The 280,170-nt window shown below is 53.9% G+C and overlaps 10 protein-coding genes and 3 long non-coding RNA genes across 32 annotated transcripts; 8 read left to right on the top strand and 5 right to left on the bottom strand.

The window, feature by feature from the left end:
• Positions 1 to 9,745: 9,745 nt before the first annotated feature.
• On the bottom strand, positions 9,746 to 29,460 carry CRLF2 (cytokine receptor like factor 2). 2 transcript variants are annotated; one of them, XM_064483510.1, is made up of 9 exons: positions 29,325 to 29,460; positions 22,277 to 22,379; positions 20,592 to 20,752; positions 19,043 to 19,176; positions 17,308 to 17,470; positions 16,276 to 16,381; positions 13,433 to 13,517; positions 10,837 to 10,965; positions 9,746 to 9,802 (listed from the first exon to the last, which is right to left on the bottom strand). In XM_064483510.1, exons 1-9 carry the CDS (start codon positions 29,407 to 29,409, stop codon positions 9,755 to 9,757), a joined length of 1,014 nt encoding a protein of 337 aa, XP_064339580.1. In that variant the 5' UTR covers positions 29,410 to 29,460; the 3' UTR covers positions 9,746 to 9,754. The 2 variants fall into 2 exon arrangements, with proteins under 2 accessions (XP_064339580.1, XP_064339579.1); XM_064483509.1 differs by lacking the exon at positions 9,746 to 9,802 and having other exon boundaries at positions 9,985 to 10,965.
• A 20,414-nt stretch (positions 29,461 to 49,874) lies between these two features.
• Positions 49,875 to 55,196, top strand: LOC135320401 (uncharacterized). 2 transcript variants are annotated; one of them, XR_010379566.1, is made up of 4 exons: positions 49,875 to 50,255; positions 51,028 to 51,139; positions 51,415 to 51,738; positions 52,120 to 55,196. It is a non-coding gene; the product is annotated as an uncharacterized LOC135320401 (long non-coding RNA). The 2 variants fall into 2 exon arrangements; XR_010379565.1 differs by having other exon boundaries at positions 49,880 to 50,255; positions 51,415 to 55,196.
• Positions 55,197 to 55,345: 149 nt separating this feature from the next.
• On the bottom strand, positions 55,346 to 57,204 carry LOC135320402 (uncharacterized). Its single transcript, XR_010379567.1, has 3 exons — positions 56,972 to 57,204; positions 55,623 to 55,776; positions 55,346 to 55,494 (listed from the first exon to the last, which is right to left on the bottom strand). It is a non-coding gene; the product is annotated as an uncharacterized LOC135320402 (long non-coding RNA).
• Positions 57,205 to 60,197: 2,993 nt separating this feature from the next.
• Positions 60,198 to 75,286, top strand: LOC135320395 (granulocyte-macrophage colony-stimulating factor receptor subunit alpha-like). 11 transcript variants are annotated; one of them, XM_064483491.1, is made up of 12 exons: positions 60,198 to 60,354; positions 63,737 to 63,838; positions 64,322 to 64,464; positions 65,219 to 65,336; positions 68,277 to 68,406; positions 68,499 to 68,671; positions 71,081 to 71,214; positions 71,842 to 71,871; positions 72,439 to 72,574; positions 73,697 to 73,793; positions 74,643 to 74,724; positions 75,096 to 75,286. In XM_064483491.1, exons 1-12 carry the CDS (start codon positions 60,228 to 60,230, stop codon positions 75,189 to 75,191), a joined length of 1,368 nt encoding a protein of 455 aa, XP_064339561.1. In that variant the 5' UTR covers positions 60,198 to 60,227; the 3' UTR covers positions 75,192 to 75,286. The 11 variants fall into 11 exon arrangements, with proteins under 11 accessions (XP_064339561.1, XP_064339560.1, XP_064339557.1 ...); XM_064483490.1 differs by having other exon boundaries at positions 74,970 to 75,102; XM_064483487.1 differs by lacking the exon at positions 75,096 to 75,286 and adding an exon at positions 74,863 to 75,082.
• Positions 75,287 to 80,752: 5,466 nt separating this feature from the next.
• Positions 80,753 to 105,571, top strand: LOC105103099 (granulocyte-macrophage colony-stimulating factor receptor subunit alpha). The gene is made up of 12 exons (XM_031446034.2): positions 80,753 to 81,101; positions 85,584 to 85,674; positions 87,350 to 87,492; positions 95,478 to 95,604; positions 95,723 to 95,852; positions 96,295 to 96,479; positions 98,090 to 98,223; positions 98,624 to 98,647; positions 100,403 to 100,538; positions 101,860 to 101,962; positions 102,806 to 102,887; positions 104,798 to 105,571. The coding sequence occupies exons 2-12, from the start codon at positions 85,605 to 85,607 to the stop codon at positions 104,966 to 104,968; spliced, it is 1,305 nt and encodes a 434-aa protein (XP_031301894.2). The 5' UTR covers positions 80,753 to 81,101; positions 85,584 to 85,604; the 3' UTR covers positions 104,969 to 105,571.
• Positions 105,572 to 113,237: 7,666 nt separating this feature from the next.
• IL3RA (interleukin 3 receptor subunit alpha) lies at positions 113,238 to 134,785 on the top strand. 4 transcript variants are annotated; one of them, XM_064483479.1, is made up of 13 exons: positions 113,238 to 113,276; positions 113,486 to 113,609; positions 115,460 to 115,558; positions 121,350 to 121,468; positions 123,469 to 123,583; positions 124,021 to 124,153; positions 124,240 to 124,418; positions 126,118 to 126,236; positions 128,529 to 128,552; positions 129,793 to 129,910; positions 131,078 to 131,174; positions 132,231 to 132,377; positions 132,555 to 134,785. In XM_064483479.1, the coding sequence occupies exons 3-13, from the start codon at positions 115,477 to 115,479 to the stop codon at positions 132,928 to 132,930; spliced, it is 1,509 nt and encodes a 502-aa protein (XP_064339549.1). In that variant the 5' UTR covers positions 113,238 to 113,276; positions 113,486 to 113,609; positions 115,460 to 115,476; the 3' UTR covers positions 132,931 to 134,785. The 4 variants fall into 4 exon arrangements, with proteins under 4 accessions (XP_064339549.1, XP_064339551.1, XP_064339550.1 ...); XM_064483481.1 differs by having other exon boundaries at positions 132,231 to 132,312; positions 132,555 to 132,730; XM_064483480.1 differs by lacking the exon at positions 115,460 to 115,558.
• SLC25A6 (solute carrier family 25 member 6) lies at positions 134,321 to 137,470 on the bottom strand. The gene is made up of 4 exons (XM_031446661.2): positions 137,226 to 137,470; positions 136,070 to 136,556; positions 135,281 to 135,421; positions 134,321 to 134,868 (listed from the first exon to the last, which is right to left on the bottom strand). The coding sequence occupies exons 1-4, from the start codon at positions 137,334 to 137,336 to the stop codon at positions 134,711 to 134,713; spliced, it is 897 nt and encodes a 298-aa protein (XP_031302521.2). The 5' UTR covers positions 137,337 to 137,470; the 3' UTR covers positions 134,321 to 134,710.
• Positions 137,471 to 137,673: 203 nt separating this feature from the next.
• LOC135320392 (uncharacterized) lies at positions 137,674 to 140,608 on the top strand. 2 transcript variants are annotated; one of them, XR_010379557.1, is made up of 3 exons: positions 137,674 to 138,005; positions 138,868 to 140,109; positions 140,336 to 140,608. It is a non-coding gene; the product is annotated as an uncharacterized LOC135320392 (long non-coding RNA). The 2 variants fall into 2 exon arrangements; XR_010379556.1 differs by lacking the exon at positions 137,674 to 138,005 and having other exon boundaries at positions 138,013 to 140,109.
• An 861-nt stretch (positions 140,609 to 141,469) lies between these two features.
• On the bottom strand, positions 141,470 to 162,640 carry ASMTL (acetylserotonin O-methyltransferase like). Of its 2 annotated transcripts, none has more exons than XM_064483477.1 (13): positions 162,456 to 162,640; positions 160,495 to 160,626; positions 159,190 to 159,237; positions 157,143 to 157,286; positions 156,361 to 156,422; positions 154,891 to 154,999; positions 153,029 to 153,425; positions 151,295 to 151,457; positions 149,361 to 149,545; positions 147,905 to 148,022; positions 146,966 to 147,109; positions 145,019 to 145,141; positions 141,470 to 142,560 (listed from the first exon to the last, which is right to left on the bottom strand). In XM_064483477.1, exons 1-13 carry the CDS (start codon positions 162,506 to 162,508, stop codon positions 142,334 to 142,336), a joined length of 1,905 nt encoding a protein of 634 aa, XP_064339547.1. In that variant the 5' UTR covers positions 162,509 to 162,640; the 3' UTR covers positions 141,470 to 142,333. The 2 variants fall into 2 exon arrangements, with proteins under 2 accessions (XP_064339547.1, XP_064339548.1); XM_064483478.1 differs by having other exon boundaries at positions 157,143 to 157,207.
• A 3,801-nt stretch (positions 162,641 to 166,441) lies between these two features.
• Positions 166,442 to 212,429, bottom strand: LOC105103088 (P2Y receptor family member 8). 3 transcript variants are annotated; one of them, XM_064483474.1, is made up of 2 exons: positions 211,901 to 212,429; positions 166,442 to 170,315 (listed from the first exon to the last, which is right to left on the bottom strand). In XM_064483474.1, exon 2 carries the CDS (start codon positions 170,278 to 170,280, stop codon positions 169,198 to 169,200), a length of 1,083 nt encoding a protein of 360 aa, XP_064339544.1. In that variant the 5' UTR covers positions 170,281 to 170,315; positions 211,901 to 212,429; the 3' UTR covers positions 166,442 to 169,197. The 3 variants fall into 3 exon arrangements, with proteins under 3 accessions (XP_064339544.1, XP_064339545.1, XP_064339546.1); XM_064483475.1 differs by lacking the exon at positions 211,901 to 212,429 and adding an exon at positions 191,311 to 191,510; XM_064483476.1 differs by lacking the exon at positions 211,901 to 212,429 and adding an exon at positions 181,397 to 182,200.
• Positions 207,058 to 222,161, top strand: LOC135320423 (guanine nucleotide exchange factor subunit RIC1-like; the record flags this gene model as incomplete). The annotated part of the gene is made up of 2 exons (XM_064483543.1): positions 207,058 to 207,433; positions 221,984 to 222,161. Coding segments are annotated over 2 exons (534 nt in total), but the record flags the coding sequence as incomplete, so codon positions are not given.
• Positions 222,162 to 229,863: 7,702 nt separating this feature from the next.
• On the top strand, positions 229,864 to 238,864 carry AKAP17A (A-kinase anchoring protein 17A). Its single transcript, XM_064483486.1, has 5 exons — positions 229,864 to 230,008; positions 231,650 to 232,427; positions 233,100 to 233,248; positions 235,986 to 236,226; positions 237,036 to 238,864. Exons 2-5 carry the CDS (start codon positions 231,666 to 231,668, stop codon positions 237,981 to 237,983), a joined length of 2,100 nt encoding a protein of 699 aa, XP_064339556.1. The 5' UTR covers positions 229,864 to 230,008; positions 231,650 to 231,665; the 3' UTR covers positions 237,984 to 238,864.
• A 6,429-nt stretch (positions 238,865 to 245,293) lies between these two features.
• ASMT (acetylserotonin O-methyltransferase) lies at positions 245,294 to 264,723 on the top strand. The gene is made up of 8 exons (XM_064483547.1): positions 245,294 to 245,625; positions 251,361 to 251,535; positions 253,019 to 253,148; positions 255,389 to 255,457; positions 256,530 to 256,648; positions 258,436 to 258,576; positions 260,972 to 261,094; positions 264,483 to 264,723. Exons 1-8 carry the CDS (start codon positions 245,557 to 245,559, stop codon positions 264,692 to 264,694), a joined length of 1,038 nt encoding a protein of 345 aa, XP_064339617.1. The 5' UTR covers positions 245,294 to 245,556; the 3' UTR covers positions 264,695 to 264,723.
• The last annotated feature ends 15,447 nt before the right edge of the window (positions 264,724 to 280,170 follow it).

The raw sequence follows: 280,170 nt of genomic DNA, 5'->3' as shown, positions 1-280,170 counted from the left end.
CAAAATAACCAGAGGCCCCTTGCTGGGTCTGGCAAATGTCTGGATTTTTTTTTTCTTTTCTTTTCTTTTCTTTTTTTTTTTTTTTTTTTTCTTGTTGGCTATTAAAAACCTAATTGTTTGGCCTGTGTCACCGAAGCCCGCCGCACAGACAGCATCACACAGCCCTCGCCCCGTGAGTGATGGCATCGGCCGGATCCCGCCTCCAAAAAGAACATTCCATTAAAACGAGGACCGACTCGTGTTGGGGGATCTCAGGGGGTGTGTGTGTGTTTTTGCAGATTCTGAGCACACAGACATGCCACACAAGGACAGCCCAAGCCGATGACGCAGCCTTTCGGAAACCGCTTTCTGTGGACTCTGGGCTTAAGCTAGTGAATGGATTTAATGAGGAGCTGCTTTCTCGCTGTTGGAGGAACATTTACGCACATGGAGAGAGGGGACCCAGCATGGCCGTGGGGTGTTATCAGCGGGTGAGTGTCCTGGGATGGCTGTAGCGAAAAACCCCAAACTGAGGGGCTTAAACCACAGGCATCCACCCTCCCCCCGTCCTGGAGGCCAGATGTCTGAAGTCAAGGTGCCCCAGGGCCGCACTCCCTCCGGAGGCCCCAGGGGAGGGTCCCTCCTGCCTCTTCCAGCTTCTGGGGGCTCCAGGCGTCCATCCCTGGGCTGGTGGCCGCCTCCCTCCCGTCTCTGCCTCCGTCTCCACGTGGCGTCTCCTCTGTGTCTGCGTCTCTCCTCTTCTGTCTCTTCCAAGAACACTGTCCTTGGATGCTGGGCCACCTCCTCCAGGAGGACCTCCTCTCAGGCCCTTCACTTCATCCCGTCTGCAGAGACCGAGTTTCCAAATGCGGCCCTGTGCTTAGATACTGGGTGGACATGCCCTGTGGGATGGTCTCTCCAAGCACACTACACACTCACCTTGGGGAAAAGCAAGGTTCTTCACATGTTTCTTCGTGGGAGTGCAGGGATCCGTGGCCCGGAGGCTGGCCGTGACCACCAGCATCACCTGGCACCGCCGTCTGGGGCGCTGAGAGGGCAGGTGTCTGCCCGACTTCCTGGCTGGGACCCCAGGGACCGCACAGGGCAGCGCTTCTCCGAGCCTCTACGGGGTGCGGCAGGAAGGAATGTCTGCAGACAGCGGGGGGCAGACAGAGCCCAGAGCAGCCTCCTCAGGCAGCCCAGGAGGCAAGGGGAAGTGGTTGCTGTTCCTTCGACCCCTAGGAGGGCGCAGACCGCAGCCGAGGGACAGGAGTCAGAGGGCAGGGACGCCCAGTGCCCAGGGCAGGGGCGCGGCGTCTGCGGGAACACCAGGTGTGCCCGGCGGCAGGACCGGGGCATGGCCACAGCCGCAGGTGTCCCTGCAGAAGGCGGCCACAGACAGACCCGGACGCGCCCACAGATCCCAGTGTGGACAGGTGCAGAGGAGCCAGGCTCCTCCCTGCTGGACCCAGAGACCCCAAACCCCCGCCGGAGGGCTTTGCCACCTGCTCTGAGCAAAGGGACGGGAAAGAAACGCTCGTGAGATCTTCCCAAATCACCCCCGCACCCCCGAAACCGCGCCCGCTCAGAACTGAAGGGGAGGCGCTGCTGCACCTCTGCCGTCACGCAAAGACCAGCAAGATGAACTTGTGCCCCCGAGAAGCGAACGCCTGAGACTGTGTGCACCCAGAGCGTGGGCTGGGTTATTCGCATCCGCTGTCAGCCGAGGGTGGAGGTGTCGGTTCTCTGAGCCTCCCCCAAAGAAACCGCTGCTCACGAGGCTTCTGGCGCCAAGGGCTGTGGTGTCCACCCCGGCATTTCTCTGGTTGCACGGGGACACCCGGAGCTGCCCCAGCATCAGTGCTCACACTACCGCAGAGCCCGCAGGACATGACTGGCTCAGTTCCCCAGCCTGTCCCCTCTCCTCTCCCCGGAGGCTGGGACGGGGCTGGCTGGGGAGGGGCTGAAAAGTCCCAAGCTTCTAACCACAGGGCTGGCTCCCCTGGCAACCAGCCCCCATCCTGAAGACATCTCCGGGGCCCCCGTAAGTTTGAAAGGGACTTACTATGAATCACAACAGACGCTCCTGCCTTCAACTCCATCCATCAAGACATGCCAAGGGTTTAGGAGCTATGTCCCAGCAACAAGGGACCAAGAATGAACATACATATATAATTTCTCATTCACACACTTCCCACGCCTGCCTCTGGCAGTCAACCATCTGTTCTCTGTAGCTGGTGTTTGGTGGGTGTTTTTTTTTTTTTTTTTGCTTGTTTGTTTGTTTGTTTTAGATTCTGCAGTTAAGTGAGCTCATACATTTATTTGTCTTTCTCTGTCTGACTTATTTCGCTGAGCATGATGCCCTCCGAGGTCCATCCGTGTTGCTGCAAATGGCACGATTTCCTTCTCTTTATGGCTGAGTGATAGAACGGAATGTTTTGCATGGACCACGTTCTCTGTATCCGTCGGTGTGTTGGCAGACACTCAGGTTGCCTCCGTGTCTTGGCTACTGTGAATAGTCCTGGACGGAACGTGGGGTGCGTGTGTTTTCTGAGGTCCTGGTTATTCATTCTTTGCATAAATGCCAGAAGAGGGAGATTACTGGATCAGCCGGTGTATTTCTTATTACGTCACAACAGCACACCAGCTTCCACGCCAAGGAGGAGCCAGGCTTGGTCTCAGACTTCCAGCCCCTGGAACTGGGAGAGGATAAACCTTTGCTGTGGAAGCCCGTCTCCCTGCCCCCCGGCCTGGGGTGCTTCCTGCCGCGGCCCCGAGCAGACTCATGCACCAGCTCTTCATCTCACTGATGATTCTGGGGCCCGCCTGTTTCTTGAATCACCCGCCTCTTCTCCAATAAAATCCACACGCAGGCAACTCCCAGGGGAAGGCTTACCCCGTTGATGGGACGAGATTCTGGAAATCTCCATTTACTCCCACCTTTAAAAGCCTCATCTGAAGCAGACAGAAAAGCTGTACTCACCTGGGACACTCAGGCAGGGGAGTCCAGCTGACACCTCCTTTGCTCTGTGACCTCAGGGGTAGGTCACCTGTGGCCTCAGGTTCCCGGGACTCGGAGGGCTGTGTCCCCGGTCAGTGCCAGCCACTTGCTCTGGAGAAGGAGACTTAAGCAGGCAGGTGGCCCAGACTAGCCCTCCTCTGGTTTCCAGGATTCACGAGGCATCTTGCTTTACAGCCGTGGGTTTGCAGAGTGTGTGTGGTGCACACATCGCATCCCCACCACCCACCCGGCCGGGAACTTGTGGGAACACAGGTGCTCAGGCCAGAGCAGCACCTGCCGCGTCGGAACTCGTGGGCGGGTGGACACAAGCCTTCAGGGGGGCTCCAGAGCATGAGATCCCCAATTGGCACCGTAGCAAGTAATGAGAAGAGAAACACCACGTGGCTCCCAACGCCAGAACGCTGTCTGGAGAAAAGGGACGTGGATCAGGTCACTAAGTATTCACTGATGGACACGGCATCCAGGGAGCTGCCTCCCACGGAGCCCTGGCAGGTCTTTTACGTGGTTTCTATGGGCTTTTTGAGGCTTTGCCAGTCCACGTTATGGTAGGAGGAGCTACGTTAATAATGCTTAAGTAAATGATGGCAAAATTTGCTGTGGCTTGCGATGATTCTGTCTGAGTTCCTGAGGTCTTACAAAGTCTAAGTTATGGCAGAAGGTTTCCACACTGTATCGTTCACAGATCCCAGAAAATACGTAGTAATATATGTGATCCCGCTCAGAGAGCTGGAGGGAACTTTAATTCAAAATGATACATGTGCCCCAATGTTCACAGCAGCACTATTTACAACAGTCAAGACATGGAAACAGCCTAAACGCCCATCGACGGATGACTGGATAAAGAAGATGTGGTATATTTATACAGCGGAATACTACTCAGCCATAAAAAAGAATGAAATCATACCATTTGCAGCAACATGGATGGACCTGGAGATCATCATTCTAAGTGAAGTCAGACAGAAAGAGAAATAAAAATACCATGTGGTATCACTTATATGTGGAATCTTAAAAAAAAAAAAAAAGACAAATAGAAACAGACTCACAGACACAGAAAATAAACTCATGGTTACCAAAGGGGAAGGAGGTGGGGAGGGATAAATTGGGAGTTCAGGATTTACAGATACTAACTAATATATATAAAACATATAACCAACAAGGACCTACTGAATAGCATAGGGAACTATATTCAATGCCTTGTAATAACCTATAATGAAAAAGAACCTGAAAAGGAATATATGTATGTATATGTATGACTGAAACATAATGCTGTGCACCAGAAATGGATGCAACATTGCTAACTGACTAGACTTCAAATTTAAAAAGATTTTATATATATATATATATATATATATATATATATATATATATAAAACATATTACATAATAGACAGAACGAGTAACAATGCCCAGAAGTATATGTGTTCTGTTGAATGGTTCCATGCAATGGACTGGTTCTTCAAAACATCAGTCAGTTGGATTTATTATTAACTCCACACCCTCCCCAGGACGTAGAGAAATACTTTATTTTATAAGCCTGAAGTCTGTTCATCTGAAACTAGATTTTCCCCTTGGGAATTCTATAGACAAACGATACCCAGGCGGTGACTTCCGCCCACAGGACTTGGAGACAGCTGGTAGCCAGGCTGAATGTGGGTCTGACTCCACTCAGTTTAAAATATTTTGCCAACCCATGCTCCCATCTACCCCATGAGACAGTCCTGTGCCTGTGGACCTCCCTTCTGTTTCATTTATACAGACACCCGGCAAGGGGCTGCAGGTTTTCAGAATAGACAGGGGACGGGGCACAGAGACGTCCCTACACTGCCTGAAGTCACACAGCACAGCACAGCACAGAACACACCGAGCTGCTGAGTCAGTTTCTCCAAAGGTCGGGCCACGCTCAGAGCTGCTGTCCTGTCCTGTGCAGAGACGAGACATCTCCCCTGCGGCCTTCCCCCCAGGAACTTGTGAAAGTTCCACCTGCCTTTCCAGTGGCTCAGGACAGCCGGGCACCTATCAGTGTTCAGCCTGGGTTTTCAGGGGGGTTTGCAGCTAAGCCGGCGACAGTCATTTCCAACGTTGATCATGAGCGATAACCGTGCTGAGGGGAGACGGGGCAGGCGAGGGTAACGTGCACCCAGATAAAGGGGAGATACCATCTGTGACTCACCGCCTTTCTGTGCAACATCCGCCGAGAACTTTCTGCCCTTCATGAGATACGTGCGTGACTTATCACCCGGGACACCCCCCTCCACCCCCCGAGGGGTCAAAGCACGAATAGAATTTCCTGGGAGCTGAGCCGGGGGATGTGTGTGTGTTGGGGAAGGGAGCTGTTCCTGACTTGTGTCCTTGGCATTGATGACCCACCCTCAACGCTGGGTGCGGTGGTTTGTAAACCCTGCGTCAGAAGGAAGGCGGTCTCAAGAGGGGAGATCGGTATTGAAGGAGGGGAGGGAGACCCCCCCAGGAGCCTCTGGCCTGGCTCTGGCACTCAGTGACAACAGGGAGACTGATCTGCTGGTGGGCTGCCCCTGCCCAAGACCCCCGGCCGCAGAGCTCACCCTGGGAAGGACCAGGGCATCTTTAAGAAGCAGAAATCCTGCAGCTTAATGTGGGTCCCAGCCCTGGAACCTGACCTTCTGGATGAAACCAGGCTCAGCGCCCCCGTCCCCACCTCACGACAGCTGCTGGCCAGAAGGGGCCCAGGTCCTCTCAAATCGGAACCCACTGAGAGGCAGGACACAGGGTCCCCTGCAGAGCACGGCCGAGACTGACAGGTCTTCCTGGGGGAAATGCCCGATTCCCACGGGGTCGTGACGCTGAAAGAATGAATGTTCAGCCCCCAAAAGCAGGTCCTCAGTGTGGTCTGGAACAGCAAGACACACCGCCTTTCCCCAAACGGGGTCACCTGTGTCCTTCAAAGTGAGTGCCGGAGTGTCAGCTGGCCGTAAGAAACACCCACAAACTGGGGTCCTGAAAACCAGACGTCGACTCCTTCATAGACCCAAAGGCTCCTGGGGGAGTTGCTTCCTGAGGCCCTCCGGCTTCTGAAGCCTCCTTTGTTTGTTAGAAGCCACTAATTGTGGGTAATTTGTTACTGCAGCCCCAGGACACTCAGATGGGACATTGACAAAGACGGGGTTAGCACTGAACAGTTTGTCTCCTGGACCCACCTCTGTCAGGCTACCCTGAGCTCTTTTGCAGCTCGACCTGAATTTTGGGCTTCTGTGTTCCTCTCTGCAGTGTGCAGTTTTAGCCAGAAATAGCCTCAGTGGGTTTAACCAGAATCCCCACCTTCCATGTCTGATCACTGCATATCTGATCAGGTTCCTCGTTCCAAAACACGTGATGTCCTGGTCGGTTTGGCCAGACCCCTCCCCACTCCTGCTGTTTCTTAATTTTCCATCCACCCACCCCGACCTGCTTCTTATAAAACCCACACTGTATTCAGAATTAAGCTTGGTTCTGCACTGACGTCCCTTTTGGCTACTGCCATGGTCCTGGAGTAAATCTAGTTTTGCTGATTTAACTACTGTCCCGCTCTGTTTTTTTGTTTGTTTGTTTGTTTTGTTTTATTTTGTTTTTCATCGTGCAAGGTATATCTAAATGTACGAGCTGTTGATTTCATTTACCTAACCAAATAACAAAATAATATACAAGTAAAAGACAAAGAGAAAATACATTAATGAAAGGGAAAGGTAGAGAAAATGAAAATGAATATATGTGTGTGTATGCATGACTGGGACACTGTGCTGTGCACCAGAAATTGACACATTGTAACTGACTGCACTTATAATTAAAAAAACAGAGAGGGATAGAAAAGTAAATTTAAGAATGAAAAAAAGCATTGCTAATAAAGCTTGTATTTAACCAGGAAGAACAAAAAGACTTTTATAATTTAAAAAAATCTAAACATGCAGACCATTTAGTTGCATTTAAAGACGATAAGCATAAATCTCTGTTTAAAACATAACGTTTCTCTTTCCATTTACTTTCAAAGCTTCTTACGAAAATGTTAGGACAATATAGATGTATCAAATTAAGCTATGAATGCCAAACGAAGCTATAAAGTGACTTGTGATGTCTTTTTTTAGCATTAACTGGAGTTTTACATTTATTTCTATTTTTCTTCTGAAATAAAATTGGCATACCATGAAATGCACACACGTTCAGTGAGTTGTGGCATGTGCACACACAGGGTGAGAGAAGTTCACCCCAGAAGTTCTCTCATCACCTTTGTGAATGAAAAATGCTGCAGCCATATCAGTGCACAAGGGATGCTGCGGCCATCAAGGCATCAGCTGCCACCACCTTTGCCCACAGTGAGTGGGCGGGACTCAGGGTGCAGAAAAGCAGGCAGCCCGGCCTCTGCAGCCGCCCCCGGTGGGGCCCCCTGAGGGAGCTCAGATGTGGACGAACAGGACCCTGGCCCTGAGAGCTAAGTGCACAACAAAGGAGTGATTTCAGTGAGCCCAGACCTTTGCACCTTCCCGTGCACGGAAAAGCGCCAAATCCCTTACCGTGAGATGTCTGGCTTTCTTGCATTAACAGTCATCTTCTGATGTTCCCACTACCTGGCCTTTGTTGCAAAAACTCCTATACATCCTGGCTTCTCCCTTCCCACTTTGGAACAGCCTCTTAGAGTGATTTGAGAGGCTGTGTCCTGGGCTCGATTCCTCAGGAAGGCCGCCGAATAAAACATAACTCTCGACTTTTAAGTTGTGCCGTTTAGTTCCGTCCACACCTTTCTAGACAACCTCCTGTCTCATCTCCCCAGCCGCTCAGCGCACGGCACTGAGACCACAGAATTTGCCGTCCAGCCGGCCATCCCCAGGGCAGTGCACGCCCATGCATGGGGCAGAACTGGACCAAAGTTCCTTTGTCACTTGGTGAGGTGGGGGGGAAGGTCAGGGGGATATGATGAAGGGGTGCCCCGGGGAAGTAGCACCGAGACCTACTGGCTTCCCCATCTCCCGTGTGTCACCATAGTCCTTGGCTTAAACCTTTGTCCTGCCGACCAAAGCCCAGCTTCGCCTCCTGCCTTGTCAACCACAAGCTTTCCCGCACAGCAGACCTCACCCTGCGGGTCCACCCACACCAGCACCACACCCCGCTCCAGGGCCGGGCTCAGGCAGCGAGCCTCAGTCTCGTAAACAAACGCCTTCATGTATCCGCAAGAGAACTGTGCACAGAAGCGGTGGGACACAGGGAGACGTTCACAGAAAGGCTCAAGAAATGCTGGCATCTGGGGGAGGGTGTAGCTCAGGGGTAGAGCACGTGCTTCGCCTGCACGAGGTCCTGATTCAGTCCCCAGCACCTCCATTAAGTGAAGAAGTAAATAAACCTAACTACTTTCCCCTCAAAAGGAAAAAAAAAAAATTTTAAAGAAGTGATGAAGTCTTGAAGGCCATCCCACGTGGGGGCCGGGGGCGGGGGTGGTCCAGGCTCCCTGTCCCTCATCTCACAGGTGGCTGTTCCAGAACCAAACAGGTGTCACAGGCCAGCAACTCAGGCTGCTCACAAGGGTTCTCACCACGATGGCAAAAATGCATTTATACTGAGGGCTCAGTCACTTTCTGTCTGAATTATTCGTTGCCGTGGGATGCAGTGCGTCCAGGCCAAAGCCACTTTCCTGAAATACGATGCTCTAAAAGCCTCTCACAGCCCAGAAATAAGGTCCTGGGTCCAGCCGTGCAGCCCACCCAGCAATCTGCCTCAAGGAGTTGTGATTTCTGCGGTCCCTGCTCCCCCACTGCCAACTCTGCCCCAGGATCGTTCCCTCCTGGACCTGGAAGTGATGGTGGAGGAAGATAAAGTCCCATCTTGCAGCTTCCTGGGTAAAGGGGGGCCTGGGTCCAGCTGGAAACCTGACCCCCAAGTTGCAAAACCTACATCCTACAGATACAAGACAATTAGCAAGGGCATCTTGAGAAGGTGGGAAGTGGGCGCTGCTGAGCTCTGGAAAAGGGTGAGAGCATTTGTGTGTTTACAACCTCTTCACAGGTCGCCTGCGGTGTGCGATGTGTTCTGGCTTGGTGTTCACTCACTAATGAAAGTGTCTTGTTTCTCTTCTACCTTGGTGCAGGGCTTTTCTGGGGGGTGGGAAGAGATTTTTGTAAATTATAGACCCCCAGCACCACACAAACACACACCCCACCACCACACACATCATCCCCACCACACACACATCCCCACCACACACATCATCCCCACCACACACACATCCCACCACACACACATCCCACCACACACACATCCCACCACACACACATCCCACCACACACACATCATCCCCACCACACACACATCCCACCACCACACACACACCCCACCACCACACACACATCCCACCACCACACACACATCCCACCACCACACACATCATCCCCACCACACACATCATCCCCACCACACACACATCCCACCACACACACATCATCCCCACCACACACATCATCCCCACCACACACACATCCCCACCACACACATCATCCCCACCACACACACATCCCACCACCACACACATCATCCCCACCACACACACATCCCACCACACACACACATCCCCACCACACACATCATCCCCACCACACACACATCATCCCCACCACACACACATCCCACCACCACACACACATCCCACCACCACACACACATCCCAGCACACACGCATCCCCACCACCACCACACACACCACACACACATCCTCACTACACACGCACCTACACAGACTCCAAGTGTATCTGATCAAACTTATTTACTGCGTCCTGCAGAGAGCGACGAGATAAACTCAGTGTTAGCCTGAAAAAAAAAAAAAAAACAAGACCTTACTAATCTAGAAATCTAGAAACATCCTGTACAAGCAGCCTGGAGGGATGAAATGAACATTCTGCACTATCTACGTGATCACCAACAACCTGCCTACGCCTCCCAACAGTCTCATGCCAACATGTTCTTTTTCTTTTTATTTCAATACAAAAAATAATAATAATGCACACTCAGTGGGAGGTGGGGGTGGGGTGGGTTGGGATGCTTCAGGGGTCCAAGCAGTTTGTACATTCAAATATCTCCTAGACGCAGAATGATGGCCTGAGTGTGGACTTGGGAATTACCATGGAGTCTGCTCAACAAAATGCCTCAGTGGTTGCAAAAAAGAGTCTTTTCCCTTTCGAAGCGAGAGCTGGCGGTCTGGTTGGAGTTAGGATTCCTTCCCTCTGGGAGTGTGGGGGTGGTGCACCTCACCTGCTGGGAATGTGTGTCTCGTAACAAAAGATCCAGGAACCACTCATGAGTGGAAATGGCCAAAGGGCAGGAGGGTGGGCGTGTATGAAGGAAGGTGGTCGCAGCCCACCTGGCTGTCCTCTCTTACAATTTGCATGAACCCAACAACCAGGACTAGTTGTGAGCTGACAGCAAGTCCCAGTCCGGCTGATTTCTGCCTACAGAGAAGCCGTCTTCAAGCCCTTGAATACCAACATGAGGGTATGAAATCTGACACATGGTGCATTGCTTGGGCGGTTGGGCTGTTGGGTGTCCCCAGACACTAGCACCCTTGGTTTTGGGGAGTCCCCTTCACAGTGGTTTTGGGGAGTCCCCTTCACAGTGGTTTTGAGTCCCCGAGATGTTCTCCCAGGTCTTATCACATCAAAATATATTCTGATGGTGAGTTTTGAGTTTGCACCCCCTCAGAACATCATGTATGCGTTGTCACTCATCACAAAAGTAAAACCCCCAAGAGACACCACCTCGCCGCCCTGGGGGTGCTGACAGGGGAGCTGGCCCATGTCCCCAGCAGCCTCTTCCTCCCCCATCGGCGAGAATACGGGGTTGATCACCGTTGTCTTGGGCATCGCGGCCTCTGTCTTGGCGGGCTGGACCACCACAGCTTCTTCTAGGATGCACTCCTGCTCCCCATCTTCCACCTTGTTCAAGTGGGCCACGTTCTGTGTGTCCCTGATCCACTCCTGCAGGGATGAAACACCGGGAATCACACCCAGCAGCAAGCCCTTCCCCTCGGTGATCCCCACCGGTGTCCCCTGGCCAACATCCTAGCCGTCCTCCACGGGACGCCGCTCAGCCTGCAACAGAAAAGCTCTCATGTTTGGCATCTTGTCACGATGTCCGTCATTTCAGACCTGCCTTTTGTCATCAGCCGCAGAGCACTGGCGTGCGGTCACTCCTCACGTGCCAGGGGTGTGCTCCACCCCCCAGCAGGTGTGTTCTCTGAGATGGGGGTGACTTGTTAGAAGGGGAGTTGTCACTTAGCAGTTCCAAGGGGACCACGGAGATTGCATTTTAAACAAAAGTGCCCTGGGGATTCCTGATGGTGGCCAGGACCACATCTGCAGTGGGGCGGGAGGGGTGCTAACGGGGCTCTCTTCCAAAAGTCCTCCCTCCCCAATGGCACTCCCCTTCCCTTGCTCAGCATCCCCCATGTCTTTCTTGTAGCCCCAAGTATTGAAAAGCTTCAGCTTCTCCTGCCCTAAACTCTACTGCTACTCCATCCCCTCTCTCTTGGAGGGGACAGGGGTGCCTCTCCGGAATGTGGCGCCTGGGTACAAGGCTTATTTTGAGCTGAAAGCAACTGAGAATCAATAGATGCGGGGAAAGTTCTCTGCCTTCCCTTGATCTGCCTAAAAGCAGGGGATAAATGTCCCTTTTGGAAAGGAAATATATACTTGTAAAGGGTCACCGTCTCCCTGCCAGTTCCAGAGACAACTCTTATCACCTGAGAGAACTTAAATCATAAAATGTTACTAAACAACCCTAATTTGTCATGCCTTTCCTGGTCACCTGTTCACATCTTACCTGCCACCCCCAAGCCCTAAACACCTTTTCCTTCACCTAGTCTGTTCTCCATGCTCTGTCACAATTTGTTCAAAGGGCCCATCAGCCCCCAGGGCTAATTACTCCTTTGGAGTCTCCCTTCTTTCCTGGAAGCCCTTCCCCATGCACATACAAAAGAAACCTTTTCTCTTTTTAATCTTGGTGTCCATTTAATTTGCAGGTCTCAGAGACAGGACATAAGAGGGTAGAGGAACTTTTTTTTTTCCATTGTTTTTCCCCCTCCCCTACATCCAAGTCATTTTAAAATTCACTTTGTTCCTGTAGGACGTTGAATGGCATAACCCCCTTTCCAAAATGTCCAAGTGCTAACCCTTACCAGAACCTGTGAATGTACCTTTATTCAGAAATAAGATCTTTGGGGGCGTAATTAGTTAAGAATCTGGAGAGCAGGTTTTCCTGGAGGAGGTGGCCCTACATCCACTGACAGTGACCTTAGAAGAGACAGAAGAGGAGAGACACAGACACAGAGGAGACGCCACGTGGAGACGGAGGCAGAGACAGGAGGGAGGCGGCCACCAGCCCAGAGATGGACGCCTGGAGCCCCCAGAAGCTGGAAGAGGCAGAAGGGACCCTCCCCTGGAGCCTCCAGAGGGAGCCCGGCCCTGGAACACCTTGACCTCAGATGTCTGGTCTCCAGGACTAGGGAGGACAAATCTGTGATGTTTTGAGCCACCCAGTTTGTGACCACCCCAGGGAGCTGGCATAACTTTGATCTCACTGTCCTGCAACATGCACGCCTGGGGTCTGCACCATCTGTTGACCTCCTGGGATGGGGGCTGGCCCCTCTCCCTAATTCCTCCCCAGCCCTCCTTAAGCATTCATCACATGAATGAAACAGCGACCACAAACGTTTGAAAGCGGAAGTGTAGGGTCTGTTTTCAGCCCTGCAGAGGGAACAGATTAAGAACACAACTTCCGGATAAGATCAGAAGTCGATTAGGCTGGAAAATCCCATGAAGGGGGTGGGGGGGGGGGGCGGCGCACTGATCTCAGGGGCTGATTTAAAGAGAAGCCACCAGGTGAGACCGTTGGATGTAGTCTCTCTGACCAGAAGAGAAGACGACCGTGCTTTCAGGTCAGAAAAGGCTCAGGGATCAGACAGAGACAAATGACACATGGTATCCCTCATAAGTGGAATCTGAAAAAGTAACACAAATGAATTTGTTTGCAAAACAGAAACAGACTCACAGACGTGGGAAATAAACGAGTGGTTACCAAAGGGGAAAGATACGGGGGAGGTAAAAATTATGAGTTTGGGACTAATAGATACAAATTACTATACATAAAATGAACAGCAAGGACCTACTTTACAGCCCTGGGAAGTATATTCGATACCTTGTCGTAACCTATAATGGAAAAGAAACGAGAAAGAATATATATGTAACGGAATCACTTTGCTGCAGGCCTGAAACTAACGCAGTACTATAAATCAACCACACTTCGATTTAAAAAAAGAAAAGAAAAGATTCACAGGCATCTAAAGAGGCAACAGGGGTAAAGTGAGTTTTTTAAATGGTGCATCGGAGAGAAATCGGGGCAGGACAAAGCAAGCCTGTTTATGGTGCCCAAGGAGACGACACTTACCTGGAAGTTGCCCTGATGAGACTCAAAGAGCCCGGAGAAGGTGAATTTGGGGTCCGGCACGCTGGGCATGACCACCTTCTTAATTCTGAAACGGACACGGGCAGTCGGGTCAGGCAGGCTGGTGCCCCTGTGCAGGGCTGTTGGCGGACCCCCCACAAGGGTCCACGGGGACAGACCTCCACAAGGGGCCCAGGATGGCGGCAGCTTTTGACCTGAGACTCAGCACCCTGGTGGGACTGTGTCCCCAGTTTCAAAACATGTGAGCCCCCTTCCCACCTCCCCACCTCCCAGTCACCCTTGAAGGAGTCGGAAGCAAACTAAGAAACCGCCTTCCCTGGTGCTAAGTCCTTTTGCTGAGTCATTCTTTACTGAGAAGAGCTTGAACCCAAAGGCTGTGCTCCAGGAAGGTGGTTAGCAGGCTGATAATCTCAGAGGAATGGACAGACCCTCCCAGGGCGCAGCCCAGATTTACGGAGGTGAAGAATGTAGCAGCGCCCTGTAAAACACCCGGATTATTACCACCTTTTCTGTTCCATCCAGCTTTTCTATAAAAAACCCCAAGACTCCAACCCGAAGGTGGATCCACAGTTACGTAAGTCTGCTGTGATTCCCCTTTTGCTGGGCAAAGAGAGAAAGCCGTTCTTTTTGGATTCTCCCAAAGCTGTGTCTCCGAGTCTCAATTTGTCTTTCGAGGTACAGAGGCGGGTTTTGTGGCAACGCTCTGCTCCCAGCATCCACATGAAGCCCCCGTCAGGAGGCTGGGGTTAGGGGGCACACGGCCTGTTTCTGCACAGAACTGATTCCTGCTACATAGAAATCACTATTTCTGTTGATGTTATAGACTAAATTGTGTCATTTCCACCCCCTCAACCCGCCATCAAAATTCATAGGTTGAACCCTAGCCCCTCAAACTGAGTGTATCTCGAGGTTGGGCCTTTCAGGAGGTAATTAAGCTGAAATGAGGTCCTAGGGGGGAGTGTGGAGGCAATCAGGACACACCACCCCAAAATACGCCACTAGGGGATAATGATTATTTGGAAGTGAAGATACTTGAGAAACAGCAGACACAGAACAAGCTCTAGCCTTTCCCCCATCTGCCTAAAACCAGAGCCTCAATTTCCCTCTTTAAGAAAAGAGTAAAATAAAATCCCCTTTGTAAAGGTGCCCTCCATCCTGCACCAGGAAAGGGAGAATGAGGCATGTCACTGATGAGTCCACATTGACCACATTTATCTGCCCGGGGTTTCCTCCACACATTTCTTAGTCACTTTCCCACAATTTACCTGCCTGAAGTTCCCAAATCCTTCTTCCTTTGTCTAGGGACTTCTGCACAATTTGTTAAAATGGTACAGAAGCCCCTGGGATTAACTGTCTTGTTAGGTGTTCCCTTCCTTTGTGTGAATCCCCCGTACACATAAAAATGTTACGTCAGTAAAGAAACATATGCTTTTTCTTCTGTTCGTCTGTCTTTGGTCAGTTTAATTCACAGGCCCCCAGGGAAAGAACCTAAGAGTTTCTCATCTAATAGATTCTAACTCAATGTGATTGGTGTCCTTATAAGAAGAGGAGATGAGGACCCAGACACACACAGAGGGACACCCACGTGAGGACACAAGGAGGAGACGGCCATCTACACACCAAGGAGAGAAGGCTCAGGAGACACCGGCCCTGCTCACACCTTGACCTCAGATTTCCAGCCTCCAGGACTGGGAGAAAGTAAGTGTCTATTGTTTGAGATCCTCAGATTTTGGTTCTTTGTTATCTCAGCCTCAAGGAAATAATTCAGTTGATTTCACCATTCATCATGAACATGCACTTCTTTGAAGCCAGGACAAGTGTTCATTTTTGCTTTTTTTTCCCCAAGAAGCATACCCCTCAGTTTTCCTCGGGGGTGATTTCAACTTTGTATCAAAAACACCAAACACGTCACCTGTCAACACCGATACCTGACTGCCTCATCGGCTCCCTAGCAGAGAACCACACTGGTGGCATCTGTTTGAGCTGATCAAAGAGAGAAGATTTTAGACTGAAGAAATAGTGAACGGTTTGCAAAAATGTGGGAAGTAACCCCATGCTGTGTCCAACTGCGATGGAACATCCTTGAAGTTGTCTATGTCAGCCTAGCTCAGACCCAGCCTGAGCGCCCCAGACTGGTGGTCCATCTTTCCAGCTGTTGCCATGGAAACCTCGTCGTAAGAGACCAAGACGGCACCCACAACCCTGGGCATCCGTCCCTTCAAACGTCGCCAAGAGCCAAACGCCTGGGTGTGAGGGAGTTTAGATAAACAGCAAACAGGAAACAGCGGCTGTTAAATTATCACGCAGAAGGCTGGTGAAGTGAACTATTTAATACCGTATTTTTGAACAGCTGTCCATGGTCTCTAAGGATATTGTTTTGCTATATGTGTAACTGGATTTACAAACCACACAAGATTTTCTTGTCCAAGTTTTCTCACATTAGCCACCAAATTGTCTAATTTAATACATCTCAGTAAAAATGTAAAGGTGTTTTAAGCACCTGTCATTCTAACATGACAGGAGGGCCCAGCTCAATAGGGTGTGTCTTTGAGGCAAGGGAATGTGGTTCTAGGAAAAAAAAATTCATACATTCTACTGAATCCATGAAAATATTTCTCAATAAATTCTGAAGGTATCTCTGCACCTTTGGCATTATTTTCCTCTCAATTTTCTTGTCATATACCATTGGCAAAGGGTGCATGGCAGGGAAACTGATATTTGGTTAAACAGCCACATCAGACAATTTTTTTTCACATTTCATGGGCATATTGGAATCAAAGTCCTCTACCCACGTGTCTGAGGATTCCCGGTGGGGTCGTTCTTACCTCTGTAGTTTCCATATAGACAGGAGGAGAAGGGACACCGTCAGGAGTGTGACCAAGCCAGCAATTAAAACGAAACTGGGGAAAAGCTTGTTTTCCTGGCATGAATCTAAAGGAAAACAGAATGAGTGCTATAAGTGTTCAACCGGTAACCACATCACCGTCTAACCCCCCACCCCTGCAGTTTTCTTTTTTCCCTTTATAAATGTTAGGGTTGACACATCTTGATTTTGGTGTGAAATATCCTGGAAAGACACATGGTGTCTTCAGGCAGGCAAACATCAGGCAGGAGGGAGTGTAGAGTAAACTCACTGCCCCAGGGTATGTGGACTGTCAGAGACGTTGGAGGGTATCGGGGCTTGCTTTTGGCTGGCTGGCTGTCTATCTATCTATCTATCTATCTATCTATCATCTATCTATCTTTTCATTCTATCCATCCATACATACATACATACATACATCCAACCATACATACATACATACATACATACATACATACATACATACATACAAATATCTATCTATCTATCTATCACCTATTATCCATCCATCCATCCATCTATGTATCTATCTATCTGTCACCCTATGACTTATCATCCATCCATTCGTCTTCTCTATCACCACCTATCATCCATCCATGTCTATCCATCCATCTCTGTCACTTACCTATCATCTATCTGTATCTTTCATCTATCACCATCAATCTTCATCTGTCCATCTATCTATCAGCTATTTATCAATAACTATCATCTATCTATCTATCATCTGTTTATCTATAGATCTGTCTGTGCATGTATACCTATGTCCATGTAACAACATTCATAACTAACACTCATTATTCTTGCTGTAATAGAAATAAAAGAGGAAATTAGTCCAATGATGAAAGAAACCAGAGGAATCAGCTGAATCACTTCCCCACTGACCTGTGGGGAAGGACTGGGGGTCACCCACGTTTCCCGGTGCCCCATTCCACCCTCCCTCCAAGGTGGGGCTCTGAACCTTTATTGTGCAGCCGTGCTGCAGAACGAGCATTACCTCTTAGCTGACCCCTCTGCTGGTGAACCACTGCTGACCAGTCACTTGGGTACGTGTCAGAGCCGTAGCTGGACTCCAGTGTCTTTATTCTGGCCCGGATGAAATAACACTTTTCAGCATCCAAATTGTCAATGGTAACATTGCAGGTCATTGCCTCCTTGGACTGGAGGAAGAAACAGACATGATGATCCACAACTTGACCCAAGACATTTTTTTATCTTCACACCAGGGACTCACACAGGATTCCTCCCTGCAGGATTTCACACTTTTGTCTCACTTCCTCTGTCTGCCTGGATCTTTATCTTTGAAACAACAACAAAAATTGAGGCAGCAACACCTCTACATGTCCCTCCAAAAAACAAACAAACAAAAAAATCCTTTATAACAAATACAATTACAGATGCTTTCAAAGAGTTAGTAAGTTCTTCCTTTAAAAAAAAACGTTAATTTTTAATTGAAGTAGAGTTGCTGTGCAGTATTATATTGTTACAGGTGTATAAGAGTGATTCACAGATTTTAAAGATTATAGTCATTCATAGGTATTATAGAATATTAATCATTTTTTTAATGAATATAAAAGTAATGCATGCTTACTTTTGAGATTTTGGAAAATACACACACACACACACACACACACACACAAAAGCCAAATAAGACACTTAAAACCCTTCTTTATTTTAATTCCAAAATATTATCATTATTAACAAATTGATATCATTCCTTTCATCTGCGGTGCATTCATGGAATACAGTATTTAATGCACACATTGCTTCTTATGACTAATTATTTTCTGAAACACATTTTGATGGCCCTTAAGCATTTTGTTATGAACATCACATCATTTCTTTGACTAGCCTCTTGCTGTGTGGCATGTAAGTGGTCCCCAAGGCTCTGCATTTATTTTAGGTAAGGCTTCCATAGACGCCTTTGTGCCTACAACCTCTTCCACGTTTCAAATTAGTTCCTTAGGATCGATTTCTACAAAGAGAATCAATCGGTCAGAACCAGGTCTGGGAATAAGGTCTTAACATTCGCCGACGCTCAGCAAAATTAAACAATTATCGTATTTTAGGTTTTGCTGTTTAGGCCAACTCCAGAATGCCTCTGTTTTAATTTCTCTGGTTTTTTTTGTTGACCAGATTCTATTCTTCTGGGTCCAGCCATGTGCATGGTTTTCTCTTTTCTGATCCGTCCCCTCCCCTCCTGCTTTTGTTACATACGAGTGCCTCACGATGGTATCTTACCCGCATTTTTTTACCCTTATTTCAGTATCTCACTGCCACAGTTTCCAAATCTTAGGGTGCATCACACCGGGAACGCCTCACCCCGGCTTGTCCCTGATCATCCTCCTTTCGGGCACTTGTTTTACCAGAATTCTTCTGTCTCTTTTCTTCCTCCTCCTTGGATCCATTATGAAGTCTCCACTCCAAACAATACGCAAATCACTCACCCATATGCGTTCCCGTGGCCAGAACAGGTACATTTTGCCCTGAACCATCCTACTCCCTAAGGTGCACTGCCCTCAGCTGTCTTGGAGATGGTCTCCTGGGAAATTCAATCGGGTGCGATGGGTTTGGAGGTGCAGGAGAGCAAATGTGACAGAGAGAAATCGGAACTGAAATGTCCTCTTCTGGCTTTGTCATTAGCTCATGGCCAGCTCTCCTCGTGTCACTGCCCCGAGCCCCACTTACTCATGTTTGGCCTGAGACGGTGCCAAGGAGACGCCCACCCTCACCTGCCACTCGGTGTCAAAGGTGCTCTTATACTGGATTTCATAGAGGAGATCTTTGTACAGCAGGTCAGGACACACCACCGTCACTGCTTCCTGGTGCCACTGGAAGCTCAGGTCTCTTGGGGACCTGGGTTTCACTAAGAAGGAGAAACAGCAGAATGACCACCGCTTCTGCAAAGATCAGTGTTGCACATCTCTAAACGTACAGTGGTAAGTTGGCTTGGATTCGCTTTCCTCTGCCTGTTTCAATCCTTCCTCTAGTACCCATGAGATCCGGGGTCTCATTGTCCTTATTGCATTTACAGTGGAAGTTTTAACCAGGACTCCAAGGACCTGGAGGTGTCTCATGGAAGGAGCTCCCTGAGAAACTTCCGTGTATCTGATATGGGATGGATCACGTCCCCAGCAGAAAAAGTTACGTTGAAGTCCTGGCCCCTAGGACCTCAGAGTGTGACCATACTTGGAAACAGAATCATGACAGATGTAACTGTTCAAGGTACGATGAGGTTGTACTGGAGCAGCACGAACCCAAATCCCATATGACTGGTGTCCTCATTGTCCACCTGGTGATGGGGACAGAGGTGGAGGTGATGCACCTACAAGCCAAGGACAGCCCGCAGCCTCCAGAAGCCGGGATGGAGGATGGAACAGTCTCCCACAGAGTCTTCAGAAGGAGCCAGCCCTACCGACATCTTGATTTCAGACGTCCAGCCTTCTAAACGATAGGGGAATTTGAGTTCCGGTTGTTTTATGCAACCCATTTTGTGGCCCTTTGTTACAGCAGCCCCAGCAAACTAAAACCAAGAGGGACCACAGAAGACATTGCAAGAGACTGCTTCCCGCTCAGCCAGTCCTTTAGAAAATGGACAGGTGTGGGTTGCGCAGTGCCCTCCAACAAACTGTCTTCCAGTCCTAATCTCTCACCACTGCGAATGGGATTTTATTTGGAAATAGGGTCTTTACAGATGCAATCAAGATAAAATGAGACTGTCCTGGAGGAGGCTGGCTCTACATCCAATAACAAGTCTTTAGAAGGGTCAGAAGAAGAAAGACAGACACAGAGGAGAAGCCACGTGGAGACAGAGGCAGAGATTAGAACCCAAGGAGGACCAAGGATTACCATCACCTCCCAGGAACCGAGAGAGATGCTTGGAGCAGAATTTCCCTCAGAACCTCCAGAAGGCACCAACCCTGCACATTCCTTGATTTTGGACTTCTGGTTTTCAGAACTGGGAGACAATAAGGTACTCAGTTCCTGGTGAATGTTTATGGCAGCCCTAGGAAATTTCTTCAATGTCTATGATTTTATCAGTAGAGGGTTCATGGCTTTCATATTGGATTCTGAAATGGACGTCTGACATCCTATCACTCAAAAAAAAAAGAAAAGAAAAGGAAAGATAAAGAAAGAAAAGAACTACTACATTATAGAAATCTAGACTGAAAAATGAATATTTGGAGCAAGACTTTTACTACGTTTGCTCCGTGTCTCCCAACCCAAGATGGACACATCTCCCAATCCAAGGTGACCCTCGAAAGGCACTTAAGCACGTACGGTAAGTGCTGGTCCATAGACTGTTGGTGAGAAGGGAGTATGTTCCATTCCGGATGGAAAAATGTAGAACTTCATCGTTTCCTAGAAGGAGGCACCCGCTGGTATAACCTTGTTGAAAAATATAGTTGGAACATTGTCTGTACATCTCATTGCTCCTTAATCTGTGATTTAAAAAAAACAGAACCATTCAGCCGTGTAGCATCCCTAAAAATAACACCTTAAGGGCCATCCCTTTGTTCCACGTCTCAGCCTCAGACTCTGTTTGGGTACCCTTGTTGGTCATTTCAATGATCCCCCTCTGCTTACAACTACAGCAAGACCTGTCAAAACAGGAAAGTATCCCCTCCCTCAAATATTTAAACCCCTTGAATGACTCCCATAGGGGGTTGAATTGTGCCCCCCCCCCAAATGCATCCCCAGAATCTGGGAATGGGACCATATTTGGAAATAAGATTTGTACATATGTAATTAAGAGAAGGATCTTGAGCAAACATCATCCTGGATTAGAGTGGGTCCTTAATTCAATGAAGACATCCTTCTAAGAGACAGGAAAGGATACACAGAGACATAGAGGAAACATGGTCATGTGAAGATGAAGGCTAAGATGGGAAGGGTGTGACCACCAGCCCAGGGACACCTGGAGCTCCCAGAACCTGGAAGAAGCAGGAAGGACCCTCCCCTGGAGCCTCAGGTGAGCTCAGCCCTGCCCACACCTTGATCTCAGACATCTGGTCTTCGGGACTAGGAGAAGATGAATTTTTGTTGTTCTAACCTGCCCAGTTTGTGGTACTTTGTTTTGGCTGCCCCCAGGAGACTAACTGACCAGCAGAGTAACCAATTCCTTTATTTGAGGAAGTGCTTGTAATAGGAAGATGCCAAGATTGGGCATCTCTCTGAGGCTTCTGTGAAATATTAAGAAGAAACACAGTACCCAGCCTGAGACCACAGTATGCTCCATCCTTCACACGTCAGACCCAAGCAGTGATGAAATCAAGAATTATCTCCTTCATAACTGAAGGAACTGATGCTCAGAAAGCTCAAGGGACTTGTCTGTGGGGCCACCTGTATCATCCAGCAGTTTTTTTTTTCCTGTGAGTCTTAATTTCCAAATAAATTTGTCTTAAAATTTCCCTTTTCTGTACACTTTCCCATTTATCTCATGCATTATCAAATGGCCAAGACTCAACCCCACATCAAACACCTCCTCTTTGCAGAATTGGGACTAAATTCACTTGAAAAACCCTTCCTCCCACAGGTATACTCCTATCAGCGAATGTGTCAGGCAAGGCAAATCTGTCTCCCATAAAAGGGAGACACATTTTGGAAGGCGGCCCCTGGTCACCAGGTGGGAAAAGTCTCAGCCAGGGCTGGGTAACAGGTGGCATCTCTCCAGTAAAAGGTAGGGGCTGAGACATTGCAGATGGCACTGAGGGAACAAAGCCATGTGTGAATGTTCTGAAGAATCTAGGTGGTTTCGAGTGTGAGTCACTCATCACTCGGTTAGAAGGATTGGCAGCTGTGGTTGTGGTTGTGGTAGGGCTAAGGGCTAAACAGGACACACACATCCACACCTGCACATTCAGATTCTTCACACTTTCACCTTTTGGCCCTCCCAATTGTTGACGTCTTCCAAGGGGAGCTATTTTAGCAAAAGGGGTGGTTTTTCCCTTCCTGGGGGCACGTACTTGTAGAAGAAGGTCAGATTCGTCCCAGGGTGCTCACTCGCATTCCATGTAACCTGCACGGTCTCAAAATTAAAGTTGATGATATGAAGCTGTAGTGGTTCTCCTGGGCGGAAAGAGACAAAGAGCAGAGATTTTTGAGGCAATGCTGGAAAGAAATTGAAATTTGTGAAAATGATGTCAGCACCCACGTTGTGAGATTGATAGAGTTCTTCAAAGGGACGGAGACAACCAAGATTGTAATGGTCAGTCAGAAAACTCAATCACTTGGAGAGACAGCAGTCAGCTGCAAGATTACAGCTGACTTTCTTTCTTTCTCTTCTTTTTTTTTTTTTCTTTCTTTATTTTTCTTTCTTTTTTTTTTTAATAGCTGACTTTCTTCTCACATTCGCAAGAGGTGAGAAGCCACAAGCAGCCATTCATGTGAGGAGTAGACAGTGAGTGCCAACTGTGTGTTGTCCAGTGGTGCCATGTTCTGTGGACAGATGGAGAGGCGTTGGACACTGTCCCCCACCCACCAAGCTCACGGTCCTACTCAGAACACCACACAAGACAATGAGAAGAAGCTCAGGAGAAGGAGGTCCTTCAGCATTTGCTTCTAAAGTACCTTAGGCTTCACCCCTGTCAGAATGGCCATCACCCAAAAGACCACAAGCAACAAGTTCTCACGAGGCCGTGGAGAAAAGGGAGCCCTCATGCACCACTGGTGGGAATGGAAGGTGGTGCAGCCACTGGGGAAGACAGTATGGAGGTTCCTCCAAAAACTGAAAATAGAACTACCATACAATCCAGCAATCCCACTCCTAGGCATGTATCTGGAGGGAACTCTAACTGGAATAGACACATGCAGCCCAATGTTCATAGCAGCACTATTTACAACAGCCAAGATGTGGAATCAACCTAAACGTCCATCCACAGATGACTGGATAAAGAAAATGTGGTATATTTATACAAAGGAATACTACTCAGCCATGAAAAAGAATGAATTAATGCCATTTGCTGCAACGTGGATGGACCTGGAGATGATCATGCTAAGTGAAGTAAGTCAGACAGTGAAAGACAAATACCATATGGTATCACTTATATGTGGAATCTAAAAAATACAACAAACTAGTGAATATAACAAAAATGAAGCAGACTCACAGATGCAGAGAACAAGCCAGTGGTAACCAGTGGGGACAGGGAAGGGAGAGGGGCAAGATTGGGGGAGGGGATTAAGAGGAACAAACTATTAGGTATAAAATAAATAAGCTACAAGGACATATTGTGCAGCACAGGAAAATAGAGCCAATATTGAATAATAGCTATACACAGAGTATAATCTCTAAAAAAAAATTGTGAGTCACTATGCTGTATACGTGAAACTAAATATATTATAAATCAACTCTATCTCAGTTTAAAATAATAAAATATTTAAAAAAGAAAACGTGTACATTTTTCCTTCCCACCCATTTGAAATATACATAGATCCTTTTAAAAGTTAATTCGCTTTTGCAAGAGTTGGGACCTAGAAATCACTTTCTCAAGGGAACCAACTCTTTGAACTGAGTATATCAAGGGACACTGTGCCCCATCTCCACTTCCTGCGAGCAGGTAAGTGTCTGGCTCCATGCTATAAAAGTGCTTCCTGTCGTGAAGACAGGAGACATTAATGTTTCCATTGGATAAAGCCAATTAGCTGGCCCAGGTGGTCACTCCTGTTGGAAGGCGAGTTTAAGAAGAATTATGCATGATAAATGGTGTTGGGGGGTCCTCCCATCCGAGGGCTACTTAGCGTTAACCTTGAGAAGGTGCGTGTAGGGGATGGTGTCCACCTAGCTCTATAAAAGGACATCTGTCTTGGCCATCCCTTCATGAATGGCGTGTGAATTATAACGCATTCTGGTTCCATGCTTATCCAGTAACAAAATCGGTTTTCTCTCATCTCTACATTGGAGGGAAGAATTCTACGTTGGCGAGAGATTTTGGTTTTGTTTAAATTTCCACCACCAACATGAGAGACACCCCCACCTGTCCAGGAATCACTCGCCCCACCCCGCCTCCACCGGCCGTCGGTGATGAACATTCCTCGTGGGGCCATTTCCACTGGAAGAAGCCGTCTGGCTCTCATGAGCTCACCATCCCCAGCTCTGCATGTCAGCTCCTGAACGGAAACAACTCGGGGCCACCAGAAAACCTGTTGGCACTTAGAAAGCACGCATTCATTTTACTGACTATTATGAGCTTATTTGGAAATTTGGGGAGGCAAAGGCATAAATTGGAAAGTGTACTGGGACAGCCTTGGTGACAAAAGGTGTCCTGCCGAGAGAGAGACAGAGAGAGAGATGGACAGAGGGAGGGAGGGGGGTCTCTGAGTACTGACTTCCACACTCCATCAATACTGCACTCGTATTAAAAACCCCACCTTCATGGAGACCGCCACACCCACCCCAGGAGCACGGTGGGGAACACCTGTGCCGTCAAGAACAGAACCAACTCATAGAGACAAATTCTGCGGGATTCCACTCACACGAAGTTCCTGGCATCGTCAGATTCCACGACAGGCAGTACGATGGTGGGTCCGGGGCCTGGGGAGGGGCTGGGGAGTCAGCGTTTCATGGGGACACAGTCTCAGTTTGGGAAGATGGGCAAGTTCTGGAGATGATGGTGGGGACAGTGGCACAACAATGTGAATGGACTTAATGCCACTGAAATGGACCCTTAGAAATGGTTAAGATGGCAAGTTTTATGGGCTGTGTGTTTTATCATAATTTAAAAAAAAAAGAAGCAATGTTATTTTGCTTTATAAAAAAATTTGTATTTAAACACATAATTTTGTGAGACGTCTCAAAGTAAAGCTGTTGTTCATGATCTGGACTTGAGATGGGTGTGTGTTAAGAAATGATTGAAATGGATTTCACTGTCTTGTTTTGATTTCTGATCATGCAGGCATTCTGATCTGGGGACATCCGAGCAAAATTCTAAAAATTATCTCTTGGATAAAGAGAATGGGGTCCATGCACCCTGGGGAATATTACTCACCCAGGAAAAGGAGTGAAGCTCTGACACAGGCTACAATGTGGATGGACCTTGAACACAGGATGCTCCATGACAGAAGCCGATACAGAAGGGCACACAGGGTGTGATTCCATTTACAGGAAACGCCCAGAACAGGCAAATACACAGACAGAAAGTGGGTTCATAGTGCCAAGGGACTGGGAGATGGGGAGGGGAAGTGACAGCTCATGGGGATGGGGGTCTCTGTTTGAGGGGATGAGGACATCCTAAAATTGACTGTGGTGCTGGTTGCACAGATCTGTGAATAGACTAAAAACCACTGAACTGTGAAATTATAAATTATGGTAAAATGTGCTACAAAGAGGACTATAGTCAATATTTTATAGTAACTATAAATGGAGCATCACCATTAAAAATGATGAATCACTGTATTGTACACCTGTAACATATAATATTATACATCAACTAAACTTCAATGAAAAAAACACATTGAATTGTGAGCTTTAAATGGGTGAGTGGTACGCAAATTATATCCCAGTAGAGCTGTTACCCAAACACCCATCCCGCCTTCCTCCTTTCTTGTGTAGCTTCGCCTCCGTGGCTTCTCCTCACTTCTGACGGGGACCTTCTCTAACCCTGATGAGCAGGGACCCCCCCATGGGGGAGGGTCTTGCAAACGAGGTCACTGTCGTCAACGCCGCTGTCTCTCCCGGATCCAGATGGATGTGAAACCGCGTGGTGCATTCGACAAGCTGCCTTGGTTCTGTCACACACACACACAAACACACACACAAACACACACACACACACACACACACACGTGCCCTTTTCTTTTCTTTCTTTTTTTTTTTTTTTTTTCACTTTTCCTCAGAAAACCACCAAAGCTGCGGGCAATCCGGAGATGAACAGCTGTGCAGACCGTGGGCCTCCAGTGAGCAGTTGCGTCCTTTAAATACCGAGCATTCCCTTCGCAGTTTAGAACCCGCTTCCCGGTTTTTTAGAAACTTTACAGAAAAGGTGGTGGATGAACCATGAGAATGTGTTCTCAGGAACGCGGGCATCCTGAGGGACTCTGTGCCCGAGCACTCGTGGAAATTTCCAGAGTGGTGGGGGAGGGGGGCGAGTAAGGGCAAAGCAGCTCAGGGGGGAAATCGGGGGTGCCCACATTCGATCATTTCACGTGCACGCCTGGGGTCGCTTCCCCTCCGCCCGAGATAAGGCAGGCTAAGTGGTTTCGGCAGTGACACCGACGTAGGGCCTGCGGTGCCAATCACATTGGAAAGCCTTCGCATCGGGTTCTTTATCTGCCCCGAAGGAGAGGCAGGGGCTGGGGAACCGCTGACGTAAGATCCCCACATACAGGGGGGGTCCCCAGTGAAATGGGGTGCGGGGACATCGGGGTGGGCGGGGACGCAGGAAGAGGGACCCTGCCCAGCGACTGCTGCCCTGAGCTCTCGGGATGTGACCCCCGCCCCTTGCCCGGCTTCTGGGGGCTCTCGGCCCCGAGCTCACGGCCACTGACCCCACGGGCTGCAAATCCAGGTTCCCAGAGCTCAGAATAGTCCCCTCTGGTTAAACTCCTTCCTTCCTTCCTTCCTTGTTTTCTGTGCCTCTCCTCCTCTGTCTCTTCTAAGGACACTGTCCTTGGCTACAGGGCCACCTCCTCCAGGAAGACCTCCTCTCAGGTCCTTCACTTCATCACGTCTGCAGAGACCTTGTTTCCAAATACGGTCCCATTCTGAGGTTCCCAGAGTCAGGCCTTAAAGATGTCCTCTTGGGAGACACCATTCAGCCTTAAACAGGAGGGCGCCCGACACACAAGAGTATCTGGATAAGGCTCCTGGGCATGTACCCTCCTGGGGCAGGGCTACCTACATCTTGCTGGTGTCAGTGGGGGGCTGGGTGTGCTCGGGCCTCCTCCGTGTGCAGGGGGTACACTTGCCCCCTGGGGCCTCCGCAAGGTGCATCACACGTCAGCAACACGACAGGCGAGGTGAAGTCCAGGGTCGCCAGGCCTGAATCCCTGTGCACTTGGGGTAAACATCTGGGCTCCGGGTTATTACAGGGCGTCAGGAACTGCATGGTGTGTCCCTCGCCACCCCCTTTCTACAGCTTCAAGCTCTCATCTCCCATCCATCTGTCTTCATCCTCGATTGTCCCGGTTTCCCCGATTCTGCCCTGACCCCACTTCTGGTCTGCCTGCCGCCCTGGTCTCCGTGCCTCCCATGCCATAAGCAGGATTTCCAGCCCCCACGGCCGCTGGTCAGCGAAGGGTCTGTGGGCTGACTGAAGACTGACGGCTCCTTGGTCTGTGTGGCAGGCAGGGGTACAGGCTCCCTCCCCCCCGCATCACCCCTGAACCTTTAATGAGCCCCTGTCTGCTCACTCGCTCGCTCAAACACACATACACACTCCCGCTCTTTCCAGCCCCTCCTTATTTCTGCACCAGTTCACATGGATTCATGGGGGCATTTTGGGCAAACACGCACCGGCATCACGCCCCGCCGGAAACACATGGTGACCTCGGACGGACAGATGATCTGGAAGCCCAGTGGAGCCAGGAAGTCTCCATGTGTTGGTTAGAAATGGCTCGACTGGGTGGAACTGGTCCCTGCCCATCTCGGGGACCTCGGGTGGGGAGGGGGACGCTTTCCTAAGCCTGTGCCTGGCGGGACCACAGTTCCCACTAACACCTCACAGGCTTCCACACCTGTAGTGACCGCGGGTGACAGGAGAGCTCGCAAACCACAAAGGCCCTTCGCGAAGAAAGCAGGCTGTGCATTTTCTGAGACGTTCCTAGGAAGGTTCTGAGTGAGGATGAGAACCTGCTTGGGTGGGACCCTCCTTCCATCCACGCACAGCCCCTCACACCCACTTCAGCCCACGATGTGCTTCGAGTGGCTCAGAATCCAGAACTGGTCTATGCTGCACTTTCCTCATTAAAACTCTGCATTGAGCGGGGTGAGACATCAGGAGGGAGAAACAGATCTCAGGGCACCTCCTTGAGTCCGCGGCCACGGGGACCCCCAGCACAGATGAATCCCTCCTCCCTCTGCTGCTGGATTTGACCACATGGAATCAGACCAAAGGGCATTGCACACAGCTTGGGAATTACGACGGGGACACCCCAGGGGACACCCCGCATGCAGGGTCCCTCACCTTCCTCGCTGTGTCTGCTGGAAATCCCAGTTTGCAACGCCAAGTCTGCAGCACAGAGGGTCTCTGGGGACCCTTTCAAGCCAGGTAGGCAAGAGGTGGGCTCAGACTGGGAATGTCAAGTATGGGGTGATGCGTGGGGGCAGCTCAGAAGCTAAACAGCACGGACATGCCATCACCAGCTCCCATCTGGGCTGCCCTGGAGCTGGAAAGTCAAATCAGAGCTGCCTGATTTGTGCAAGGCCGCCCCACCATCCCCGCGGGGATGGGGTCCCTCCCGGCTGCCTCATCCCACTGGTGCCTTTTGACAAAGCTTGTAACATGATCATGCAGCCTGCCAACAATTTTCTGGAAAAGCCCCAGGAACCAGGCTCTGAGGACAGAGAAAGGAGATGCTAATTATCATTCTCAGAAGGCAGAGCCAGCCGGACAGACAGTCCCACAGCCCATGGAAGGGAAGCCCTCGTCTTTCTCAGAGGCACCCTGGTGACATGATCTCATCTCGAGAAACTAAATTTTCATTTAAACAAAAGCCTTCCACATTTTTTGGAGGCAGACACAGCGATGAAGCCGCCAAGATTCTCAATTCGACAGACAAGGGCTCTTTTAAAGTTTTTTCCCATTCGTGCCTCATCATGAATTCAATGAAGAACGCGCCCTTTGCATCAGGCAAACTCAGGTTTGCAGAGACCCAGAGCAAGCAGAACAGTTGCAAAAGGCACCCAAAAGAAAGAAAGAAAGAAAGAAAGAAAGAAAGAAAGAAAGAAAGAAAGAAAGAAAGAAAGAAAGAAAGAAAGAAAGAAAGAAAGAAAGGGAAAAGAAAAAAGAGAAAAAAGCAAGGTATTAAAAAGATGGACATTTCACACAGACAGTGGCCACCTGTGCCAGCGTGACTTACCCGTCGGCTCCGGTTCCCCTGAAGCCACCCAGTGTCCCAGCAGGAAGACGGCTGAGCCAGCCCAGGCCAGAAAGACACGCCTCATGCTGGGAGGAAGGAGGAGGCAGAGAGCAGAAGGTCGGCACCTCGGGGGGGACTTCGGTTCATGACTAATGTGCGAAGGTCACCCCGCTTTTAAAAGGCGGAATAGAAACTAGGGAAATGACTACAGGAAACAGTCATGCTTTATTTTAAAAGATGACTCTTGTCAAAAAAAAAAAAAAAACATGATCACTTTCGCAGCCCCGCCAGTTACTTTTCGCAGCCTCGCCAGGCAAGCCTCACCTGAAACTTGATCAGATATGCATGTTTCTAAGTCCGGGATCCTTGCCCTTTGATGGGTCCTGAGAAACTTGTGTGGAGAGTGAGGTCTGGGGGGGTTCCTGCAGCCGTCATCTTGCTGAGGTCACCTGGACATGCAAGGTGGGGCGGTCACCCAGAGGCGAGGAGATCTGGTCCCCCTCCTGCTAGCCTCAAGCCAAGCAGAGCGGAGCATGGTATCCCTAAGGGACACAGTTTGGGAATCTGCAGAATCCCAGTGGAGACTCGTTATGTCCCAGACATTACCAGGGAGATTTGTAGGCGAGCTTTGTCCCAAAGCACGAATCCTGGGTTGAGTATTAGTGGCCAACGGAAGTCCCCCATGTCTGCCTCCTAATGTGCTCCCGGGAGTGGGCGACTCTCCTGAAAAATAACACCCACTGCGATAATTATACGCATCAAATCATGTCAAACCTACAGAGCACTTCCACACATGCCCACTAACGGAATCTGAGAGCAAACGGGAGACGGCCAGAGCAAACCCGAACTGTTCCACTTTAGAGTTTCAAAACCACATTTCCCAGAAGCTGAGAGCGAGCTGATTGACTTCAAATCGATTATTTCAGTGCAAGCTGAGATGTGGGTCCTCCCGTCCCCAGAACAGAGATGCTTCCACCGTGAGCATCCTTCTGGAGGTCAGATGTCCAACACTGCTCTCTCTGGGGTAGGATCCAGGTGTGCGCTGGGCTGGCTCCTCCTGCAGGCTCCAGGGGACAATCTATCTTCTTGCCTTTCCAGCTTCTAGATGTGTCCACATTCCGTAGCTCATGGTCCCACATCACACCAACCTCTGCTTCTCTGACTTGGAAACTTCCGCCTCCCTCCTACAAATAAGGGCCCTGTGGCCACCTGGATAATTCACAGTAATCTCCCCACCTCCAGGTCCGTAATCACATCTGCAGAAGCCCTTTTGTCCTGGAAGGTAACACACTTGTAGTTTCCAGGGATTAGGACGTGGACATCTTTGGGGACATTATTCTGTCTACCACGGGGCGGTTGGGACGTGCACACCCTAGTGTGATAGATTGAGAGATACGTACCTATACATGTGTACACTGACGTCAGACAGGTGGTAGATAGGTAAGCAGATAGGTAGCTGTAGACGTATACAGATAGATGACGGTGACATAGAAACAGACACACAGACGCAGACAGAGAGCTTTCTCATCCTAGGTCAGGGCTTCCCAGCCTCACACTCGTGACACTGGGGCTGGAACGACTCTCGGATGGGGGGCGCCCTGTGCATGGTAGGGTGTGGAGCTGTGTCCCTGGTCTCCACCCACCACACGCCAGGTGCATCCTCCCCCAGTAGCCATGACAACCAAAGGTCTCCAGGCATCACTGAGCACCCCGTCGGAGGGGGGGCCAGTGATTCCCTCAGCTCTCCGCCAGCCCACCCTTCTCCCCGCTGCCCAGAGAAGCTGCATCTTCCAGCTCTCTTCCAGGGCAGAGCTTGCCCCGAAGGAGCTGCTCGTTTCAGAAATTGTACATAAGAAGGGAGACACCCAGGAGGACAACTCGGGGAGACATGGCTGGGGAGGCCAGCTGCAGGTGAGAGAAGACAGCTCAGCCTCCTGTGATCCTTCTGCGGCTTGAGCGGTGATCTCGTGAGAGCAGTGTTTCACCGGAGCAGAAATTCGTGGTTCCCGAAAATGGGTGATCACAGCTCCTCGGGTCAACGAAAGGAAGCAGGGTGTTTGCCCTTGGGGAAGACCAAAGCAGCGTGGAGAAAAATTTTGAATCCCTAACGTTCTCTAGGTGTTCATCATAAACAGCTCCAAAAAAAAAAAAGGCTTCATGGCTCTCAGATGCCAAAAAATGCTCCGAGGGGAGTGACCCAGTGGGAGAAGCGTGGTGGGTGGGGTTGGACCATCTCGGTGACCCGCCACGTAAGCTCTGAGGTTCTCCATGGGCATCAGCTTGGGGGAAGCCAGCCCTCCCCTCCGTCCGGACTCTGCAATGGAGACAGATTCCACGTGGACCCTGAAGGTCGTGGCCACGTCTCATGGAGATGACACACAACCGTCCATGCTCCCTCCTGCCCTCTGTCCTCTCCCCACAAAACCACAAAGCGCTATTGTGCTGTGTGTGTGCGCTACCCTGTCAGACGTGCACGGTGAGTCAGCAAGCAGGAAAGTCAAAAGGATGGAGGTGGTTACGTGGGCGCCAGCGCAGCCAGAGACGTCAGTGGCCCCGCGCGCTCCTCCGGGTCTCCTCTGTCTGCGCACCTGCATGCGGGTGTGATCCTGGTTATCTACACGTGGGCAGCAGGTCGCCCCGAAACGTAGAGGCATCCATGAACAGTAGCCTGCTTTGTCTTCTGATTCTGAGGGTTGATGGGATTCAGATGCATTTGTTGCTGGCTAGGACCTTTGGCCACGGGACATTTGCTCAACTGGAAATGTTCTAGAAGACTGTCTCACACACCTGGCCACTGGGCTAAATATTAGCTGACAGCTTGACTGGGACCTTCAGGGAGTGGATGATCAGATTGGATGGAATGTCCCAGAGGGGCCCGTCATTTCTGCCACCAGCAAGTCACTGGCCAGCCCAGAGACTCAAGACTCAAGCCCCTTGGGAGGAGTTATAAAGAATTGATCTCCCCCACAAGAGCGATCTCTGCTCGATAAGGTGGAGCGTGCTTTCCAGAAGAGACACTTCCTTCTTGCGTGAAGTCAAGGTGAGATAGGCTCACGGCAATGGCAGTGCCTTTAGAGGAGTTTACGTTCCTCCAGACTTTAAACATCTAGCTTCTTTCGTGCTCAATTGTGTCAGAACGTACAGGGTGACACCATCTCTTATCTGTACTCTGAACCTCTGGGCTGTTTTCTAAATCCGTCCAGCGCCGCTGGATGTAATCGGGACAAGGCACCGTGGCCGCCAGGTGCCGTGAGCCGTGCGGTTTGCTGTCAGTCATGTCAGGAAAGCCAGCCAGAGTCCACTCTCCTGGTGGGCACTGACACATAACAGAAGGATGCCCCCCCCCCCGGCAGAGGGCCAGCCCTTGAAGCGATGATCAGAGGACAGGGGAATTTTTAGGGCGCCCAACCTCATTTTGTTTGTTCTGGCAGAGATTTGAAGACGGGTACCCATGCTGATCAGAACCTTCTACATGGAGGGAGAATTGGCTTCAGAGGGTGCACGGGTGGACCCCGGGGCCGTAGGTGTCTTGACCTGGGAGAAGGGAGCCTTGTCCACATGTGGCTACGCTAACAGTGGTGCCTGTCCGCTGGGTCCTGTGAGGACCGGCCAGCAGAGACCAGCGGCGGAGAGCGTGGCTCTGTGGACAATGCTGACGTCACAAGCCAAAGAAAACACAACTTCTTAACTGCGTGACCAGAGGGTTACATCGGTCTGCATTGGCTGAGTGCCATTCACTTAATCAACAACGGAGTCTTAAAAGGAAGTCGTGGAAGAGCTAGAACACTTTTGTCCCATGTCCCTGCTTCCTGTCTCCCCCGATTCCATGCCACCCACCCCTAGGCCTAGATCACCCAGCCTTGCTTTGCACAGAAGTGCCAGGAAGGAGCAGAATGGGTGATCAATGACATGCGCCACATTGGGACAACCAGACCTGTTCTCCTGGACTTCTCCTAGGCCCATGGAATGCAGTTTGGCTAAGGAGAAAGATCTTCATCCCTGACAACGTCTCATAAATGGAAGGACACGTTCAACACTGGCTATGGGGAGGCCCAAATTAATAAATAAATAAAAGGTGTGATGATGATTCACTTAGTAGGGCTGTGGTAGTAGGAGTCTTCACCTCCAGGGAGCATGGTGTCCACCCTGAGTCCGACACACAGAAAATATAGTCCCGAAAGTGGACAGAAGGAACAAATGGATGAATGAATGAATGAATATATAGATGGACAGATATACAGATGGATGATGGATGGGTGGATAGGTGGATGAGTGAATGGACGGGTGGGTGGATAGGTGGATGGATAGATGGGTGGATGGACGGATGATTGATGGATGGATGGATGGATGAGTGAACAGATGGGTGGATGGATGATGGATGGATGGATGCATGAGTGGATGGATGGGTGAATGGATGAATAAATGAAAAGATGGAATCCTGGAAGAATCATTCAGTCTCAGTTTTGGAAGATCCCTGAAAGGTGTTATTATGGGTTAAATTTCCCCCCTAAGTAGGTACTGAATTCCTAACTCCCAACCCCCAATTACTACAACCTTATTTGGAAACAGAGTCTTTGCAGATAAATGAGTTAAGATGAGATCCTCTGAACAGGCCCTAATCTAATATGACCCATGTCCTCCAAGAACGGAAACTTGGACGTGTCGACAAACACATTAGAGGGAAGACCATGGAGAGACACAGGGAGAAGACGGCCTCTACCAGCTGAGGAACCCCTGAGGCTCTCAGAACCAGGAGAGAGGACACGGAAAAGTTTTATCTTCACGGCCCTCAAGAGGAACCAACCCTGCCAACACTTTGATTTTGGACTTCTGGCCTCCAGAGCTGTCAGACAATGAATTTCCGTGGCTTTAAGTTGCCCTGTCTGTGGTACTTTGTTACAGCCGCCCCAGGAAATTCAGACAGAGGCCATCCTACGTCTTGGATGGGCAAGAAACTTGCTACAGACAGAACAGCCCACCTCATGTCCTAATGGCTGCAATGGACAGAAGGACCCTCCGTTCCCCGCCCCTGGCCTGTCCTCTGATCACACAGAAAACCCATCTCCGTGTGAGCCCCATTCAGATAACTGAGGGTGGTGAAGGCAATCTTGATTTTCAGGTTAAATGAACCTCATTCTTTCATGAGCTCCCAGACCCTTGGGCACCTGTTCTCCTCTTGTGGAGGAGCCTTCAGAGTCAAGATGGTGGGCCACCCTCCATAGACTCCATTCACATGGCTGAACAGAGGTAAAGGCAGGGAATAAATCTATTAGTGGGAGGGGGCCTCAAGGGGCACCCACTACTGGTGTACATAGTTTTATAGGATCCTGGATTAAGAAAGAAGATTGACTCTTATGAGGAAGGAAAGATCCAAGTGGAGGAAGATGAAACTGTAGGGGAAGGAAGAAAAAAAATTTGTTGGCCTCTGTCCTCTTAGGTTCTGTCCCTGGGGTCCTGCAAATTAAACTCACAGCAGCTAGAGTAATAGGAAAGAAGAAAGCAGAGTTTACACATGCAGTACGTGTACATGTGGGAGAAACTCAGCAATGAGTAGTGCCTCCAAGGGATGGTTAGAATTTGGGGTTAATGTACCTAACTTAGTGGGTGATGGAGAAGGGGAGAAATGGCCCTTATGGGAAAACAAATGTCTTTTGCAAAGGTTAGTGGGTTTTTAGGAGAACAAACAGGAGTTAAGAAAATGTGTGATAATGTTTGTCTACACAGATGTAACTGATCCTTCCACCTGCTTCACAGACATAAAATCCCCTGCAGAAGGGATTTGTTGGGGGAAGTTTTATTGCCTTCTCCCTTCAGGGGGAGATCCATGCTGAAGAGGAATTTATAAAACCTTATTTCTCAGAAATTGCTGCTTTGGATCAGATAAGGGAAGCTCCAAGAAGACGTCTTTTTTTTTTTTTTTTTTCCTGCTTCTGTTGAATCTCAAATGTCTTAAAATAATCTTGACGCCAATGTAGCGCATATCGAGGCGGCATATTCAGACCCCCTTCACCGTCCTGGGCTGAGGCACCTTCAGGAAATGTGGGAGCCCCTTGGCATGAGCTGGCCAAGAGAAAGAGGGACTCTGGATGTGGAGGGGTGACTGATGAGGTCCAGGACCTTTTGTCTGGGATTCAGTCAAGATCTGGGGTTCTAAGCTTTGCACAGGATATGGGGAAATTCTCCAGGGATGGCGAGCAGCCACTGCTGCTGGCTAAGACGGAGGGGCTGATCTTCAGGACTGTGCCACCTGGGGTCTCAGTTCCTTCGTAGCCCCTCAATCCCTCTGTCTTGGGCTCAGAGACCACACTACATCTCTGAGGTGTGGGCACAGATGGGGATCCTGAGCACGAGGGTGTCATCAGGGCCGTGCCTGCCCTTGGGACCCTTTGAAGGCTCTTCCTGGGCCACCAACCCCTCTTGTGTTGACAGAGTTGTGCCGAAGAGGGGACAAGGCCTGCACCTGAGGTCCTAGGCATCGCCGACCCCACGCACCAAACCTGTAGGACCTGCCATGTGTCCCCAGAGGACTGAGTCCTTGATGGTGTGGTATTGGTTGAACTAGACAGTCTGAGAGGACCTGGACCCAGCCTGGGTCCTTGGAAAGGGATTTTTACCTTCTCAGGTATGGAGACCTCTAAAAATGATAACTTTGTCCAGGAAAAGGAGTGAAGCTCTGACACAGGCTACCGCATGGATGGACCCTGAACACAGGATGCTCCGTGAGAGAAGCAGACACAGAAGGACACACAGGGTGTGATTCCAGTTACAGGAAATGCCCAGAACAGGCCGATCCACAGACACAGAAGGTGGGTAACTGGGGCCAGGGGGAGGGAGGAGTGACTGCCCATGGGGACAGGGTGTCCTTCAGAAAATGTTTTGAACATTGTGACAGTTGAACACTGTGACAGTTGAACATTGTGAATGTGCTAAATGCCATTGGATTGCACATGTTTAAAAGGTGATTTTTCACTTAGTCATAAAAAAGAATGAAATAATGCCATTTGCAGCCACATGGGTGGACCTGGGGATGGTCATGCTAAGTGAAGTCAGACAGAAGCAAATACCATATAATATCATTTATTTGTGGAATCTAAAAAAAGTCACAAATGAACTTATTTACGAAACAGAAAGCAACACACAGACATAGAAAACAAACTTGTGATTGATTACCAAAGGGGAAAATGGGGGAGGGATAAATTAGGAGTTTGGGATGAGCAGGGACACACTACTGCGCATAAAAGACATAAACAACAGGGTCCTACTGTGCAGCACTTTGCTGTACACCTGACACACTGTAAATCAACTATTCTTCAACTTAAAAAGATTATAAGCCTAAACGAAAACAATAAATAAAACAGTTTGCAATCCAAAAAAAAAAAAAGAAGGGACTTTTTGCTTGAGAATTCCACTTTAATAATTTTTTTAAAAAACATAACAAGCCTACAAAAAAAAAGTGCCCTCATCTTAAAGGAACCGCTGGGTGAATTTTCTCAGGAGGACACGCCCTGGTAGGCAGAACCCAGGGGAAGGACTCGAGTACCGCCAGCTCCCCGGGGGCCCGGCCCCCGCCCCCGCCCCTATTTCCATCCCACTTCGCAATCCACCACCCCCTCCCTTTCGCCAAGTGCATGACTCTTTCCAAAAGCTCAGTCCCAGATGAGACTGTGAAACTCTCAACAAACACCATTAAAAACGAGCATCATTAAATATTTCGGAGAACGTTCCTTTCCCGTCCCGTCCCCGGCTCCCAACTCTTTCCAGTCACAATCCATTCCTGGTCCTGTCAGTCAAAGGAGGAACTCTCACTGGTCATCTGGAGACACAGGAGAGACAAGGGCGGGAGATTCATGGTCAGAAGAGGAAGCGGGGTGGAGGAGACCTGCACAAGTGGCTTTTTCTCCTTTAAATTTAGACTTTATTTTTGGAGCACTTTTAGGTTGACAGCAAGCTTGAGTGGAAAGTACAGACAGTTCCGATCTGCGCCCTGTCCCCCCCTTGAGAGTTCCCCTAATTATTAACAGCTTGGTCCAGGCTGCTGCATCTGTGACAGCCCATGACGTGGTGTTCATGCATGGCCGGTAATGCAAGGATGGTTATCAGCATGTGACGAACAAGATGTTATTCATGTGTGGACACGTTGTTATTAACTGTTGAGATGTTATTAATATACAGATACATTATATTTTTTGCCAAAGGGGGAGGTAATTAGATTTACTTACTTATTTTTAGAGGAGGTACTGGGGATTGAACCCAGGACCTTGTGTACACTAAGCATGTGCTCTGACACTTGAGCTATAGCCTCCCCACCTTGGATACATTATTATTAACTAAACAGCTTCATCGGAATTTGCAGCAGGGCTCACTCTTGGTGTTGTGGATTCCATGGGTTTGGACGAATGTATAATGGCACGAATCCACCACGATGCTATAGTGCCGAGTCGTTTCACTGCCCTAAAACCACTCTGTGCTCCATCCGTTCACCCCGCCCTCTCCCCTAACCCCTGACAAGCACTGATAATTTTACAGTCTCCAGAGTTTTTCCTTTTCCAGAATGTCACAGAGTTGGAATCACACAGGAGGCAGCCTTTTCAGACTGGCTTCTTTCACTTAATAAGATGCCTTTAAGTTTCCTCCAGGTCTTTTCATGGCTTGATAACACATTCCTTTTCAGGGCTGAATAGTATTCCACTGCCTGGATGGAAACAAGTGGGATTTTTTTGTTGTTGTTTTTTGCTTTTGTTTTATTTAGAGACTTTTTTTTTTTAATTTTTGATGTACAATATTATTTAAGTTTCTGGGGTACAATACAATGATTCACAATTTTTAAAGGTTATTCTCCATTTATAGTTATTATAAAATATTGGCTGTATTCCCCATGCTGTACAATCTGCCCTGGTAGTTTATTTACTTTATACATAGTAGTTTGTGTCTCTTAACCCCCCGCCTGTATTCTGCCCCCTTCCCTTTCCCTCTCCCCACTGGTCCCGCTAGCTTGTTCTCTGTATCTGTGAGTCTGATTCTTTTTTGTTATGTTTACTACTTTGTCATATTTTTTAGATTCCACATATAAAATGACAACATACAGTATTTGTCTTTCTCTGTCTGACTTATTTCACTTATCAGAATGCCCTCCAAGTCCATCCATGTCATTGCAAATGTCTAGTTTTTTAAAAGACCAACTATTAAATGTCCCTGGACCCATCTGAGCCTCTCTCACACCCCTATCCCATGGGACCATCGAGTCCCGAGCAGAAAGGGGCTTGGCCGACAAGGATGGCGGCTACACTGCGCACTCAGCTTGAGTCTGCATTGCAACGAGTAAGCACAAAACACCAAGACACCCCCCCTGCCCCCAGTATAGACATGGCTTTCTCTGCCCGCCCCTGGGGGCCCCCAGGGGTCCAGCCTGAGGCCTCCCCAAGCTGGAAGACCCTGGGGGGTTGCACCAGCGCCCCTTAGGCTGAGATTCTGGGCTCAAAAGCTCTTCTCTGGAACCCACGTGGGGTTTCTATCACTCACTTTCCAGTGAGTGTGGACAGGCTCCCCAGATCTGCGTCCTGTGCTGCGGGATGTAGCTATGTTTCTAGGGAGACAGATTCACCCAGAAAATGGGACAGGAAGCAAATTGATGAAGACCCTCTTGAGAGTTAAAAAAAAAATTACTTCACAGGACTAGAGTCAGACAATAATAATAATAATAATGTTCTATCCATCAGCTGGTTTAAGGATGTGTGAAGAAAGCAGCGAACTTTACCCCCAGAGAGCAGCAAATATTCTGTTTCTTTTTTTTTTTTTTTAATCCTTTAATTATGCTCCAAGCGGGAAACAGTCCACTTTTTCAGAAAGAGTTCTAATTTGGGGGCAGGGTGTAGCTCAGTGGCAGAGTGTGTGCGTAGCGTGTATGAGGTCTTGGGCTCCATCCCTAACACTTCCGTTAAAAATAATGATACTAAATAAATGGAACAAGGATCGCCCAGCAATGCAGCTTGACCAACCAGGACCTCGAAGCTGAAATCAGCTCTGCCCCCCTGACAGTGGCACCCAGTCTGGAGAGTCAACCGTGGAAGAAAAACTATAAGGCAGGTCCCATGAGCTGAGCGCACACCCTCTCCAGGAAGCAAGCTGCGCCAATATTTGTTCCTGTTCAATAGCCACTTTTCATCTTACCTTGTTCTGCATTAGGGTCAATAAATATGAACATCACTCAAAAAAAATTAAATAAATAAACCTAATTACCTTCCCCCTGAAAATATATTTTTTTAATTTTTTAAAAAGAAATAGTTCTTTAAAAAAAAGAAAAGAAATAGTTCTAATTTTTGTTCAGCTTCTCAACTAAAAATTGTAGAGGTTGTCAACTAGATGAGAAAATTCATCTTCAGTTTACAAATGAATGGTACGCATCTATTTCTAATTTTACATGACAGAAACCAAAACCATAGTTGACACAAGAGGGTAGCACTTTAAAATGTGGGTTTTCCTCCCCTCCTCCAAAAAATGTGTTTGTTTCTATTTTCCCTTCAATAAGCACTCTCCGATTTACAGGCGGTTTTGTTTGTGAGCTAACTAGCCACACACAGCTACTGAGAACTTGAAGGTGTGACTAGAGCACCTGAGAAACTCAATTCACCATTTTATTTACATTTAAATACAGAAGTAGTGTAATATTTTTTTTTTCTTTTTTGAACACAGCCTCATTGTTTTGGTACATTTCATTTCCATCGTCCATTACTTATGTTATTGCTGTGGTACAAGTCAGGTATACGTTCTGTTCCTGACATCATACTGATAATTTTTTTTAACATTGTTTTATGTACAAATGCTGACATTCTGCATAGACGGATTTAAATAAAATGGATTAGTAAAACAAAAAAGAAGGAGGAGGAGATGGAGAAGAAGGAAATTGACCCAGAAGTATCCATCGATGAGCCTTCTGGGCTCCGAGCCAGTGTGAGAACAAGGCTGCCTGTGTCCTGTGTCGGGGGCTAGCTCTGGGGTCAAGGAGTTGAGAAGAATGTCAGTCAGGAAATGTGGGTCCCTTGGGGGACCCAGTCTGCCCTCCTGGGAGACTCCCCAAACCCCAGGGGATCCTTCTTTGAGTTTCCTTTACTTTCCCTCAACCAATTTCACACACCTAGGAAATAACCAGGCAGTCATTTACACTTGAGTAAGAATTTAACCCACTCCAAAGTGAGCACTTTCAGAAACAGCTCTTCCGATGGCATATAAAACTGTGTTCACCTTGAGGATGCTTCCGTATCAGTGAGCAGGTAGAGTCAGACCAGGGTTTCTCAGCCTGGCATTTAGGGCTGGGTCATGGGGGCTGTCTTGTGCACTGTAAGGTGCTGAGTAGCACCTCTGATCATTACCCACTGGATTCTATCAGCACGGCCCACCCAGTGTGACAACCAGAAGTGTCTCCAGACTTCACCAAGTGTCCTGGGGTCAAAGGTCAGGGGGTTGCAGCATTGCCTTTGGTTACTAACCACTGGCATAAAAAGATGAATAGATAAGTAAAAGGAAAATAGATAGATAGATAGATAGATAGATAGATAGATAGATAGATAGATAGGATGGATGGATGGATAGATAGATAGATACATAGATAAGATAGGTAGATAGGTAGGTATGTAGGTAGATAGATAGATATGTAGATGTGTGGTTGGGTGGATTGAAAGTTAGGTAGGTAGGTAGATAGATAGATAGACAGATAGATAATATATACATAGATGAGAGATACTCATAATAAATAGATAAGAGATATTCATAATAAATAGGTGACAAACATTCATCATACACAGATAGACAGACAGACAGAATCTTCCATGCTAGGTCAGGGTCTCTGAACCTCAGCCCTACTGACACTGGGGCTGGATGACTCTCTGTTGGGGGGCATCCTGTGCACTGTGGGGTGTGGAGCTGCATCTCTGCTCTCCCCATGCCATGTGTCAGGAGAGCATCCACACTTGTGATAACCAAAAAGATCCCCCAACAGTGACAAGTGTCCTCTGATCTGAGGGGTAAGGCTCTGGACTACATGGACACAGGGCAGGACAGACATGGGGGGATCAAGGGCCGGTGGCTACAGAAGCATCTTGATGGTAGTTGTGGTTGGCATCCACATTGAATTGACTTTAAGTAGATGGATCACCATTTATGACGTGGGTGGGCCTCGTCCAATCAGGTGAAGGGCTCAATTGCCCAATAAAATGAGGTTTCCACATTTTATGAAAGCAATTCTGTCTCAAGAGGACAAAATAGAAATCCTGCCTGAGTTTACAGCCTGTCAGCCTGCCTTGCACATTTTAGACTCATCAGCCCCCACAATTGCCAGAACCAACTCACTACAATAAATTTCTTCATAAATAAAATACACATGTGAATCTATATGCACCATCTATACATAGACAGTTGATTGTCTAGTCATGAACTCTGTGATAATCTGAGAATTCTCCTCCTTGCTAAAACAGATTCTAGGAGCTCCAGGTGTCCCTGGGCTGGTGGCTGCCTCCCTCCCGTCTCTGCTTCCGTCTCCACGTGGCATCTCCTCTGTGTCTGCGTCTCTCCTCTTCTGTCTCTTCTAAGGACACTGTCCTTGGATGCAGGGCCACCTCCTCCAGGAGGACCTCATTTTACCTTAATGAATAACAGCTACAAAGGTCCTATTTCCAAAAGAGATGACCTTCACAGGTCCCGAGTGGATATGAATTTGGAGGGGCACTATTCAGCCCAGGACAGGTGGTACCCAAACAGTAAGTGCCCACCACATTGGGGCACCACCGGGAGCTGGTTGGGTCTGAGGATGGGACCCCAGAAGATTCTCGCACCTGCCCACAGGATGCAGTGCAGAGCCACCTGGTGTCAGCAGGTCCACACCCGTCCCAGCACACGGAGGGGAGGGGCATTGACCTCTGTTGAGGTTTAAAATATCCCATTGAGTCAAAAGCATATTTTCTAACTTAATTTCAAACTCCTAATTTATTCCTCCCCAGCCTCTCCTTTTTGGTAACCATAGTTTGGGATTAACAGAAACAAACTACTATATATAAAATAGATAAACAATACAGACCCGCTGTACAGCACAGGGAACTCTACTCCATTTATTGTAAAACCTATAATGGAAAAGAATCATAAAATACATATATGTATGTATGTATATAACTGAATCACTTTGCTGTATACCTCAAACTAACATTATAAATCAACTACACTTCCATAAAAAAAAAATTTTTTTAAGTATGTTTTCTTTCCTCTTAGGATTGAGCAATTCCATTCCTAAGTATGGACGCAAAATAATTGAAATTAGGGGCTTGAACGAATGGAGATCTGCTTCCCGTGTTGGTCACAGCATGATTCACAACAGCCGAGAGCCAGAGACAACCCAGGTGTCCGTCTACGGATGGACATCTGAGCAACGTGTGGTCCATCCATGCAGGGGGTTATTACTGAGTCCTAAGAAGGAAGGGAATTCTGACACACATGGGTAAACCCTGAGGACATGATGCTCAGGGACAGAAGCCAAACACAAAAGAACAAATCCTGTGTGATCCCCCTCATACAAGGTCCCTAGAAGAGTCAGATCCATAGAGACAGACAGTAGATGGTGGGGCCAGGGGCTGCAAGACGAGGGTGGGGAGTGAGTGTTTAACAGGGACAGAGGTTCAGTTTGGGAAGATGACAAAGCTCTGGAGACGGATGGTGGGGATGTTTGCACAACAATGTGAATGCCCTTAGTGCCCGTGATTCATTGCACTTAGAAATGACAGAGGGCGAGGGTAGAGCTCAGTGGTGGAGGGCAGTTAGCATGCACAAGGTCCTGGGTTCAATCCCCAGTACCTCCACTAAAAAGAAAAATAAGTAAATAAATGTAATTACCCACCCCTCAAAAGAAGAAAATTAAAAAAAAAAAAGATGGAGGTGGTCGATTTTATGTTGTGCATTTTATCACCATTAAAAATAAATTTTATTAAAAGACATGTTCTCCCTCTGAAATATAAAAAGAGTTTTATTTTAGGGGAGGACCCCAAATTGGAAGGAAGGACCAGACGTAGGAACAGCCACCCGCCCCTAAACTCTCAGACGTCCCTAAAGCATCAGAGAAGTGCCTCCTCATGGCCATGGGTCACACACTGAGCAAAGCTGGTCCTTATTTGGCATCGAGCCTCGTCTGGTATGACGTTTAGCCATGATGTGTTTCCACTCCCACTTTCTGTGGGCCCTACTTCCCCTTTGTGGACGATGCCTGTGGAATGAGCCTTTGGAGATCGGCTGCAGGGACATAGGCGGGGTGGCAGGGGGATGCCTTTGTGGGCGTTTGTGGGATGTGTCACCTGCTCTGTAGTCACAGCCACATCGTCTCCCCGGCGTCACCGCCGGCCTTCCCACCAGCGTGTCTTCTTGAAACAGTCCCACCACCCACAGTCCTGACTCACCGACACATGTCAGGAGGGCCAGGGGTCAGCAGTACGCACACATGGTATGTTTCGGGGCCCAGGGCGCCGGAAGCCCGGAGCTGGAGCAGGCACACCGTGCCAAGCAGCCTGTCCATCAAAGTCCCCGGCTGGTGGCATATTTAGGAATCTGTTGCCTTTTTCGAAATGCGTCCCTTGCTCTGCTCCAAATTCACACTTGCTTTCATACGCAATGCTCACTACTTTCCTTAAAGGTACCCCCCTGCCCTGACTGTCGACACGGCACTGGGACCTGCCCCCACAGGTGAACGGCTGACCCTCTAAAAGGCATGAAAAATGTACATTGCTTTTCCCACCAAAATCGCACCTTTTCTTTACTCTTGCTTTAATCACGACGTGAGTGTTTCCTTCTCCCCGCGACAGTGGCCGGGACGCCCATAATGCTCCTCTAAAGCACTCGGGCACGTTCCGAGCAGCTCCGGAGGTGTTTTGGCCGTCTGCCTTCATCCCCACTTAAGTGGTAACGAAAAAGAAAGAAGGGGAAAAAAAACCCTGTAAGGCCTTTTTCCAAAAGACCCCGAGGCACAGGTCGGAACACACTTCGAGCTTCATTTATAGAAGTGATTTGCAGTTACAGCCCATGGTGCGGGAACTCTAGAATGAGCCCCAGTCTCCTGGCACCGAAATTCTTGACCCTGAAAATTGATATTTTGCCCCAAGAAACGGCCCTCCCGGGAACCGCCGCTGAAGCTGACTCACTGAAACAGGCCTTTGTAACCTTCAGAACCACAGGCAGCCCTTAATCTACTGGCTCACAGAGGGCTTTCCGGAGCCCCGGGCGGCGCTGCTGGTCTGGAGGGGGAGCGAGCGGGCGGGCGGCAGGCCGCCCAGCGCTCGGTCCCGGGCGCCTGCGGGGTCCGGGCGGCCGCCAGCCTCTCGGAGCGGGCGGCCCAGGTGCATGTGAGCAGGGGGGCGCCGTTAAACGCCCGGGGCAGTAGCCAGACCTAAGCACCTACAAAGGTTGCAGAAAGTACCTCGGGATCAAGGGATTCCTTGATTCCTTAAGCCGGAGACCTGCGGGATTCCCCTAACCTCCGGAGCTGTGCGATCCCGCCCTGAGACTGGGGCAGGAAACTTGACGTTTGCATGTCCAGACCATGCCCTAGCCAGGATGCAGCCAGGCGGCGGGCAGTTGCAGAGCAACTACGCTGATCGCTGCTGCTCCCGTACTTCTGCCCCCGCACCCGAAGCCCCTGGAGTCCCAACACCCACACCCCGGGGGCTTCAGGTCCCTGGGCTGCCCGCTCACTGGTCTGTTTCATGTCCATGGAAAGACTCCGGGTGGAAAAAGAAATTAAGTTTGCGGCCGCTGTTGAGGTGTGTTCATCCTGAGAACCCTGTGTGTGTATGTCTGGCAAAGGGAGACACAAGTTTTCCTGGTTATGCCTCCACTGGTTATTTTTTCAGTGGGCAAACCAAACAGTCCCTGACTTTCTCCATCAATATTTTGTCTGCATCAACAAAATGCGTACAGGATGCAGTGGAGGACACCCTGAATTCAGAGGAACGTCCGTGTCCCCGGGAAAGGACCATCAAATGCTATAAAGCAGCACGCGAACCACCGGGGACCACGAAACAGCGAAGAAAGTATGCTGCAAGCACTGTGTCTAGGACACAGAATCCACCCTCTGCTTTGGTTTACGAGAAATAGAATTGGGGCAGGAAATAGAAGACAGACAATTCAAAGCTAATTTGGGATCAGGGTGAGTGAAGCCGAGGTTCTCAAACTGGGACGTGCGTTTGAATCACGCGGAGGGGAGGGTCCGGGGAAGATGCAGACGGAGTGGGGGCAGTGGGACGAGACTCTGCACTTCCAACCTGCCCCCAGGTGATGCGGTGCTGCTGGCGCCAGGACTCCTCCATCCCCCACCCCATGGAAAGGGAGGTCATCACAGTTTATGGGATGGAGGGATAAAAACGAACGAAGGCACAGATCGAATGCCGGTCTCTAAATTGAGTTTAGACTTCACCACCTTGTGGAAAATACGCTTTTATTTTCCATCCACAGCGGCCGTCTGTAGCCACCCCCCACTGCCCCATACCACAGCCGCGAGGCTCTCGGACAAAGTGGAAACATAACTTTTGACCGAGGAGCGGCTTTTTCGAGCAGAGACCCATGTGCCTGAGACGTAGCGGGGAGTAGAGGGCCACTGTGACTGCTGGGGAGGTGAAACCGGGTGGCTGACCACAGGGCTTCGCTGACCCCCAGCCCCCTTCTGCATAAGGATCTCCTTCCTGTCCCGGGAGTTGTCAGGGAGCCTCGGGGACTGTGCACCAGGGACGGACATTCGGGGTGAGTGGGGGTCTCTGGGGTGAGGGATGGACATTTGGGGTGAGTGGGGGTCTCTGGGATAAGTGACAGAAATTTGGGGTGATCCTGGTGGTCTTAGTGATGGAAATTTAGGGTGAATGGGAGCCTCTGGGGTGAGTGACACATTTTGGGATGAGTGGGAGATCTCTGGGATGAGGGATGGAAATCTGGGGTGAACGGGGTCTCTGGGGTGACTGTGGGCACCGCTGAGCTCCCGAGACAGGTGGTCAGGCAGGCTTCCTGACCCCGGGAGAGGAAGTGCCCAGCGGATAGAAGGCACGGTTTCTCTTTCCCCACAGCGGGCTCCTTAAAAATCCAAGGAGAGACCCCAGTATCTCTTCCTTCATTCCTGCCAGTTTCTGCTAATTGCTTTTAGTGTCAGGGCCGAGCTCTGGGGGTGGGGAAGGAGCCTGTGGCAGAAAACACTGACCACCAGCGCCAGATGCAGACAGCGGCGGCAGAGCCCGCTACAAAAGCCGCTTCTCGACCACCCATCTCAGCAGACAGCTCCCCACAAGGACCCCTCAAGGTGAGCGTCCCAATTCAGGGGACCCGCCACCCGCTAACAAGTCCAGTAATCCTGAAGCAGCCTGTGACAGGCCTGGGTGCGAAAGTACAAAGCACCGAAAACAAGGTTTCCTCTCTAGAAAATTCTAGCTGCACAAAGTTCATCCTTGCTTTTTGTCCTGTGACAAGATTCAAACCCAAGAAACAAAAGGGGAGAAACAGCTAACCCCACCACATCAAAGCTGAGCGATAAGGCTGAGTGATAATGCGCTCTGGGTGTGGGGCCGGGTGGGAGGGTGCAGCGGGGGGGACAGATGGCAGGGCAGCCAGAGCCAGGGCCCGCTGGGACCCCTGCGCGCGGCCTCCGGGGACTTCCCGCCTCCCGGCGGGGGGTGCTTTCTGGAAAGTGCACGGAGCCCCCGGCATCTCGGGTGCATCTGGCTTGTCTCCATGGGTTAAAACTTTTCCAGGAACAGGGCGCAGCCGTGGGGCCACGGAGGGAGTTTCCACAGCCTCTCTGACAATGGCGATAAGCCCGGGAGATAAGGATGCTGATCTCTGATTTAAATGAGAAAACAAAACAAAACCAAACAAAAACTGTTACCGAGTGGGTTCTGTAACCACCAGGAAAAAGAAAAAAGTTTGCACGTATTCCTGCCACTGGCTCAGACAAACTCTGGTGTGGCCGGCGTGGACCGTGTGGATGGCGTGGACCGTGGAGATGGTGGGCAAGTGCCCGGTGTGGAAGGAAACGCAAAGGCCGAAGGAGGCCTGCTTGGTGGGGCCAAGTGGCCTCTCCTGGGCTCCAGGTTTAGCCTGAGCTTCCCTCTGTACAGCCAGGTTGTCACACACGCCGGCCTCTTCCGGGGCAGGAAGTGGGGGTCTGGCTGAGGTTGGAAACCCGAGGACAGAACAATCAACAGTTTCTCTCCTGTGTGTGCCTCACACGGCATCCCCAGGAAGAAGAGTTTGCACAAGATCCCCATGGGCAGCGTAGCTCTCGCACAATGAGGGGGAGGCACCCGAGATATCCAGGTCCCAAACTGCTTGGTGCCGTGGCACCCACGCTGGGCACAACCCCTGCTTTGCCAAGGCTGTGTTTCCCAGTCCTGTGATGCTGCCACTGGGCTCCAGTCGGAGGCGCCTTTCACTGCCAGCAGCTCCTCCGAGCCCAGCGCTCCCAGACCAGATTTGCAGAGGGAGCTACCGACCCCTAGTGACCAAAACTTCCAAATCAAGGCAAGACCCCAAGGCAGGATGCCGGCCCTACTTCCTTGCCTGCAGCTTAAAGAAATTCCAGCACAGACGGACTCTCCCAAGTTCCATCCAGCAGGACCTGCTGGCCAGGGGCTTTCCTGCAGCTCAGGACTTGCTGAGTCAGAGGGTGGAGGGAGCACCAGGATGTCCCCTCTGGCCAAGGTCACCTGTTGTGGGTAGAATCGTGTCCCCCAAATGATAGGTCCAATTCCTAACCCTGGCACCTGGGAACGGGACCTTATTTGGAAATGGGGACTTTGCAGGTGGGATGGAGTGAAGGGCCTGAGAGGAGGTCCTCCTGGAGGAGGTGGCCCTGCATCCAAGGACAGTGACTTCAGAAGAGACAGAAGAGGAGACACACAGACACAGAGGAGAAGCCACGTGGAGACGGAGGCCGAGACGGGAGGGAGGAGGCCACCAGCCCAGGGATGGACGCCTGGAGCCCCCAGCAGCTGGAAGAGGCAGGAGGGACCCTCCCCAGAGCCTCCGGAGGGAGCGCGGCCCTGGGAGAGCTTGACCTCAGACATCTGGCCTCCAGGACGGGGGAGGGTGGATGCCTGTGGTTTTAAGTCCCTGGTTTGTGGTCATTTGTTATGGCCGCCCCAGGACTCACCTACAATCATGCCACAACGTGGCAGAGAAAGAAATGATCAGGAATTCCCCTGGAAACAGCTGAAATCCCCAAACTGAGTCGGTGGCTTTGCTTTCCAGGGCCTCTCGCCCACAAGCACAAGGCATAGCCAGGAGGGGGCAGTGGAGTCCCCGGGACGAGAACGCTTTGGCTGTTGGGGTTTTGCCCTGAGACACAGCTATTTGGGTAAATAAGAAAATGCGCCAAAGACCAGTGGACTGGACACCCCGTGATCCACAGGCAGTTCAAAGACACAAAAATTATGTAAAGAGAAAGACCCCAGAGAGGCATGTATTCCCCCCTCAACCTGAACCCCCAAAGCATTTGGAGAGGTCTGGGGTGGGGTCACCAGTTTCTCCCTACCAACTCGGAGGGATCCGGCACTCATCTGGCCAGACCTCCAACATCTACTGTTTCTCGGGGCCAAGAGCACCCTAAATATGAACAGTGCAAGTCGGCGGGGGGGGGGACTTTGCTGAGAGGCTCTGGGATCAGGTGGGCAGAGCTCCCGCCAAGAGGGGCCCACGGTGCCCGGTGGTGCTGCCCAGAGGGTCTGCCCCCAAGGTCATCCTTAAGCCCTGAGCCCTCACTCCAAGGAGACCACCGTCGGTCCCCGGTGGGAGGGTACGGTTGGAAATTAATTCCCAGTAAGAGTCCAGTGGTCAGTGTCCCCTTGAGGACATGCGGGTTGAACAATTCAGGGGTGAGATACAAGTATTTCAAAAGATGCAAACAAAAAACTCTATTTTCATTGCCCCCCAAGTTAGAGAAACCTCTAGCAGCAAAGAGAAAGTTGGGCAAGAAAGACCGGGGTGGGGGGCCGCCTGGGGGCTGAGCCGTGCAGCCTCGAATGGAGGGGTGCAGAGGGGACCCCGGGCTTTGCTGTGGGTCTGAGATGCAAGGGAGAGCAGTGTCTCCCAGGGATTCTGAAGACGTGTCTCTGCCTGAATTTCTCTCTTCTGATAAGGACGTTGGTCAGATTGGGCGAAGGACCCACCACTCTAACGTCTTCATCAGAATAGGTAACACTTGCAAAATCTCTGTTTCCAAATGTGTTCGTAGTCACAGGTACCAGGGGGGTAGATTTCAGTGTATCTTTGTCATGGGGGTGACAGTTAAACCCACAACAGGGGACCTCGGCCAGAGCACCTCTGACACCGTCCGGCCACCAAAGCGTCCTCGGTCCCTCCTTCACCCTCTGCCTCAGCAAGTCCTGAGCCTCAGCAAAGCCCTGGCCCGAAGGTCCCACGGGCGGAGCTCTTCCAGCTGCAGGCGGGAGAGGGAGGCCGGCCTCCCGTCTCGGGGGCCTGCCTCGATCTGGAAGTTTCGGTCACTAGAGGTCAGTAGCTCCCTCTGCAAACGCGGCCGCGGGGCGCTGGGCGGCAAAGAGAAACTGAAACTTGAAGCGGGCGGCTTGGTGGGAAGACGGGAGGCCCCGGGGTGCAGAGGGCCGGCTGAGCACCTCCCAACCCCGCCCCGAGGGTCCCCAGGCACAGGAGGACATTCAGCAGAGGGGCGCCGGAGGCCGGGAGGAGTCAGCGCAGGGGCTGCAGGAAAGCACGCTGACAGCTCGGCGTGCACCCGGAGCACCTGTCCTCTCCCCCCCAGGACGGCCTCCTGGACCCGGGTGACAGTCAGCCCAAAGCTGCCATGTGCTTCTCTGTCTCCCAGGACACGGGAAGGTGGAGACAGACGTAGCGGACAGTCCCGCCCTGAACGCAAGGAGATCACATTGTCCACTCGGTGTCTCAGACGCAGTGAGTCCCCACGGGTTCTGTTTCAGGATTTCTCACCATGTTTCCCCAGCGTTCTTCATCTTGGGCTGGGCCGGGGAGGCTGTCCTCTGCAACCCACCTTTCTTCTCCCCAAACGATGCTCTATGTTCATTTGCCTGTCTTCCCAGAGTTGGGTTTTCTCTGAAATAGGGCAGAATGGAGGGGAAGAGCCTCTCCCTTTTGCAGAATGGGTCTTACTTATGTCTCCTGACCTTAAACTTTATACATACATATTTTTTCAGATTCTTTCCCAAAATAGGTTATTACAAGACATTGAATAGAGTTCCCTGTGCTGTACAATAGGTCCTTGAGTTTATTTATTTTATATATAGTCGTGTGTATCTGCTCACCCCAAATTCTAATTTGTCCCTCCCCCCACCTTTCCCCTTTGGTAACCATCAGTTTTTTGTCTATGTCTGTGAATATATTTCTGTTTTGTAAATAAGGTCATTTGTACCATTTTTTTTTTAGATTCCACATTAAGTGATATCATATGATATTTATCTTTCTCTCTCTGACTTACTTCACTTAGAATGACAATCTCCAGGTCCATCCATGTTGCTGCCAATGGCATTATTTCATCCTTTTTAACGGCTGAGTAGTATTCCATCGTGTAAATACACCACATCTTCTTTATCCAGTCATCTGTCAATGGACAGACTTAGGTTGCTTCCATGTCTTGGCTACTGTAAATAGTGCTGCTGTGAACATTGAGTACATCTTGACCTTAAATGTTTGCAATTCTTTTCATTAGGAAGTAAATCAGAACATCCCAAAAGCAGAGACTACCCGCTCATCACTAACCCGGCTTCAGGAACGTGCAGACTTTACCTGTCTCCCCACTGAACCTCGGTTCTACCTGGAAGGTGAGACTTTACAGGAGAAGAAATAAAATGGTAGGGTAAGTCCCAAGGAGAGGTCTTTGCTGAAGGAACAGGCATGGTGTCCACAATCTACTTGGCTTCCTAAATAATGGACACAAAAGTGACACTGATGAAGATGTTCTGGACACTTCCACCCCACCTTGACCCGCCAGGACTGAGGAGGATTGTGCCAGAAGTGGGTGCCCCTCAGGAACCCTGGTGTCTCGGATCCCTGGGGCCTCACCTGCGTCTCCTGCACCTGTGTCCCTGTCACCCAGGACTCTTCTGCGCCCTCGTGGGCTGACAGCCCAGAGACGCCTCCTCCTCTGCCTGGAAAATGCACCCAAGACGGACAATACATCAGGTTCCACGGAGCAGACAGACTCCCCTCCTTCTGCCCTCAGTCCGTGGAGCCCAGGTGACTTCGGTGTTACACCTGCTTCCAAGCCCAGCAGCCAAGAAGTCCCAGGTCATCTCCAGCACCTTGAAGATCTGCCTTGGAGTGTCCTGGGGCGGCTGTGACGAAGTGCCCCAAACTGGGGGCTTAGAACCACAGGCATCCATCCTTCCCCAGAGCTGGAGACCAGACTTCTGAGGTCAAGGTGTCCCAGGGCCGCACTCCCTCCAAAGGCTCCAGGGGAGGGTCCTCCCTGCCTCTTCCAGCTTCTGGGGGCTCCAGGCGTCCATCCCTGGGCTGGTGGCCGCCTCCCTCCCATCTCTGCCTCCGTCTCCACGTGGCGTCTTCTCTGTATCTGTGTCTCTCCTCTTCTGTCTCTTCTGAGGTCACTGTCCTTGGAAGTAGGGCCACCTCCTCCAGGAGGACCTCCTCTCAGACCCTGCACTCTATCCCATCTGCAGAGACCCTGTTTCCATATATGGCCCCATTCTGAGGTTCCAGTGGACATAAATCAGAGGACACTTGTCAGCCTCCTCCAGGGAATTCCTGTGCCTTTTTTTCATTTATATTTCTTTCTGTTTTACAGAAGTATAGTGAATTCCAATGTGTCCTGTGTCTTTAACCAGGACACCCCAGGGACCTCCTTGGGCTGGCTCACTGAGTGATCCCAAAGCAGCCCAGAAGCCGGGTCACTGCATCCGCGAAGAGAGAGTGCCCATTAGCATCATGCAGCCAGGTCCTGTTTCAGTGTGGTGGCCACATTCTCCAAATTCGTTGTCAGCAGACAGACCACGGAAGAACGTCTTCCTGGAATTTCTGCTTCAAGATGGTCCACAGCTGAGTGAAGTAAGACAGACAGAGACACATATAGGGTATCACTTGTACGTGGAATCTAAAACAAATTTTTTTTCAAATGATGCAAGTTCTATTTACAAACCAAAAATGAACTCAGAGACATAATGAACTAACTATGGTTATTAAAGGGGAAAGGAGGCGGGACGGATAAGTCAGGAGTCTGGGATGGGCAGATACACATGACTGTATATAAAATAGATAAACAGGAAGGTCCTACTGTAAGCACAGGGAACTATATCTTGTAACAACCTAAATGGAAAAAATATGAAAAGACAATATTTATATATGTCTATGCGAAAAAAAAAAATATGTTCCTTCTTCTGCCTGAGGGTCCAGGTATGTCAAATTCCAGAGATTCCGCACCCATGGGACCACACGGGTGTGGCCTCACCCGTGCGTCGGACAGTCAGGTGTTTTGCTATTAAAGACTCCCTCCCTCAGGCTGCAGCCTGGAAGTGGAGGTCGCGGAATCCGTCTGCACCCCTTGTGGTTTTCAGTCTGCCCCCCTCACCTCATTCCAAGATCGCACCTTGACAGGGATGCTGGGCCCGGCAGAGCCGGACACAGGCTTGTCGTCGAAGCCATGCTCACGTCCCAGATGCACCATGAGGCCAAACAAACGGAAACGCTGGAGTTTGCAGCCGAGAAAGGTTTATGGCAGGACCCCGCCAGGGGAAGGGGTGGCCCCAAACTCCCCATGGTTTGAGGGGAGACATTTCTAATAGGCAAAATGTGGGGTGGGGGCTGCAGGGGTGTGACTTGTCTTCTGATGGGCCGGTGGGGAGGCACCAGGACGGGGCTCCAGGAATCCTGGGCTCAGCCTGAAGGCGCCATCCTCCACCTGGGCGGGGGCCTCAGTTCCTTCAGGAGAACTCGGACGCATTGTTCTGGATGTGCCTCCCCAAGGCTGCACTCTTGTTTCTTGAAGGTTGTTCCCTCGTTCTCTGCATCCCCGCCCTTCCCTGATTAGCTACTGTTTTGACTCTGTCCTTTGGAGCTCAGGGAAGGCCCAGGAGGCTGAAGGAAGTCTGTCCCACTAACAAGAAACGGGAAGTGGGGGGAAGGGACAGTCCTGCTTGGTTTTACCCTGAAGGGCAGAGTCAGGGGAGTTGACTCAGGTGACAGGTCTGAACGCCTGGGAGGAGGTGGGGTGGAGGGACGGGCCAGGACCCAGGGCAGCCTGAGATCACGGGGTCCCCAGGGAGGAAGAGGGTCTTGTAGACACCCACACACAACGGCTTCTTCAAGAACCACAGCGGGGCTGAGACAGGAGGGAAGGGGCGGGGCAGAGCCTTGAAAGGAGTGACACAGGAATCAGCACCAAGCTGGCACAGAAGTCAACTCCCAGCGGACCCGGAGGCGCAGGGTGGCGGGCGCTTCGCCCTCGTGTAGACCTTGAGCGAGGCTACGCTCCTTGTAACGCATCAGCAGGGCCAGTGGCGCTCCCACGGGCGCCGTGCCTGTCCCAGGCTGACCCTGAGAGGTCGGAGAGTGGGCGGTGGTCCAGTCCCTGGGGATCCCCGCCCCTTCCCCAAAGCAGCTGGAACAATCCGCCTACTTGTCAGCATGTGAGATAACAGGGCCCATAAAAACCAACAGCCCACAGCTCGTGGCCTTTCTCTTGCCTTGTGAGACGGCCGCACTCTGTCTGCGGAGCGTGTTTCTGCTTTTCCTTTAAAGTGAGCGCCCAGCCCAGCACCTCGCGGCCTCTCCGGCCACCTGAGACGGCCGCACTCAGTCTAGGGCGCGTGCATCTCTCTGAATAAATCCGCTTTTACTCAAGTGTGGCTCGCTCTTGAATTCTTTCCTGCACGGAGCGAAGGACCCACACTTGGCGGGGCGCATCCCAGGGACCTACCTGGCACCTGGGACACGGCCATCCTCTCCTGCCCCAGATGTTTCCTGCATCAGTGGGGCCTTCAACTAGGAGTCTCGCTCTGCTGTGTAAATTTTCTGAGGATGAAAGTCTGTCCCACTTCTGACTTCCAAGAAAGCCAGCTCCTGGAGACGTTGCAGGGGGAAGGGACCCTCCTACACTGTGCATGCGAAGGCAGACTGCTGCAGCCGCTACGGAGAACAGCCTGGTGATTCCTCAAAAAACTAAAAATAGGACCAGGAGGAGACGGCGTGGAGTCCCGGCGGGTCAGGCAAAAAAGCTAAAGAGAACCGAAAAAGTTCCCAAGCCTCCTGCCAAGCCGAGCAAAGTAGCGGAGGACACGGAGGAGGAAGAAAGAGAGACCACGTCCCAGGCCCGATCTGCAAGGGCCAGTGGGAAAATAAGGAACAAATTCTCATCTTTTCTTCCAGAGAAGTGAATTTCAGAACAAGACATTTAAAGCAAGATTTGAGAATGTTGATATCTCCTTCTTTTTTTTTTTCCCCTTTTTCAGTTTTATTGGGTAGAATTGTTACTGTTCAACTGCACACACACATTACACTGCATGTAAATACATGTGCACGATGTACTGCACATGTTTTTTTACTTTACATATGTGTGCTGTGCATTGTCTCTGAGAACAATTTAGAGCTTCAGCTTTTTAAACTTACATAGTTGTCAAAGGAATCAAGCCAGCCCCAAAATAAGAATCAAAAGAATGCAGTCATCCAGTCATAAATCGGCTGACATATATTCAAGAAATCAGTCATCAGAGTTATAAATAATGACTAATTCAGTTGTGTCCTTATTTATTTTATTTATTTACTTATTTTAGATTCCACATATAAGAGATCTCATATGATCTTTTTCTTTCTCTTTCTGACTTATTTCACTTACAATGATCATCTCCAGGTCCATCCATGTTGCTGCAAATGACATTATTTTATTCTTTTTCATGGCTGAGTAATATTCCATTGTATAAATACACCACATCTTCTTTATCTAGTCATCTGTTGATGGATGTTTGGAATCTTTCCATGTCTTGGCTGTTGTAAATAGTGCTTCTGTGAACCCTGGGGTGTAGGTGTCTTTTTTAATTTTATTTTTCTCTGGGTATATGCTGAGGAGTGGGGTTGCTGCATCCCATGGTAAGTCTATGTTTAGTTTTTTTAAGGAACCTCCATACTGTCCTCCATAGTGGCTTGTTGAGGCCTCCTCCCAAAGCAGACACTAAAATGGATCGGAAAGATAAGTTATTTGTTGATTAACGAGGTTTGTGAAATGAAAAAACTGAAATAAATGTATTGATGTTGAAGCTAAGAAAAAACAAGGTCTCTGTATGTGGCTTTCAAACTCACCTCATGGACCATCTGCTAAACTCCTTGTTCAAAATATTCACACCCTAGAGGAGCTACTGATGACTGGAAACTGAAAAAAAAGGTTTTCAGTCCTACTGTACAGCACAGGGAACTATATTCCAATGTCTTGTAATAACCTCTAAAGGAAAAGAATCTGAAATAAAATAAATATATATATAGCTGAATCATTGTTCTGTACACCTGAAATTAGCACAATGTTGTTAATCCACTCTACTGCAATTTAAAATGATAAAAGAAATAAAAATAGAAGAAAAATTTTAAAAACAAAATGCTAGGAAAGAAATAAGGAAGGAAGGAAGACAGAAGAGAAAGACAGGAAGGAAGGAAGGAAGGAAGGAAGGAAGGAAGGAAGGAAGGAAGGAAGAAGAAAGAAAGAAAGAAAGAAAGAAAGAAAGAAAGAAAGAAAGAAAGAAAGAAAGAAAGAAAGAAAGAAAGAAAGAAAGAAAGAAAGAAAGAAAGAAAGGAAGAAAGAAAGAAAGAAAGAAAGAAAGAAAGAAAGAAAGAAAGAAAGAAAGAAAGAAAGAAAGAAAAGAAAGAAAGAAAAGAAAGAAGAAGAAAGAGAAGGAAGGAAGGAAGGAAGGAAGGAAGGAAGGAAGGAAGGAAGGAAGGAAGGAAGGAAGGAAGGAAGGAAGGAAGGAAGGAAGGAAGGAAGGAAAGTAAAGAAAGAAAAGAAAGAAAGAAAGAAAAGAAAGAAGAACCAAACCCAGCCCAGCCCAGGCTTCGCGTTGCCGGAAGGTGCCCCCTCCAGACGCTGAGCTGAGACAGGATGGGGCCCCGACCGTCCCCCCGGGAAGTGCAGAGGCTGGCTCAGTCAGGAAGTTGAGAAATTCTGGCTGACGCCGTTTGGAAATATGTCTCAAAGCATATGCTTCCATTTCTGGGGAAAGAGATGTTGCAACTTGCCGGCCTACACCCTCCCCGGAAAGCTCGCTGAGGTCCTGCCTCTGAGAGGCGGCCGGCCCCCACCTCTGTCTCTCTCTGGAAGAGCAGCTGTCTCTGCCCCCCTCTTTCTTCTGGGACCTGAAGGAGAGTCCGGAGGGCGCGGAGGGAGGGAGGGTGTGAGTCTGGGGCAAAGGAGTATGTCCACCAAGCACCTAGAGCCGGCTTCTCAGATCAGCGCTGGGGGCCCTGGGGCGGGACGGCTCTCTGATGGGGGGCGTCCTGTGCACCGCGGGGTGTGGAGCTGCACCCCTGGCCTCCGCCCTCCAGATTCTGGAAGCACTCCCCACCCTAATGTCCCCGGGCATCACCAAGTGTCCCCTGTGGGGAAGAGAGCAAAATCTCCCCCAGCTGGAAACGCCTGTTGGACGGCATGTCAGCAAACCCACCTCTGGGAGGCTGGGGCGGGGGGCAGGTCTGGTGCGAAGTAGGGCCGAAGCTGAATTGAATCCGCGAGAAGGCGGGTCTGGTGTGGATGAGGAAAGTGGTGCCTGGACGCTGACCGCTCGGCTGGTACCACCGGGCTCTCCAGCTCCGCATGTCACCGGCGGGGCCTTAGACGTGGCTCTTTGCGAGCTCAGGGGAAGGCGGGCTGGGGGATCTCGGCCCGGCTGTGGGCGGGATTGTCTACACAGCCTGGAGCCGCCCCCACTTCCCTATTTAGCGCCTGGCGTCAGAGCCACGGCTCCAGCATCTGAGTTCAGTAAAATCTGCCCCGACGCAGACACCCAGCGCCTCCTCACCATTTCTTACTAGGCTGTGACTCTCAGACTGGCTGCCCCAGATCTGCTTTAGAAAAAGCCACCTTTTGAAAACGATTCAATCCTCACCGAAGTGCATTCCTGTTTTTCTGTCTCATGGCAACGGGACAGCTCGTCAATGGTCCCGCTGACCTTCTTGAATATGCTTTTATTTTGTTTCCACCCTAGTCAGGACAGCCTTTAAAATGAATGGGCATCTTGTTTTTTTGTTTTTGTTTTTTTTCTGATGGTGACACACCCAGAAAGACAGAACCCGTTTCTCATCAGGGAAAAAAAAAAAATTAAGAAGAGAACATTAAATTTTTTTCATCTACATTTAGAAATTTTCGAATAAGAGAAATGATGAGGAAAATAATGCAGGAGTCGTGGGATTTCACAAACGTTATTCAGTTGCCCTGTTTCTTTTTGTCGTTCATTAATTCATTCTTCATTTTCCTGCATTCATTCATTCAGCCAATAGATACTGCATACAACATGTGCCCTCATTCCAGCCGCTCAGGCTACGACCGAACTTCCCCACCCCTGGGCCTGGGCCACCGGAACATCGGCGTTGCAGCTAAGTTTTCAGAAACAAATTATATACAAGAGGAGAGTTTTCATTGCTGTGGAGGGAAGTGAGGAGGCAGGCAGCCTCAGGAAGGGTTCGAAATAATCCACGGTCTCGAATGACCAAGAAGGTATTGAATATAGTTCCCTGTGCTCTACAGAAGAAATTTGATTTTTATCTATACAGTGGTTAATATTTGCAAAACTCAAACTCCCAAATGTACCCCTTCCCACCCACTTTCCCTGGTAACCATAAGATTGTTTACTATGTCTGCGAGTCTGTTTCTGTTTTGTAGATGAGTTCTCTAGTGTCCTCTTTTTTCTCTCCTTTTTTTTAGATTCCACATATAAGTGATCTCATATGGTATTTTTCTTTCTCTTTCTAGCTTACTTCACTTAGAATGAAGATCTCTAGGTCCATCCATGTTGCTGCTAATGGCATGATTTTATTATTTTTCATGGCTGAGTAGTATTCCATTGTATAAATATACCACAGCTTCTTTATCCTGTCATCTGTCGATGGACATTTAGGTTGTTTCCATGTCTTGGCTGTTGTAAACAGTGCTACTGTGAACATTGGGGTGCAGGTGTCTTTTTTAATTAGAGTTTTCTCCAGATATATGCCCAGGAGTGGGATTCCTGGGTCATATGATAAGTCTGTTTTTAGTCTTTTGAGGAATCTCCATACTGTTTTCCACAGTGGCTGCACCAAACTGCATTCCCACCAGCAGTGAAGGAGGGTTCCCTTTTCTCCACACCCTCTCCAGCATTTATTGCTTGTGGACCTTTGAATGATGGCCATTCTGACTGCCTTTTTTTTTCCCAGAAATTGACAAGTTTTTCCTAAAATTCGTACAGAAATGCAAGGGATTCAGAATACCCCAAAACAATCTTGAGAGGATCGAGGATGGAGGAGTCCTGCTTCCTTGGAGTGAGGGATGGGCGGTGATTCCCCTTCTCATCCACCAACCCAAACCTTGGTGACCTGTCACCCACCCCGGGGCACATCCAACCCACCCACCCACCTGCCAGCAGCAGCAGTGGAGCGGAGGGTTGGAGCTGCAGGGAATCACGTAACCTTTCGCTCCTCATGTGCCACGTCCTTCCGTACTCAGTATCACAGTGTGACCCATGACAAAGGTTACACCTGACCTTTCATCAAGGTTAAGACATATGGTGTCAGGAAAAAAAAAAAAAAAAAAAACTCAAACCCCAAAGAGAGAAAGTAAAAATGAGAATACATTGTGCCTTCTGTTAAAGTGACAGAGTGTCCAGTTACCAGCAGCCTTGTACTGGCCCCCCAGCCCGTTCCTCCACGCCCTCCCCAGGCAGCCGCAGAAGGGCCCTTGCAAGCCACCCGAGGCCAGGCAGGGTCTCCTTTACTCCCGTGCCCATTGCCCACAGCCTGGTGGATCTCGGAGCGGATCTGAAAAAGTCAGGGCGAAAGCAGAAAGGGTGAATTAGCAGATACACACTACCGTATATAAAATAGATAAACAGCAAGGACCTGCCGTGTAGCACAGGGAACTATATTCAGTTCCTTGTAACAACCTTAATGAAAAAGAATTTGAAAAACAATATATATATAAATGAATCACTACACTGTGTAGCAGAAATGAATGCAACATTGTAAGTCTACTGTACTTCAATTTGGGAAGGGTCCCAAGAAACAGCACGCCACTTGTGCAGACCATGAGTTTTTGTGCATCCTCTTGGCCGGACCCAGCACCTGCAGGGTCTAAACAGGTAGTGTGCCGGGGTCCCAGAGACCACAGAACCTTGTTACATTCATGGTTCTGTGTTGATTTATTTATCATCTACTTATTTATTTATTTGGTCCAACTCTTGGGAGGAGGTCCTTTTCAACAGGGATGCTCAGAGTGGTCAGGGAGACCAAAGGACCTACCTCGGTGCCTGCTGAGAGCAGACCTGGGAGCCCCCTGGTTGAAGTTTAGGGAAGATAACCTCCTTCTCTGTACCGATGGTGAAGGGGGCAGCGCCACCATGAAGGCGTGTTCTGTCCGGCTGCCTTGCACTTTGGAAAGTTCCAAGGTCAGCTTCAGTCCTTTGAGGATGTCCCCCTCTGCTTCTGCACGGACACCAATGGTTTGAGTGTCCACATGTGTCTCCTGGGCTTGGCTTTTCTCAGCACCTCCTAGGGGGGTGTGTGTGTGTGTGTGTGTGTGTGTGTGTGACTCGGGACCTATCTAACGGGACTCTCTGAGACCACAGGCAGATGACGTATAAGGTTCCCAATTCCCTGTGATGACAAAGACTGGGGAGGAAATTAAGGAGAAAAAAAAAAAAAAGGAAGAGACTGGGTTGAAATGTCCTTGTCATGCAATTGCCACGCGACCTTTGGGACGACAGGGAGAGCTGTCAGGCAGCACGGCCAGATGCGGGCGCGGCGGGGATCAGCGCAGAGGAGCGCAGGTTGGCAGAGGCCTCGTGTCTGGTGCGGTGGGGTAAGCCGGTCCCCTGGACCCTGGGGTCCTCGCAAGTTCCAAGTCACTAGGGGACCGATTCCTGCTTCTGCTGCTGCTGGCAGCTGGCGCCTCAGGTCGGTGAGAACCTGGGTGGGGGGTGGGGATAAAAGCTGCTGGATAAAGGGCACCGAGGTCAGGAGGGTGACGGGGGACCAGTGACCGGACCGCGCGTAGGCGCTGCGTGTTCGGGCCCGAGTCTGCCGGTGGGCAGCGGGAGCTTGCGGAGCTCCCCGGGGCAAAGCCACGCCTGTGCGGGTTGGAACCTGGTTTGGATTTCCTCCAGAAGCTCTGGTGGGTCTGTTCGGAAGCGACGTGCGGTGTCGCTGGGGACCATGGCATTTTCATTACGCTGCCCCAGAGCTCGAAATGCAAGCTTCTCCCAGGGTGCCCGCGCCCCCGCCTCCCCCGCCAGGTGCGTCCTGGGTGCACTGAAGTTGGCAGGTGTCTGAGAGATGGTCTCAGAGCCTTCATCCCCGCCGACATGGATGGGAAGCTGCCATCTGTAAAAGGGGAAAGAAAACCCAGTCTGATGAAAACCAAAAGAAGAAGGGAAAGTGGTTACAAAACGCAAAAAAGACGGCGTGGTTGCGTTTTAGGGAAATGCTCAGAGTGGACAAGTTCATCAAGACAAGGCACATGGGGGTTCCGAGGGGCTGGGGGAGGGAGTGACTGATTACAATTATACTCCATGTGAATTTTGCCTCAATTTTTTTTTTTTTAAATGGAGGCAGAAAAATAAAATAAAACCAGATCTCCACATTGGAGCGGGTACCAGGAGCTGCCTCGTGGGGTGGGAGTGAGAGTCACACCAGGGACCGGCTGCACAGGACGGGCACCCTGATAAATCCCAGGGGATGGTTACTTCGAGCTGCGCCTGAATTCCCCTGGGGGATTTTCTCAGACTCCTCGTAGCCGTCGGCTACAATGAACCCATTATTTAAATCGGCAACTTCCTTGTGGATTTCTGTGTCCCTTTGTGGTACGTGAGAACTCAGTTTTTTTTTTTTTCTTCAAGTCAAGTTTGCAGAAGTTTCTTATTTTACCCCATCACAATGAGCAAGAAAAAGCCAAGCTGAGCTCAGAGGAAGCTGGATGGGGAACCATCCTGCGGAGTGTCTGTGGACCTGAGAGCGAGCGTACCCGCGGGCGCCAGCTGCACATCCGCCCCCCGGGGGAGGTGCAGCGGGAGACTCTCAGGAGAAAGGTGGACCCAAGACGCTGAAGGGCGGAGGGACAGGTGGTGGAAAATGCAGGTGGTACAACCGGAGAGCGCGAAGACGCCTCAGAATGTGGCCCTCCCCGCCCCGCCCGCTGCCCGTCCCCCTCCTGACTAAGGGCCGCTCAGCTCAGACCACAAGGGCATTGCACAAAGTGCAGATGTGAAAATTAAGGCAGTGGCCCCGAGCGGACAGAGGAGCAGAGCGGACCAGCCCAAGGAAGGACCTCCCCCAGGGCCTCCGGGGGTGCAGGGTGGGGGCCCCCCGCCCCACCCAGCGCAGAGCGTCGGGGACAAGACACGGAGGAAGGCTGGGTGTGGCCATGTCCAGCTTGCAGGTGGAGGAAGTCGCTGCTTCTCCATCCCCTGCGGACATGCGATGCGAACCAGGTGGGGAGGTTGGACTCGGGTCTGGTCTCTGGCTTTTATTTCCTCCCTGGTAGCAAGTGAGGTTCCCTGGGGGGCCCGGGGGGCACTCAGGGAGGTTGGGAAAGGACGCCGGTTCACGGAAACAGCAGGGAATTAAATGAAGGAGGTGCAGGCGACTTCTTGGAAGAGACGGTGTGGGGTGTGAGGAAAGGGTGGCCTGGGGCTCATGGATGCTCAGCAGACTGGGACCGCAGTGACCTGGTCTCTGACAGGGGGTGGCCCAGGTGCTGACGGGCTGGGGGGTTGGAGGTACCAGGACAGCTGGGGTGAAGGGGACGGTCTTTGCCAGGGGAGATGGCTCATGGGAGTTGGGGAGGTCACCTTGAAGATGCCACGTCACCCAGGGCGACCCAGGGAAAGGGCGGAATTCCACAGAGAACGCAGGCCAGCGGTCAGCTGATGGTGGGTCCTGTAGGTGGGCAGGAGGCCTTGGCAGAGGGCGAGGGAGCCCTCTGGGTGGGGCTGGAGCCCAAACGCACTGAAGTGGGACTGCGTGATAGGGAGACACCGTGTCCTCGGGTGGGAGCAGAGCTTCAGCTGAGCCCAGCAGAAGAAGAGTCTCTGAAGACAGGATGGAGATATGAGGATGAAGGGATGGAGGGGCAGTAGTGGTGGGCGTGATGGGCAAGACCTCCAAAACCGAGAAACAGGACAGGATGGGACAGGAAAGAAATGAATGGATGGGTGGGTGGGTTGATGAGTGGATGGGTGGGTGGGTGAGTAGATGGCTGGCTGGCTGGATGGATGGAGGATGGATGGATGGGTAGTTGGATGGATGGATGGATGAAAAGAATCACCACAACCAAAAATGTTTTTGGGGCAATGTTGGGCAGACCCTCAGATGTCACCCTGAACCCAAGGCGACGATCAGGTGTTTCCTGTGTAGTGCGGCTTTATCCCAGTAGAGCATGGTGCTTTTGCAGCACTGTTTTTTTTTTAATGTTAATTGACTTTATTTGTTTAGGGCAGTTTTCAGTTTACAAAAACACTGGGTGGAAAGTACAGGGGATTCCCTGGATCCACTGCCCGTTTGGTACGTCCTGGACAATGGATGGGCCAAGTCTGACACATTATTCTTGACAAAAGCTCATAGCTTGCATTAGGGGTCACTCTTGATGTTGGACATTCTATGAGTTTGGACAAATGAATAATGATGTGTATCCCCCATCACTGTGTCATACAGAGTTTGGGCTTCCCCAAATACATTACCGAGAGAGATCCCTCCATCCCATGGGCTCTGGAGAAAGGATGTGGAAGTCAGGTCTCCCCAAATACACTGCATGGAGGGACCCCCGTCATGGATTCTTGAGATAGGGTATTTGAGACAGGTCTCCCCAAAGGGACCGCACAGAGAGACCCCCGCCCACAGGCATGGTACGTGGTGTCTCATTGCCTTTGACCTGGGAGCTGTTCCCCTCAGGTTACAGACCAGCATGAAGCCAGACAGTGTGAGTGACTCACCCAAAGTGATGCAGAGGGTGACAGGGAACGCTGGATCCGGTCCCCAAGACTCAGGACAGGCTCTCGGTTCTGGGGCCACCTGTGAGGCTGATTTAAGCCTTTAAACCCTCTGTAGGCAACAGTGACCCAGGCTGGCCAGCTCACCGTGCTGACCATCACCCTGGAGGGGGTCCTGTGTCTTTTTCCCTAGACCATCTTCCCAGGGGAGCATCGCAGGTCTCCGTGTCAAGACCCCACGATTTTCTTTCCCTCCAGTGCTTCCACGTCCTGTGGGCAGCCCCACGTGTCTCCTGGTGATCACCATTCTGCTGTCCCTGCTGCTGGACCCCGCATTCCTCCTGACCCAGGGGCACCAGGGTAAGTCCACAAAGGTGCTTGACCTCCTTCTGCAGCCCCCGTCCCCACAACCCTGGCTTCTGGGGATGCATCCTAATGCCTGGATCTGATCTCATTTTATCTCCGTACGTGACGGTCCACCCGCATCACACGTCCTGTCGTGCTCCCCCTTCCTCGTGATGGGAATGCTCTTCCAGCCACTCTGCAGACACAGGGGACGGTGGCCGACCCTTACTATGGCAAGATCTGAATAAATGGCCTTCGCTCCTTCTCCCTTGGTCGGTCTTCATGTATTTCCATGGAGATGGAGAAAGGGCAAGGACATCCAGACAAGAAGGAGGGATGGAAAAGGGAGGAGACAGTGAGGATGTCTCGGGGCTGCCTGGGTGACAGGGGGAGGGGACATCAAGTCCCAACCCCCCTGTGCTCTGACAAGCCTTGGGCTGTGTCCATTGAGGGGCAACGGAACAGTCATTTTCTGAATCCAGTGGCTACATCTTTCAGATCTTCCAAGCGTGGAACCGAACTCCAGTCTAAATGTGAAATTTGACCCCAAGAAAATGCAATTAACTTGGGACTGCAAGGAAAACACTACCAGCGGGCACTGTGTGATGACTCACAAGGAGAAAGGACAGATTAAGAAACAGGTACGATGGGGTGGATGCACTCAGCCGCTGTCCTTTGTCCAACGCTCATCAAGCAGGACAACAGCAGGTATGAATGAAAAACACACGAGCAACATTGGGACGTGTCTGGGAGTCACGGTACCAGGAGCACGAGGGAGGTGCGGGCTCGTGGCCAGTGGGCTGATTCCCTGGGAGACCCCATTCCCTCTTTGGGCATCCCTTTTCCAACTGGCCTGGGGGCTCCTGGCTGCTAGGAACGCCAGCCTTCTGCTTGGTTGGTCCACAGGGCAGACTTAACCCTGATCAGCTCTCCCTGTTGAATGAATACAAAGTAAGCAGATTGAATTGGATACAATACAAACATGACACCCCTGAGAGAATGGTGAGCACGAGATAGGATAAGAAAACTCAATCCCATAAAAGAGACCGTGAGGCTCCGTAAAGTTTAAAGTGACGAGGGCTCTCGCTACTCACGTTGTGGTCCATCCGCATCCCTTGGGAGCTTGTGAGAAGTGCAGAGTCCCAGGCCCCACCTGGGACTCACAGAACCAGCATCTGCATTTTCACAAGATCCCCGGTGACTGACGGCACATTAAAAGGTGCGCGCTATTCTGAACCTCTGAATGCTGCTAGTTGACCTCTTCCAAAAGAAGGTCCCTGGGGGAGATTTCACAGAAGGAGGTGGATGGCACCATGGGGTGGATGCAGGAGTAAACATCATGATGAAAGGAAAGAAGGCTGTTTCCTAACCCGCTGGCTGGTTGCATCTTTTCAGATGAAACGATGTCAGTGCACCTTTCAAGACAATTCTCTCCATGGGGGAGTCACGCTCACGGTTGAAGTATATGTCAACCAAAGACCAATTTCAGAAACACTGGTCTACACTAATCCAGGTAGGGAAACCGTGCCCATAATCTTTGTGCACCCCACTAACATCAGAATAGACCTCCCCTCTTTCTTCAGCTTTATGGAGACATAACTGGCACATAGGAATTGTGTATAGTTAAGGTGTCCATTTGATGTTTTAATACACGTAGACCTTGTGAAAAGATCACCACAGTCACGCTATTAACATATCCGTCCTGTCACGTAGTTCGTTCGTATGTCGTGAGAACACTTGAGATCTACTTCCACTGAATTTTGAGTGAACAATACAGAATCGTTAACTACAGTCACTATGCTATGAATTAGATCCCTAGAAATTATTCATCTTATAACTGGAAGTTTGTACCATTTGATCAATATCTCCCCATTTCTCCCACTGTCCCTTGCCCCTGGTAAGCCCCATTCTGCTCTCTGTTTCTATGAGTTTTCTTTAGATTCTGTACGTAGTGCTATTTAACGGTACTATGTCTTTTATTTAGCATAATACCTTCCAGGTCCATCCATGTTGTTGCAAATGGTGGATCATCCTTCCTTTTACAGGTGCATAATATTCCTCTGTGTCTGTGTCTGTGTGTGTGTCTGTCTGTGTGTGTGTCTGTCTGTTTGTGCGTGTGTTTGTGACATCTTCTTTATCCGTTCACCCATGCATGGACACTTGATTTGTTTCCATATCTTGGCTACTGTGAATAACGCTGCAATGAACGTGAGGATACAGCTATCTCTTCGAGATCCAGGTTTTAATTCCTTTGGATGTACACTCAGAAAAGGCATTGCTGGATCCTCTGGTAACTCTATGTTTTATTTATTTTTTTTTTTTGAGGAACCTCCATACTGTTTTCCACAGTGGCTGCACCCATTGACCATCCCACCAACAGTGCACAGTGGTTCCCTTTTTCTCCACGTCCTCACCAACACTTATTATTTCTTGTCTTTTTGATGATGGCCATTCTGACAGGTGTGAGGTCCTATCTCGTGGTGGCTTTGATTTGCGTTTCCCTGATGATGAGTGATGCTGAGCATCTTTTTTGTGTACCTGTTCACCATCTGTATGTCCTTTTTGGGAAAAAAAAATGCCTCTTCGAGTCTTTTGCCTGTTTTTTTAATCATATTATTTGTTTTTTTAAAAATGTGTTTTCTGCCATTGAGTTGTTTGAATTCCTTATATATTTTGGATCTTAATTCCTTATCAGATAATACGGTTTGCAAATATTTTCTCCCACTCCATAGGTTGAGTTTTCACTCTTGATTGTTTCATTTGCTGTGTTTTTAGTTTGCTCCAAGCCTAGTTTCCTATTTTTGTTTTTGATGTTAAATCCAAAAAAAAAAAAAAAAATCATTGCCAGGAGCAATGTCAAGAAGCATTTTCCTTATGTTTTCCTCTAGGAGTTTTACAGTTTCAGGTCTTCTGTTTAAGTCTTCAATCCATTTTGACTCGATTTCTGTATATGGTGTGAGATACGGCTCCAATTTCATGCTTCCGCGTGTGGATATATAGTTTTCTTATTATCCTTTAGTGAAGAGACTCATCCTGTCTCTCTTGTGTGCTCTTGGCAGGCTTTTCAAAGATCAGTAGACTGTGAGTGTGTGAATTTACTTCTGGGCTGTCTAATAGGTTTCATTCATCGATATGTCTATTTTTACGCCAGCATAGTACAGTTTTAGTTCCTGTAGCTTTGTCATATATCCTGGGATCAGGACACGGGATGTTCCTAGCTTTGTTCTTCTTACAGAAGATTTCTTTGCCCATTTGGAGTCTTGTGGTTCCATATGAATTTCAGGATTTTTTTTTCTATTTCCTTACAGGACATCATTGAGATTTTGATAGGCATTGCCTTGATATATAGGTCACTTTGGTGAGTGTGGACATTTTAACATTATTGATTCTTTCAATCCATTAACACAAGGTGTCTTTCCATTTTCCATTTATCTATGTCTTTTTTCATTTCCTGCATCCATGGTTTACACTATTCAAAGCACAAGCCTTTCACCTCCTTGGTTAAGTACATGCCTAAGTCCTTTATTCTTTTCATGGCTGTTGTAAAGTAGATTGTTTTCTTAACTTCCTTTTCGGACAGGTCATTGTTACTGTATGGAAATGCCCCTGATTTTTCTATGGTGATTTTGTATCCTGCAACTTCACTAGATATATTAGTCTTAATTTTTTTTTTTTTTTTTGGTTTAGTCTTTAGGATTTTCTATGTATATGATCCTATCATCTGCAAGCAGATGATCTGACTGCTTCCTTTCTGACTTTGATGACTTTATTTCTTTTTCCTGTCTAATTGCTCAGGCTAGGATTCCTAGCACTATGTTGAATGAGTGGTGAGATTGGGCATCCTTGTCTTGCACAGGATCTTAGAGAAAAAGCTTTCAGTTTTTCATTGTTGAGGATCAGCTCAGATGTGGGCTTTTCATGTTTGACCTTTATTGTGCTGACGTTAGTGGAAGGTTTTCTTTATCATGAGTGAATGTTACATTTTGTCAAACACTCTTTCTGCATCTACTGAGAAAATGATGTGGTTTTTCCTTTTTGACTCTGTCAATGCAGTGTCTCACATTAATTGATTTGCATATGTTGAGTCATTCTTACGTCTGAGGGCTAAGTTCTACTTGGTGATGTACTGGAATCCTTTTAACATGCTGTTAGATATGGTCTGTTAGCTTTTTGTTGGGGATTTTTACATCTATGTTTATTAGAGATATTGGCCTGTAATTTTCTTTCCTTGTGTTTCTGGTTATTTTTTTTTTTTCTGGCTTTGGTATCAGGGTGATGCTGTCCTCATAAAGTGATTTTAAAAGGGTTCCCTTTTCTCCTGTTTTTGAGAAGAGTTTGAGAAGGATTAGTAATGATTCTTTGAATGCTGGGTAGACATGCAAACCATGAAGCCATCTGGCCCATCCCCCTTTAAAGCTCATGTACAAATGATTTCGTTTCTGCCTCTTCCCAGGCAAGGAGGGCACAGCTGCCCAAAACTTCTCCTGTCTTGTCTACAACGCGGATTTCATGAACTGCACCTGGGCAAAGGGCCACGCCGCCCCCGATGACGTCCAGTATTTTTTGTATATACGAAACTCGACGTAAGTGTTGGCCATATGTAGACAACCCTGAGAAATACAGCAAAGAAAGAAAAACGCCCTGATTGTTCTCTGAACGCTTTGGAATCTTACAGGAGAAAAGGTGAAAGAGAATGTCCTCATTACCTAACAGACGCGGGAACAAACGTGGGATGCCATCTCCAAGACCTGTCGGGATTAACGTCGTACAACTACTTCCTCGTCAACGGTACCAGCCGAGAGACAGGAATCCAGTTCTTTGACTCGATCCTGTTGTTAAAGGAAATAGGTGAGAACAATCACCTGTAACTTAACGACAGCTTAGTAGGTCCGACAGAGTTTGCGTTGAAATCTACCTAAGTCCCCTGGAGATGCTGTGACAAGACGGCCACAAACGGGGAGGCTGCACACAATGGAAACGTACTGTGTCACAGTTATGGAGGCCAAAAATCCAAAAGCAAGGCGTTGGCAGGGTGTGTCTGAAAGAACATCTGTCCCCATGCCTTCCTCCTAGCTGCTGGTGATGGCCAGGAATCCTTGGCTTATAGACACATCTCCCCAGCCTCTGTCTGTGTCTTCACATGTCCGTCTTCCCTGTGTGTCTCAAGCCTCCCTTCTCCTTCCTCTTATAGGGACACTAGACATTGGATTTAGGGCCCATCCCCACCCAGAATGACCTCCTCTCAAGATCCTTCATTACATCTGATCTTATTTCCAAATAGAGTCCCATCATGAGGTCCCAGGTGGACATGAATTTGGGAGGAACACCCAACAAACTAGTACAAGCGTAATTATAGGATCTGCTTACTCTAGGGCTTGCCAAGTTTACGGATGCTTTCTTTCCATTTGTTCGTTTCTCTTAATCTTGTGGGAAAATATGGCCATTCCCCCAAAACAGAGGCCAACTAAAAGGCACTCCCCCATCCTTTCACTCTGAATCAAACGCAGTGACAGGATACACCTGCACTGCTAGCGGGCCTCCTCCACCCCTGAGGAAGCGAGGGCCCTTCCGATGCCCCCACGGTCCCCGGTCCTGGTCCTGGCTCAGCCTGGACATGCACGAGTTTTGCCTGCAGCCAACAGCAAAGTTCCTACAGCACAAAAGGGTGGCCATTCAGACCACGAGGTGGGGAATGCTGGCCCATTCGTGGGCCTCCCCCACGTGGTAGCAGACACAGATTTCTCTTGCCTTTTTAGGGGACTCCGTCAAATGAGTCCCTAAATGTGAGAGACTGTTACCCTAGAAGAAGAGGTGCGTAAGCTCAGTGTCCCTTCCCCATGGCCTGCTCTACGCGTTTCTTCCATCTGGCTGTTCCTGAGTTATATCCTCTTGTAATAAGTCACTGATCTCGTAAACAAAATGTTTCCTGCGTTCTGTGAGCAACTCTTGTTTAGAAAATTAACTGGACCCAAGGAGGAGGTCAGGGGAGCCTTTGATCTACAGCTGGTGGGTCGGAAGCACAGGGGATGGCCTGGATGCGGGATCGGCGTCTGAAGCAGGGGCTGTCTTGTGGGACTGTGGAATCTGACGCTGTCTCCAGGTAGATTGTGGCAGAATCGAGTTGAGCTGTGTCCGAGAATTGCTCGGTGGGGTCGGGGGTACGAAGCCTTACCACATCAGAACTGGGTGGGGAAGCCCAAATTCAGATCACAGCGACCAGCCAGAGACGTCCTGTCTCTTGCTTTGTTCTGAGCTGGGAAAACCCAGCGTGCGTTTCCTGGCCATAACACGCCGCGCCTGGAAAGCTGAAGGTGATCAGATGTACTCGTTGGACGTGGAGTCCACGAGATGCACAGGCACAAGAGAAAGGGCACACGGCCGAGTTGCCCGAACGTACCTTCTACAGGTTCCAATAACAGAATCGAGTCATCGGCTTTTATACTGGGACGGACACCAGTCAAAGTGGAATCAGACACAGGGCTCCCAACCTGCTGGTGGCCCGCGGCCATGGCGGTGGGGTCACTGTTCGGGTATCCAATCGCTGTTGAAGGACGCTGGAGTCCCTTGGTCTTTTCAGAGATGCATCAACTCCAGCAGGAGGCAACCATGACTTTATTAGCTCCAGGAGGACCCAGTTCCTCCAAGCCCCCATCTTTCCCTCCTTCCTTCATTTTCGGGGTCTGTGTGATCCCCAAACCTGCTGCACCAACAGGTGTTTATTCGATCGAACCTAGGCAGATGCCAGCTCCTGTCTCCCCTTAGAATCTGGACACCTCCCAGATAGTCTGACCTCCTCCGCCCATCCTGGACCACTAGTAATTCACTTTTTTTTTTTTAACCAGCTCCTTCTCTTCTCTCCAGAGCTCTGCTCCAGGCTGGCCTCTTGAAGACAGTCCCATATGCCAACCTACTATGCCTTCTCTTGCAAAACCAACCCCGTGTTTCTACCTGCAGGCTCACTGATCCCAGGGCATGTTCCAGGCCTGTTAAAGCTACAGACGTCTCAAAGCAGCCTCTCTCCTGCCCTTCCAAACCCATCACCGCCTCCCTCCCAGGGTCTCCGTGAACGCTAAATTCCTCCCTTCTGCACATGGTGGTCTGATGGCCATCTTCCCCAAAGACAACACTCAGACCCACCCCTGCCTCCTGGTGACTTCGGGGAGCTACCGTCACGGTCAGGATGGCAGACCGGGGTCCCCCTCTGTGGCCCAGGGGAAGCACTCCAGATCAGAGGTGTATGCCGGCTTCTCATTACAGAGAGATACAGTCCACCCCACAATATCACTGTAAACTGCAACGAGTCACACTGCCTCGTCCGGTGGGAAAAGCCCAGGACCCGGAAAAACTGGTCCAACAGGGAGTTCCAGTACCAGCTGGACATATGGAGACAGGTGAGTGGACTCTGCTCTGAGCAGAGCACCGAGCCTCAGGAGGCATGGCGGCAGCCCCCGTGGCCACCGCGAAGCCCTGGGGCAGGAGAGGTGGGCTCAGAGTGGGGGAACAGCTGGGAAAATTCAGGGTCTGCCCTGTGTCCAACCGGAGCCAGTGTAGACAGGGAGGAACCTCTGCTCCAAGCCCACCTGGGCCCAGTGTAGACAGGGAGGGGCCTCTGCTCCAAGCCCACCTGGATCCCTATTAGGATTCATCCGCAGCTGAAGTTCAGAAGCAGCATGATCAGAAGGCACCCTCCCTCCTGTGTGCACACTCCCTCCCTCCACGTGGGGTCCCCTCCAGGGGACAGGTGAACAGACAGAGATAACGCTTGGCTGCGCCATGACTGTTCTGGGTTTCCCTGACTCCACTAAAGGGGAGATCGGGTGAGACCTGCAAAAAGCCTACAAAATGGAGAGAAGTCAACACTGCATCTCTTTTTTCCAACATCTTTTTTTTCTTTTAATTTTTTAATGGAGGGACTGGGGATTGAACCCTGGACCTCATGCATTGCTAAGCATGCGCTCTACCCCTGAGCTACACCCTCCCTCCTAAACATTCTATCCTGTTTGTTTTTTTTTTCCTAGAGTAATTCTGGACACAGTGAAAATCAACTGGTGAGTTACGACTCTGATCCAAAAGATCACCCTTGTGGCTTAACGGTCCAGTGTTTGTCAGTGGACACAGGCCAGCTGAAAACTTGGCCCAGCAGTGGCCAGGATGGGGCTGGGCTGAAAAGCAGAGGATGGAGGTTCCTGACAGCAGTGTCCAGCCAGTGATTAGGGGCAGTTCCAGTAGCCTCGCAGGCTGGGGTCTCCCTCTCTTTTCCATGGCAGTGAAGAAAGATTCCTTGGAAAAACTGAAACAGGCAAAAAAAAAGAAAGAAAGAAAGAAAAGAAAGAAAAGAAAATATTCCTTGCAGTGTTTAGGACATGATTGCTTCCTTCAAAACCCCTCTGAAGGCAGAGAATCAAAGAACTTTTTGTTAATCTTTTCTAAGTTCCACTGCCACTGTGGACTCAGTATCTTCTTCTGTCCCAGTGAGGAGGTGAACGTTCACGCCCAGGTGGGGAGGGCGTGCCCTGGAATCTTTGATCTATTTCAGTTAACCGACTTTCAAGACATCCTCGCTCCTTTTCTCAACACCAGCACCAACTCGCTCTCACTTTCCGTTTCCCCTAAAGATCGTGGTGTCTGGCGACTCAGAAAATCGATACAACTTTCCGAGCCCAGAGCCCAGAGGCACACAGATGGTGAAGATTCGAACGGCAGATGCCCGGAGAGCCCACTGGGGCGACTGGAGCCAGCCCGTTCAGTTCGGTACGTGTCCCCAGGGCACCCCTGGAGAGGTCGGGCATCCTGAATTCATCTCCGCGCCGTCGTTCCAGGAGGAGGGTCCTGTCCACAAGCCTCTGCCTGCGCCTTTGTCCCCCTGGTTCCAGCAACAGCTAATGAGAGGGGCCCCTTAATCATCACGGAAAGCCTCCCTAAGCCCCCGCCCGACCAGGGAACGTCCATCCATCCTGGTCGCCTCCGGGAGCCATGGCTCCGCAACCCTGGTCAGGATACAGCTTACGTCCAAACTGGGTCTGTTTCCTCCTAACCCAAGGGGGCTGTTCCAGGACCTGAATTAGCGACAATTTTAACAACTTCCTCCTAATTTCTATTTATTGGCAAGAATTTAAAGGTCTGCACCTAAAGCCATCCTGGTGGTTAGGAATCCAACTTCCCTCACCTCGCAGCTCGCAAACAAGGGCAGCATTTTAACACGTGGTGTACACATACAGCTGTTTGTTTGGGTCCCCCCCGAAACTGGTCCGAGATCAATGCATTTTATCCCTGCCGCTGTAGAATTGGTAAGAAACACGTATTCAGCAATATTTTATAAGCTGAAAGCGGTGGGTGAGTACAATACGGAATCGATTTGCAGTCTTGGATTTGGCAGTGGATTCGGCAGTGGATTCGTAGCTATGACAGCAAAACCAGGAATGATAGAAGCAGGGAAAAAAAAAAAAAGAAGGGTAAATCGGACTTCACTAAAAAAAAAAACTCTGCTCAGGGCAGAGTTCATGCTTAGAATGAAGGACGTCCTGGGTTCAGTCCCCAGCACTGCCATTAAAAACCAGTAAGTAAATAAAGCGAATTACGGCCCCCAAAATAAACAAGCAAACAATTTTAAAAGGAATTAAGAATAAAAAGTCTTGTGCAGCAAAGGACACTTTCAAAACAGTGTTTTGGGTCTGCGGGCTCCGGGGGTCAGTGGGTCACGAACGTGTTTCTGGGGAAGTTCCAGGCTGGGGTCCCTTCTCCGCGGTTCCCTCCTGCGCCTGCACGGTTGCTCCCCCGGGAGCAGGTAGGAAACGAGCTCGCGGGCCAAGGGACAACCGAGCGCTCGGCCCCGGGGGCACCTGGCTCGTCCCCACCTCGCTCTCTCCCCTCCAGGCTCTGAAGAGCCGGAATCCAGCCTGGTGCTCGTGTACGTGCTGGTGGTCCTGGGGACCCTCGCGGGCGGCCTGGCCTGCGGCTGCCTTTTCAAAAGGTAACCCCGGCCGTCCACGGGGGGCGTCTCTGCTCAGCGGGCGGGGGACGGTGCTTCCTCCAGAGCCAGCCCGTTCGTCTCACAAAGAACCGGCTGAAACCCCAAGTGGTCCAACCACGGTCGGGTGTGTGGGTTTTCTGGGTGTCTGGGAAACGGGGAGGACGTCGGAGAGATGGAGAACCAGCAGCGAGGGGCTCCGAGGCCGCTCACAAAGCCCGCGGACGCTGCACCGTCCGAGCTGGTCCAGCTGGTGACCAGCGAGGCTCCCACCCCGCCCCCAAAGGGACGCACGTCCCCCGATATTTCCGCAGCGGCCGGGCCTGGCACACCCGTCCAGCCCCCACGCCTGCCAGACACCGGACGGCTCGGCTCCGCTGTGCTCACATCCCTGCCTTCAGCCTCTCGGACCCACTGGGCCTCCCGGAATGTCCCCCCTTCTCCCCCCCCCCAGCTTTCCTCTCCCCCAGGCGAGTCATCCCGGCCCTGGGCTGGCAGCCAGCCCCGCCACAGGCACCTGCGCAGGCGTCTCCCGCGGCTTTTCCAGCGTGCGGCCCCTCCAAGCGGCCCGCGACCGGACACGGCCCCCACTCCCATCCCTGCACCCAAGGGACGGAGGGAAGGTTCTAGAAAGACCATCCTGGGCATCACTAGGTAGACTCATGGTGTCCCCTGTTTTCTCCCATGACCCAAGATCAGAGTCGGTCCTTCTGTGATTCCTAAACGAAGTTGTTCCGAAGAAATGAGCCCAGACGGTGTGTTTGCACGGAGCAGGACGGCGCGTCCCCTTCGGGTGCAAAAGGGGCTTGGCCATCTCGGTCTTTTTTCTTGACCCGTTCCTTGTCTCACCAGGTTCCTGGGGTCGCACAGTTTATTCCCGCCAATTCCAAGGATCAGAGACAAACTGAAAGATGACCATCAGATTGACCACCAGGTACGTACGGGGTTGGGATGGAGACGGAGGTGGGAACAGCGACCCGGTAATCTCGTCCGTGTTCACACAAAGGGGACCACAGGATGTGGCTGGAGTGTCCCGTGTCCTGCTCACCGGCCGGTTCCCCGGGACCTCCAGGGTCCCGCCCACCTCACAAGGCCAGGACGAGCCACGTCCCCCCACCGCCTCCAACTCCGTGCTGTCCCACCTTCTGCCGACCCATCGCTCAGATGTCCGTCTCCCAGGCTGTCCTGTGCCCGCCGGCTACACGCTCCTACTCGGAACCCCGCGCGGATCTCCGTCTTAAACCCCCACGGCTGCCGCTCCCGGGGCCCCTGAGGACCTGACCCCCCCACCCTTCTCCCCGTCAGATACTCTCCGAGAAGTTCACCTGTGATGCAGAAATGGGTGACAAGGAAGAGATCTTAACCGTGACGGAGGTCGCAGAAGCCCCAGCGAGCCCGTGAACTTCACTGAGGCTTCCGCTCCCGGGACTTCCTGGAAATTGTTGGTTTTTTAAAACTTTTTCTAATTAAAAATATATTTTGTTTAATATTTTTAATGTTGGTTTTCTTCAACTGTTTTGAGCCTTTTTTTATACCTTTTTTCTTTGTTTTGCTCTAAAAAATAATAGGTATGTTTTGCAAGCCCGAGGAGGGGTGGTGGGAGCCCTGATTTGTAGCCAGTGGGCCAGCAGTCTGAGCAGCCTGGGACTCCCGACGGGGGTCTGAAGGCAGTGGGGTCTGGGGAATTGCAGAGCCGGTTGTTGGACTTGGAAAATTGCCCAGAAGGCCTCTCACACCCACGTGCAAAAGCATCAAACTGGACACAGAGCGGCTGGGCGTCTTGCTGCGTGGAAGTTAACACGTCGAGATGAATGAGTTCTTTCCCGGGCCGCCCGTGGGCACTCGGGACCCGTATCCCTCCGTGGCCACAGTGCTGACCGGCCCCTGAATCCCGTTCCACCCTCCCCCGCATCCCGTTCCACCCTCCCCCGGCCCCGCTCCGGGCGGTGACGCCCGCTGGACAGCCCCGTGGGGCGCCCAGGCTGCAGGGACCCGTCCCGCCAACCCGCCTCTGCCGGCCGAGAGGCTCGGGCTGACATCGTGGGCTGCGCCGTGGCGGCCTTGGGCTCCCGCAGGGAATCAGTGACGGCAGGAACAGTTTCGGGGACTGGCCGACCGCCGCGTTGCCCCACAGGGTGTGCAATGCAGGCCCAGGGGGACCAGCCATCTCCCCGTGTCCTCTCCCGTGGATGGACCCCTCTCAGGGCAACTTTGCAGCTGGTGTCAGTCCCGTCCCTAAACAGGCAGAGGATGCATTCGGTCAGCAGACACTTACTGGACACCAGTTTGTGCACCCACCGGGCTCTGTTTTATGCTCGGACGGTGCCTCGGGGACACTGGGTTGGGGGGCAGAGAAAAACTCCCCACCCCGATGGAGCTGCCTTCCCAGGGAGGAAGCCGACCGCCGGTCGGAGGAGGAAGTGGGCGGCGTGTGGGTGACGCGCTCCGAGGGCGGGAGAGGAGACGGGGCACGTGCGATTCTGGAGAAGCCGTTTGAAAAAGGTCCTGGAAAACACTGCATCTGAGGAGAGCCGTGGGGGCCGGGGGGCTGGGCCGTGGGCTGCTGGGAACTCGAAGCGAGTCCCAGCGATGACCACACTTCAGCGTGAAGCCTGTCCGCGTGGCTCCGGGAGAGGAAGGGCTTCAGCACAACCACACGCCTGTCCTTCTCACGCAAGGGTCAGCCATCACCCCTAATTCCTTGTCACCTTCGTGCAAATTCCTCAGGGCTGTGTCTTGATCGACTTCCCGAGGCATCTTTTTACAGCTAGTCAGTTTGCACCAGGACCCAGGGGTCCACGTGTGGCACATGGACGTGTTTGGTTCGTGCACTGCAAACCTCTTTGATCTGTACGTTTTCACTCCCTGCCCTGGAAGTTCTATTCTCTTGCCGTCTGTGTGAGGAAGCAGCCAGGTTTGGGCTGATGGCTTGAGCCGTGTGCAGCCATGGGAACAGTCACTCGCGGAAGGAGCTGACTTCCCTAGAGGTGGGTGCTCAGGTTATTTCTAATCTGAGTCTCCCGAGGGTAATGCCCCACGTTCCCTGAGCACTTACGTGTCCGGGAGCACGCGGGGGTCTGCACACCTGTCGGTGAGCTTATGTCCTGCTGTGGGGCATCTCCTGCCTCTGCCTCTTCCAGACTTTGCACGTCTCTTCCCTGGGAGCAGCAGGACCCCGTGATGCTCAGAGCAGTTCGCCACTTTCGAAGGCTCAGCGCAGCCTTGCTGGGAAGCCATCAACCTAGGGGAAGAGCCATGCCTTAGGGAGGTCCCCTACCTCCGTGTCCATGGAACAGTGTCCTGGGAACCATCTGGGGGTGTCCCAGAGGAGCCCAAGAGCCAGCCGAGAAGCTGAAAGGAAAAGACCCTTGTGAGCTACTTTTTTTTTTCATTTTTCAATTTTATTAGGTAGAATTGTTACGATTTGACTGCACACATACACTATATTGCATGCAAATACATATACACAGTATACTGCACATATGTTTTTAAGTGTACATACAGGTACCATTCATTGTTTCTAAGAATGTTTAGAGAACTGAAAGCTACTTTGAAACTATAGCAGTCAGGGTTCTCCAACAGGGTGGAGATTTTTATTAGATAGATACATTGATGAAGGACAGACAAATGACTGATACAGAGATAGTGAGGTAGATAGAGTCAGATATGACAGAAAGATAGCTGATAGATAGATAGATAGATAGATAGATAGATAGATAGATAGATAGATAGATAGATAGTTGTATGGATGGATGGATGGAAGGTTGGATGGATGGATGGATGGATGGATAGATAATAGATGATTGATAGATCATTAGGTACAGGTTTGAGAGACAGGCTACAGATTAGAAACAGGTGTGGAGACATATGGACTTACAGAAGGTGAGATACAGAGATATTCAAATAAATATATATATATAGAGAGAGAGACTTACTTACACAGTTGGCTCCCTGTATGCATAGATGCAGAAGCCACAAATATGGACGGCCAGCTGTATACATATGGAGAGTTGTCTGTGGGTGTGTATCTATACACAGAAAGAGATACATATGTGCATATGTATGTGGAGATATCTATTTGGAGAAATATATATACATGGTGACAGGTATAAATATGGAGAGAGATTTATTTCAGGGAATTGGCTCCTGCAGTTGTAGGGCTGGTGAGTCTGAAGTCTGTAGGGCTGGCGGGCAGGCTGCAGTCTCAGCCGGGAGCGGACACTGCCCCCTGGAGGCAGAGTTCCTCCTTCTCTGGGAAACCTGAGCATTTGCTCTTAAGGCCTTCGCCTGATTGGACGAGGCCCACCACACACAGCGTGTCTTCTCTTTACTTCAGGTTAGTTGGTTGTGGACTTGAGTCACACCTACAAAATACCTTCCTAGCCACGCCCCTCCCCACGGGTAAGCGTTTGAATAACGGAGACTCACCTGGGTGTATGGACATAGGTACTGATACCCTGAGACGTGTCCTCCCATGGGGCCGTCCCTGCAGCCTCCAGTGGGTGCCTGCGCTCTTCCTCGGGATACCTCCCAGGTGGATGGACATCTGCCCCCAGCGACTGTGCCCCTGGCATCTGTCCGTCCCCTCAGGCTGTTCTCTGATGACACAGCTCTGTTTGGCGGGGGAATTGGGGGGGGGCTCTTATCATAGCTCATTTGTTCTGCATTTCCTGCTGACGAAACTTCAGGGAACCAAATTGTATGTCCAGGGCCTGAAGTGACCTCTCAGCTCCTGAGCTCTACTTTAGAGGCATGAAGTTCCCCTAAATTGGCCCTCCAGAAGGAAAAAAAAAAAAGTCTTGATTTGTAGAACTGTGGATTCCCGTGGTGTAAATATTCTCAGCGCCACTGACATGCAGCTACCAAAGGTTTGACACAATACCCCCCACCAAAATGTTCTGGCTGGTCACAGTGGCCCCCAGAGTCAGTCCACAGTGGCCGCAGGTCACCCCTGCATCCCCAGTTCACTAAGCACTCCTGTCATTCCCATCCATCTGTCCATTCGCAAAATGTGACCCAGGAAACCTACCTCCCCATCACCTCCTACAACTCCTGGGGCCTCTAATCCCACCCCTTTCCTTCAGGTCAAGACGTCGTTAGAAAGCAAAAGCCACCCAGAAGCCTGAGGGACCAAGCTGCCCTCCCCAGTGACCACATGTCTGCCCATTGGAGGCTGAGAGAGTGCAGGAGGGGATACCCACGGGGTGGGGGCGTAACTGGAAGCACCAGAAGCACATAGAGGGGCGAGAGGGAGAAAGGAACTCGGCAGTACCAACAGCACATTCCTTCCACTTTGACCTTTTGTCCAGATGGCGGGGGGAAAATTCTGTGAACGGAAAAAAAAAAAAAAATTCTGGTAACAGCTACCCAACAGCAAACAGCGGGTGCAGGACCAAGCAGATGAGACAGTGAAATAGAGATATTTTATTTTTAGGGTTGGCACTTTCTATTCCCCCTTTCTTCCCCATTCTGCCTCCCATGCCTTCCTCCCATCTGACCCTTAGCATCTATTAAGTATCGACTTCCCGCATCTAAATAGGACCCGATCGGATATTAGTCATTAACACTTTAGTATGAATTTGCAAGAACAGTCCCAGACGGCTTGCATTTTATTCTTAGGCATATGTGCTGACAGTTTTGTTCCCCATTAAAGGAATTTCAACTCAGAGGGAGGAGGGGTTGGAGATATTTTTGTTGTTCAGGAGACATGTTCAGTGGCCGTGAAATAATGCCCTGAGGAAGACCTGCTGGTGAGGTCCTCATTCGGAGGGTCAGAATCCCTCGCATACCTTCTCTCTCTGTCTGATTGATCTCTGCAGAGACCGCTCCCCTGATTGTGAGACCCCTTGACTGTGGGCCAGGGAGAGTGGGGCGTGGCCCCGCTCTGCCCTCAAGCCCAAAATCACTTTAACTAAAGCCACACGAACATACAGTATTTACTTCCAAATTACTGATACATTTGCATAGATCACACAGAACCATGACTCTTATTTCTAAAGATTAAGAAATATGCCATTTTTCCAAACTGTAAGTAACACTGTTTTCCTGAACATGTGTTTTTAAGCATCTTTTAAATTGAATTATAGTTAATTTACAATGATTGTTACTTTGTTTTCTACAGCAGCCATTCAAAAAATATTTTCAGAAGGGAGAACACAATGAATATATTTGTGCTTCGAATTGTATACGAAAATATGATTAAAGGAATTTTAAGGGAAAAAAAGAAACAGTGTATAAACCTGAATTTAAAAATACTTTGTTGCTAAAAAAAAAAAATTCTAACCACCCTCTGAGGCTGCAGTGACTCATAACATCACAGACCTCCGATCACAGATCGTCCTCAAAACCACGATAATAATGAGAACGTTTGAAACAGGGCGAGAATGACCAGCATGTGACACAGTGACACAAAGTGACAAAATATTGGAGAAATGGCTCCAAAACACTTGCTCGATGCAAGATTGTCACAAACCTTCAATTAGTTAAAAACAAAAACCAAAAGGCAGTTTCTGCAGAGCGCAATAAAATAAGGTGCGTCTGTCCTGCCCCGACGTCAGGACCGACCCCCGCCTGGACGTGCTGGGGACATGCACTCACCACCCTCCCAGGGAAGCCAGGTCCTGCAGGAAAGCAGACAGCTGTGGCCGGCGACCTGGGGGCTCTGGCCCCAGGAGGACGCGTGGTGAGACAGGGCCAGCGGTCCCAGCCCAGAGGGACCCGAGGACCCCGCTCCACGCAGGGTCCCGGAAATGCCTCTCCATCTGGACTCTGAGAGGGTCTCACCCCAGAGGGTTCCCGGGAGCTCTGGGGTCAGCGGGTCGCCTGAGCAGGCGTCCTGTCCCCCAGGGACGCAGGACGCGGCGGCGAGGCCTCTCCATGGGGAGTAGGGACAGGGAGATAGCCGGAGAGATCCTGCTACAAAAAGAGGAACCTCAGGAGGTTGATTAAAAAAAGCCCCAAGGGGAAGGGTCCGTGCTCGAGACGGCCAGCGGGCTGGGTTGGAACACTTCCTGTCCGCCGCGATGATAACAGCCAGCTGGCCACGCAATGCAGAGGAAGACGCGGCTGATAGATTATTTCTCGAGACGCCGCTTATACAAGGGCACACACAGACAGACAGAGTGCGGACGGACAGGCTGTCGGGCTTTCTCATTCTCGCTGCCGAAGTCCGGCCTCCGGGAAGACGGCCGGCCCCCGGCGGACCCCCGCTCCCTGCCGTCGCCCTACAGAGGTGACCGCCGCCCACCCCACGCACCGGCCTTCAAGGGGTCCCGGAAAGAGTCCAGAAGGACCCACGAAGTCGCCTGACCAGTAAGTTGCCTTTGCCCCCACCTTCAGGGCGGTCACGGGAGCCGGCGGCAACGTGGGCCTGCGGTGGGAGGGGCAGCGGGACCGGGTGGGCGCATCGCTCCTGGGAGGGCAGCAGAAGGGACGGGAAGTCACGGCCCGGGGGACCGGGGACGAGGGGGAAGTGGCATCAGTGGAAGTCACGGTTTCGCTGCTGCTCGGCGAAGGCCCAGGTGGTTAAGGGGGGTCTGGCCGAGGCCCACATCGCGTGCGTGGCGCTGGGCGCTCTCATCTACGCCTGAAATGTTTCCTTTGGGGTGTCTTTAAGCAACAGAGCCATCGAGCGTTGGTCTCAGACACCGACGTGCACATACAGAACCCTCACCCCCGCCCTGGGGCCAGGTGGGGACACGGCTCTGACCCACAGACCTTTTCCTCGGCTCCGGGGGAATCCCAGAAAGGGTGTGGGTCTCCCCTGGGAAGGAAAGACATGATGCCGTCTTCACTCCATCCTGGAAAAACCAGCGAACGCGGCGAGGGATGTAAACATGGGCTCAGAACCCAGGACACGTTTGCAGCCTTCGCTAGACAGCACAAGGGTGCCGTCTGTGGCCGGCGGCCGGATAGTTGGAGATCCCGGAAGCGTGGGGACATGTCTTTGGGGACCGTAAGGAGAGGACACAGGTGTCAGATTAAGAGTCCATCAGCAGAAGCCCTCTCCTTGAGGTTTCCTTGTTTTTGGTGCAGTGAGGACACAGGGTACGTTTCGAAGCACCATCGTGGCTTAGAGATACAGATGGAGATATGTGCCGATGAATCGGTGGGGCGGGTTTGCTGAAAAATGGCAGAGGATGGAGGAGAGTGGGCGGGGATGCGGGGAAGAGACTGCAGGTGAGGTGATGCTGGTCAGAGAGAATACGGGGGACTCACCGCCCCACATGCCCCATGAAAGGTCCACCAGCGCGGTGCCAGACCCCGGGAGGTTGCCCAGGATTCGGGGACGAGCGCTTTCTCAGAAAGGGGTGGCCGTGGGCACGTGGACCACAAGGGAAAAGACGTGCACCCCTGGTGGAGAGAGAATGAAGGGTCACCGGACACGTCGTGCCGTCGGGGGCACCCTGAGAAGGCGGTCGGATGGAATCTGTTAAAACGGAAAAGGCCAGCCCTCGTGCTCCCGTGGAACAGCCGTGCCGTTTGCATGGCATGCGAGGAGCCCCCTGACTTCCCCGCCGGCACTCTGTCCCCGTCCGTCCACGGCTCAAGCGTCCTGTCCCTCTGATGTGGGCAAACAGTCCGAGATGAAGCAATCGAACAAAACGCAGCCAGTTCGGGGTTAAACGGAGTCTGCAGAAGAGGCGGGGGATCTCCAGCCCGTCTCCTGGGGTCTTGACAGCAGGATGGGGAGTTCTGATTCTGTCCACACCACCCGATGCCCGCCCTGAGGTGGTGGGGGCGGAGAGGGGGCGTCCTGAGCTCCCCAGGCTGGGCTGCGTTCCACACTCTGGCCTCTCCCGAGAGCCGGGGTCCATCTGACCCCCCGTCCTGAGGTTCCCTCCCCTTCCTGCCAGCTCCCACCTCCGGGGACCAGGCAGGAATCCGCACCCTGGTTCCCTCAGACACCGGATACCAGTGTGCGTCATTCGGTCTCAGGACTCATAACGGGGATGGGGGTGATTTGGAGGTGAGGGCGGGTCTTGGACACTCACACAGCATCTTCCATTGTTTTCCTGACCGCTCTGCTGCACGAATCAGCTGCTACACAGAATAAAGGACCCCAGACGGGGGGCCGCGGAGGGGGGCCCTAAACATCACACATTTATTCCCTCCCAGTCCTGGAGGCAGGAATCTGAGGTCAAGGTGTGAGCAGGGCTTGTTCCTCCGAAAATTCGTTAGAAACTTCATCACTGGGCAGGGATTCACGCCTTGGTTCCCTCTGACTTTCTCCAAACCTTTTGTGACCTTTTGGGGCTTCCTTTGGGGCCCCACGGGGTTCCCTGTCCTCGGCCTGGCAGGCCGTATTTGCTGCATTGCATGCTATGAACTTACTCCTTTAAAACAGAGCTCAGGACTTCCCTGTCCTGTCCCAACATGGTTGGGAAAGGTTTCAGCAACAGCTATCTGTGGGAGCTCTGACGCTTGAGAATCCTAAAAGGATCCCGGAGTCATCTTCCCATAAGTGGCTTCCCCCACCCAGAAGTCCCAAACCCCTTTTCCTTTGTTGAGCTTAAGAGGAAATATAAGCCTCAACTATCTGGCCACCCCCTTGAACTACATTTTTCCTTTGCGAACGCCCATGCGTACATATGTAATTAAAGCCAGCTTTTCTGCTAATCTGTCTTTGTTATCAGTTTAATTTGCATGCACCAGGCACCGAATCTAAGAGGGTAGAAGATGGAAAGATTTTTTTTTCCCTGCCCTACAACCTCTGCTCTCCAATTCTCCCTTTCCCCAGCCTCCTCCCTCAGTCTGTCGCACCAGGGAAGACTTCCTGCTCACTAATGAGACACAGAGCAAAAAGGAGGCTACCTGGTTCCCCCCAGGAAAGAGATCAATTTGATTCTGATCACAAGAGGTTGGCCACTGCCCCCCAAAAGGAGCACAAAGGCTAAAATGCTGAGGGTCCTGGCACCCCACATTGTCAGTGGCCCCCGCGTGCTGTCAGCTCCTCACAAAAAAGGGGTTCCATCCTCAGCCAGGTTGCCTGCAGCCTCACCTCCAGGGACGGTGCAGCCAGCCCAGTTTGTCCCCATCTCTCTGTGTTCAGCCCTTGCTGATCTGAAGAGTCATGAAGATATTAGAAAAAAAAAAAATCTGCTCAAATGTACAAAACCTTGCCCCTCCAATCACCAAACACAAAAAGAGATTCCACTAGAATATTTTAGATTCTTTTATGCTTTTTTTTTTTTCTTTTTTGCTGCCCTGGTTAGAGGAATAGTTTTCTCAAAGGGGAGGCAACTGTCTGGGAGTCAGTTGACTCTGGGATCCAGCTTCTTGCAATGAAAAGCCAGGCAGAAGCAGAGCGGGGGCCTCGGCCACTTCTCAGGGAGATAGAGAGGTGCACATCCTGCCTCTGAGTCTGGAAGCAGCAGCTTCTGTTCCATGCAAGGCAGGACTCCCGCCCAGTCAGATAGGGAAGAACAGCAGGAACCTGATCCTCTGATCTTCAACCCCGGGCAGGGTCTGTCCAGGGCAGAGCAGTTGAGTCTTCCATGCTGGGAGGACAGAGGGAATGTTGGGTCAGTGGGTTCCCTGGGTCCCTGAGAATTGGAGTTAGTCCCATGGCCAGTTCTTGATGTTGAGATCCAGTGGTCTACACCCCAAACACTATGGACTGTCCTTGGCCACACTGTCCACCAAAAGTCTTTGTGCCAAGGTCACACATGACCTCCGTCCAGATCTCCATGGAGCCTCCCAGCTTTTCCTGCACCTGGCCTCCAAGTGGCTTCATCCAGGTGGCAGCCTCACCTCACAAGGCTCCCTTCCCCTCAGCTTCTGCAGCTTAGCTGGCTCTCCAGCTCTCAGATGATTCCCAGGACTCTGTTCCATGGGCACTGAGAAAGGGGACCTCCTTAAGCCATGGTTCTTCCCCTAGGTTGATGTCTGGGGGTGTCCCTACCTGCAGGGGCATTTGTGAGTAGAAGAAAATGACAGAAGCAAAGTGCTTGGCTCATGGCCAGGCGGAGTTGCCTCATACTCCAAAGTAGCTGCAGTGGACCAGTGTGCTCATCACACATCCCTTTTTCTTTTCACTGAGGGCCTCGCCTCTCCTGCCCTCAATGATCACTTAGAAGAAGATCAATTTTAAATAATCTTAATACCAACTCTGGGGTTCTAAGTGGGTCCCTACATACGCCTCTCTGCAGTGAGAACGTGGACCAGTTATGGCCTGTGGAAGTAACACGCAGGGAGGAGCCAGAAACTGTTTCTTCAATCGCAGTTTGGTGAAAGTTGTCATTATAAATGTGCGTAAAGTTGACGGACGCTTTGGAGGGAATTTCAAGCAGAATTTAAAAGGTGATCCTGCTATACAGCACAGGGAACTATGTTCAATATCTTGTGATAACCTAAGATGGAAAAGAATCTGAAAAAGAACATATATATATATTATATATATATATATAATATATATAATATATATATATATCTGAATTACTTTGCTATACACCTGAAACTAGCAGAACTTTGTAAATCAACTGTACTTCACTTAAAAATTTTAATTGAAAGGTAATAGAGTCATGAAGCTATTAGAAGAAAGGTGAGGCTTTCAGTGAAAAGAAGAAAGAATGTGTGGTGAGGATGCTGGTCCACAGCAGCCACTTTGGGATATGAGGCAACAACTCTAGTCCTGAGGCAAGTGCCTCAGGCCTGCCATTTTCCTCTACTCACAAAGGCCCCAGCAGGTCAGTCCTTAGTCCAGGTGACTCCCTGGGGGTTGTGCTAAGAAAGAAGTGCTCCTGCCTTGGTTGGACTGACTTCTGAGCTGGTGTTTCCTCTTTGGAAGTTTAGGTCCAGCTGTGGGGCAGCAGCATGGCAGTCCTGTTAGCTTTCATAAGCCTCCTCCTGGTGCCTCTGAACCCAGCATGCTTCACAGACCCAGGTAAGTGCCAGCAAGTCCTCCAATGCTGGGGTCCATGACATGGTGTGGCTGCTGTTCCCCTAACACTTGAAGGGACAAAAGCTCCTGTGACCTGGGGCACCAGCCTCCCCCCAACCCCGCAAGGGGAAGGGATCTCCTTGCAAATCAGACCAGAAGCAGATGAGTTTCTCCTCCAGCAGAATCAGGGGCTCAAAGGTGAGAAGAGGTCCTACCACCCCAGCCCCAAACCCCAAACCCCAAACCCAGCTAGGGTGGGTGTCAGATCTTCAGCCTGTATCAGGGAAAAGTCATCGAGGACAAAATCTCCCGATGACCCGGGAAACCTCTCTGTGATGGTGGAAGAGAAAGAAAATAGCTGTGTGGATTGAGCACAGGCGAGATGTGCGCCACGCACAGCCCAGTAAAGAGGTTGCACAGACAGAAAGCACTCTCACCTGGTAATGGAGCGAAGTGGGTCCAACCCGTTACCTCTGGTGGCTTTGCACTTTGGAGCCAGAGTCCAGATGCCTCTGGGCCCTTTCCTCCCAGGAGAGTGGGAGACGGGTGTTCCCTTCTTGGATGGTCACACGTCAGACATGCTCCAAGTCCTGGAGGAAACATTCTGGATGGTGAGCCTGGCCAGAGGCTTAGTAGGCATTTAACGGATGTGTATACACTTGAAAAGGACACAGAGAGAAAATGAAAGAAAAGAGAAAAGGTGAGGTGGGTGGTGGCAGGCATGTCCTGACAGGTGAGGTAGGGCAGGTAGGTGGGTGCCCTGAATCACGTCCACCACTAGCGACCCCAGCTCAGAGGGGACACCTCGGGAGAGACCCTTCAGCGGTCCCCTCCCCCATCCTGAGTGCTCAATTAACTGAAGCTGCTCAGTTAAACCAACACAGAATGCCCCGCCTTGCCTCCACGCCAGCCACACACAGAGGGTTCCGGTTTGTCCACATCCTCTCCAACAATTATCTTCTGTTTTTGTTTTTTTAACTATTGTTGTAGGGAGCCTCACTGGGATGAAGTGGCATCTCATCGAGGTTTAGATTTGCCTTTTTCTGATGACCATCTTTTCACGGGCTCATAAATGCCACTGAGTTGTTCAGCTGGAAATAGCTACTTTCAGAGAAAGACAAATACTGTATAATATCGCTTACACGTGGAACCTAAAGAAAAAACAACAAACTAGTCAATATTCCAAACCAGAAACAGACTGACAGATACAGAGAACAAACAAATGGTGACCAGTGGGGAGAGGGAAGGGGGCGGGGCAAGATTGGGGGAAGGAGCTAAGAGGTACAAACTATATGTGTAAAATAAATAAGCTACAAGGACGCATAGTACGACACGGGGAATGCAGCCCACATTTTACAATAACCATAAATGGAGCATAACCTTTAAAACCTGTGAACCACTGTATTGTACACCTGAGACCTACATGATATTAGACAACTATACTTCAATTAAAAATTAAACTAAATTAAATTAAACGGCTAATTATATGTTACGCTAATCTGGCCTCGATAAAGAAAAAGCAAAAACAAACAAACAAAAAAACCCCACAGCGACCCACCCCTGATGCCTGCAAAATGTCTCCCCTCAACTGTAACTATAATGTCACTGGCGGTGGGGGGAAGGTGTTCCAATTCTTGCTAACTGTTTGGTTTTTGGTTTTTTGTGTTTTAAATTACAGCACAGGAGAAGGTGTCTCCTATTATAAACCTGAAGCTAGATTCAAGGAAAAAAATGTTAACCTGGAATTCCAGGAGAAACGTGACTTGGCAAGAATGTACAATAGACGCCCCCCTTGATCCTCCCATCAGCCAAACCCCACAGGTGAGTGCTCACGGCTCCTGCCCTGTGATTTTGCTCTTTGTAACTCTTGAATTTCCCTGCAAAATGCTTCCTGAGTTTCCCTCTCTGACTATTCCTGTTGGAGAGGGGAAAAAAAAATTCCCTCCATCTTCTTAGGCGCTGTGAAAGGGGCATGCAAATTAAATAGGCAAAAGCCAGATTAACAGGAGAAAAAGCATCTGGTGTTGTTCATATTTTTAATTTTTGTGTACACGAAGCTTCACAGGAAAGAAGTGAAAACCCAAAAAGGGGGTCAGACTGGGAAATTTATGTGCCCTTTTAACAAATTGTGGAGAAGTGATTAGACAAAAGAGAGGAGATTTGGGCTTCGGAGACTGATAGATCTGTGGGGACATGACTAGGAATATACGGGGAACTGATGGAAGATAAAGGTTATTTTATAAGCTCTGTGTAGGCAGCCTCATCTCGGGACCGGTTCTCCACCTCAGCGGTAAAGGTCACTCTCCTCAATCTGACACAGGAGAGAAGGAGTGTTTGTGCCGTCTTCACAAAGGGGAATCAGTGCCTGCTTTTGAGCAGATCAGGGGAGGGCAAGAACTCTTTCTGCCCCTCAACTGCCTTCACCTCAAAATAATCCTTATGCAAAGTGCAGTCTTTTAGGGTCACAAATCCAAGTATGGGGTGGTCCTCTTCATTCTACTTCTGTAGACCCGTGTTGGGGGGGTAGGGCAGGTGGGTAAAATTTGCTCTTTTGTATGAGAACGAATACAATGGCTGTCTTTTCTGCACCTGATTTTATTTTGATTTCTCGCCTTCCAGAAGGGAGGATGGGGAAGGATGTGAATTTGCCAAATTAAATGGACTTCCCCCTCCTTCAACTTTAGAACAGTTTCCTGGATTCATCCTGTCTCATTGGGCTCCATGCATTCACTCGTCACCTAGTTCACATACTTCTGCTTCTCTTGTTTGGTTTTGAGGATGTCAAGGAGGAAAGGCTTGTCCTCTATACTGTTGTGTTCTGCTCCTGGGGGCCTGCGAATTAAACTGATCAAAGACAGACTCACAGGAGGAGGTGGGGGGGGAGTGTGTCCTTATGCATCTGGAAGCTTACAAAAGAAGTCGCTTGATAAATGGTTGAAGTTAGGGACTTCTAAATCTAACTAGGAGGGAAAAGGGAGGAGGGAGACTAGGTCTACATGGGAAGAAAATGAGTTTCTAGAAGACTGAAATGAACGGGAGCTAAGAAATCTTGTGAGAATGTTTGTTCATGGAGATGTGAGTGGACTTTCATTCTTCTTCATGGCCAGCAAAGTGCCCCCAAGAGGAGATTTATGGTAGGTTGACCCTCGGTCTCCTTCATGGGATAAAAGCCACACCAAAGAGGAGATTTATGGCTGTCTCATTTTCCAGAAGTTTCTGCTTTTAGGCAGATAAAGAAGGTCCAGGAGGCTTCCTTCTGCACCTGTTGAATCCAAATAGTTTCAGCTTAAGATAATTATAATCTTTTTTGGGGGGTGGGGGGAAATTAGGTTTATTTATTTATTTATTCTTACAGGAGGTACTGGGGATTGAACCCAGGACCTCGTGCATGCTAAGCATGCTCTCTACCACTTCAGCTCTATCCTGTCCCAGCTTCAGATAATTTTGACACCAATTCTGGGGTTCCCAGTGGGTCCGCACAGGAGGTGGGTGATGCTCTGGGCAGGGGGCTTCGGGGGAATCCGTCAGTGTCTGCAGAATAACACGGGTAAGAATCCTGCCCCTCCTCCCACCGCTGGGGCGCTTTTAGTCCCTCAGATCTCATCCACGGCATGGAAATGAGGACTTTGAGAGACCCCTTGTGGGTAGTGCATCAAACTGGTCAATGCCACAATATGGAGATTCAGACATCCCTAGGAAAAGGTCATAGGACAGAATCAAACTATGGGCTGTGTTCATGAACCCCACATGGATACATTTTTTCTGATTTTGCTCACTTCGAGGTCACAAGAACAGCTCTGGCACACAAGCCTCTGTAGGGGAAGGAAACAGGCTTTTTTCCCCCCGTCTACACATCTTGGGTTTCCTGGCTGGGGCCCTGCACATTAACAAAAGACAGAGTAACACGAGGAAAAGCAAAAGAATGTTTGTTAACAGGTGCACGGGCAGGAGCACTCAGACGTGAGTCACCCCAAGGAAAGGGCTGGTTAAGCACGGCCATGTTTAAAATCCTAACAGGAGGACGAGGACTCTGTAGAGAGATGTCAGGATGAAAGAAAACAACTTTGAGGTTTTAGGGGTGGGAAATGTCTAGGCTGATTGTCTCTGGAGATGAACTTCTGTAGGGGGGGGGATCCCCTTTGCAAATGTGTGTCCTCCTTCTAGGCAAATGGGGGAAGGCAGGGAGCATTTCTTGTGTTTTTTCTTTTCTTTTATTTTTTTCAAGGTGAACTTAATTTTGAGGGTTTTACTTGGGGGGCTGGCAAATAGGTTTATTTATTTGGTGGAAGGACTGGGGATTGAACCCAGGACCTCGTGCATGCTAAGCACACACTCTACCCCTAAGCTATACCCTCCCCTTGCCCCGTGTGTTTTCTTAATGGCCTTCAACTCCAAACAATCCTGCTAGCTCTCCTATGGTTCGTATGGGAAACCATGCAAGAACCACGTGGTGTTTTACTCCCCCGAAGAGGAAGAGGCAGGAAGCAACGCTTTCATGCGCGGGGAGAGGGCTCTGGGAGACTCAGCTGTAGGTCACAACGCATCTGTGCTTTTAAAAGAACAATGAGATAAAAAAAAATTGTATTTACGAAAAAAACATGAATATATTATTTACCTGCTTAAAATCCGCTTCTTAGAGAAAGATGCCTAAATTCCCAAGGTGGCCTCGCTGTCCCTTAAGTGATGTTCAGCCTCCTCTCCCGTCCCCGCCCACCGGGACCCCGCTCAGCCCCGCGTCCCGGGGAGGCCCCTTCCTGCTAGATGGCTGACATGGCGGAGAGGTGGTCTTGCTGGCCAAGACTTTTGAAGTGGCCGCTTCCCCGAGTGGTCTCAGAGGTGCCCCTCTGGTCACCATGAGTGGACAGGGAGCTGCAGAAAATACAGAAGCAGGACCACAGGGCAGAGAAGGGGAGGAGGGGGCATGGGGCCATAGGAAATGGGGGCTGAGAAGGTCCCTTGGTCCCCTGCAAAGGGGCTCCATTGATGCCCTTGGAGTGAAGAGCTCCCTGTCTCCACCCAGGAGCTCCCTTCCAGCCCTGGCCTTCCCGGTAAGAATGGGGTTCCATATTTTTCCTCTTGAGTCGTTTCAGAACGTCTGTCCCCGGCTGTGTTACCAAGTGCACGGTCAGTATCTGGCACGTGGCGCTGGGTTGGGGGCTGTCAGTGTTCCTCAGATCCCTGCCAGGACCCCCTTTTCTGGTTCCTCATTTCATCCCGGTCCAAGGAGGAATTTTCAGGAGAGATAATATAGTGAAAAATAAAATGTGTCCTTCAGAGAAGCCCTGCACAGGTGGATGGACCTTGAACACAGGATGCTCCATGAGAGAGAAGCAGACACAGAGGGACACATACAATAAAAATTAAACAATTTGGGGGGGGCGCTAAAGCACAGAGCAAAATACAGATAAATATGCAAACACATGCATTAAATAAAATCACCTGCCAACCCAGCAGACAGTTGTATCACTGAATCAGCCTAAGAGATTTCAGAGACTACCCTCCTCGGTAGGGCCGGGCAGACAGAACCGCACGTGTCGCTTGTCTGCACCCAAAGGACAAATACAAATTCGAGCATCTTCTCAAGGAGCAGGAAGTTACATCGTGGAACCAAACTCCCGCAGAGACAGGAGGCAGGACCTCCCCGCCCCCTTCCTTAGGTTCATTTAGAGAAGAGGCTCCAGGGTGAGGGGTGGGGGCCCAGACGGACCCTCCTGGGATACAGGCACTGGCGGGGGCTGGGGAGGTGTTGGGAGGGTCCCTTCAGCTTTTAAAGAGATTCAGCCACTCCCCGGGGAGGCTGTACACTTGTCCGTTTTCTAAAGTAAATGCTAAAGAAAAAAGGGAGGGGGTGTTTTTCTTAGGAAAACTTAATTTAATTTTTTTTTTTTAAGATTTGTCTTCACCCTTTTAACGCACAGGTGGGATGTTTCTGTGAGTCCTTGCAGGCCTCACAAGGTCTCGGTCAGGAACACGCCCCGCTGGGGCTTCATTAGACCCTGTTTTGAAAGTTTCCCCTAAAAAATCTGCATGGGTTGCCCCAGGGCTGGCTCCTGCTGGGTGCTTTAGGGCCATCCATCAGCCCGATTTTTATGTAAATCACAGATTTTCCTGCCTGAATCTAAGGGAGTCTTTGTTGTTTTCTGTGTAACTCTGAAAGTTTTCCTTTTAGCAAGAGCTTCCTTCCAGCTAACTCCGCAGTTTCCTGCTTCATGATATCCTTGTTTCAAAATGGCAGTTTTCTTTTCTTTCAGGATTTCCCAGCAACAGTTTGTTTTTTGTGTATTTTTTTTCCTGGAGCAAATCCTTTTTTCACAAGAATGTTTCTATAGAAATGGAAAGAGAATGTGATCTATCTCTAGGGAAAAACAAAAATTCCCCATTCATTTCCACAACTGGATTATTTCCACGTGGCTGGGATACTATGGGAATCTGTGATTTTCCCGTTACTGGGAGCTTCCAGAATCCCCCTCCAGAAATGACGCTAGAGGGCAGTTTCCTGAGTACAGGCGGGGCTGGACACCACAAAACTTGTCTCCCCCACTGTCCCCATCCCACAGTGGTCTTCGGCATTGTTGGCAAAATAGAATGCCCTACCAAGCCACGAAATCCCTCCACAAAGCTGCAAGAGGTAGGAAGCTGTTGTATTACTAAGGGTGCCTTAAACCTGTGGAAATAAACAAAGACCACCCAAATGAGGAGAGGCAGAGGCTGGTTATTGAAAGCTTGCTCTCACAATGGGTCGGCCACCATCGCTTGTGTTTGGCAGAGCCTCCAAGGCAGATGGAGGACTGGGAACGCCTCCTAGTGGTGCAGCAGAGGTAAAACACTTTCCATCTATACTCTTAGGTACAGTCATCAGGGCCCTGCAAATTAAGACTGACAAAAGACAGATTAACTGGAGAAAAGGCAGACAAATTTTATATGTGTTTAGATATTTTACATGGCATGGGGTGGGGGGCTTCATACAGAGAAGAAAATACCCCCAGAGAAGCAGGGAGGCCTTAGAGTTCATATACAATTTTTAAGAAAGAGCAATAAATGGGGAGATTAAGGCAAAGGAAGCAGCTGTGGGCCGGAGGGGTTGGTTGTTAGGCTTCCAAGGGCAGCAAATTGTGGGAAGAAAACATGTGAGAGAAAGTCACGGAAGACAAGGATGCCTGTGGAGGTCCATTTCGGTGCTGACTCTGTCTTCTCTGTGGTCATACCATTTCCCTGGATAGGGGATTCATGGCAGTCTTGATTTCTCAGAAGTCTCTTTTTACTCAGATGATAGGAGCTCCAAAAGCTTCTTTCTGCATCGGTTGATTCTCAGTAGCTTCTAGCTAAGAGTAATCCTTCTGTCAAGTTGAAGGCGGGACACATTTAGAGACCATATCGGTTGGTTATTAAGTCCTGCCCGTTAGAGGCTGATTGTTACAGGAGTTACTGTTAACCTCCTGGGTCGTCATAGCAACCTGGCTTCCTGTGAGCGTCTCAGGCAGGCTGACCTTCTGGGCTGGTTATTGTCAACAAGGGGTTGATTTTGTCACTGAATCCAAGTTCCTGTGCCAAACAGTACGGTGAGGCCAAACAAACGGAAACATCAGAGTCTGGAGCAGAGAAAGGTTTATGGCAGGACCCCGCCAGGAGAAGGGGTGGCTCTTGCTTAAAAGCCCCAAACACTCCATGGTTTGGGGGCAGACGTTTTTAATAGGCAAAATGTGGGGTGGGGGCTGCAGGGGTGTGACTGTCTTCTGATGGGCCGGTGGGGAGGTACCAGGACGGGGCTCCAGGAATCCTGGGCTCAGCCTGAAGTCGCCGTCCTCCACCTGGGCGGGGGCCTCAGTTCCTTCAGGAGAACTCGGATGCATTGTTCTGGATGTGCCTTGAGGGGGAAGCAGGACCCTCCCCAAGGCTGCACTCTTGTTCCCTGAATGACCTTCCTTTGTTTCTGTGTACCCTCCCTTCCCTGGTTAATCACTGTTTGAATCTGTCCTTTTGGAACTCAGGGAAGGTCCAGGAGGCTGAAACCTTTTTCCTACAAACAAGAATCGGGGATGCGGAAAGACTTTTGAGCAAGGAGCAAGCAGGGTCCTGCTCAGTTTCAACAGGACGTCCACCCCAGGCATTTGGCTAAGAGATTGCACAGATTGAAAAACTGGTACCCTTTTCTGTAACTACGTGAACACAAGCCCTTGCTTTCCTGTTCCAGGATAAAGTCACTGTTAGCTTTCTTGTATCTTCATGATGGGAGGTCCATTCTGCAATGAATCAGGGGACAGCTGAGGTCAGGCCCACCTCCTCCTGGACCACCCCGTTGGAGACAGGCCTCATCTTCCTTCCCAGCGCTGGTTCCGTGGGATGCCCCCAGGTCCTGGAGAACCAGGAATGCCCCCAGGTCCTGGAGGGCTCGTGCCTGAGTGGTGACACTGGTCAGCAATTTGTTTAGTATTTGGTCTTACACACCATGCAGAGCTGTCCATCCAGGCAGCCTGGAGTTGAGAGAGGTCCAGGGTGAGATTGAGGACACCCAGGGCCAAGTGGGGCTTCTATCTGGGGCTGTTGTGAGGAGTTTTGGGGAGAAGGCAAAGGTGACCAGAGTCCAGTTCATCCCTCATGGTACAGATGGGACCTGTTCTCCACCCAAATGTCTGTGTCCCCCCAAAATTCCTATCTTGAAACTATGAGATAAAATTCATATTTTATGGCAAGACAAAAATAAATTAAACAAAATTTTCCACACAATTTAAAATTATGCATTAACCAGACCTCCCCCGTAGGCAGGAACCCCTGCTCAACCCTCAAGAGCGACCCTCTCCCAGCATCAACAAGACAGCTCCTTAAAGAGAACGTTCCTTCTGGAGCTTGTAAGGGGTCACATGACCCACCAGGATGACGCTTAGACCTGGATTCTGTAAACTGTCAATAATACGTCATTTGAAGCACAGCCCTCTGTGTCAAAAAAAATTATATAACTGAGCCTTGATTTCTAATGGGCGGAACAGATCTCAGACCTTTGTGAGATGCTTTTCCTGGGTTATGATCCCCAAATCTGGCTCGAATGAAATTTTCCACCTCTTTCTTAGATCGACTGATTAATTTTTCATCAACAAAACCTAACCTCCAATGTGACGGTGTTAGGGAATGGGGCCTCTGGGATGGTGACTGGGTCAGGAGGGCAGTCATGAACCCTCTTAGGTTTTGTCCTGGGGGCATGCAAATTAAACTGACAACTGACAGATAAATGGGATTAAGGTACTTAAAAAGGAGACCCCAGAGAGCTCCCACAACCCTTCCTACAGCCACAGGAGGACACACAGGGGTCTATGAACCAGGACGTGGGCCCTCCCTCACCAGGCACTGAATCAGCCAGCATCTTGATCTCAGAGCCCCGCAATCCCACTCTCGGGTATATATCCACAAAACTCAGTCATTTGAAAAGATACATGTCCCTCACTGTTCATAGCAGCACTAATTACAATAGATACAGAGAACAGACTAGTGGGTGACCAGTGGGGAGAGGGAAGGGGGAGGGGCAGGGGAGTCAGAGGAACAAATTATTAGGTATAAAATAAATAAGGATGCACTGTACAACGCAGGGGACGCAGCCAATATTTTGTAATAACTGTCAATGGAAAATAACCTTTAAAAATTGTGGATCATCGTACTGTGCACCTATAACTTACATAACAGTGTCCATTGACTCTACTTCGATAAAAAGAAGGGGGTCGTGGTCAGGGCCCCCTCCCCCCACCTCTTAGAACCGTCGGGGGGCTGCCAGCTCCCAGGGGCCTGCGGCGCGCCGTTTCGGATGCTGTCTCTTTCAGGTAGCCGAGGATGGCACGTACTTCTGCACGTTTTCAAACTCTGTGCTGCACCGGGGGGCCACCCTGACCGTGAATGTCACCTCCGAGGGCCACGAGTTCCAGGCCACCCTGACCTTCTGTAACTCAGGTGACGCCGCCTCAGCCGGGTCCCTCCCGTTTCTGCACAGTGAGCGGCGTCCTTGTCGCCGGCGGGGCGCTGGTGGCGGCGGTGCAGACGGTGAGGACGGGGGTGCGTGTCTCCCCAGGCAGGGAAGGGTCCGGTGCCGTGAACTTCTCCTGCCTCATCTACAATGTGCACTTCCTGAACTGCAGCTGGGCACAGGGCCCGGCCGCCCCTGCAGACGTGCGGTATCACCTCTACACGTGGGCCTCCCTGTAAGCTGGACGCCTCGGGGACCTGGGAGCCAGCTGGGAGGTCGTGATGGGGGTCAGTGTTCAATAACCCGGGGTCCAGAAAAGCTTCCTCCTGCACCCGGTTTGGGGTTGGTGGAGGGCAATCTTTGTAAAATGTCCAAACATCCAGGGAAAAAAAAATACCCATCTCCCAGTCTGCATCGGCTGGCTCCTGGCTCCAAAAGGTACACCCGCCTCCCGTCCCGAAAGTGTCGGGAAAACAGCAATTCTCTCTTGAGAGCACGAATTCTCCCCATCTGCAGTCTCTCCTACTGCCCACTGGTTCTGCGCTGAGTCAAGGATTAAACTGTCTCCTTTCCAGAAGGGTTTTCTGGGCTGGAGGGAGAGTTTGTCTTTGATAATGCCTCCCCAGGAGGCTACACACTCCTCCAGCCTTTCCTCGCTGCCCTCTTGGGAACTGCAGGCACGGGAATGTGTCCGAGTGTGCCCAGTACGTCCTTGACCCAACGGGGACACGGGTGGGCTGCCATTTTGATCAGCTCGGTGAACCCCAGACGACGGACAATTACTTCTTCCTGGTGAACGGAACCAGCAATGAAACGGACATCCAGTTTTTGGACTTCACTCCCTTTGTAGCCACTGAAATTGGTAAGACCATTTTCTCTGTTCCTCTGTGAGCCATCCAATTCATTCCTTTTTCTTATTTTTTTTTCTTTCTTTTTTTTTTTTTTTTTTTTTTTTTTTTTGTACCAAGGCTGTGTGAGACCAGGCATTGGGTCCCAGACTTGTCTGAGCAAGATGTTGGATCTAGATTCGAGGCCAGGGAAATACCTCCCCAGAGACGGAGGCAGGGGTGTCATAACTCTCCCTTGGGGTGGGACTCATAGATTTGAGTCATGCATGAAATATGCCAAAGACAGAGGATGCTCATCATTTGTGGTCTGGAAATTCTCTGCAAACCCTAAATAAGCAAATACTGAATTATGGCTAATAGGGGAAAAACAGGGTTAGCCTGTTTTTAGAAACAGAAAAATTCAAATATGGCTTCTGCTCATATTTTTACATGTATTTTTCTCCATAAGGCACACCACAGTCTTTCTCGTGCTTAGGCCTGCAAGGGGGGTGGAAAATTAGAAAAAAAAAAAAAAACCTTTTCCTTCACCCTCTTAGGTTCTGTTCCGGAGGTGTGCAAATTAAATGGGCGATTGATCAACCGAAAACAAGCATATCAATTTAATTTCAATTTTTACATGCACCGGGGAGTGCCATAGAAAAGAAATGAACTCCCCCAACCCAGAGAAGTGGTTAGACTGAGAAACATATATACCATTTTCATAAAGAGTGTTAAATCGTGAAGACATGACTATACAAAGGAAACGGAGTTTGACCTTGCCGAGGTGGTAAATATATGTGGAAACTAATGAAAGATAAGGGTTATTTCAGGAAGGTTTATGCAGAAGCCTCTCGGTGCTGATTTTCCATGAAACTTCCCCCCAGAGGGATTCATGGAAGTGCTCAATTCTGAGATGGTCAGATAAGGCGACCTATGGAATCACTTCTTTCTGCATCTGTTGATTCTTTGTTGCCTTTGGGTCTAAATAGGAGTCCATGCCAGGGTCATATTTGGGGGTGACATTCTGACTCCTTTCAGGAATCCCAGATAGCATCCAGCACTGTGTCGGGAGGCCGTTTAAACAGTGGCGTGGGCCACGCCGAGCATAAAAGTGCAACGCATGCAGCAGTCTGTAGACCCCCAAGAGGCGCACCTGCTTGCAATCTGAGCATTGCTGAATCTCAGCTTAGAACACACCTGTTGGGTGACTCACATTTCTGGCCACATTTTGGCAAATAAGTTGGAGAGCATAGCAGGTGTGGGTCTGGGGGTTCCTGATAAGTTTTAGGGAGTGGCTGGACTTGCAAATTGGGAACCTGTGAATAAACAACACGTCCTGGGGAGCAAAGGCACCTCTTCCCAGCTGAGCTGGGTCCACCCGATACGAGGAGGGGGAGGGTCCTGGTGCCCAGGGAGTGGTTTTGTTCATGGGGTGACCCTGGGGTCTTTGAGAACTGAGGGACTGCTGCATGCACCACGGAGGGGACAGCCTGAGATGCACTCTCTGCTGACCTGAGGTCTCACGTCCCAGGCTGCTGGCTTTTTTTTTTTCTCCTCTCTCTCTCATGCAAGAAAAAGAAAGAGGTTCCCGCCAAGTCCCTCTTAATGGACTCCTAACCCATTGCCTGCTTGCGTTTCTTCTCAGAGAAGTACAACCCGCCAGCAAACCTCACGGCTCGTAACAACGGGTCCTATTACGTGATCCAGTGGGACAACCCCGTCACCAGATTCAACATTTCGAGTCACGTCTTGTACTATGAGCTGGACATCCAGAGGAAGGTGAGGACCCCAGAGCTCTGCGAAGAGCCACACTCTTTCTCGTCCCCCCACGCCCCCCGTCTTCTCCCTTTTGGGGTCGAATCCTCACTGACAAGAAGGTTAAGTCTTTGCTGCAGAAATGAGTTCCGGGTTAGTTCCTCTCTGTCCTAAAGGCAACACTGATTCCTTTTTTGCTATTAAGGTCACTTCTTTTTTTCTTTCTTTCTTTCTTTCTTTTCTTTCTTTCTTTCTTTCTTTCTTTCTTTCTTTCTTTCTTTCTTTCTTTCTCTCTTTCTCTCTTTCTCTCTTTCTCTCTTTCTCTCTTTCTCTCTTTCTTTCTTTCCTTTTCTTTTCTTTTCTTTTCTTTCTTTTTTTTTTTGTCGTTGACGCTTTGTTTCACCCCTTTGCTCTCTCCGTACAGGGCAGCTTCTCCAAGACAGACCCCGTAAGTACCTCTTCCTTCCTCTCCGACACCCGTGCTCGGGTCATAGCTGCTCAGAGTCCGGGCCCCCCGCGTGCAGCCCGGCTCAGCGCCGATGCGCACCCGGCCGCGCGCCCGGCGGTCGGCCATCCGGCTCTGCCCCCGACTGAGACGCTGTGGTGTCTCTAAAGCTTCTGACGCAGCTCAGGTAGCTGGTTGTCACCCTCCTCGTGGACAAAGCAACGTCCTTCTTCCAAACGCACCTCCTTGGACCCTTCTCAGAGCACGGGGGAGTGAGTTGAAAGCATCCCCACAAACTTATGTCCACCTGAGACCTCAGGATGGGATCTTGTTTGGAAACAGTCTTTGCAGATGGGATGACGTGAAGGACCTGAGAGGAGGTCCTCCTGGAGGAGGTGCCCCTGCATCCAAGGACAGTGTCCTCAGGAGAGACAGAGGAGGAGAGACACACAGAGGAAAAGCCACATGGAGACGGAGGCAGAGACGGGAGGGAGGTGGCCACCAGCCCAGGGATGGACGCCTGGAGCCCCCAGAAGCTGGAAGAGGCAGGAGGGACCCTCCCCTGGAGCCTCGGGAGGGAGCGCGGCCAAGTGCATCCATCTCCTGGGGTCCTGCAGGTCTCACCTGCTTCCAGGTGATGCCAGTGGAGTTACTGAGATGCTGCCCCAGGGACCACCCTTGCAATGGCCCAGAGAAGTGGGGCAGGGATTAGCGACATCCTGAAGGCACCATGGGGGCCACACTGGGGATGCACATGTCCTCTCTGGACCTTACCTACCACTCAGATGACGTCTGGGACCCATCATACAGCCAGCAGGCGTGGCTCCTCGCTGCCCGGGGGTCTCCTTCAGGGCCAGGGACCTCTAGGGTCATCCTCAGTGTCCGTCTTCGTCTGCTCTCCAGCTGTGGCCCCAGGGCCGGTGTGGCTCGGGTGGGAGGCAGCGTGGGGTCCACGGAGTCTCAACGGAGAAACATAGCTCATGAAAGCAAGAGGCCTCAGCCACGCACATGGGAGAGACTGTCCCTGTAGGAGAGCCCGGCCCGTAGCAGGCATCCAGCGACATGGGTGCATAAGATGGGAGTTTGCACGGGGCAGACACTGCGCGAGGGTGGCCGGACTGTCTCAGGAGAGAGCCCCGATCTCGGCAGGCACCCGGGCCCTTCCCCTGAAGTTCCCCGCCCGGGCCATGTCTCTCCGACCTCCAGTCCCCGTCTCCCTGTTGTTCTTCCCGGCCTCTCCAGACGTACACGTCCTGGGACACGGGGGTGCACAGCCCCGCTGCGGACGGAGTGGTGGCCGCGGTCTAAGAGGACACCTCTGACCTGCCCAGAGCAGGAGCGGAAGGCAGCCCTCCGGGGCCCAACCCGCAGCGAGGGGCGTCCACGGGACTGCATTCACCGTCCAGCTGTGCAGCCTGGCGGGGTTCCTGCCCACCCCTGCCCCCCACCCCGGCATCCTCTGTGTACAATCAGAGGAACCCCAACCCCACTTCCCAAGGGCGTGGGGGACCCTGCCCGGGACGAGGACGCAGACGGAGAGCTGTGAGCCCCAGACACGGAGCGGGGGGGCCCCCCTGCAGACGGCAGAGCCCCTTCTGGCCCAGGGACGGAACGCAGGAGGCGGGACCGGAGCGCCCGCTGGCCCGCCTGCCGGGTGTCAGGCCTCTTTCTGAGACCGTCACATCCCCCGCCTTCTCCCCATCCCCAGTCCAGTGTTTGTCACCAACACCTGTCACACGGTCCTCTTTTCTTCTAAAGGTTTTCCAAAGAGGAGAAAATAGGAATGAGTACCTGATGCCGAGTTCCGCCGTGACGGGCGTGCACACCGTCCGGGTCAGAGTGAGGCACGTGTACGGGGACACCTGGAGTGAGTGGGGCCCCGCGCAGCCCTTCGGTGAGCTCCCGGGAGGACCCGCGGATGCTGACACGTGGCCAGGGACGGAGGGACCCTTCCTTTGAATTCTTCTGCCTGACCTTCCTCCTCTGTCTCTTCTAAGAGTGCTGTCATTGGATGCAGGGCCACCTCCTCCAGGAGGACCTCCTCTCAGGTCCTTCACTTCATCCTACCTGCAAAGACATTACTTCCAAATGAGGTCCCGTTCCCAGGGTTTAAGATGGACACATATCTTTTTTGGGGTCCCCAGGGCGGCTCCTGCAGGCTCTCTGATTTAACACACTGTCCACAGCGTGTCTTGCTTTCCTGTACCCCCTCCTGTGTTTCTGGGGTCACCCTGTGGGAAGGTGCCCTCCCAGACACTCTGAATCACCCTTGCCTCAACTCCTCAACTTCACTGGGGTGTCTCTAAGGCCCTGGGTGCCCAAACCAGGGATGTCACCCACCCCCCGGGGGTCGGCCAGGGTGTTTCCACTTCTCTACCCACATAGGGGGGCTCTGTCTGCCCTCCAGGGTGCCCCCCACCTTCATGGGGACATGGGGGCTGTCATAAACTGAGTGGCCTGAAAACGTGATGGTTACCATCACCCAGAAGGGCTGGCTTGGCCCTGGCAGGATATGCCAAGGGTTGGCCCCATGAACTCAAGTTTTGTGGACCCCCAAGTACCCACTATGCAGCCTTCCTGAGTGCCTGCTCTGTAGGACCAGCAGAAAACCCACTCGGTGCCTCCTTCCAGGGGTCCCTCAAGATCCACTGGGGGCAAACAGGGCATGAGCTCTAAGTAGGCACCTACTGAATGCCTGAAAGCCATACAGTGTTCCCCACCTCCACCCCACAGACAAGCCACCAAATCCATGCATGAGCCTCCTTTCCTGTAAGCAGTGGGTTCATGGTTCACAGAAGGGGCTCAGGTTACACAAGAAAAGCGTCCTCTGCAATTAAAAGTAAATAAATCAACCTCTCTTCCATCCTTGACATTTCACACTTATGCATTCATTCCTTTGGCTATGTAGTACAGTGTTGAAAGTAAATATCTATTGGGAAGGGAGGCATCGTGCCGTATCAGTTGTGCCCTCGTGGAAATGTATTTGGTAGGTTATCTCTTGGGGGGGTGGAGGGGGAAGATGGGGACAGTGAGAAGGGGTTGAGGTGGGTGGGCACAGGACCCAAGGAAGAACAGATTCTTCACAGCCAATGTTCCCCTGTCCCTCGAGTCCCTGTGTCTGGAAGTTCTCTCCTCCTCGGCTCCAGCCCTGCTTCCCCAACCCCGGCCCCCACCCCATAGTCACTCCTGACTCTCTGTTCATCTTACCCTTCCAGGTTTCCCAGAGAAGAATTTCACTGGATTCCTTGTGGTCCTGATCGGGCTGGTGGTGGGGGCAGCGGCTTTATCCAGCATAGGCCTGATGTTCCTCTGTAAGAGGTAAGCCCCCCGGAAAAAAAACTCAAAAACCGTGTGCCACACACACAAGGGCACCCAGCATGTGACCCCACCCACCCGGACCGACCAGAAACCCAGATTCAGAAAGCAGATTTGAGGTTGCTTAGGGCAGAGGCAGGGGAACAGGGGTGACCACTAACGGGACGGGGTTTCTGCTGCCTGAGCCCCACACGTGGCCACACATCCACACTGCTTCTCTCCCAGTGGCCGGGTCACTCTCCTGGAGAATCTGACTTGCCTGTGTGTTGGGGGGCTGCACACTTAACTGCAAAACGCAGTCATGATTTTGTGCCCGGAAGAAAGAACTTTAATATGCGGTTTCCAAGAAGATGCAAAGAGTGCACGTGTGTCCGGGAGATGGGCTCTGAGGACGTCGCGGGGTTAAAACCAGTGGCTTTTGGGGGAACAATTTGGATATTCTTCCCGGGAGCCGGGGACTGTCTGGGTACAGCAGGGATGGTGATGGAGGTGGAGATGGTCACAGCCAACACACGGGGGCAGCAGTGAGCACCACTGGCCATTTCCCGGCCCCAATTTCTCAGTTTCTCAGGCACAGAGGGGTTGTCCCTGACCCAAGGGGTAGACCCCAGGTGTTTCATCAACCCTGGGGAAGCCGTCCTGCGCGCACTGGGTCCTCAGCACACCCGGCGATGCGGATGCGGGGAACCTGCTTCCGGCAACCCCGTCCCTCCCCCCACAACCCCGAGCAGGAAACACACCCCCGTTGCCGGCCTCAACGTTTGCAACCCCGGCCTTGCCAAGGAACGTGGGCGCTGGATTTCCAAGCACCCTTTGTCTTTTCCGCATTTTGTCTTTCCTGGCCAGGTTCTCCCTGAAGCAAAAGCTGTTCCCTCCCATCCCGCAGGTGAAACGGGAACTGGCTGGCTCGTTTACGCCCACCCGGGAGGTGAGTGCTCCCACCCGGGCCCCTCCTGGGGTCTGGCCCCTGGCGTGGCAGTAACCGGAGAGGGCTGGGGGGGGGGGTGCAGAGGGAGGGAAGGGGAGGCAGCTGTCCGGCTGCCTGCAGCCCTGTAAAATCCCTTCCCTCCCGGCCCTCCCCGAAAAAGTGCACCGAAATGTGCAGCAGAGCCGAGAAACCGCCCTCAGGGTGCATCGGCGCCAGTGGGACCTGCTTCCGTGGTGGGGACCCCGGGCTAGCGCTCGAGTTGGGTTTTCTCTCTTTCCGGGGTCTCTGTGGAGACTTCATCCCAGGACCCTCCACGGATCACATCTGCAAAGACCCTGCTTGGAGATGAGGTCCCCTCTGTGTGGTTCAGGGCGAGTGTGAACTTTTTTAGGGGGGTCGGAGGGGGCGACCGTTCGACTCATAGCAGCTGGTTACCTGGGGGCAGCCGCGGTCACCCCTGCCCCCTCCGACCTCACCTTCCCATCAGCCACAAGTGTCCCCGACCCCGTGGCAGAGCAGAAGTGCCCCCAAAGCAGGGGCTGCATTCTGAGCTGGACGCCATTTCTTCAGGAAGCCCCCCGCCTCCCCCGTCTCCAACCGCCCCTCCCTCAGCTGCCCCCGGGGCTGCCACAGAGTCCACAGAAGCAGAGTTTAGGGTTCCTGGGCAAATTCAGGGCACAGCTATGGTTTGATGCGGGTGGGAAGGGGGGTGCTTAGTAACGTTGAGTTAAAAAGATGAAACCACAGCTCAACCACGTGAACTTCGCAAGACGCCACACCGGGCGTCGCACAGGCAGCCCCCAGCCCCTCAGACGCGGGGCCCAGGACATGCCCTTTCATAAGCGCCGGCGGGCGGATGTCAGCGTCCTCGCTGGGCACTGAACGGAGCCCCCGTGCGCTCCCAGGTGGACACGTGAACTCGCCCCGCAGCCCTGACTCTCAGCCTCAGGCGGGCTGGCGTCACCCCCTACTTCAGCGGGGGGGCCTTCCCCAGTCATGAGGCAGCCACCGAGTTGACTCCCCGCGGTCAGACCACTGCTCCCACTGGCCACCTCCCCAGCCGCCTCCACGCAGGGTGCGCAGAGCCGCCGTCCTCCGAGAGAGACTTCTCTCGGCCCGGCTCTGCTCCCGCTGCTCAGCTCCGCGCCTAGGGGCTGGCGGCCTGCGGGGGGGCCTGGAGGCGGGGGCCGGGGCGGACGGGCTGGTCGTTTGTGTGGACACTGGGAGCAGCCAAGTCCGAGGTCCCCAGATGGCAGCGTCAGAGGAAAGGTGGGGCCCATCTGTCTGTCCCAGGGGGACGTGACAGCCCATCCCTCCGCCTGGATTCCAGGCATCTCAGAGCTGAATATGCCAATGACACATTTGTCCTTTTCTCTTATATAAAAACAGCTTTATCAAACTATAATTCACATGCCGTACAGTTTCCCATTAAGGTGTACAATTCTGGGGCACTGAGCACATCCACGATGCTGTGCAACCATTTCCGTCTGGTTCCAGAACCTTCTCACCCCCCAAAGGAGACCCCGTCCCCATGAGCTGTCAATCCCCTCCCCGTCCCCAAGGCCGTGGCACCTTGAAGCCACTTTCTGTGTCTCTGGATTTGCCTGTTCTGGGCATTTCCTATAAATGGAATCACACCCTGTGTGTCCTTCTGTGTCTGCTTCTCTCACAGAGCAACCTGTGTTCAAGGTCCATCCACGCTGCAGCCCATGTCAGAGCTTCGCTCCTTTTCCTGGCTGAGTAATGTTCCCCTGTATGCATGGACCCTGTTCTGTTATCCGTGCATCCACGGGTGGACACTTGGGCTGTTTCCACCTTCTGTCTGCCATGAATACCGATGTTTTATCCATGGGAGAACCAGAGACTCACGTGGCTGGTCTGAGCTTCGGGCCTTCTGTCCTCTCTCCTAGATGGCCTGGGACGGGGACAACCCCTCAGCGGGCTCGCAGGAACCCGAGGACTTCCTCACGGTGGAGGAAATGAAGTTGTTTGCGGGCAGAGAAGCGGAGGTGGTGGGTCCAGCCCCAGCCCTGAACCCTTATGAAAACATCACTGCTGTGCGTGGTCGGCCGGGGCAGTAACGTCCCCGGCCGCGCCTTTCTGCTCTCCATCCCACCCTGGCGCTGCCCCCTGTCCGGTGCGCCCAGCCCGCCGGCCGCCGGCCCCCGCGCGTTCCCGCCGCCGAGCCGCCTGCAGGAGGGACCCGGCCGGCTGCGCTGACGGAGGAGGGTGCGGGCAGAAGTCGGCGCGCGCTGCGGCCCGGGCTGTCCGCGCGGAGATGCGCCGGGCAGGTTTGCCTCCGAAGGGCGCCGGCCACGCGGAGGACCAGCCCCTGCGGAGAGTTTCGGGGGAAATGAGGAAGCTCTTTCCTGACGGAAATGCCTCTGCGCTATGCAGTGCCCATCCGCCCGGGTTACTTCTGTGGTTTTGTTTTGCTTTTTTGTTTTTCTTCCACCATACTTTTTTTTTTAATTCCCGTATACTTGCTATGCAATATTAGAAGTTCCATGTGTTCAGTGCAGTGATTCACAATTTCCAAAGGTTCTACTCCACGCATAGCGATTATAAAATCCTGGCTCGCGGTGGGGAGGACGTAGCTCAGTGGTGGAATGCACGCCTAGCATGCACGAGGTCCTGGGTTCAATCCCCTGTACCTCCATTAAAATAAATAAACCTAATTATCAGATGCCACCGTCATCTACTTGCCTCTATGAATCGGTCCATCCGATGGACTCCCACGGGCCGCGGAGAGGCGTGCACACAGCTCTGTTCATGCAGCAGCATTTGCAATAAGAAGACAAAAAATCTGGGTGTTTATTCCCAGATTTGTTTGAACGCGGTGGCCAGGGCTACGTCGACGTTGCAAGAGGCAATGTGAGCTTGTCTCTGCTCGTCAGGAAAGACAGTCACAGTGTGTTTGCAGTAAAATTCAGAAGTGACCGCCCTGCACGCGGGCGGGGGTCCACGCGTGTGCGTGTGCGTGGGTGCACACACGTCCTCGTGGGAACACGGATGCTGCGCGTGGCTATCTTCAAACTTCAGGAGGGTCTGTCTCCTTTTTTTATGTTTGTAATTCTGACTCCAAAAAACCCACTTTTACAATGAAAATAAACTGGTACATTTGGGAGGGGGAGAGAAAAACACGTGTTCGAAGGAAGACGTGCGATTTTCTCTTGGTTTGGGGCGTTTTGGGAATATCTCACCTGCTCCGTGCTTCTCCGATTTTTCTGAATGTTCTGGACTCTACGTGAACTTCTCCCGTTCTCGGTGGTTTGGGGCGGATCCTACTGGTGTTAAGTAAATGTCATCCCAAGAGTTGTTCTCCTTGAAGAGATCCTGGACCGCCTGCTGTCCACACTGAGAAATTCTCAGCCAGGGGATGGGAAGTCATTGTCGGAAGCAGGAAAGAGAAAGTGGGGAGGAGGTGGGCCCCCCTGGGCCACGAAGAGCCCTGACTGGTGGGGTCCAGGGAGCGGATGGGGCTCCGGTCCTTCATGCCAGTGTCCTCAGCCACCTCGACTTTGCAGCTGGGAGGCGGGGTCCCAGGAGCCGAGGGCACACCCAAGCCTCAGAGAAGCAGGTGTGTCCATCCCCGTGGAGCTCTGCACTTCCCCACCGTCCAGGGATCCACTCAGATGACAAGGAGGGTGAGCTCAGCCGGAACCCCCCATGCCCTCTTCCTTCTCAGGGCTCAGGGGCCGGGCAGGCCCTAGGGGAGGGGCAGGAGGGCACCCAGTGGACGTCTCCAGTCAGGCCCCCTCCCCAGACCGCCTGCCCTTCCTTCCAGCCCTCCATCTGGCCATCTACACCAGCCGTCTACACTGGTGTCCCCTTGGCACATAGCTGGACTGTGTAGCCTGCTCCCACTGCCCCGAGTGGCCCAGGCTGGGACGCCCAGCCTGATCCCTACCAGGTGGGTGTTGGGACACTGGGACCCGCTCCCAGGAGACACACACACTCAGTGAGTCTTTTGGAAACTCCAGCCACAAAACAGCCACCGAGCTGCATTTATTGGGCAATATTTATTGTCAACCCCACAAACAACTACACAGCCCTAGGATGGAATACTACACAGCCTTGAAAAAGGAAACACTATTTATAAAAAAGCCATGGGAAGGGCAGGTGGTTGTTGGGCGGAGCAGGGGTTCCAGCCCCAATCCCTGGAGATGCCCTTCCTTCAGGCTGGCCCCACGAGCCTCTCAAAGGTGTCCTCTGAGACAACTCAGAAGCTCAGAGAACAGAAGGTTTTTCAGAAACCGTGCCTTCTGTTTCCAGGAGGTTTGCCGGAGGCTCCCCAACTTTGTTGATGGCAGGGAGGGGTAGAAGGTGACTCCAGAGTCATCAGAACACAATACAGATGCTCTGAAGACATCAGATCATCCTGGGGACATTCTCTACATTTTCCAGACAGAGAGAGATGGAGATGGAGTTAATACGTGTATTTACAGAGTCATTATCCCCTGCAGTGAGACCCACAGGACCGGGCATGGAAAACAATATGAGGGAAAAAAATGATTTGCTTATGATTCTGGTCTTTCTTTTTTTCTTTGTTTTTTTTTTCCCCTTCCTTTCTTCCTTCCTCTCTCTCTCTCTTTCTCTCAGCAAAATGTATATAATATGACATTTACCACGGATGGCATTTAGGACGTTCACAGTGTTGTGCAACCATTACCTCTAGTTTTGTGCTAGAACAAAACCAGAGTTCTAGAATGTTTTCACCCCTCCAAAAGGAGACCCGGTCCCCATAAGCAGTCACTCCCCATTCCCCAGACCCCAGCCCCTGGCACCAGGAACCCACTTTCTATGTCTATGGAGTTGCCTGTTCTGGGTGTTTCCTGTAAACGGAATCACACCCTGTGTGTCCTTCTGTGTCTGCTTCTCTCACGGAGCAACCTGTGTTCAAGGTCCATCCACACGGTAGCCTGCGTCAGAGCTCCACTCCTTTTTCCTGGCTGAGTAATATTCCGCTGTGTGCATGGACCTCATTCTGTTTCTCTGTCCATCCATCCTTCGATGGATGTTTGAGCTGTTCACACCATCTCTCTCTCTCGTAGAGATTTAAGGGTGGCCAAAGGGACTGAGCAAAATTCACAATCTGCCTCCCAAGGTGGCCAATGTCAGGCACTCCTATACCTCAGTAGGAATGACAGACACCAGCTCTCCCCGCCCACGTTTCGGTCCTGCACAGAAGGATGCAGGGAGGAAAGAGAGAACACAAGGATGAGCCTGTTTCTCTGCATTTCTCTACGACCACAGACTTAATGTTGCAGCCAAGAGGAGGGAGGTCTCCCAGGCCAGGCTCCCTGGGGCTGTGCCCGGAAGGGGCGAAAAAGAAGCTCCCACAGACACGGCGGGGAGGCGCCCCTGCAGTGACCCAGGACGCGACGCCATCCACGTCAGAACGACGAGGAAACGGGCGTTTCACAAGCCTCGGTGGCTGCTGATAAGGGAGATCTTAGTTTCAAAACGTCTGCGTTCGCGGCTGGGGCAGAGCTAAGCCTCTTTTGAAAGACTTGTGGTGTTTCGAGAAAATTGGAAAAGACAACTTTGTTAAAGGGAAGAAAACACCCGCTGTGGCCGTGGCTGTGGGGCCTGTGACCCCAAGGCGACCCCGTGTCGTGTCGTAACCCCCTCCTCGTCAAGGTGGTGCCACCAATAACTGGGAAGGGCGGATGCGGCCGAGATTCAGGGAAGGCGCCCGGCTCGGCCGGGGAGAGCCTGGGCCCGGGAAGGCGGGCTTCTCTGCAAACAGCAGCTCCGGCTCCTCTGGGTGTGCTTGGCCCCGGGGGGCCTCTGATCGACGTGCGTGGGTCTCAATTACAAATCGGAACCTGGGAACTCAGCCGAAGCCCGTGCCGGCCACCGGCAGGTTCCAGGATGGACGGGTCACCTGTACACCAGGGGGGTGGGGACCCCGAGGGATGGCTGAGCCTCGTTCCCTGGGATGGGGGCGGGGACCCAGGGCAGGACTCTGGCAGCCAGATGGAGGGGGAAGGGGTGAGTGGGGAGTGTCAGGAGGGAAAAAGGAGTACTCGTCTGAGCATTATATGAGAGTCCCAGGCAGCTGAACCAACCACAAAGCACTGGTTTAAAACCACAGGCATCCATCCTCCCCTGTCCTGGAGACCAGACATCGGAGGTCAAGGTGTCCCAGGGCCGCGCTCCCTCCAGAGGCTCCAGGGGAGGGTCCCTCCTGCCTCTTCCAGCTTCTGGGGGCTCCAGGCATCCATCCCTGGGCTGCTGGCCGCCTCCCTCCCGTCTCTGCCTCCGTCTCCACGTGGCGTCTCCTCTGTGTCTGTGTCTCTCCTCCTCTGTCTCTTCTGAGGACACTGTCCTTGGATGCAGGGCCACCTCCTCCAGGAGGACCTCCTCTCATCCTTCACTTCATCACCTGGTCCTGAAGGTACCTTTCTCCCAGGCTCTGGACAAGTTGGGGGAACATTACTGAGCTGACCACCCCCCCTCCCACCCCCCACTCCTCAGCTGGACTTCGCCATCTTGCAATGGATTAAACAGGATGGAGTCAGTGCCCCCACCCCACCCTGCAAATGTGCCCCCTTGTTTACTGTCTCTGCATCTCAGAGGGAAGCAAGTCCCGCCTGCAAGTCCCAGGTACCCCGGCCCTGCCCTCGGGGCTGCAGGCACTGGTGGACACAGGAGCCAGCACCCAGGGGTCCTTTTTTTCCCCCTGATCCAGGGCTGGTAGGAAGGACCCACAGTCGCATCCGTCCCAGAGCCCAAGGCAAAAGCAAGATGTGAAATCCGTGGGCCGAGATGGCCCCTGGGCTCTGAGGTCAGCGGTGACCCAGCTATGCTGACCCCAGGCACCCCTGGGGCCTTCAGGGCCAGCCCCAGGCACACGACTGGCCACGCCCTCAGGGTCAGGTGGGCCTGGTGACCCCGACAGTCGCCCGCGGGGTTCCCCGGAGATAAGGGGCTTCCCTGACCAACTTTCCCAGCAAAGACACTTCCGGCCCTGGTGGCTGGGCGTCCTGCCCACCCGCGTTCCCCCCGGGGGGAGGACAGTCCTGGCTCTGAGATGCCCAGCAGTCTGGCCGCGCTGCGGGTGAGGCGTGCCCCCTGGCTCCTCCGGGAACCGTGGACCTGGGCCACACGGCTGCTGCCTCCAGGCACCAGGCACTTACTGACTCTTCACCAGGTCACTGTCTGGAGGGTGGACATCCTTCCTGCAGCTGTCAATAACTGTCTTCGCTGAGTGGTGTCCTCCGCATTTGTGTCCCTTGGAGCCTCAGAAGGGGACCTTATTTGGAAATAAGTTCTCTGCAGAAGCGAAGGGTCTGACAGGAGGTCCTCCTGGAGGAGGTGGCCCTGCATCCAAGGACAGTGTCCTCAGAAGAGACAGAGGAGGAGAGACACAGACACAGAGGAGAAGCCACGTGGAGACGGAGGCAGAGACGGGAGGGAGGCGGCCAGCAGCCCAGGGATGGACGCCTGGAGCCCCCAGAAGCTGGAAGAGGCAAGAGGGACCCTCCCCTGGAGCCTCAGGAGGGAGCGCGGCCCTGGGACACCTTGACCTCAGACGTCTGGTCTCCAGGACTCGGGGAGGGTGGGTTCCTGTGGTTTGAAGCCCCCAGCCTATGGGGTTTGTTAGGGCCGCCCCAGAAAGCCCGCACAAGGCCTGGGCCCGACCACATATGCTGGCAGCAGAGGTGTAACTTCTCGCTGCTGTCACAGAGCCCGGTGGTCCCCTGCCCAGGAGGACCTCCAAGGTGGCTGGGACACAGGGATGCCAGCTCCGAGTGAGACCGGGGTCTGGCGTAGAGGCAGGAATGCAGTCGTGCCAGCGGGGCGGGGGGTGCTCCGCCGGGCACAGCAGGGAGGACTGCAAGGAGGGGGGCTGCAGGTTAGGATGCCTGCGGTGGTCGCATCCAACACGCCTGGCACCCGGGACCCCCTCACATCCCTGGAAAGGGGACCGGTTTCCACGACTGTGTGATGGGTTCCGTAAAGATTCGTCTGAATCCCAGCCCTCGGCTGCTGTGGGACAGGACTCAGGTTGTTTGACCGCAGGCACCAGCACCGTTAGGTGACGGAACAGCTGTCCCCTGCCCTCTGGGGGGGTGGTGGTGCTGTGCGACAGGTGCGGGGAGCGCCGGGTCCAGGGTCAGTTACTGCGGTTCCCCCCGGCCCAGCTGCACGTGTGCGGGCCTCACCCATTCCCCGTTCCCGTTTCCCCATTTTCTGTTCCTCGTGGCCCCCTCCCCGCATGTACGCGCCCTGCCCTTGGGGGCCCGGGTTCTGGGCGCACTGCGGAAGCCGTCCCACCCCAGCTCCCCAGTTGTCTGCCTGGTTTTCTGAAACCTGGTCCTCTGGTTGTCTGATCATGTTCCAGCACCAAACAGGTGACGGGGAAGCTTGGAGGAAACAGGCGGGGACGGAGCCCGCTTTCCCGGTGACGGGGACGAGTCAGGAGGGAGAGAGTTCTGCCACCCTGTGGAGGGAGGGACCTCAGCATTCACGTGCCCGGGGGCCTCAGTCACCTGTTCTGGGCGATGCCACCATCCTCTGCCCCATCGGGGTCCCTCCACCGTTCAGAGACCCCCAACACAATACCTCGTCTTCCCCCCCGGGGTTCAGGGACGCTGGCGGGGCTGCAGGAGGGGGCAGAGCCTTCGTGAAATAGACCTGTCACCTGCGATCCCCCTTTTGTCTTGCTGTCACCCCACGTCCCGACGCCCGAGGTCTCCTGGTCACCAGGGAAGTGCGCTGCACCCACTGGGGCACTTCAGCTGCCTCTGCCCAGCGGCCGTCAGGGCTCAGCTTCCTTGGGTCTGCTGAGCGGACTGGCACCTGTCCTGTGGCCGGCGGGGCAGGGCAGGGGGGCTACCTGCTGCTTTTCTGTTGTCTCTTCCTTTTTTATTATTATTTTTTGGGCTTTTAGGAGAAAAAAGAAAGAGGAAGGAAGGAAGGAAGGGAGGAAGGGAGGAAGGGAGGGAGGGAGGGAGGAACCAGAAGCCCCCCCACATGGTGCTAATGTTGGGGAACCCCGGCAAGTTCATGTCTATACCCACGGCTCCATCTGACTCACTTCTCCACACCTTCCTAATCAGAGCCCTGAGTTGCAGGAAAGCGGGTACATGTTGTAACAGCGGGGCAACCTCTGGGGTCAGCTTTGCCTTCTTATCTCTCAAAAGGCCCAATTTCTGCAGAAATTGCCTGGGGAAAGCGGTCCGCTTTCTGGGGCCCAACTGGACGGCCGTCTGCAGCCCCACGGGCGAAGTCCATTCCGGACTGACTGTCATCGCTCAGCTCTGTCATCTGTCCCTACGTCCCCGGCTCTGATCTGCCTAGACGCCCCCCACCAGTACCCTGCTTCCGTCCCAGACTAAAAGGGACCAGGAGGACAAAGGTGTCCATTCTTTGTAACAGGTGCATCACCCCTGAGGACGGATGACGGGAGGGGGGTCTGGTCCTTCCTGTGGGGGGAGACGGCTTTATTCTCCCAGTGGGGCTGGTCGGCCACCAAGACACATGGTCCGTGGCAGGTGGGTGACCGTAACAAAGGACCCCAAACTGGACGGCTTAAAACCACAGAAACTTACCCTCCCCGCGTCCTGGAGACCAGACGTCTGAGGTCAAGGTGTCCCAGGGCCGCGCTCCCTCCCGAGGCTCCAGGGGAGGGTCCCTCCTGCCTCTTCCAGCTTCTGGGGGCTCCAGGCGTCCATCTCTGGGCTGGTGGCCGCCTCCCTCCCGTCTCTGCCTCCGTCTCCACGTGGCGTCTCCTCCCTGTGTCCCTGTGTGTCCATGGCCACCTTCTCATAAGGACAGCAGTCCCCTGGGACGTCGGGGCCAGGCTGTTCCAGCAGGGCTCAGTTGTGCCTCAATCCCTTACACCTGCGACAGCCCCGTTAGTGAAGAAATTCGCGTTCAGAGGTTCCAGGTGGACGTTCATTTCGGGGGGCAGTGGGCGTAGACACAAAACATTGCAGGAGAGAAGAGGACGGGGCTACCTATGGGAGAGTGGGCAGTGACACGATGGGAGGGGGGTGGGTGCAGAGGGAGGGCAGAGGGAGCCCTGGAGGGGCCGGGCATGGGAACGTCACAGACGGCCGCTGGGAAGGCTGACGGTTGGACTTGACTGAGTGGGCCCCGGGCAGCCAGCGAATCGGGGACCCGGGGTCACCTGCCGGTCCCCGAGGACACGAGGGGGGTCTTCCCGACCTCGGAAGAAGGCGGCCAGGACCCCGGCCATTCACGCTCACCCCACCCGTACCCCCACCCCACCCATTAACCCACGACACCTTTCCAGGAAATTGCTCAAGCCTGTCTGAAATCCGGGCAGTCATTAAGACCGGGGCAAAGAGGGGCCCGCAAACAGAAGCGAGAACAGGAAAAGGATCGTTTGAAAGAAACAGTGCTCCCTGCAGGGTGAGCCCGTAGCGGCTGTCGTGCTGGTGACCGCACGTTCTAGTCCCGCGCTGCGAGGACGAAGTCGGGGGGCGGGGGGCGCGGAAGACTCCCTGACCAGGTCACGCACCGCGTCCCACCCTCACTGGGTGTGACGTTTAGGGGTGGGGCTGCAGCTGGAGGCTATAAAAACACTCAACAGGGAAAGACTAGCTTCTTTCTCTTTCAAGAGTCTGCCTGCCGCTCAGCCAGTCAAGCAAGGGGGTGAGGAGCCCGGGGTCCACTCCCAGGCCAGCTGGACCAGAGCCAGGAGGGGGCCACCTCTGTCCCGCTGGACTTTGCTCTGCATCCCCGGTAAGAAGCCGGGACGGGTGGAGGGGGAGAAGGCAGGTGGCCGGGGCTGCTGTCCCTGCAGACGGGGTACTGACTGCCAGCCCCAGGGCGGAGAGGGGGGCACCCCGGATTTGAAGGCGGCTCACGGCCGCTGTGATGTGCCGTCCGGGGCAACACACGCCGACCTCGAAGTCCTCGTGCCCAAGAAGGCATTCCCCTGGGCTTGCCCCTACTCTGCTGAGCCCAGCCCCAGCCTCAGCCCCTGGGGGCTCGACTCTGTCCAGACGCCCCCCGTCCCTTCATAATCTGGGGACAGCATGATATCACGACGGACCTGATGCATTCTGGTTCTTCAGAGGATGTGAGCCTCGCACGTGAGGAGCGGTGCCTTAGGGGTGGGGTGAGCGTTAGTCAGGACGCTGGAGCCTCCGTGCCTGCGGGGCCGGGAACGCACAGCCGCGCCCCCCGGGACACCCACCCGGCCTGTCTGCGTGCATTAAGGACAAGCCCTAGGCCGCTCTCATCCGATCTTTGTGCACGATTCTGATCTTTTTCTCCAATCCCTGTATTACAAATGGACCACAAGACATCCATCCCTGGACTCTTCGCACGGGTAGGCAGTCCTGGACTTTAGGAAAAGGGGTCTCTCGGGCCTGACCCCCGGTTCAGCCAGAAGTACCCTGGGTGTCAGCCTTTGGCGTCAGATTGGTGGGAAAGTTGGCACTCACTGGGGATCGTGTGAGTCCTGGGAAATCTCCTGGGAGCTCTGGGATGGGACGAGGGAGCAGGCGAGGCTCCATCTGGGTGGGGTCTCCTGATGGGGGCTGGGAACGTCCTCAGTGAGGCAGGGAGAGCCTCCGTCTGCTCCCCAGCGTCAGGCAAGATGGCCCAGTGTGGGCAGTTTGGGGCGATTTTCATGTGTCCTGCAGAGAGGGTGGCCCCCTAGGCAGGCGAGCGTCCAAGGCTCTGTGGTGGGGTCTGTGTGTGTGGCAGCCCGGAGCTGGCCCCCAGGTGTGGATGGCGTTTGCATGACACCACTCAGGTGGCTGGGGAGGAAAAGGTGGGGTCCATCAGGAGACCCTATGCCTGGAGCTCTGAGGGTGCAGAAGGTGGCCCCCCGCCAGGTGAGGGTCCCGGAGAGCTGGCCTGCGGAGGGGGTGCCGTGGGGACCCTGGGGAAAGACTGGCTGGGATACTGAGACAGCAGAGCTCAGTTCCCATATCCCATCCACTCAGGAAACTCAGTCTGCGTTGATTTCATGGTTCTAATTGGACTTCCTTCCCCTGCTTTGTGACCCCAGCGTTTCCTGGTGCCCTGCGTGGAGCGTGCTTTCCAGGTCACAATGGGGCTGAGGCCAAGAGTGTGCTCAGATCCCAGGGTGGGGGCTCTTTAGAGACAGGCTCACACACACACATGTGCACACAGACAAACACACGCACACATATGTGCACACATGAACTCACAGACATGCAGGCACAACCATGTGTGTGATGTGTGCACACACACGGGTGCACACAGACATGCAGTGCACATACAGACACACAATACATGTGTCATATGTGTGCACAAACACCCAGATACTCTCATGCACACGCAGGCAGGCATACATGTGCACACAGACACAAATGCATGTGTAATATTTGCATATACATGCATGTGGACACACATGCATGCAGTGTACAGGCATAAATGTGTGTGTCGTATGTGCGCACGTGTGTGTACGCATGCACACACATGCACAGGGGGCTCCCCTCCTGGAAGCAGCTCCCTGCCTTCCGAGCGCGACGTGCCCTGGAGGGCTCGGCCCCCTTCCCGCCTCCCCCGACCGTCCCCGCGGCCGCGCCCACCGGTAACTCTCTCTTCTCTTCCAGCCCCCGCCGGCCCTCCCATGGGGGCTGCCTTCGCCATGGCCTTCCTCTGGCTGGCGGTGTGCCTGACGCCCATCTCCTGCCTGCTGCAGATGGACCAGGGTAGGGAAAAGCCGGAGGGAAAGCCACGTGGGGGTCTGTGGGCCCCTCGGCTGTCACACTGCTCACCTTGCGGTCACTGTAGAATCCCGTGCCTCGTCGCAGACAACGCAGAGACTTCCCTTGTGGCCCTCGCCTCACTCTCCCACCCCCACCCGGCGGGCTGGTCTTCCGATACTGGTGCAATCTCAGAGCCGGGAGGTCGGTCACCAAAACCGGGGGGCTACGTGAAGAGCTGCTGGGGGAGCCCGGGTGCCGGGAGCCCTCACTCATCTTGCTTCATCACCATCCTCTTCCTGAGTCGGGGGAGGACGGCGGGAAGACCGGGGTGACGGGGCTGAGCTGGGTCCCCACCAGACTCACGTGCTCACCTCCTAACCTCCAGAAGCTGCCAATGGGACTTCTTTGGAAATAGGGTGCTTTGCAGATGTCCCCGGGTTGGAATGAGGTCATGCGGGTGGGTCCTAAAGCAGAATGACAGTGTCCTTCTAAAGAGGAGAAACCTGGGCTCAGGGAGAAGCCGTGTAATGACAGTGGAGAGACTGGGGTGACGCAGCCACAGGTTGAGGGTGCCTAGGGCGTGGGGCATCCCCAGAAGCTGGAGAGGCTCTCCAGTGGGAGCATACATCCTGTTTTTTCTCACTTTCGTGACGGAGGTTTATGGAGGGGACAAACCAGGGCCTCCCTGGGGTCCGGGAGGTTCACACGATACACAGTCATAATGACGGTGGACAGGAAAGGAATCCACAAGTGACAGTGAGATCGCCGGATACAGAGGCGGACGGGTACCAGTGAACATTCCCCAGCTGACCGTGCCCACCTCTGACTGTCAGTGTCCGGCTGACCACGGGTGACAGGTGCGGCCGGCAGAGACTATCCCAGGCAGGGACGGGGTCAGGGGACGAGCCAGCTGCTCCCCAGTACCCTCAAGGGGAGCCACGCCCTCGGCTCTGCGGGTACAGAGCTCACACGTCGCGGGGGCGCCCAGCAGTGAATGGACCCCCCACCAGGCGGAAAGGCCCGGGTGCTGATGGGAGTTAAAGGAGATACGGCGCCCACTGGGCGGGCAGGCGGCCCCGGGGAGGGTCCACAGGGAAGCCCAGTGCCGTCAGGGATCCCTGGCTGGCCAGCAGACCCCTGAGAGGGGCCCCCTGAACACTGCCCACCCCAGCCTCGCCTCCAATTGCCAGACCGTGCAATGTGGGCCAGGCTTCGGGCACCAGGGCTGCTTGGTTCTGCAGCAGGACCGGAGCTGGTCCCCCCACCCCATCACCACGGATGTCTGGGGACCACAGCAGGTGGGCCGACATGAGCCGCAGTAACCGCCACAGCGTTGCATAACCCATGAGAGGCCTGCTCCTTCCTCAAAAGGCAGGGGAACTCAGATGGGGTGCTGGTGGGCGGGGGTGGGGGTGTGTGTCAGTCTCCTCGGGTTGCTGGCTTAGGTTCCTTGGGCTGGTTAACAAAATGCCATTGTCTGGGGGCTGATGTGGAAGCTATTTATTTCCCCCTGTCCTGGAGACCAGACGTCTGAGGTCAAGGTGTCCCAGGGCTGCGCTCCCTCCGGAGGCTCCAGGGGAGGGTCCTCCCTGCCTCCTGCCTCTTCCAGCTTCTGGGGGCTCCAGGCGTCCATCCCTGGGCTGGTGGCTACCTCCCTCCCGTCTCTGCCTCCGTCTCCACGTGGCGTCTCCTCTGTGTCTGCGTCTCTCCTCTTCTGTCTCTTCTGAGGTCACTGTCCTTGGATGCAGGGCCACCTCCTCCAGGAGGACCTCCTCTCAGGTCCTTCACATCATCCTGTCTGCAGAGACCCCGTTTCCAAATAAGGTTCCCTTGGCAGGTTCTGGGCTGAATTATGTCCCCCAAATGCACACGTTAAAGGCCTGGGTATTGAGGTGGTTTCCTGGGGGCGGCAGGAATGAAGGACCACAAACCAGGGAGCTGAAAGCAAAGACTGTCATCCTTTCTGAATCCTGGAGACCAGACGTCTGAGGTCAAGGTGTCCCAGAGCCTTAAAGGGGTTTCCCTTGTAACTAACTCTTTGCTCTTCCCTTGCTGCCTTTAGAACCATCTCTTTACCTTTAACTTTGGCCATCTCAATGATAGTGTGTCTTGGTGTGGGTCTGTTTGGGTTCTTCTTGCTGGGGAACCCTCTGTGCTTCGTGTACTTGGAGATCTGATTCCTTCTCTAGGTTTGGGAAGTTCGGTGCAATTCTTAAATGCACTGACCCTTCACACGCCAGGACACCGTCTATTTTGGTGAACCATCCATTCGTACTTGCTAAAAATGCCCATCCTCCCGTTACTGGTTAGAACGTCCCAACAGTATCAGTTAGGTCAAATCATGGATGTTTTTGTTCAGGTCCTGCAGCGCTGGCAGGTTTTCTAAGTGTTTGCTTTGTCAGTAAGCGGGGGTGGAGGCGGGTGGCGGTGATGCTGGGGTCCCGTGTTCTGAAGCTCATCTTTGGGAGCATATTATTAGGGCGAATTGGCCACTTTGTCACTTAAAATGGTCCTTTCTTGACCTTGGAAATACGCCTCGTCCTGAAGTATTGTTTGTATCTTATTAACATAAGCAATCTCAGATTTTGTAAGACCAGAGTTTGCATAAAACGTGCTTTCCTATTAGTAACATTTAAACTCTATTTAAATAAAGTATCTTTCCAGGGAGGGTGGAGCTCAGCGGCAGAGCGTGTGCTCAGCATGCACAAGGTCCTGGGTTCCATCCCCAGGCCCTCCATTTAAAAAAAGTAAATAAATAAACCTAATTTCCCACTCCCCCCCCCAAAAAAAAACAACAGTAAAGTATCTTTCTTGTAGTTCTGTTAATCTAGTCGGACAAACTCTCCTTTTCCTTGGAGCGTTTAGGCCATTTGCACGTGATGCAATTATTAATAGGACCGAGTTTCATCCTACCCCTTTGCTATTTGTTCACTTTAAACTTTTTTTAAATTTTACTTTTTTCAGCAGGTACTGGGGATTGAACCCAGGACCTTGTGCACGTCAGGCATGCATCTACCACTAGAGCTGTACCCTTTCCCATTTTTGTTTTAAACAATTATCTTTTTAAGACATTAAAAACGAGACTGTTTCATATCTTTGCCTGAGTTTTACTATTGTTGGTCTGCTTCTGCTGTGACTCCAGAACTGCCTCCACATTCCTTCATGTGGATCTGAGTTTCCGTCGGTATGTTTTCCCTTCCTTTAACTTTTTTTGTAGACCTAGTCTTCTGGGGAAAAAAAAAATTCTTTCACTTTTTGTGGCTATAAAGAGTCTCGATTTCCCCGTCCATTCATCGCTAAGATTAACCTGTTCCTATTCTACGTTTCCGGCGGTGTTTCTTGTTTTCTTCCAGCATTTAGAGAAGTCATTCTCTTATCTTCTGGGTCCCACTGGTTGCAAAGAGAAATCAACAGAAATTCTTATCTTTGTTCTCTGATAGTTGTGTCTTTTTCCGTTGGTTCTTAAGATTTTCTTGATACCGCTTTTTTTTTTTTTTAGCCATTTGACTATGATGTTGCTTAGAGTTTCTGTTTGTTTATCTGTGTGGTTTTGCAACCCGGACATTGTAGGTTCTACCTCTGGAAGTTCTGTTCACTTCTTCTGCTAGAGCTGCCATTCCTCAGTCCATAGTGTTCATGTTTTCCTTTAAATCTTCGGACAGATTTTATAATGGCTGTTTGAACAGACGTCTCTGTTCATTTCATCACCTGTCATTTTGGGGATGATGTCTGCACCCTGATAGGTCTTCTGGTCAGAGGCAGTATCTTCCTGCTTCTCTGGGTATCTGGTGATTTTTTTTATTGGGTGCTGATTATTGTAAATGATGTGTTGGGGAGTGTCTGCCGTTGTGGGCTTCCTTAAAGACGGTGAGTTTTGTTTCAGCCGGCCATTACTTTATCGATGGGCCATCTTGTTTTGATGTTTTGCAGGCTGAGTCACCTTTATGTCTTTCCTCCCTGATGACAAAGCTGTGATCCTTCTGGGGTCTTTGCTACCTGCTCTGGGTGTTGAGTCTCTACCTTGTCTGTGTGGACCTTGAATGTCCCCCCACCTCCAGATAAACCCTCAGAATTGCCCCGTTTGCATCTCCAAAGTAGCTTCTTCCCAGTCTTTTTTTTTTTTTTTTTTTCTTTTTGGAATCTTGTATTGCCTCTTATCCAATGTCTGGAAATAGTTGATTTATGTATTTTGCCCAGTTTTCTAGGTGCTTATGGTGAGAGGTAAATCTGAGAATCGTGACTTTATCATGACTACAAGAGTACGTCCCAGCATCTATAGACTTTTAAAAGCTCTCAGGTTGAGAACACCACCCCCACATTCTGTTAGAATACGGGTGGGTCATGAGTACATCGCGGTAAACACGCTTATGTGTACTGGCTTTCATTTTGTTGCATTTTGTCTTTACAGATTTGCCTTTTCTTTTCTTTTTTTTTTCCAGTAAAGGTTTTTATTTGTAAGCATGACTGTAACTGGATGAAAAGTAACCAATCTGAAAGAACATAGGTAGACTTCATGGAATAATTAGTGACAGAAAACTCTCCTGTTCTATCATTTACCTACATACATATTTACATGTATAATCATAATACATAATCAATAATTATATATTATACTATATAATTGTAGTATATAATGATCTATAATTTATATTAAATGATCAAATTATTTAAAATTTGTTAACATTTAAAACAATTAAGAATTTAAAACAAAATTATAAATTTATAAAAATTAAAAATAAAGTAAAATGTAATAAAACTATGCTAAAGCTAATATTTTCTACTGCATCTGTCAAATCTCTTTTAATGATATTTACTGTTGTTTTGGAAGAAGAGACTATACATTTTGAGGCATAAGCATCCATTAAAAATTCTATTTTCACTTATAAGAGGTTTCCCTAGCTGAATTACTTTTTGAGGAATAAATTATCTTTCTAGGTGGGGAGGCAGTGATGCCAGGAATGAAGATAACCCTGTGGTTCGGTCTTGCTTAATCAAAGTAACCTTGTTGGTCTTAACGGATCACAGTGCTTATGGCTTATAAGCAGTCATTTCCCTAAATCGTCCAAATGAGGGTTGACAGATAAAACCTGAAGTGTCTGATGGAGCTTGAAAGCTTCAAGTTACTGGCCACGACGTGACTGAGTAGCTCTTTTTCCTTCATGAGGACAGTCACTGATCCAAGACGTTGAATCCTTTGGCCCGCGAAGACCGACCTCCTTCCCCACCGACAGCGTGCTTGGGTTACGCTTCACAATGTATTTAGATGCACGCCCTCCGGGTGACTTTTCCCCGACGATCTGAGAACCGGCCAAACAATCTGTGAGCTCTGTTAGAACATGAATATCGCCGTGTAACGAGCGTGCCTCATAATTTATGAAAATCCGTATTCTATTATAGATAGTGATTCATATATATTTATATATTGTATAAAAACATACGTTCTGTTGCGACTGGCAAACCAGTCGGCAACATCTCAGTCTGTGGAGGAGATTTTGAGTCACCTCTTTAAGCCTGAATTGGTTCTCAGTGAAAATGGTAAAGCTCACACCGACAGGGACAGTGCAAGTGACCTGCTCCTCTGACTGTTGCCCCCCATCCTTGGGAGGCTGAGCTGGTGAGATCAGGAAGTTGCGATGCGTTCCTGGCCTCCGGCAGCTGCTGGCAACCGCTTGTCCGCGGAGAACTGGACTTGCCCCGGGCGCCGGCTAACTCGGCGGGAAAGGAGGTTCCCGTGGGGACCCTGCCTTAAGCACCGTGTGTATCTTTCCTAACACAAACCTTATCAACATTTCAGATCCAGACCCAGTGATTAAGAACTTAAGGATGGATCCAGAGAGAAAAAGGATGAGCTGGGACCTCCACGGAAATGTTTCCCAAATTTGGTGCTTTGTGAATTCAAGACGTGCCCATAAGGTAAAGCATCTTCCCCGTACTTTGCACACCAGACGCAGTCTCAGGAACCTGAGACCAGCAAAGCCTGAAGGCCACATGCATGTCCGGAGTCAGAGACCTGGGTTCTAGTCCTGGGCTCAGCTGTGGAATGTGGGGTCTTTTATGCGCACCGTGGCTGAAGGCTCCTTATTTGGAAGATGTCTGAGGTGGTACCCACTGGAGAGGGCAGGGGTGACAGGAGCTGAGACATCGGGGTAGAGAACCCAGCCCCGCTGGCAAACACTGGCCCCACCACTCCCGCCAGCGCCTGCCCCACTCAGGCCCCCTAGGGTATCGGAGGGTTCACGGGGTGTGAGAACCCGGACAGGAGCCGCAGGGAGGATTCCGGCCACTGAAAGTGTTTCCTGAGAAGGAAGCACCTGTCAGCTTTCCTGACAAGAGCCTTGGTATCTTCAAATTGCTCTTTGTGAAATACAGTGCAAACCACAGTCCTGTGTTCGTCTGCTCAGGCTGTCGTAACAAAGAACCACAGACCAAGGGTGGGATGGGGTGGGGACTTAAATAGTAGACTAATTTCTCTCTCCGGGTCCTGGACGCTGGAGTCCGAGGTCAGGGTGTGAGCAGGGCTGGGGTCTCCTGAGCCCTCTCCCCTTGGCGTGTGGACGGCCGGCTCCTCCCTGTGCCCTCCCGTGGGCGTCCCTCTGCGTGTGTCTGGGGCCTCATCTCCTCTTCTTAGAAGGACCCCAGTCCTCTGGGATCAGGACCCAAGCCCTGTGACTTCACCTGACTTAATTACCTCCTTCAAGGCTCCTTCTCCAAAGACAGTCCCAGTGGGGGGCTGGATTTCAATATATGAGTTTTCAGGGGGACAAAAGTGAACTTGCAACAAACCTCAGTGGGATCTTAATGGAGCTTAGAAAATTAACCCTTAATTGTACCTGCAGCAACCAATCTTGACGAACAAATTAGGAGTTTGGGATTAGCAGAGACACACAACTTGATATAAAGTGGATAAACAACAGGGACCTACCGTAGAGCACAGGGAACTATAGTCAGTATCTTGTAATAACATATGATGGAAAAGAATCTGAGAAAAAAGATATATATGTACCTGAATCACTGTGCTGTACGCCCGAAACTAGCACAACACTGTAAATCAACTGGACTTCAGTTAAAAAAAAAAAGGACAAGAGAAAGATGTCTTTCTTCCCACTGACCCTCAACGTTGTCCTGGTGGGTCTAGCCAGGCTAATTAGGAAAACATTTTTAAAAGTAGAAGGTTTTTATCAAAAACGCCTATCAGAAAAGAGAAGTAAAACTGTATCTATGTGCAGATGATTCTTACAGAAAATCGTGGTGAAGCCAGTGAGAGTGGACGAGAACCGAGGGGGAGGGGCTGGCCCAGGTGGTAGAGTGCATGGCTAGCACGCGTGAGGTCCTGGGTTCCAGCCCCAGGACCTCCATCTAAAAGAACTAGCTGAACAAATAAACCTACTTACCTCCCCTTAAAAAACAAAAACAAAAATACCCCACAAACAAACAAACAACAAAATCAAAAAAAATTTTTTAACATTAAAAAACAAACAAACAAAAAAGAAGATGAAAGAAAAAAACAAAAACCCCAAAGGGTGTGCCTGAGGTCAGAGCCAAGGGTATGGGAGAAGTCCAGGTGGAAAGGGGCTGGATTATGACCCTCATAAAAATTCACCCTGAACTGAACCACAGAGACCAACTCAAGAAAAAGCCGATACACACAAACTTCAACTGAGTAAATAATTCATGCATCAAAGACCATCTCACAAAATGGAAACAACATGAAGACTCAGTACTGCATACTCTGAGTCCTCCCTTAATATTTTTTTCGGGGGGAGGAGGTCATTAGATCTGTTTATTATTAATTTTCTTTTAATGCAGGTGCTGGCGATGGAACCCAGGACCCCGCGCATGCTAAGCACGCGCTCTATGCCCGAGGTACAGCCCCGCCTCTGCACTTTTTAATAAATGGCCCCCTTCTGTCTTAGGCACGAAACAACACTTACTGCAAATTTGCTCACATCCCGTGCCAAGCGACCAACTACAGCGTGAGTGTGACCCAGGGGCCACCGTTCTCCGGGTGGATTCAGTACCCTAAGCTGGGTGAGGGGAAACCGCTGTTTGGTGGCGGGGGGGAGGGCGGGGGGCTGGCATTCCGTCCTCGCTCGGTGTCCTGACTATCAAAGTGACGGCTCGTAACTTGGATGGGTCTCCTGGGACGTAGCGGTGTGACTTCAGGGACAGCCCCTGCTTGGAGGGACCCACGTGCAGAAAGGCAGAGCAGAGCGGTGGCTGGCGGGGGCTGTGCTGGTGGCAGGGGCCGGCGGGCTTGGAGGAACTGTGAAGGGCCAGGCGGGGAATGCTTGCTGGGATGCAGCGGTCCTGTGTGGCAAGCGTCTGCATGTTTACGGGGACATGCAACCGTCACAGTAAAATCAGCACGCAAACGTGTCTGTCTGGCTTCTTACGACTGTGTGAGAATTCACAGGGATCTCAAAGAGGACTCCTTTTTTTCTCCCCTCTCTTCTTTGCAAGCCCAGAAGGGAAGGCCAGGGCGGCGGCAGAGAACCTGACCTGCTGGGTTCACGACGCGGACTTGCTGACGTGCACCTGGGCGGTGGGCAGGGAGGCCCCGCGGGACACGCAGTATCACCTGTACCTGGAGAACCTACAGTAGGGTGTGACCCGGGCGCCCCGCGGGCTCTCCCGGGCACCGGGGCGGCCGCACGGCCGCGGTGACCCTGCCTTCCTCGCCCCAGTTCCTTCCAGAAGTGGCCGTGCTCCCAGTACAGACAGGACGAGTGGGGGACAAACGTCGAGTGTCGTTTCGACGACCTCTCTGTATTGTCCCCGGAGCTGAACCGTTTCTCTGTCAATGGCAGCAGCCGAGAGTCCCCGATCCCCTGCTCTGAAATCACAAAAACATTACACGAAATTGGTGAGTAAGGATGAGACACGTCCTGCACGGGCCGCCCTCTGCTTTGAGATGCTCCTGTGTCAGCTGGGGTGGCTGGGACAAAAAACCCCAAACTGGGGCGGACGGGGCTTCAACAACTCACTCATTTCTCCCAGCGCTGGAGGTGGGGGTCTGAGATCCCGAGGGGGCGGGTCAGTTCCCGGTGAGGCTCGCTTCCTGGCTCACGGAGGCTGCCTCCTCCCCGTGTCCTCACATGATGGAGGGACGGCTCTGTGTCTCTTCCTCCTCTTCTAAGGGCAGTAATCTCACCCTGGGGCCCCACCCTCACGACCGCATCTGACCCTACCCACCTCCCGAAGTTCCCGCCTCCCAAACCATCCCCCTGGGGGTCAGGGCCTCGGCGTAGGAACGAGTGCTGGGGAGGCGCAGACATTCAGCCCACAGCAGCTGTGACATCTTCATTGGGCCGGAGGAAGCACTTCCAGAACACACAGCACAGATGGCTCTGTGGATCCGCCCCGGGGTGGGGGTGGGGTGGGGGGTGGGCCGGATTCACCGAGAGGCTGGGGGAAAGGGAGGGCTCAGGCTCACAGCCCCTCTCCAGGCCCTGCATGAGGACGCCGACTGGTTTGGGGACACAAAGACCATCTTAGCAAAACTATGTCAGTGTCCTTCTCCTGAAACTAGAACCCCCCACCAAACCAGCACCCCCACCAGCCCGTCCCCACGAGGCAGGGACGCCCGCGAAGGGTCCGGCTCCACCTCCACGAATTGAGAGGCTGGTGCAAAAGGGGAGGAGGTGGGGGCCTCTTGCTGCTCTGCCACCTCTCAAGGTGACGTGACTTTGAAGCTGTGGCCTCTCCTACAAGAAGCTGTCCCCAGCAGGTGCAGACCCACAGGTCCGGCTCCGCCTGGGACTCAGGGCATCCCCCTGCCCAGCCCCGCCGTCCACATGGGGCATCCATGGAGCGGTTCCCAGTAGGGGGTGAGGGGTGACGGCAGGCAGCCCCAGGGGCGGGGGCAGAGGGCGTCTGAGAGCCTGGCAGAAAGGCGGGGACGCGGTGGCAGGAGACGTGAGCGCACGTGAGTGGAGGAAGCAGACCTGGGGACCATCTCCCAGTGAGCCTGGACCCGCTGCCCGGGTCCAGGTGCGATGCTGAGCAGACACAGGGCTGGGACAGCCCACAGAAGGGGCAGGAGGGTCCTGGGTAGAGCTGGGCCCCCCTGGAGTGGGGTCTGGGGCAGGTGGGGAAAAGCCGGAGGTGTGTCCCAGTCCGAGTCCGGGGCTGGGGCAGAAGCTGCCACGTGACGTTTTGGGAGCAGAGCTGGCTGGCCAAGGTCGTGGGAGAGGGCTAGGCCCTGGACAGGGCGGGAGCAGGCCAGGCTGCCCGGGGGTCGGGGCTGAGCAGAGTTGGTCGAGGTGGGTGGAGGATGGAGGGACGGAGGGAGGGAGGGACAGACAGGGCAGCTGGACCAGACTCTTCTCCGTCCGGGGACTGGACGGGCCAAGAGGACAAACAATAGGGCTCTTCTCAGGGAGGCCAGGTGCAGGGCCTGAAGAGACCTCTGGAAGGGTCTCAGGGTGCAGGTGGGGTCTCCGTTTCCCCCTGAGTTTGTAGGTCCATTTTAAAAGTATCTCCAGGAAGAACTTTTCTTTTCCCTTTGATGTGTTTTACTCATAAAAGTGTGTGTGTGTTTTTCTCCCCCCTCCCCGCCCTAGAGAGACTGACTGCGCCCACCATCACGAGTGCCTGGTGCAACCAGACCTATTCCATCGTCCAGTGGCAGGTGCGCAGCCACTTCAGGGAGGACTTCGAGTATGAACTTGAAATGCAGCAGGTAAACGGCGTCCGCCCTGAGCATCGCTGCTGCTCTCATGCCCGGGGCTCTGGGGCTTCGCGGGTGGAGAAAACGTGTGAAAGAGAACAGTAAATTAGCTTCACCCAAACCAAAAGCGTCGCTGACGCCGATCAGGAAGTCAGAATGCCTTCGGAAGGACATTCCTCGGGTGGGTTCCCGACGCGTCTGCAGGCGCGTCGGACGTGGAACGCTTGCGCGTCAGCACTCCAGACGAACAGCCCCACAGAAAAAGCGCCAAGGGCTTCACCGGCCACTTGGGGATTCCCGGTGACATGAAGTCCCTGTGAGGTCTGCACCCCAGTCACATGAAATCAGTAGCCCCCCAAATATGGCATGTGAATATCTGTAGCATCTCTGTGTACAATAATGGTCCCCAGTTTCAACCCCAGGGAGGGAGGAATAAAATACAGCCGTGCAGTGGCACCCTCCTCCGCCCCGTGAGCCAGGACCAGCCTAGATGGTCCCGTGGGTGCACCTGAACGTATTCTAAAAGAAAAGAATTGTGAAGGAAAATTGAGAATGAGCTACAGGAACAGGCCTGAGGTCTGGGGCGCGGGGTGCGGGGAGGAGCAGATTTTATGCTTTGAAGGTGTGGGCTGCTCCATGCACAACATGCCGGAAAAAAGTATTAGTGAAAATGTGCAAGTGTGTTTGAAAACAGTCCACCGTAAAAATGACCAGAGCTTCCAGTATTCTCTACTCAATTACTGACGTTTTTTTTCTTTTTTAATTTAAAAAAAAATTTGTTAAAGTGTCACTGGTTGACAGTGTTAATTTCAGGTGTACAGCAAAGCGATTCAGTTATACATATATATATATATATTTTTTAATTCTTTTCCATTATGTGTTATTACAAGAAATGGAATATAGTTCCCCGTGCTCTATAGTCTTTTTAAATTTTAATTTTTTTAAACTGAAGTAGAGTGGATTTACAATGTTGCGTTAGTTTCTGGTGTACAGCAAAATGGTTCAGTTATAATGTGTGCATATGTATACAGTCTTTTCCAGTTGCTTTATTACAAAATGTTGAATATAGTTTCCTGTGCGATACAGTAGGACCTTGTTTATAATTACTGGCATTTTTAGTCTATTTATTTATTTGATGTTTATTTACTTATGTGCCAAGTTAACGTTTACTGATTACTGATTCCTTTTTTTTTTTTAACACTTTCATTGTGGTACACTGACTGAATTTTTCATAAGCCTAAAACTGCTCAAAAAAAGTTTTTAAGCCTATAGATTAAAAGCATCCACTGTTTCTTAACTAGGTGGTATTTTACACTTAATTGCTCACTTCTGGTTCGTTGCTGTTTATTTACTTCTGTATTTATTTATACTTAACTTTTCTGTAAACCCAAAACTACTAAAAAGAATCTGTTAATGAAAAGAAAAAGACTGAATATCTTGAGTTAATCAGCATGTTATACTCAGTTACGTACTTACATTTATTATGTTTATTTAATATCTATATTCAATTACTGCTTACATTTAATTTTCCAATAACTCTAAAAATTCTCCAAAAACCTGCTAATTTAAAGAAAAAATGTTTCTGAGTCAATTAAATCAGTGTTTTATACTCAATTACTTACTTACATTTATCCATTATTTGGATTCACCTATTTGTATATTTTATTTGTTCATTATTACACTTAATTACTATTTCATACTCAATGTTTCTATAAACCTAAAACTGCTCAAAAAATTAGTCTGTAAATTAAAAGGAAATGACTTTAGAGCTCCTTTTGGTATTTTTACACTCAATTAGTATATTTATTCATTATGTCTACTTATTTATATGAGGGTTGTTTATACTCCATTCCTGCTTAGATTTATTTTTTCTGTAAACCCAACACTACTCAAAAAACATCAACTCTATCGATTGAAAAAAAAAAAGACCAAATATTTTGGACGTAGTTGGTAGGTTACCCTCCATTATTTACTTACATTCATGATTTTTCTTTCCTGATTTATGTATTATTGTATATTTATTATTTACACTCAGTGATTATGCCCAGTTTTCCTGTTAACCCAAAACTGCTCAAAAAAAAGATCAAGTCCCTTAATTTTATTTTTTTTAAAGACCAGGTAGTGTTTTAGTTCACTGATACGTTAGACTAGTTCCCTCTAGTAATTATTTGTGTCTGAAGAACTGTTGTTTCTATTATTCATCCCCAATGACCGCGCATTTGATCCTCAGTTTTTCTGCCACAAGAAATGAGGGCCCTTCTTAGGGACGGGCTCAGGCCCCCACACTCTGCTATTCTCTTCCAGGGCGCGCACCTCGAACACAAACAGGTGGGTGTCCCCTGCCCTCGCCGAGCCCGGCATCGCCAAGTGCCAGCTCCGTATTTCCATCACTGCCCGGGGACTCTGAGGTGAAGCTCCCAGGTCCATAGACCAGACGCTGTCACCTGCCGGGTGTTGTCCAAGGAGGCCCACCTGCCCTTCACCTCTGAGTCGCTCAGGATGCGGTGGGAGAGCCACCACGCTGTAATTAACGAACATAGTTAACTCCCTCTCAGGAGCAGAGGCAGGGGCTCCCACACCGGTGGCCCCTGCATTAGACAAATATCTTGTAACTGCCGGCTGCAGACCCCACACCCCCCATCTCTCCTCTCTCTGTCTCTCTCTCTGTCTCTGCCTCCCGTCCCGTCTCTGCCTCCGTCTCCACGTGGCTTCTCCTCGGTGTCTGTGTCTCTCCTCCTCTGTCTCTCCTAAGGTCACTGTCCTTGGATGCAGGGCCACCTCCTCCAGGAGGACCTCCTCTCAGGTCCTTCATGTCATCCCACCTGCAGAGACCCTGGTCTCATTCCCAGGTTCTGGGGGGACGTGTCCTTCTTGGGGGACACGTTTCACCACCTGGCACCTGCAGACGGCACTGCTCATCTTGGCCTCACTGGTGGTGGCCGTGGTTATCGACCTTCTAGTGATTATCAAGAACAATTTTGTTTGGACTCCAAGCACCCGGGCTGAGATGGGAAAGTGGCTCTCAGGCCCCGGGCCCCTCTGAGCACCAGACATCTTCCTGTCTCCCTGAGGGGTCTGGCCGGGCTCTCTCTTGGGGGCCTGACTTAGTTCCCTGAGCTGGTCATGAAAAGGACCATGAATGAACTGGGTGACTTACAACCACCCTGTCTCAGTCCTGAAGCCCAGTATGGTGAGATCCAGGTGTGGGCAGGGGCAGGGTCGTGCTCCCTGCAGAGGCTCCAGGGGAGGGTCCTTCCCACACCTGGGGGCTCCAGGCGTCCCTCCCGTTTCCACATGGCGGACTCCCCATCTGGGTGTGTCTGTCTCCAAATTCCCCCTTTTTATAAGGACACCAGTCATATCCATACGGGGTCCACTGTGCTCCGCCCGACCTTCTCTTAGCTAATTACATCTGCATGGACCCTATTTCCAACTTAGGTCTGAGATGCTGAGGGTTAGGGCCTCAACACGTGAATTTGGGGAGGACCCACGCAACCCGAGTGGAGGCCCCGTTCCCTCCCCACGGACCGGGGACACGCTTTCTCCTTTACTTTCCTTTCACCTGCAGACTGAGGACAACTTCCTGAAGCTGAGCAATCCTGGAACCTACACCGTGAGAATAAGAGCCAGGCACACGGCCATGCTGGCCCCCTCGTGGGGCGAATGGAGTGTCCGGGAGCGCTTCGGTGAGTGGAGCGCCCTCTCCCTTCCCCTGCAGGGTGGGGCTCAAGGAGGCACAGACAGCTGGCGACCAGCCTGACGGACACCCTGTGCAGAGGAGGAGGTGTCCAGAGGAGGGGCTGGCATTCCACATGCCTCTCTGAGGATGACAGGTGACCCCACAGAGGGTGAGAGGGGACCAGACGGTCCCTCTCCCCCTCCGCCTGGGGTCTTGCAATAATGGAGCAGTCGCCGGCAATGGGGCCTTGGTGTCTCATCCGAAGCCTCCCTGGGTACTGGCTTCCCAGCCTCATTGGAAGGGTTTCTCCCAGAGCTGTTCTGAAACCAGACCCTCCTCCCAGGCCCCAAGGAACCTGGCACTCAGAACCTGGAACAGCAGGAAACTGAGGCCGTGCCCCTGAGTGCCCTGCGGCGGCTGTAGCAGATGACCACAAAGGGGGCTTACACAACAGAAATTCATCCTCCCCCAGTCCTGGGGACCAGATGTCTGAGATCAGAGCCTCCCTTCGGAGGCTCCAGGGGAGACCCTTTCCTGTCTCTTCCAGCTTCTGGGGACTCCAGGGTCCCTGAGCTTGCCGCGGCCTCCCTCCTGTCTCAGTCACAAGATAAACCTTTTAATGAAGTTTTTTTTTAAATCAAAATCGACGCGAAAAAATCCATGATGATCATATGTCAAAGTCAAGCACTGAGGCAGTGCGCACCCAGGACGCAGTGCGGGAGGGAGGGACGTGGCATTACCGCCCCCCACCCCCAGCCCCGGCAGAACCGGCCCCGGCAAGGGCCCTCCGGCTGGGCGTGGCTGACCCCCACCCCCCCAGCCGCGCCGGCGGACGCGCCCAGAGCGCACGGAGAAGGCGCGAAGGCCGAGCTCTCTGAAAACCCTGGCGCGGCCGGCCGTCCCGCGCAGTGGGCAGCCCCGAGGGAGCCCCCAGTGGTCGGCGCCACCAGCCCTCCACTCCAAGTGTCCGTCGGTGGTCGGGGGGCAACGGGATTCTGGCGACGTGGGAGGGATTCCCGCGGGGGGATCGGCCCGGCGCGCAGGTGGCCGCGGTCGCCAGGTGGACGGCGCCCCTGGACATGTGCCGGCCACCTCCTCCCGGAGCCCCCGGGGAAGCGCCGTCCCTGGAGCCCCCAGGACCGGCCCGACGCGTCCCCTCCGCCCCTCTCCCTAGTATGTGGCCGCGCGCCCCTCCCGGTGTGGCTGACCTCTTTGCTGATCGCGCTGGGGACGCTGCTCGCGCTGGCGCTGGTGCTCCTGCTTTGCAGAAGGTGAGCGCCCGCCGCCCCTGGCTTTGTGGGGTCCCTTCCTGGAGCCGGCTCCGCGGCGCAGTTCCCACGCAGCCGGCACTGCCTGGTCCGCCGCCTCCGCCCCTTCTCCCCATCCACCCGTGCGCCCGCGTCGTGGCTGCGGAACGCGCGCCCGCCCGTCGCAGGCGTACCACCCCTCCTCCAGTCGTCCCAACGGTCTTTCTCCAACAGAACCCTGGTTTCCGCCATCTGGTCCCTGCCGCCCGCAGAACCCAAGGAGCTGGGTCCCCAGTGCAACATCTTGGGGGCCTGTCCCTCCCCAGCCCCCCAGCACACGTGGGGGACGGGTCTTCAGCCAGACCCACCCCCAATTGTCCCCACATGCCCCCACTGTTTGCTCCCTCCCAGCATGACCACATGCCCCCCTGCCCCGTCTGCTTGCCCCAACCCCGCCCCCAGCAACCTCAGGACGTGGCTCTGGGACCCCTCCCCAACCCAGCGAGCAGCAGGTGGGTGGCCCAGTTATCACCGCCTTTCCCTGCGACGGAGGTCCCTTCTGGAGACCTGCGCTTGCAGCCTAATTGGCGACCCGGGCATAGGGCCTGCCCTGCCTGGTCCGGGGAGAGCTGTTCCGCCAGCCTCTAGCTCCAGTCCCGTCTCTGTCCTGACGTCCCTCTCACCCCACCCAGGCGGTTCAGGCTGAGCCGCCCTGCCCGGAGGCTCGGTTTTGGAGTGGATGGGCCAATGTCGCAGGGAGGGAACAACCCGCTGCGGGCGGGCGCTGTCGGGAGAGGCAGGTTGCCATGGTGATAGGATCCTGGGGCCGCCTCCATCTTTACAGGGTCTCTGGTGAGGTGCGGGGGTGGGGTGAGCTGGGGAGGTGCGCCTCTGCAAAGACTCGGATTTCTCGTTCCCGCTCGTCTCCGGATTGGGGGCGGGGAACAGAGACCCCTCCCAAAGGAGACGGGTCCGGATCCACCGTGGCCTTGCCGAGGCCCTCTAGCGGACGCTGCGTCTCCCCGGTGATGCGCCGGTTGGTGCGGGTTTCCGAGCTGGTGAATTGCTCTCTCCTGCCAGGTACGCGGTGATGCAGCAGCTGTTCCCGCCCATCCCTCACGTGAAAGACCCCATCAGTGACCACCTTCAGAACGAGAGGATGGTACGTGGTGGTCCTGCGGTGCGTGGGTCTGTTGGCCACGAGGGGTGGCCAGGAAAGATTGCCAGGTGCTGTGATCTGTCTCCCAGCCTGTGACACGGGGTGGTTACCCCGGGGTGCTCCCTGGGGCAGGTGGGGCCCAGGGAGCCTCGTGCCAAGGTTGGTCCTGCCCTGGCCAGGCATTGGAGGGCACAGGCTTGCTCGCCCGCAGCCCCGCCGCTCACCCCGACTTCCTCACCCCACAGATGGCCTGGGAGGAAGAGAAGCAGCAGGAGTGCCCAGTGGCGGAGGTGCAGATTTTGGGGGAAAACTGAAACTGGTGCACAGCCCTCGCTCTCTGCAGGGAGGAGGGGGCTGGGTGGAGGCGCACAGCCTGGCGGTGGTGGGACGATTGGGCGTTTGTGGGGGCGGGTGGTGGGGAGCCCAATGCAGTTTACGCGGGGTTATCTCCCAGAAGAAAATAAAATTTCTGTTGTGCTTATTTCTCAAATAAAGGGCTTTTTCACCCCCTTACTTGGTCCTGGAGGTGGGGGGTCACCCCAACGCCACCAGGACGCACTTTCCAGCCTCCTGGAATTGGCTGCATCTGCTCCCACGTCCACTGGACTGGCTCCTTCCTGAGTCCTGAGCGGCCTTTGCTGGTCTGGTTTCTCTGTCTTTAACTGTATTTTGTTTTCTTGCAGCAAATCCCCTTTGGAAGCCCCTTAGATCCCGTGCAAGGGAGGCGACCCCAGGGACGGCACACAGACCACGGGTTCGGGCAGCAGACAAGGGGGTGTCAGGGCAGCGTTTCCTGTAGAGGGGGGCAGATGCAGAGGGGCGGCCTTGCGTCCAGAGACTTGGCGGGGGAGGGGGAAGCCGGGGAGCCCAGCTGTCTGCCACCCTGAAGGACACCCACGGGCAGGCGCCCGGGAAAGACACCCCACGGGAAAGCAGGTCTCCACGCGGTGGCGCTTCCCAGGAGTGACCTCATCCCTCAACCTCTGTTATGTGTCAGCATCGCCAGTTTGTGCATAAAGAATTCACCCTGAATCACAGATGCAGACTCGCTCAGGTCGAGGTCACTGCTGCTGCCGATTTAGCGCAAAGCCCTGCGGGGGCTCTGTTTCAAGCTGCTGGTTGAACAAGCCCTTAAACAGACGGTTCTCCAGTGAGCTAAACTGCACAACTCCGAATCCAGAACTTAGCACGCTTCAGCACAGTTCCAGATGGTGTCCGGGTTTGAAGTCACTGCACCGCCCGTGCTGAGGCTCAGAAGGCAGGGCTGCAGCGAGGAGCAGGTGTGAGTGCTGACCGGTCATGTCCTGCTGCTTCTCACCTGGTTACCTGCAGCTGACCTTGGGGAAGCCTGCTAACGTTTCTAACCTGACGTCGCTGTGGTCTCGAGGTGTAGCACGAGATCTGCCTTCCAGGGGACTAAGCTGGCCTCTGGGACTGTCCCCGCCTCCAGCTCCTGTACTAACCCCCTCAGCGTCGCCTGGTCCTAGGAGCCAGGGGACAGCTCTCGCCTGGGCGGCCGAGTGCAGGGCAGACACCGGCGATGCTCCCTGACCTCTAGGGGAACCAGGGGAGCTGGCCCTCAACGTGAGAAACCAGGATCCGGGGTCCGCCTGGTGGAAGCTCCCCGACAAGTTCTGTCCCTGCAGTGACCTTGAGAATTTGTGCAGAAACGGCTCTGGGGGATGAAGGAAGCCAACATGCCTGGGGCTGGGGGCCCAGCACGTCAGGTGGAGGCGCAGGCCCACCACACAGGGGAGGCTATGGGTTGAACAGTGCCTGCCGCTGCGGGGCTCCTGTGATTCGACTCCAGCTACAGTGTGGGCTGGGATGGTGAGCGGCAGGGAAGCTCAGAAATCTCAAGTACCCCTCACCACCCAAGGGTGGACCCCACGACATGCCTGGCTGTTCCCCCAGCCACCTCTCCTGGAGGCAGATGGAGACCACCCCGTCTGCTCAGACCCCCACACCCCTCCCCTTGTACAAGTCCAAGCAAATCACAAACACAACCGCGTCTTGAGTCCCGGTTTTATTCTGTAGCGGAATGCCCAACGTAGAACGTCATTGCAAGTATTCGGCTGTGCAAAAGAGAATAGTGCTTAAGTACAAATGGGAGACATGATTTGTTTTAAATAAATACTTAAACACGGGTTGGTCCTACAAGCACCTGGAGTCTAGGTCTGCCTTGGCGGAGCTGCCTCACCTGTGGACCCACGAAGACGCCATGATTCCCCTCCCCCCAATCAACGCATGGACCCGCGGTGCCGACGGCCGCGCTGACAACGTGCCCTCGGCCGGAGCTGCCCGGCCCTCCGCAAGGCCTGGAATTTCTCGAAGGTCAGTGGTCCGTAAGTTAGGTGTCAGTATCACTCTCCGGGGCCCTGCGGGCCCGGGCCCGCGGCGCCTAGATGACCTTCTTCAGTTCGTCGTACAGGACCAGCACGAAGGCGCCGCCCATGCCGCGCAGGACGTTGGACCAGGCGCCCTTGAAAAAGGCTTTGCCTCCTTCGTCTCTGAAGATCTTGCGCCAGCAGTCCAGGGTGCCCCTGTACATGATGTCGGCTGCGGAGAGAGGGGCGGGGGTCACGGGCGGGGCCGCGGCACAGCACGGAGCAAAGCCCCAGGACACGGAGCCCCGGCCGTCCCCAAGCTACTCGGAGCTGACTGCAGGGAAAAGGAAGCTCGGGACGGACTGCCGGGTCCACTGCAGAGGGGGATCAGACCCAGAACTCGAGCCCCCAGCTGCCGGGGCCCGTGCACACCCCAGAGTCAAGGGAACAGGCGTGGAGAGACCCCCACACAGGGCCCCTGAGACCACTGCCCCGCCTCCCCCACCGAGCCAGACCACTTCACCCTGGGACAAAGCGCTGCCCCAAATGCCCCGGGGAAGCACCTCTCGGGACGGCCCCGTGCCCAGTCGGGGAGCCCCCACCCCCTCCCAGCATGAACTGCGGAGCAGAGCCGAGACAGGTACCTCCTTTGCGGCCCGACTGCATCATCATCCGCCGGCGCACGGTGTCGAAGGGGTAGGAGACCACGCCGGCCACGGCCGTCACCGTCTGCGCGATCATCCAGCTCACCACGATGTGGGTGTTCTTGGGGTCGGGGAGCATGCCTGTGGGGCCACCGCATGAGGCCCAGCGCCACACACGGCTGCCCGGGAACAGGACCCCCCCACCCCCAGCTCCACGCAGAGATCCCAGGACCAAGTGACGCTCGGGAGGTGACAGGGGCCCTAGGGCCCTGGAGAGGGGGAAGCCCCCACTGCCTGGGCGTGGTCTCCAAGGCAGGACAGAGATGGGACTCGGGGAGCGGCCACTTCCACACCAATCTGCAGCTGAGCTGGCAGCAGGCTTTCGCCGTGACCGCTGGAGTGGCTCACTCTCAGGGTCTGAACTGGGTGCTCCCACAAATCACGATGAAGCCCTAAAGCCCAGGACCTCAAACCAACTACAGTAAGACGTGAAATCTTAAAAAGGATGACAAATAAAAAAGACTATAAAAGATTGTAATAAAAGGACTGGTGCCTTCACCTAAGAGATTAGGGCAAAGACACACAGTGACCACCACACGAGGACACACGGAGGAGGCAGCGGTCTACACACCGAGAGGCCCCGAAAGGAACCAGCCGTGCTGACACTCTGATCTCGGGCTTCCAGCCCCCAGGACTGGGAGACCCCAAGTGTCTGGTCCCGAAGCCCCCTCCACCAGCCCCACCCGCTGGACACGTTAATGCGCAGCCCCGGGAGGAGCACACACTCACCTTTGGCGGTGTCATACACGCCGAAGTAGGCGGCCCGGTAGATAATGATGCCCTGCACGGAGACGTTGAAGCCCTGGTACAGGCCTCGGACGCCATCAGACTTGGTGATCTTCACCAGACAGTCTCCCAGGCCTTTGAACTCCCGCTCCTTGCCGGACTTCCCCACGTCGGCTGCCAGGCGGGTTCTGGCGAAATCCAGCGGGTAGACGAAGCAGAGGGAGGTGGCTCCGGCCGCGCCTCCAGAGGCCAGATTGCCAGCGAAATACCTCCAAAATTGCGTGTGCTTGTCCACGCCCCCCAGGAAGATCTGCTTGTACTTGTCCTTAAAGGCGAAGTTGAGGGCTTGCGTGGGGAAGTAGCGGATGACGTTGGCCAGGTTGCCCCTCCAGAAGGACAGCACGCCCTGCTCCTTGGGGATGCGCACGATGCAGTCCACGATGCCTTTGTACTGCTTGTCGGCCGCGATCTGCTTACTGGCATGTTGCACCTGAGGGCGGACGGGGAGGGCTTTACCCGATACGCCCGCAATTACCGCCCCCTCCAACGAAAAGCTTGGCCTTAAAATAGGGTAACTCGCCTACCAGGCCTTAAACCTGCCCAGACATCATGTGTAGAAACCCGTTCTTTTTTGGGAACCCACTGTCCCTGCAAGTGTTCTAAAGCAACTACCTGGCAACAATGTTCCTATTACGACTACATTTGTAACACTTCTGCAAGAAAGTAACGCAGTTCATTCCGGTTGAGAGCCACACAGACAAGTACAAAAGGAGGCAAACCGCCCAAGTCCGACGAAAGATATTAGCTCGGCCACTGCCACCCGCCCAAGGTCACCGCCCGCGCGCTGCGTGGGTTTGTCCACGCGGCTGCCCCCGCGCATGCGCCGCCCCCGGCCGGCGTCGCCGCGCTCAGTGCGCACGCGCCGACGCCGCAGCCGGGCCTCCGACAGCGCGTGCGCGCCCGCGGCCCCACTTCTGCCCATGCGGCAACGCCCACGTGACGCGCGCCGGGCCGCAGCCGGAAGCCCGCCGCGCGCGGACAAAGCGGCGCGGGCTCCCGCTTCCGGCCCCGGTGCACGCGGCTCTCCCAGTCCGCTGACCGCCCATACCGGCCGCTGGCCACTCGCCCGGGGGCCCGCGCGAGCGCAGCCCGCTCCTACCTGCAGCAGCAGCTTGACCCGCTCGATCGGGGCCACGGCCGTCTTGGAGATGGCGGCGGCGATGCCTCCGGCTAGGAAGTCCTTGGCGAAGGAGATGGCCTGTTCCGTCATGGTGGCGAAGCGGGCAGCGCAGCGGGCGGAGAGCGGAACGGAGGCGCGGAAAGCCGAAAGGTGGGCGCCGCTGGTCAGCCCTGCCGCCGCCGGGACCAAAAGGACGGGGCGGCTAGCGCGCAGCCGCTAAGGAGCCCACGCCCCGCCCCGCGCCCCCGCGCGCCGCGCCCATTGGCTGCGCCGCCGCCCACGCCACGCCCCTTCCCGCGCGCCGCGCCCCCGCGGGCTGCCGGGAACCGCGCCGTGCCGCGCCCCGCGCCCCCGAGCGCCGCGCCCATTGGCTGCGCCGCCGCCCACGTCCCGCCCCTTCCCGCGCGCCGCGCCCCGGGGCATGTAGGGAGCCGAGCCCCGCCCATGCGCCTAGTGGACCGGCGGGCGCGGCGGCAGCTTTGACCTTCTCAAGGTCACGGCGGGCGGGCCCCAGGCGCGACGGGCGGCGGCGGCGGAGGTAGAAGGCGGGGGATCGCCGAGTCCCACGCCCGTTCTTCTTCCAGCCCCGGCCGTTCGGATCCCTAGGCTCGCCCTGGTGACGCCCCAGGCCCCGCTGCGACCCTCCAGCTTCACCCCGCTGACTAACGAATTCGCCCCGCAGCCCTGAGTCCCAGCTGCGACCCCCGCTAACCCGCCCTGATGACCCCCGGGCGAGTCCCGGTCGCGTCCCGCAGACCCGTGAGTCCCGTGGGAGGAGCGTCTTTCGCGGGTTCAGGCCCGGAACCGGAGGCCGTACCGACCGCGCCAGGGCGCCCAAGTCCCTACACTTGCTTATCCCGAGGCCTGGCTTCTCAAGGGCTTGCTCGCCCCCTGCCCCGGAGACCCCAGCTCGGCCAGTGTCCGCCCGCCGAAGCGCCCCCCAGCTCTCCGACCGCCCTGCCCCACCATGGGGCACCCCAGCCCTGACCCCGAGACTCCGGGTGCACTCGGCGCGCAGGGCATGGGGTGGGGTGGCCCGGGGCTCCCACTCCCAGGGCCCAGATGGCGTTGGACTCGGGGTCCCCCCACCGGGCCGCGCGCTGCGACATGGGGGCTCCAGGAGGGACTGCAGCACGTGTGTGTCATCGCACGCTCACTCCCATGCTCACACGCGCTCCGAAACGCACATCCGCACACAGGGGCTCACATGCACACAGACTCACATGCACTGGGCACACACGCTCACAGACGTAGATCTTCACACACATGCACACGTATGTGCACACAGCTGCGCACACACAGGCGCACTTCTCACCCCCCAAGGAAATCAGACCTAGATGTTTTGAAATGTGCACTTTTTATTGAACCGCAGCTCAGTGGCCCAAGTCCCAAGTGAATCACTGGATTTTCACAAACTGAATAGGGTGGTGTATCAGCACCCACGAGGTCCTCTGTAACAACCCAGGCGCAAAGATTCTTTTTTTGTTTCTTAGTTCCGTGCCTCTGTTTCTTCTCGTTTTCTCTTTCTCATTCCCTTACTCTTTTCATCTCTGTTTTTCACTTGGGGAGGGGGGCCTGCATCCCCTCCAGCAGCTGACACTGAATGGATGCATGCCAACAGGAATGCTCAAGCCTGGGGCACCCTGAACCGGCCATTTCTCCATCTTCCTCTGTCCTCTTGACCTCCCCGGAGAGGCAGGTAAGGGGTGGGGACTGAGGCTGGACCAGCTCCAGGGCCGTGGGGGCAGCTCCAGTCACTTACAGGGTGACAGGTGACTGTGGGTAAGGGCATTGATGCTCTGGCACATTCTGAGGCATCAGGACTGGGGAATAGAGAACGGACTTGGGGGGCTGGTCCTGCGGTGGCCAGAAGGCTCTGGAGTAGAGGACAGGGCGGCCGTGGATTCTGGGCCGGGACTGGGCATTTGCTCAGGGGGCCATCTCTGGGTACTCCCAGATGCAGAAAGCATCTCGCCTCTGACCTCATTTGTTCACAGGATCAACCTGTCTCGGTGGGGAGGGACCCTGGTGATGGTTATCACTGCCCTCTGGGTCCACAGGGGCCAACCAGCCAAAGCTGGTCAGTCAGGATCAGGCTGGGAGGCCCCGGGTGTAGGTGCCTCTGCCTGACAGCCTGCTGGGGAGAGCAGAACCTTCCTCTCTGGCCGATGGGGGCGGCTAACCCCTCTCCTTCCCTGGGGACGCCCCTCCCTGTGCTCTGCCTGTATTCCACCCCACCCCAGGGGTCAGCACTACACTATCTGTTGGTTCCTCTGAGGGTCCCTTTTTGCTTGGGCCCAGCACCCAGACTGCTGGGCAAACACGCCTGGAACAAATGGATGACTGTGACCCCATCACTAAATGGGGTTCAGAACATGCTTTTTCCTAAAGAGCATTTCAGGTGAGTCTTAGACCCATCCATCTTCCCCACGCACTTGTGTGTGCGTGTGTGTGTTGGGGGGCTGGCATGGCCCCCGTAATCCCCGACCCAGGAGAGCATTTGGACCGTACACATCAAGAACCCAGAATACCTTGTACCTGGGAAAAGAGGGTCCAGGTAGAAGGCACACCTGGCTTTGGAAAGGGAGAGAGGATGGGCATGGTGGGGAGGGAGAGGTGACACTCCAGGACCCCCAGGGATGGGCTGGGGAGACTGAGGCCTGTCCTGCCTTCCTCAGCTCCGTCCCAAGGTTTAATGAGGACTTGGTGTTACAGGTAAACTCCCTGCTGGCCTGCAAGATACTCTGAATCTGTACCCCTAGAGTGTCTGAAAAACAGATTTATTCATTAAAAGAAACAGGAGGCGCTTTAAAAGATACGAAGTTTTAGCTGATGACTCCAAGCAACTCATGGAAGGGATGAGGTTGGCATCCGGGGGACAGGGTGGGGGTGCGGGTATGTGCCCACAGCCAGGCCCTGTGTGAGTCAGTCTCGGACTCAGCCCGAGATTCCACCAGGCACCCAGCCCTGCCCTTACGTGACACCATCGGGCGACTGGGGTGGGACCCTGCAAGGGAATGTAGGTTGGGGAGCGCATGCTGGTGGCTTATGGTCCCTCTCCCTACCCCCTCCACCTTTGGCCTGTGCAGAGGAAAGATGTTAGCCAGTGATGCGTCCAGACAGTCCCGGAAGGCAGTGGGCACTCGGACATGTGCTGGATGAATGAATGAATGAATGAATGCCACCTGGAGGGCGGGGGTCAGCTCAGGCGCGGAATTCCAGCCTAGAAATCCCCACTGATCCACAGAGAATGGACACGGGCCTGGGTGTGCACCCACACCTGCACAGTCTTACTCTAACTCCCCTAAAGATACTGTGTTTTGCACACATTTCTAATAAAGGGAGAGACAGGTTCCGTGTAAGTCTTACTTCATCTCCTCATCTTAAAAAACTTCTAATCCAAAAGTTCCAACACACAAAAGGGAGAGACATTTAAGGAAACCCGTGGGCCATCACCGCTTCCACACGTGGCCTGGGGGTGTCCCCTGGGCGGGCCCTTGTTTTAAGGGCGCGGTGTGGGAACTTGGGGGGCAGTGAGGGGGAAGGTCCTAGGCCTGCCTGCAGCAGCCTCCCGGCTCCCCCGCCCGCTGGGCTCCCCAAAGCCGGGACCGACGGGGTCGGGTGCCCCAGGACGGGCGCCAGGGCCCCTCTGGTAAGAAGCGCGGTTTCTCCCACCAAGCCCGGCGTCCGGAGGGCCGAGGGGCTGGAGGGCGGGCACCGTATGCCGTCACTTGTCATCGGGGACACTGGCAGGTCGCTACCGCTCAGCCCGCTGGAGACAAGGTGCCCTTGGGTGAGGCAGGGGCCCCCGCAGGAACTCAGCTCTCCTCCCGGGATGGGAAGGAGGCTGACGGGAGTGGCCCAAGGTGACCGGGTCGGCGTCACCCCAGCTGCGCCCGGCCAGGTCTGGCGCGCGGAGGGTGTGGCCCTGCCGGCACGTGAGGGGCAGGACTTGGGGGGGTGGGGAGGGACCCGCGGCGGGCGGAGCGCTCTGCCGTCCCCTGACGCCGGCTGCTGTCTCACTGAGGCTGCAGGTCCCCACCGGGTCAGACGGCCAGGACAGGCCTTGACCCTTCTCCTTTGTCCATCTCACCGGGAGCGCTCGGGACACCGCACGGGGGGACCAAACGGCCCCCATTATAATCGTCTCTAATTTCCTTCCTCCCGTATCCCTGCCTCCCACGGAGACAGAATTTGTGATTTAAAAAAAAAAACAATTGGAGTCCATTCAAAATTATGTATTTGTGTGTGGGTGTGTGTGTGTAGTACTATGTAACTTACAAACATGTAGCTAGTCACATATATAAAACATACATAGCTTATAAAATACATTCCTATATAGAGAAAGTTAATTTATATAAACATCTCTTCTTCGAAGGGGTCTGTCTCTATCTAACGGTCTCTGGTGGTTTTAGCTGAAAGGACACCGGGTATGTCAACACACAGAGGGGGCCGATTTGAAGGCACACCGTTGACGGGATGTTTTTCCTAACAATAACTTACAAGCTGTCAGTGTAGAAGTTGCTACCCACTTACTGCTGCCTAACATACAAAAAAAGGTTTCGTACTGGTCTCCTCTTGGCGAAAACAGATCTGTTACTGAATACAAAGCCGACTTAGCCTCAAATGGGAACGTTGGGGACACTCGCTGTGAACAATCTCAACCCCGTAAACTGCCACTCGTTTGCGTTCGCGGATAAGGTTTAGCCGTTGACCGGGGCGGCGGCCCCGCGGTCCAGGGTTCCTGAGGGTGAGGGACGTGACCCGCTGCATACGGCAGTCGGGAGGGCACAGGGCGCACAGGAATGGGGGTGAAAGATGGGCAAGTGGGGTCTAGACACACCGAGGCGTCCGCACAGGCTGAGACGCAGCGAGGGCAGCAGCGGGGCGCTGGCAGCAGCTGGGGTCCCGGGCGCTCGGGCCCGCAGCGCCGCCGAGGCTGCGCGCGCGGCGACGCACGGAGGACGCGCGGAGACCTCGGTGCTTCCTTGCGGCCTCCTTTAATCCGCCCGGGACGCCCGCGCTGCGGGGAGCCTTCCCCGCCCGGACGGGGGTCCGCGGGGCTCCCGGGACGATTCCCCCCCAACTCAGGGCGCGGCCCGGGTGCCCAGGACCACGCGCAGCAGGTCCCCCGCGGGCGCCACCCGCACGTCCCTGAAGCCGTGTCGCTGCAGCAGCTGCCCGAGCTCGCGGGCGCTCCGGGGCCGCCCCGCGCCCAGCAGCAGCGGGCCCAGGGGCTGCAGCCCTCGCCTCCGAGCCGCCGCCGCCTCCTCCTCCTCCATCGCCGCCGCTTCCGCCACCAGGACGCCGCCGCCTGCGGGGAGAAGCCGGCTGGGGTCGTGCCCAACACTCGTGGGGCCCGGGGATCCAGTTACAGGTGAGGGGCTGAAGACAGGGGCGCAGCCTGGGGGCCAGAGAGACCGAGCCGGAGACAGAGAAGGGGTGGGGGGGAGGAGGGGCAGGGCGCCCCAAGGGCTCCGTGAAGGCACTCACTGCCGGGACATCTGGGAGGAGTTCTGACCACGGGGCCACAGCCGCAGCCCCCGCGGTGCCACCAGGGACCCCTCAGTTAAGTCTGGAAACCGGATAAGCAGGGCCAGACCTGCTTGGATCCGAGTTTGCACCAGTCACGCTGGCGCCCAGAACTGGGCTGTTGGTGCAGAAAACTGTGAACAGCTTCGAGAAGCAGCAAGCATGCGCGCGCGTGCGTCTGTATACGCACACATGTACCTGTCCACCTCCCTATGACAGTTATTTTCAGAAACGTCTGTGAAGGATGGAGAAGCTAAGCCAGGGGAACAAAGTGGAGGGGCAGGAGGAGGTAGCTCACGGCGGCCTTCTCCCCTTGGTTTGGGCGAACACAGAGACTTTTGGTGCAAAATCTGATGTGGGTTCTAGGCATGTCAGTGAACATGCAGTTAACAAAACTGGGATCATAGCTACAAAACTTTACGATGCATAAAATAAGCTGCAAGGATGTGGTGTCCGGCACGGGGAAAACAGCCAATATTTTATAATCACTATCAGCGGGGCATAACCCTTAAACATGGTGAATCGCGACATTGTACACCTGTAACTTGTACAGCAACTATACCTCAACTAAAACAAAAATTGGGATCATGGCATGTGCGCACTCTGCTTTCTATCAATTTTTATGTTTTTCAAAGTAATACGTACACAGAGTTAACTCAACTGGCTCCAAAAGACTTCTATTAAGGAGGTCACTTATCTGTGACCCCACTGTCCCCAGGGTGCAGGCAACCTGAAGTCCCAGCTATGGGAGGTGGACGGAAGCCATGGCTCCCAGTGCCTGCCGATTTCTGAGCTCTAGGTAGTCCGTCCACGGCCGGTTTCAAGCGGCCAGCTCGGCCTGAATGGGCCGACAGGTCTCCCGAAACTTTCACAAGAGGTTCCTGTGGGCAGGTCAGAGCTACCACACCCCCGTGCCCCAGCCCCGCCCCTGAATCCTTCACAGTGTAAGTGCTACTTAGAACCAACCGTCCCCGTAAACTGACTACAACTCAATAAAATAACATAGAAGAAAGGAAGGAAGGAAGCAAAGAAGGAAGAAAGATGGGTGAGCGTCCAGCTCTCACACACCTCCCCCGGACCCTGTCCCACCCCCAGGAAAAACAGTTTTGTGACTCCTCCCTCCTCAACTGTGTTACGTCCACTGTGCTGAGCTCTGTTCTGGAGCTGGGGACACAGCAGGGAGCAAACAGAACCTGCCCTCCAGGGGCCACCATCTCGGGGAGGGTAGCCCAGATGTCCAGGTGACGTTGCCATGACCACGTGAAAACCTGGGGTGGCCGGAACAAAACCTTAAAACCACACAAATTCACCCGGGAGTCTGTGAGAGCGGGGGGACGCCCCCGAGAGTCGGCAAGGGGGAGGGGCTTTCCTCTGGGAGCTGGGAGGACACAGAACATGGGGCACGTGGATGCTGTGGGCGAAGACACAGGAAAGGGGGCGGCAGAGGAAACGTCCCCCTGCGCCCCCCACCCGGGCCTGTGCCCAAGCTGGCAGCCGTGGGCACCCGGGACAGAGATGCCCGGTCCAGCCTGCGGGCGCCCAGAGCCCCGGGGAGGGGCCGCCATGACGCTGAACCACACAAGTCCTGGGAGGCGGGAGCCCAGGACATCCACCGCAGGGTCAGTTCCTGGAAAGACCCCCCCCCCCCAGCCCCTGGGATGGACTTTACCCTTGCTCTGGTGTTTGTCTGAAATAGGAGGCCAAGGACGGGGGTCGTCTCCTCAAGAGGTGGAAAATGGGGGCGGCACTGAAGATGACCCCAGGACCGCTACTCGGCTCAAGGTTCATAACCGCCCAGAAGAGCCAGTGGGGGCGCCTTGGGAAACGCGGGGCCCGCAGGACACACGTGCGTTCTGCTGCGGGGACGTGGGAGCCTGAGGAGGGGCCTGGTGACCCACATCGGCCCCGAGTGCCGTGGAGACGGCCGGGGGACACGGCGCAGCCGGAAACTATCCGAGAGGGAGAGAGCAGGGACGCGGGGAGGGACACGGCCCCAGGGGGGCCTTCCAGGAGGAGGCAGTGGAGCCTGAGGCCCCAGACGTGGTCGCTGAAAAGTTCAAAAACTCCTTTCCTCCACCCCAGAATGCAGTCCGTCCCCTGGGAGACAGGGAACTATGCACGGAGGCGGGCTGGCTGGACGGGGTGGGTTAGTCTTTTGAGAAAATTTTACTCTTTTCTCAAAAGTCAAGAAACTGTCTTTATGTGATTAAAAAAAAAAAAGGTAAATGACGTGGTCTCACCTGGTTCGCAGCAGCTGGAGATCCGGCTCAGTAGGTGGTGGACCCTGTCGTCCGGCCAGTCGTGCAGGACTCTGGAAAGGACGTACAGCTGTGCTCTCGGGAGGGCGTCTGTGAAAAAGTCGCCTGGTTCGAAAAGAAACAGGATTGAACCAACCGTCAGGGACAGAAGCACTGGTCCTCCATCCCCAGAAAGAGAAGCTGCCTGCCGTGGGGAACGTCATGTCCCCCAAAACTCACGCCCCCCTGAAACCTCAGAACAGGACCTTATCTGCAAACAGGGTCTCTGCAGATGGGATGAAGTGAAGGACCTGAGAGACGGTCCTCCTGGAGGAGGTGGCCTGCATCCAAGGACGGTGACCTCAGAAGAGACAGAAGAGGAGAGACACAGACACAGAGGAGACGCCATGTGGAGACGGAGGCAGAGACGGGAGGGAGGCGGCCACCAGCCCAGGGATGGACGCCTGGGGCCCCCAGAAGCTGGAAGAGGCAGGAGGGACCCTCCCCTGGGGCCTCCAGAGGGAGTGCGGCCCTGGGACACCTTGACCTCAGACGTCTGGCCTCCAGGACGGGGGAGGGTGGATGCCTGGGGCTTTAAGCTCCCCCGTTTGGGGCTCAGTTGCTCCAGCCGCCCCCCCTCACCCCCAGACACTCAGACATCTGCCAAATGCTCATCTGCTGTTTGTCACTCCTACCCCCATGCTTCGTTCCACAAAGGATGAGCCGTAGCTCGCGGACACACACACAGAACAAAGCAAAGAAGGACAGCATTGCAAACTGGCGTGAAGGGAGAGTTAACGCGGGGCTGCAGACAAGTCCCCAGGTGGTGGTCCTGGCTGCGTGGAGAACGGGACCACAGTGCCCTGGCTTTGTTTCCTGCTCCGGTGTCTGTCTTCCTATGTGTGGTGAGTCAACAGCGCGGTAGCTCCCATCAAGCCGCGCCTAGATTTGAAGATTTAGGATGTGTCTCCATCAGCTCGGGGGGGGGGGGGGGACCGCAAGAAAATCCCACAGACTTGGGGGCAGGGTGGCGGTTCAACTGTGTCTCCCAGTCTGGAGGCTGGACGTCCAAGATCAAGGTGTCAGAAGGGTCAGTTCGTAAGAACTCTCTTCCTGGCTTGTAGAGGGTGGCTGACTTGCTGTGTCCTCACAGTGGGGAGGGAGAGAGACAGATTGATAGATTGATTAGATGGATGGATGGATAGAAAGATAGATAGATAGAACAGATCAATGTGTGGACGGATAGACAGATGATTAGATGGTAGATACAGATGACTGAGGTAACTGATAGATCGGTAGACAGACAGATAATAGATAAGTGACAGCTAGATAGATGTCCCTGACGTCTCGTCTCCTCAGGACACAGTCTTACTGGAGTAGGACTCCACCCTCATGACTTCCTTCACCCTAATTACCTCCAGATAGAGTCACACTGCAGGGGGGTGGGGCTCCAACATACGAGTCAGTGCGCAGCAGGCTGACTGGCTCTTTCCTAAACTAGACCAGTATGAAGTCGTGGGGCAGAGGTCCCGCGAGCACATCCCTCCTCGGGCCGGGCCGCAGTGCGCAAGAGTCACAGGAAGCCAAGTTTCCTTTCAATCCGGTCCTGCCGGGAAGTCCTTTCTCACGTCTACCCCAAGGCCCTCCTGCCGTAGCTCCCCTGTCACCTGCTGCTGTGGCCTCAGTCAGTGGTTAGACACCTGCCGACGCCAGTCCCACCCCCACCTGCCCTCCCGCCCGGCTACTCCCCACCCAGATAACCTCAAACTCCTGCTCCTGGGATTTGGAGATGTGCACCTGTGTGTGTGCAGACGTGCACGGACACGCAGACACACACACACACGCACACACAGATACATATACATACAGAGGCACACACACGCGCTCTGAATAAGCAATAAGTAAGGTCGCCCAAGCGCTGACACCCAGCCGACACAGAGCCGCGCTGACCTGGCACGAAGCGGACGTGCTCCGTCCGCTGTCCGTCGGGCTGAAAGCCCCTGGCGTGCTCAATGACGTCCGGGAGGTCGAACACGGTCACCTGCAGACGTGGGTACTCCCGGGCGAGCTCGTGGGCCAGGGCGCCCGTGCAGCCTGTGGGAAGCAAACGTGGACTCTGGACCCTCCCGGTGTGTACAAAAGCCTTGGTGGGTCTCCAAAGTTCAGCTCTGGCTAAACGGGAACAATGCTCCAGGATGCGGCCCGAGGCCTGTGCCGTGAAGTGAGCTCACCCGGTGGGGAGATCACTGGTGTCTCCAAGTCAGGGCCACGTGAGCTGGTGTCGGAGCTGGTGCTGGTCCAGAGCAGGGGAGCAGGGTGGGCGCAGACTCCCCGGGGAATCCTTACAGCAAAGCTCTGGGGGAGCTGTACTCTTCCCTTCTCCTTTCTGCTGCATGAATGCAGACACAATGGCTGGTGCCACACCAGCCAGTCAGGACCACCAGGAGGAACGGTGGGCAGAGGATGGGGAAATGCATGCTGGCAGCTCAGTCCTCCTAGGACCCCAGTCTCACTACACACCCTGGGCAGGCGTCTGTTCCTCCTTTGTCTGCAGTCCTGGGGTGAGGACTGGCTGAGATGAGGTAGAGGATGTGTGTGGCCTAATCAGATCTGATGAGATGGGGCACATGGGCCCATCCCCTACCAGGCAGCCACCGGAATGGGTCCTGTAACCTCTACCGGGGTCCTGGCCTTCCCAGGACCTCCTAGCGCTTGTGAACACCTGCTCAAGCCCCTGTACCCACCCTGGACAAATGCGGGTCATCAGGTAGTTTGCAGAGATAAACCCACTGTGCAAGTCTTATCGGCAGGTAAGGTGCCGGCAACTTAACACAGGAAAAGACACGCATGGAGGTGCTTCCAGCCAACTCTCGACGGGGCTGAACTCACCTCCCAGGTCGCAGGCAGAGGTGAATCGGGACAGGTCGAAGGCCGTGGCCACGTCACGCGCGGTCAGCTTGCTGAGGCCGTGCATGGCCCTCATGAACAGCAGTGTCGTCTCCGCGCTCTGCTGGTGGGATTCCCAAAACGGGACAGGGTCGGAGGAGAGCCACCGGGGGCCCAGGTGGCCCTGCACCCCGGGTGAGGAGCCACCCAGCACCGCGGCGGGTGGGGGGCTCGGCAGGGGTCGCGGGGTGGGTGGCAACAGAGCAGGGGAATGGCGTGGGACCAGACAGAGGTGGTGGTTGTAAAATGCTGTGAAAATGTCCTCAATGCTCTTAAACTGTACACCTTAAAGGGGTTCACAACGGTAAATTTTAAGTTATGTAAATTTTACGCTGATTAAAAAAATGTGTCTTTTATATATTTATTATTTGCACATATATGTATAAACACAATCACCCACTTAAAAAAGAAAGAAAAGCCTTTTGAAGAAGTCTAAGTGGGTGTGTCTGAAAATGATGTATGTTGTGTGTGGCCCGAGGGTCCACACTGGACCACCAGGTCCCTTGTGTCGCAGCTGTTGGAGGGGCTGGGGGGCTGGGGGACGGGTTGCACCCGGTGTTTCTAAATCCCCGGTTTACGGTATTTGGTCATACCCGCCGGAACAGAGTCTCTCTCTGTCTCTGTGTCTCCGTCTCCCCCTTTCGTCTCTGTCTCTGTGTCTCCATCTCCCCCTTTCGTCTCTGTCTCTGTCTCTGTGTCTCCGTCTCCCCCTTTCGTCTCTGTCTCTGTCTCTGTGTCTCCGTCTCCCCCTTTCATCTCTGTCTCTGTGTCTCCATCTCCCCCTTTCGTCTCTGTCTCTCTGTTTCGTGTGTCTCTCTTTGTCTGTCTCTCTGTCTCCCTGTGTCTGTCTCTCCCCCACACATGCTCTGGGCCCCACGCCGTGTCGGGCTTCCTCCTGCAGCAGACAGGCAGCGTGACTCCAGCCGCACCCGTGCTCTGGTCGCAGCAAAGGCTGCCGGGGACCGAGGAGGCCAAGGGTTGCGTCCACCCTGGCAGACCCAACCCTGCCACCTGAACAGGGCCTGATGGGACACACGCAGTCTTGCAGGTCAACACGGAAGGTTCTCGCTGGAGGGAGGGGAGCAAAGCCCTTTGCAAACCCAGCGCTCAGAAGCAAGAGTTTGTTGCATTTAATGATGCAGGGGAAATGGTGCATCGATTCAAGGCAACCCCTTACCAGAAAAAACCTCTCTCAGGAGCTGGGACCAGCCAGCCGCCCCCACGCCATCCCCTGCCCGAGCTGGCCGTCCACGGCCTCCAGGCAGCACCCCTGGCGTCAAGGAGGCAGACGCTCCGCCGTTCCCGAACCAAAGCCCGCGATCCCCGGCCCGAGACCCCTCACCCCCAGTCCTTCAGCAGGACAGACGGGCCGTGAGAAGGGACGCCGGGGTTACACTACCTGAAACAGGCGTTCCGCCTTCGTCCCTGAAGCCCCGCGGGCCTGCTCCGCTCCGTCCCGGGCGGCCAGGTCCAGGTGAGTGAAGAGGTCCCAGACGTGACTGTCATTGTACACGGCGAGGCCGTGGAGAGAGTGTGCGCCGTCGGAGACCAGGTGCAGGTCTGCGGCCTCCGTGTTGCTGTAACCTGAAAGGATGGGGCGTCGTGTGGCCTCCTGACGGGGACGCCTGAGCTCGCCTGACGTCGGAAATGGGAGGGGAGCAACTGCCCAGCGTCACCCGGATGTCACCATGAACACCATCTATCTGACTAATGCCAACTGTCCGCCCGGGGGCAGCTCCCTGGGGAGATGGCCCATCGATGATGCAAAGAGGCCGCTCTTTCTGGAGGCAATCCGGCCAAGGCCTGTGGGATGGTCAGTTGGCCCGGCTACAGCCCCCACGGGTTCAGTCAGACACCAGGCTAGGTGTCCCCGCCAGGGGGTGGGGGTGGCGGATCGTCGACGTGGTTGGCACCTCCAGACTGTGGGTAAAGCAGGTGACCCCGGGTAGCGTGGGTGGGCCTCGTCCGATCAGTTGAAGGCCCTCACAGCAGAGACAGGGTTCTGCTGAGGACTCCTGCGTCAAGGCTGCTGCAGGGGCACCGGCTGAGGCTCCGGCCTCCGGTTTCAGACGTGCCAGCTCCGCGGCGGCACAGATGACAATTTCTCGCAACAAATCCAGTCCAAACCCGGTAGGTTCTACTTCTCCGGAGAGCCCTGATGGGTGCCCCCTCCGTGCACTTCACGCCCACGGGGGCTCATCATTAGGCCTCACACCCCTGGGGGCCCTTCCGGGAGGCCACCACCTACGGACTCGGAGGCTGGAGGTCGAGGGGACCCCGCTGGACCCCCTCTGCGTCCACAGAAGATGGAAAGCACAGGATGGTGTCGATTCTAATGATGAAGTGTCCTTCCTTCTGATACTGGGGTCTCTGATGGCAGCAGCGCCCCCGCCTCCCTCCGTGCGGACGAGCAGGGACAGCTTCCAGGCCAGGCGGGGGCCGTGCGGGGAGGGAGGGCATCGGCCACAACCAGCTCCGGGACGCTCCCCAGGCCCCGGGGACGGGAAGTCTGGGCGTGGGCGCCCCTCTGCATGTTCAATCATTATCTTCAGTCGAGGAGAATGTTGTTAAAATGTACTGGCCGGGGAGGAGGCCCCTTTACCCCAAACCCTAAGCGTGTGTTCATGTGCTTCTTGTACGAAGGGCAGCTTTGGGGGGCCTCTACCAGCACCCCGCTTTCCTTAGCTCAGAAGCAAAGCTGTCTCTCCCACTCTGGGGTCTTCAGAGCCTGTGAACCTGTCCATCTGCTCAGAGACCACCCACAGCACCCTCTGCTCCGAGAGCCCGCTCAAGAGTTCTGTGCGACTCAGCGAACGCGCAGTGTCTCCCTCCATCTGTCCGCTTTCCTCATCTGTCCTCTACTTCTGTCTGTCTGTCTATGTATCCATCCATCCACCCATCCACCCACCCATCTATTCATCCATCCATCATCTACCATCCCTATTATCAATCCGTATCTATCTATCCATTCGCCCCATCTGTCTGTCCAGACAAATAAGGAAGAGGACACAGCTATCTCCTTCGTGCACACGTGTGTACACCCTACTGGTTGTGTCTCTGCAGAACCAGGGCTGACACCGCCCCCCTGAGCCCAGGGCCTGTAATCTCTCTCCACGCACACACATACACACATGCACATGCACACACACACATTCGCCTGTTTCCTCCCTTCTATCCATCCTCTGCTTGTCACCTTCTGAGGGAAAGCCACGCTCCTGGGGCAGAGGAACAGACAGTCTGCCCCCCCGCCTGCACTCGGAGGCCACCGTCCCTCAGTGCCTTGGGTCCACCTGCAGAGACGCCCGGCCAGGCCCGTCCAGGAGGTCCCCTCACCTGCGTCCGTCTTGTGCAGTAAGCCCAGGGCCGCGCAGGCTTCCAGCAGCCGCCCGGTCCCGCACACGGAGGCGTTGATTTTGCGGGCGATATCCACGGCCTTCAGGGGCCCCTGGTCTCTCAACACGTCAAACACGTTGAGCTTGCATGCCGTGAACAGGGCCTGTCCGTGAGCAAGGACTACAGTCAGATGTGTGGCGTGACTCACCCGGTGCCCTTCCCTGCCACGGACTCAGGAGCGGGTGGTGAGCGCTGTCCCCAGCCTGGCCCTCGTGGACGGAATCGTCGTCTGCAGAGAACAGTGGGTGCGGGCTGCGGCCTGTACAAGGTTGGCTCAAGGTGAGACCACAGTGATGACTACTGAGGTGAGGGGCTGGAACACAAACCCTGCTGTCACGGGAGGCGTGGTGTCTGTGTCCCCAGGATTCCCGTGCTGAGGCCCCGAGTGCCAGGACCTCAGGATGAGACCAGGTGTGGGGACAGGGCCTCTTCTGGAGCACGGATTCTCCACGCTGCCCTCGCGTGACACCCGAAACCTCGTAACGCAGGAACCTGCCATGACAGCCGAGGCCGTCTGGGAAAGGGCCCGACCGGAGCTGCGTCGACAACGACCGTGACCGGCCTGGTGGGGGTGACACGTGCTCCTAGACCCCCGACAGCCCCCGGCCTGGGCCGCACGCCCGGACGTTGGGAGAGCTGGCTAAGCAGAGCTCGGTCCTAGCCGGGTGGATGCACGGATGCGTGGACAGCGGATGCCCACACAGATGATGAAAGGGGGAGATGTAGCTGCGTGTGTGATGGACACACAGACAGATGAATGCGTGAGAGGGTGGGTGGACAGAAGATGAGAGGTAAATGATCACATAGAAATGGAGACACAGCTGATACACAGAGATGCAGATGACGGATGGATGGACAGACAGACGGACACAGACAGTGATGGTAACAGAGAAGCAGGGACAGGGGATGGATTCAGGAGATGACAGATAGATGGCTGATCGACAGATGGATGACAGACAGAGGGAGAGACAAATGACAGGGAGACAGATGGATGAATGGATGAAGACAAGAAAGATAATAACAACAGACGGATATAGAGATGGTAAGTATGGATGACAGACGGGTAAGTGGACGGATGGGTAGACATATGACAGCCATGCAGATTGACGGTAACAAAGTACATACGCTGACAACACACACAGCTGACAGACAGACAGATACACGATCACTAAATACGTAGACGGATGGATACAAGACAGATCAATAATGACACACAGAGACGCTAGATACAGACAGAGAGGACAGACAGGCGACTGACTGGCATATCTGTAGACAGATAAAAGAAATGGAGGCATGAACGGATGGACCGCAGACAGATACACGTAGGGGACAGATATTAAGAGGAATGGTAGACACAGATTACAGATTCAGGGGTGGATGGACAGGTGACAGGTGTGTAGACAGGTAGTAACAGTATATACAGACCGATGACAGACGTGTACGTCAGGTACATGGATGCACGGATGGACACAGAGTGATGATGACAGAGGAGCAGGTGATGGATGCAGGAGATGACAGGTGAGTGGCTGACAGACAGACAGAGGGAGAGACAGACAAATGACCTGAGACGTCTGGTCTCCAGGACGGGGGACGATGAATTCCTGCGGCTCTCAGCCCCCCATCTTGGGGTCCCGTGTTCCGGCCCCCTTCCCCCACCCCGACACTCACACGTACCTTTGATGCTTTGAAGCCCTCCATCAGCTCCAGGAGGCCGGTGGGGAACGGGGGCCGTTTCTCCTCCGCCGCCCCGTTAAGATCCGCGTCCCGAGGGCCCGGGGCCTGGGGTGGGGCTCCGCCCGCCTCCTCGCCCCCACGGCCGCCCCGGCCGCCCCAAGCCGGGTCCGAGCCCCCGCCGCCCTCCAGGTCACTCAGGTCTTCGAAGGTGTCGACGGCGGGGATGGAGTCACGCTCGGCCCCCCGCACGTCCCCGGGGCGGGGCGGGTGGTACAGCTGCGCCAGCTTCTTGCAGAAGTGGTTCAGCGGGAAGCCCACCACGTTGAGGAAGTCCCCGCGGACGTGCTCCACCAGCATGCCGCCCAGGGCCTGGATGCCGTAGCCTCCCGCCTTGTCCCTGCCGGGGCGGGGGGGGGGGGGGAGACAGGGGACGTCGGCATTCCTCGGTCCCTGGACCTACAGCCGGGTCGACAGGCCCCCTGCAGGGACCCCAGCCTCCTCCAACCCGGGCGGCAGCAGGCTGACGAGTCTGGCTCCAGGCCCAGATCCTACGTGATCCCAACCACCGGCCAGCACAAGGGAGGGGCGCTGGGGGCCCCTCGGGGAAGGTGCCCACCCCCCACCCCCAGCAGGCCTGGTGCACCGCAGTCTCTCTGGGGTGACGGGGCTGCCGCCAGGGACCCAGGCCCCGGCCGTGCCCTCCTGCCACCTGGATTCCTGGCCCCGAGCCCCACTCAGAGGCCTCTTCCCAGGGGTCCTGGCCCAGGTCTTCCCCGGGTACCTCTGCTGAGACCCCCTTACAGGGGGAGGAGTGGCCTGGGAAGACCCTCCCTGCACCCCAACTGACCACCCGGCACTTCTCCAGCCCGGCCCCCCACCTCTCCCTCTCCCCAGCTGGTACCTGGGGTCCCCAGGCAGTGAGACCCCCCACGGCCCCCACGTCTGCACCTGCATCGTGTCCTGGGGGAAGACGGGACGGGGGAGCCCGCGTGTCCTCTGGTTTGGCCCTGGGTCCTGCTACGGTGGCACAGATGCTGGGGCCGACCCCATCCCTCGTTTTGGCTTGTTGTCCCAGTCAGATTCCCCCAACACCTGGCAGCTCAGTTCATGACCCACTACCCTCCTGGCACCGCCTAGAGCCCATCACCCCCGGCCCTTCCCCAGCACAGAGACCTGGGTTCCTGCACCGCCCGTCTGAGCCTGGCCCCCGCGCAGTAACTAGAACAAAAGAGCCCCGGCAGACCGAGTGCTCGTGCCCCCCCACAACTCCTACGTGGAGTCCTAACCCCTGGCGGGAGGACGTTAGGAGCTGGGGGCGTCAACCAGCAGAGCGCACGCCCTGGCCCTTGGCCCTGGGAGCCCAGGGGAAGCTGCGCTCACCTCCGCGCTGCTGTGGGTGCCCGGCCCCCCGTGAGGGCCCTGCGTGAGGACACACAGGAGGCTGCTCCCTGAGGCACCGTCAGACCCATGGGCGAGGCCACCAGACAAGGGCCAGCCCCCAGCAGGGGTGGGGAGTGGAGCCAGTGAGGATGCAGAATGGACGGGCCGAGCCCAAGAAAGCCGGTCACCCCACACGGTGACCTTGACAAGACTGCTGCCTGGAGCCGGCACGCTTGGGGTGGTCAGTGTAACATTTCATGACGACCTCTGCCTTCTAGACAGAGAGCCAGCCAACCCGCCAGAGTGGCCAACTGCCATGTACACCCCACAGGGAGGGCCACCTGTGGGACGGGGACCCCTCGGAAAGCATCCTTCACTACTGCGCTGGGGCACCGGTCGCAGCGTTGGGAGCACAGCCCCGGGGCACAGGCCGAGCCACGTCCCCAGCGCGACCCCGCCCGCAGCTGCCGACGGACACTCACATGGGCTCCCCGCTGTCGATGTATTCCCGCAGCAGCTCCTCCGACAGCTCCGAGAACTTCACCGTGGTCTCCTCGTAGAAGTCCAGGACCTCGGTGTGCAGCCGGCCGTCTGCAAGGACAGGGCCTGCGGTGAGGGTCCACGCCCGGCGCTGGGGCCCCGGTCCCCGGGTCTGAGCCGCTGCATTTGGGGGGAACCTGCCTGAGCTTTACATGCGATTCAGGCCCGGAACGTTCATGGGGGCATGTGGTTCACTTTAAACAAGGGAGAAAGAGAGGAAAAAAGGAACCAGGCCCACAACGTTGGCAAACAGGAGAGGAACTGGGAGCCTGCAGACCCGGGCGAGAAGGGGCCGCCGGGTTTGTGTGACAGTTCGTGGAGCGGAGTTGTCACAGAGCAAGTCCGGGTCTGCACGAGGCTTTCCGCTGGGCAGCTGCGGGGCTGCAGACGCCCCAAGCACACAGCACGGTGGCTCTGCGTACGGCGCACTGGGAGGGGTCCCCACCCCAGCTGTCCTGCAGCAAAGGCTGCCCCTCAAACGTCATGTCCTCTCAAAACCTCAGGCGGGGAACTTTTTTGGAAACAGGGTCTCTGCAGATGGGATGACATGCAGGACCCAAGAGGGGGTCCTCCTGGAGGAGGTGGCCCTGCATCCAAGGACAGTGTCCTCAGGAAAGGAGACACACAGACATAGAGGAGACACCACGTGGAGACGGAGGCAGAGACGGGAGGGAGGCGGCCACCAGCCCAGGGATGGACGCCTGGAGCCCCCAGAAGCTGGAAGAGGCAGGAGGGACCCTCCCCTGGAGCTTTGGGAGGGAGCGCGGCCCTGGGACACCTTGACCTCAGACGTCTGGTCTCCAGGACGGGGGAGGATGGATGTCTGTGGTTTTATGCCACCCGAGGAAAGAATCTCCAGCAAGTGCTTCCTCCCCCAAGAGCCCAGGCTGAAGTCCAGGGCGGTGGACCGAGAGGGAAAAGTAACCAGACAGCCAGCAAGCAGATGCTCAGCCGCCCGTCGGTCCATCATGGGATGTGGTCAGGGGGCCCCGAGGCCGGGAGCTCAAACTCAGCCTCAGGGTCCTTTCTGGACTTAAAACCTCTTGTAAGCAGCCTTGAGAATCATTCCTCAGGGTTTTGGTGCATTTTTTAAACACCCTTCATCAGGGCCTTGCAGACTCACGCCAAGGTGGGCCCAGTTCCTGCACCTTCCAGACCAAAGCGCCTCAGAGGAAGCATCTGGACAGACTGCGCCGGACAGGGGTTCATGACCGCCCTGCCCCGGCCCCCACAGGGTGCTCAGGGCAAACGCCAACTCTTCCACGTGGGACCCTGGCTTTCCCAGGCAGGACGAGAGGAAGGACTTGTGTGGGAACAGAGCCGCCCTACAGACCCGGGTCACTGAAGACCCTGGTCTCCTCCCGCGGTGGCCCCACCCCCAGGGAGCAGGGGGGTGGCGCTGGCCGTGGTACCTCTGTCGCTGCAGTGGACGATGGCCACGCCCGTGAAGACGCTGTGCTCTTTCCCGTTCAGCCTGCAAGACACAGGGGGCCAGCGCACAACTGTCTGAGGTCTGATGACACAGCATGTCCCCCCCCATCCTCCCACCAAGCACGCAGCCTCAGCCCCCATCACTCAGGCCACCGGGTCTCCGAGGAAACCTTCCTACAGTGACCAGTGCAGGTTCCCACAGGAATGCAGTCACTGATCTCAAAGCTGGGGCAGGGTTGGGGTGGGGGGACCCCCGGGGGGCCTTGTTGCAGGACCTGAGGTCCAGCTGGGATATGGGGAGCGGCTGGCCGTGCTGGGATGACTCAGATGCAGGCAGCTCTCGACTGACTCCCCGTTTGGTGGCCTGGGTGTGGCTGACCCCGTAAAAAACCCTGAGGTTGGGGAAGGGGGTGGTCCACCAAGTGGATTCCAGGATGCTGAGAGGGACAGGACCCGCCTCCATACCGCAGGGGCTCAGAGGCGCTCCTGGGGCCCCTGGGGAAAGCAGTCAGGTGGAGGCAGGCATGATGATGGGGGGAACCACAGAAGGTGGGTCGTGGACACGTAGACCCCGGCACGAGCCCCGTTAGGGTGCAGCCAACACTGCGTGCGTTCAAGGCCACCAGTCCCGCTCTCTGATCTGAACCAGCAGGGGCTGCGGGAGGGACGGGGGAGGTCACACACAGTCCTCCCCTGACCCAATGATGCCCAGCCTCTCTCTGCCGCGCGGCTGTTTCCCAGGAGGACGGCCAACCCCACCCACCTTGAGAGCATGCGGTAGGCGTCCTGCTTGTCCACCGGCTTCTCCAGGATCAGCCCCCCGATCGTCTGCAGGAGAAACGGGAGGGGCGGCGTCACTTCTCCCCTAAGACTGTCTGTGAAAACTGCACCATCCACGTGACAGATCCTGCATTTTAAAATTTAGCTGAGGTCCGTGTAACATAAAGTTCACCATTTTCCAGTGAACCGTGTGGCAGGTCCCCAGAGCTGAGCTATGACCACGATCCAGTACCTGAACCTTCTCATCATCTGGAACACCTTGTCCCCAAGCATGGTCACTCCCTGTCCCCCTGCCCAGCCCCTCGTAACCACAAACCCACTTGCTGTGTCTGTGGATTTGCCTGTTCTGGGCGTTTCCTGCAAATAGAATCACACCCTGTGTGTCCTTCTGTGTCTGCTTCTCTCACGGAGCATCCTATGCTCAGGGTCCACCCACGCTGCAGCCCGTGTCAGAGCTTCACTCCTTTTCCTGGCTGAGTAATATTCCCCTGTGTGCATGGACCCCATTCTGTTTCTCCATCCATCCATGGGTGGATATTTGGGTTGCTTCCACCTTTTGGCTATTGTGAATAATGCTATGAACATTCACGTACAAACTTTTGTTTGAACACCTGTTTTCAATTATTTAAGGCATATACCTAACAGTAGGTGTCTTAGGTCAGGCTGCCATAGTAGTACAGACAGGAGGCTTAAAGAACACACTTTCATGTCCCCCAGGCCTGGAGGCTGGGATCTGAGACCAGGTGTCAGCAGGGCTGGTGTCTCCTGAGCCCTCTCCCCTTGGTGTGCGGACGGCCGTCTCCTCCGTGTCCTCCCGTGGGCGTCTCTCTGTGTGTGTCTGGGTCCTCATCTCCTCTTCTTATAAGGACCCCAGTCCTGTGGGATCAGGACCCACCTAGTGACCCCATTTTACATTCATCACCTCCTTAAAGACCCCATCTCCAAACACAGCCCCATTCTGAGATCCTGGGGATCAGCAGGTCAACATATGAATTGGGGGGGACACACTTCAGTCCACAGTAGAACTGTTGGGTCATATGATAATTCTTTGCTTAACATTTTGGAGAACCTGCACTGCTCACTTGTTATTTCCCTGTAGAGACGCCCTTAACCATGACCCAGGAGCGGCGTCTGTGTTCTCAGCCGCACACGTGCAGGTCCCGTGCACCTGGGCTGCCCAGGGAACAGGTGTCATGTGAGGGCAAGGCAGACCCCAGGCTCACCCCATCTGCTGTTTGCCAACCCTGGACTCTTCGTTTCTTTCTGTTTCCTTTTTTGTTTGAACTTATAGTTGATTTACCATGTGGTGTTAGTTTCAGGTGCACAGCAAAGTGATTCGGTTATGCGTGTATACATATGTACACATTCTTTTTCCTGTCCTTTTCCATTATAGGTTATTACAAGATACTGAAGATTGTTCCCTGTGCTCGACAGGAAGCCTGGGCTCCTTCAGTGTCCGAATGAGTGGTCCCTCACCTGGACACGGTGGCGGTACCTTAGCAACCAAGCCCACCATCCCCGAGAGATGGTCACCATCAGGCCAGGAGGGGGCTCAGACGGAGGGCGGTCACCAGAGCTGCCGACCAGCATGACCTCCCATCAAAGAACACAACTCTCAGTGGCCGGAGGCCGTGTCCGGGACAGAACTCTGTCCTCTACAAAGATGCGCCCAGTCCTGACCCCCCAGCCTAGCGAACAAGACATTATTTGGAGATAGGGTCTTTGCAGATGTAACAAATGTAAAATGAGGTCACGCTGGAGCAGGTGGGCCCTAAACCATTAGGACTGCGGTCCTTACAAGAAGAAGGAAACTGGGACACAGAGAAGCCACATGAAGATGGCGGCAGAGTCGGGGTGATGTGGCCACAAGCCCAGGGATGCCCCGATTCCCGGCAAGCCTCCCGAAGCGGGGAGAGAGGCCTGGGAAAGATTCTCTCCTCCATCTTCCAGAAGGAACCGGCCTTGCCGACACCTTGATTTCAGTCACTGAGGACACGCCAGCCACACCGGAGGTCGGAAAGCAGACTTACCACGATGGTGTCTGCTCCGATGACAACGTCGGGGGCCCGTAGGTCTTTCTGCAAGAAATGCAGACTCAGCATTAGAAAGGACGTCCCTGGGTGTCTCACACAAACACTTTCGTCCCACGAGCCGTGTGGAACAGCATCACTGCTCGCTGACGAATCCAGTCTCAGCTCGGAGAGCAAGATCTGGGTGTCCTCAGTGCAGCAAGCGAGGAAGAACCTCAGCACGCGACGCTCACGCGAAACGTGCGCGCAACCCTCAACTCTGACTGCCCTTCAATACTAACCTTGCCAGCTGAAAGTCAGTCCAGCAATGTTCATTTATCTATAGCAATACTTCTCATAGCATTGACTACCATGCATTTATTATGTTACGCTAATGGCAACAGGGTACCACTATAACACAAAGGAATAAACAAGCCTCCTTAATTCTATGCCTTAAGTAGCACTACCATGTTAATTACAAACGTACGTCCTATGGTGACACAATATAACACGTTACGTAGCAACCACACATACGCTACATATGAAGTTCTCTGTTATAAACGACACTACCCTATTCATTACAAGAGTGTATTATATAGGAACACACAGCCCTGGATAAGGTACCTTAATTCTATATCGCACATGATCGTTTACATTAGCCACAAGAGTATGTTATATGTACCACCTACTAAGAGATAAGTGCCCTAATTCTGTATCAAAAGTAATACTGTTACATTCATTGCAATAGCATATTATACAGTAACACCTGGTAATAGCTAAGGTCCCTTAATTCTACATCACAAATGATACAGTTACATTAATTGTAACAGTATATTATATAGTAATGCAGAGGCCACAGTTCCAGATCATAAACGATGCTGTTACATTAAATGCAACAGTACATCACATCCTAACACTCAGGAACAGAAAAGCTACATGCATTCTATACCATAAATGAGGCTATTACATTAATTACGGTAGCATCTACATCGTAAAACATAGCGATAAACCACATGACTTCCACATCACACACGATGCTCTTGTACGAATCACACAGTAACAGAGTAACAGATAAAGCACACCAATTCTTTGTACGATAAATGGTATTATTACACAAATCGCAACGGTATATGACATCTTGGCAAAGCAAAGACAAACTGTGTTCTATGGATGGCAGCGTCAGGTGAATGACGAGGGACCACAGCCACAGGTAAGCTGCGTTATCCGCCTGCTGTAAGTGGCATTTCTTTAGAACGTGGATACTGAACACCGGCACACGCGCTCCCAGCAGCAGACCCTGAGAGAATCCGAAGCGGGAAGCCTTGCCTGGTGCATCCTCCTGGCCACCTCCAGGGCCTTCTGCTTGGCGGTTTCCACGGCGTATGCGGAGGGGGTGGGGAATGAGGCCTTACACAGCTTCTCTTTGAACCTGGAAGGGACCACCTCGAACCTGAGGCCCTGGAACAAGACAAAAGGGGTCTTGAGGGCTTGTCGGAGGACCCCCAAGAACACTGATCAGCACGCGCAAGGTCTGCAGTCATGGGGCCTTGCCCACACCCAGCCGCCTCCCCCCCCACATCGTCTATGCACTGGACACTGACCAGGTGCCAGCTGGTCAGTGCCAACCAGTCTGCGGGGGAGCGGGACTAGCCAGGGCTGGGGTCCCTGGCGGGAAGACCCCTGCACAGGCGGCAGCCACACGGAGGCCAGCAGGGCGGTATTGATTGGAACGCTGAGATCTGCGGCCCCAAAGGCCAAAGGGCTCCCAGGGAGTCCCAAAGGCCGGCGCCTGGCCCCCACAGGGGTCAAACTACTGAACTCACAGCACTTCCAGGAAATGCCACCAAAGTGCCACGAACGATGGCTGCACGGGGGGCGATGTGGCTGCTTTAAGGTCCCCCACACATGTTAACAGGCAGCCCCTGCGGGAGGCGGGTCACAGACAGTAACATCCAAAGTCCGGTGGGGACAAGAATGGGTAAAACTGCCCATCCCCATGGCTGGCACCCCTACAGGGCACCCAGCTGGCTCTTACCTTCCCTGCACCCTAGCCCTCCCCCCATCTCCCTCCATCACAGACCCCCCGCATCCAAATTCCCCCTGGACCGCGCTGGGGAACTGAACCCCCTGGGTTCTGAAAGCCCCAGCCTCGCACTGGAGGTACGGACAGCACCCTTCACTCTGTACCCTCCTCTCTCCCCCACCTCGTCCAGGCAGGGCCTCTTCAACTCCCCTGTCCCTCACCCTTCCCCCACGAGACACAACTCCCCACTGCCAGCCTTCCCGCTGGAGGTACAGACAGCACCCTTCACACTGTACCTACCCCCACCCCAGCCCACTCCCCAGACCCAGGCAGGGCCACCTGGGCTCTGTCCCTCCCCCCAACTCTAGTATACCCCCGCCCCCAGACAGGGCCTCCCGTTAGGACCACATCCCCTTCACTTTGGCTCTGTCCCCTCCCTCCCTCTCAGCTGCAGGACGGACGGAGCTCAGGGGCTTGGGAGCTCCACACACCCCGGCCAGCAGGTCACTAAGTCCCCAGCCCTGGCCGGAAGACCCTGGGCTGCAGGTCACAGAGACACCTCCTTCATCTGAGCCACAGACCTGGACTCTGGCCACTCAGGTCCTGCCCGCTCATCCCCTCAGGCCTCAGCCCTGCAGAGCCCTGCCCCGGTCACTAGAGGCCTCTACGCTGAGACCCTGGACCTCAGCCCCTTTTGCTAGGCCCCATTAGTAAGCCCCACCCCCACTAGGCCCCTGGGTCCCCCAGTCACTAAAACCCGGCTGGCTCAGCAGACCCCTCCCACTCCGACCCCTCCCTTCCCCACTAAGCCCAGGTCACCAGGTCCCCGGGGTCACGAGGCTCCGGCCACCAGACCCTGGCCACCCTCCTTAGGACAACCCCTGTCACCAGGCCCTGCAGTCCTCACCCTCCCACCCCGCCCCTTCCCTTCCCCAACAAGCTGGGTCACTAGGCGCCGGGGTCGGTAAGCTCCGGCCACCAGACCCTGGCCACCCTCCTTAGGACAACCCCTGTCACCAGGCCCTGCAGTCCTCACCCTCCCACCCCGCCCCTTCCCTTCCCCACCAAGCTGGGTCACCAGGTCCCCGGGGTCACGAGGCTCCGGCCACCAGACCCTGGCCACCCGCCCCTAACACTAGACACCCCCATCTGCTAGGCTCGGGCCCTGCAGACTCTGGCTCCCAGCCACTAGGCCCCTGGTCCCTAGGCCCGCGGAACCGGGCCCGCCCCGGACCCCGGCCCAGGCCCGGCCCAGGCGGCTCACCGCGTTGCTGAGGATCTCCTGGCGGCGCGGGGAGGCGCTGGCCAACACCACATGTTTGTGCAGCAGCTTCCCGATCACCGGACACAGCACCATGGCGCCGCCGCGACCCCGACCCGCGCGCGCGTCCGCACCTGGAACCCGCCTCCCTACGCCGCGCGCGGAGCCCTGCGCACTCGGAGCCGCGGCCAGGCCCCGCCCCCAACGGGCTCCGCCCCCGACGGAGCACCGCCCAGACGGAGCCCAGCCCCCGGAACCCCTCCTAGGCCCCGCCCCCCGGAGCCCCACCCCGCCCGGAAGCCCCGGCCCCGCCCCCACGGAGCCCCGCCCCCGCCACCTGGAGCCCCGCCCCCAAAGAAGCTTCGCCGCACACTGGCCCCGGCCCCGCCTCGAAGGAAGGTCCTGCTTCTGCACCGCTTCCCGCCGGGCTCCAAACGAAGCCCCGCCCCTCCCACGAGGCCCCGCCCCCGGAGCTCGCCACGCCCCCTCCCGGCTGTCCGGACTCAAGCTGGGCGCGGGCGGGGGGACCTGGGCTGCGGGCGGTCTCTAAAGCCCGGAGACCGCAGGGCACCTTGGGAGCACGGAGCCGGGCGGGGTGATGGGGGTGTCCTTGAGAATCGGTGCAGGGGTTCCCGGGGTGCGGTGCTGGGCGGAGAGGCTGGGGTTCCTCGCGGGCGCGGTGGGGAGAGGGGATGGGGGTCCCCGCGGGCGCGGTTTTGGGATGTGGAGATGGGAGGGTCCCCAGAGCACGCTGGGGGCTGTAGACATGGGGGTCCCCGCGGGCGCCGCGTGGGAAGTGGAGATGGGGGTGTCCCTGCGGGCGCGGTACGGGGCGGAGCTGGGGGTCCTCTCGTCCGCGGTGAATGGCGAAGATAGGGGGGTCCCTGAAGGGCGCAGTGGGGGTATGTGGAGATGAGTCCCCAGAGCGCTCTGGGGGCTGTAGAGATGGCGGTCCCCCAGGCCTGGATGGGGTGCGGCGCTTCGCAGCCTCAGCCCTAGTGACACTTGGGGCGGGATCATTCATCTTTGTGGGGCGGCCCCGGGCGGTTGCAGGTATTTAGCAGAGCTCTGATTTCTGTCCACTAGATGGCAGTAGCTGCCCGCCAAGTAGTACGAACAGACCACTACAGACAAGTGTCCGCTGGGGGCAGAATCGCCCAGTGCCACGTCCATAGGTAGATGCTAGGTTGATAAGGTGAAAAGATGATGGACAGATATGATGGACGGGTGGACGGATGGGGGGATGGGTGGAAGGATGGGTGGGTGGATGGATGGTTGGATGGATGGGGGGATACAGACACACAGACAGTAGATAGATACATGGTAGATAGATAAATGGTAGATGGATAGACAGATATTGTCTCTCGTGCTAGACAGTTTCTCAGCCTCACAGGACTGACCCAGGGGCTGGAGGACTCTGATGGGGGCGTCCTGTGCACTGTGGGGTGTGGAGCTGCGTCCCTGGTCTCCACCCACCACATGCCTGGAGCGCCCCCACTACCCCAACTCGTGCTGAGCACCAAAATGACCCCTGACTAATACACACACATGAACTAATGCGCATCTATGTGCACGTATATGCACATGTGTCTGCGTACACATGGAATATTATGGTGTATGGAATACATCAACGTGTATTATGTCCCGTTTTTCCCCCCTTCAACTTCCGTGCTGGGTGATTCCCCACAAAGCATCCGATGGTCGTGTAAACCAGGTATCGATGCCTGCGATGGCACCGTGATACCTATATGGGGACCCAGAGTCAGCGGTGGGTCTCACTGGCTCCTCCGTGGAGCTGGGGGCCAGGGGCCCAGCAGCCATGGGCCCCTGTCCACCGAACTTTCGGGGACAGAGTGGATCATAAAGGCCCCGTTGCCCCTCTGCTTCTGCTGCTTTCCCCACAGAGGGGCTGGGAACCCAGAGGGCAGGACGTGGGTGTTCCGGCCCCCTCCTCCACTGTCCGTGTCCCCATCCACCCAGCCCTCCAGATCCCACCCTGACCCCTTCTTGGCCAGCCCACCAGCAAGTCCCTCCACAGTGGGCTCTGAAGCTCCGTGTGGACTCACCCTGCCCCAAGACCTCCCATGTTTAGGGGAAGTCATTTCCGGATTGGCTGAACTTCACAATTCCTCTAATGTTTAGAGTTAGAAATTATTATATTGTAATAATAATTATTATTATTTCTAATTCGAGGCATTTCAGGGAAACATAATCTTCAACCAATCAGGAAGCACCTTTTTTTTAAAGTTTTTCTTTTGATGGGAACTGCCTTATTACTTATTTTATTCTTTCCTTTTTTAAAAAAAATATTTTTGAGGGGGGAGGTAATTAGATTTCCTTTATTTTATTTTGGGGGAGGTCATTCCTGCCGAACGACCTGAGTTCTCATGGGCGACGGGTGGGGATCTGGGGCGGGTGCTGGTGTCGACCCCCCGATCCCACACTCGCCAGCTCGGGGCCACTGTTTGGGGTTTATCCGTGCACCCCAGAGCTCATTCCTCATACATCTCATTCTCCATAGGAACCCCCTCCCTGCACCTTGAATTACTTTTATTCATACCCTAGAGATATTGTAACAGCACTAAAGAATGTCACTGGTCCTATAGAATCACACAGGTTTCCAAAGACAGATCAGAAATTGAAAAAAGAGAAAAAGAAAAAAAGCCAATGCAGGTTAAAAGTTGAAGGTGTTGAATACTACTTTGGTCGAATGATTAGGACCTTCCGGGGTCTTAATACGTCCCGGGCACCTTTCCCGGGCCACCTCCTCCAGAAAGCACCTCACGTCTCACATGAACAGAAAGCACGAAGCTGCAGGGGCAGAGGGCAGAGAGGGCTTGCCTGGGGCTGACGGGCACTGGGCATCTTTCTGGGGCGATGATACCGTTCTAAGGCTGCACGTTGTTGGCTCCGGGACCTCCACAAATGTGCTGAAAGTCGCCGAACCGTACAGTTCAGATGGGTGCCTGCTGTGGTTTGTAAATAATGCTGCAATTAAACTGTGACATGATGAGCCTTGGGGACATGATGCTCAGTGAAACCAACCCATCACAGAAGGACAAATCCTGTGTGACTGCACTTCCAGGAGGTCCCTGGGGGAATCAAATCCACAGAGACAGAAAGTAGGAGGGTGGGGGCTGGGAGGGGCTGGGGAGTGAGTGTTTCGCGGGGCAGAGACTCAGTTTGGGAAGATGAGAAAGTCCTGGAGAGAACGGTGGTGATGGCTGCACGATAATGTGAATGTACTTAATACCCCTGAACTGTGCAGTTAACAATGGTGGAGATGGTCAATTTTATGTTACAGATATTTTACCACAATTAAAAAAAAAAAATCGGGAAGGGTGGGGAAAAAAAAAAAACCCAAAACAACAGCTGCAGTGGGAACATTGGCTTCCTCCGTACTTAGCAGTTCGGGACCGTTTCCAGCTTTGGGGGAGGCGTTTTGTCTACACTGATGTCTTCATGTGGCAATTTGCAAGGAACCACAGGTTTTGAGCCTGGGTGTTTTCAAATAGGCTGACGTGAAGAGAGTGATATGATGAAACACACGCGTGGGAAACGTGCGTGTGTGTGTGCGCGCACACAGACGTGTGCAGGCATGTACGGGTATGTGTGTATGTGTGAGTGTGTTTGCTCTTGTATGTAAACCTAGCGTTTGCCGTCATGGGACTATTTTTACATACATTCTCAGCATCCGAGCTTTTAACAGAGCCCACCCGACAAATCGATTCCACCGCACGCCCCCGCCCGCGTTCCGCTGCCCGGTGCTCGCACCGGGTGCTCAGAGCAGCCAGATTCCGCAGTCACTGAAGCTCCAGGGGGCTGGTGGTTCCGGCGTGAGATGGGGGGCGTCTTTGGAAGGGAGGGGGGTCTCAGAAAATGCAGAGAGAAGGGCGTTTGCCCTCTGCACTGGAATAACTCATGGACGTGTTTCTCTTTGTGGCGCCCTGTCCCCACACCCTTGCAAGAGCCAAATCACACCACCCACATCTTTTCTTTTTTTTAATCTCTATTTAAGTACACACATATCCTTACGGGAGAGTTACCTGGTCAACACATTGAGCAACTGTGTGGGGAAAACACACACACACATACACACACACACACACCCCATTATTAAAATGGAAACAGGAGCAAAAAGTCCAGCCGTGGAGTTTTCAGGTTATCAGACAGACCCCTCGGACAGACTAATGGTCACCCCGCTTCCGCATGGAAATTCCCAGCAATTCGAAAGATGCTGTTGGACCCCCCCCCCCCAGTCACTTCAGCGGAACTGGGGGCCCCCAGGACGCAGACCTAATGGCTGGCCGACCGGCCACACAACCAAGTAGTGCTGACAGTGGTGGCAAAACTCGGACCTTGGCTGGCGGGGCCGTGCGGCCCGTGACCGGACGGCCGCAGGGACGTGACGCCCGCCGGCGGAGGCGGTTGCGCACGAGGCCGGCTCCCGCTGAATCCAGGCGGCAACACATCTTCACGCTGCAGCAGAGAAAGGCTCCGTGAGGGTGGTTTGAGGTTTTTCACAGCTTTGTAGCATCAGACGCCGGAGGCCCACACCCGGAGCGTGGGTGCGGGCGGCTCAACGGCTCAGGGTTTCCGCCCCCAGGCTGCTGCCAACTCAGCTTGGCTTTCTAGGGTTCGGCTTTGGGACAGTCGGGAAGAGCGGGCCATGGCACACCCTCCGTGGACGATGGGGGTCCCGAACACCAGCTTTCTTCCTGTCCCTGGCCTGGGAGGCTGGGCTCTTTTCTTAGGGGCGTGTCCAGCCGTCTCTCCGAAGGCTCTGGAGGGTGTCTCTCGCCTCCCTGCAAACACGTGGAGGGGGACGGAGGGGACCCCTAGGCTGCTCCTCTAAGCCAAAGGGTTGGATCCACAAAGCACCGCCCCCTCCCAGCCCCGCCCAGAGCCGGCATTGGGCACAAGGCTGCCTGCAATCACCCAGCCAGGGGCCAGAGTCACGGCCTCAGAATTTCAGTGTCTGTGTCCTGGGGCAGCGGTAACAAATGACCCCAAGGTAGGGGCTTAAGACCACAGGCACCCATCCTCCCCTGGTCCTGGAGACCAGACGTCTGAGGTCAAGGTGTCCCAGGGCTGCGCTCCCTGCCGAGGCTCCAGGGGAGGGTCCCTCCTGCCTCTTCCAGCTTCTGGGGGCTCCAGGTGTCCATCCCTGGGCTGGTGGCCGCCTCCCTCCCGTCTCTGCCTCCGTCTCCACGGGGCGTCTCCTCTGTGTCTGTGTCTCTTCTGTCTCTTCTAAGGTCACTGTCCTTGGATGCAGGGCCACACCAATGCCATAGGTCACACTGCGAGGTTGCGGGCAGACATGGATTCTGGGGGGACACCGTTCACCCCAGTGCACGTGTCTTCCTACTTCCAAAGCAGTGATGGCGGGCCAGGCATCCCCAGAACATCAGCTCCTGATCTCCACCATCATTTCTGACCCACAGTGGGGGGGGGGGGTCCTGCCCCACGGCCACTCCAGCTGGAGGTCCCAGAGACCCCGCCCTCTGGCCCCTCGCAGGTCTCACCTTATACGCTGCAGGGCTGTTTTCACTTCCAAGGGAGCCCTGAACCCAATTCTGTGTGTCTCCTTGTGACGTACAAAGTTCCCGAAACGTTGTTTCAGGCAAATCCCAGCCTGCCAAGAACGTGCCTCCCAAGAATGCCCTGGGGGCTGGGCCCCTCCTTTTCCCAAAGCAGCCCACGTATGGGGGCTGCACAGGTGCATCCGGGTGCTGACCAGGCCAGCGGGCCCTCCTGTGGCCTGTTTGGTCAGTGCCTGGTCCCCAAAGGATCTCACCGGTCAGGCCAGCTCCGACCCCAGCAGCAACCCCAGAGCCCAGGAGGACTTGCCGTGGCCTGGGGCTCTCAGCTGGGATGGGGGAGCCACAGAACAGGCCGGAGGGGGCCCCAAGGCGAGCTGTACCCCAAACATGTCAGGGAGCCTCAACACTCATTGTCCTTAGCAATGTCTCACCCACCCAGAGACCCTCGGTCAGGGTGGCCTGATCCACACCTCCTGGCCCAATCTCCTTCCCCTCTGGGGGTTCCCACTTGTGGACACTTAGGTAGAAACTGACCCTCGAAGGCCCAGAGTGACCGAGTGCTCTGGAAGCCCCCCTGTTTGCTTGGCTCTTGGGGGGACCAGGTGATGTCGGGGGGGACCTGTGAACCCCAGGAGGATGGTGGGGGCTGAAGGTGCCTGTCCAAGGTCATCTGGCTGAATCCCAGCTCCCAGAGTGACCAAGGCCGAATTGACCACGAGGTTGGGGGGCTCCATGAGGCTAGGGGAGCAGAGGGGCCCTCACACCCCAGCACAGGGAGTGGGCAGGCAGCCAGGCTACTGGGATGTTGAGGGCCCCAGGAGGACGTAGCTGGGCTGGCCAGTCACCCACTCGACCACAAAGTGGGGGCGGCCTGTGCGACGGCGGTGGAGGAAGGGAGGGAGGAGGGCTGGAAGGAAGGAAGGATGGAGGGGAGGATGGAGGGGGATGGGCGGGGGATGGAGGGGAGGATGGAGGGGAGATGGACGGGAGGATGGAGGGGGGATGGGGGATGGAGGGGGGATGAGGGGATGGACAGGAGGATGGAGGGGAGATGGACGGGGAGATGGAGGGGAGGATGGAGGGGAGGATAGAGGAGGGGATGGACGGGGAATGGAGGGGAGGGTGGACAGGGGGATGGAGGGGAGGATGGAGGGGAAGATGGGGTCCACCGCCGTCTGCCCGCTGCCCCAGAGGCGCCCGGCTCAGAACACGCTCTCCTGCCTCTGGAAGCAGGGCCGGCCGGCCGCCTCGGGCCCGTCGGCTTGGGCACTGGCCACGGAGCGCGCCGACAGCGTCCGCGCGGAGAAGAGGCTGTCCCGGCGTGCGGTGTCCAGGCTGTCGGCGGGCAGCGGCCCGTAGCCCAGGTAGTCCCGCAGCCGCAGCTGGAACTCGTGCGAGGCGAAGTAGTAGACGAAGGGGTCCAGGCAGTTGTTCAGGCAGCTCAGGCAGAGCGTGAGCTTGTACACGTGGTAATAGCTGTGGCCCAGGAACAGGCGGCTGACCATGTGCACGAGCAGCACGAAGTTGTTGGGCGCGAAGCAGGTGACGAAGGCCAGCAGCACCACGGCGGCCAGCCCCACGGCGCGCCGCCTCTGGCCCTGGCCCTCCGGGTGCTCGGGCGTCCGCAGCAGCGTGAGGATGGTGGCCGTGTAGCAGGCCACGGTGACCACGAAGGGGATGAGGAAGAGCACGATGAACAGCGTGAAGAGGAAGACGGCCCACGTGGCCACGCTGGGCAGCATGGTGGACTTGAGCACGTCGAAGCAGGTGACGATGCCGAGCGCGTGCACCGTGTACGTCAGGTCAGTGCGGGCCAGCGGGGACAGGGCGGCCAGCAGCAGCAGCCACGTGCCGGCGCAGGCGGCCACGGCGTAGCGGCGGCGGCGCCAGGCCACGGAGGCCAGCGGGTAGACGACGCCCAGGAAGCGGTCCACGCTGATGCAGGTCATGGTGAGGATGGAGGAGTACATGTTGGCGTAGAAGGCCACGGTCACCACGTTGCACAGCAGCTCCCCGAACACCCAGTGGTTGCCGTTGCAGTGGTAGTAGATCTGGAACGGGAGCACGCTGGCCAGCATCAGGTCCGTGACGCTCAGGTTGATCATGAAGATGACCGACGGCGTCTTGGGGCCGATGTGCCGGCACAGCACCCACAGGGAGAACAGGTTCCCGGGGATGCTGACCAGCGCCACCAGCGAGTACACCACGGGCAGGACCACTGCGATGGCCGGGTCCCGCAGCATCAGGAGGGTGGCGTTGTCCGGACGCGACATGTTCATGTCCATCTTGGCGCCGGTGCCGGGGGCTCCGGGGGGCTGAGCTGCAAGGCAAAGGGGTGGCACCGGGGGTGAGAGGGGTGGAACCCACTCCGAGAGGGGGCTGGCCTGCGCCCTGGCTTCCCTCCCTCCTGTTCCCTCTTCACTCCCTCTCCCGTATCCCAGACCCCATAGATGCTAAATCCTGAAGGCCCCCATCACACACAGAAGCAGAAGCAACAATTTAAAAATACCCACCAGAGTCTTCCCAGGGTCCCGACCCAGGATGGGGGTTAGGACACCTGCCCTTCTACCCTGGACTGCACTTGGAAGCACAGGGAGTGTGCTGCAATGCCCGGTGCACCAGCTTCAATACTGGGGCCATGAGGATGGAGGGGAGTGCGACGGAGGAGGTCCAAGGTTACAAAGGAACCAAAGGGACTGACCCTCTTTCCAAGCTGCAAAGTAGCTTCTCTGAGCCCTGGTTTCCTCACCGGCACACGTGGTGTTTAAGTCAGGATCCCAAGACCTTGGGGCTGTGCTGGGTGTCTCTGGCGGCCACCCCAGCCAGACGGGGGTGCTGTGCCACCGGCATTGGGGTCCCAGCACTTTGATTACTGTCACCCTGTGCCTGGCCTCTGGGCTTCTACCTGTAACACCTCACCCCCCACCAACAGCCCAGCTCTGCTCCCTTCCACATCTGGGGCCCCATTCCCATAGCACCCATGGGGAGCTGCTTATTTGGGACAGAGAGGGGATGTTGGGGTCCATGAGACACCTCCCCTGTCTCCTCCCTCCCTCCTGCCTCCCCCGCAGTGGGCTTTTCTGTGACGGATTTGGATCCCCTATTATAACAGCATCCGTAGCCTCAGCAGGACGTGCAAACCAGAAAGGGGGTTGCAAGTGGGCTGGGATCACGTCCCCAACCTCCAAAGACGAGCAGATCCCCTGCTTGGCCCCCGCCCTGACAGGGGGGTCCTGGCAGCTCCCCAAGACCATGCAGTGAGTCCTCTGCTCCTCCACCAAAGGCCGCGCAGGTGCCTCCCCTGGGACGCTTCAAGCATCCATGGTTGGAGGGAACAGTGTCTGACGGTCGGTCACCTCAAGTCCTTGCTTCGAGACCCAGCGTCCCCACCGGACAACGACACACACGTCCCTGGCGTGGTTTTGAAACCCCAGCCTCCTGGGAAGTGCACAGAGTACAGGAAGCAGGACCCCGCGGTACTTCCCAGGACCGGCCGCCCATCCCGCTGCAAACCACGCGGAAGACAGAACAGCGGACAGGTGTCACCGTTGCCGTGGGCATGTGACACCTTTGTCCTTTCCTTGACTCCTGAATTAGATCCCGGAGCTGTCCCTGCACAGAGTGTGGGCAGTTTAGTGGCAGAGGAAGGATGCAAGCCGAATGTATATTATAGGAATGGGGGAAACTGCAAACTCTGGGAACTTCAGAACAGAAGTATTAGGGGTATTTACTTGGCTCACAGGTTTCTCTGAGCCTTTGTTCCCCCTCTTTGGTGGCCCAGATCGGGCCCCACCTGTGCAGTGTCTGTGAGCTGCTGCTGCCCGGTGCGGGCCCGGCTGGAGGTCCGGGCAGAGGAGGAGTGAGCGTGTCTGTCCTGGGCTCTGCCTGCCCGGGGTCCATCCCTGTGTGGTCAGCAGAGATTTTAAAAATCAGGCTTTAGCAGGGGAGGCTCTAGTTCAGTGTAAGCATGCATGTTTATCACACATGAGATCCTGGGTTCAATCCCCAGTGCTGCTTCTAAAAATAAATAAACCTAATTACCTCCCCCGCAAAAAAAAAAAAAAAAAAAAAAACCTAAACAAAATAAATAAAACATTAAACAAGCAAAATAAAAAGAGGGCTTTAATACTCGGTTGTACCTTTTGATAATTTCTGGTGGGTTCACCGAGACGGGCAGATGGAGAAACCCAAGTGGGGGTGATCTTCAAAATGTTGTCATCAGCCCCACAGAGATGAAAGTGTTCTGAAACTAGGCAGAGACGGCGCAGATGCCAAGTGCTGGTGAACTGCACACTTTGAAAGGGGTAATTTTATGTCGGGTGAACTTTGCCACAGTCAGAAAGAAAAAGAGAAAGAAAGGGAAAGAGATTTTCAAGAGAGAGAGAGAGAGGAAAGACAGAGACAGAGAGTTTCCCCATCATATTTATTTCTACTCCAGGTTTAAGGTTCTGACTTTGACTTGAACCTTTATTTTGGAGCAGTTTCAGGCTCACTGGAGAATGGCTAAGAGTGCCAATGGAGCGGGGGGTTCCCCGGACCCTCTGGCAGCTTCCCCTGGGGTGTCTTTGTCGGGCTAGGAAGTTGCTGTCTGCCTTTGCACATGTTTTTTTTGTAGGTTTGACTGAAGTCCACAAGCAGCTGACTTGAAGTAAAGACAATGTGCTGCCTATGATGGTGGGCCTCGTCCAATCCGGTGACGGTCTTAAGCTCAAACACTGAGGTTTCCCAGAGAAGAAGGAACTCTGCCTCCAGACGGCAGCGTCAGCTCCCACCTGGGTCTCCAGCCTGCCCACCGGCCCTGCAGATTGCAGACTCACCAGCCCCACAACCGTGGGAGCCACTTCCTTGAAATAAATTTCTTTTCATATGTCATATTTCACATTTGTGTATATGTATATGTGCAAATATATACACCTGTGTTTGTATACATGTGTGTACACGTATATTGAACTGCGCACATTCAACCTTAAGTCCTCAAGGAAAGTCATCATGCAAGAATGACACCTTTCTGACCTGGTCCACAGCATCTTCCCACATCTCAGCTATGTGCATATTTGCAGGAGGGACCCTGCGTGTTGGAGCCCGACACAGGGACAGGTGCCCAGCCCAGGGGTCCAGAGATGGGGGTCGGACTCCAGGCTCTGCTGCGAGGCTCCCCCGGGGACCCTGGGCGGGTCCCCAAGGGCTCTGTGAACTCTGAAGGGCAGGCTTGGAGCTCCCCGTCTGTTCCAGGCAGTGAAGGCACGCCACAAATGGAGCTTCCCAGCTGTGAATGAGGGCTGGAGAGCCGCCTACTCTTTCGCAGCTGGGTTTGGTTTTCCCGTTGCTGATAAAGCTCGGTGTGGACCCAGTGGGAGGCACCGCCGTGTGCAGGGACCGCCGACATCTATTGTCCTGAGCGCTCTACGGAAGCTCCTCTAGTGGGTTCTGAGCTGTCTCCTCCCACAGCTGGAACTTGAGATTTGCACTCCTGAACTTCTGTTTTTGCTGCTTCCCACACAGAGACATGTGCAGAGCTGACCACGCACCCTTCTCCTGATTGCCGGTCCCTCAGACCCACGGGGAGACGGTGTCAGCGTCCATAGGGGGTGAAGGGACCCCTGGGGCTGTGTGCACCCCAGCTCCCATGCACAAGGGGTCCAAGTTTCACTTTGTTGGTAATTTGTTATGTAAATGCAATTGAAAGGCAGCTCACTGTTCACTTCTTTTGCTTTTTTCCAGAGTCTGGGCGATGGCTTTGTCCCTTCATTTTATCTGTCCTGTATCTACCTGGATGATACCAGCTTTCTTTTTCTTTAAATGCTGGGAAAAGAGCTTTCACGCTTTAAGGCATGAAAAAATAGAAAGAGAGAAGGAGAGAAAGTGAAAGAAAGAAAGAGAGAAAGAGAAAAAAAGGAAAGAGGGAGGGAGAGAGGGAGGGGAGGAAGTTTGAAGAAAGAAAAATCACTGTTTTTTCCTCACTTTCAGAGATGGCGCCCGTGTTGGGCCATCTGACCTGGAGCCACGTGGGTGGGGACATCCGGCGGGGGTCAAGGATGCTGTAAAGTTGCCCAAGGGACCATCACGTGTGACGCCAAGTTGACAGTCCTCCCGGCACACCATGCTCCCTTACGGGGCGGTCTGCAAGCCAGGAAGAGAGTCTTCACCAGAATATGGCCTTGCAGACATCCTAAGCCCGGACTTCCAGCCTCCAGGACGAAAAATGAGAAACAAAAATGTGTGCTGCTTAAGCCGCCCTGCCCGGGGTGCTGCGTGTTAGCGCAGCCCGAGGCGACCAAGACAGCCGGCACACGGATGGCCTCCGGCCGTGGCTGCCGGCGCGTCTCACACGGGCAATTGGCCGGAGGTGCCGGGCCACACAAGTCCCAGTGGCTGGCCTGAATTCCGTGCACCAGGGGGTCAGAGTCCCTGTGCTGTTCCACGGTCCCCGCCGCCCTGCTGGCAGCTGGCGAGGCAGACGCTGCGTTTCATAGACGAGGACTCTGAGGCTCCAGGGGCCCACGTTGTATGTCGCTCAGAGCTCTGCCCCCAGGGTGCCCTCTGCTCCCGTCCCCACTGCAACTTGATTTGTCCCAACGGCCGTGAGCTGGGCGTGGGTTGTAACTGTCACGGGGGCGTCCAGCCCCGCACGTGTGTTAGCCGGAAACGTGGTCCCTGGGCTGCCGGGGAGGCCGGCATGAGGCCTTCAAAGCTTATCTGGATGTCAAGGCCCATCGCAAGCCTGACCTACTGTTTCTTCCTCTGTTGGAGACGTGCCATCTGTGGCCAGCATGTGCAGAAAGAGCTTCCTCAAACCCATTTAAAAATGGCCCCAAGTTTCACTTTGAGTGGGAAGTTTTCCACTCCGCTAAGCGCACGGCCAGGTGCGGATCCTGCAGTTTTCCGTGGGCCGGCCCCGCTCCCTGCGGCGGGCCATCTCGGCCCCCCCTCGGCTTCAGCAGCAAAAGGGACATGTCCTTGTTGGGGTCCCCATGGGTGCCACCCTGCCCGGCCCCGGCTGACCACGATAGCCTTTATGCTGATGGCCTCAGGCCGTGGCTGGAGGTACGTCTTCACACGCACGGGCCGGAGAGCTGCCAGTAATTTACAGGGCACAGGGAGCGACGGGGCAGGAGGCTGCCGGGTGTCCATGGAGGCGAGGGGTGGGGGGAAGTTGTCTGAGATGAGGGAGGGGTAGACAGCCCTGGAGGCAGAAAACGCATCTCCCTCCGATGGGATGGAGGTGCAGAGGAATTTGGAATTCCAGGGCAGGATCTGGGGAAACATTGTTCACATTTCTGCTCAAACAGCTACAAATGCACTGAGAAGTGCTGTGGTAACCTCCAGGGGGGCGCTTCAAAAGGGTGCAAATTTGCATAACACATGGCCGCCCCGGGGAGGGGAAGGTAGCAGGGGTTGCCGAAAGCCCATGTGGGTGGCGGGAGCCCCCCACCACCACCACCGGCAGCCTCTCCCTGCAGCCTTGAACTTGCTCCCGCCCACTGTGGCGCCCCCACCGGCTGCTTTCACCTGTGCCCCGGCCCGGCCCCGGCCCCGCCCCCTCCACCCCGCCACCTGCAGCCTCGTGGTGTCTGGCCCCCCAGGACGGCGGCGCCTGTCGGCTTGCCGAGCAGCTCGGGTGATTAATAAAGACCTCTCTAACAGACACCGACCGGCTTCTCTGAAACCCAAGGCGTTTGCGGTTTGGACCCGGAGCGGGGCGGGGTGGGCGGTGGGGGGAGGCACGGCAGGATGGAAATTTTATGAAACCAGCGAAAAACGGTCGCTGGTGGCCACCCGACGCTCTGCCAGGCGCTGGGTGAGCAGAGGTGGCTCTTGCAAAAGGCAGGCGGCTGGCAGGCTGCATCATTTTGTTGTGCAAGGAACTGCGTGCTCGGCGGGCAGATCTGAGAGCCGGTCCCCGCTCCTCACCTGTCGGGGCTGCTGTGTGCCCCGCCCCCGCCCGCCTGGCCCAGCTTGCTTCTTAACAGCTTTACTGACATACAATTGTCACATCATAGAGCCGCCACCACCGTGGAACGTGGACACTTCAGTGCTTTTCCATCTATTTGCAGATACGCAGTCACCCCCAAAGCGCCCCCATCGCGCGATCCTGGAATCTAAAAGATTCCGGCGTCTTTAAAAGAATTCCTGCACACCACGGCCGTCAGCCCACGCTCTCCCGCCTCCCCAGCCTGCGTGGACACACGTTTAAAAATTACATTAAAATTCACATATCCTACGATGCAAGGTGCATGTTCTCCAAGTGTTCCATTCATCATAACTATTTCTGGAAGATTTTCGGTATCCCTGAAGAAAAGCTGTTCCCATGAGCAGCCACTCCCCTCCCCGTCCCCCAGCCCCTGGCACCACGAACCCACTTTCTGTGTCTATGGAGTTGCCTGTTCTGGGCGTTTCCTGTAAATGGAATCACACCCTGTCTGTCCTTCTGTGTCTGCTTCTCTCACGGAGCATCTTGTGTCCAGGGTCCAGCCACGCTGCAGCCTGTGTCAGAGCGTCACTCCTTTTCCTGGCTGAGTAGTATTCCCCTCTGTGCACAGACCCCGTTCTGTTTATCCATGCATCCACGGACATGTGGGTTTTTCCCACCTTTTTGCTGTCATGAATCAAACCACTTATCACTTACACCCGGCCCGGGACCACTCCCCATCTGAAGCTGTGCGATGCTGAGATGCTGAGACGTTTGGTCCTTCTGTAAATGTTGAGATGCGTCTTACTCAAGTGGGGAGGTGACAAGGTAAACAGTCAACACCACCTGTGAGTCAGACGGGTGAGGGCTCCTTAGGGATCCCTGCTGCGTTTTTTGCATAATAACAGCCCGTGTTTCCTGAGTGCCCAGAGCTCAGTTCACAGTGGGGAAAAGAAGGTCCTGACCCCACCCCAGTCAGTGTGGCCTGGCCTCCCTTCTGGGCTGCATGAGTCTTGGTTCCACTCACGTTGTGGTGCTTTGCGAGGGCAGCCCTGGGAGACTCAGACACCCCCAAAGCTTTCCAGGACCACCGCCGCTCCAGAGAGCCGGTGATGTCGGACGCTCCACGCGGACGGTGCCTTGGTCTAAGCAGAATATTCAGTCGTGTTCAGACACACACGGGCCATTCCTCTCACACCCAGGGCCGCTCCCTCCCTAGAGACCGCACCCAGGACTCACCATGATGCAACCGAGCTAAAATAAACTCGCACGTGCCCAACGCAGGAAGTGCTGGGAAAACACAGGGCGTGTGGCCCCCACTCGGACCTCAGTGTCCTCGTCTGTCACATGGGGATTATTGACTCCTCCTCCGAGGCTTGCCACGGTTCCAAGTGACCCAATGATGGTGACGCCGGGGTGTAAACTGGGGTGTGACCATAAGAATTAAGTGCATCAGTGACTGGGGAGGGGGGTGTCCTGGGCAGTTTTGACAAGTGACCCCTAACTGGGTGGTTCAAAACAACAGAGATTCATCCTCCCCCCGTCCTGGAGGCCAGATGTCTGAGGTCAAGGTGTCCCAGGGCCGCGCTCCCTCCGGAGGCCCCAGGGGAGGGTCCCTCCTGCCTCTTCCAGCTTCTGGGGGCCCCAGGCGTCCATCCCTGGGCTGGTGGCCGCCTCCCTCCCGTCTCTGCCTCCGTCTCCACGTGGCGTCTCCTCTGTGTCTGCGTCTCTCCTCTTCTGTCTCTTCTGAGATCACTGTCCTTGGATGTAAGGCCACCTCCTCCAGGAGGACCTCCTCCCAGGTCCTTCACTTCATCCCATCTGCAGAGAAGCCCCTTTCCAAACAAATCACACTCACAGGATCCAGGGCCAGGATGTGGGTTTGCCTTTTGCGGGCCCCCATTTGTTCCATTCAACAGCAGGCGCCAAGGAGAACCTTTCTCAGATCTCTTTGGACTTTCCGTGCATCTGGGGAGAAGCTTGTGGTGTCAGACACGTCCCCGCCAGACACTTTCTTGGAGAGAAGACTGCCCCGGCTGCCCACCCTGCAGGAGTCCAGGCAACGCAAGGCTTGTTGGGAACCTGACCATGGCGCCCAGAAGAGCTAACCATTCCCATGAGAGTTGGGACCCGGGGGGAGGCTGTGTGTCCGCACCACCAGCCTCATGTGGGAGACCCCCTTCTTGCCCATGACCCCAGGACATGGCCGATGCTTGCGGTCCTGCTCAGCAGCAGAAGCTGCCTTGAGTTTTCTGGTCGACCATGGGGACCTCACAAAAGACACCGGAAACTCTGTGGTTGTCATGGGCTGAACTGTGACTGCCCCCAACCAAATTTGTATGTTGAAATCCTAACTCCCGAGACCTCAGCATGTGACCTAAGTTACAAGTAGGGTCTTTGTAGATGTGATTAGTGACATTAAGATGAGGTCCTGCGCAAGCAGGCTGGGACCTGAGTCCAGTATGACTGGGGACCTCATGAAAAGGGAGCATTCGGATGCACACAGGTGCACACAGGAAGACGCCGCGTGGGGAGGGAGGCACAGACGGAGGTGACACCTCCGTAATCCAAGGACCCCCCGCAAACAGCAGAAGGTGGGCAAGGGGCCCGGGGCACGTTCTTCCCTGGAGCCTCCAGAAGCACCCAGCCCTGCAGACGCCTTGATCTCAGACTTCTGGTCTCCAGAACGGACAGAGACTGAATCTCTGTGGTTCCAGCCCCCTGGTCAAGGGCCACAGCAGCCCCGGGAACGAACGTACAAGGGAAAAGAAGAAGAATTTAGCCGATAGACTCTGGAAAGTGAAAGCAATGATTCTGCAAAATAAAGCAGAGGGAAGGCCCTCCCCCAAGCAAAGATAAACATGGAAGGGCGAGGTCACAGGGGAGCAGAAAGGGAGGAGGACGCGGCCACAGTCTCAGCGGTGACATGGAGCAGGAAGGACACAGTTACAGATGGGAAAACTGCATTTCACGGGTAACATGGACTCATGCGACCCCCTTTGTTGGCCGACATACTCAGACGGTGCCCAGCGTTGCAGAAGCCCAGATGAGTGGAAACCCCGTCCACCCCGGGACTGAAGAAAGGCTTGAAGTTCTCCTGCCCAGGTCTCCTGCCCACAGTGGGTGAGGTGTCTCCCCTGCACCTCCTACTCCTGAAACCCACAGCCCTGGGGGTCCCAGACACAGCACCCCTTCCAGCGCTGGTGGGGAGGGGGGTACAGGGGTCTGTCTGCAGGTAGATCCACACTGACCTCAAGGAGATTTCAGCTTTGGGCCAACCGACTGCACTGGGTGGGGTTTCACGACATCTCATGCCATCACACACACACTCAAACTTGTTTGAGCGAGAGTCTTGATTGACAGGTCATCTGGACGTAGGAGAGGTACCAGAGGGTGTGACAGTGAGTGGACCTAGCCCAGGGGTTCTCAGCCAGGCAGCTGTGTCATCCCTGCCAGGGGACTCTCAGCAAGGCCTGGGGACGTTTCTGGTTGTCGTACTGGGAAGGGGGAGCTACTGGCACGTGGTGGGTGGAGACCAGAGACGCAGCTCCACACCCCACAGTGCACAGGACGCCCCCCATCAGAGAGTCACTCAGCCCCATGTCAGTCGTGTGAGGCTGAGAAACCCTGTCTAACATGAGAGACTTAGTATGTATGTATGTATGTATGTATGTTTGTATCTATCTATCCATCCATCCATCCATCCAACCATCCAAACATCCATCCATCCATCCTATCAATCAATCTATCAATCTATCAATTTATCTATCTATCTATCTATCTATCTATCTATCTATCTATCTATCTATCTCTCTCTCTCTCTCTCTCTCTCTCTCTCTCTCTCTCTAGGATCTATCTACAAATCTATCTGTCATGTATCTATCTATGTGTGAATCATCTATTATCATCTATTGATTATCTCTCTCTAGCGTTCCTTCTCTGTCTTTTGGGCACAGAGATCTCAAGAACTAGAGAGACTGCAGAGATTCTAGAACAAGAGAGAAGCTTGACCAGGGAGGGCAGGAGCTGGGAAAGTGGAGGAACAGGGAGGTGGCTGAGGATATGAAGACGCCTTTGAAGAACGTACCAGAGGCCTCACCCCTGTGCCTTCCACCAAACAGGACTCCCTTTGGTTTTCTGCTGGTCTGTCCCCTACTGGACCCCAACCCATCCCAACGAGACCAGGGTCAAAGCTGAGACTTCTCTGCAGCTTCCCGAATTCCATCTCCCCAAGATGAAGTAGAGGCTTATGGTAACTTATAGTTACCAAAGGGGAAAGAGAGTGAGGGATAACTTTGGAGTTTGGGATCATCAGATACACACTACTGTATATAAAATAGATAAACAGCAAGGTCCTACTGTACAGCACAGGGAACTATATTCAATAGCTTGTAGTAACGTACATGGAAAAGAATATGAAAAGGAATATACGTATGTGTATGTAAGACTGAACCACGATGCTGTGCACCAGAAATGGACACAACATTGTCAACTGACCCTACTTCAATAAAAAAAAAAAAAAAAGAAGAGCCATGTAAATCCAAAGTCAGCAGAAGAAAGTAAATAATAAAAGTGAGGGTAGGAATCGATGACATTGAAAGCAGGAAATCACAGAGAGAAAAAAAAGAAATCAAAATCTCGTTCTTTGAAGACGTCAGTAAAATTGATAAAGGTCTGGACAGGCTAGCTAAGAAAAAAAGAGAGAAGGCACAAATGACTAATATCAGAAATGAAAGAGGGAAGGGGGTGGGAAGGGATAAATTAGGGAGTTTGAGATTTGCAAATGTTAGCCACTGCATATCAAAGTAGATTAAAAAACGGAATTTCTTCTGTAAAACACAGGGAACTACATTCAATGTCTTGTAATAACCTTTAATGGAAATGATTATGAAAATTGAACTATGTATGTGTATGCATGACTGGGACACTGTGCTGTGCACCAGAGATGGACACATTGCAACTGACTGTACTTCAATTAAAAAAAGAAGAATTAATGTTAAAAAAGAAAGGAATCAAAGAGGGGACGTCACTACAGATCCCACGGATACTAAAAGGATGATGATGGATTACGATAAACAAGTCTGTGCCCACAAATGCTACTACCTAAATGAAATGGACCCCTTCCTCAACATAACGTGCTAAAATGCACACCGTTTGAATAGGTCCATGTGTATTAAAGACATGAAACCAATCATGAATAAGCTTCCAAAACAGAAAGCTCCAGGTCCAGATGGGTTTACTGGTGAATTCCCCCAAACATCGAAGGAAGGAATTGTACCCATTCTCTACAGCCTCTCCCAGAAGATGGAAGCAGAGGGACTATGAGAAAATATCCACCTCCCTTTCATTGTGCCAATTTGCACTTGCAGCAAATGCAGTAAGGGGCAAGGGGACTCATTCCTCGTGTGGTCGCCGACAATCTGTCTTGCCCTGGCTCATCTTTCCCACCCGAGGCACGAGAAGTGGCTTCTCACTGAAGTGTCAACACTCACCATCACGCTGGCCACAAAAGTTTGACCATCTTTCTCACGTTCTCACACTGGGGTTTCCCGCCGGGCATGAGTTTGCCGTATGGAGCTGCTCAACTCTCTCCTACTAGCATGATGGTAGCAGGAATTGGTTCTATCTGTGTGGGTCTATTTCTGGGCTCTCTTTTCTGTCCCATCGACCCAGGTGTCTGTCTTTCACCAAAACCACACTGTCTTGATCAAGTCTTGACGTCGGGGAGTGGCCGTCCTCTGCCTTGGTTCTTTTCCTTTCATGCTGTGCTGGCCGTTCTGAGTCACGTCACTTTTTCTGGTGTGTGTGCTGCCGTCATTCTCACCGCTTGCTGGTCACCTTTTAGTTTTGTCAGCGCTATTTCATGTTGCACTCACGTTCGGTATCTTCAGGTCACAAGATCTTGCCCATTGCGTCTTTTGTATCTTACACCTTGCCCAAGAGTGCCTTCTCCATCCCGTAACTATAAAAGGTCCTCCCCTCTCTTTTTCTCTTCAAGGGCCTTCACGGTTTTTATTTCCTGCCGCCCGGGCTGTGTTGTAACTGTTCCTCGTGGACCATCACACACAGGGATGGTCTCTGGGCCTGCTCTTTGGCGAGCCTCGGTGTCTGCTCAGCAATGGTGTGGTGGGAGCCAAGAAACACAAGGTGAAATCCCAACCTCTCGTAAAGCAACGGTCTCTGAGACATCCCTGAGCTCACCACTGAGGCTGTAAGCCCTCGGCTTAAAGGTGCTCATGGGAGCCACCCCGGAGACACCTGCAATTGTACACCTCCTTACCAGATGTGGGTGTAGACCAGCTGATTCTCAAGTCTATAGGGACAGGCAAAAAAAAAAAAAAAAAAAAAAGCCCACAATAGCCAACATCATATTGAAAGAGAGCAAAATGGGAAGGCTGACACTGCCTGAATTCCAGACTTACCTATAAAGCGACAGCCATCAAGACCGTGGGGTGACCAGCTGGGGAGAGGGGAGGGGGAGGGGCAACATAGGGGGAGGGGAGTAACAGGTATAAGCTATTAGGTATAAAATAAATAAGCTACGAGGATATAGTGTGCAACACGGGAGTTTGGCCATTATTTCATAATATCTACAAATGGAGTAAAACCTTAAAAATCGTGAATCGCCTGAAACGTATATAATACTGCACGGTAATTATACATTAATTGTAAAAAAAAAAAAAGAAAAGAGAGAGAGAGAACTTCGTGACCTTTCAGGAATATGCGAGGTAAATTTAATAATAATAATAAAAAAAAGCTGATGTGGTGTTGTGACAGAATAGAGAAACAGAGTAGACAGCCCAGAAATCGGCAAAGTCAACGGGGTCAACTGACCTTTGACAAAAAAGCAAAGGCAACACAGTGGAGCAGAGAGAGTGACTTAAGCAGACAGTGTTGGAACAACTCACATCCGCATAAAATAAAAACAACAACAGCAAAAGAATGTAGACCGTACGTGACCGTCTTTGCCATAATTGACTCAAGACGGACCACAGACCTACACGTAAAACACAGACTATAAAACTTCTGCAAGAAAATGCAGGAGAAGGGCGATGACTTTTTTAGACACAACACCCAAGGTGCCACCGTGAAGGAAATCACAGAGAAGCTGGACTGGGTCAGAATGAAAACTTGGGCAAACGTCCGCTCTGCAAACAACCACGTCAGGAGAGTGAGAAGACAAGCCACCGGCTGGGAGGAAATACTTGCAAGAGACAAATCTGCAGTTGACAAAAGTGCACAGGGAGCTCCTTGTATCTGGAACAGACAAGGGGCTCTTAAAACTCAACCCTAGGGGAAGAAAACCCAACTTAAAGACGAACCGAAGGCCTGAGCACTTCACCCAAGAAGACAGGTGACTACGTTGTAGGCAGTCAGGGAACTGGAAGTCAGCACCGCCACGAGATGCCACCAGGCCGGTCTCAGAATGACTAAGACCTAAAAACACCGACCCCACACGCGCCGGTGAGCTGCGGAACGGGCACCCTCAGCCCGCGCTGGGCGCTACGGGAGGGTCCTCGCCTCCTCCGTGGCCCTCTGGTCACTTCGAGGTGTGACCGCGTTTTCTCATGGGCGACGCGATGCCTTCAACGCCTCCACGGCCCTCACGCTCCCCTCTGTAGCCCCGAGATGCCCGTTACCTGCGTCTGGCCGCGGCCTTCACGGCGAGCGCACAGCCGCAGGCGCCGGGCGGCCGGCGGGCGATGGGGACGCAGCGGGCGGCCGGCCGGCCCGGCTTCCCCACGGGCCCCTCCGGGCGGCGAGCGGGCGCGCTGCCCACTGCACGGACGGCCGGGCGGCGGGCTGGCTCCCCTGCCCCGGCCTCGCTGTGCGCCTTATCTCTGCCCCCGCGTGCAGGTTCCCCTCGATTGCACAATCTGGACACAGTACGTGGCAGGCGATTTGCATGCCTGTGCCTTTATGCCCGAGATTTTGATCTGCCTCCTGCAGGCACGACCCAGCCCCGTTCAACGTGCTTTGCCTTCTGTCTCCTTCCCCCACCCCCCCGAAGTAAGGACACCTCTGAACAGGCTTCCTAACTAGCCAGCGACCACGTGCTGCCCAGAGCAAGTACCGGCTGCTTTTCTTTTGCATGACAATGTGTTTTTTTTTTTTCCCCCTTTTTCCAGCTGCACCTCTGAGCGGTTTTGTCTGAATCGCACCTGCAAGTTGAGCCTCTGTCTGTCAGGCAGGAAGCCACCCGAGGTGGACGCATTAATTAATGTGAAGTGCTATTCTGTGAAGAAGACGAAGAAGAAAAAAAAAGAGCTGGCCTGGGGGTGGGGGACCTGCCGGGAAATAGGAGTTTGCAAGTAGCAGGTATTGTGACATTCAAAAGCACTGCCTTTATGGGTAAACCAGAGCGCCAGGTGTGCTAAGAAGCTGGAGGGCTTTGCTTAACAGATCAGTCCAAGGAGAGACACAGCAGAAACAGAGAGACGGGGAGAGAGGCGTACACCCTTCACTGACTGCTAGCTCTTCTCAATCTCAAGACAGCCGCTGGAATTTCTCCTCCAGGTTGACAGGTGCGTTCACCTGCCACACAACCGTTTAATCCGGAGCATTCCCCGCATCCAATTCCGGAGTCAGCGAGTCCGGCCAACACGCCAGGGAGCAAACCACCCAAGGGAAGTTTGACAAGGGGCCGTCTCGCGCCTGCAAGACGCCACAGACGGGCTCCCTCCTTGCTGTCTTGTCAACTCAGACCCCCCGGGGACCAGAACCTTCTTCTTCGCTTTTCAGATGCCATTTAAACCCCTCTTTTGGCCAAGTGGGGACGCTTCCTGAAATGCGAACAAACACACGCAGGTGCGTCTCCTAACCTCTTAGGAAGAGCTTGGCACCCAGGAGGGGATGTTTTAAAGGAAGGCATCATACTGGGCCGTCTTGGGCAGGAACCTGCACGAGACGTAACACTTCACAGACACGCCCCCACCACCTGCGTCCCGCCCACGCCCCTAGGCCCAGGCCGAGGTCAGAGACGGGGGTCTTCTGGGCTGGGCAGACCACACAGCAAATCCTAAGAGGGTCTCCTGTGGATCAGACATGACCTGGAACCAGGGTCTCCAAGGAAGGAGCCCCCATGCCTCCCACAAAGAGGATGCGAGGTGACCCACAGGCCCACGAAGAACATTTTAGGGCTTGCAAATCGAATTCTGTTTCTCCACCTGGAACACAAGAAAGACATTGCCCTTTGCTAAGAGAGAGGACTGACCGTGCGTGTGTGTCTGGTTTATGGATGAAGTGAACACACGCATTTTGGGAGGCACAGTCAGACCTTGGCCCCAAGGGCTGGGTCTGGACATGAGCAAATGCAAAACGGACAGAGCCTGGAAGCCGCTTCATGGAGAACAGGTGGGGGTCAGTGGGGCGCCGTCCTTCCACAAGAAATCCTCGCCACCGACCGCCAGAGGAGGCGCACAGCCAGAGGGCAGCAACTGAGCGTCAGGTGACCGTGATTTCCAGTGCCGACCGATACAACGGAGACTTGTCAGTATGTGTCAGTCGCCCGGGACGGTCATGACCGATCACCTCAAACTGGGGGCTTAAAGCAACAGAGAGTCATCCTCCCCCTGTCCTGGAGGCCAGACGTCTGCGGTCAAGGTGTCCCAGGGCCGCGCTCCCTCCCGAGGCTCCAGGGGAGAGTCCCTCCTGCCTCTTCCAGCTTCTGGGGGCCCCAGGCGTCCATCCCTGGGCTGGTGGCCGCCTCCCTCCCGTCCCTGCCTCCGTCTCCACGTGGCTTCTCCTCTGTGTCTGTGTCTCTCCTCTTCTGTCTCTTCTGAGGACACTGTCCTTGGATGCAGGGCCATCTCCTCCAGGAGGACCTCCTCTCGGAGCCTTCACGTCATCCCATCGGCAGAGACCCTGTTTCCAGACAAGGTCCTGTTGCAGGTACCAGGGGTCAGGGTGCAGACGTGGCCTTTTGAGGTTCTCAGTTCAACCCATGACAATAAGCGAGTGTGATCATAATGATTGGATCGGACAACACTGATCAGTGGGTGTTTGATCCGGGGCTGGGGGGAGGTTCCGATGAGGACCAGGACACACACGTGGTCATCTCACAGGTGTCCTCTGGGTAGTGAAGGAGGCAGATGCAGCTGCAAAGTGGAGAAATCACACGACACCTTCGCTGGTTGATGAAGATGAGCATTATTTGTGAGAGGGGCAGCCAACTCCAGGTGCCCCCAGGTGAGAGGCCCTGAGAGGGACCCACCGTCCTCACCTGGGCAGGGCTCTTGTTGAGAACACACACCTAGATGTGACCCGGGGGAAACACCCAACACTCACTCCCCCAAAGGAGGAGGATGTTGCTAAGAAAATATGAAAGTCATAAGAGATGAATTTTCTGGAAAAATGTCACAGAAACACTGAAGGAGCTGGATGGCACAAGCCACATGGCCCCGGACTGGACTCTGGGTGTGCTTTCTACATGGGACTTGACAGGGGCAGCCCACAAACATGGAAGAAAGACCGACGGTCAAGAGACAAAAGGGCTGTGTTGATGTTACATGTACCAATGGGACTGCACCGTGGTTCCCTCCCACTGTTAGGGTGGCCACGCAAGAGCAGGCAGACCTCGGAGGCCACGCTGTGTGCAGCTCCAAGGGAAATGGGTGTGAAGAATGGTGGGCGATTGTAAAAAAAGTTATGTATATGAAAATATACCCTTGGATGTGTCTAGATCAACAGACGGTTGATAGAGGTAGATGATGGTTGAGGAATTGCTAGAGAAGGTAGGGTTACATAAACAAGTAAATGGAGAGATGATAGATACAGTTGGATGGATGGATGGATGGATGGCTACGTGTGATCAGATGACTGGCTGATAGATGAGCAGACAGCTCCGTGCATTGATTAGAGAGACAAAGTGTAGGCAGAGGATACGATAAGGCAGATATATTGGTAGAAAATAGATACAGATAGAAATGGATATAGACAGATTCATCTATAGATGATTGATAGAGGGTAGGGTTAGATGGGTAGACAGATGATGGATCTTGTTAAATGGATGAATAGATAAATGGATACATAGGGAGACAGGCAGATGAGAGATGGATGGGTAGGTTAGAGACACAAATGGGAAGTGCAGACAGAGGATGGGAGAAGAGATACACTGACAGAAGTTAGATAAGATGGATGGATGGATAGATAGATGGATAGATAGACAGACAGACAGCTAGCTAGATACATAGATACATAGGTAGATACATAGATAAGATGGGTGGATGGATGGATGAATAGATAGATAGATAATTGATAGACAGATGGATACATAGATAAGATGGATGGATAGATGATAGATAGTTAAGATGGATGGATAGATGGATGATGGATAGATAGATGGATGGATGCTTGGATGGATGGATGGTTGCATGGATAGATGGATGGATAGATAGATAGATAGATAAGATGGATGGATGGATGGATGGATAGACAGACAGACAGATACCTAGCTAGCTACATAGATACATAGATACATAGGTAGATACATAAATACATAAATAGGTAAGATGGGTGGATGGATTGATGGACGGATACACAGATAGATAATTGATAGAGAGGATTGGATTGGATAGAAGAGAAAGACAGTAAGACAGAAATGGACAGATGGTAGATTAGATAGACAGATAAGCAGGCAGACTAGATAGATGACAGGTGGATAAGTAGGCAGACAGGTAGATGACAGGCAGACAGGAAGCCTAGCTAGATGGGCGAAAAGCTGAAGGGCGCTGGCCTCCAGTGTGTCCCCTGACCATCTCATTTCAAGGCACAGTGTGCCATCTGACTTAAGAAAGACCTCACCCGCTAACTGAGCTGAATCTGCTCTACGCCCTCCATCGCCGGTTAAAGACGACATGAAATTAGATCTTCGCTGTTCCATCAGAAAAGCCGTAGCGTCACATGAATGGAAGGAAACCTAAGGGTGATGACTCGGTGGGGGTGGGGGGAGTGGAAAGTCCCCTGAGCGGACCCATTTACATTGACTCTTTTCCGTGTGAAACAGATCATCCTGCCCCGCGGTGCGTCCACGGAGGCAGGACAGCCTGGTGGTGAGGGGCCCGGGGCCGGGGTCGGGGAGGGTCGAGGTCCAGTCTCAGTTCTGTCAAAACTAAGCTGGGGGACCTCGGGCAGGCTCCTCCCTCTGAGCCCAGGGTCCTTCTTCCAGAGTGAAGGGAAGGTGGGGGTCCTTTTGGGGTTTTTTGGCTCCTTGACCTCCTCACTGTACGCTGGGGGCTTGGATGAATGGGCGCTTTCTCTCTCTCACAATGCTGGAGACCGGCGGTCCAAAGTCAAGGTGTCAGCAGGCCTGGGTCCCTCTGAAGGAAGGTTCCATGAACACATGAGGTCTTTTTAAAATAAGACGGTACATTGTGCTTTGAAATGAGGCATCCATCCATCCACCCCTCCATACATGCATCTCTATCTATTTAATTATTTATCTGTCTGTCTGTCTATCTACCTAATCTCATTCTCTATCTAGACTTTAGAATCTCTGCCTCCATCTCCATGTGGCATCTCCTCTGTGTCTGTGTGTCTCCTCCTCTGTCTCTTCTGAGGTCACTGTCCTTGGATGCAGGGCCACCTCCTCCAGGAGGACCTCCTCTCTGGCCCTTCACTTCATCCCATCTGCAAAGACCTTGTTTCCAAATAAGATCCTGTTCTGAGGTTGTGGACAGATGTGAATTTTCAGAGGGTACAGGTTCAATCCAAGAAAGAGGTAGTGATAACCCAAAGGGCTGTTCTGAGATGAAACGGGGTCATTGGCACATGGTGATGTGTGTGGTCCTTCCAAGGAGAAAGCACCTCATATGTTGATTATGACTGTCACCGTTTCCATAGACGTCTTCCCATCCCTTAAAACTCCCCAACATTTACAAATGGCCTCGTGGAAACAGTCTGGTGGTTCCTCCCTTGGTTAAATGTGGTTACTGTGTGAAGCAGCAATGACCGCCCTAGGGGGCACGCACGAGAGAAATAAAAATGTACATCCACGTGGAAACGTGGACACATATGTCCATAGCCATATTATGAACAAGAGTCTGATGCTGGAGACAGCACAGCGTCCACTAACAGATGGGTAAACAGAACGGGGTCCAGGCACACAGGGGAATATTACTCAGCCAGGAAAAGGAGTGAAGCTCTGACACAGGCTGCAGCGTGGATGGACCTTGAACACAGGATGCTCCGTGAGAGAAACAGACACAGAAGGACACACAGGGTGTGACTCCATTTACAGGAAACGCCCAGAACAGGCAAATCCACAGAGACAGGAAGCAGATTTTTGGTTGCCAGGGGCTGGGAGGAGGGGAGGGGGTGTGACAGCTCATGGGGATGGGGTCTCCTTTCAGGGGATGAAACTGTCCTGAAGCAGAGGTGATGGGTGCAGCACATTGTGAGTGTGCCCAGTGCCCCTGAATTTTTTACTCTAAGACGGTGCATTGCATGTTGTGTGAATTTCACCTCAATTTTAAGACACGGTTCTTGAATCACCGGAAAAAGCGTCAGGACGTCTGTGCCATCCTTCCCCGTAGCTCAGTTGGCTCTTTGCCCCGTGAACTCCTGGCTCCCTGCTCACCCCAATTTCTGAGACTTTTCCTCGTATATCCCAGCGTCCTCCGTGTCACTCCTGGGGTCACTGCGGGGTGTCTGGAGCTGGCCACCCGCATCCTCTGGTCTGTGGCCCCCACGGCTGACTTGATGCTGGCAGGACCGAGCAGGAGGGAAGGGCAGCCGACGGTCCTCGCCAGCTGCAGAAAGTTTTCTGGGAAGATCTCAGAAGCCAGCGTCGTCGCCGGGGCCGAGGTTCCCAGGGGCACCCATTGTCCTCATTTCCTCCTTCTGAAGGTCACGGGCAGCTTCCCTCCTGGCTCTGTGCCCCGGGGATGATGTGGAAGAGGCTCGCGCCTTGAGCCCTCAGACGGCACCTCCCATCCCTTGGCGCACATACTGTGAACTGCCTGCCAACGTCTCCTCCCAGACCCCTCCTGGGAAGACGACCCCATCACTGTCCTCGGTTTACCAATGGGGACACCGAGGCACAGAGGCATTCAGGAGCTTGTGTGGGATGCAGGCGGCTCTGTTCTGACCTCAGAGCCGGATGCCAGGGCATCCTTGGTAAAAGAAGAGGGAGTGAATGGATGACACACAGAACGTTGTCCCGGACGTGGAGTGAGTGACAGGTGAGGAATGGACGATGCACTGATGAATGAGGGACTCAAGGTTGCTCCCATAAATGCAGAGTGAATGGATGGAGCACTGCATGGATGGGTGACCAGAAGGGAGGAGCAGGGTACACTGTGACCTGGCCCCGTGCCTGTCACTTTGGGCAACTTAACCAGCTCCCTTCTGCTGTCCCCCTGCTGCAGTGGACGTGCTGTCCAGAAACCCCTCTTGTCCCCAAGCTGCAGTGGACCTGGTGTCCAGTATCCCTCCTTCCCCTGGGATCTGTCCCTCTCCGACCCTCTGGTCCACGGACTGTCAATCACACAAGAGTGCGAAATGACCCAAGCCTGACTCCACTCTGTCCTTAGGTATCGGCCCAGGGGTGGTCATCTGACCCAGCTCCCAGGGCCAGTCAGAACCCTCAAGGTGGGGTGGAAGACTGAGGGCGGTCTCCTTTCCCTCTGAGTTCTGCTCTGCAAAGATGGGGGTCAGGGTTGAAGGGACCCCCTTTCCCTCCTCCAGACACACTAAAACTTGCAAGGGAGGCAAGAGGATGGCGGAGCTGAAATCTGGGACAAGAGAGGAAACAAGAACGAACTACCATTAATGCTCCTGGATCCAGCCATGCCTGAAGCTGCCTCTGGAATGCCTAACGATCTAATTTGACGATTTCCACACTGACCTCAGCTAGCATGAGTCAAGTTTCTATTGTTCGCCACGAAAAGAGTTATGACTCACCCGCCAGGAACCAGCGTGCCCCAAGCTGGGGGACAGAATTCCACACGGGGCGTCCACAGAGCTCACACCTCTTGCCTTGGTCAACACCTGAGCATTCCACAGTAGCCACGGGTGTGCAGCCCCCGGCCCCCACCTCGGCCCCTCTCTGGATTTCGACCTTGGGCAAGTTCCTTAACTCAGAGCCTCAGTTCCCATTTCGACAGAAATGACGATAATACCATCCCAGGATGTACAAGAAAGAGGGTTTTCTATGGAAACCTTGGCCATCGCCAGAGCCCCGACTCTAGTCTCACGATTCCTTTGCAACCCCTGTCCTCTCTCTGCAAATCCCACAGATACTTTTAGGACGTTGGAGTGCCTGGGGTTAAAATCACAGAGCCCAAAGGTGAGCTGAGCTGAATTGAGCCTTTTCCCCACAATCCAGTGGCATCTTTAAAACAGAGACCCGAGGCCGCCTGCCACCCAGGGCATCTCTGCCTGTCCCACTCTGGGTCCCGTGACTTACGGTGGTTGTCGGGACGGTGGAGGTCTTGTGCAAGCAGGCGCCGTGCAGCTAGGCGGTGGGGACCCTCACTCTGGCGTAGAGGAGGGTGCCCCTTCAAAGAGAGGTCGGCACAGGAAACCCCACTCTCCTGCGGACCCCACTGTCCGTCCCTCCCCCCAACCAGGCCTGCACCACACACAGTCCCCAACTCTCCCGGGACCCAGCAGGCTGCTTGTAACGGTAACCTGTCATCTGAAGATTTAATTAAATGCACAAAGGTTATGAAACTCTGAGCCCGAGAGCAGAGCCACAATGGATGGAAAAGGTTCCTCTTTTTCACAATGGGTCCCCTGGGAGGGTGGAGTAGGTCACCAGAGGGGACTTCACATATTTTTAAAAAACACTTCTGTAAAAAAAATGAATCTCACCGAAATATATTCAGGGATCACTTTCTGAGGGCTGTTAGTTTATAATGAGAAACTGCAGTAAATTTAAGTATGGCTTCCTTAGAATATAGTTAATATTAGTTCATTTTTCAAAAACTGTTAATATTGGGGTGGGGAGGGTATAGCTCAGGGGTAGAGTGTGTGCTTGGCGTGCACAGGGTCCTGGGTTCGATCCCCACTGACTCCATTAAGGGGGAAATTTTTTTTAAACAGAAAACTCTGTTCAGATTAATTATTTAAAAGCTTACTCATTAGAGTGTGTTAAGAGGGCACCTTGTTCTTAAGTAAACAGCTGGGCTGTGCTATGTTCTCTGAGGTTTCTCCGTGTTAGGGACTAAATTTTGTCCCCCCAAGATTCGTACTTTGGGATCACAGCCCCCAGGACCTCAGAATGGGGCTGTGTTTGGAGACGGGTCTTTAAGGAGGTGATGGAGGTAAAATGGGGTCACTACGGTGGGTCCTGATCCCACAGGACTGGGGTCCTTCTAAGAAGAGGAGATGAGAACCCAGACACACACAGAGGGACGGCCACAGGAGGACACAGGGAGGAGACGGCCGTCCACACACCAAGGAGACACCAGCCCTGCTCACGCCCGGATCTCAGATTCCAGCCTCCAGGACCGGGAGGAATAAATGTGTGATGTTTAAGCTGCCTGTCGTGGCAGCCCTAACATACCTCTGTTTAAGGAGCCTTTGCCTTGGGGAGCCCTCTCGCTTTCTCTCCCCACATTTGGGTTCTGTCCTCTCTTGGAGCACCCCACAGCCTGGCCCCCTGCTTTGAGCTTCCTATAAAGCCCCCACTCCTGGACCCAGCCCCTCCTGAGGGTGCCGTGAGCGTCCTCCCAACTACCTGAAACATATTTCCACCCCGGATAAACCTGTAATTAAAAGGACAAAGGGCCCTGGCCCCATGCTGGGTGAGCAGCTCATGTGGGTTACCCGGGGCTTGCTCAGAGGTTGAGAATTTTAACACTGACTCAGCCTAGAGGGACACTTGGGACATTTCCACATCTTGGCTATTGTGGCTCAGGCCACTGTGAACACAGGGGTGCAGGTCTCCTTCTGAGGTTCTGATTTCAATTATTTTGGGGGTATATACCCAGATCTGGGGTGGCTGGATCATACGGTAGCTCTATTTTTAATTATTTGAGAAATACATGTCCACAAAAAGTGGTCCATCCATGTGTAATATTATTACAACATAGGCATATAACATGTCCACAGAACCAGTCCATCCATACAGCGGAATATTATTCAGCCACGAAAAGGGAGTAAATTACAACATAGGCTACAGCCTGGATCAACTTTGAGGGCGTGCTTCTCTGTGACATAAGAAAGCCACAAAAACACAAATAGTGTGTGATTCTGCTTATCCGAGGTCCCTGGAGTTGTCAGATTCATGGAGACAGAAGGTAGGATGGTGGGTGTCAGGGGCTGGGGGAGGCAGTGGGGAGTGAGTTTCATGGGGACAGACTCTCCGTTGGAGGAAGACGCCCAGCATTGCGGCTAAGGATCAAAATACCGTATCATGCACTTAAAGACCCGTTAGGAAACTGTGTTCTTACCACAAAAACAAGATAGAGATAAAATATGAAAAAGTTTCAGAAGTAAAATAAAATAAGATCCAAGGAATATATGTATGTTCATGTATACCTGAAAAATTGTGCTCTACACTGGAATTTGACACATTGTAAAATGACTATAACTCAATAAAAAATGTTAAAAAAAAAACACAAGATAACACGGAAAACAAAATAAAATAAAAACAAAACAGAATGAAATGAAATAAAGCTATTTAGACTTTGTGGGGGAAAAGGGGGGCGGACTTCTACAATAGTTTCGGTGAATATCTCGGTCAGCTGTGCACAGCTTGGTAACGACCCTGCCCACACAGACGTGAGTCCTTTCTGGTCAGGGGCTGCCCTAGAGCTGGCAGCTGGTCCGGGCTTGTCCGGGTGTCCCCAGTCCTTCTACGTGTGATGGGAAGGCGGGAGGGGGTGACTACCGTGGGTGCTGTTTGAATTTCAGGACTTTCCAGCTCAAACCAGGCTCGGAGGGAGCCACTGGTACTATTATGTCACCCGCAGAAGGCGGCTGTGGGGTTGGGGGCCGCCCTCTCCCCACGCCTCGCCGACCCCCTCACAAGCTCAGCTCCTCCCCGTGTGCCCGGCGGGGACCCCTCGGGTGTACGCCTGGCGAGGACGCCTCATCTCTGTGTGTGTCTGCGCCCCTGGCCTCGCCGGGCACCCCCGGCCGGGGCGCCGCACCCGGGCACATCAGGGCTGTCTGGGGACCAGCGTGGCTGTCAGTGGCCGCCCCCAGCTGGCCGGGTTTGCAGGGACCCAGGGCCTTCCCAGTGTTGACCCGGGAGCGTCCCCAGCAGCCGACGGGCTGGAGCCGGTCACCCTTGTGGGTCACAGCCCCTCGGGGAGATGACGGGACACGCGAGCCACAAGCCCCCAGGGAGGGAAGTGCGCTGTCTGCGGCCCCGGCCGCGTGCCCGGCAGTGGCATCTCGGTCCTGTGCTGCTGAGCTGGGGCTTTCTCACCACGACCTTTCCCCGTGACCACGGGGCAGCGTGACAGGGTGTGCTCTTCTCAGACGCCGTGTCTGGGCTGGGAGGGGATTCTGTGACCGGACCACAGGCACGGAACAGCAGGGCTGGGGGGGGCGGGGGGGACACTCAGAGCTCTGTGTGTCTACGAGTTTCTCTTTAGCTTTCACTTTTGTGTTTGGAAATAAAGCCATTTCCAGGCGTTTGATGGGTGGGGCAATGTCCCCACGTGTGCGCCGCAGAGAGAATGAATTTATCTGTCCTTCTGCTCAGCCCTCCCCCCTCCCTCCCTCCCTGGTAACTTGGAGCTGGTGCTGCCGGCGGGGACGGGCCCCCCAGGGGCCTGCTTCCTCTTTCCCCTCACTCTCAGGGGGCCCTGTTTCCCTGCACGTGCCGCCTGCCACGCCTATCCACCCTCTTCGGCCCCAACGTGGGGTCCCCGTAGTGGGACAGCCCTCTCCCCAGCTGGCCCCATGAGGGTAAAGCCATGATCACTGGCCTGCACGAAGCAAAGGGGCATTCGTGGCCTCCGATAGTGTGGCGGGCTGAGTGGCGACCCCCACCTCCGGCAATGTGTTCATATCCCCACCCCCAGAATCTGGGAAGGGACCTTATTTGGAGGTAGGACCTTTGCAGATGCAGTTAGTGAAGGACCCGAGAGGAGGTCCTCCTGGAGGAGGTGGCCCTGCATCCAAGGACAGTGACCTCAGAAGAGACAGAAGAGGAGAGACACAGACACAGAGGAGACGCCACATGGAGACGAAGGCAGAGACGGGAGGGAGGCGGCCACCAGCCCAGGGATGGACGCCTGGAGCCCCCAGAAGCTGGAAGAGGCAGGAGGGACCCTCCCCTGGAGCCTCCGGAGGGAGCGCGGCCCTGGGACACCTTGACCTCAGACGTCTGGCCTCCAGGACTGATGAATTTGTAGTGTTTAAGTTCCCCGTTTGTAGTACTTTGTTATGCCTGCCCCAGGGAACTAACTTTCTCTGCACGCTGAAAGAATTTCCACGTTGGCAGCCAATATTTTTAAAGTTCTCAAGGATGCAAACAATTTCCGACATGCCGTGAACACCACCATTTAGAAAGACAACGGCGAGCCGGCCGTCCTGAAGGTGCCCTGCCGACGGTAGCCGTGTCGGTTACACACGCTCCGCCAACCACTGAAACAGTCCTCGGAGAAACTCTTTGTTAGACAAGGGAGAACTCCACATTATTCATTTCTTTTTTCCCCTAATTCTTTTTTTTTTTTTAATTTACACCATTCCTTTCCCTTCATTGAAACTGTCTTTCATTTTTACCATTTTTACAGATTCCAATCCTAGTGTCGAGACCGATGTTGGAAGGTCTTTGGTTTGTCACCACATCCAAGTCATGACAACAAAAAATAGATGTATGCGCGCTGAGGTGTCCAGACGGGTTTCGCTTCCTGCGTCATTGGGCTCTTAGGTGCTAAAGCATTTCTTCTGAGTGAGTGGTTATTGGGACAAATGTTGATCAAAGCGACATTGCGCACCTGGATGCACAATAATGAAACATTAAAGTAAAAAAAAAAAATGTACTGGGCATTAGTTCCTGAATCAGGTGACTTCCGGTCAAGATTTTCCACAGATTTAACAAAAAGAGACATCCGTACAGCTAAAGGGGTATAACGTCCTGCAGCCAGCGTGTTATTGGAGCTCTTCATAGGCGTTGAATCAATTGCGCATTTCACACAGTTGATGGAGAACGAGGACTCCATAGAGAGCAGGCTCTGTTTGTTCAAATAAGCCGTTGCAAACTCGCGGAGTGACGTGTAGCAGATTTGAAGGAGACGGTGCGAAGGTTTCCTCTCCGTGAATCTTGAAAATTGCGGGGAAATGAGCCCGCCACGTTGAAAAGAATCACTGTGTCCAGCTGGTGTCTCTCGCTTCTTTACGGTGTCGCGGGTGGAGGAGGGCAGTTCCCCCTGCGTGGTGGTCCCCAGCCCCGCAACCGTCAACACGGGTGCCTCCTGGAGTGGGGAGCAGGGACCCTCTGGGTTGGGTATTAAGAAGGTGGGCGTCTCCTTTGTTTGGGGCCCCTGGGGTGACGTGCTGTAGCAGGACCTATTCTGGGGGACGGCTTGCTTTTTTCCTGTTCACCCAGAATTCTGCAACTTTCTTGAACTTGCATTTGAACTGTAGAGAATCTGAACGCGAACTGGGAAAATAGAACTCTACGTTTGTTGTCTTGAGTTGGATGGGGTGATGGATGAAACACCTTAAAACAGAGGTCTCTGTTTGATACTCTGATCCTCGTGAACTGTAGAGAATTTGAGCACTGATTATTCTAAACCCAAGATGGTCTTTGGTGCCCTGAAGACTCCACTGCCCCAAACCCTCGTGCAGCGATGGGTAGAAGATAACCCACGACTCGAGGGGAGCTTGGCCGGGTGCAAACGCGATTCCTAAGTGCAACTGCTTTGCTGTGTGTGGGATCATAAACACATGCGTTAATGTTGGATTCAGTGAGGGAGGATGACCTTTGGGCATTTTTCGGAAGGGGAGCCAGGGGGCAGGAGCCTCAGGACCGACCCCTGAGTGTAGACTGACGTGCAACCTGGCTGGACGGTACCCTGCAAGGGAAGGAATCTTGGTGGGAAAGTGTCTGCTTTCGACCGACCCGCTTAAATTCCAGCAGAGGGTAGGAGTGAAAATTCGCTCTTAGGGCTAGCACAGTGACTTTGGAGGACTAACTCTTCTGCTAAGAGCATTAATGACTCGGAGGCATTATTATACTGAACACAACGAAGACACTGGAATAAATAAAATTAATCTTTGAACCTCAATTACGTTTCAAAAGTTGTTTTTCCTTTCTTTCTGGTTTCAACGGGTGTAGACAGGAGGCAGATACTTCCAAATTTCACTGTTTGCTTTCCAGCCTAATTCAGAACATGTGCTGAGTGTGTTCAGTCCTTTGACGTGCGCGAGGCTTGCTGCAGACCCAGGAGACGTTCTGTTTGGCGACTGTGTAGATTATCATTATTATGTCTGTGAGGTCCAGAGCCTGGGACAAGGAAGCCTTGGGTGGCCTGAGGTCAGATGCCGTCCACATTCTCTTCCTCACGGTCTCCGACGCATGGAGTATCTTGCTTCAATGGTTGATGGCACAGAGAACTACAGAGGGGTCCATGTCCATCTGTTCCAGAGAAGGCTCCAGCCAGAAGACACCACGGATGCAATGAGTTCCTCCTGGAAACCGCCCCCAGATCACATTTAATTACAGAGGCCAGCATGCCTGCTTCTGGACGGAAGGCATCCTCCACCAGGCAAGGCTGCCTGTCTCTCATCTGGGGGGCTGGTCATCATTTCTGAGCAATAACACTTTAGAACAAGAAGCAGAGGGGAAAACCACATTGACTGGAGTCTCAATGTGGGGAAGGACCTCACCCCAGCTGTATGAGGGTCTGGTGACTCCTGCAACAAAGTAGACTGAGTGGCTGAAAAAAGAGACATTTATTGTCTCCCGGTCCTGGAGGCTGGAATCTGAGATCCAGGTGTCAGCAGGGCTGGTGTCTCCTGAGCCCTCTCTCCTGGGTGTGTGGACGGCTGTCTCCTCCCTGTGTCCTCACGTGGCCGTCCCTCTGTGTGTGTCTGGGTCCTCATCTCCTCTTCTTATAAGGACCCCAGGCCTATGTGCTCAGGGACCCATCCTACTTCAGAATGACCTCATCTTCAGTAATTACCTCTGCAAAGACCCAATTTCCAAATAACGTCCTATTCTGAGGTCTTGGGGATCAGGACGTCTACAACTAAATTTTGTACGGATGCGATTCAGTGCACAGCACTGCCCCACGTCTAAGCAGGTGATCTTTCGGCTCACACGTCTGCACGATGCCGCACTAGGTATATGGTTATTCTGTCCATTTCCCACTTAATGAATCACGTGGAACTTCCCCATGAGCCCTCACCATTTATCTGTGTTCTAGGCTGTGAACCACTGCACACCAGTGCTTCTGCAGACAGGAAAAATCGCAGGCTGCCCCTCCCACAATGACCCAGCAGGGCCTCGCGGTGGAGAAGGACTGGGTTTCCTGGCTGACGACGTGGAGGCCAGGGGGCTGGTCGTTGTGAAATTGATAAGATCGCACGAAGCAGATGTTTATCTTTCCATGAAGGGAGCGATGAGTGTTCTGCACCAAGCCTCTCTGTTTACCCTGGGGGTGTTGATCACTAAGCACCTTAACCGCTTGCTGGATTTTTCTAGCGTTCACCAAGGCAGGGATCAAAAAAGTGAGCCTCTCTCTGTCCTGATCCATCTGACGCAACTCTGAGGACATAACTAAAGATGTCTTCTCCATTTAGGTTCTGAGCACAGAATTCAGACTATTGTTAGTTAGATTTGGGGAGGGGGGAAGAGGACAGGTTTGCAAATGCAAGCGTTGTAATTTTTTTCCTGTCTTCCACCGTGTAAAAACTTCTTGAGCAATGCATTCTTTTACTGTCTCCCGTTTCTAAGCTTTATACAGAAATCTATGTTGATTGATATCAAACACAGCATATTTATTGCCTTCTTACACCACGCTCCCACATATCTGCACCATAGCATTATCTTGTACTCTTTGGGCTCACAATGTTATATGTCCATTGTATCTCGATATAACTTGGGGGCATAAAGAAAGGAAAAGATACGTCCACATAAAGATGTGTGCCAGACCACAAAACACGGCAAACCGTGCTCCCTCCTGAGAGGGAGGATGAGCTGGGAGGTTTATCACCCAGAAAGGAGAAAGAAGGGGCTGGTCCCAGAAACCAGGGTGGACATCAGGTCTGGGGGCCTGATGGAGGACACAGCAGAGACTCAGGGGGTTGGTTGGACCCCAGGAGCCAGGTAGGGCTGTGAGAGTCAGGGTCAGCCCTGAGCATGGCCCCAAGGACCAGGCGTCATCCAGGTGGATTTCTACCAAACCAGAATGGTGAATTTTATCTGTCAACATGACTGGGCCCTGGTACCCAGATATGTGGGCAAATACCAGTCTAGACGTTACTGTGAAGGTATTTTTTTTTTCAAACATGGGATTAACAATTAAATTGATGAACTTTGAGTAAAGCAAATGACCCGCCATCGTGTGGGTGGGCCACGTCTAATCAGTTGAAGGCTTTTAGAGAAAAGAGATTGCGGTCCCCCGAGGAAGAGGGAATTCTGCCTCCAAACAGACTTCAGAGTCAAGCGGCAGTGTCACCTCATCCGTGGGTCTCCAGACTACTGGTCTACCCTGCAGAATTGGACTTGCCATTAGAAATGACATGAACGAATTCCTTAAATCTCTCTGTCTCTCTGTCTCTCATCTCTCTCTTTCTGTCTACTAATCTATAGATAAATATAGCTACGCACATCTATCATCTATCTATCATCTCTCTGGTCTGTCTGTCTATCTACCTATCAATCTATCTACCTAACAATCTATCTACCTGTTTATCATCTATAGATAAACCTGTCCACCTATCCATCCATCTTTTGGTTTGTGTATTAGCATTCTCCAGAGAAACAGAGCAAATACAGTATAGACAATAAAGAACTGGATCCCAGGATCTGCTGTCTACAATCTAGAGGCCTCGGAGAGTGGATGATATAAGTCTCATTCTGGGAAGAGCGATGTCCAGCCCAAGGATGGTCAGGCAGGGAGAGAGCTCAGTCGTCTTTCCCCAGCCTTTTGTTCTGTTCAAAAGGATAGAGGATGGGGTGGGGGGCCACCCACATTGGGGAGGGCCATCTGTTTCACCCAGTCCATCCATTCAAATGCTGATCTCATCCAGAAACACCCTGCCAGACACACTCAGAGTAACACTTGACAAATATCTGGGCATCTCCTGGCCCATCAAGCGGACACATAAAATTAACCAGCACAGTCTGTTTCTTTGGAGAACCAATACACGAACGTTCAGAGACCCAAGAACTAGGCAACGCCCCGATTTCTCCCAGCATGGAGGGCGAGCACATTTCTCTCTCTGACTTCTGAGACCCCTGCCTTCCAAAGGCCCCTCCCATCTCATGTTTGAACCACCACGCTGTCCTCCCACCAGGCCCCCCTTGAACTTCAACCACAAGACTCTCAATCAATGGCAGAACCAGGTTGCATGGCGTGAATTGGGACAGCAGGAGGGATAGGATATATGGGGTGATAGTAAGATGCAATGTTTCTGGAAGCATCAGAGACTTGGGGGCCCCAGGAGGGGGACAAAGCCAGAAAGGGGGACAGATCTGTCCTGGGGCAAGATTTGAATCAGAAGCCACATGTCCAGGGACCCCTGTTCCACTGTCATCAGGCTACTGGAGACCCCTTCTCAGGCACAACTTACCACCTGCCTCTGAGCAGGGCCAGGAGGGTCTAGAAAGTGGAGAGAGGCGGGCAGTTACCTGAGAGGGGGGTGTTGGCATGTGCTGCAGGTCATCCCACGATCGTGGAGGAGGAGATGTCTTGGCATTTTCCGTCTACAGTCTAGAGACCCATCGCTCAGGCCAACGTTAGGACACCACCAAGCCTAGTGCCAGGAAATCATCACTGAGCTCATAATCGACGTTTCCTAATTTACGGTGTGTCCTGTGACAGAGGCACGCAGCTGACTTAAGTTTCGAGCCCACAGAGCGGCGATCCACCCACGCTATGAATTCCTAGGCCGGGGCTCGGAGTTACTGAGGACCTTCCTTCAAGAGCCGGGAGTTCCGTCTCACGGGTCCACACCTCCCGTTTGTGCTGTCTGATGCCCGCAGAACCTCGTTTATCAGATACAAACCTTGTGATGAGAAAGTGATGAGCTTTTTTTGTTTGACAGAAGAGGAAATTGAGGTTAGGTCATTAGGTGACAGGGTGGTCATGGTCAGACACACAGCTGGGGAGGAGTAAAGACCTCATAGAAGAAGCAAAGCCCCGTCTGGCCCCGCCACACACACACACACCCCTCTCCTCATGGCGGGGCCGCACCACGCACGGCCCACGTCACGACCCTAGAGGTGGCCCGCGGTCCTCATCTCCCACCTCCATGGTCTCACACAGGACCCGAGCGTGCTCCGGACTCACTCTCATGACGGAGCCCCAGGGCAGACACCCTGTGGGTTTTGGGGAAGAACCGAGGGCTGGCCTCGGTCAGAGCACATTGGATTCGATGCAACTAATGCCGGTTTTCTGGTCCTATTAGAAGCCCCAGTGTCCCTGAAAACTGTGGGTGGCCAGCCCACAAGATGCAGCTGGCCTTGCCTTTTCATTTCAGCTGTGGGTGACTGTGCCCCCCACAGGACACGTGGCAATGTTTGGCATTCTTTCCAGTTGTCACAGCTGGGAAGGGGTGGCTGGAGACCAGAGACACAGCTCCACACCTCACAGTGCACAGGATGTCCCCATCAGAGAGTCCTCCAGCCCCAGTGTCAGTCGTTCTGAGACAGACTGTCTAGTATGAGACTCTATACTATCTGTCTGTCTATCTATTATCTATCTAATGTCTGTCTACCCACCTATCTATCCATCATCTATCCATCTTTCTTTTCATCCATCTATCTGAGTATCCATCCATATCTATCTATCTAGTTATCTATCCATCCCATCCATCCACCCATCCATCCATCCATCCATTCTTCCTTCCTTCCAGCCATCCACCCATCCTTCCTTCCATCCATCCATCCTTCCTTCCTTCCATCCATCCACCCACCCATCCACCCACCCATCCATCCATTCATCCATCTGTTCATTCATCTATTCATCCCAGTCTATCTACCTAGCAACCTATTTATCAATTATCTGGGCCATAATCCACTGGATTTGACACTACAGACTCTGAACTTCTGCGACAACACTGCTGGGGGTTCCCTGAAACTTTAGGAGGCCCCAGTGTCCCTCAATATCACGGACGTTCCGTCTAGGAGAGGGAGTCAATGCTCCCGTTTAATCAGGTGGACATCCACGAGCAATGGTGAGATAGGTTCTCCTGCATAGGGTCACCTGACTGTGCCCAAGAAGCAGGGCGGGGGTGGCTGGTGGTCCAGTCTTTGTCAACAGCCCCTGGATGGTGTGGGGTCCTCACAGCCGGTCTGCGTCACTGCTATTAGGACCGAGTGGAGGACGAGGGCTGCCTTGTGTCCATCCCCCTGAGTCATCACCCTCGCAGACGATTTCTGTGATGATGGACGAGGAGCATCAGGGCGGGGCTCCCCCCACGGCCCCACGGCCCCGAGGGTTCCCAGCAAGAAGCACAATGTGCTGGGTCTGGGATCAAAGTGTGGGGAGGACAGCAGGACCTGGAGCAGCGATGGGGAGACCCGGAGACCACAGCACGTGGGGGAAGCAGGCAGGGAGATGCAGTGACCCTCCCAAGGCCACCCGAGAATTTCAGGGCCAGTCTGCCCCTCCTGCATCCCTCTCGGCCCCTCACCCAGGGGCCCGTCTCAGCCCATAAATGAGTAAAAACAACAGAGGGTTCCTAGAAGGTGGGCACAGGGCTTGTAGGTCTCCTGTCCAGGGTGCAGTCTAGAATATGCATGCCCTGGGGCTGCTGTAGCAGGTGACCCTAAACTAGCTCCCTCTGGAGGCCCCAGGGGAGGGTCCTCCCTGCCTCTTCCAGCTTCCGGGGGCTCCAGGCGTCCGTCCCTGGGCTGGTGGCCGCCTCCCTCCCATCTCTGCCTCCGTCTCCATATGGCATCTCCTCTGTGTCTGCGTCTCTCCCCTTCTGTCTCTTCTAAGGTCACTGTTCTTGGATGCAGGGCCACCTCCTCCAGGAGGACCTCCTCTCAGACCCTTCACGTCATCCCATCTGCAAAGTCCCTTTGTCCAAATAAGGTCCCGTTCCTGGGTCCTGGGGACTAGGACGTGGGCCGATGTTTGGGGAAGCCATCATGGACGCACTGCACCAGGGTGACCAGTAATCCCATTCTCCCAGGGCTGGCCCCATTTTAGCCCCCAAAGCTCTGCCCCACCTGCTCCCAGGAGCGTCCTGCTTCCTGGGCAGATCGAGATGGCTGGTCACCCCACACCCAACTCCTGGACTTAAGGGGAGGAGATGGAGGTGGTGGGATGGTGCCAGGGGAGCGGTGAGGAGGTGAGGATGGCGGTGTTGTGCCGGGGCTGGGCTGCACTTGGTGGGGCTGGACGCTCAGGGTGGCAGAGACCTTCACGGACAAGCTGTAAGCATGCCACACAGATGTCACCCCAAACACGCAGGAGCCTCCAGCCCCCGCCCCGCCCCACGGCCCTAACGGAAGCCCTGGCACATGGCCTGGGGCTGCTAGGCCGCACCCTCCCTCACCCGCCTCTGAGTCTGAGCACCAAGGCCAAGGTGCTAAGGAAGGTTTTTTTTGATGCTCTGAGCAAAATGACAGCCACTGAAAGTGGAAAAAAAGGATTTGGGGCTGATACATGGGCTGGGCTTGGGAACAGATCAAATCCTCTGAGTTGGGGTCCTTCTGGACACGCGGGGCCTGCTTTCAAGTTCCCGAGGAAATGTGTGCTCAGCCATCACTGGGACCCAGACGACATCCCCCCCAGTGGTGAGTATTGAGGCCAAAATCTTAAGCATGTGTCCCCAGTAATCTCTCTGGTTCCCCGATATTTTGTGTGGTCCCCTAGCAATCTCTGGTTCCCTGGTTAATTTCTCTGGCTCTTGTATAATTTTTCTGGCTCCCCAATGGTCTCTCTCTGGTTCCCCAATAATCTATCTGGTCCCTCAAATGTCTGTAGTCCCCGAAATCTCTGGTCCCCTGTTAATCTCTAGTTCTCTGATAATTTCTCTGGTCCCCAATATTTTCTCTAATCCCTCAGTAACCTCTTAGATCCCCAATATTCTCTGATGCCTCACTATTCTGATTCCCCAATAATCTATGGTTCCCCGATAATCTCCTGGTCCCCAGTATTTTCTCTGGCCCCCCAGTAACCTCTCGGGTCCCCAGTATTCTCTCTAGTACCCAATATTTTTTCTGCTCATCATCATTCTCTCTGCTTCTCAATCATCTTTCTGGCCCCAAGTCCTCTCTCTGGCCCCTGTAGTGTCTCCGGTCCCCAGATATCCTGTCTGGTCTGCAATCATTTCTCTCGTCTGGTCCGTCTGACTCAAAAGCAATTTCGACAAAGCCTGACGTTTTCACAGAGCAGCCAGCACGGTACCCAGTTGCAAGGCATCTCGCGAGCTAGGAGCCAAAGCGACAGCCAGAAGGGAGGTCTCTCTGCCTTGTGCTGCACAGAGCCAGCTGCCCCGGCCCCACGTGCAAAAAAACCTGCCCCCCTCTCCCCGCCGATTTACATGATTGTTTAGAAAAGGCAACAGCGGCCGTGTTTGCTTGCCAGGGCGCCGTGCTCCGTGAAGGAAGCCAGCCAGCCGTGGCTGCGGACAGGCACCTTGGGGTGGGGCTCTCCGTCTCTGGTTTCCTGTGATGGTGACTCAGAACCTGCAGGAGCCGGTGAGGCTCGAATGCTTCTGCAGAGAGTTTGTAGCCGGGGATGAGGAAGTAAGAGTTGGGGGGCAGGGATTGTAGTGGACAGTTATCTGACTCCTCTCTCTCTCTCTCTCTTGTAAATGGAATGATTCAGTGGCACTGGGTCCGTTCACCATGTTGTGCACACACTGCCTCTATGCAGAGTTAGGACATGTCCATCGCCCCCACGTGGATGGGCATTTTAGCTTAAGTACAGCCAGCAGGTAGAAGCCCCATGCATACAGTAATAATAATAGCCACACTAATGGCAGGCAGTGTAGACCACCATCTGGCTGGGAGAGTTTGTCTCTCGGTGCATCAGGCTCCCCGTGTGTAAAGGGATGTCAACTGTGTTCTCAGAGGGACGCCATGAGGGTTCTGTGAGTCCAAGCTAAGCACGTACAGCAACGGCCCTACAAGGAATCCCACAGGACTTGGGATCGGCCCCTCAAGGAGAATGACATGTCTCAGGCACTTACTGACTTGCCAGCAGCGTTGAACAGGTGTATCTTATTCAACCCTTACTTGGTATGACAATTTCCAGGTCCACCCATGTTGCTGAAAATGGCATGATTTCATTCTTTTTTATGGCTGAGTAGTATTCCATTATATATATAGACCACATCTTCTTTATCTAGTCTATTTTTGCTTATGGACATTTAGGTTGTTTCTATGCCTTAGTGATTGTAAATAGTGCTGCTATGAATTGGGGTGCAGGTGTCTTTTCAAATTAGAGTTTCCCCCAAATATATGCCCAGGAGTGGGATGGCCGGATCATATGGTAACTATTTTTAGTTTTTAAAGGAATCTCCATACTGTTTTCCATAATGGTTGCACAATAAACTATTTCAACCTAACACAAGTCTGTGAGTTTCAATACATTTACTTTTGAATGTTTCAATCTTCTCTAAGTCATTTAATAGTCTGGCAAAAAGGTATCATTTTTGAAAGCAGTACATTTTTCTTTCTGTCTCACTCTCCAGTGGGTGTCTGTGTGGCACTGTCCTCTATTTGAAATCTTACTGTTTGGGTCACCATGAGATTTTTGCATTCATTTGGTTTGGTGAAAACATTGCCTTAAAATAGTAGATATTGATTGCCCCATTCTGGACTTCCTTATGAACGGGATAGTCACACACTCTGTGACCTTCGGCAGCTGCTTTCTCTCACTGACCATCCTATTTTCAAGGTTCCTCCGCATTGTACAGTCTATCTGTACTTCCTTCCTTTTTATGCTGAAGAATATTGCAGGTTGGTGGTGGCCACGGGCTGGGGACGGGAGTGGGTAGTGACGGCTCATGGGTACGGGGCGGCCTTTTGGCGTGATGGAAACATTCTGGAATTAGAGGTGGTGCCTGCACGACACCATGAATGTTCTAGATCGGATTGTATTTATACCAGTGAATTATAGGTTATGTGGATTTCTCCTCCATGCATGAAAAAAATGTAAAGACAACAGTCGTTATTTTGATGACTGATCCTTTACCCTAATCCTAGCTCAGTTTCCTCCCTGACCGCACGGTGATGAGGCAGAGCTGGGTCTTGCACAGTTGCTGTGAGTCCCTGAAGACCTGGAGCAGCAAGGTCCCTGTGCACACCCAGACAGGTTGCATATGTCCAACATCTTCCCCCATTCCTTCCGCAGAGCAAGGACACAGCAGGGCCCCATGCAGGTGCACAAAAAGGCAGTGGGGGCCTGGGCCGGGGACAGCTCCACCTACTGGAAGCCCTGTAGTGGGGATTCATGACTTAGTGAGGGATTTGGGTTCGGGCGCATCTGAGTGGGGCCCCCAGGTCTCCACCCATCCAATACACCCTCTCTCTTCCTCTGAGTAGGATGAAGACCACAGGGCTTTGTGGAGAATTTGCTTGACATGGATTGAAGCCCTGTACCTGTGAAGGTGAGCTTGTTAGGGTCTTTGAAGATGTAGTTAAGAGACAAGCTAAGATGAAGCCATCAGGATGGGCCCTAACCCAACGTGACTTGTGTCCTTGCAAGAAGAGAAGGTGGACAGAGACACAAAAACACATGGACAGAAGAAAGCGGGGTGAAGACAGAGATGAGAGGGAGGCAGCCACCAGCCCAGACACACCTGTGGCCTCCAGAACTTGGAAGAGGCAGGAAGGACCCTCCCCTGGAGCCTCCAAAGGGAGTGCAGCCCTGGGATACTTTGACCTTGGAGCTCCAGTCCCCACAATGTGAGAGGATAAAACTCCATTGTTCTAAGCCACCCAGTTTGTGGTAATTTGTTACGGCTTCCTCAAGAAACTAATTCAGAGGAATTCACTGGGACCCAGCCTCCTCTCTTGTTTTATCTGTCCATTCATCCATCCTCCATCTGCCTATCCATCCATCTACCCATCCATCCATCCATCCATCCATCACCCATCCATCCATCCATCCATCACCCATCCATCTACTCACCCATCCATCCATCCATCCATCCATCTACTCATCCATCCATCCACCCATCCATCCATGCATTTATCTATCTATCCATCCACTCATCCATCCATCTATCCATCCATCCATCCATCCATCTACCCATCCATCCATCCGTCATCCATCCATCTACTCATCCATCCATCCACCCATCCATCATCCATCCATCTACTCATCCATCCATCTATCCATCCATCCATCCATCCATCCATCTACCCATCCATGCATTTATCCATCTATCCACTCCTTTTTCCATCCACCACCTAACAAATGATTACAGAGCCCGTGGTGATTTCTTGTGGTCTCTCATGCACAAGGTCACAGCTCATGCAGGCACGCCCCCATTTGTTCCCTGTGGCTGAGACTGAGGGGTTATTTTGGATCCTACCCCATATGTCTGCCTGCTGGACTGCCCCTGTCCTCAATGCAAGAATGGGTTTGCCCCGTTCCACCCCCAGCACACGTGCATATGACAGAAACCCCTGGAGACCCATGCCTCCAACCACAGGGTATTCGGAGGAGCTCACACATCCTGGCAGATGGGCCACATCCGTGGCAGTGAGCTACCAGGCAGCCCTACACGGAGCTGCGTCTCCTAATCGTCCCACTTCCTCTATTCCCTTTATAGCACAAGTTATTACAAAAGTGTCTTCCTGTTGTTCCTGTTTTGTAGCCAAAGTGCCACTTGTCAGAACCAACGTTTGGTTCTTGGGCAGATAATCCCATGCTGCAGGGGTGACACACACTCTCACCAGGCCCTCTGTGTGGACGGCAGGGAATCAACCCTGGCCCGTTTCCCCTGCCAAAAGGAAATCTTTTTACTCTATACACATATCTCTGTGCCCTATTACAGGGCCTTCTTAATTTTAAGTTTTCTGTTATAGGAACAGGACCACACAGCTAGAACTGAGAATGGGAGGAAGCGGCCCGGAATGTTCTGACTCAGCCAGGTTCTCCCCCTGAGACCTGGGGGATGTGACCTGGTCCTGCATCTCCTCCCAGCCTGGCTGCACTGTCCCTCCAGCCTTCCCGCCTCTTCCCTGGTGGTCCTGAACTGGGGGCAGTTCTACCACACAGAGGACACTTGGTGGTGTCTGGGGACAGTTTTGGGGTGTCACGATTTGTGTAGGAGCAACTGACATCTGGTGGGTAGAGACCAGGGATGCTGTTCAACACCCTACAGTGCGCAGGACAGCACAAGAGTTATCCCAACTAAAATGCCAGTAGTCTGCGTTGAGAAGCCCTGCCTGACATGAGCGGTCTGTCTGTGTATCAGTCTGTCTGTCTGTCTATCTATCTATCCATCTATCCATCTAATCTATCTACCTACCTACCTATTCATCCATCTTATCTGTCTGTCTATCTATCCATCCATCCATCCTATCTATCCATCTATCACACATTTCCCTATTATGAATGCATGTGTGTATTTACATTTATGTACCTCTATCATTTATTATCTATGTACCTATCTACCAATCACCTACTTATCTATCTATCCAACTGTCAGCTGTCAATTCATCTACCATCTATCAGTTATCTATTATCTAATCTATTTGTCTGTCATCTACTTATCTATTCATCTGTCATGTCAATGATCTATATCATCAATTAATCAATGAATCAGTCATCTGTCATCTAATTTATCTATTTACCTGTCACTTATCTGTCAATCAGTGCTTTGTGACCAGGGGCAACTTTGCCCCTCTCACTCCAGGACATAGGACAATGTCTGGGGACATTTCTGGTTGTCCCAACTTGGGGAGGAGAGAACAGCTGGCATCTGGTGGGTGGAGACCAGGGAGGCTGGTCCACACCCCACAGTGCATGACAGGACCACCCAGTCTGAATGTGACTCATGTCCCATCCAAGAGGCCACGCCCTGGCCCTGTGTATCTGACACTTGATTCTGCCCCCAGACACCCCTCGATTCTCTTTTCCCGCATCCCCTCTCTCCATTGGGGTCTCCTGCTCATGCTGTCCCCCAGAAACAATGCCCCGGACCCTAAGACTACTCAAAGCCTGGGGTCCCCACTCTCGACTCCCACCTAGTCGGCAACCTCCTTGAAGGTCCAGCCAGGACCATCTTCCACAAACACAGCCTGGCCCACCCCCTGCCCTGCCTTGTCCATGCCGCCCTTACCCCCAGCCACTTCGGCCTCTGTCTCGTGTCCAGCCCCCATCGTGTCAGTGAACCACAGATTCTACCTCTGTGCTGTTTTCTGCTCAGAGCACCAGTGACCTAGTTCGCACCTCGGTCCTGGCCCCACAGCCCCGCCCAGATCTCTTTCCAAAGCATAGACCAGCCATGCCAGACGCTTCCATGACTTTGCCCATGAAAGTCATCCTCCTTCTGGGACTGTCCTACCCCTGTGCCCGAACCCTTCCTCCACTTGGCACACACAGCCCATCCTCACCCCTGCTGTCACCCGTGACATCTGTCCTGCCACAGCTCTGCTCTCTTGGACATCCCAGGTGCCCCTGGTGAATGCCACCTCTTCCAGGAAGCCCTCCTGGATTCCTTCCCGCCCTGAACCCTCTGAGCCTGTGTCTCACTGTTTGATCTTTCTATTCCCTGGAAGTGCTCCCCATTGCACAGGGCACATGGTGACTTGTCCACTGCCCCCATCAGTGGGACAGCAGGCCAGCGGCCAGATGTCAGGTTAGTCAAGAGGGCCCTGAAGTCCAAAAGTCTGGGTCCAGATTCCTGCTAGGCCTCTCACGGGCTCTGTGTGCTTAGCCAAGTCCAAGCCTCAGTTTCCGCACTGGACACGTGGGGCTGAGGACGGTGAGGTTAGGATGGAAGGAGATGGTGTGCAGGCAGGGTGTGCATGGCTGTACACAGTCGGTGCAGAAAAAGTGTTGTATCACAGTGCTCGGGCACCCAACCTGCTTGCTCTGACACATCACCCTCCTTTTCAGAGGGGACTGGGATGAGGAGGGCCTGGGGCAGACGGCACTGCATACTGCCTGCTCCTGAGTCCTGGCCATTTCCACCCCGGCAGGACAACCTGTGCAACAATGTAACCGCAGTTCCCCACTCAGACGCCGGCACAGATGTGGCCCCCGAGGCCCTAGCTCAGATGCAGTCCCCCAAGGTCCCAGCATGGACACACCCCCCAGGTCCCAGCAGAGACACGGCCCCCCAAGATCCCAGGACAGACTCGGACCCCCAGTGTCACAGCACATAAGCAGCCCCTCAGGCCGGATTCCCTGCATGGCTCAGAAGCATACCCAGTCACCAACTGCCCTTCCGGCTACTGCTTTCCCTAAATGAAGGCAGACCTCACGTCCATCCATCCCTCTGTGTGGCAGGAGGGTGTGGATGCAGGCGCCCAGCTCTCACTGGGGATTCCCAGTGCCCAGCGCTGTCCCCTGGGACCTTCCTGGGGAGCCCATCCCTCAGCCCCGTCTGTGCTTGTCCACGGGATCATGGCTCTCCACGGTGTGACCTTGGCCCTGCGGAGGGTCAGAGGCCGGCATGGGTCATCTCCGGGGGTGGGGGGGGGGGCTGGACAACTGCCCTCCCTCAGGGAGCAGGTGAGTGTGGGGCTCCTGTATCCTGCCCAACCACCATGCTGCCTCCTGGCCAGAAGTGGGGATGTGGCAGGGAGGGCCCTACACGTGCCGCCGCCGGTGGTCACGCCCACGGAGGAAGCGCAGATGGAGGGGCTGGGCCAGGTGAGGAGCCGCACCCGGGGGCTGGAGGGCTCAGGTGCCCGGCCAAGGGGCGTCTGCTGATGAGTGATTACCCACCATCACCGGCCACTCTGTCACTCACACATCCCTTCCCGTCCTGGTCCCCAAGACGACAACACAGACCCCAGGGAGGGTTGGGGGAGGGGCCCCCGGCGCGTCTGTAGAGGGTCCTTCCCTCCCTCTGAGCAGGGTATTTCCTGAGTCTTCTCACCTCCTGGGTCCTCCCCCTGGGCGGGGGGGTGTAGCCAGGATTCGGGGGACAACGTCCAGGGGGCGCACGCCCCCTCCCTCCACGTAGGCAACACCGCAACAAATGAAAACACCACTTCTCTAGCTTGGAAACGCCTTCAAAGGGCAAGGCGCGCTCCGTCCGCCCCCAGGTGCCCCGTCCCCGGCCATCGACTCCACCAGCTTCTCCCGCCAGGGATGGGGGGGCTCCGACCCTCCGCGCTCCTGCCTGACAAGCCCGCTTTTCAGCCCGCGCGCTGAACGGACACGACAACGTGACAGAGGGCAGAAAAAACCCCTCCTGGGTCTGGAAACAAGCACGCGCTCGTCATTCCCCTCGGCCCAGCGTGACCCCGGCGCCCCAGACGGCCTGGTCCGCGCGGCCGGGGAGGGGGGTGCCGAAGCGGCCGCGGCCCGCGCTTGGGGCGCCCCGTCGGCGAGACCCGTCTGCGACGCTTTACCCAACGCCCCGGGAAGCTGGCTTGGCACGTGGGCCGGCGCAGGTGCGCTGGTCTCAGTGGGTGAAACGGGGGTGGGCCCGGCGGCCGGGACACTTCTGGGCTGGGGCCCCCGTGGCCTGGCGGCGTTCAGGGCGCACCTGTGCGCAGGTGAGCTTTCCTGAATGAGCTTGCGCCGCAGAGCGCGTTCCGAGCATCCGCCTCCCCGCTCCGTGGGCGCGCGGGTCTCTGCGGGGCGCTTCCCGTCCCGCCTGCGCCCCGGGGGGAGACGGGGCGCAGACTTCCCCCCAGCCGCTCAGCGCGGCCGACCCTCCCCGGCCCTCCCGGGCTCCTGGGGAGGCGCGCGGCGGGGAACGGGCTTTGCACGCACCTGGGGCGGCGGCGGCGGCGCAGAGCCCGCCGGGGTCCAGGCGCGCCGGCTGCGCCTCAGAGCCGGCCGTCGGCAAGCGGAGCCCTGCTGCGTCCGGGCGAGCCGCGGCGGTCGTCGGGGTCGGCAAAGGGCTCCGGGCCCGGCGTCCGCGCTGCGTGTCCGGCCCGGCGCGCGGGGGCCATGGCGCGGCGGCTGCGCCCTCGCCGGATGCACAGCCTCCCAGGTCCACCTCCCGGGCCGCCCCGGCGGCGGCGGCGGCGGCGGCGGAGTCAGGCTGGTGGGGAGGAAACCCGTTTTGAAATTTCCTGTGCAACAGTCGGTTGGTCTGTTTTCTCTGGTCCCCGGTCTCGGCCAAGCCCGCCACCGCCGCCTCCTATCAGCGCCCGTCCCGCCCCGCGTGGGCGGGGTGCCGGCCCCCGGAGCCGGGCCCTCGGGGCTGCGGGCTCGTCCTGGTCCCACGGCGGCTGCAGGCAGACCCTGCCTTTCCCAAAAGGGTTTGCCGCTGACAGAGGAGCTTCAGGTGTGGCACGGAGGAGGGGCCCCGGTGCTGAAGGTACCGCGGGCGGTGAACTGAAGTTGTATTTCCAGACGAGCAAATACCTGGGGGTTTTTATTTAAAAAAAAAAAAAAGTTTCAGAAGTAGGCTAACCAAAAGAACTTCCTCTTGCCTGCCATAGCTGTGTGCCTGGCCAACTCTTCTGGTCTCGCCACCAGAAGAAAGTGACGTGCGCAGTGACCCACGCACATCCATCCATTCTTCTATCTACCTGCCTACAGCCCCTTGCATCTATTTTTCTACTGATCTATCATCCATCCATCCATCCACCCATCCATCCATTGTTCTGTCTATCTACATATGTATGTATGTATGTATCTATCCATCCATCCGTCCATCCATCCATCCATCCATCAATCCATCTGTCCGTCCGTCTATCCATGTATCTCTCCATCCATCAATCCATCCACCTATCCATGCACCAATATTTCCCTCTATCTATCTATCTATGTATCTATCTATGTATCTATCTATGTATCTATCTATCTATCTATCTATCTATCATCTATCTATTCATCTATCTCTCTATTCTCTGCCTGTAATCTCTCTCTGTACCTCTCATCTATCTATGTCTCCCATCCCTCAGTCCATCCCTCTATGTATCCATATCATTCTTGTACAGACAGTGGTCCTCCCACATTGGAAGTTTGCAGCTAACGGTGGAGGGGTCGGCCCTGCTGAGAGGACATGGCCCTGGGATGCTGTGGGTCTGCGCAGTTCTCCCCCACTGCAGTATGGAAGGTCACATTCAGGAGTCCAGTCTGTGAGGCCCCAGCTGGGCTGGTGTACCCAGGAAGCTGTAAGCCCCTTGGTCCTGATGCCTCTGGCTTTAGGATTTCTACACACACTGGGGCAGGCATTACGGGAATTAGGGAAAAAATCTCACTATAACTAAATTGCACAAAGCAGAACTGTGGATGGAGTATGTAACTAGATGTATCCTGCCCCCTTAGCATCCCTGAGCTGCTGTGTTGGCGACCATGAGATTCACATCCTGAGGTGTATACGAGGGTTACCCCAAAAGGAGACCATGTGCCCATTAAGTCATCCATCCTCATCCCCCTTCCCCAGCACCTGGCAGCCTACTAATCAGTCTCTGTCCACTTTCTGTGTCTGTGGATTTGCCTGTTCTGGGCGTTTCCTGTAAAAAGGAATCACACCCTGTGTGTCCTTCTGTGTGCTTCTCTCATCCTGTGTTCAAGGTCCATCCACGTTGTAGCCTGTGTCAGAGCTTCACTCCTTTTCCAGGCTGAGTAATATTCCCCTGTGTGGATGGACCTCATTCTGTTTATCCATCCATCCACCCACCCACTCAGCCACCCATCCACCCCCATATCCATCCATCCATCCATCCATCAGACAAAGTCAAGGACCTTGAGTTCCCCCTCAAGTGCTGTAGATCTACATATTCTGAGCCATGTTCTTTGATCTGTTTTGCAGACACTGAAACCCCACCAGGTGGGAGAAGTTAACTGTGTGCTGCCCACCAGCACGGAGATCCCAGACCACTGGGACCAGAAAGTTCATGGCGTTGACTCCCGATGACCTCACCACCAGCCAATCAGAAGGATGTGCATGAGCTGATCATGCACCCATTGTCCCCTCCCTCCCCCGTCTTTAAAACCCTTTCCCTGAAAGCCATCGGGAAGTTGGGGTGTGTTGAGCACCAGCTGCCTGGACCCCTTTTTCAGTGCCTGCAGTAAACACTGCTCTGTCCTTCACCACAACCTCGGGGGAGGAGACCAGCATTACTGCACGTCCGGTGAGGGGACTCACGTGAGATTGTTTAGCTGTTATAAAGCATTTTCAGATGACAAGGTGATAATTTGGTGGTCAGCTCAGTGCACTTAGCCCCGCACTCAAGAGCCCATCCACTTGGGGCCTTTCCAGCAGGTGGAGGGTGTGCCTTCCTTCCTGCCTCACAGTGGGTGGGGGGGGGGTCCCAGCTCTAGCAAACGGGAAGAAGACAAGGGAGATGTGACACAGAGGAGGGTCCGGACCCCCCCCAGGGTAGATGATAATGCTGTTTGGGGTGAGCGTGAGCCCCCAGCGTGTGGGTGTGGGAACCAAATGCCCACACTTCCCTGTCCCGAGACCAGACCATGGGCCAGGTCACAGCCCCGTGCCTGCACATGACTCTCATCACTGCCTTCACTGCAAAGCAGACCCCGAGAGGTGGCAAAGTCAGGCCTCATGTTCACAGGAACCACGACCGCCATCCCAGGAAGGCATTTCCCCCACCCCATGGCCTCTTGGTGTCTCTGCAGCCCTGGGCGGACCTGCTGAAAATCAGGTGAACACACGGGAAAAGGAAGGGACCCACCCTCCACACCCCCACACCGCAGACCCTTTCGGGCCCTCTCCATCCGGCCAGCCCATTTCCCTCCAGAGGCGGGTACCCACAAAACCTCGAGAAGGGAAAAAACAAGGTACAGGAGGCCATGCTGCGCAGTCTCGGTGCGTAAGGAACTCTCTGGCCTCAGGAGGTGTCAGAAAGGCATTATCTGGGACTCGGGAGGTGATGGTTCTGGGTTGTCAAGAAGAGAGGGCAACAAAGGTGGTTCAAGCAGTGGGATGCACAGCAGCCAGAAGCTAGAGGCAACCCAAGTGTCCGTGGATGGATGGATGGATGGATGGATATGGGGGTGGTTGGGTGGTTTAGTGGGTGAATGGATGGATGGGTGGATGGATGGATGAGTGGATGGATGGATGAGTGGATGGATGGATGGATGGATGAATAGATGGATGGATGGATGGGTGGATGGGTGATGGATGGATGGATCGATGAATGGATGGATAAACAGAATGGGGTCCATCCACATAAGGGAATATTACTCAGCCAGGAAAAGGAGTGAAGCTCTGACACAGGCTACTTTGTGGACGGACCCTGAACACAGGGTGCTCAGAGAGAGAAGCAGACACAGAAGGACACACAGGGTGTGATTCCATTTACCGGAAATGCCCAGAACAGGCAACTCCATAGACACAGAAAGTGGGTTCGTGGTGCCAGGGGCTGGGGGACGGGGAGGGGAGTGGCTGCTCATGGGAACGGGGTCTCCTTTGCAGTGACAAGGAGGTTCTAGAACTCGACAGAGCTGCCGGTAGCACAATATTGTGAACGTGCTCAATGTCCCCAAATTGTTTGCTCTAAAAGGATGATTTGCACATTATGTGGATTTCACTGCAATTAAAAAACATTTATTTTTTTAAAGAATCAGATAGCCTTGCCTCCATCCCTGGGACTGTCAGCTCCACCAGGGCCTTTGATTCTCCCACTGGGCACCCCCGCCACACCTGACATGTGCTGAGAGCCCCGAGCTCCTGTGCTGTCACATTCTGCAGAGCACAGCCAGATGGAGATTGTCCACTGGAGACAAAAACTAAAAGCAAAACTGACAACGGATGTAAAATAAATAGCACACATCTGATTTTCCTGAGGAAGTGCCCCCTCCCCACCCCAGTTCTAGTTTCTAAGGCCCCGTCAGTGGGAGTTCCCCACGAGGGTTCATGAAAAGGCATTGCTGATCGTAAAACTGAAAAAGCTGGACTTGACTGGGCTGTGGGGACCTGTGTGGGATCCAAGCCAAGGACTTGGCCCTGAGAGAGAGCAAACCCTCACCAGCCAGGCCTGTCTGTTCCCTCTCGATCTCCTGGCCTGGGGCCTTCCAGATCCCTGACTTCTCTCCACCCCCAAACCGCTCAAAACCTGGCACGTTTTAAATACCAGGTCCTGGGGACTCAAATAACCACAAGCTGGACACCTTAAAACCACAGACATCCACCCTCCCCCAGTCCTGGAGGCCAGGCGTCTGAGGTCAAGGTGTCCAAGGGCCGCGTTCCCTCCCGAGGCTCCAGGGAAGGGTCCTTCCTGCCTCTTCCAGCTTCTGGGGGCTCCAGGCGTCCATCACTGGGCTGGTGGCCACCTCCCTCCCGTCTCTGCCTCCGTCTCCACGTGGCTTCTCCTCTGTGTCTGTGTCTCTCCTCTTCTGTCTCTTCTACGGACACTGTCCTTGGATGCAGGGCCACCTCCTCCAGGAGGACCTCCTCTCAGACCCTTCACGTCATCCCATCTGCAGAGACTCTGTTTCCAAACAAAGTCCTGTTCCCAGGTTCTGGAGGTCAGGATGTGGACATATCTTTGTAGGGCACATTTCATCCTGACACAAGGGTTGCCACTGCTCTGATGTCACAATGGTGTGTTCACACTCTCTGGGCCACTGAGCACCCACTATGGCAGCTGACAATGAAACTGTGTAGGTTTCGGGGCCATGTGGTTACACAGTAGGAGCTAGTTACCTGTTTTAAAGCTCAACTAACCGGTGTTTTTCCAAACAACATGGGGAGTGGGATGGAGAGGGAGGTTTGCTCTCCCTGGCAGGGGTCTGTCCTAACCCAGGGGGTCCGCATCCCTGTTTTTCCCCATAGGGGGCTTGAGGGATCATGAACTGATCTTGGAAAAGGATCTGAGCACCAGAGGCAGGAATGCAACCAGCTTTCCCGGATGGCACTTGGATGGGGTTGCAGGAGGGGGGACGTCCCCACATGAGACCATCCAGAAACTCCCAGCAAAGTCCAACCAATAAATGCTGGAGAGGCTGTGGAGAAAAGGGAGCCCTCTTACACTGCTGGTGGAAATGCAGTTTGGTGCAGCCACTGTGGAGAACAGTATGGAGATTCCTAAGAAGACTAGGAATAGACTTACCATATGATCCAGCAATCCCACTCCTGGGCATATATATATATAGGGAATCTTAATTCAAACAGATGCATGCATGCCATTTTCATAGCAGCACTATTTACAATAACCAAGACATGCAAACAACCTAAATGTCCATCGACAGATGACTGGATAAAGAAGATGTGGTGTATTTATACACTGGAATACTACTCAGCCATAAAAAAGAATGAAGTAATGCCATTTGCAGCAACATGGATGGACCTAGAGATTGTCTTACTGAGTGAAGTAAGCCACGAAGAGAAAGAAAAATACCATGTGGTATTACTCATATGTGGAATCCAAAAAAAAAAAAATGAAAAAAGAAGACACTAACGAACTCATCTACAAAACAGAAACAGACTCACAGACATAGTAAACAATCCTATGGTTACCAGGGAAAGTGGGTGGGAAGGGATAAATCTGGCAGTTTGAAATTTGCAAATGTTACCCACTACATATAAAAATAGATTTTAAAAAAGCTTCTTCTGTAGAGCACAGGGAACCATGTTCAATATCTTGTAATAACCTTTAATGAAGAAGAACATGAAAATGAATATATGTATGTATGTGCATGACTGGGACAGTGTGCTGTGCACCAGAGATGGACACATGGTAGCTGATTATACTTCAATAAAAAAAAAAAGGCTTAAGCAATCTGCTTTGAGAAACAGTATTTTTTCAGCTTTATGGGTATATAATAGGTTACTAAAAATGATACATATTTAAGGTATACAGTGCAAGGTTTCCACGCACATGCATTGTGAAATGATCGCCAGCCAAGTTAGTGAATGCGCCTGGCACCTCCTAGTGCCACCTTGTTGTGTATGTGTGTCTGTGTGGTGAGAACATTTAACACCCACCATCTTAGCAAATTTCCAGCATTCCTACAGTATTGTTAACCATATTCACCACACTGTGCATTGAATCTCTGGAACATTTTCACCTTTTGGGGGTTTTTTTGAGTAACGTTGATATTTATTGACACCCATGCAAAACGAACTAAAACTAAAAGCGGCCATTGAACAGGAACAAATATTGCTGCAGCTTGCTTCCTGGAGAGGGTGTGCGCTCAGACCATGAGACCTGCCTTTTTTCCTGAGGTTGGCTCTCCAGACTCGGTACTGTCATCAGCGGGAGACAGAGTCGATTTTGGCTTTGAGCTCCTAATTTATTCATCTTTAAACTGGAAGTTTAGACCTTTTAACCAACACCCCCGATTTCCCCCACCTCCCAGCCCCCGGGAGCCCCCATTCCACTCTCTGCTTCTGCAAATCTGGCTAATTGAGATTCCTCATGTCATTCGTCTCTGTCTGACTCATCTCACTTGGCACAGTGCCCTCCAGGTCCACCCACGTTGTCAAAATGGCACTATTATTTTTTTTACTTTTTTTTCCAGTTTTATTATGTAGAATTATTACAGTTCGACTGCACATACACATTATATTCAAATGGCATCATTTTCTTCCTTTTTATGGCTGAGTAATATTCCATTGTGTGTGTGTGTGTGTGTGTGTGTGTGTGTGTGTGTGTGTGTGTGCATATACATATATATACCTTCTTTATTTACTCACTCTCTTTTTTTTTAAATTGAAGTATAGTTGATTTACAATGTGGTGTTAGTTTCTGGTGTACAGCAAAGTGATTCAGATATATATATATATTTAGATTCCTTTCCATTATAGGTTATTACAAGGTATTAAATATGGTTCCCTGTGCTGTAAAGTAGGACCTTGTTGTTTAGCCATTTTATATACAGTAGTGTGTATCTGCTCATCCCAAACTCCTAATTTATCCCTCCCCCTCCTTCCCCTTTGGTGACCGTAAGTTTGTTCTCTATGCCTGTGAGTCTGCCTCTGTTTTGTAAGTAAGTTCATTCGGGTCATTTTTTCAGATTCCACATAGAAGTGACACCACGTGATATTTGTCTTTCTCTGTCTGACTTACTTCCTTAGTGTGATCATCTCCAGGGCCATCCATGTGCTGCGAATGGTGTGATTTCATTCTTCTTTATGGCTGGGTGGTCTTCCGTTGTGTGCATACACCACAACTCCTTTGTCCATTTAGCCATCCATAGCCAGTGAGCTTGTCTCCAGGTCTCGGCTCTCAGACGGTGTTGCGCAGGCATATTTTACTGGTGAGATATTAAAAATCGGATTAGGCTTATGTGGCCCCCAATAAACACATGGTATTCACACACATGCCTAGACATGTACACACAGGCACTCACACACTCTCCTTGGCAAAAAGCAAAACTCTCTGTCATGCAAAAATCAGGCTGGCTGAGCGTTGGGTTGGATCCAAGGCATTGTGTTAAAAGGTTCTCAGCAGTGCTTGTCATTTAGAACCTGGCCAATAGCGGCCACACCACCCAGGGTCCTGACCCGTCCTGGGTGCACCGGTGCACTCATTAAATAGACCGGGGCCCTGGGATCGGCCAGGACAAGGAGACTTGAACTCACCAGATTGTGTTATGTGCTATCCCCACCCCACTAAAGAACATGGCATTTGTGAATCAGCTGGATAAAAAGAGATCCCTTACCCCTCTGCATGATATGAAAAGTCACAATAAAACCTCCTAACCCGCTCTGGGCTTTTAAAATCTTTCCGTCTGTTCAAAACCACCGTAACACTGAAGCTAACTGCCTTCTCCAAATTGTTCTGCATTTTTAGGAGAATCTTGAAGGTTCTTTCTGGGACTGGGGTTCCCCATGGGGTGAGTGGAGCTGAAAGCTACCTTTCCACCTTTCTGGAGTTACTGCAGCCCCTTGGGACGTCCCCAAACACAGCGTTTCCCCCAGGCCCCTTACATTACAGCGATGTCAAGAAAATTAGAGGTCAAAATTAGTGATGGCTATTTATACAGATAAAGAAAGATTTGGGGTGTAGTCAACGATTTGAGAGAGAAAGCAGAGTCCTAGCAGGTAACCGTGATGAGATTGGCAACAGTGGAGATGCAAATTCCTAAACTCCCTTTATGAATGGGATTTCTACAAATGCCTGCCCCGGAACAACAATTCCATACCCGCCTTGGTCTGGAGAAGAGACGCTTTCCGGAGACCTCTGTACATGGGCCTCACTTGAAGCATCAAAGGGCCTGAGGATAGATGGGAGGACCTGGGGTGGGAGGGAGCCACGAGGAGCCTGGGGAGAGACAGGCAGACTGGGAAAATGGGGAGGAGAAGTCAGGGAGTCCCTGTGCCAGAAAAATCAGGAAAGGGAGGTGCCCTGATTTTGTTGGCTGCCCCACCCTGCCCCCGCCACGAGAAGTGAAGTGAAGACCCAAGAATTCAGATCACCCCTCTGCCTTTGAGCTTGGGATTCCTTATCCTGCTGACATACTAGCTAAGAACGTCTTTAGGAACCATGTCGTCAACGCCAAAGGAATGAATCTCTAATGTGAAATTCTAGATGGAAAGGCAGTGGGGGTGAGGACGTGGCTGAGCGTAGGGCTCTCCCAACCCAGTGCAGTTGTCCCGACCCAGCCCCTGTGCTTGGATGATTGCAGTAGCCTCCGAAAAATAGGTCTTCAACAGTCCACATGGAAGGTGGATTCTGGGTACCACGGGACTGGGTGCGGAGGGGTGATGATGTGCTAAGAGATTTGATTCTGCTCCCGTTTTCTAAGAAGCAGCCATCTGTGCAAACTCCCCCACAGGCAGAGAGAGAGGACTTCTCAGCACCCCTCAGTGTGGGCTGAGCACGGTGACTTCCTGATAACTTTACAACCGAGACACCTTACAAACACACCTGAGCCAGGTGAGCAAGGTCAACATCCACCGTGATAAGTCAGGCTGAGGGCATGCAACCTTGGCATGACGCCATGAGACACAGCCTTTCCCTCTGTGGTCTTCCTCCCCCCAAACCCACAACCCCGTCTAACCCAAGAAAAACACCAAACACATCCCAAGGGAGGGGCACCCAGCAAAATCCCTGCCCAGCCTCCCTCGGAGCGGACAAGGTCATTACAACCAAAGAAACCCTGAGAAGTGGCCCCAGCCCAGGGGAACCCAAGGAGATTGAAGACTGAATGTCATGTAGGATCCTGGTGTAGGGGGACCCTAAACAGAAAAATGACATTTGGGGGAGGGGAGGAGATTTGAATAAAATACAGACTCTGGTGGATAACAGAGTTCAATGTTGGTCCGTTCATGGTAACGAATGCATCAGAGCAATAGAAGATGCTAATAAGAGGGAAAGTGGGTGCAGTGGGATGATGGGGAGGGTCTGTACTGACTGCATTTCCCTGCTTGCCCTCTGCCCCCCGGGAGCCCTCAGCAGGAGCCGCCAGGACTGGACCTGGAAGTGGGGTCTCCTCTGTGCCCCCAGGTGCAGCGCCTAGCGCTATGGGAGGGCCCTCCCGATGGGCTGTCTCCTCGCCCCCCGTCTTCTCCAAGGGGCTCCCCTAAACCTTCAGCTTCCAGGGCTCGCCTGCTGGAGAAGGGGCCATGGGGCCTCCCCTGAGTCCCCTGGATCGTAGTTTGCTTTGTGGTTGTGAATGGGTTAATTCTGAGGCACTGTGGGTGTTTGTGGGCCCACCCACAGACAGCGCCCACCCACCCCACTGCGGTTTGGGGTTTTCCTCCAGGGCAGGTGCCGGGCCACCCCTCATCTGATCCCCTGTTGTCAAGGTGAAGACAGAACTTCTCCAAGGGAGGGGCCTCCCTCCTCCTACTCAGACTCCTGGCTCTCCCCATCTCAGCAACTGAGCTCAGGACTCATCTACCTGCCTGTCGTCTGTCTATCTATCTATCTATCTATCCATCCATTCATCCATCCACCCATTTATCTATCCATCCATCCATCTAATTTATCTCTGTCTATCCACCCATCTATCCATCCATCTATCCATCCATCTATCCATCTATCCACCCATCTATCCATCCATCCATCCATTTATCTATCTATCCATCTATCTATCTGTCTGTCTGTCTATCTATCTATCATCTATCTACCTACCTAACCACCTAATCTACATATGCATGCATCTATCAATCAATAGATCATTAATCTAACATATCATCTATTTAAGGTATCAATTTATCAATAGAAAATTGGGGGTGGGGGTGGGAATAAACAGTCTGGGCTCCCAGACTTTTGACACATTGATTGTCAAAAGCATTACTTTGTTGAAACAAAGGGAATGGACGCCCTCTATTCCTGAGGCTACATTTAGTCTTGAGTTATTTTCAGGGATGATTATTTCAGGGTTTTGCAAATATCAACCTTTCCCCACTGACAGTTGCATGTGCAGAGAGAAATAACTGTGTCAAATCCTTTTCGTAAAAAATAATTATTATCACAGAAAACAGACCCCTGATTTACAGTTTGTGGGATGAGAATATAAGCGCAATTTTTTTTTTCCAAAAAGGTGACTTGAAGGGCATGTATTTCTTTAAACAGTTTACATCTTTGATGTCAAACTCTGTATTTTCTATATCGTACTTTGAAAACATATTGTATATATAATAACTATCATGCATAGTATTAATACATTACTATAAACTAATTACAATGTAATTATAACAACACATTGTGTATTTTTATATATTGCACATTTAAATGCCTTTTTTTTTTTTACTAACCTTTTCATTTTTATGGCCAAAGGTCAATTATTTTGTACCAAATCTTTTCGATTTTAAATTTTAGATCTCAGGGGGAGGGTATAGCTCAGTGGTAGAGCACATGCTTAGTATGGACGAAGTTTGGGGTTGAATCCCCAGTATATCCTCCTACTCTTTAAAAAAATTTTTTTATTAAAGTACAATCAGATACAATGTGTCGATTTCTAGTGTACAACACAATGTCCCAGTCATGCATAGACATACATGTAAACATTTTCATATTCTTTTTCATCAAAGGTTATTACAAGATATTGAATAGAGTCCCCTGTGTTGTACAGAACAAATCTGTTTATCTAGTTTTCTCCCACCTATTCCTGCTTTTAATTTGTCTGTTAAGACTTCTTCATGCCTTTGTCTTATTCTTTTTTTAATTTTTTTTTTCATGGAAGTACTGGGGATTGAACCCAAGACCTCATGCATGCTAAGCATGCACTCTGCCCATGAGCTATCCCTCCCACCCCCCTACCATTGTCTCACTCTTGATTTGTCTGATTACTCCAGCCCCGCTGACACCCTGTGCCTCACACTCAGGCAAGAGGTGGTGATCACCGACAGCTTGTTGCAGATCCTCGCAGTGAGTCTACAAAAGGAGGCATGGTCTATGGTGTCTACAGTTGTTCCGAACAATCTCTGCTCATCCTGCAGGGTATCCCAAATTCTCCAGGTCCTCCATGCATTTGTGTCTTTCACAGGCTGCTCTCTGCTCACAGGCAGGTTGGAGGTGGGATGGGTGGGGGACACACGTGCTGTGAAATGTTCAGAGGACCCTGCTCTGCTAACGGGTGTGACCCACAGGGATCGGCCCTCAGCCCCTACAGCAAAAACAGGTAGGGGTCCTCCCACCTCCCAACAGCTCCCTTCCAGAACCGTGCCCCCATCCCAGGTTTGACCTCTGGCAGACCTGCCAATGGACCCAGAGCAGATGCTGAATTCAAACACCCAATTTGAACTCGGCCAATGAGATGTATAGATAAACAGATTCCTCTTAAGGAATTGGCTTACAAAATTGTGGGGGTTCGAGTCCCAAATCACAGGCTGGAGACCCAAGGGAAGATTATAGGTTGAGTGTGAAGGTTGACAGCTGGCAGAATTGCTTCTTGCTCAAGGAAGGTCAGTCTTTGAGCTTATGGAGTCCTTCAACTGATTGAATGAGGCCCACCCACACTATGGAAGCACAATCTGCTCTTCTAAAAGTCCAACACTTTCAATGTTAATCTCATCCACAAAATGACTTCACAGAAATACCCAGAATAATATATCTGCAGAGATGCAAAGCAAAGGGCAAATGCTATCCCATCCCTAAAAACCCATGAATGACGCCACAATCCCCCTACAGAGAAAAGAGAAGACGAGCCCGTTGGTGAGAAACCTGAGGACGTCCTTTCTGTGAAGGGAGGCACTCTTCCGTATCTCAGCATTGTATCTCTGTCTCCCATTCTGAGGCTGCCCTCTGATCTGATCTTCACGGCGTCTGATTTTTCTACCCTTCGTGTAGGAAATAAGACCTTACCCACCCCCGCCCCCACCCCGATGGCATATCTCGTTAAAATATCAGTTGTGCATCAACAGCTAATGAATTCCTGGAATCTGCACTCCAGGAACCAGCATTTTCTCATCAGAGCTCTGTTTTCAATGAAAACATCCCCCCAGTTGCTTAGCAACAGCACTGATTATCACAGATAAACTATGGAGGTGGGTGGTGGGTCTTCCTACCTGGGTTCCTTCCTCTGGGGCCCATTTGACTCTTGCGATCTCATTAGTCACAGGGCTGGACGCAGATCGTCCTTGCCACCTCCCCCCCTCCCCAGACCGTTTCCAGTGGGCGGCTTCTGTCTCCCATCATTTACCCCTTAGGTCTCCGTATCTCCAAACCAAAGCTCTGAGATGATTATCATGTCATGTCGTTGGGGAGAGAGGAAGGGAGGGTGGGATTCAAGTCTCCGAGAGAACCGTGAACATAGTACGTGTCCTTCCAAAGACTTAGAAGAGGTGACGTTGGTGCAATTTATTTAAAAAAAAATTACAGCCCTAACCATGCAGATTTGCTGGGGAAGGCACATGGAAATGTTAAGAACACTGTTGCAAGGATTTAAAAAATGTTGTTGAGAAATGATGGAGGAGGCACCAAAGCACGAAGAGTCTTTACGCATGTCTACAAAGTGAGAGCCATGCTGAAGATGTAGCCGTTCTGTGCCCAGACTGCGGAGGGCCTCATTAAGCCAACATTCCGCTCCCGAAAACACTGTCTACTGTCTCATGTGATAAGTCACGTAGGCGAGAGGAAGCGGGAGATGAAACACAGTGACATGTAAACCACAGCCTCTACCTGGATGCCGCCGGCAGCTGGTTGTACCGTCCAGCCTCGCCTAGACCCGCCAGAACTTCATTCTCCTGGGGAGCCCGTGGGAGGTCTCTGGGACCTCTCCCATGGAAAGTCCTGCAAGCACAGTCAACCATTCCTTGCTCCCCTGCCTGGGTTTGGCGTAGGGGGTGCCCCTCTGCACCGAGAGGCCAGGTTCCCCTCAACTTCCTGCAGTCCCGCCCTTGAGGCTTCCGCCCTGTTCTCCTGAGGAGACTCCACCCTTGCCCCACCATGGTTTATATCACCTTTTCTCATCTTCCTTCAAAGCATGACCACAAATTGCATCAGTTTGGTGCTTTGTTTTTGTGTAGTGAAGACTTCACCTGACCCAAAGAGAGGTCCGTCTTTGTCCTCTGCTCTTGGGAGGTGACCTCCAGGCCCCTGCAGTGGCCTGCTTCATAGGCATGTCTTTGCTTGGGGGCTTTGGCCACAGGACTGTTAAATGATGTGATTTATGATGGGGACATTGGGACATACCATATTGGTTTCAAACTCCAGGAGAAGATGGAGACTTAAAAATATTACCCTGAACCTCTGGAAGGGGCTGGAGACTAAAGGACAGCCACATGGATACTATGTAGTTGAGTACCAAGAAAAACTGGGTACTGAGGTTCAGGTGAGCTTTTCTGGTGGACAATATTCTGTGCATATTGTCACACATTGATGTGGATGGATGGATGCATGTATGCATGCATGCATTCATGGATTAATGCATGGATGGGTGGATGGATGCATGCATGGATGGATGGATGGATGATGGATGGATGGATGGGTGGATGGATGAATAGATGGATGGATGGATGGGTGAGTAGATGAATGGATGGATGCATAGATGGGTGGATGATGGATGGATGCATGGATGGATGGATGGGTGGATGGATGCATGGATAGATGGATGGATGGATTGGACCCAGTGTCTTCTCCTTCTGCCCTGTATCTGTACCTTCTATATCATGGTTTTTCCTGCTCCTAGACTTACCCTGGGCTCCTGACCTTACAGGACAGCTCCATTAAGGCTGCAGGCACCTCGAAGCTAATTCAACCCTACTGGACCCACCTGCCTCCTTCCTACTTCAACCTGCACCTTCTCCTGGTCGGTTTCCCTTCAGTTCATGTCACTGATTTAACCCAGTGGCCAGAGCCTATGACCTCAGGGTCGTTTTTTTCCCACCACCCATGATGTCTACAATCCAACTGGACACCGTTGATCAAGCTCCAAATCCTCTATCCCACCCTTGTTCCCTCTCTCCGTCTTCAACAGGGCTGCAGGCTCCCCGCCCCTCGCTGCTGACCACACAGCCTGAGGTCACCGCTGAATGTCGTATCACCACCACAATGGGGGCAGGTGACACGTCTGTAACATGCGGTCTTCACGTAGCACCGCATCCTGCTGGCTGAGTACTTCTGTGGCTGACTCAGCATAGGGGCTACTTATAACGGCTTACTCGGCACCCTGCATGTGTGCACTGGGGCTGTTTCCAATTTCAGGTCTCACAGTGCCGCCAGAAGCATTAATTGCACATATGCATTTTACACCTGCAGGAACTACACACACACATGTATACATTATATATACATGCTATACATATATATTTCTGCACTATTGCACATACACATTTGTATATTTGTAAGAAATAATTCTATAGGATGAATTAACAATGCTGAGACTACAGATTCAAAGAGAATGTGGGCACATTAAATATGCTAATGAACAGATTTTTGTCAGATTTCTTTTCAAAAATCGGACTGATTTATGCCCCAGGACCAACAGGAGGGGAGAGAGCATTTCCTTCACTGTCTGCACCTCACAGTGTGTCTGTTTCTTTTTGTCATGCTGCTAATGCACAAGAAGTGGCATTAAAACTCCTGGGATAAATGAAGAACTATCTAACAAGTGACTGAATTGCAAAGGGTGGATTTCACAAATAGAGTAAGGTCCATGGGAAACCGAGCTGGTGTCTTTGCTGAGGATGGGTGGCCCCCAGAAGAGCTTGGCTTCAAGAGCAGACCAGATGATTAATATGGGGGGTCTGTCCCAGGTCTCTCTCCCGGCTTCAAGTGGTTAGCTGGCAACCTCAGGTGTCCTCCTTCGGTGTCCCAGGGTGGGTGACAGCCATTGTTCATTAAGGAGGTGGGTGCGCCACCTGGCGGAAAGGAGTCATTTTGAACAAAGTCTTGAGAGGCATGGGTATGTGAGGTGGATGGAGAGAGGGAAGGCTAGATGGGTAGGTGGGTCGATGGGTGGATGTAGAGGTGGGTGAGTGGGTGGCTGGATGGACGAGTGGATGGGCTGGTAGACCGATGGATGGATGGATGGAGAGACAGACAGATGGGGGTGGGTAGAGGGTGAATGGAGGGATGGGTGGGTGGGCAAGGAATGGACACACAGATGGATGGATGGGTGGATGGATGGGTGGGTGGATTGTTGGATGAGTAGACAGATTGGCTGAGGTGGATGGGTGAGTAGACCAATGGGTGAGTGGATGCATGGATGGATGGGTGGGTGGATGGATAGATGAAGAGACAGACAGTTGGGGGTAAAGGAGGAAGGTGAATAAAAGGATGGGTGGGTAGGCAGGTGAATGGACACACAAAAGGATGGGTGGATGCATGCATCAGTGGATAGATGGATGGATGGATGTACTGTTGGATGAGTAGATGGATGGGTCGATGGATGGATGGATGGGTGTGTGAAGTAATGGATGGGTACACAGGTAGATGGATAGATAACCAGGTAGTCAGATGCATGTACACTTATATGCAAACATTTATATGTGTGCATGCATACACTAGGCATTCTTCTTGTAGAAACAGATTAATGAGATCTCTGGACATGGCTCAAAGTGAATGAGATGCCGATACAGAGGGGAGAAAGCATCTAACCTGGGGTGGGGGGCAGTATCCAAATCCAGAGGGAAGCCACAACTGGGATAGCTCTGGGTTCAGAAACAGTCCACCAGCTTGCTGGTCTCAATTCTTGTAGTGCCTCACGGAATGCCTGCACCTGGCATGGACCCAGGTACCCCTGTGTCCACTGTAATTAGTTACATTAAGATGAGGTCACAGTGGACTAGGGTGGGTTTGATCTAAGGTGGCTGGTATCCTTATGGGAAAAAGAGACAGAGAGACAGACACACAGAGAGAGGATGGTCACGTGAAGACGGGGACAGAGATGGCACTGATGCTCTCAGCAACCCAGGGACACCAGAGGTTGCCGGCTGACCACCCGAAGCTGGGAGAGAGGTCTGGGACAGAGCCTTCCTTACAGCCAGCAGAGGGAATGCACCCTGGCCGCACCTTGACTTCAGACTTCTGGTCTCTAGAAAGGTGAGGGGGTACATTTCTGTTGTTTGTCCCCCCCCCCCCACTTGGGGTCATGTGTTAGAGCAGCCTTTAGGAAACAGAGTGATGCTAAGAAAATAGGTGCTTGTTCAAGCACAGAGAGGAAGTCATTTCCTGCAGGGGGGAAAAGAGCACACATTTCTGTGGCTAGGGAGGACTCAGATCCATATGTTCATTCCAGATGTGTTAGTTGTGTGTGGCTCTGTAGCAAAGGACTACGATCTTAGCGGCGTGTCATCTCAGAGTTTTCGTAAGTCAGAGATCCAGATGCAGGCTCACCGGCCTCACCAGGCAGAAGTAAAGCAGTCAGCCATTAAGAAAACCAACATAATATTTTCAGGCAGTGACATGAACTCTGAAGACAATAACAAAAAGCGGTGATGTGAATAAAAAGTGGGGACAGAAGGGAACAGTTAGAGATGTTGGTTCTCAGAGTGCCGTCCCTCGATCAGCTGCACCACCTGAGAACGTGGTAGGCGTTCAAATTCTCAGGCCCCACCCCAGACCCAGGCTGAAGTCAAGCTGCCAAGCTGGCCAGGAGAGGGGGGTTTTCGGAGTGCTCAGGGGTTCAGGGGTTGTTGGAAGAATTCAGTTTCTTGTGTTGGAGCATTAAGACCTTCATCTCCCGGAAGCCATCCGCCAATCCCTGCTGAGGGGTCTTTGCCCCCAGGCAGTTTGGTTCCTCGAGGCAACCAGGCTGTGTCCCCTGCTGCTTCAAATCTCGCTGGCTTCGACACCTGATTAGGTCAGGCCCACCCAGAATAATCTCTCATTTCATTAACTTGAATCAACGGGTTGAGGACTTGAATTACATCTGCAAAATGCTTGCACCTGTGGTCCTGTAATCCTGGGGGTGATATCTCATCTTCTTCCCAGTCTCTATCCATGCTCAACAAGAGTGATATATACAGCCCTGCACATATTACTCCAGGACAAAGAATTGGAGCTACAGATAATAGCTTATGATAAAATTACATTGATATTCGATGTGTGATGCATAATTACAAAAATAATTTAGGCCTAAACACCTGCCCTCTGTCCTAAGTCCGGCGGCCCCGCACTCCGGCCCCAGGTGCGGCCTCTGCTCAGACCTGAACGCAGGAGGAGGCGTGGGGAAGCGGGATGGGCTCGCGCACGCGCAGTGCAAAGCCCGGGCCAGCCTCTTCCCCCACCCACTCGGCCCCGGAAGTCCCGCCTCTGGAGGCGGGGCCAGGGCCGCGAGGAGAAACGGGCAGTCGCCGCGCGGCCGCTTCCGCGGGCCCGGGCGCCGGAAGCGGAAATGCGTCACAGGGGCGGGCTGCGGCGGCGGCGGCGGCGGCGGCGGCGGCGGCGGCGGCGGCGGCGGCGGCGGCGGCGGCGGCGGCGGCGGCGGTGGGTCGCGTCGGGGGCGCCTCCGGCGGACGGTGGCGGCGCCGGGCGGGGAGGCCGCGCCTGCCGGGGTCGTCGGTGCCCTGCTGAGAGCTGGGGCCAGGGCGGCGGCGGCCTGGGACTCAGGCGGAGCCCCGCGCCGGTGAGCGCCGCCCGCAACCGCCCCCCCTCCGCGAGCCGGGCCGGGCCGGCCGGGCGGGGGTCTCGGGGGCGGGGACCCGGGGCAGGGGTGTCGAGGGCCGGGGTCTGCGGGGTCTCGGGAACGGGCACCGGGGGCGGGGAACCCAGGGTTCGGGGGCGTGCGGGAGGCCGGTGGCGGGGCCGTCGGGGCCCGGGCGCCTGGGGTCGGGGTATCGAGGGTCGGGGGCTGCGAGGAGGTGGGGACCGGGACTGGGGTGACGGGTACCGAGGGCGGGGGTCTCCGGGAGTCTTGAGGGCGAGGACACAGGGGCAGGGGGCGGGGGTCCCCAGGGGCTGGGAGACGAGCTAGGGGCGACTGGGGTTACGGGGGGGTTCCCAGCGGGCCACGGGTACCGGGGGGCAGGGGCGGTGCCAGAGAGGCGGACGCGACAGAGGTTGGGGGTAACGAGGCTGTACCGGGGGGACCAAGGTTAATGGGGGTGTACGGGGGTATCGAGACGACCCCCGGGGGGCGTCTGGGGAGAGGGTAGGCCGGAGCTGGGGGCGGCGCAGCTGCAGGGAGTGGAGGTACTGGCGGCGGCGGCGGCCAGGAGTACCAGGGCAGCAGCGGGCTGGGGGTCATGCCCCCGGTACAGGGGCAGCCAGGTGACCAGGGCAGCCGGGGTTCCTGGCAGGCAGTGGGGGTGCCAGGTTTCTGGCTCAAGCACCCCCCGTGGACCTCCGGGTCCTGGGGGAGGCTTCTGGTCTCAGCCCAGGTCAGAGCCCCTCTCCTAGCTGCCCAGTGCCCCAGACCTGCCCAGGTGACTCTTCCCACCACCTGGGGCCCGCCCCCCAAGCTCCCACCACCTTGGGGCTCCTCCCCGAGCTGGGCAGGCAGCCTCTGAGAGCTCGCTGGTGGGCGGACAGATAGCCGAGGCCACCACCTGTATTGTTTGCGTTTCCCTGGGCTCATCGCTGGGGCCTGGCTTTCCGGAAGTAGCCACTTGTCAGGCCAGTAAGGAAGACGCGGTTGAGGCATAGGGTGCGGACTGCTCCCAGCCCCCGGCTTCGGAAGGGCCCTCTCCCTTTTTCTGCATAATCTGGGCAACGAGAGGATGTGTCTGCCCACAGCAAGGATGTTGAAGTGGATGGTCCTTGGCTGTTTTCTCAGCCTGAAACTTCCTGTTTCTTCAGGGGAAACACAAGGGCTCTTTCTCCCCCACAGACCGTCCCAGAAGCGTGTTCTGGGCCGTCCCTTCCCCAGCAGGTTGTCTGCACCTTCTGGTGGAGGTTGCCAGTGGAGCTGGCCCGTGCCTGGTACACCCAGGGCAGGGAGCTCCCTGCTCCCCAGACCCTGGGAGAGCTGCTTCTACTGTTGGGGGTAGGTCAGTGTCGATGGGGGCTTTGGGCAGTCAGCCGATCCTAACAGATTTTGTCAGTCTAGTTGGTTTTTTCCGCGCTTTCCTGTAATCTGACAAAAGCACTGACATCTCAGGGTATGAGGGCCTTTCGTGAGGTAGAGACCAATGCCTCTGACCTGGCAGAGGAGACGACTGGCTTCCCTTCTCTGGGTCCACAGTGCCAGCCAGCCCGGGGCCGCCTCTCCCCAGCTGGTCTCGGGGTGGCTCTGACGGCTGTGGGTGTCTGTGTGTGTCTGTTCCAGGCCCAAGGTCCCGGCTATGGCCGCGGCTACCATCGTCCACGACACGTCTGAGGCAGTGGAGCTGTGCCCTTCCTACGGCCTGTACCTGAAGCCCATCACGAAGATGACCATCAGTGTGGCACTCCCGCAGCTGAAGCAGCCGGGCAAGTCCATCTCCAACTGGGAGGTGATGGAGCGGCTCAAGGGCATGGTGCACAACCACCAGTTCTCCACGCTGCGCATCTCCAAGAGCACCATGGACTTCATCCGCTTCGAGGGCGAGGTGGAGAACAAGAGCCTGGTGAAGTCCTTCCTGGCCTGCCTGGACGGCAAGACCATCAAGCTGAGCGGCTTCTCCGACATCCTCAAGGTGCGTGCCGCCGAGTTCAAGGTCGACTTCCCCACCCGCCACGACTGGGACTCCTTCTTCCGCGACGCCAAGGACATGAACGAGACGCTGCCCGGGGAGCGGCCGGACACCATCCACCTGGAGGGGCTGCCCTGCAAGTGGTTCGCCCTGAAGGAGTCGGGCTCCGAGAAGCCCAGCGAGGAGGTGCTGCTCAAGGTGTTCGAGCGCTTCGGGGAGATCCGCAACGTGGACATCCCCATGCTGGACCCCTACCGCGAGGAGATGACCGGCCGCAACTTCCACACCTTCAGCTTCGGGGGGCACCTGAACTTCGAGGCCTACGTTCAGTACCGCGAGTACGTGGGCTTCATCCAGGCCATGAGCGCCCTGCGCGGCATGAAGCTCATGTACAAGGGGGAGGACGGCAAGGCCGTGGCCTGCAACATCAAGGTGAGGCCCGGCCCCGTGCCCCGGCCCCCAGCCCCGGGGTGGGTGGGGGGTGGTCCCCGCGGATGCAGTCCCTGCATTAGGCCCGGCCCCTGGAGTTCCACGCGCACAGACAGAAAAGCAGGTGGCCCCCACTCCCCTTTTACGAGCTCTGTCTTGGGAAGCGGGGGGAGGGGGGGCGGACTTCGTGACGGTTCAGGCGCTGACGGTCGGGGTGCCCTGAAAGGCACTGTGCCGGGCGTCCCAAACGCGTCTGCGAAGCAGTGGGTGTTCCCTTCGTCAGTCCAGGCTCTGACATGTGGTGGTTTCACAGCAACAAGGCAGCCAGCCTGGCTCTGAGGAGGAGCTGGGGCTTTTGTGGCTGGGAAGTCGCAGGCCGGGTGGCAGCTGGCCGGAGGGAACGGTGCCCCCCCCCCCATAGCGGGAGGGGGGAAGCTGTCTTGGAAAACGGGAGACTTTGTTTTGGCAGTGAAGGCGAGTTGTGCCTCAGGGAGCGTCTGCACCCCTGCTTGACGGGGGGCTTGCTGGGAGGGGTTCCGGCCTGGCCGCCGAGTGTGACGCCGGCCCCTCGGGGGGAGGGTGTCCCGGGAGCCCGTTCTCTGAAATGAATCTGGGGGGCCCCCTCTCAGGAGCGCTTATGGGGTCCTCCTATCCTGCCCCGCTTTACCCCTGCAGGTCTCTTTCGATTCGACCAAACACTTGAGCGACGCGTCCATCAAGAAGCGGCAGCTGGAGAGGCAGAAGCTGCAGGAGCTGGAGCAGCAGCGGGAGGAGCAGAAGCGCCGGGAGAAGGAGGCGGAGGAGCGGCAGAGGGCCGAGGAGAGGTACCTGCCGCCCCGCGCGCCTCGCGGTTCCTGCCCGGCGCCCGGGTGCGCGCGCGCGTCTGTGTGTCCGGGTGCGCCTGCACGACCGCAGCTGGAGACTCAGCCCACCTGCCCCTCTCCCCGGAGGTCACCTCCTGCCCCCCACGCCGCCCCTGCCTGGTGGCCTGGCCTGGGCCTTGCCCTCCGAGTGTCCCTGGGCGCCGTGCGCGTGTCCTGCTGAAACGGCCACCGAGTCTTGGCTGTTCTGCGGGTTTTTGCGTTTACACCGAAGTTGCCTTAACGACGTGAAGCCGGGAACGCACGACATAGGGCGGGTTTTATAAAGTCATTTAGGAGGACTTTAATGTATCTGCGGTTCAGGCATCAGAAGGCAGACTCGGGCCACGCTGTTGTTTTCTGTGCTGTGAGAGCAGCATGACCCGTGACACCGCCTGGACTTTGGAGAGCAAGGAGCTGCTCCTGTCCCGTCCTGGCCGCTGTCCCGCTCACGTTTCCATCCAGCTTCGTGTCCTGTGTGCGTGTGCGTATGTGTGTCACAGGCTGGGCTTGTGACCTGCGTCTCGCCGAGTGCTGTCTAAATGTGCTGGGTCTGCCCAGGCCCGTTCTTTCCCCTTTCTGTGAATCCCTCGGCTGGGTTGACTCAACTCGTGCCCCGACCGTCCGGCTTCTGTTTTGTGTTCCCTTCTTCACCGACGTCAGTAATGGGGATGCAGAGCTGTGTCTGCGTTCAGCGGTTTCCTTCTTTGCATCAGAGCCCTATTCCACAGTAGTGGGTCCAGACCACGCTGTCTTCTTGATGCGCCCCGTGTGGCTCCCCTGCTGCCAGGGGTTGGGGGGGGCATTGGGATGGACAGACGGGTGGTGTGTGGGAGGTTGTGGGCATGGGTCGGGGAGCAGAGGCCCCACAGGAGCCCCAGAGCAGGCAGGCCGTGCCAGGGGGAGTCGGGGCCGGGGTGGCACTGGAGCGGGGTTCAGAACTTACAGAGGACAGTCCTGGCGTCAGCATGGTCCTCTGGGGCAGAACCAGGGAAGGTGGTGGGGGCTCAGGAGCCTGCAAACCGCCCCCCCCAGCTCTCATCCCGGATGGGCCTTGTTCTCCACTCTTCCAAGATGAACTGACCGCTGAGCCCCGAGCTGGGGTGCTGAAGCGTCACCCACTGCATTTCTGAAAGCAGCTCTGAGGTCTCACTAAAGGCAGTTTCCTTGACCTTGATGGAACCCTGAGACTCAGGGCAGCTTTCGAGGACAGACGGCAGAATGTGTCCCAGGGAGGCGTGAGGACACGGGCCCACAGCCAGTGGGACGGCGCCTCTGCTGTGGTCACAAGGGTGCAAAGGGCTGTCTGGGACGAGAATGGGGCCGGGATGGTGGACAGGGCTGGGTGGCTGGGCAGGCGACCCCACTGTGGGCCTAAGTGTGAGCCGGGCCTGGGGAGCCAGGGCATCTCTGCCACGGGGGAGGGTGCTTGAGTCCTTTGGTCTTAAAAGGGATCAGAACGTAACCTGCAGCCATCACGTCCTGGACATGGAGAGTCCTGCTCTGGCTGCTTAGAGCGGTGGTCACTCACAAGTCCCTGCGAGGCCGCTCTGACCCACGGCTCCGGAAGGACACCTTCCTCCTCCATGTCAGGGGAGGTGGGGTCCCCCGCTTCCTAGTCCTGGTGCTCTGTGTCTGTGGGGTCTGGCCCCAGGGAGCAGTGTTAGCTCTTCTGCAGATGGTCACCCTCCTGCCCTCACAGGTGGCACCTGTGTGGTGTCCTGCCCAGAGTGGCCTTGCCTCCCCTCTGCCGGCCCCACCAGTTACTTGGCGGCTGCAGGTGTGCTGTACGGACACACCCCTGGGTTTTCAGACTCGCCCTGTTGGTCGGGGTCTTGGTTGCCTTCGGGGCCTGGTTGCGGCCCCCAGAAGGGGTGCTGTGAGGATGCTGCTGGTGGGCGTGGTGTGTTCCCAGCGCGCTCAGTGACTGTGCGTGGGGTTAATGTGACCTTGCAGGGTCGTGTGCTTTCAGGGACCCCTCGACCGGGGGGACACCCCACAGCACACGGGATGGATTTGTGTTCCCATGTGTTGCCTTTTCTCCAGTTTCCTGTGAAAGGGGCTCCCCCAGTCCAGTCTCTCTCGGTTTGCAGGGTGCTTCCAGAACCCTCCTGTGGCTGGGCATGCGGGCTTCATGCGTGTCCGGGGCCCGGGGTTCTGGTGGTGTGAAGGCTGGGGCGGGAGGGGGGTTCTGTCTCCCCCGGGGGGCTCGTTGGAGAAGTTGCCGTCGGAGCTGGACCTGCCTGGCCAGTGAGCTCATGTGCCCGGCGGCAGCCGTGCCAACAGGCGGCCGAGGGACCGCCGGGAAGCCTGCCGGGACCTCTCTGGGCGAGGCCGCTGCAGCCCCCCTCCTCCCGCCCATCCTGCCCCCACCAGCGTGCCCCTGGTTCATACTGGTTCAAACCACCTGAGTTGCGTCCGCGCGCTGGGTCCTTTCTCCAGACTTTCAGGGTGGGGGTCACACTGGGCAGGGCTCTCTCCCGAGAGGCGATGCCCCCTCACCTGGCACTCCCGCCGCACCTGGGTCCTTGGACTCGCCCGAGGTTTGGTGGCGCAGCTCGGAGGACGAATCTCGATGCACAAACCTCGGCGCGGCGGCCCTCCCCCGCTCGCCGCGCGGCCCCTTCCATGCACCCGGGCTTTGCGCCCTGGCTCTGGCGCGGCGTCTCTGCCTCACCGAGGCCTGGTGTGTCTCGCGCAGGAAACAGAAGGAGCTGGAGGCGCTGGAGCGCGAGAGGAAGCGGGAGGAGAAGGTGCGCCGGCGGGAGCAGAAGCAGAGGGACCGCGAGCTGCGCCGTAGCCAGAAGAGGCTAGAGAAGCTGCAGGCGGAGGAGCAGAAGAGGCTGCACGAGAAAATCCGGCTGGAGGAGCGGCGGCTGCTGCTGGCCCAGCGCAACCTGCAGTCCATCCGGCTCGTCGCCGAGCTGCTGAGCAGGGCCAAGGTACCGCCGCCCCCGCCCGCCCGCCCGCCGGTGCGCCCGCCGCCCACGGGGACGAGGCTGGCGCAGGGGATGGCGGCGGCAGCGTCCCCGCCTCGCTCCAGGCCTTAGAGCCCTGCTGTGCTCTCAGAGAGCTGGCCGAGCTGGGATTGGGCATCCCCTGCATCCAGGCTGGTTCAGGTGGGAGGCCAGGGCTGAGCTGGGTTGCCGCGCAGGGGACTTAGGCCTTGGGAAGGCAGGGCGCGCCTCGGAGCCCCACCTGGCCGTGCCCTTTCTCTGTGATTTGTCCTTGTCCGCCACTGCGAATCCGACAGGTCTCAGTGGTGCTGTGTGGACGGCCCTCCACGCACCTCCTGGAGGCCCGACCGGTCACTCCTGCGGGCCCGGGGCGCGCGGACTACCTGGCCGGGTGTTCGTGCGTGGGCAGGCCGTGTGCCCGCGGAGTCAGGCGCGGGGCGACTCTAACCTGTTGTCTGATGACAGCTGTGATCAGTCCCGGGGAAGCGGCGTGGCGCGCGCGGAGACGTGTGGCGGCTCAGTTCTTGTTCCGCGGTGAACGGTGAAGACACTGACCCAGGCAGGCCCCCGCCTCCCGCGACAGCGTGCGTCTGCGCCCTAGTCTGCGCCCCGCGTGGGGGCGACCTCCCCGCCTGACGGCAGGGCCGGCCCGCCCGCCCGCGAGGCCTGCCACGTCGCTTTGCCGCGGGTTTCCTTCCGGCTCGGACGCGTGCACGCGCACACGGGCTGCTCGGCGCCCCACCCCGCGCCCGGGCTCGGCTCTCCGCTCAGGCGCGCCCCCCTCTGTCCCGCAGGCGGCGAAACTGCAGGAGCAGGAGCAGAAGGAGGAGACGCTGCGGCTGCAGCAGCTGGAGGAGCGGCGGAAGCTGCAGGAGGCGGAGCTGCGGCGCGTGGAGGAGGAGAAGGAGCGCGCGCTGGGGCTGCAGCGCAGGGAGCGGGAGCTGCGACAGCGCCTGCTCAGCCTCCTGCTGAGCCAGAAGGCGGACGGCGGCCCGGGCCCCGGCGAGCGCGCCGTCTCCCACGAGCTGCTGCAGCCCGTGCTGGACATCCTGCACACCGTGTCGGCCGGCTGCGCGGGCGCCGCCGCGCTGCACCCCCCAGCCGGCCCGCCGCCCCCCGGCGTCGCCGAGGAGAGTGCGCCGCGGCCCGCTAGCGACGGTGCGGCCCAGAACGTGAATGGGAGCGTCCCCGAGGGGGCCCCGGGCCCGGAGGCCCCGAGTCCGCGCCTCGCGGCCCCCGACGACAGCCCCTCGGAGAAGAGGTGCCCCGGCATCCTGGCCTGCATCCCCGACAACACCCAGCAGCCCAAGGGCGCGCCCGCCGCCTGCGACCACAGCGCCGCGCCCAGGAAGGACGCCCGCTCCGAGCAAGACAAGTGCAACCGGGAGCCCAGCGGGGGCCGCGGCCGGGCCGGCGGGGACCGCGGCAGCGGCGGCGACGACAGGCAGCAGCGGGAGAGGAGCCGGCCGCGGCGGGCCGGCAGCCGGGAGGACGGGCGGCCGCAGCACAAGGAGCGGCGGCCCCACCGCAAGCGCTCGCACCCGGACGGCAGCCCGCGCCGGCGCAGCGCCAGCCCCGAGCACGGCCGGTCGCGGCGGTCCCACAGCAGAGACCGGCACGGCCAGCGGGAGAGAAGCCGGGACCGCAGGGGCGGCTCCAGCCGGAAGCGCAGCCGCCACCGCCGCGGCGAGCGGTCGCGCTCGGGGTCCCCCGGCCGGCACCGCAGCGCCTGGAACAGGTAATGCCGGGCGCCCGGCCCGTGGAGCCAGCGTCCCGCGCCTCCTCCGCGCCCCTCCCGTCCCGCCCGGCACGCCCATGGAGCCTGTCGGTGAGGACGGCGGCGCCCCCGGGCCCCTGCCCTTCGCGGTCCCAGGCATCGCCGTCCGTCCGTCCGGAGCTTCAGTTTCCCTTCAAACTCTTGATCCGATAGCTTTAACGTCGCCAGTGCTCTGAGAGTCAGGAAAACTGCCCAGGCGGCAGGGGTGAGGGTCGCAGACCCACCGTGCACGTGGAGCGCAGGATTCGTGCTGACTTCACTGGAGCCACGTGTCTCAGCACTGGGGACGGACCGGTGTGGCGGCCATGGCCCCACAGGGCCCTGGAAACAGGAAGCGTTGCCCTGGAGGGGTTTTTTGTTTTTTTGTTGTTTTCCCTTTTTTTCTAAGTTTGAAGATTCGGAATGAAGTTCTGGTGGAGTGCATTTAAGTCACCGGCGAGGAGGCTGTGAGTGGTGTAGGATGGAAACTCAGACCTGCCATCTTTTAAGCTGTGGGCAGGTGGGGAGGTGGAACGGATGATCTGCTGCTCCTTACGTCACCAACATTCACTTTTTACAAATCCAAGTCATTCAGCGTAAAAAAAAAAAAAAAAAGGTTGGTTAAGATTAGCTTTGGTTTCTAGTGAAGGTTAGCCTGTGTGGTTTTTTTAAGAAGCCGTTTTGCTAAATTATTTTTACTTGGAACGTTTCAAACAGACTTATGGCTGCAAACTTGTTAAATTTTATAATTGTTGGCTTCTCCAAGCGAAGCTCAGAAATGCTTAAAAATAGCTGTAATGTTCGCGTTAGGAGACGTGTTTATTCCAGTTTGCATTTTTATGGTAAAATAAAATCCTTTTCCAATGAGCCAGTGTTTCCCCAATTTATGTTATTCTCGTTAAGCTCTTTGGGCTGCGTTCTCAACATGAGTGTGACTTAGTGTATATGAAACTGGTAGAGATCACTCGCTGATTTCTGAATGTTCATTTCACGTACTGTGACGACCGTAAAATGACCCCCCCGGGGTGAACCGGGGTCCTAAGAGGCATTTGACTTGTTTACACGAAGTTTAGTGAGTTCACGAAAGCAGTCTTCTTAAAGCAAAGGTGCCATTTTATGAAACGGATTAAAGAAAAGTGGTTCTCCTTGGATCAAGGTCTCAAGTAGGCGTCGGTGCTTCTGCAGCCCAGGGTCCCTCTGTCTCTCTGTGTGTGGTTCAAACCCAGATCTTCTCAGAGCCTGGAGGACGATCACGTGCCCCTTCTACCCCAGTCACATGACTGCCAGAAACTCAGGTGGGCACAATCTGAAAGAGGAGAAGTTTTTCCTTCCCTTCTGTGCGCTGCTGTTTGCCTTGCCTGTCACTGGCCGAGGAATGGGTGCAGATGTGGTCAGACACCTTTGTGCAGCCCAGACAGTGTTTTTTGCCCCATCAGCAGCTCTGAGAAACTGTGCCCAGAATGTGGTTCTGGATGAGACAGGCCCTCTGAACCCTGGGGCAGTACATAGAGGAATGAGAATGGCCAAGTGGCGTTTGTGTGTGTGTGTGTGTGTGTGTGTGTGTGTTTGGCGGGGCTCTCTGAAGTCAGGGGAGATCTCTGAGGTCAGGGGAGCGCTCTCTGAAGTCACAGGAGGTCTTGTGGAGGTGTTGTGGAGGACGAGATTCAGAAATCTGAATTCTAACCAGGCCTTCCACCCATCACGCACATTTTACCTCCAGAACCACTGAGCTACAGGACAGAAAGGCAGAAGTACAGCAGTGCCACCCCGGCCGTTCCTCCCTGACTGGCTGACCCTCCGCCAGCAGGGTCTGTCGGTTGCTGAGAAAAGGGTGGTGTTGAAGTCCCCGACCGTAGCAGCAGACACATCCCTTTTTCCTCCAGAGTCCTATCAGTTCCCGCCCTTTGTGTTTCGATGCTGTTACTGGTTTTGTAGGAATTAAGGGTTGTTGTTTCTTCTGGGAGAGCCTTCTCCTTGGTCATTTGCGGCGGCCGTGTTTACTTTGATGGTTTTCCTTGTCTGGGAGTCCGTTCGGTGCTAAATGTGGAAGAAAGGAATTTGGTGGAAGTTACACATCTGGGTGTCCAAGACACACACGCCGCATCCAAGGGTGGCAGGGAAAAAGGTTTTGGCGTTAAGTCACGTGTGTTCCCTCTCTCCAAGCCGGGCTCTGCCGTGGAGAGGACAGTAGGGGTTTTGTTGTGACGTTGCAGAGGCTTTAACGAGGCAACATGATTAAGAATGAGGATTCGGGAGCCTGGCTTTGGGGTCTTCTCTCCTGCCCTCCCACTCAGGCGTGCCCCCAGGGTCCGGTCCCCCTCTCCACCCCATCAGAGCTCTGGAGCCCAGGTGCTGTGGAGTGAACGTTTGTGCCCCACCCTGCCCTCTGCCCGCATTCCTAGATTGAAGCTCTAACCCCCCAAGGTGATGGGATTAGGAAGGCAGGGGGCACTCTGGAAGGCGATCAGCTCATGAGGGTGGAGCCCCATGAATGGGATGGGTGTCCTTTCATTTTTAAGAAAAAAATTTTGCAAGGGGGTAGGTAATTAGGTTTATTTACTTTAACGGAGGGACTGGGGATTGAACCCAGGACCCCATGCATGTTAAGCACACACTCTACCCCTGAGCTATACCCTCCCTGCGGAGTGTCCTTTTAAAGAGACTCCACAGGGCTCCCTGCCCCTTCCCTCACATGAGGACACAGTGAGATGTGCAGCTAGGAACCAGGAAGCGAGTCCTCACTGGACACTAAATCTGCCCCCGCCGAGATCTCAGACGTCCGCCCTCCAGTCTGAGCTGTTAGAGCAGCTGGAGGTAACTGGCACCAGGCGAGCACCAAGTATGTCCTCACTGAACCCTTCTGCAGTCGCCTTCCATTTTGCTTAAGGGCAGCAGATTAAATCATCCTGCCACCCCAGGCTCCCAACAGACGAAACCAAAAGTTGCTCAATTGAAAAAGAAAACCCTAGAATGGCAATCATAGTAAGTGTGGACAAGGATGTGGAGAAATTGGATCCTGTAGCTGCGGTGGGAAAGGGTTTAGCAGCTCCTCAAAAAGTTAAACCTAGAATGCGCATGGGGCCCAGTCATCTCACTCCGAAGTGTACACCCCAGGGAATCAAAAACACTTGTCTAGGATTGATTATAACAACAGTATTTACAATGGCCAGGAGTGTGCCCAAGTGCATGGATGATGGACGGACGGATGGATGGAAAAATAAAATGAGATCCATGCACACGGGAGAATATTACTCAGCCAGGAAAAGGAGTGAAGCTCTGAGACAGGCTGCAGCGTGGGTGGACTTGAACACAGGATGCTCCGTGAGAGAAGCTGACACAGAGGGACAGACGGTGTGTGATTCCACTTACAGGAAACGCCCCGAACAGGCAAATCCACAGACACAGGAAGTGGGTTTGTGGGGCCAGGGGCTGGGGGAGTGGGAGAGACTGCCCAGGGGGGTGGGCTCTCCTTCTGGGGGTATGAGAATGTTTCAGAAGCAGAGATGATGGCTGCCCAACACTGTGAATGTCCTGAGTGCTCCTGAGTTCTTCACTTTAAATGGCTAAAATGGTCAGCTTTATGTTATGTGCGTAATAACCATGTTATGTTACATTCGTTCCCCCTGAATAAAAACCCAAGGATATCGTGTTCTGGCTTTTTCCTTAATTTCCCTTTTCCTAGGTTCTGGGGAGGGGGTTATTGGTCTCATTCCCCTGTATGCCTCGCTCTTTGAGAAGGTTTAGAAGCTGGTTTGGTTCAGGGAGTGGACTATGTGACGTCTCCCCAGACATCTGGGCATCTGACTCTGGGAGAAGCTGAGGACGGCGTGGGCCCCCCTCCCTGCCACCCTCTCCTGGCTCAGGTCCACGTGGCTCAGACCCAGGCGGGGTCCATCCTGCTCACCCGTTTTCCTTACACCAACCTCAGTGTTTCCTCAGCCTCGGACCTGCATCCGACACAGCGATGAGGAGCACCCGGGAGAAGGGAGCCGTGCCATCCACCATCAGCTGTGAGTCACGTTACTGGTAAGAATTCTGTGCTGGTTTCCTGGGGGCGGGGGTGACAAATGGCCACAAACTGGGGGCTCTGGAGACCAGGCGTCTGAGGTCAAGGTGTCCCAGGGCCGCGCTCCCTCCTGAGGCTCCAGGGGAGGGTCCTGCCGCCTCTTCCAGCTTCTGGGGGCCCCAGGCATCCATCCCTGGGCTGGTGGCCGCCTCCTCCCGTCTCTGCCTCCGTCTCCATGTGGCGTCTCCTCTGTGTCTGTGTCTCTCCTCTTCTGTCTCTTCTGAGGTCACTGTCTTTGGATGCAGGGCCACCTCCTCCAGGAGGACCTCCTCTCAGGCCCTTCACTTCATCCCGTCTGCAGAGACCCTGTTTCCAAATAGAGGTTCCAGGAAATTTAGGGGGACACTCAACCCCATGCAACATCTCAATTTCATTTATTTATTTAATTTTTTTTTCATTTGGAGGAGGTCCTGGGGATTGAACCCAGGACCTCGTGCATGCTAAGCACGCCCTCTGCCGCTTGAGCCATACCGTTTCCGTGTAACATCCCAATTTCAGAGAGGCTACAATGTTGATTTTTCTTTTTCTAACATGTGTTTTGGGACTGATGTAGCCATTTCTCACCGAATGACTAGATTTTGTTGAATCCGTGATTCTGTATTTTCCTGGTATGTCAGTCACCCCGCGAGCATTTAAAAATCCCAAGGCCTGACTTCCTGCCTCGGGGGGTCCGCACCAGCCCAGGTGGAGGTCTGTGAACGGACCCTCGCCCAGGCGGTCCCCACATGCACTCAGAGTTGAGGATTGTGCCACGTAAATCTTGCTATTCCTTCCGTGTTTCCTTCAATCCCATTGTGGGTCCTGAGGACAGAGCTGTGTGGCTCACGTCAGGGTGGCCCTCTGAGGAGCCAGATGTCCCCATGGTCCACGTATCAGAGGACCCCACTTCCTGCAGCCACCGCCCCCCCAGCCTTCCTCAGACCTTCTCACAGACATGCCACCCACTCAGCAGACAAACCTGGGGGAGCTGCCTTCCTACAGCGGGAGCCGTGCTGGGGACCAGGGTTTGGGGTTTTGTCTCCGGGAGCAGGGGTGCCTCTGTCCCCGTCAGGTAAAGCCCGCTTACTATTGCCGGGCAGGCAGGAAAACGTCCCTCAGAGGCGGTGTTCCCAGGTGCTCGGGTCTACGTGAGAGCTTTCCTTACACGCCAGTGGTCGTTTGTAGCAAGACAGGATGCTACTTCCCGGCTTCCTGTTGATCAGAAGTAGGGGAGCATCCTGGGTCTCGTCTGCCCTGCACCCGTGTGTCTTAGGTCCTTATGGGGGGTGGGGATCCCAGGAGACAGAGCCCGGGGTCGGGGAGCCCCACTGCACAGAGCGGCAGACTGCATTTCAAGGCAGCCTGTGTGTGCGGTTACCTGGGGCCAGTTTCCTGTTCCAGACCTTCCTAAGTTTCCACGTACGGGCGGACCGTGTTGTATTGCTCTTTGCAGAGATCATTTGTCCCCCCCCCAACCCCATGGAAGGTTTGGGGCCACCCTGCCTCGAGCACAGCTGCCAGTGCCATTTTTCCAACAGCATTTGCTCACTTGGTGTCTGAGTCACGTTGGGGCAATTCTCATCATCTCTCTCCAACTTCTAAATTATTATTCTACTTGTTACGGTACCTGTGATTTTGACATTAGGACCAGGATTCGCTGAAGGCTCAGAGAATGGCTAGTTTTTTGGGGTTTTTTTTGTTTTTTGTTTGTTTTTTTAGCATGAAGTGTTTAATTATAGTAGCTGCATTCTTTTCTTTTCTTTTCTTTTCTTTTCTTTTCTTTTCTTTTCTTTTCTTTTCTTTTGTTTTCTTTTCTTTTCTTTTTTTTAAGACAAAGCTGCTGCACAGGTGACAGACTGCAGTCTAGCATAATGGTCAGGAGGAAAGGAAAAAATTCGTGTGACTCACTCCGGCAGTATTTGCTGTGTTGGTGAGGTCTGCAGCCAAGCCCAACATCCCTCCTGTGTATACCTGTGTGCTTTATTCCTTAAACACAGCCTTACTGGGGAGGCAATGCCTGTGTGAAGGCTGGAGGTCTTGCTAAATCTCTGTTTTCCCTTTAAAATTTGCTGCAAACCCAGAACTGTCCTAATAAAAATAGTCTTAAAAAGCAAAGCCAGATATATAGTCCACATACCATAAAATCCACCTTCTTAAAGTGTACAATTCAGTGGGTTTTTTAGGACAGCAACCATCACCACCATTTAGTTTCAGAGTTAATTACATTTTTGGACTTAAACGCACAAGCCAGGCTCGTTTTTAAAAGAATGCTTGTCAGCGTAAATTCTTTTCTGGCCAGTGAGAACTCCCTGCGGTCAGAATGCCGTCTGTTTTCTTCTGGCAAGAAGTGGGGACCGTCCAGGGAGGGGCCGGGGGTCTGATGCTGACCTAGCAAACAGCCGGACGCCGGACGGGGTGGGACCCTCACTGGCTCCGAGTCCCTCCTGCTTCTGAAAGCCTGAGTCCGAGCAGCGACCTTGAATTTCAAAGGTTATGCTTCCATCTCTGAGAGTGCCCTGGTCCTTCTCAACACCCCACTTTATTACTAAAGTAATCACCTTAACTGAAGACCCCGGACAGAGCCTGCAGCCACGGGGGCGGGGGGGCGTTTAGGCTCAGCACGGCTGCTTGTGCTTTAATCACGCAAATGCACCGGGTGCCCAGACACTCCATCCTCCTGGAGGAAAGATCTCAGTGTCTCGACGACTCTGCCCACAACCCTATTTTTCCAAAATGTTCAGTCTCCCGTCCGTGGCTGGCTTCTCTTCTGTGTGTGTTATTTTTTTTTTAATTGAGGCACCGTCAGTTACAATGTGTCGGTTTCCGGCCACTGTGTTCAATATCTTGTCATAACCTACGTGCGCATCAATAGATGAATGGATAAAGAAGATTGAGGGGACGTTTCCGTGGCAATTTTTTTTTTTTTTTTAGTCCCAGAGTTTTTCATTGCTTCTCTGTAAAGCTGTCTGTCCTTGACTCGTGTTGGCCCCTTCTTGGTCTCAGACATCTGGTCTCCAGCACTTGGGGAGGATGGACGTCTGCGGTTTTAAGCCTCTCAGTTTGTGATTCATTTGCTACGGCCACTGTAGAAAATTAATACGCCCGCTCTGTCCACGCAGGAAGGGGCACAGAGGCTTCAGGCCATCAGCTGCGTCATCGGCGCTGGGGACTGGTGAGCGCTTTGGAGTTGGATCTGTCCACAGCTGGTGGTGGAAGAGGGGCAGGGCGTGGGGCTGGGGGTACAGGCTGTTTTAGGGCTGTGTGCTCATCAAGGACAGAAGGCTGAGCTGAAACCCAGGTGGGACCCACAAGATTTGTCATCCCTTTAATGAGGCTTATGGAATTTTCTAGGGTGACCTGACTTGAGCTCATTCCCGGGCCTCCAGCAAGGAGCTTCTGACGGCAGCGCTGAGCCCCTGGCCGGCCCCCGCCCCCAGCGTCTTCCTTATAGACCCGTGGTCCCCAAAGCTGGGACAGCCGGGGGGTCCTCAAAGCCAGGCCGGCGTGGAGGAAGATGGGTTCCCCGGAGGACCAGGCCTACCGTCTCCTCAAGGAGCACTGCCACGGCTTCATGGTGTCCCAGGTAGGGCGGCGATCCCCTGGCTCGGGGTCCGTTGCAGGGAGCTGCGGAGGCAGAGCGGGGCTTGAGTGCCTAATGGGGACGGGGCCTCGCTTGGGAGTATGCGAGTGTTGTGGAACTATGGCCGAGTGTATGCGCAGAAGGCCGGCCACCGGGGCCCTTCTGGGACGTCTGCTGGTACCATGGACCGTGTCTCAGAATGAAGTTCTTAAGTGCTTAGCCTGAAATAGGTACGAAGAGAAATGAGGCGATGCTCACTAAAACACATGTATCGACGTATTGGAAACAGTTGTTTTTTTTTTTTTTTGAATTGAAGTCTAGTCAGTTTACAACGTTGTGTCAGTTTCTGGTGCACAGCGTCGTGTGTCAGTCTTGCATGCACACGCATAGATTCCTGTTCATATTCTTTTTCATTATAAGTTGCTACAAGATATTGAACAGAGTTCCCTGTGCTGTACGGTATAAACTGGTTTATCTGTTTTATACATAGTAGTTAGTATCTGCAGATCTCGAACTCCCAGTGTGTCCCTTCCCACCCCCGGCCCCCACCCCTGGTAATTATAAGTTCATTTTCTGTGTCTCTAAGTCTGTTTCTGTTTTGTAAATAAGTTCATTTGCATCTTTTTAAAAATAATACATTTTATGTATTTATTTTCATTGAAGTCTTGTCCGTTACAATGTTGTGTCCACGTCCGGTGCGCAGCATCGGGTGTCGCTCATGCATACACATACATAGATTCCTTTGCATGTTCTTTTTCATGATAGGTGACCACAAGGTATTGAATATGCTTTAAAAAAAAAATAAAATCACATAGCAGTAGAGTAACGTAGGAGTTCTTGTCTGTTCCACACTAAAATTTAAAATCCAGATGGGTGTGGAAGGTTCGCCCACAACGTAGCAGAATCAGCGTGTCACCCCTTCCCGTGGGCGAGTAGATTGTGTGCACAGTGACAGTGGCAGGCACAGGACACGCAGTGTGTGAGTCCGTCTACAGGAAACGCCCAGGACACGCAAAGCCACAGACACAGAAAAGTGGGTTCCTGGTGCCAGGGGCTGGGGGATGGGGGTGACGGCTCACGGGGACAGGGTCTCCTTTGGGCGGGCGACGAGAATGTTCTGGACGCAGACAGAGGTGGCTGGTTGCACAACACTGTGAGCTGGCTAAACGCCCCGCATTCTTTAGTCGAAAATGGTTAAAGGTGATTCTCACGCTGCTTGAATTTTGCTTCAATAAGAGAAAGGGAGGCAGAGGGCTGGTTGTAGCTCAGGAGTAGAGCGCGTGCCTGGTGTGCACAAGGTCTTGGGTTCGATCCCCAGTGCCTCCGTTAAAAAAATAAATGAAATTCTCTCCCCAACCCTCCCCCCCCCAAAAAAATCAAACAAGTAACAAAGTAAAAAAATTAAAAGTGGAGGCAATTGGAGTCTGGTTTTATCTTTCAAAGGCTCACCGTTGCCCAGTCTGTTGAATGAGGTGATGAGCGGTGGGTGGAGATCTCGGCGTGGGCGCACGCCGGCGCCGTTGGGGATAGACTCGATCCTGTGTCTCGGGGGAGCTGAGCCTCGCCGGCTACAAAGCTGTTTGGGGCATTTGTTGTTCGAGTGTTCTTTGACGGTGGCCGTGCCGACAGGTGCGAGGTGCTGCCTCGTCATGGTTTTGGTCTGCATTTCCCCTGATGTTGGCGATGCTGAGCAGCTTTTCGTGCTCCTGTTGGCCGTCCGCGTTTCCTCTTCTGGAAAAAAAAACGTCTGTTCAGCGCTTCTGCCCCAATTTTAAATGGGTGGGTTGGTGGTTTGCTTTGTAACTGAAGTGGGGTTGATTTAAAATGTTGGGTTCGTTTCTGGGGCACAGTGTGCATGGACTTGGCGGGCATTATGCTGAGACAAATGAGTCAGACAGAGAAACACAAATACTGTGAGATGTCACTAAGATGCGGAATCTGAAAGGAAGGAGTGGAGATAACAGAAAAGAAACAGACTCATCGACGCAGAGAAGGAACTGGTGGTGACCCGTGGGGAGACGGGGAGGGGAGGGACAAGGTGGAGATGGAGGATTAAGAGATACAAACCATCAGGTGTAAAATGAGCTACAAGGATGTGCTGTGCAACACGGGGAACAGAGCCAAGCTTTTATAGTAACTGTAAATGGAGTGTAAGCTTTAAAGCTTGTGCGTCACTATATTGTATAGTGATGTAACGTATTGTAACTTATAATATTGTAAATGAAATATACTTCAATTATAAAAATATATTATAAAATACATACATAAATTTAAAAAAAAATAAGGTGTTCAGAGGCAGGTGGAAGGAAAGGACCCGTGGCTGGGCTTCTCGGGTGGGAGAACGGGGTTCCTCTGGGCTTTTTGGAGTGAACCTGCAATTCTGAGGACACACAGCTTCCCCACGGGGTGGCTGAACACCCTTGGGGCCGAGAGATGCATGTCCGTCAGTAGGTGGGGGGTGAGGCTCCGTGGCAGCATGACCAGGGGTGGGACTGGGGGCTAGGGGTGTCTGCAGCTGGTGGTGGATCCAAACCCGCCAGCACGGACGAGCGTGGTGTCTCACGTTCTCTGCGGCAGCTTTCACGACATGTGATGACGTGGTGGCCTCTGGCCACGCCGCCGCGGGTTCTGAGCTCGTGCGTGGTCTGTGCTGACTCCATCCTCCGACGGGGGCGCTCAGATTCAGGGAGAGGGGACTGAAAACGGAAGTGAGATGTCTTCCCCCTCCAAGGGCGGGGAGCCCCGGATTCCTCTCCGGAGACCCCCCCCCCGCAAGGGTGACGTCTGCCGCTTTTAGCCCCACTGAGAAAAGGAAAAGGGGCTCCTTCTACAGAAAACGGCGTGACCTGGTGCCTTTCCCTTGTTCGACCTCGCCGTGCTGCCAGCCTGCCCCCAGCCGGTGGGGCTGCTCGCTCACGGGGGCATTCGTGGGTGTGTAAGTCTTGGGAGGAAAGTCACTCTGGTCCATGGGATTCCACAGCATTGGGCTGTCACCATTCAGCAGAGCAATAGCCAATGCCATCTTGCTGGAATAAAACTTAATTACCTTAATAGAGCAAGACTCAATACAATGTCAGTAGAACCGGAGTTCATCCAACGTTAATAGAATAAGACGTCATGCAACCTTACAGAGTAAGGGTCCGTGAAGGTTCCTTATACGCGGAGTGGAAGCGACCTGAACCCAGGGGCTCACACAACCAGAACAGGGTGAGAGTTAACGCCGACTTCGCAGGATAGGAATAGACACAATGTTAGCGGAATAAACACTAATGCATCGTAGTAGCACACAATTGAATACAACTTAATAGCACGAGAGCTAATAAAATCTTCATTAAAAAAAAAAAACCCAAATACAACTTTAATAGGATGAGTGTTAATAACATCTCAGTCGAGCAAGAGTGATTACAGCTTTTTTTACTTCTTCTGTTTTTGTGGGTTTTTTTTTTTTTTTAGGTGGGGGTGGTAATTAGGTTTATTTCTTTATTTTCTTTTAATTTTTTTAATGCAGGTGAGGATTGAACCCAGGACCTCATGCAGGCTAAGCACATGCTCTGCCCCTAAGAGACAGCCTGCCTCCCCCCAGGGGTTACAGCTTTGATAGAATTAGACTTAATCCAGCTAATGCCGTCTTAATAGGATAGAACTGAATGCAACCTTAATACAATACGAGTTAGTGGGACCTTAACAAGAGTTGATACAATCTTAACAGAATAAGGGTGAATGCAACATTAACAGAACAGGATTGGATACAATCTTAAGGAGAGTGAAGGCAACCTTCGCAGAGTAAGAGCTGATGGAATTTTAGTTTCATGTAGTGGTTCTCGCACAGGGACTGCGCGGGGCCCCGGGGGGGCACTTGGCAAAGTCTGGGGATGTTTGTGGTTGTCACAACTGTGGGAGGTCCTGGCATACGGCGGGTGGAGACCAGAGACGCAGCTCCACACCCCGCTGTGCACAGGACGCCCCCCATCAGAGTCCTGTAGCCCCACATGTCACAAGTTTGGCTGCCTTAATAGAGTAAGAATTAATAGTATCTTAGGGGGAGGCTGTAGCTCAGAGGTGGAGTGTGTGCCTTGCATGCACGAGATCCTGGGTTCAGTCCCCGGTGCGTCCATTAAAAAAAAAAAAATAACAGAACCATAATCAAAGAATTCAGAGTTAATAGCTTGACACTTCCCTCCCTGACATGCATTTTGAGAGCTTCCCAGTGTTGGCGGCAAAGGAAGCATGGAGTTCCCTCGTTAACAAAGAGGCGGGTCTTTTTCTTACGGGGACCGTGTGTCCCCGTGGGCAGACGTCTGTGACCCACCTCTCACGGCTAACATCCGTGTGGTGGCCTGGGGCCTTGGCACCCACCCAAAATGAGTGTGCCAGGGGACAACTGCATTAGCAATTTGTTCTTTTTTTTTTTTTTAAATAATCTTTTCTGTGTTATTTGAAGGCGTGACCTATTCACTTCTTTAGACAGAGAAGGAGAGAAAAAAAAAAAATAACCAACCGATCTTAAGACTCAAACACCACCGTGTAGGGAACACCACTGACATCTTTAGAAAAAAAAAGTAATATATATATTTCCTTGTTTGGAAAATCAAAATGCATAGGGAAGGGCTTGGAATGAAAATGCAGAAGGCGCTCTCTGTCCCCCATTCTCCAAATCCCTGCTCCCAAGGGTGACCCCCGTTGACCCTGAGAGACAGACGGCCTCCCTCATCTTTGCTCACTCATCTTTGCTCCCCCATCTTTGCTCCCCGCCGGCCCCCCGGCCAGTGAATGGCCCTGTGGGACCCTGCGTCTCCGGGGGCAGCCCCCACTACGCCCTGGTCCCCACCCTCCCCGGGGACCAGCCCATCCAGTCCCTGCAGGATGGGACAGTATTCTGGTTTAGCACTTAACAGAGCAGGAGCAGTTGCTTCCTGGGTGCAAGGTGGAAGCATCATTAAAAAATATTTTAAAAAAATTTTTTTATTGTGTTAAAACAGATGCAGTGTAAAACTGACCATCTGAACAGTTTTTAAGTGCCCATGTCAGAGGCATCAAATTCATTCCCACTGTTGTGCAGCCGTCCCCACCATCATCGCCAGAACGCGTCCATCTTCCCAAACTGAGGCTCTGTCCCCATGAGGCACTCACTCCCCCTCTGTCTTCCCCCAGGCCCCAGCCCCCACACTCCTAATCCTTATGAATCTGATCCTTCTCCTGTGAGCCGTCAGTCCATCCCGCTCCCCCAGCCCCGGACAACCCCGAATCCGCCTGCTGTGTCTGTGGATCTGCGTGTTCTGGGCGTTTCCTGTAACTGGACTCACACCCTATGTCCTTTGTCTGCTTCTCTCTCTGAGCATCCTGTGTTCAGGGTCCGTCCGCATCGCAGCCTGTGTCGGACCTCCCTTCCTTTCTAAGACTGGACGCTACAGTGCATTGCGTTTATGCTAGATTTTGTTTGTCCACCCACCGCTCCATCGGTGGACACGTGGGTGGCGTCCCCCTTTGGGCCGCTGTGAGTGCTGCTTCAGTGAGCACGGGTGTCCGCGCTGTTTGCTCCAGCCTTTGGGGGTCCGCACCCCGCAGCGGGATGTCTGGATCCTACAGTCCTCCCGCGCTTAGGGCTTTGAGGAACCGCCGTCCTGTTTTCCGCGGCGTTTCCGAACGCACCCCCACCACCCACCCCGTGGCCTGTGTGCCTCTAAGCGTGTGGCTCCGAACGGGATCAAAGCTGCTTTGGTTTCTGCCCCCGCCCCGAGGTGCTGTTCTCCGCCTGTGAGCTGGGAGTGTTCGACCTTCTGGCCGAGGCCCCGGGGCCCCTGGCGTCGGCGGAGGTGGCCGCACGCCTGGCCAGCAGCCCCCGAGGGACAGAGCAACTGCTGGACGCCTGTGTGTCCCTGAAGCTGCTTCAAGTGGACGTGAGGCGAGGAAAAGGTCAGTGTCCTTCCTGTTTCGAAGAAGGTGTTTAAAATAGGCACACGAGGCACGTCCTTTTCTGTGAAGGGCCAGAGGCTCAGGGCTCTCGGCGCTGCGGGCCGGCCCCGCGGCCCCTGCCGCCGCCTCGCGTGTCTGCCCTTGGAGCATCCAGGCAGCCGGAGACAGCATGGAAACAAACGGTGGGGCTGAGTTCCAATAAACCTTATTGATCAACTAGCTGGTGGGGCCAGGGTGCTGATAAAACTTTACTGACCAAACAGGCAGTGGGCCAGGGTTCCAGGAGCGGGTGCCGGGCCGGTGGGAGGCGCGAGGGGTGGGCCTTCTGCTTGCCGCAAGGACTTGAGTCCCCGCCGGACTTCGGGGGTGCAGAGACGGGGGAATGGGTTACCTTGAGCAGGAAGACGTCGCTGGGGCGTGGCCGGTGCGCAGATAGCCCGGCTTGGAAACCAGGTAGGTGTCGGGGTGCACGGCGGCCAGAGCCACCGGCGGCAGGCACGGCGCGTGAACAGCCTTTGCAGAGCACCCCCCACCCCGTTCCCCTGCCGGTACTGCCGCGTCTGGACCTGCACCCCGTGCTGACCTCGGCCAGGGGGCACCTGTGCAGGGTGCAGACGGTGGGAACCACCTGGGGGGGGGGGCCTGGGGTGCCTGCCGACACTCAGCCCAGGCCGGTGAGGAGGTGGGCAGGTGGGCAGGAAGGAGGCACTCGGACGCTCACCTCGGAGGCCAGGTGGGCGGAGAGCCTGTTCCAGCTCTGCCGTGGGGTCCGCATAAGAGACCCACAGCATCCGTCAGGTGTGATGGACTGTGCGGAGATGATGAGAGGCTGGAACGTTACTCTTGGCGAGCGGGGCAAGCGTGCTCCTGCGCTAAGAGGGAACAGGACCACAGTGGGGTCCCAGGCACCACGGCTGGGTCCCCAGGAGAGGAGAGGAGGATGCAGGCTCGGACACCAGAGAGGCGCCCTGGACGTGCGGCCCTGAGCTGCCCAGAGCCACCCTCCTGATCGGGACGAGGCCTCCCTGGGTTGGCAGGGCGGAGGCACGGGGCAGCTCGGAGCCCAGCTGAGGGCCCGCCCAGAGAGCACGGTGTCCTCTGCAGCCTGGGGGCTGCACGCCCGCCCGCACGTTGTCGTGAAGACTGTGTCCTTCACCCGGCCGGGCCCCCTGCCGCGTAGCTGAGCTCGGCCAAAAAGCCCCCCGTCCCTCCCCAGTCTTTGTTTCCTTTTCACGAGTCGGGGTGTTGCCCCCCCCATTTGTTGAGTGTTAAACCAGTTATTAAAAATCCACAGACTGCAGTAAACACTTCCACCTGCTCCACAAGGTCTCCCACAGCATTTGCCAAAGTTGAAGCCGACAGGTGCGCCAGGTGCCCACCGGCCGGGACCAGGGGCCAGCCACCCGGAGGGATTATGTGCAATGCACGTAGGCAATGACGTGACGTCTGGCTCATGTCTGTTTTCTGTCCTTTCTGTTTGCAGCCGTCTATGGGAACACGGAGCTTGCCAGCACCTACCTGGCCAGGACCGGCCCCAGGTCCCAGCAGAACATGCTGCTGTACATGGCCAGGACGACCTACGCATGCTGGGGCCACCTGGCCGAGGCCGTGAGGTGCGTGTGGCATCACCGAGTCCCCAGGGCTGCCTGGGGGCTGCTTTCGGGGCGTCCCCGGGGAGACAAAAGGCGGGCTTTGCCAGAGAACCAGACACGGCATCACTCGGTTCAGAAACGCAGAGCAGGTGTCTGAAGTCGCCTGGGGGTGACCGACGGGATTCCTCGAATGACGCCATGATGAGAACCCCTGTGTTTCTCGGGTCTCCGAGGGGAGGGGAAGGTGGCCCAGAACCGAGGGTGGGAAACCTCACAGGCTGATGTCACTGCGATGGCTTTTGTGCACACGGGTTCCCAGCCCACAAGACTGACCCCAGGGCTGGAGGACCCTCTGATGGGGTGGGGGTGTCCTGTGCCCCGTGGGACGTGGAGCTGCGTCCCTGGTCTCCACCCGGCACACGCCAGGAGCTCCCCTTCTCCAGTGGTGACAACCGGAAAAGTGTCCAGATGTTGCCCTGTGTTCCCTGGGAGGACGGAATTGCCTCCCGCTGACAACCGTGGCTCTGTTTTCTCTTTTATTTTTTAAATTTTTTTTTGGAGGGGTGGAGATAATTAGGTTTTTCTTTAATTATTTTTATGGAGGGACTGGGGAGGGAACCCAGGACCTCATGCCTGCTACGCACGCCGCCTACCCCTGAGCTGCACCCTCCCCACCCGCGCGTGCTCTTTCTGAACTGTTTCACCTTGAGCCCCGCCTCGAGCCGGCGGTAGCTCATTAGCCGTGGAAGTCTCAGGGTCAGGCTCTACCACTGATTTCGGAAAAGACACCGCTCAGCGCCTTCGTGGTTACCATCACTGTCCGACTCCACATTCCTGCTCCCAAGTCACGTGCAGTGAGACTGACCTCCAGGGCAGCCGGGGATGCGGTTCTGAGTGTCCCCGGGCGGCCCCGGGGCAGAGCTGCAGGCGGGGGATCCCCCGGGGCTGGGGCGTCAATTGCATGAGGGACAGGCCTGAAGCTTGGGGTCCCGGGGACTCTCGGCACGTCTTTGCAGGAGACCAAGGCGTCAGGGGCCTCGTGTCACAATCAGCCAAGAGGGCATGGTGGGGACAGAGGCAGAGTGGACACTGAACGCCCGTCTAAAGGGCCAGCCTCCCGTGAGCTCCCACCGCTGCGTCCACGCGGCAACGTCGGGCCACGGCTGCCACAGCTTCTGAGGTGTGTGTTTTCCAAGAAGCAGGCTGTCGGGGGGAGGGTCTAGCTCAGGGGTAGAGCGTGTGCTTAGCATGCACGAGGTGCTGGGTTCAATCCCCAGTCCCTCCATTAAAAAAAAAAATGAATATATAAACGTAATCCCCCCCAAAAAGCCCCAAGAAACAGGACATGTAGATTTTAACAGTGATCTCCGAAGTGTTTGAGGTTGGAACCCATTCAGTTAAAAAAAAGAAGCTGGGAGGCCGTTAGGGTAGATCTCAGTGGTAGGGCTTGTGCTTGGCATGCACGAAGCCTGGGGTTCAATCCCCAGTCCCTCCATTAAATAAATAATAGACAAATAAACCTAATTACCTCCGCCCCAAAATAAAAATTTAAGAATTGGGGGAGCTCAAGCAAGCACCGGGTGAAAGGTGCCCGAGGGGACAAGAACGAAAACCTCACCGTCTCGTCCCTCGTGCAAAAAGGAAGCCAGCTTTGGAGCCATGGAGAGTGACCCTCCGCTGCTCACCTCTGCCCTGTGCTTCCGTACGAGGCTGCCTCGTGTTGGTTTAGGATTCCTGCTCTAGTGGCCTTTCCACCGCCGTCTCCTGAAGGTCGGGCGGACAGGGTGCCTCACGTGACCAAAGGCTGGCTCATCAATTATCCGTGAAAGGGGAGGGGGTTGATTTCGGGGCTGCCAGGTTGGGAGGGGACAAGTCACAGGGGGGCAGCTCACCTGGGCATCGGGGGAGCTGGCCAAGGTGGGGTGAGGACCCGGAAATCTTTCACCCTGGCCGCCACGGTGGAGGGGGCGGGCCAGCTGGCTCTCCAGCGGCAAGGAGGTTCCAACTGCCCAGACGCCAGGGGACCGCTCTCCTTAGACGGCCCCTCCATGGCTTCTCCGCTCGCATCGGGGAGCCTGCGGCCCCGAACGCCCAGCTCGCGTAGAGCACACGGGAACGGAATTCCGGAGTGTGCTGGGTTCCCGAAGGAGGTTCCCTGCGTGCCGTGAGCAGGGGTCTGGGGCCACCTGTGTGCGTCCTGGGTAGTCGCCTCTCAGAACCCCAGTGACCGCCTACCCCCCCCCCCCCCCCCCCATTTTCAGAGAAGGGAGGAACCAGTACCTGAAGGCCTTCGGCGTCCCTGCGGAGCAGCTCTTCACCGCCATCTACAGGTGACGCCAAGGGCCAGCTCTGGGGGGCCGTGCTTGGTTCTACAACTCAGGGCTGCAGAATTGGGGCCAAACAGAGCCAAACAGAAGAAAGCTGAAAGTTGATACTTAATTTATCATTTCTTAAAAAAAAAAAAATCCCCAGATTTGGCAGCTCTGATGTTTGTCTGGGTCCATGTCCCGCATCGATGCCAATATTTTTATCTTTGTTTTTCGGTAGAAAAACGAGGCACCCCTTTTCCTGTGGCTGCAGTTACCCAGGGAATACGTCTGTCTGTCTGTTTGTTTTCTGTGCAAAGACACGGGGCTCGTGCTTTGCATGCAGCTCTGCTGTAAAAATTCTGAGATGGTGATGCCCCGAGGACTAGGTGCCGGGTGTGTAGCTGCCCAGAGGGTGTGGTGGGAAAAGGAGGAAGGATGTAGAGAGCTGGTGGTCCTGAGAGGAGCCGGTGCCCTCCCCACCCCTCCCCTCCCCTCCCCGTCTTCCTACAGCGACACCAAACCCACATAGCAGACTCCAAGAGCAGGCAGAGGAGGCAGGGGATGCAGAGGACCCCCAGGCACCCAGCACCGTTGCCTCCTTCTCACCTCCGCCCCCTTCCCAGACCCCTCCTGTTCCCACCGTCTCTTCCCCATCCCCCTGAGTCCCCACCGCCTGGAGCCCTCGCCCCAGCGTGGGTGGACTCCCTCCCGGACTTGCAAAGCAGACCAGACCCTCCTTCTGCCCCGTCGGGTGGGGGACGCTGTCTGAATTTCCCTGATTCAAGAGCATCAGAGCTCCTTTGACGGTGGAAAGGGGCGAGACCCCCTTCTCCATGGCTTCCAGAGACAGGTGATCCCTTCCCGCTGTGCTCGCGGTCTCCTGGAGCTGGGCGTCTGTGGGCGGCTGGCCCGGGGGCACCCTGAGCCCCGCCATCTCCAGCAGCGCAGACTCCAACCCGCAGACGCAAGGCTTACACGCAGGCCTGCGGGACACGGTGCTTTGCTGGGCCCTGGGCTCCCCAGGTTGGGTTGCTGCTCACGCGGCCCACCGTGGGAGTGATGCGGTTCTGACGGGCGTGCTCTCACGGGCCAGGTCGGAAGCCGAGCAGCTGCTGTTCATGCGGGGTCTGCAGGAGGTGTGGAGCGTGTGCGGGGGCAGCGTGCTGGCCGCCTTCGACCTGTCCCCCTTTCCGCTCATCTGCGACCTCGGTGGTGAGTGTCCGCCCCCGGTGTTGGGGCTGTGCTTGGATTCAAGCCTATGAACCCTTGTTTTTTTTTATTGTTGAAGTCGAGCTGATTTACAAGCCTGTGCCGGTTGCAAATGTGCAGCTGAGTGATTCAGTAACATGATTTTTTTCAGGTCTTTTTTTATTATAGGTTATTACAACATATTGACTATAGTTCCCTGTGCTGCACAGTAGGACCTTGTTGTTTATTTATTTTATATATAGCAGTTTGTATCTGCTGATGTCAAACTCCTAATTTACCCTCCTACCTCCTTTCTCCCCTGGCAACCATACGTTTGTTTTCTGTGTCTGTGAGTCTGTTTCTGTTTTGTAAATAAGTTTATTCGCATCTTTTTTTTTTAGATTCCACATATAATTGATACTACAGTATTTGTCTTTCTCTGTCTGACTTACTTCACTTAGTATGATCATCTCCAGGTCCAACCATGTTGCTGCAAATGGCTTTATTTTCTTTTTTCATGGCTGTGTAGTATTCCATTGTATAAATATACTGCAGCTTCTTTATCAACTGTTGATGGACATTTAGGTTGCTTCCATGTCTTGGCTAATGTAAATAGTGCTGCTGGGAACACTGGGGTGAGTGTATCTTTTTATGTTAGAGTTTTCTCCCAATATTACGCTCAGGAGACGGATTGCTGGGTCACGTGGTAAGTCCACTTTCAGTTTTTAAGGCACCGCCACAGTGTCCTCCGTAGTGGCTGCACCCGTTTACGCTCCCACCAGCAGAGCAGGAGGAGAACCCTGGTTGTGCCGGCTCCCCGAGAGCTGATGACAGAAGGAGATGGGAAACCCATGCAGGACCGTGGAGAAAGCCTTTCTTGCACACCCGACGGCTGTCCTGGTCCTAGTTCCCCAGCGTTGCCAGCGAGCAGTGGCCCCAAGGGCAAGGGCGTGGGGCAGAGAGGCGGGTCTCCGTGTGGACAGAGGCCAGAACTCCCCGAGGAGGTGGAGGGGTAGGATCTGATGAAACTCCAACAGCACAGCCTTGTCGTGCTGCCTTCCTGGTGGTGGCAGAAGGCCGTGCGAGCCTGCAGGGATCGGGCGCGCGTTCTGGGGTCCTGTGGGGGGCACGTGCCACCACCCCTCGCTTGGGAACCTTGTGTTCTGTCGCCGACGGGGATGGGAAAGGTGGGTAGCCAGGCCTGCAGGTTAGACGCCAGGCTTGGGGCGAATCGTAGAGCAAAGGCGGGCGGGGCGGGTGGTCCTCCTGCCCATCTTACCGGATGGGGCTCCTCTGACGTAGAAATGCCGGCTACGCCACGGTCTGTTTTCGGCAAACCCTCTTGCTGCCACAGCAGAGGCACGGAAAGCTGCAGCCACCGTTCGGTAGGGATGAGGGGTCGGGAAACCATCCCTGGTGAGGAAGGCACGTGTTTCTGAAGGTCCACCAGTGTTAGTGGTCACTCAAAGCAAGAGTTCAGGGAGCCGCTGGGGATGAAAACACGAGCAGAAGCCCCAGGGCGTGCACGCCGGTGGCAGAGGGCAGGCTCCCCCTGATTTCTCATCAGGGCATTCCCTGGAGATGTCCTTCATGCGTGTCTCGCTCCGGCCCCTGCTTGGCTGTTGTCTGCCCTTGGCGGGGACAGACGCCCTGGCCCAGGACGACATGGTCAGCTCACAGCGTGTGTGGAAGACGGGCGTACGGGCCCGTCCAGCCGGGAAGACACCCTGGACTTCAGGGGCGCACGGACAGTGCAGGCATGAAGACCGGAGCGGGGCACCCCCATGCGCCCGTCCTGTGTCCACCCGCAGGCTGTTCTGGGGCTCTGGCCAAGGAGTGCGTGGCTCTGTACCCCGCGTGTCGCGTCACCGTCTTCGACATCCCGGAGGTGGTACAGATGGCGGAGAAGCACTTCTCCTTCGCGGGCGAGGAACGGATCAGCTTCCGTGAAGGTGGGTTTCCGTGCGCTGTGTCCGCGGGGAGCCCGAGGCAGTGGCGGTGGGGGGCTTGGGAGAGGCCGGCAGCGGACGGTCCGCGTGACTTCCCCCACCCTCCAAATGCCTGCCCTCAGCTTACTCGTGATGGACGCAAAACTGGGAAGGCGCGCTGTTTTTTTGCAGCTAATTCCTGAGCGTTGTATTGCGCTCAGTAGTGCCCCTGAAAATTAACATCCATTCAGAACTCATGAATTAGAATTTACATGGAAATAGCATCTTTGCAGACGGGATGGAGTGAAGGACCTGAGAGGAGGTCCTCCTGGAGGAGGTGGCCCTGCATCCAAGGACAGTGTCCTCAGAAGAGACAGAAGAGGAGAGACACAGACACAGAGGAGACGCCACGTGGAGACGGAGGCAGAGACGGGAGGGAGGCGGCCACCAGCCCAGGGATGGACGCCTGGAGCCCCCAGAAGCTGGAAGAGGCAGGAGGGACCCTCCCCTGGAGCCTTCGGAGGGAGTGCGGCCCTGGGACACCTTGACCTCAGACGTCTGGTCTCCAGGACGGGGGAGGATGGATGCCTGTGGTTTTAAGCCCCCGGTTTGTGGCCAATTCCTTCGGCCGCCCCAGGACCCCCCTGCAGGTGTCTGAATCCAAGTCATTTATCAATGACCGTTAAGTGAAGTCGGTTGACGGCAAGATGAGGGGACAATGACCGACTCAGCAGACTGAGAAGATTCTGAGCTTTCAGGGGCTCAGAGACCAGGGTGGCTTTGCCGGGAGCCAGAAGGGACCCCCTCTGGCCACGGAAACACGGGGTGTGTCTCCCCGGGACGGGCTGCATTCTGACCTGCAGATGCCATGTCTTCCAGTTTACAGAGGAAACCGGCCTTTGGTGGGGTTTTTTTTTTTTTTTTTTTTGCTCACTCAGAAGGAAAACACCATTTCTGCCCACTCTTAAATCTGCTATGAATTCGCTATCTTTTGTTTAAAAAAAGTCACCCCCAAGTTCACGGCATCTCATGGGACAGGCCACCACCGCTGAATCTGGGCTTGAGTACGGGGTCGGCAGTCCCCAGATGTTGACGGGACCACCTCCTTCTGACCTGCTCTGGATCCGAGAGGCTGAGCTCTGGGTGGCCCGGGTGTGCCGGATCGTGCCCTTGAAGGGCTGAGTACCGTTTTTATTTAAAATTCTGACCATCACAATTTTTTTTTGGAGGATGTAGTTAATGTTGATTTTTTAAAAAATGATTGCATTAAAATACCATAGGGTGAGGGGTACCTCAGGGATACAGCGCACGCTTAGCGTGCACGAGGTGCTGGGTTCAATCCCCAGCGCCTCCGTCGAAAAAATCAATTAATGAATAAATCTAATTACCTGCCCCCCTCCCCCAAAAATTTTTTAAAAAATATTCTGAATCCCAATGACCAAGTTTTGGGGCCCCTTATATTTTCTGCACGGAGGAAGAGCTTCAGCCTGATCTTCGCCTCATCTCACCGCTGGGGAGACGGTCTCCGCTTCTTGGAGACTCACGGCCAGTCTTACTCCCATGGCTCGTCTGGAAAATGCGGTGAAGGAGCAGATTTCGGAGGTTGGGGGGATTAAGGCAAATGGCTGGCTGCTGTGAGCTGCTCACGGCTGAGGTTCGGTGTCTGCAGTCGGTCACCAGAGGGGACAGAAGGGGTGTGGACCCTCGTTCTTGGATCTGACTTCCCTCCATTGAAGGCTGCAGGCGAGCAGACGCCCGGCCGAACTTGGCCCTGGGGCTGCAGTTTCCGGAGAAAGACCCTGTCTCTCCTCACTGAGGGGAGGAAAAGCCATTCGGAGGGCTCTCGTTTCCCCTGCCCTACCTCCCCGGCGCCCGTATTTCCCGGGGCGCTCCGCGCAAGGAGGAGACGCGGGGAGCAGCCTAGGTGTCATGCAGGACACGCGCCCCAGCTGCTGTGCATTTCAGAGCCAGCCGAGTGACCCCGGGCCCACCCAGGCCCACCCAGGGTCCCTCCCCACGCCGGTGGTTTTTGCAGGAAAAATGGTGCGAGAGTTGAGCGTGTGCCACCGCCTTCGAGTAAGGGTCTCTCTTGGGCATTTCTGTTCAGCCAGCAAATCGTGTGTGGACAGTCGGTCCAGTTTGGCTCACCACGCAGGAGCCGCTGACCGATCGCCAGGGGCCTCCTGACGCCCGTGGCGTGCGTCCGGGTCCCGCAGGGGCTGGCTGTTGACACGGGGAGCTTAGGAACTTAAGTTAAACTAAATTAAAACCACTTCCCAGACATCGTTTCTTTGGTTGAAGTTGAGGTTGGAAGGTCAGTAGCTGGGGGATCTGGTGGCCTTTCCATGCCGGGGGGGTGGGGAGGCGTCAAGTTGGGCGGGGCTGCAGGCTGACCCCCTGGCACCACCCTGTGTTGCAGGAGATTTCTTCACAGACCCCCTTCCCCATGCGGACCTCTACATCCTGGCCAGGGTCCTGCACGACTGGAGCGACGAGAAGTGCTCTCAGCTGCTGGCGAGAATCCACCACGCCTGCAAGGCAGGTAGGTGGTGGGGCCGCGTGGCGACGTGCGTGTGGGGTCCCTCCATCCTGGTGGCCCACGAGGACGTGAGCACAGCCTCTGTGTGTGATGGGGACAGAGCCCCAGCTGTCCTGTGAGGTCCCTCCATCCTGGTGGCCCACGAGGACGTGGGCACAGCCTCTGTGTGTGACGGGGACAGTGCCCCATTACACTTCCAATCCAGCCGACACGACGGGGCAGGCTGCTCACTGTTCTGGAGTCTGCATGTTGTCCCACAGCTGGAGGCTTGGCTGCGAATGCCCTCAGTGTCCCTTGTCTGTCTCGCCCTGAAGCTTCCGTGATGGCATTGCAAAGCAGCTCACCCAGGCTTGGACACACGGTGAAGCTGCCGGGGGCCGTGGTGGCCTCCCTGCACTGTTCTGTGTTGCATGTCCCACAGCCTGGCTTCGCCGAAGTCGCAGGAAACGTGATGCCCAGTGGTGTCCCCCACGCGAGTCCCAGCCCGGCTCGTGGCCTTCGGTTCGCTCGCAGGGCTTGAGAGCTTGCCTTTTCTCTTTCCTGTTTTTGTTTTCAAATGGGTGAGACTCTTGCATAATTTGGGAACCCAGCGCTGCGTACAGACGTATCTGCAGGGAGGTCTGGCCTGAAGTGCAATCCCCGCAAACCTGCTTGTCTCTGGCTCTTGGAAGTGAGCTGTTTTGTGATGGGGGTCTGCCTGTGCCGGCTTGGTGAAAACAAGAGCATAGATGTCTGTGCACCTGTGTGTGCACGTCGTGCGTGTACAGATGCAGTCGTGTGTGTGTATATGTGCACAGGGATGTATGCGTGTGTGGGGATCTGTGTACATATTACAGATGTGTACGCATTTGTTGGAGTGTTATATACACACATGCACACGTGTGTGCAAATACGACTGCATGTACATATGTGCATGTGGGCATACGTGCATCTGCACATGCAGGTACACGTATACGCAGGGGTCACGGATGCACGTGTGTATAGGTATGCATACATGTACGTGCACGTCTACACAGACACATGGATTCGCACACAATGGTACACACGTATGTGTGACCATGTATATGGATGTGTGCATGTATGTACACGTGCATGTGTGTCTGTACATGTATGCATGCGGATATATGCACACATGCATAGGTATACATGTGTACGTGTGTGTTATGGCTGTGCACCCAGGCAAAAGTGCCTACGTTTGTACATGTGGATGTAGGGTTCTGTGTGTGTGTGCATGAAGCGTGCACAGGTGTGGATGTGTGCGTATACGTGTGCATGTGTATAATATATGTGTACAGATGTATGTGCACAGGCATGTATGACTGTGTGTGTAGGTGTGTGCACGATACATGTGAATGCATGAACACGTGGGTCTATGTGTGCATTGTACATGAGCACGTGGGTGTGCATAGTTAACGTGTGACCATGCACATGCACACATATCTGCATGTGATATGGACATGCACGTGTATATGTTTTTTTTGTGTGTGTGTGTAATGGCCACCATGCATGTGCATGTGTGTGTATGTATCTTTGCATGTGTGTGTGTTTATACACATACATGTACATGCACGTACGTGGGCATGAATGTGCATGTGTGTTTATGCACATGTGTGCACAGACATCAATATGTGGGGGTGTTTGTGGACATATACACACATGAGTGGACAGGTGTATTATGCACGTGTGTGTACACACGGGAATACATGGGGATATGTGTGTGCGTGTTTATCCCGATCAGGTTATGAAGGTGATTTCTACGTGCGTTCCAGTCTGTTCTATTAGGTGCTCGCTCCTCAGAGATCAAGTATACACGTACGGGACCCTGCATGACTGTATGGGTGTGGATGCGTGCGTCTGTGTGTTTATGCACATACCCGCGCACACACGGATCTGCAGGGCACACCCGGATGGTTCGTGCTCTGTGTACCACCATCCACGTGCCCTTCTTCCCTGGACCCCGTAGCCAGGAGCGCTGCCCACATCTGACGGGACGGTCCTCACCGGCCCTGCTCCGCGGCGCTCTGTCTGTGAGCATCCCCGTGTGTCTGCTCCCGAGGCCGGGAGCTGCACCGTGTCCGCACCTTCGCCAGTCAGGGCACATAGAGCGCGGGTCTTGGTTTGGTCCCTGGGGGACTCGCCTCCACTTGGGGCTCGTTGTGGCAAAGGACCCATGACTCGGTAATTGGCAATGAAGCCCTTTTTTTCAAGTCATGCTTATTGGATTAAGTTTTCTTTGAGGATCAGGCACCTAATAAAATGGATTGGAGCTTATATAAAAGTCACCTTCCTAACCCGACGGGATGCTCTCTGCGCTTTTAGAGAGCGCGCTGTGTTCAGTCACCTTGCGGCTTTGTTTCCCAGCGACGCCGGAAGCGCCGAGAAAGACAGCCAGGGCGTGTGCTGGCTTCAGGCCCGCGCGTTACAGCGCTGCGCTTCGGGGGTGGAGGCTCTTCTGCCCTACCCCGCCCCTCCCCAGTCCGGAAAGCCGGACACTTCATCCACGCCGTCCTGTGTTCCCTGTTTCATGCTGGCGTTTGAAAGGTTGAGGACATCTTGACACCCTCTCTTTACGAGACTTTTGATCGGCCATCTGCAGCGTATACAGCCGGTGCTTGAGGCAGTTCAGGGCGTGGCCCGTGCCCCTCACTCTGTTGTCTTCAGCATCTTGGTTCTTTACGTGCGCGTCCCGTCTTTAACCGCATCTCCACCACGGCTGTAGATGCCCAGTGTGTGCGGAGTCAGAATTAAAACCACATGAGGCAGTCAAGTCGCCAAAGGGGGGGCATTGCTCCGGCAGAGCGGCTGTAGCAGCTGCAGGGGCGGGGCCTGACCTTGTCCACACCCCCGTGCTCCCTGCACGTCCCCAGGCGCGCTCAGCACGTCCCACGTTTGTGTGGAATACGTGAAACACTTTATGCCTTGCTTGAAATCTGGAAAGGACCGTCAAGTCGCTCCTCCCAGCCCACCGCCCAGGCATTTGTGAAGCCTTGTCTTCGAGACGAGTCAGTCGCTCCCTCCTAGGGTCCAGGTGGAGCAGACTCGCACCCACCTGTGTCTCCTGGGGGCTGGTCATCCATGGCGATGACGCTGGTGACTCCCATGCCCCCGCTGGCTTAGACCCCGAGTGGCCTGGAGAGGGGGTGGCTTTGCACACACATATGCACACACACAGACAGACACGTCTGGTCACTCGTGCAGACCTGTCCAGCGTCTCAGGGCCACCCTCGTGTGCTGGGGCTGAAAGCAAGCGAGGGTCCACAGCTTCAGGCCCGCCGTGCAGCCGACGAGGGAGGATGCCTGGGCTGGGGGCTGGGAGGGGGGAGCCCGGGAGGAGCAGCGGGTCCTCAGTCTTGGGGGACCCTCACTCACGCCCCAGCTCTCCGTGTGGCAGGCGGTGGCGTCCTGGTCATCGAGAGCCTCCTGGACCCAGACGGGCGGGGGCCGCTGACCACGCAGCTCTACTCCCTCAACATGCTGGTGCAGACGGAGGGCCGGGAGAGGACGGCCGCGCAGTACCGCGCGCTCCTGGCGCCCGCCGGCTTCCCCCGCGTCCACTGCAGGCGGACCGGGGGCACCTACGACGCCGTCTTGGCCCGGAAGTGACTCCCTGCGGGGGCGCAAAACATTGCAATAAAGAGGTGGTCTCCGTGACGTCTCCTGTCTTGTCTTTGTTCCTGGAGGGCAGGTGACATGGGGTTTCCGCTGGCGGCCGGCGACTGCCTGTCACTGTGTGGATTTTATCTTCTTTCCTTTCCTTTCACTTATTTCTATGATTTCATCCTATTTCGTTTCATTTTCATTATGTGATGACGTTAAGGGCCTGAGAGGAGGTCCTCCTGGAGGAGGTGGCCCTACATCCAAGGACAGTGTCCTCAGAAGAGACAGAAGAGGAGAGACACAGGCACAGAGGAGACGCCACGTGGAGACGAGGCAGAGACGGGAGGGAGGCGGCCACCAGCCCAGGGATGGACGCCTGGAGCCCCCAGAAGCTGGAAAAGGCAGGAGGGACCCTCCCCTGGAGCCTCGGGAGGGAGCGCGGCCCTGGGACACCTTGACCTCAGACGTCTGGCCTGCAGGACGGGGGAGGATGGATGCCTGTGGTTTAAAGTAGTCCATCTGGGGGTCTCCTGTTTCTGCCACTGCCGCCGGCCACTCCCACTCAGGGAAACCGCGCGCTGGTGCACACATCTCAAGTTTTAAGTTTGGAAAAGCCCAGAAGAACCTCTGCTCCGTTTTGCTCCGGGTGGTCTGTGCCGGGGGCGTGTTTCTCAGAAGCGGGAGAGACTGTTCGGGAATCTGGGGGGTGTGCATGACACCTTTTAAAATTAGATCGAAAACGGCAGAAACAGAGGACTGGGTTTGTTCTCTGCTGACACGTTGTCAGAATCTACACCATCTCATTTCAGAATGTCCCCTCTGATGTCGGGAGACCCCATCCTGCTAACAACGTGCTTGGGACCCTGAAGGGAGTGGCACTGGGTGGTCCCGCTGGGCGGGGTGCATCAACACGAGTCCGTGGGGCCCCGTTCGTGCTGGCAGTGAGCGGGTTCCTGTCCTCCGAGGTGGCCTGAGTGTCCTGTGGGGAAGGGGCTGAGGACCCTGGCCCCACCCTGGGCCGCCGACCCCAGCATCCACCCACGGTCACCCTGACTCTCACATCTTGTCTCTGAGATGCAAACGCTGCGCCTGCCAGTTTGGATATTTCTCTGAACGTCCGCAGCTCGGCCAGGGAACCCAGAGGGGATGCTGAAGCCAGGGTGGCCCTCAGAAGCCGGGGAGCGGGGCACGGCTTCGGGGTCCGGAATTCCTACTCAGCAGGGCCCTGACCTCGGGCAGGCTGCCCTCCTTCTCTGGACCTTCCCCCTTCCAGTTTACCAGCTGAGGCTGGCTCATCTCTAAAGTCCTGTTCGCCTTAAACCCGCTGCGATTCCTTGAAAATGCTGAACCCAGTGCTCCTCGGCTAGGCTGGCTTTGTCCCGCTGGGACTAACACCGGGCAGTGTCTGGAGCCGTCTTGGGCGGTCACGGCGGACTGGAGGGAGCTGCTGGCGTCTCTGGCTGGAGACCAGGGATGCAGCTCTACAGCCCACAGGGCATGGGACACCCCAGCACGGAGAGTGGCCCGGCCCCAGATACCCGCAGTGCCAGGGAATGAGAGCAGAGTCAGGAAGTGGTCACACCGGGGCTTCAGCGAGCTTCATGGCCAGAGGGACCAGGCTGGCTCTTAGGGATGTGTTTATCTCTCTTTCTCTCTTTTTTTTTTAAATTGAAGTACGGTTGATTTACAATGTTGTGTTAGTTACAGGTGTACAGCACAGTGATTCAGTTACACATACATATATAAATTCCTTTTTCATGTTCTTTATCATATAGGTTATTACAAGATACTGAACATAGTTCCCTGCACTGTACAGTAGGACCTTGTTATTTATCTATTTTATATACAGTAGTGTGTATCTGCTCATCCCAGACTCCTAATTTATCCCTCCCTCCTTTCCCCTTTGGTAACCATAGTTTGTTTTATGTGTCTGTGAGTTTCTGTTTTATATGTTCACTTGTATCATTTTTTAGATTCCACATATAAGTGACATCATATGGCATTTGTCTTTCTTTGTCTGACTTACTTCACTTAGTAGGATCATCTCCAGGTCCATCCATGTTGCTGCAAATGGAATTATTCTTTTTCATGGCTGCATAGTATTCCATTGTGTAAATGTACCATGGCTTCTTTATCCAGTCATCTGTTGATGGACATTTAGGTTGTTTCCATGTCTTGGTTATTGTAAATAGTGCTGCTGTGAACATTGGGGTGCAGGTGTCATTTTGAAGTAGGGTTCCTTCTGGGTATATGCCCAGGAGCGGGATCCCTGGGTCATATGATAAGTCTATCCCTAGTCTTTTGAGGAATCTCCATACTGTTCTGCACAGTGGCTGCACCAGCCTGCATTCCCACCAGCAGTGCAGGAGGGTTCCCTTTTCTCCACAGCCTCTCCAGCATTTGTCATATGTGGACTTTTGAATGATGGCCGTTCTGACTGGTGTGAGGTGACACCTCATTGTAGCTCTGATCTGCGTTTCTCTGACAGTTAGCAGTACTGAGCATCTTTTCATGCGCCTGTTGGCCATCTGCACGTCTTCTTTGGAGAAATGTCTACTTAGGTCTTCTGTGCATTTTTCTTTTTTGGTTATTAAGCTGTTGAGTGTCTATCTCTCAAGAGTCCACTTGAGCTGAAGGCTCTGGGTGGGTCATGCTCTCCTCCTGAATCTCAGGACAACCTGGAGCCTCGAAGGGAGGCATCTTCCTGATGCCACGGTGACGCTGGACCATTTAGGGCAGGACTGGAATGCCTGTATCTCAGCAGGTGGCGCCATCGGGTGGCTCATGGACACCAGCTGCAAAGTCCAGGCAAAGTCACCCACCCACTGGGGGCGGCGCGGGGGTGGGAGGGGTGGCCCTGGGCGGAGAGGACAAAACTGCTTTATGCCTTTGCCTGTATAAAATGTTATTCTTCACGAAAATAAGTCCAAAAGCTCGCTTTTCATCACCTTCCCTGTGAAGAGCGGATACAAATTAAGAATAAGAGGCATCAGTGTCCAGGATGTACGTCCAGGAGGAGACCCTCCACCTTGCCCCCACCCCACCTCCCTTTTCTGAAGGCATTTATTTTAGAGGGTTCTTTCTCTGCCTCTTCCAAATGTACCCAAATCTTTTTAAACCAACCTCAGGCTGGTGCCCCAGCTCAGGAGTGTTTCCTGCAGGACCTGGGAGCGTCTCTGAGATGTGAGCAGGGGAGAAAATGCCCCGATCTTCCACTTTCTTGGGAGGAGGTGGAAGTCCCCAGGGTGGCTCACGCCCTCCCGGGGCCTTTGTACGAGGCGGGGAGGAGGTGCGCAGGCTGAAGTGCAGAATGGACATGGTTTCCATGGATTCCCCAGAATCTGATTGCTGTTTGATGAAATGAGGTCTTGCTAAAGCGTCTCCCGGGGAATCTGTGCAAGACAGGCGCTGATGCAGAGGCCGTGGGGGCCGGCTCCCCGCCGTGGACGGGCTCAGGCGCCAGGTCTTCCCTTTCTCCTGTGTTTTCTGCATCTGATTCATGTTCTGTCTGAGCGGAGCCCTCCAGCTCGCTGACCGAGAGACGTGACGAACGCGTCTGGACAGGGTGAGCCCCCTGGACCGGATCTGGCTTTCAGAAGATGCATTGTGGGGAATGACACCCGATGAGCATGTCATCATTGCGTTTCAGGTTTCACCCATGTGATCGTGGGCGGTGTGGGGACACGGACGGAGGGACAGCTGGCGTCCGTCTGGTCAGGGCAGCGGGCTGGGGAGTGTCATGGACTCTCGTCCCTCCTTCATGGGCCGATGCTGGGATTCCCAGTTTGTGGGAGACAGTCAGATGCTGTGAGGTGTTGGAAGTACATGGAAAGGAGTGAAGCTCTGACACGGGCTGCAACATGGGTGGACCCTGAGCACAGACTTCTCTGTGAGAGACGCCGACACAGAAGGACACACAGGGTGTGATTCCACTTACATGCAACGCTCAGGACAGGCGAATCCACAGACACAGAAAGAGGGTTCGAGGTGCCAGGGGCTGGGGGAGGGGGAGTCACTGCTCCTGGGGGATGAACTTGTCCCAGACCCAGACAGAGGTGGCGGTTGCACAACCTTGTGAATGTGCTGAGTGGGGCTGAGCGGTGCGGTATGAGGAGGTGAGTTTTGTGTTCTGTGGGCTCCCCTGCGGCAACAGACAGCACACCCAGCGGTGGTGATTTCCCAGCTCACAAAGCCCCGTGCCGATTCCGCCGTCCTCTGCCCTCCCCAGCCCTCTCCCCCAGGGCCGTCTCTCGATGACAAGCCATCAGGATCCTGGAGGGGGTGGGGGGAGCCTCCTGTCCTTAACCCTGCCTGCAGCTGGCAGCCCCGCCGGCCACATTCCCCGCGTGCCTGCTTCCCCGAGCAAATGTGTGAACCGTCGTCCCCCAGCGAGGCCCAGGGCTCCAAGGACAGTGGACGAAGGAGCAGGAAGGGAGGCGTCCCCGCCGTGGGGAAGGGGCCATAGACAAGATAGCCTGGGTAAGGTGGGGAGGGGTCACCGTGCTGGGCAATGTGGAGGCGGCCGAAACGCTCATCCCCTGAGGGCACCAAAGGCAGGCGGTCCTGCCCCACCAGACCGTGCGCAGGTGGGATGCGCGGCGCCCGAGGGACACAGGTGTCCCTTCCAGGAAGCCCCACCCCAGCGGACTCCAGCGGGTGAGAGCGTGCAGTTCTCCAAACGGACAGCAGGGGGAGCTCCCGCGCCATCGTCGCCGCCAACCTGCTGGTGACCAGCCGCCCAGCCGTTCATCACGGGGACAGGATTCCTGTGAGTCCCAGGTGAACAGATGCAGCCTGGGTGAGCCCCGCTGTGTCCGCGGGCTCCCCGTCCCCTTGCAGATGGCTGTGCTGAGGCGTCACAAACCCAGATTAGCCGGGGCCGCGCGGCCCCCTCTCCCCAGCCCTCGTCTTCCCTCTTCTCTGCACAGAGCTGACGGCTCATGTTGGATTTTCTGTGCTTGAAAGGACTTGCAGAGAAGCCGTCGGGTCCGGGGCCACAGAGGCTGGGGACGGGGTCGGCTCCTCGGCTCGTTTTAGCCCTTGTGTAGGAAACGTGCCATCTGTAGCTTGGCTTCCCTTTGCTGCGTCCTGGGGGCTGTCCCGTCCACCCAGCTGTCCTGTCCACCCTGGGTTGGGGCGGGCAGGGGGCTTGTGATGGTTACATTTTCCCATCAGCATCCGTGCTGTGTGTGGTCATCAGCACAGCCTGACCCGTGGGTTCCACCTCGGGGATGCATCACGGTCCCCTCGTGTGGGCAGCTGGCAAGGGGGGACATGTCCTCATGACACACAGAAGGAGGTGGCCCTGGGGGGCACCTGCGCGCTGGCGGGAGACCCAGGTGACTTTTCCAACAGTGACGATGCTGGAAACTAAGGCGTCTTGACATCATGTGTGGGGGGGCACAGCTGGAAACCCGGAGGGAGGCCCCACACCCACACGATGGCCAGGCGTCACGCACCTGCAGGAAGGTAATGGGCCGACAGCAGCCCCACCGGCCCCGAGGAGAAGCGCCCGGTATGAGCACTGTGTCCTGGAGCATCCCCGGCCCCTTTGTGCAGGTGGAATTGAGTGTCAAGCTGAAGCCGTTACGGAAGAAAGATGCCCCGTGAAGGTGCCTGGGGACACTTGCTTTGCCACCGGGAGTCTGGGTTGGAATTGGCTTCCCGTCTACTCATGGCTGAGTTATGCTTCGTAATAACAACGCTGCTGCTCTGCGTGCAGACTGCAGAGGTGTGACTGTGGCTGTGTGGCTTCTGTTCTTACGTGTACGTGTCCTGTCGTGTATAACCGAGGGCTGTGTGGCTCTCCGGGTATGTATCTCTCTGTGTTGATAACCACCCCCATGTGTGTCCCTGTCTGTGACCGTAAGACTGTGTCCCTGTCTTGAGCCGTGACCACATGTCTGTCTCCATCCAAATTCTGTGTGCAGTCCAAGTATAAACAACCTATGCGTTTTAAAAACATACTGAGATATGTCATTTCAGGAAGCATTTCCACCCCCTCTTGAAATTATAGAATTACCCTAATCTTAATAATGATTGTTTTTTAAAAAAGGTGCTAACATCCCCTTTCCCCTGGTAACCATAAATTTGGGAGTTTGAGTTTTGCAAATGTTAGCCACTATATAAAAAAAACAAAAATTTTTTCTGTGGAGCACAGGGAACTACATTCAGTATCTTGTAATAAATACCCTTCAGTGAAAAAGAATATGGAAATGAATATATGACTGTATATGCATGACTGGGACAGTGTGCACCAGAGATGGACACATTGTAACTGACTGCACTGCAGTTTAAAAAAAAATTACAAAGTGTAAAAAGAAATGAAGGCGCTAACAGCCCTGTGGGGCTCACTCTGCCCGGGGCAGCGTCCGGTGTGTTTTTCCGTATCGTGCTGTGTTCATTGTTTTCAGCCTTCTTCTGAAGCAGGCATTCTTTTCCTCGCGTTACAGATGGGGAAACTGAGGCTCGGACTGCCCCTGACTTGCTGGACGTGAGCATCAGAGCTGAGCTTTGAGCCTGAGGGATGTTGCAGGTGGGGTCTGGGGTCTGACTGTGGAAGTCACCCGGTTTCTGTGTGGAGGAGAGAATGGCGTGTGGATTGTTTTCAGACAAATGTCACGATTCTTTGTTTTTTGTTTTTTTTTCTCCAAAGCAAGGGAGCCTGAGCTGAGGGTCCGCATTTGAGGTTGGCTAGCAGAGCATAAAGGATGCTTTGTAGGGGACGATCCTGGGGTCTTTAACTGTGCAATTTTTTTAATAGCTGCATACGGATGTTGACGCGTGTCTCTCTGGGGAGGACACTGACGTTATTCCTGAATTTTTTTTCACTCATGTAAATAATGCATGGCTGTCCTCACCCACGGGCAGATGGATTCAGTCCTTCGGTAAATGGATTACGAGTCAGACCCCAGGCTGGGCCCCAGAGAGGGGACGTGTGGTCCCCGGAGAGGATTCAGGGGTGCGACTGTCCATCCCTGGGGCGTATGATAAATCCCATAAACGGTACTGGTCCCCGGAAGCCACCAACAGTGAAACTGGTTTGAGCCACATGGGTTGAGAAATAGCTGTAAAAGACTCATTCCTGACCCATATCTGGGCATCCAAGACTCACAGACGTGGACAAACTTGCACCCAGAAACATTGTGCCGGTCAAAGAACCACCCACCTGCGTCCACGTGACGCATGGAAAAGAACAGAATAGCGCCGCCTCGGTTTGCATTTCCTCCGTAACTAGCGAAGCTGGCTTTTTACGGGCCTCTTGGCCCCGAGCACTTCTTTCGCAGAGCGGATCCCCAGTTCCCAGCCTCCGTGCTGGCTTCCGACGGCTGCGTTCGCATCTCCTGGTTAACGCGAGCTGTGGGAAGACTCCATTCTGCCCTGGTTTTTCAGCCCTTCTGATTTTTGCCTCTGTATGGTGGTTCTGCATTCTTCTTTCTTTCTACCTGATGCTTTTATTAAACACTTATCTCTATGATTTACGGATAAGATAGTTTAAACTTCTAAGTGGTAACTATTCCCATGTTATCTTTTTTCATTGTATCTTTTTTAAAAACTGAAGTAGAGTTGATTTACAATGTTGGGTTAGTCTCTGGTGCACAGCAGAGTGATTCAGTTACACATAAATGTATTCTTTTTTCGTATTTTTTCCCATGACAGGCTGTTACAAGGTACTGAACATAGTTCCCTGTGCTCTGCAGTAGAACCTTGCTGTTTATCTATTTTATATACAGTGGTGTGTATGTGCAAATCCCAAACTCCTAATTTACCCTCGCCGCCCCGTTTCCCCCCGTTAACCGTAAGTTTGTTTTCTATGTCTGTGAGTCTGTCTCTGTTTTGTAAACAAGTTCACTTGTGGAATATATTTTTAGATTTGACATATAAATAATATCGTACGATATTTGTTTTTCTCTGACTTAGTTCACATCGTATGATCACCTCCAGGTCCATCCATGTTGCTGCAAATGGCATTATTTCATTCTTTCTCTTTTTTTTATGGCTAGTATAGTTCATGCTTCTTGAAATAAATCGTAGCCGATTATTTGCGTGCTGGTAAAAGGGATCATGCTCGTTCTAAGAGCTTGGGGAAAACGGGAGTATTTGTAATGGGTCCTTTCCACCCCGAATGAATGCCTGCTGGTCAGCCTCCTTCATCACCGCAGTGTGGCTTGTTCGTGCCGACCCTGGCTCTGGGATGCAGTGGTCCCCTCGCTCCTGCAGGCTGGGTGGGGCCGCCCGCCCTGCGCCCCCCCGACCTCCGCCCTCTGCTTTTTCATCTGCATCGTGTAGGACCTGGGTTACACGCTGTCTCGCTGGGCTGCTCGCTGTCCCGTGCAGGGGCCCAGGTTGCACCAAGAGGAAGCCACACCCTTGGACCACGGCCGCTGCCAGGGGCTGCCCTTCCCTGGGGGCATTTTCAGGCGCAGAGAACAACCCCACGAACCGCACCTCCGGGCTGGCGGCCTCCAGATGCCCCACGTCCAGCCCTCGCTCCTCCAGAAACCGTCTGGGAGGCACTTCCGAATTCTGCCCAGGGGGTGATGGCAGCCCCGGTCCCCAGGGCTTCCCCGGAGCAGAGTCTCCGCTTACAAGAAACGAAGTCTATCTCCGAATGAGCACAGGTGATGTCCAGCAGCAGAAGGGAAGGCGGTCCCCGTGGACAACACCCGGCTGCACGGAAAGAAACGAAGGATGAAAAATGCCGTGAGCTTTCCTCCAGGCAGGCGGGACTCCTGTCAACGTTGTGTGTGTTTTTAACACCCTTTATCTGCTCAAGGAGGGTGCGGGGGGAATACCTGGTCTTCCTGCACGGCACGACGTATTTCTGTTTGCACAGTCACCCCCTTGCCTGCTTGGCCTGTTTACAATGAGGTGGTCACTTGCCACTTAATTTTTTTTTTTTAATTTGCCATTTTAACTCTGATGGCAAAGCCAACCGTCCAACCTCTCTTTGCGGTGTCTACCGTTGCCCGCTTAGAAAGACGTTCCTTCGTAAAGTTATAAAACTAGGTTCCCTTCTCTTTTTTTAGGACGTGATTTTATTTTTTCTTAACACTTAAAAATGTGTGCAGTTACTGCGTGGGATCAATGGTGGAGGGGGGGGTGTGCCCTAGGAAGCTGCCTCTTGGATCCGTTGAAATGGCTTGTTCCAAATTTTTTTAAAAAGCAGAAACAATGAAATAAGATAACCCTCTGCCCCTCACCGACCCCACAGAAAAGGGTCGCGATACATAAGAAGGAGCCAGGTGAACGCATCCCAAAAGAATGACCAGATTAAAAGGGAGTCAGGACCCAAAGGACACAAGGTGTGATTCCACTCCTAGGAAAATGCGAATTTCTAGAAATTGCACGGCTAGAAATTTCTAGAACTTGGAAGGAATGTCACGGGGACCAACCACGGATCAGAGGTTGCCTGGGGTTGGGAGCGCAAGGAGGAGGCGCTTGGGGGAGCCGTGCTCGGGGCATCTCCTCGGTTGGCCCTCTGTGGTCATTCCCTGGGGGACGGAGGCAAATCCTGTGCTTTTTAAGTCAAAGGCCGTGACATTTGCTGACCATTAGGGGACAGATAAAAGGGGAGGAAAAGGTCATGTGTGTCTAATGGGGCGGGAGAGGGGTGGAAGCGCCTTCTCATCCCCATGGGGGCTCCGTGGATGTTGGAACCCTGACCTTTGATTCTCCGCAGTGTGTGTGTCCTGAGTTCTCATTAGCTCTGGCTTCCGTTTCCTTGGGTGACGGTGCCCCCTGGCCCTCCCGCTTCATCTTCGGCAACTTGAACGAGGAGATTTCCTGAGCAGGAGAGGCTGCACCAGGCCAGCCCTGGCTTCCCCGTGAGACGTTGCAGGTGAGCATCTCGGCTGCACCGCGACACCCACCCTGCGTCCTCACGTCCTGCTTTGAATTAATCCACGAATCCACGCCGCCCGCTTTCCGGGGCTCCCGGCCTTCCCACGTCCGCCCGGTAAACCGTCTTCCTCCTGAGCTCGGCCACCCTCTTCCAAGGTCCCTTTCCCACCGACCTCTGCGTTTTCCCCTGAAGAGGCTTTTCCTGACGAGCCGGGCACGGGCAGCCTTTCAGGTACCAGATGTGGCTGTCACGGCCGGAGACCCAGCTCTGGGAAAGACGGAGACAGAGTGTGTGGAGAATTCATGGTGCTGGGATTTCCTTGCGCCAGTTTTCATGACTGACACCGGGGCTGGAGGACCTCTGGGATGGGGCGTCCTGCGCACGGTGGGGTGTGCAGCTTTGCCCCTGGTCTCCCCCCGCCACGTGCCAGGAGCCCCCTGCCCAGTGCCAGAGGAGACAAGCAACCATCTGCAGACTTCACCAGGTGTCCCTGACTGCTCCTCCTAGGAAAGCCACCTTGCCGGCTGGCCCCGGTTAACGTCGGAGATATTCGGAGGGTTCGCGTCATTCCCTCAGTGATGAGTGTGACCCCTTGTGCATAAATGATTTGCACAAACAATGCGGCTTGTGCTGAGCACCTGGTGTTCCTCTGGGAGGCGGGCGTGCTGGTGGGTCCCAGGCAGCAGGTGCCCACAAGACCAGCTCCCAGCGCGAACCCCACGCGCCGTCTCCCAGGACCGTCCCTGCCGACAGCATTCCACAACTGTCATCGCCACCCAGAGCTGGAGGATTTCAGTGCCCCCTGTGTGACTCCATGGGGATGGGACACTAGACACTTGCACCAGGAATTCCCCAGACTCCACACACCTTTCCCTTTGCTGATTTTGCTCTGTCTCCGTTCATGGGAGTAAGTCATGACCGTGAGTGAGTTCCCCTGTGTGCGGAGTCCGAATCCTTCCAAATAATTGTAAATCCTAGGTTTGGGGGGGCGGGTCTTGGGGACCCCTGATGCAACATCTGAATTCGCATCCAGTTCCTGGTCTACATAAGAGCCTGGGTCGGCGGAGGACCTTCCCCAGGTGAGAGGGCAGTGACAGGTGGAGGAGACACCTGCTTCTACCCGGACGCGTCCGTGTGCTCTCAGCGCACCTGCCTGGTCCCCAAGCCTGCCGTGTTGACTTCCAGAGAGGCAGACACTTCTGTGGCGGCGTAAGTGCTCCTTCAGCTTTTCTCCCCCCTTTTTTAGACTTCGAAGTCTCCGTGTTTCATTCTCTGCTCCTTCGGGCTTTCTGTTTGAAGGACCCCATCCCTGAAAAGCAAGGTTATTTATGTCTGGAAACGCTGCGGCATATGGTTTGGGAAAGGAAATCTATTACCGCCGACCCAGGTTTTGGAATTTATTATTTTTTTTTAAATAAGCAGAAAATGAATGATGTTTCAATTTCCGCTAAAGTGGAGATTTTGTTACCGCATCCAAACTCATTCTGCTTGCTGCACGACAGGCTAATAAATCAGGAGACGAGGTGTTGGGGCGAGGAATAGTGATTTTATTTGGAAAGCCAAGAAGATGGGGGACTCATGTCCCGAGAGCCATCTTCCCCAAGTCGGCAGTCAGGCTCTTTTTATACTAAAAACAGGAGGGGTTGTGGTTGGTTGTTGCAAATTTCTTAGTGTGGGAATTCTTTGTTCTTAGAATCCTTTGTTCCTGCAGCCGTCCATGTGTGTTAAGGTCATGGGGCTCTGCAAAACCTCCAACAAGACAAACGTGATTTTCTATTCTGCAGTTTGTTATCTTCATGTAAGTGCAAAAGTATTAATACCCCTAAAGGTCAGAGCCTCGAGAATGGGCTCTCTTGTCTATTTCAGGCTCGAGGCAACATCCTTTCACAAAAGGTGCAGAACCAGCGAGACTAAAGCCCAGGAAACAGGGCACAGGGTTAAAGCCAAAGGAACAGATCTAACGTGGACTCAGATTGGTTCTTTTCTATTACAGTTTCATGCAATCACGAGCTTGTGCGTCCGGGAAGGTCTAAACTCACAGGCAGGTGCGTGTCTGAGACGAATTTCCCTTCTGGGTCTTCGGAGGAGGTGCCGACCACCGGGGCTCCTGCAGACAGTGTGAGAACCTCTCGACTCACCGGCCCTGTGGGTGAAACTTGGCAATACCAGGACGTACTGGGCTCAGTTGGGGCTTCCCTCCCCCTACCTCCCCCGAAACATGTCCGCATCTTTATCTCCAGACCCTGTGAATGTGACCTTGTTTGGAAGCAGGGTCTCTGTGGATGGGATTAACTGGACCATCTCAAGACGGTTTTGTCTCCCTGGATTATCGGGTCGGGGGACGCACACGGTGTGAATCGTCTGCAAGCTTGTCTGCAGATCTGGTCTAGGTTTCAGAAACATCCACGGACACTCAGAGCAGAAGGAAAGGGATTTTTTTTGTTTCTTTTTGGCACCAGATGTAGTTTACTTAGCGGAAAGAGAATCCTCTGTTCTTGTACCAAGCAGGCAAAGTGGCCCCAATTCGCCTGCCCACTGTTGCCCCTTGTATATAGGAATTGGATGATTTCTCAGGATTTCTGAGGAGTGAAGCCCATAGGAAGGGACCCCAAGAGTTGACCACAGAGATGTTTGTTCCCCTAAACAGCATCTCCCAGACGGGAAGGGAGAATGTTTTTATTTTGAATTCTGCCTATTGACAGAGCCAAGGGGGATTCCCTGCGAGGAAAACGGGGACTTCACATCAAAGTGCCCCGAATGAAATGGCTTCTGTCGTTTTTATTTTATTTTATTTTATTTTATTTTATTTTATTTTATTTTATTTTATTTTATTTTATAATGAGGGGGTGGTAATTAGGTCCATTTATTTATATTTGGAGGAATTACTGGGGGTGGAGCCCAGGACCTTGTGCATGCTAAGCACGTGCTCTACCACTTGTGCTGTACCCCCCCACCCCCACCCCCACCCCAGTTTCTCTCCTTTTGATGGGGATTTATTACATCAGGTGTTTCCAACACGTGACAGAGGGAGGAAGGCGAGAGGTTTATTTGACATCCTTGCCATCTTGGGGCGATGTCTCTATAGGATGTTCTCAGACGGCGCCCCCCAGAGACGGGAGAGAGTGACGTCTCCAGGCAGGATGATGCGTCCAGGAGAGGCCACCAGAGCCATGAGCTCTCCTCTGGGCCCAGCTTTGTGCAGAGACCAGCAGTGTCCACTCCGTGTGTCTCCCCTCCTCCGTGCAGGTATTGCTTCTGCTCACGGGGCTGTGATGGTTAAGTCTGTGTCAACTTAATTTTGTGGATCGCTGGGAGGGGCCCAGATAGCTGGGTAAATAGGATTCTAGGTGTATCTGGGAGGCGTGATTCTGCAAGAGATGCGCAACTGAATCAGTGGACAGAGTGAAGCAGATGGTCCTCCCCGTGGTGGGTGGGCCTGGTCTAATCAGTTGAGGGTCTGAATAGAACCAAAAGATGGAGGGAACATATATGATTGGTATCCATCTATCTAAAATCTATCTGTTTATATATCTAACCACATCTATTTACCTACCTCTGTCATCTGTCTGTATTCATCTACCTATCTCTACAAATACCATGTATCTAAAATCTGTATATGTAACTGCATCTAGGCATCTAACTGTATCTATTTTTCTCTATCATTTGTCCCCCTATATATGTATCTAACTCTATTTCTTTGTCTCTATTATCTCCTTATCCATCTATTTATCTATGATTTATCTGTTACCCACCTGGGTCCTCGGACCCCTTACTCCGTGGAAATGGATGAGGCCAGATGAGGAGTTCAGGGGAGGCTTTGCTGGGACTTGTGCTGCAGCAGGGGGAGTGAGAGCAAGAAACAGGGGCCATTGGGGGTGCTCGGAGAGGGAGGGGGTGAGCAGGACCCTTAAATGGGGTGAGGGTGGGGGCGGGTCGGGTCGGGCAGGGGGGGCGGCTCACCCCCATGGTGGTGCTGTGTGCAGGGATCACACCTGACATCTGCTTTTGCTCAGAAGTGGCAGCTGGGTTTGGTCTTTTTGTATCTTGTTGTTCATAACCTGCCACAACTGCACATGCCTGTGGTTATTTTTAGTCCCTTATCATTTATTTGTGTCTGTTACTGGAGGAGACGCAGCTGCAGGTGCAGCAGCAAAGGGTCCCGGGTCCCAGCTGGTCTCATATCTAGCCTCCATCTATCCTTCCTTCCTTCCTATTTATCTATCTATCTGTTTGTCCATCCATTCTATCTATCTATCTACCTACCTACCTACCTACCTACCTATTATCTATTATCTATTTGCCTTCTTTCCATCCACTCATCCTATTGGTTCTGTCTCTCTGGAGAGCCGTAAGGAAGCAGCTGGGGAAGGGCCAGGGGAGGAAAGAGAGGACTGTGTCGATGGTGGGGGAGGCAGGAAGCAGGGCCCATGGGCAGGAGAGTGAGGGGAGCTGGGGGTGCTTTAATTAGTTAATTTAAATTAATTAATAGAAATTAAAATATAAATATAATATCTTGTTTACAGTGATATAAGTATGCACAATTATAACAATGGTTACATGATTATACAATTATTCAGAGTCATATATAATTTAGATATATAACTATAATTTCATATGATTATAACATACAAGTAATGTATCTCTATACATTATATATCATATAGTTTATAACTAATAAGTAATATTAATCTATATACATCATATAGTTTCTAACTCTATATACTATATATAATCTATACATAATTGTATTATATATTTATATATTTGCATGTTATATATATTATAATTTATATAATTAAAATGATACTAACATATGAAAGTACCTATAATGGGTGCTGTATAATTTAATACATTTATAATTATATATACAATAATGCGTGTATAATGGTCAAGTCGGCTTGTCCACCCAGTGGAAGGCTGTCTTCCACTGTCAGAAAAGCAGTTCTGTGTTGCAACCTCCCTCCGCAATTGCAGGGGAGCCCCGGGGAGACGCCGCCTCCTCGCCTTTGGGAAGGCGGCCCTGGGACCCCAGCCCCGGGCTCGGGTTTGCAGGGCTCACGTGCCTGGCTTCCTCTGAATCTCCCCACCAGTGGCCGGTTTGGCCCGAGGACACGTTGTCTGTCTGCATTACGTGCAGTGTCTTCAAAGTCTGTCCTTGGGGAGAAGAAGCCAGTCCGTTGATTATTTCATCCGGCCTCTGACCGCATCCTCGGTCTTGCCAGCTGCACCCCCACTGCTGGGCAGGAGCCTGTTGGGACAGGGGCATTTTCAGCACTTTCTAGTCCGAGGGAATGGGAGGCGGGGGACCCCTGGGTCTCTTCTAACTCTGGGATTCAGTACACATCTCCACTGCAGCCTCTTTGCTAAGCCTTGCTATTCTGGTTTGGTCCTTTCTGGGTGGAAATCAGCATCTTCATCTTCCCAGGGGGTTTCTAGGGGTCAGAGCAAGTCCCTGCCTTCCATGCATAGTAGTGCTGGCTCCAAGGGGGTGGGGCAGGTGCATTGTGGACTTTGCACCCTCCCAGGGGAGCCCCTAAACATTTGCCTTTGTCTTGTCACTTTTCCACAAATTTATCACCATTGAAGAAAAAACTGTATTTAAGCCCCCAGGTCTAATTGCTTCTTTGAGGTTAAAAAA

Source organism: Camelus dromedarius, chromosome Y (assembly GCF_036321535.1).
Source record: "Camelus dromedarius isolate mCamDro1 chromosome Y, mCamDro1.pat, whole genome shotgun sequence".
In the NCBI taxonomy this organism is placed as follows: Eukaryota; Metazoa; Chordata; class Mammalia; order Artiodactyla; family Camelidae; genus Camelus; species Camelus dromedarius.
Note: the sequence above shows the minus strand (reverse complement) of the source record. Positions and strands in the feature narration are given on the sequence as shown.

Coding starts and splice junctions, on each gene's coding strand:
- LOC105103088 (XM_064483474.1), bottom strand. CDS start 170,280: ATGGACATGAACATGTCGCGTCCGGACAACGCCACCCTCCTGATGCTG.
- ASMTL (XM_064483477.1), bottom strand. CDS start 162,508: ATGTGGTGTTGGCCAGCGCCTCCCCGCGCCGCCAGGAGATCCTCAGCA. Junction 157,287..159,189: donor TCGGAGCAGACACCATCGTG/GTAAGTCTGCTT, acceptor TTTAAAATGCAG/GATCTGTCACGTGGATGGTG. Junction 153,426..154,890: donor ATCGACAGCGGGGAGCCCAT/GTGAGTGTCCGT, acceptor CCGCCCCGGCAG/GGACAAGGCGGGAGGCTACG.
- IL3RA (XM_064483479.1), top strand. CDS start 115,477: ATGGGGGCTGCCTTCGCCATGGCCTTCCTCTGGCTGGCGGTGTGCCTG. Junction 124,419..126,117: donor AAAAACATTACACGAAATTG/GTGAGTAAGGAT, acceptor TCCCCGCCCTAG/AGAGACTGACTGCGCCCACC. Junction 126,237..128,528: donor ATGAACTTGAAATGCAGCAG/GTAAACGGCGTC, acceptor ATTCTCTTCCAG/GGCGCGCACCTCGAACACAA.
- SLC25A6 (XM_031446661.2), bottom strand. CDS start 137,336: ATGACGGAACAGGCCATCTCCTTCGCCAAGGACTTCCTAGCCGGAGGC. Junction 136,557..137,225: donor GGGTCAAGCTGCTGCTGCAG/GTAGGAGCGGGC, acceptor GTCCGCCCTCAG/GTGCAACATGCCAGTAAGCA. Junction 135,422..136,069: donor CGTGTATGACACCGCCAAAG/GTGAGTGTGTGC, acceptor GTGGCCCCACAG/GCATGCTCCCCGACCCCAAG.
- LOC105103099 (XM_031446034.2), top strand. CDS start 85,605: ATGGCAGTCCTGTTAGCTTTCATAAGCCTCCTCCTGGTGCCTCTGAAC. Junction 85,675..87,349: donor AGCATGCTTCACAGACCCAG/GTAAGTGCCAGC, acceptor TTTAAATTACAG/CACAGGAGAAGGTGTCTCCT. Junction 98,224..98,623: donor AGCTGGACATCCAGAGGAAG/GTGAGGACCCCA, acceptor CTCTCCGTACAG/GGCAGCTTCTCCAAGACAGA.
- LOC135320395 (XM_064483487.1), top strand. CDS start 60,228: ATGCAATTGCCACGCGACCTTTGGGACGACAGGGAGAGCTGTCAGGCA. Junction 71,872..72,438: donor GACACAGTGAAAATCAACTG/GTGAGTTACGAC, acceptor TTTCCCCTAAAG/ATCGTGGTGTCTGGCGACTC. Junction 72,575..73,696: donor GAGCCAGCCCGTTCAGTTCG/GTACGTGTCCCC, acceptor TCTCCCCTCCAG/GCTCTGAAGAGCCGGAATCC.
- AKAP17A (XM_064483486.1), top strand. CDS start 231,666: ATGGCCGCGGCTACCATCGTCCACGACACGTCTGAGGCAGTGGAGCTG. Junction 232,428..233,099: donor CCGTGGCCTGCAACATCAAG/GTGAGGCCCGGC, acceptor TTACCCCTGCAG/GTCTCTTTCGATTCGACCAA. Junction 236,227..237,035: donor AGCTGCTGAGCAGGGCCAAG/GTACCGCCGCCC, acceptor TCTGTCCCGCAG/GCGGCGAAACTGCAGGAGCA.
- ASMT (XM_064483547.1), top strand. CDS start 245,557: ATGGGTTCCCCGGAGGACCAGGCCTACCGTCTCCTCAAGGAGCACTGC. Junction 255,458..256,529: donor CTCTTCACCGCCATCTACAG/GTGACGCCAAGG, acceptor CTCACGGGCCAG/GTCGGAAGCCGAGCAGCTGC. Junction 261,095..264,482: donor CCACCACGCCTGCAAGGCAG/GTAGGTGGTGGG, acceptor TCCGTGTGGCAG/GCGGTGGCGTCCTGGTCATC.
- CRLF2 (XM_064483509.1), bottom strand. CDS start 29,409: ATGAGGCGTGTCTTTCTGGCCTGGGCTGGCTCAGCCGTCTTCCTGCTG. Junction 19,177..20,591: donor TCTATGGACCAGCACTTACC/GTACGTGCTTAA, acceptor TCTCCTTCTTAG/TGAAACCCAGGTCCCCAAGA. Junction 13,518..16,275: donor TCTATATGGAAACTACAGAG/GTAAGAACGACC, acceptor TGTCCGTTTCAG/AATTAAGAAGGTGGTCATGC.